The following is a 288,358-nucleotide window of genomic DNA, read 5'->3' on the forward strand; positions in this document are numbered from 1 at the left end:
CATTTTTGCCCAGTGTTCTCATTTCTTTTATGGAGGAGTGGATTTTTAGAAGACTTTTCTCTGATGTGCCAGAAATCAGAACTGCCCATTGTTTATACCACTGTCTTTCTTAGATCATCTGCCTGGTCTCTGAGGATATTTGAGCTATAGAAGCAAGTGACTGGCAAATAAAGAGGTATGATACAGAAATTCATGGGGCCACAGGGCATCTTGGTGGATGTTATATATCAACAGGTATACTGGACCAAAATTCTCATCACTGAGGTCCCAGGGAGAGTGGTAAAACTGAGGTATTAGAAGTTGTTCCTCAGTGACTTAGAAGTGAGAGAGCAATGAAGTGTCTGATAATAAGGCACATTTTTCATGTTTCTTGGTGGAAGCTCAAACCAGGAGGAATATTGTTAAATCTCAAATCTAGGAATGACAACTGTATTTCAAGTGTCAACTTGAATCAATTCATAATAATAATCTGGAGCTCAGTGTTAAGAAAATTCTGTGATCACATGTGGCCTTAGTGCCAATCACTGTATTGGTCAAGTCTAGCCAGGAAATAGTGGCCAGTCAAATCAGGTGAATGAGGAGAATTTAATAAAAGGATTATTTAGGAAGCTGTGGGCAGAGTTGAAGTCTATGAGGGAGCGGTGCTTGATATAGGACAGAAATTGTGATTCCCACTTCCAGGCCTAAAGGACCTTTAATAGGATTGATTGAAGAAATGAGAGTTTTAGTGATTGATTTAGAGTTCTTTTGGCCATCTTTTAGTACCATACGTGAGATTACTTGTAGTAAAATCAATATGTCCTTAAAAATTTCAGAAGTTCTTAACTAAAAATGTTTTGGAACATTTTTAGAGCAAAACAAATACAATTTATTAACTTTTATCAAACATTTCAACTTTAATATGGTGAGAGAATCCACATTACCAAGGGTTTTCACTGTAGATGTCATTATCTTACCTAATTTTCACAAATAAATCCATATTGCGAGGTTTGAGAATCCCCAAGCCCAGCCTGACTTCTGACATCAAATTTGGGGGTTGTCACGACCACCCTCACATTTGTTAATTTGCTAGAAGGACCAAACTCACTAAAAGCTCTTATACTCACAGTTATGGTTTATTACAATGAAAGGATACACACTGAAATCAGTAGAGAAAAGAGGCACATGGGCAGAGTCCAGGAGAATTCCAAGCATGAACTTCCATTTGTCTTCTCCCAGTGAAGTTGTGAGCAGTGCTAACTTCTCTCAGTAACGTGTGATAATACACATGGAATATTGCCAATTAGTTTGCCTTGCTGAGTTTTGGCGTCCAGAGTGTTTAATTGAGCTTGGTCTTATAGTCATGGTTGACTGCCAACCTGGCTGACCTTAGTCTCCAGCCCCTCCAGAGGTCAAACTAATACTGTGTGGCCCAAGACCTCTCCCCCCACCAAAAATTGCATTGTCAGCATAGACTTTCTGGCATGGCCCAGGGTCCCCAGATAAACAAAGACACTCTTATCAAGCAGGACATTCCAATGTCTTAGAAGTTACCTCACAGAAGTCAAGGGCAAAAGCGAGACCTCTCTTTGGGCAAGGTTAATCCTTCACTACACAAGCATGTACTAAGGTTATAAAAGCCTAATATAAAAACAGGATGGAGGAAACCCTACAGGTAGGCAGACATCTGATAGGGATTTTCCTTTTGTCCCATAGCTCAGTGATATTTTTTAGTGTATATAAGAATTGTATACAAAATTTTGTATACTGGATATCATGGACTATATAGGGGACTTTCAAGGGAATTCTGACTTTATAGGCTGGCGCTTAAAAATACCTTCTCAAGGGGCGCCTGGGTGGCTCAGTCATTAAGCATCTGCCTTGGGCTCGGGTCACGATCCCAGGATCCTGGGATTGAGCCCCGCATTGGGCTCCCTGGTTGGGAAGAAGCCTGCTTCTTCCTCTCCCACTCCCTCTGCTTGTGTTCCCTCTCTCACTGTGTCTCTGTCAAATAAAAAAAAAAGATTAAAAAAAAATACCTTCTCAATATTCCCAACTCCTTCCACAGTGAAACACACAGACTCATAAAACAACAAAAGCAAAGGGGCGCCTGAGTGGCTCAGTCGGTTAAGTCTTTGCCTTTGGCTCAGTTCATGATCCCCGGGTCCTGGGATTGAGTCCCGCATCGGGCACCCTGCCCACTGTGGAGCCTGCTTCCCTCTCCTCCCTGTTTGTGCTGTCTCTCTCAAATAAGTAAATAAAATCTTAACAACAAAAAAACAAAGCAACAAACAATAGCACCCTAAAAAAATTAAATTGTTTTTACAGAGAACTTAATCTGGAAATGCAGTTTCTTTTACTGCCACAATTAAGATTCTAGCATGGAAATTGTGCCAGGTCATACATTTTTTTCAAATCATTTGCTTATGACTGTGAAGCAAATTGCTGGGAACTCTGGGGACCATTTTTGGGGTATCTCTTTCTGATGCAAGGTAGATAGAGAATGGGAAAATTGTGTGAGACCTATAAAATTAAGAGTAAAACCTTTGGCTTTCTTAATCTACAGCATTAAGAAGTTTACAGAGTAATTTGAAGAAAATTTTATAATAGTTATTATTACAAGTAAAACGTAACATATATTCTCTATTTCTCACAAAATTCACTCCTTCAGAAGTGTTCTATGTGGTTACCCATCTTTGATTTTGGTGGGCATGTAACAGCACTGGGCTCTGCCTTCTGGGCTGAAATATTGTAGATCACCTTGATATAATTTATCAACAAAAAGCATTTTCTCCATAAACCTTAATAAGTTAGCAGTGAGTTTCTGTGGTGGAAAGGGCTTTTTTTCTCCTTTGTTACATTTTGATTTATAGCATGGCCTTCGAAGGAGCCATGTTTGAGGAAAATAGCAATTCTCACTAATGGTTACATGCAGGCTGTCCTTCTCACAGAATGAACACAAATAACAAAATATACTAATACCATTAAATATTTTTTTGTATGACACACCAGTAATTAACTTTGCAAATTTGCTTTAAAAACACACACACACACACACACACACACACACAAAACAAAAAGCCTTTGTTGCACAATAGTTCAATGGTTGCCAGACTATGATTTCACAGACTAGGAAAATTACCAAAATTTTGGGGGAATTGACATAGAGTAGCCAAATATTTTCTTTTGCCAAATAAAGACACTACAAGAGGAAAAAGTCCCCTAGAATCTAATATCAGAATTATTTCATGAAATAACATTTTTGTAGTCAGTGTGAGTTGATCCAGAGGATTCGCTGATTTAGTTTTCTTGGTGTTCTGCTTACATCCTACTTGTTCTGTCCAGGTTCCATCAGTCTTCTGCATGGGATCCTCACCCGGGGGCTGTGCTAGTCTTCTCTGTATTGTTCCAGTTCTAGCACATTTGCTGCCAAAGCGAGCACCATACCAATCTTTTAAATGATTTCAGTAGTGATCTCACTGAAGATCTGTGAGTAAAAAACTCTATTCTATGAGTGATTAAAACCATGGAATCTGAAACAGGATGCCTGTGCTTGAATCCCAATTTGGATACTTACCAGTTGTGTGACCTTGGTTGAGTGACTTAACCTCCCTGTATCTCAGTTTCATCATCCTTAATATAGTAATATTAATAGTATCTACCTCAGAGGCTGCTTGTGCAGATTACGAGTAAAAATATATAAAGCACTTAGACCAGTGCCTTATAAAGTTGCATTATATAGGTACTTGCTATTATTGCTAAAATGTGTATGTCTGGCAAAGTCCATATTTTGTCCTCATTCTTGACTTATAGTTTAGCTAAGCACGGAATTCTATGTTGAGCATTACTGCCTTTCAACATTTTCAAGGTATTATTCCATTTTCTTCTTGTATCTCTCATTCTGGCTGAGAAGTTTGTCTTTCCTTATGGGCAACAATCTCTTTTCTCTCTGATTTGCTTTTAAAGTTTTTCTCTGCACATTTGATGTTCTGTGGTTTTATTATTCTGTGTCCATGTGTGGATTTAATTTCATTTTTTCTAGCTCAAAATTAATTTCACTCCCTTAAATCGAAGACTCCCATCTTTCTTTAATTGTAGAAAATTCTCAATCAGAAGTTACAATTAGATTCTGCCGCAAGTGGTTTTAAAAAACAACTCTAAATCAAAGTGGTTCCTACAAGATAGAAGTTTATTTCTTTTTCACATAGATGAGGCTCTCCAGGTGGTGTTTGATAGTGTCAGGGGCTCAGGGACCCTTTTATTGTTCCACCATTCATTCTCAGCAAGTAGATTCTCTAATCAAACTTAAATCATACCATCTGCATTTGAGCTACTAGGAAAGAAAAAGTAGAGAGAAAAATCCTACTTCTTTAAGGACATTTCTGGAAGTTGAACATGCTGTTTTGGTTACATTCTAGAACACAGTCATATAGCCAATCCAGGTATAAGGTAAACTGGGAAATATTGTCTTTATTCTGGGCAGCCTAGTTCTTAGCTAAAAATGGGTGATTCTATGAAAAAGGCAGAGGGGGAGACTGGTTATTGGGAACAGGTAGCAGTCTCTATCGTAGCCGTTTTTATTGCAGATTTCTCTCATATTCCCTCTATTGTGTCCTTCTGGAACACTTAGTAATGTTCTATTTTCTCTGTGCCTCTTTCTTTTTAATATTTCTTTTTTATCTTTTTGTGTTTCATTCTGTGAGATTTCAACTTTGCCTTCCAACTTTCTTTTAAGCTATGTTTAGTCTACTAAGTTTTTAAATACTTTTTTTAATCTACTAAGTTTTAAAAAAATGATTTACTTTTTATCTTTGGAATTTATATAGCTTATTTCCCCCCCTGAAATATGCCTCTTATTTTTTATGCTGTTCTGGTTTTTCTGTATAGTTTTTATTCCTTTATGTCCAGAATCATTTAAGCTTACTTACTTTATAGTCTCTTTGCTCTGTTGTCTGTAATTCTCAGGGCATGAATTGTGCTAACTCCCTCCCCTGGAAGATAGGTGTTTTCCATCTCATCTTTAGGTATTTCTTTCTACCGTGTCTCATGTCCCCAGGGTTGTGGAGTGTGACTATGGGGCAGTAGTATATTTGTCTATACTAGGGTCCTTTGGGTTTCTCTGATTCTTCTGGATCTTTGATTCTCAGGTTTTTCTGTTGCCACCTTGGTTTGCGTCTTCTGTGCTACTACTCAGGAATTCACCTGTCGCTCCTACTTTGTGCACAACTTAGTTCGGAAAGTGTGTTGTCTGGGAGGTAATCAGTTTGCTTCATCCCCTAATTCTCAGGCTAATGGGAGAGAGATTCTAGAATCCTTTTCACAACAGCTGAGCTCCAGCTCCATTGCACGTGGGGCCTCAACTCCCATTGTAGCTCCTAAGCTCAACTTCTGATTGTACTTCTCCAGTTGCCTAGTTAACCTTACCTCTTGATCACTACTTTTTAGTGTTCTCTATTTTTCTGGCACCTGAGGATTTTGCTTTCTTGTTTAAGTGCTTGGTTGTGTATTTCAAATGTTTTTGTTTCTTGAGCCTTTGTCGGTGTAGGTATGATAGGTGCTTCCCACATCAACTTAGACCATCATAGTGATAAGAAGTCTAACAGAGAGTACTTTGAATCCCAAAAAGCTGTAAAGTGACAATCTCTTAATAAAAGTTTTGAAATTGCTTTTATACTCCTTAACCTTGTTTTTTTGTTTGCAATGGACAAGCATTGTCCTGTGCATTGACATTTGGGAATGAATGGACAGAGCACTGAGAAACTTAGGTTCTGGCCCTGGTTTTGTTGCTTGCTAACTGCCAACTTGAGGAAATTATTTAAGTTCTCTGAGTCTATTATTAGCTGGAAGATTGACATACACAGTATTATTTTCCCTGCTCCATAGGATTATTGTAAAGATCCAATGAGATAATAGATTGGAAACTGCTTTAAACCTTAAAACACACAAAGATTTATGGTATTAATAGCAATGTTAAGGACTGAAAACCATTAGCTCATTCATTAAGGTATTTTTTAAAATATTGAATTTTATGAAGGACTTTTTGTTTTGTTTTCTTTGGTAAACAGAAAATAATCCTCATCCTGGTAAAAGCTATACTTCTAAGAAAATACCTAATAAAGGGACTACTTGAAAATATTCAAATATTCTTGTGAAATTTAAGAGCACTATTTGTACCAATAGGCAGTTATAACTTTAAGAGACTATGGAATTCATTGTGGAGAGACACACCCTTAGCAGTTAAAAAAAACCAGAGAATTGAACCTGGAAATCATCACTGCATTTTGTTATTATGTGTTTTCTCAAACAATGGATACTAAAAGTTTAATTACACTTTGTAAGGAACGATAAACTTTTTTTAAATGCAGAAAACATGTCCTTATACTTGAAAACGTTGAGAACCACCAATCTAGCCTATGGTACTAGTCCACTAACTGGGCTGTTTGGCCCCAGACCCTCCATCTCTCACTAAAACACATTCCCTAAGACAGAAGGACTATGACAAGTCTTACCTAATGTCTGCCAGTCAATTGTGAGGTCTATTGCAGAAAATCTGTGATTTACTAATGGCCACAGTACTAAGTTTGCAAATGATTTACTTAAAAGAAAATTAGAGAATGATTCACAATGGCAGACTGGTCATACACATCTACCACTTACTGCCCACTGAATCTCACAAAAATACCTGTAAATAGATATTGATAATAAAATATAGTTTAATAGCATTGGAAACCAGGTAAACCTACTATCAGAAGAAATAGATTTTTATTAAGTTCTGAAAGATATTACCAGAGAACTCTACTCTACTTGTTCTCTACTACCAGAGAACAAATGTTTGGAGGAACAAAGCTAAATAAAAGAAAAACCGAGGGGCGCCCGGGTGGCTCAGTTGGTTGAGCTTCCAATTCTGGGTCTCTGGTTGTGGTCTCAGGGTGTTGTGGGACCAAGTCCTGCATGGGGTTCTGTGCTCAGTGTGGAGTCTGCTTGTGATTCTCTCATTTTCACTCTCCCTTCCCCTCTTCCTCCCACAACTCATACACATTCTCTCTCTAAAATAGATAAATAGATGAAATCTTAAAAAAAAAAGAAAAAAAAATCCAATGCATGTCTAGAGATGTCTGCTGTAGAGGGAGGTTGGATAGAACTACGAGCTTAGAGCTAATGGATATTAAGACGTGGAAGGGGGTCTGGGGCATTTATCAATTTGAAAAATTAGGGAACTGCATGTAGAGCCGCAAATTAGTAACCCCTCCCTGTTCTGCATGTGCTAAGCGCTGCGCAGCTGTGGATGAATTGACTCATTCACTAGGGCTAGAAAAACAGGGCAGTGCTCAAGTAGCTACTGAACTCCATGAAGGTCAAAATCCCATCACACAAATCATCTTCAGATCCTGTCTGACTCATATCCTAACCCTGTCCCAACAAAGTCAGGTGCAGCAGACAAAAACAGTTTACACTGATAGGGATCTGAAAATCACATAATCAAAGAAGAGTATACAACCAAGAATCACCACACATTTGAGGGAAAAAAGTATAATACCAAGAAATTAAGGCATCATGCTCAACAAACAAAAATTAACAGAATTAAGATTTTAAGCTTTATTATGTTCTAAGAATGATAAGAGAAACTATCATATCCATAATATAGGAAGGATCTAATGTATTAAGGAAGCATTTATAGATCTTAAAAATTAAAAAATAAAATTCTAATAAAAAATGTTTTCCATAGATGGCCTGGTATAACAATTGACATGGCTGAAAGGCAAATTAGTCAGTAGAAAATTAGTGTCAAGGGATTCTTGCATCACTTAGTGGTAAAGTACCATGAAAAAGATCATGAGAGAAAAGTTAGGACAGATAGAAGATAAATCTGAGGGTCCATCATTCAGCTGGGAGCTGTTCCAGAAGGAGAGAAGAGAGAGGATGGAGGGAATAGAAATAATAGAAAGGCTACAGAGTAAAATTTTCCAGAATGAAAGAAAGACAAGTACCTTCAAGTTGAAAGTATTTAAATTCTACTACCTCTAGTTTTGAGGTTTAACCATTCTCTTTGTTATACTGCAGACTCCTACTCAGTTTGGTTTTCTTTTTTGTGATCTGTAATTTTTGTTTGTGACCTTATGTTTAGCAGGGACTGTTTCTTCTGTGGATTGTGGAAATCTCTCTCCAGGGGGTTTTTGCATTTGCATTTTACCAGCAGGACTAATTTTTATGTTAATTTTGTGGCCTATAAGATGTTCTGCATGTAAATTCATATTCCAAACTGGAATGTGGCTCAAGCTTGAGGTTTTACTTTCTTACAAAGATTTTAACCACTATCTATAGCTATAGGAAGATGCAAACTTTTTTGCTGTCTGCCTGGTTATACAAGTGAAGTTCTTCTAGTCTGCCTTGTACCAAGATAGGCCAATTATTTGAGGGTTCTAGCTTTATGTAGGTTTCAATCTCAACTCTATTTTGGAGGCCATAAGGTTCCATCTCTGTTCCACTGAGGATTGAAATTCAAGAGGCGCCTGGGTGTCTCAGTCATTTGAACAGCTGCCTTCAGCTCAGGTCATGATCTTGGGGTCCTGAGATTGAGCCCCGCATCAGGCTCCCTGCTTAGCGGGGAGCCTGCTTCTCCTTATCCTGCTCCCCCTGCTTGTGCTCTCTCTCTCTCTCTCTCTATTAAATAAATAAATAATCTTTAAAAAACTTCAAGTCCTTAGCCTTTAAGACCTCTTTCCATATTTGCTATCAAACTTCCCCCACCCTTTCCCACACATACACTGAAGCTTGCATTCTTTGTGCTTCAATTCTGTAGTATATCTATACTAAGGAAGATTATGCAGCTCTTAAAATAATGAGGTACTCTACACAAAAGATCTTTAAGGTGTATATTGATACAAAAATAAGCAAGTTCTTATTTGAGGGTTTCTCTGTTTTGTGACCTTGGCTATCTATTTATTTGTTGTTTTATTTTATTCAGCATTTCAAGGTGTGTGTAATGAAAGGGGTTCACTATTACCCTTAATCTGCTGTATTGTAAGAACTGAAAGTCCCCAATACACAAATATATAATAATGGCATTCATTCATTTGCAGTCTATTAAAATTTCTTTAGTGGAAAAAAAGGGATGAAGACACACCTATTGTCTTATCAACACTACAGATAATGGTGTGCAACTGATATATTGCCATGGAAATTTGCTGAGCATATAAATACTCTTTTGGCAGCAGAGAGATATTCCACCTACTCCACTTGTGTGCAACAGAACACAGACTCTGATAGATACATTTTGGCACACCAAATGTGCCAAATAGAAGAGCTGGTAGAATTAACCACACCAAACTCTTGTAAAAAGCAAAGATTGAGTTAGTGCTAGAAATGATATAAGTAAAGTAGAAAACAACTTAGGAAATATTTTTATATTCTAGGTATCCATAAGTCTTTGAATTAAGAGTATGTGTGTGTGTGCGTGCATGTGTGCACATTTGTGTAACTAGTACCAGGAGAAATGTTTTCAGATTTTTCACACTCTTAATTGTATACAGAGGGACTAAAAGTTTTAGAATAAGGAGGAAAATTTAAGGTTATAGGAGAACATTATTTTTAAATTGAAACTTTAATTATAGTAATAGTGATAATGTAATCACATTGGTTACTTATTAATCAATGTACATAATCTCATGCTCACTAACCTTGGGAAATCGCTATTATCCTGATTTTACAGATGAGGAAACTGAAGTCTAAAAAGGTTAAGTAATTTACCCAAGGTCACACAGCTCATAGGTGTAGAGGCAAAATTCCAACCCTGCTTTGATTCCAGAGAATGACTATCCCATAGGGCCTCTCATAAAAGTTTTATATTGTTATTATGTTCATTTTTGTGCAAAACAAAATTGTTTGGTTTATAAATAATATGACTTAGAAATATGTCTCATTATTTACCACTCATTAGAGACCACTCTTAAATTTTTGGTGCACTTTAATTATCTTTTTTCATTTTCCCATTTATGTAAATTGAATTTTTTGAGGTTATTGATAACAGAAAAAGCAACTGTGATGGTTTGTGTGATTCTGCAATTTCTCTCCATTCCAAGGATTAGATTTTTATCTGAAGAAGGTAATTTATCCTGACTTATCCTGACTCTTTATTGGTGGATTGAAATGATCATGCCCGGAGAGAAGAACGTTTACTGCAGTTACTTGGAAGATGTCTGTGACCCTCTCCTTTCTCTCAGGACTTCGGGGGTATGCCTTGGCTGCCTCTCTGACATCTGTTTCTGCTAAGGGAGTTTCAGTGTCTGACAGCTCTGGGGAATTTTGTCGGCAGAGACCTGGTGAGATCATTTTGCCTTCCGCTGAGTTTCCTTTCTCTGTTTTTTTGGACACTTCTGATGAGCATGACCCTGGAGCATTCCGTAATACCTCTATTCCCGTAGGAACTATTGGCCTACTCCCTGGTTTTATCTCTGTCTGCACAAAAGCTCCATGTCGCTGGAAAAGAAAACAAAGTTGACATTAACCAGGGCACACAAGTTGCTGGAAGATGCAGCTGTGAACTCAGTTCATGTGTTAGCTCAAGTTCTGGCGAGGCAGGCCCTTATTTCTGCCTCTGCACTGGTTGTCACCTTAGTCTAAAACTGAAGACAGTGGCATAATAATTATTAGTGAAATTTTTAAATCAATGATAAAGACAGGGTGTGCCAGAAAAATAAAAGGGAAAGGCAGAAAGCCAAAGAGTCAGCATCTTGTTTCCCCTTCTCAACATTTCTATCAGTTGGATTGTATAAGACTACACATATCAAATTTCATTTCTTGCTCTATAGTTTGCTGTGGATACAATAGCAACTACAGTTCATAGACCTCAGGATTTGTGATTGCAGCCTAAATATCAGTTAGTTTCAATGAAAGACTTAAAGTAAAATATGAAAACAAACATCTGCAGTTGGAAAAAAAATCCAGCAGTTATTGTAATATGTAATAACATTTACATTTGGCTTTGTAAATCTTAGATGCATTCTCCTGCCTCACCCACATGAGCATATCCAACAGTTTATCAAACTGCTTTGATATTACCTTAAGTGAATGATTGTAATAATTGAAACCAAACTCCAAAGACTGTGATCCAAAATTATGACATCATTCCTTAATTTTAACTATGACATGTTGTTGAGATTTTACCCAACAACCACGTTAGTTTGTTGAAATAGACTTTTAGAAAGATGGTTATGACTTGGAAAGGCTTAATGTTCTAACATAAATCTGTCCCATCCTAAAGTATTAAATAATTGATTCTGAATACTCTCACCTTTCCCCGGATGGGCTCATTGGGATTTTTCCTAGCATCATATTGATGTAAAAAAGAGATGTGCTGTATAAAATTCTTTTGAAGTTCTGCTGATGCATCAGGAGAGGCAAGTGGAACTGAGAAAAAAGATTTTGTGAAGTCAGGACAAAAATAAGATTTCTATATGGAAATATAATCAATATTCATAATCATGCTTTTAAAAAATGTTAATAAAAGTTAATTTTTTAAAGTATGGATAAATATAATGGATGCATCATTCTTTCTCCATGCAAAGAACCAAATCAAAACAACTGAATTAGCCCCATATATGGAATTACTAGTACTTTCTAAAACTAATATTAATGCAATAATGGCTTTAAAAGTCTGTTAGATATGTCTTTTGCACATATACCAAATGAAGTTTTAGGAAAGGTGTAAGTACAATTCATTTGTCAACTCATTTTTTACTACTAGAAAGGCTATGTGAACTTTATGCATACATTGCTCCCAACTAGTACTAACAGAATAACCTGGAAGACTCCAGGGTTGCTGTAGTTATAGTTGAACGTGTGATTCTTTTCATTTCCCGTTGACAGACGTTCTGAAAACTTATAAGACTGTTAAACCCTTTAAAAATCACTTTTAAATAATTTTTCAAGCTAGGTGATGGGTATATAGGGATTCATTCTATTGGTCTCTCTCTGTTTCACATTTTTAATAACTTTTAAAACTCACTTTATTTTTATGTTTAGCATGCAAGTTTATATAAAGATCAGAGCAACTCCCAGTTTAGTGAGGTAAAATTATGGCAAGGAAAAAACTTAAAATTTCTCCCTTTTATAAAAAGTCATATATAAGAGGTTACGTCCACCTACCATATCTCTGGAACGATATTCAAGAAATTGATAAAGTGACTGCTGCAGGGGGAGAGAATTAGGTCACTGGAGGACAGAGGTGGGTTTACTTTCACTGTGTATTCTTTTGTGCCATTTGAATTTTGTACTATATGCATGTATTAACTATTAAAAAATGAAATTTAATTTTTAAAAAAACTTGCCTTTAAAGTTAGGGAGAATATATAAGAAGGAGAAATATGTTAGTAAATTCATACTTATTAAGCATTCATGAATTCAATTCAATATTCAGACATTGATATAAACTAATTTTGCTAGCAGGAATGATGAGTCTTTATTTATATATTATATGACTTGAAATGGCAATCTTTTCCCTGTTAGCAGGGAAAAAAACGTTAACTGATAACATTTTCTTGATTTCTAATTGAGATCAGTTACTCAAAACTCATTTTCTACATAATCATTACCCCGCCCTTTTTTTTTTAGGATTTGCTAGTGTACAAAAGAACAGCAGGTGCCAAAGATTTACTAAAAATGTATGGGCAACTATGACATTGAGAAAATTCTAACCATAACATACATATTTTTTCTACCATTTGGGAAAAGACTGTTGGGTTTTGGGTGAATGCCATGGTCTAGATCACAGGACATTAGTGTTTTCAGAAACATGGTTTGATAGATTCTTGAATAAAATAGCTCTAAATTCAGTCATTAATCAGTTGGGGTTAATGGAGTATCGAAAGCATGGGCTTTGGGATAAGATAGACATGTTTTCAAATTCTAGCCCTACCACATTTCCTAGTGGTGTGACTTTGGACAAATCAACTTCATTGAGATTCAATTTCCTCCTCTCTAAAATGGGGATAGTAATTTGCTTTGAGAATTGAAAGATGCTGAGATCAAATTAGAGAGGGTCTTTCAACCTAGGCAAGGGGAAAGTTCTTTTGTATCCTAATGAAAGGGAAAACTTTGGAAGGGAGAAGTATGAATCTGAGGAACTATTGACTGTTAGAAACCCAAAGACTTTAGTGGGCTGGGGTGAAGAGTTGGTGGCAGCTTGGGCTGGAGGGTAGGAAGGTCAGATATGGCTAAGAGAGAATATGTGGGGGAGAGGTTTTAAAATCTTCTCTTGACACCGCCTCCCCCCCCGAAACACACACACACACACATTGCCTGGGAAGATCATTGCTTGCCTCAGAGGGAAGAAACTGGCAGCAACTGGCTAGCCATCTGTTGTCAACTTAGTAACTTGTGAACAGCACAGAAGTCCCTCTAGAGCTGATGAAACGGATGCATGCTGCCCCTTTGGGTATTTGCTCTGCTACCAATCCCCCAGCAACCATCAGTGCTGGTGGACTGAAAACATCAAGAGATTGCATCTTCTTGTGATGTCTCTTTTTAAGAGTTTAAAGTGGAGGGGAGGGGTGGTGTTCTAACTAGAGGACTGGCCTAGTACAGTGACAGCATATGGAAATGGTCAAGTTTGGTTTTATGGGGTCTGACACTCTCTAGCCTGACCCTCATTTTCTTTCCTTTAAATTCACTGGGAGGCACACAAGTCAGACCCTAGTCTTTACATTTTGCCTCTACAGGGCTGTTGGATTCCCTTGGAGAACATGACCTAAGACAAACTAGAGAGACACGATAAAGAAAGACAACAAAATTTAAAACATATACTGTGTGAGGCTGAATAATTAGAACCGGTACTCCAGGAATTTAAAATAAGCACTACAAACATGCTCAAAGACACAGAAAGTATTATTAATATGAAGCAAGAAGAGGTCATTAAAAAAGAATCACGTATATATCAGAAATCAAACAAAATATAATAGCTGAATTTAAAAAGATGAGATAAACAAAAAGACTCATGAACTACACAGACTGAGAAACTCTCTCAAAGGGCAGCAGTAAAGGATAAAGAAATTAAAATATAAAAGAAAAGCTAAAAGACATGGATGGTAGAATTCAGGAGACCTAGATAAAGAAATAGAGGGAAGGAAGTAGTTGAAGAAATAATGATGATAGGGTGCCTAACTGCTCAGGTGGTGGAGCCCATGACTCTTGATCTCGTGGTCATGAGTTCAAGCCCCGCACTGGGTGTGGAGCCTACTTAAAAAGAAAAAAAAGGAAAGAATGATGATAAATATCCAATTAGAGAAAGATCAAAGACTTCAGATTGAAAGGGCTCATAGATTACCAAGGAGGGTGGCAGGTCCAGGAGTAAGATGAGGCAAGTGAGACCCATGTGCTGTAAAATTTAAGGGGGCATTTACATAGCCCTGGGAGTGAGTGCCTCCTTAAGTTTTTCACCTTGGGTCCCTCACTTGCCTCACTCTCCTCCCTATCCTGCAGGATACATAAGGAAAAACTAATATCCAAAGACAATTTATAGAGAAATTTAAGGTTATCTGGGGCAAAGAAAATTCTAAATGCTTTCAAAAAGAGAAGGTAGATTACTTACAAAGGTGGAAAAAGCAGATTTACATAAAAATTGACAGCAACAGCATTGGACACAAGATGATAATTGATTAATATTTTTTTAAATGTTAAAAAGAACTTTAAGCCTCGAATTTTTATACCCAACCAAACTGTCATTCAGCAGCGAAGCCAGAATAAAAAATATTGGGAGGCAAGGAAATCCTCAGAATATTTCCCCATAAAAAAGCCTACTCCAAAATTCCAAGAGGAAAAATCCAAATAAGGATAGAAATAAATCAAGGGAGGTGTGTGCCTAAGATATATAGAAGAAAATAACAAAATGTTTTATTTCTTTAAAAAGTCAAGGACTAAAGAACAAAAAAATAAGTATTACACACATAACTCAGAACTAAAATTCTACTGTTATTAACATATTAATAGAGATACTGGTAAACTATGTATGTAAAGTATATATATGAAAGAAATAGTAAAATGATTTCAAAGGAAAAAAAAAAACTCTCATTATTTGTAGGTAACATGATTACCTGAAAAGAAACACCACTGGAATCAACAAAGTATGAGAATAAGGGTGTAGCAAGGTAAACAGTTAAGTGTATAAAAATCAGAACTATAATCTAGAAAACAAAACAAAAAATAAGATACACTCTCTGTGGGAACAACAACTGTACAATATCAAGTTTTTAGAAACTAACAACTAACAAGACCTCTACTGAGAAAAATTTTAAACTGTCTTTTTTTAAAAAATATTTATTTATTTGACAGAGAGAGAGAGAGAACACAAGCAGGCAGAGCGGCAGGCAGAGGGAGAGGAAGAAGCAGGCTTCCCGCTGAGCAGGGAGCCCAACGTGGGGCTCGATCCCAGGACCCTGGGATCATGACCTGAGCCGAAGGCAGATGCCCAACGACTGAGCCACCCAGGCACCCTGTCTTGACATAAAAGTAGAACTGAATAGACTTTCCATACTATTAGATGAGATGAAATAGTCTGTTACTGTAAAGGTAACAATTTTTCCTAAATTAATCTATAATGCCAACACAACCCAATCAAAATTCTACCTGGATATTTTGAGGGATGTCATAAATTCCAGAGTTTAAATGGAAAAATAAAGGTCCATAAATAGGTCAACTCTGAAGAGGAAGAGCAAAGAATGGGGACTTTCCCTATCAGATATTAAGCTAAAAATCCAGAAAATTAAAACAGGTTAGTACTGATCCAAGAACTAAAAATTAAAAATAGAAAGCTCAGAAACAGACCAATTTATATAGGAAACTCTAACATACAAGTAAGGAGGTTCCACAAGTCAACAAGGAAAGTATGGTTTAGTAGATGGATCCAGGAAATTTCTTCACTTCATGGAGAAAAATGAAATAGGTTCCCTATTTAACATTGCACATAAAGGCAGATGCTAGGATTAAGGCTTAATTATGGGAGGTAAAATCATAAAAGCAAGGAAGAAAATGTAGGAGAATATTTTTGTGATGTTAAGGTAGAAAAACTCTTCATAAACACCCAATGCGCAATCCATAGGTGAAAAGTTCATAAACTTGATTACATCAAAGTTTAGGACTCCTGTTCAGTGAACACGCCACAGACAAAGATAACAGTGAGATTAGGAGGAAACATTTTTAACCTGAAAACTAAAAGGGATAGGACATCAGTGAGAATGGTAAAGAACCTCCAAAGAGCTGTTCCTCTGTAATAGTGATGAGAACACTGGCAAAAAAAAAACCAATCAAAATCAACTTTTTGAACTCTGGAAAGTAACCAAAAGCTTACAACAATCCAAGAAGCATTTATTCAAGAAAAATGGCTTAATTTCTGTAGTGAAAGCAAGCTTTATGGCATTTTAACTTGCCCAGTTTTCATGCCTCTCTCCTGTACAGAATCCTTGAAAACCAACAGCCCTGCAATTACAGTGAAACAATATTTAAAAATTAAAGGCTTAAGGAAAGAAAGATTTTTCATTTGTAATATTAAATCTGGGATATTAATATAAATCATAAGTAACTATAAATAACTCTTTCTATATATAAAGGCCCCCTTCGAACATTAAAAATCTTACATCAAAACATATTACTCTCAAAAGATTAACAATTGGACTTCCTGCAGATTTGATGTAACAATAGGCTCCAGAAGACAATGGAATAATATCTTCCAAGTGTAAAAGGTAAATAACCATGAACCCAGAATTCTATATCCAGCTCTACTCACACCCATTAGACAATCTGAAGACATTTCAGACAAAAGTAAAGTGAAGAGTTAGCTACTCCTAAACTCACATGGGAAGAACAATTTAACAATGTGTGGTAGTCCCTTACATTGACGGCTCTAGTTGATTGGTCTCCCACTATTCACATCCTTGCACAGTCCCCTCCTTGTGAATGTGGGCTGGCCTTGTGATTAGCTTTAACCGATAAGATGTAGCAAAAGTAACACTCTGCCAGTTCCAAGCATAAAAAATATGCTTGAGAAAGCCTTTCAGTTTCTGTTGCATTTTTGGGAGGCCTGAGGTGCTAGGTAAGAAGTTCAGCTACCCTACTGGAGAGCCCATATGGAGGGACCACATGTAGAAAGAGGGGCCTGGTCATTCCAGCCTCCCAGCTGAGTGTAGTCCTCAGGTGACCTGCCAAGTGAATGCAGCCACACAAGTGTCCACCACCAAGACCAGCCAAAGACCTGCCCAGCTGAGCCCAGCCCAGATTACAGGATCATGAGCACATAAAATGATGGTTGTTTGAAGCAACTAAATTTTGGGGTGACCTGTTATGCAATTACAAAACAAATACTTCAGAAGCAAGTCAATTAAATCAATTAAAATGAATTATCTTTTAATTAGTGATCTAGGGGCACGTGGGTGGCTCAGTGGTTAAGCGTCTGCCTCTGGCTCAGGTCATGATCTCGGGGTCCTGGGATCGAGTCCTGTGTCAGGCTCCCTGCTCATGGGGATCCTGCTTTTCCCTCTCGTCCCCACTAGTGCTCTCTCTCGCTCTCTCTCTCTCTCTCTAAAATAAATAAAATATAGTGATCTAGAACCTCCCAGAATCTCAAAAATAATAAAAAAACTTCTTTATGGGAACTAATAGAAAACGAATCTGCACTATTAGAGGAATTCCTTGCTCAGACATTATATCTATTAAAATTAGACATAACTACCATATTAATTTATGCAAATATATGAGACTTTTAAAGAAGCCCACAATAGTGAAGAACATCTAAGTAGGAAAACATCAAAGAAGATATTCAAGTTCTTAGTGGTTATTCTACTTCAGAATTCAAACTGAACCCAAAGTAATTAATTACTTAAAAGAAGCCTTGTTACATGAGGATTACAAAACATAAGGCAAAGTCCATGAAGAGTGTTTGAAATCCACTCTCTGTTTCTTGGAAACTTGATCTAATTAAAATAGAAATTTTCTAAACAAGGATATGCCAAACAAGTTGGTGTCAGGCCATCTATATTTTATCAACAAAGCCAGAATTTATTCAAACACACAACTTGATCCTTTTATTGGTGGGAACTCAGCAACTTTTACTTTGTGAAATTTTCTTAACTTTTTGTGTGTGTCTACTTAAAAAACATTCATCAGTAATATTTTCCTATCAGAAACTCCATTTTTCTAAGTAGTATTTATTTTGATCTTATATAAAAGTATTACTAATGTAAAAAATAACGGTATAGATTTTCAAAATACAGTGAAAAAACTTGAACATAACTGTAGCAAGAAATCATTATTAAGCTACACCTTGGTGCAAAAGAAGCAACACAAACTAAAGCCTACTTCAGAAAACTATTTTTAATGATAATAATCTGATTTTGCAATTCAGGAAAACACTAAAATATCAAGTCATTGATAAAGACTCAAAGTTTTATTTAAGTAGGACTTTCCTCACAAATTAGATCAGCCTTTCCAATTTATAAAGTTTTATGATATAAAACCCAAAGTGAACACTTATTCTTATAGTGACTCAGATATGATGGAGCCCAGCCATTTGTTGAAGTGTCCATGGATGGCAGCCAGAAATTGTGTGGTGGTACAAGAATAAAGGGCACTTTCATTATCAGCACAAGATGACATTGCCGAAATGCCAAAGACTAGGCGTAATTAAGTGGGCTGATGGAACAGAATGACCAGGAGTTGACTTTTAAGTGGTACGATGCATGTTTACATCCACAGTTTCTATGTCTGTATGCATATGCACATATATATACATATATGTAAAATCTGGAATATACAAACTATATATATATATATTTTAAAATGTCATGCTCAAATATTCCCTCTTAAAAACCCTTTTCACTAGTATCCAAACACCATCCAAAATATGAATAAATTGCAGGCCTATATTGTAGTGTGTATGTTTATTTAAATTACATTATGTCTTTAATCTGTTGAATAATATGTAATTATCATTAAATTAATCCATAAATATTTGTTGAATCTGGGGATCGTTATTAGGACCTGGGTTACAATAATGAATTTGGCAATGAGAAACACCAATAAAAGAACAGAGAGACAGAGACAGAGGAGGAGAGGCAGGAGGAGGGGTTGGTAAGGAGGAGGGAGGGCGAGGAAGGAAAAAATGAGACTTCCACACCTAGTTTCCAAAGCTAAATTCCAACTAAACACCTAACGTAGTACAATGCAATTAATAAAAGAAATAGCTTCCATTTGTTTTCTCCTATGTACCAAGCACTGTGGTAGGCATATTTTTTATTTCTCCTAACAATCCTGCAAAGTAGGGATTATTATTCCCACTTCTTGAATTGAGGAAATAAAATGATGAATTTAAGTAATGAGCCTAGGATCAAACCACTATAAGTGCTAAATCAGTATTAAATTCTACGGGGAGGGAGTATTGATGGTGATAAGATGACCATGATTTCCAGTTAAACATGACAAATTCAACATCTGCATTTCCCTCACTCCCTCCCAAAACACCAGTACAATGATAGTAAAGACCTTAAAAGGCTTAAATCCTTAGGAAAAAAGAGAACTAAATGAGAGCAAAAATACTAACAAATTTGGAAACTGGAAAGCAGATGGTTAAATGGCAATGAACTTGAGTAGACCACAAAAAAACTGGAAGCTAAGTGCTTATGGGAATGGGGTGGGGGTCCCAGTAAGGCTCCAAAAATGGAGGCATCTGACAGCTCTGGGGCAGGGAGCATGGGACAAGGTGAAGTTTCCAACAGAGGATTATTGGAGAAATTCCCAGATTTTTTGTTCCTCACTCCAGCAGAGGTTTGGAGGATTCCACTCTGGGAAAATAGACTGGCTCAACAGAACAGACCTATAGGCATTGATGTTGGGGGGTGGGGGGGCCTCTCATGAAATGGCTGGGCCTTGCCTGGTCATCCTAGAACAAAACCTAGCTCTCTGCTCTCATCTTCTACCATGTCCCATACTGAACTAGAGTAGAAGCAACCTCACTTTATGAGAAAAAACTGGGATCTGACTGGTTACTTAACCAAAAAAGTTAAAACAAAGAATCATGGAGTATTATATATACTAAACTTAGATACTTTATTCTAACCAGTTCAGTCTCCAAATTTTTACTGGAATGCCAATGCATTTCCTTTGCGGGAATATCCATTGATTGGAATTGTACTGTGTGTTTCTTGCATAAACCACACCCCTAATGTAATCTTTCTAGTTTGTTTCTTTAAAATAGAATGGAAACTTAAAGACACATCTGAAATAAAATGACTGCAGAATCCTTCAAGATTTAAAAAATTCATTCCAGCTCCTCTCTTATAGTGATTTTGTCCACACCTAATTAACACTTTTAAAAGTTAGTGACTTTGGGGGGCACCTGGGTTGCTCATTTAAGCATCCAACTCTTGATTTTGGCCCAGGTCATGATCTCAGGATCGTGAGATCAAGCCCCACATCTACTTGTCCCTCTCCCTCTGCTCCTCCCCCTGCTCACATTCTGTCTCCCACCCCCCCAAATAAATAAATAAAATCTTTTTTTAAAAAAGTTAGTCACCTTTTGGCAAGCCTTTCCAAAGTATTCAACTATGAATGTATTCTAGAAACTCTCTTAGTACTCAGATTTTAATTTATAAGAATAAGTTAATTATGGAAATACAGTAACAAAAGCACAGGCATAAATCATTTTGGAAATAACCATGACTTTCAGAGAACATTCTCTGCCTCCTTGGCCTGAGTTATTTGCCCCTTCTTGAAATGTCCCTCTCATGATATCATGAGCAATGGGGGATAGATTCCATAGATTAAACAGGACAGTGTAGGCCACGGTGAGGAATTTGAAATCAACTTTACAAACAATGAGAAGTAACTCATCTAATGGAGGAAAGCAATATCATTTGTGTTTTTAAAAGATCCTTCTAACAATGGTGTGGAAAACATATTTTAGAGGAGAAAGAGAGAAAGCAGGGTAACAGGAACTGTACAACATTAGAAGATTTGGAGTATATTTTGGAGATAGAGGTGTCAAGATTTGCTGATGGATTGGCTACAGAGAGTAGGGAGTTTTGGAATGACTTCTAGGTTATCCAAACTTGAGGGGGAATAGAAGTGGCATTTATTGAAAAGAGGAAAACTGGCAGGGACAGGTTTGAATGGGGGAAAGGAACCGGTCTATCTGAGCCATGTTAAGTTTCAGAGGAGATTAGCTGTCCAAGAAAAGATGTTAGGTAGGTGGCTGGATGGGAGTTCGAGGTTCAGCAAAGAGGCCAGGGCTAGAGAGAGAAATTGGTTCTTATATTAGTTCCTTTGACTTCAGCCTTAAACTTCTCTTCCTTGTTTCATCTGCTTTGGGTAGTATCTCTTGGGCACTCATGTTAAATAAAGATATTAGCAGCCTTCTTTCTACTTCCCATCTTCTGTCAACTATTGATGTGCTTTTCTTGTTAAGGCTAATAACATAATTCTGTTCTGTACACACATTAAAAATGTCCATACTGTATCTATATAATGCTAAAAGTTGAAAACTACAAAATAGCATTTATAATATAACTATATGAATTTTGTTCACTTCAGGGCCAAATATTGTGCTGGGACTACATTTTTTTCTCACTGCGTCCAAAGCCTGGTGCCACTTGAAAAAGAATGGTTCTAGTATTTGTGTTAAATAAACCCTCTTTTCTAAGTAAAAAAAAATTTTCCCCTGGAAACTTTGAAGACATAATAACTCCATTTTACTTTTGCATCAGCACTTCTTGATTCCATACTGATTCTTATTTCTTAGACAGTTACTAATTTTTCTTCCTCTTTATGGAAACTTACAGAATCTTCTTTTTGTAATTATTGCTTTGCAATTTCATAATGATATATAGGTTGTATCTTTTGTCCCTTCGTACTTAGAAGCACTCAGTAGACTCCTTTAATGCCTCACTCTCTTATACTGGGAAACTTTTTTATTATTCTAGAGGCTGTGTTATTCTATTATTCTAGAGTACTGGTTTTAACTGGAGGTAGACTGAGTTCAAATACCAGTTATTTGCTCTGTAGCCTTGAGCAAATTATTTAAACTCTGTGCTTGCTTTCTTATCTGAAAAATGAGAGTATTAATAATATTACCACACTAATATATTCCTTAGGGTTGGAATGAGAATTGAATGAGCAATATTTAGGAAGTTCCATAAAGTGCCTGGCAAATAGTATGTGCTCAATAAGTTTTATGTGTTGATAATTATCTCCACTTTCAATTTTATTCCTTGCTCTTCTGGAGCTCCAGAAAAGTTGGACCTCCCAGACTGATTCTCCACTTTGCTTTTATTCTCTCATATTTTCTAGTTTTTTGTTGTTGCTGCTATTGTTGTTTTATGTTCTGTGATGTTTCCTTGACTTTACCCTCCAAACATTAAAAAAAATAATAATTTGGCATAATTGTAATCTTTGGCTATCCATTCATAAACTAAGAATAGGATAAGAGATCACCTTGAATTACAAAAAAAAAAAGTAACTGGTGTAGTAATTGACTAGCTGGCTGAGACACTGGGCTCCATTAGTCTTAATGTTGGTGTCGAATAGAATGTTCATGACTGGAGTGATTATTTAAAAGACAGACTTTCAGGTCACCCTTGGATTCTCTCCTTGGATTCATTCTTGCCTTCTGCTTTGCCTGCTGACTGAGCCTCCTGCTACTTTGAGGTTCTTTCGGGTAGATTGGCTCTTTGCTGCCTTTCCTTCTATCTTTTCTGGGCTATTGCTTCTTTGCTTTCTTTAATCCATCAACAAGTTTTCGTTCCTTCCCACACTGCAGAAAGTTCTTCTTTCCATTCTCTTCATCTTTATGGGTTAATTCCTTTATTATCACTTAATAGAGGCTTGGGAGGTGGGGGATTTAGATGTCTATGTTCAGTCGACCATCCTGAATCAGAAGTGCAAACTTCATTACCTTTCTAAAGGAGAGATCACGTTACAGATTATCTAACAGTCCTCTCCATTAACTACCACCCTTGAAGTGGAAATCATGCTGAATATGACCATTTTGTAATGTTCTGATCTTCAATCTACCTGCCCTTTGTGTCCTTAACTAAACTGGCCAGATCACAGAGGCCTGAAGGCTAAAACTAAGTAAGGGACAGCTGACTGATAAAAGTAACCCTTTGCTATCTACTGTCATGTTCAGAAAATTATTTGAAGTTTAGCTTATGAACTTTTATATGGAGTGACAACCAGAGTGGGTACTCAATAAATACATTTTTGTTTTGACTTGATCCTGCACTTCTTTAAGACCTGCTAAATTCTACTCCAGCAGTAGAGATGACTAAGATATGTGGTAGGAAACAGATAGAAACTGACTAAATGTGAAAGACTTAGTTTATTATAATAACGTTGTCAGGTAAATAACTTTAAGATCTGACAATATTTTAACAGTCCATGTAACAGTATTTCCTACATTGTTTTATGGGATACCAGTCATGTGAAATAATCTCCTCGAAAAAGGGTGAGGTGGTCAATATTGGGGAAAACAAAACATTCTTTATTCCTCTTCTTGGAATACATTATGCTTGTGCTTACAGTAAGGGTTTTAAGAGTTCTGTGGCTTAAAAAATCTGTTTAGCTTTATAAATTCAGTTTTTACAAAACTTATTTGACCACTTCCCTCTTTTTTTGAGCATCATAAGGAACTAGTGTCCCTCAGAGTGCGCTTCAAGAAATACTGCCTACAATTTTACTAGTTATACTTTTTAAAATTTGGTGGCAACAATAACGAGCAGAATGCTACTAAGTATGTGACTTGGAGGCTGGTGTTATCAATGATCAAGCCAATTTTTTTATGTTATAGTAAATATGTTTGGAGATAAGCTGTCCACCAAGAAGGGATAAAGAACAAACTTGTTAAGGGTTGCATTTGCTGTATGTGTATTTTCAACTCCTATAGAGAAGTAATTTTCTCAGGAGATGCCAGTACATCTAATACACCTTAATTTGATAGCAGTAATGTGAGAGAATGGGAAAGAGGTTTTATCAGAGCTAAACTTACCTATTCCACAAGAAGGCTTTTGCAACTTGCTGTGTTTGACTGGCAAAACCAATGGACATGCTGGTTTTTGAAAGTCACTCCTCTGGGTGCTCTTAGTGTCATAAGATGGTTGGAAGGGATGCTCCAGTCTTTTACCATGTGACCACCAGTCACCCTTTATGGGAAAAAAATTGGAAACACAAAATTGAATACCTTAGAACATTTTCATGTGCTGCTTGATATCTGAATGTTCAGTGATTTGATTCAATAAGTTATTGGATATTCTAGGACTAAAATGGAATCCTGAAATCTAGGAATAAGTATATTTTTACAAAGACTGAATTTTTTAAAAGGTACTTAAAAGTGAATTATCACATATTTTTAGCTAAAAGATAGCTGCTAAATTCTTAAACTACTTCCTGTCAGCAGAAGTGGAGTGGTAAAAATCAACCAAGTAGTTATATTTCTATATTTTGTATTACCATTTTATTATATATATGTACATACATGTATATATATGGCTTGATTTAATCTAAAAATTATGTTCTATACTTTTCATTATGAAAATACAAATAATGTATTATCATCTAAGATGGTGCTTTTCATAGTTTTCAGTCCATGATCCACACCATGAAATAGATTCTGCCATGCAAGAACACACAATGCATACACAAACATAAAACTCAGTTTCACAATATTTATTCTTACTACATGCAGTACACTTGACTATTTTTCTATTTTATCATTTATCTCTTCCATTTCATTTCATAATGCTAGTTGCAAACCACAGTGCTTTATAACCCACCTAATGCCTCAGTTTGAAAAACTTTGTTCTAACGAAAAATATTCCAATGTTACTGAATTTTTGATGGTAAAACCTGACTTAAGTACCCAGGAAAGGGAGAATTGATAGATTCTCCATGAGCACATATTAGAATCTGATCTCTTAGAAGTTGTGAAAACAGTGAGGGGAAACTTACTAAACTTAATTCTAAGTAAACATTTTTTTTTTTTTTAATCTGGTTGATCAGGTAGACTTAAGACGACCTTGGGAGGGAGCCTGGGTGGCTCAGTTGGTTAAGCAACTGCTTTTGGCCCAGGTCATGATCCTGGAGTCCTGGGATCGAGTCCCACATCAGGCTCCCTGCTCGGCGGGGAGTCTGCTTCTCCCTCTGACCCTCTTCCCTCTCGTGCTCTCTATCTCTCATTCTCTCTCTCTCAAATAAATAAATAAAATCTTTAAAAAAAAAAAAGACAACCTTGGGAAAGGGCAACTGTGACACCTGGGAGTTCTTGGACAATGAAAGAAACTTTGGGTATAATCGAACACCTACTTTGGGCTTTGAGGAGAGAGATCAGGCTTTTAAAAAATCAACCATGATTTTGTAGTCAAAGACTTGAAAAATATGATTCAAGGGGGATGAATATGAGATTCACATAAGTAAAATTCTGACAGTGCAATTGAAGCTACAGTTCTATGAAAAGTAAGAGGCATTTGAAGACATCTATCTGACTCCACAGGGAGTCAGCTCCCAAAGTAGCTTAGTTTCTAAAAAGACAGGCATGTATAAAAGAGGTGTACAATATCAAATTAAAAAAAATAATTTCATGGAGTCACCTTGTCAGGAGATTGTCAAGAAGCTTAGAAGAAATTCATGAAATACACCAAAGGCAGCAAAAATAGGGTATTCTGGGAGAAAAAAAAAATCTTATATCAAAGAAATCACAGAAAGTCTAAGAATTTGAAGAAGAGTACACAATTCAGAGCTAAAAGTCAGAGCTCCTCAACTTAGGTTCTTCGTTAAGGGAAATCATCTTCAAGCTGAAAAAGATAGGATTAACATGGACCTAAGAGGGAACTGAACCCTCACTAATGCAAGAGAGAGTTAGACCTCACTTGGCAACTTTAAATCAGTGCTAGTTTTTAGGCCAATGACAAATTGTAGCCCCGGGGTAATGAATACGTTTGCAGAGATCAAAGGAATTTAGGAACCAGGGAATTTTGGAGAACAGGAGAGATGGGCTGAAAGGTGAATTACAAAACTTAAGACTACTTGATGTCAATCCTGGGAATTCTAGAACAGATTACTAAACAGATGGTGTCTTCTCACTATCTGGCTGAAAATAGTCACATCTAACTGTTGTCAGAATGCCTGCTTCTTGCAGGCCTCCTCCACTGCACGATTATGATAGTGCTTATTATGCCCCAACGTCTCAGATTTATAGGCCTTTTCTCATTTACCCTCACCATGATTCTGCGAGTAGATATACGCACTTCATAGATGAGAAAACTGCTGGGAGATTAACTTCCCCAAAGGGTATCCCTAGAAGGCAACAGAGCTGTCCAAGTCAGACCCCTGCCCCCATCCATGCATGCCTCTAATTTCTGTGCTACATTGCTTTATCAAATCTGCTGTAGAATGCAAAGCCACAGAAGCACAAACCTACTTAAATTATTTCAGAAGTAACAATTGAGAGATTTCAAGTATATTGAGAAAGATTTTCTATGATAAGGTTTTAAGGAATACACTGTATATTATCTTCTTTTGTTGATCAGAAACTTATTTTGCTAACACCCAAGTTACTGGGTAAGTGACTCTGGGATGAGCAAACTGCTAGCAAATGCCTGGCAGCATTCAATTATTTTTTGAACAAGAGTATATTGCAAAAGTTACCCCAAAAGCAGAGATATCAATTCACCTCTCAAAATTTCTTATGAATTTAGAATTTTACCAAAATGGTCTCTTTAGTTTCACAAAATATAAAGGAAATAATGAACAATGTTTCCTCAAGTGTGACTGATGACTTGAAGATCTCAAAGCTGGAGGAAGTACTCTGATGAGTGTTGTAAGTGGGATGAAGCTTCACTTCAGCAGAATGAAATCCTACAGTTCAAAAAATGCTGTTTTTCTGTTTTCTATTTCTGGATGGTCTGCCCTTTGCCTGAAAAGTCTGGTTTGTTCCTGGAAGAGTGAAAATGTATATGGGCCTGCGCACATGTGCATGCCATGTTGGTACAAGCATTTGCTCATAAAAGATTTAAGATTAAAGAGATACGTGGGAGCTTGTTTTCTTCCTTCACCCCATGTTGAAGGGAAAGACTAAGTATAAAAATTTACTGCACCATCACTTGAAGTGGATTGTGAGGGTTGATATGAATTATTTATGATGAAATAAGCCAAACTGGGAAAAGTTCTCTACTGTGATTGCTTTGTCTAGGCTTCAGGGGTCAGTCCAATTCCTGCACATTGTGGAAGGGGTTTTACCTAAAGAGGTAGTTGCTTTCGGTTCAAAACTTTGGACCCAGAGAAAGCAGGATGCCTCCCCTTCTAGCCCAAGACGGTCTTTCCTGTTTCAGGGTAACAGTCATTGCAGCTCCATGGTATGGAGACATCTAGAGATCCCTGAGGAAGAGACTCCCACTAACCCCCACCCCTGGAAGACCTGATGGCCATTATACTGTGAACTCCTTAGCCACCTTTGGAAACCACTGTGAGGCGGTCTTTGTTATACTTCTGCTATCTCTAAGCCTTCAGAAAGGCATTAGGAGACATTAATTCGTTTTCATTCTTTGGGAAATTAAGGGAGAGTCTTGGGCGGAGAAGTAATAAAGGCAATTGGGGCAACCTGGAGAAGCCAGTTAAGAGAATGCAAGAGGTAGTAGGTAGAACTCCACAGCAGCCTGACAAAAATGGCTGCCGGTAGTGGCGGTCCTCTGTGGAACACAAAATCCTCCTTGGGGGATTCCTAGGGAAATACGGACTTTTGACAACACTTTACAGAGAATCACGTTTTATTAGTGGAGCTCAAAGGCTTTAAAACATTGAAGTGTTATGGGAAACACTAGAGGTATGTTGTATCTATGTTCATCTCTATTTTGCTGTAGATACCGGGAGTGCTGAAAATACCTCTTTTTAAGCAACCCATAATGTCCCTGATAAGTTGTTCCTAAATTGTGTTCTGTGGAATACTAGTTCTGTGGCGTATTAAAAGGTGTTATATAAAAGAGGTTTCCAAAGTTAAATAAATTTGGGAAATATTGAGGTAAGTAAAGTGAAATAAGTTTATCACAGGATTTCTTAGAACCTTTCTATACAAATGGGATTTGTGAAGCTTTAAGATCTAAATATATAGCTTTTCCAAAATGTATTGACTTTGGAATGTTACTTTATTGAGCACATAGGCAGGGCTAATGCTCTGAAACATATACTTTGGAACATAATGACCTAGTATAATCTCTTTTAAAAACACAAGACCACCAAACTCTTGTGATTGGCAGTGACTGAGCTACAGCTCCTTTTTACTTTTTCTGGCACCCCCAATTTTATGTCCCTATATAGAACTGTGTGGTTGTTTTATTTAAATATCTTGTAAATAAGTAAAACCAACCAATCTGGTGTTAGGTTCTTAAGCTGTTACTTAGCAAAACACATGAGAGCAGATGTGTCACTTTAAATATTAGGCAACATTATTTTCTTTACTCTTGCATTAAAGCCAGTACTACTCTAAACCAGTTAATTTTTTAAAACCACCAAACTAACCTTTAAAAAGAAACCTGTCATCTTAAATAAAGGAACAAAGTGTGCAGATACGTGAAACGAGCATTCTTTTATTACTCCTCGAGTACATGGAAGTGAGTACACTTATATTGCTGTTTCTGTTTTTTAAATATGAACAGTGCCTTCACTCCATGCCCAGAACAAATACGCTCTTAACTCCGTGATGCATCTTCTTTCTTTCTTTCTACCTCCTCACTCATGTCCACAAGCAGCCTCTCCTCCCTGTCCTCTTTATCTCAAACTTCCTTTTACCATCTCTTAAAGATTTCTGACTCAGTTAGCCTTTAGTACCCATAAACAAGGATCCTGCCGCTACTATGTTGCCGCATCTGGACAGCAGCTCCTAATATTACCTTTCTCAAGACACCTATAAACTAAGAGTAAAAGTAGTTGATTGATTTTTTGAGAGTTTTACATTTTTTATCTCCATTCTCAAACCCATTTCTTTTCCTTAGTATCTCCAAGGTAAGGATGGGTTCAGTTAACAGGTTTTAATTCAGCCCTGACTTAGAGCTCAGGAAGTCACTCATTAACTTTTTTAAGAAACATGGGAACTTCACTAACCTGGATTTCTGGACCAGACTTATTTCCCCAGTGTAGGCCTGGACTAGCAATATCTCTTAAATCCCCCCAATAACTGATTATTTATAAAACAAAATAGCCTTAAAATTGCCCACATAAGGTTTTATTACATGACATTAATGCATATTTGACTACATTAATTCCTGCCCCAAGAAGATCTCCCATTCACACACAGTGACCTGGTATGTTATCTATTTTAAGATAAGAACATTGGTTGTTACTGATGTGAAGATAGGTCACTAAAAGCAATCTCCATTTAAATGTTATATCACAACTACACATAAACTCATGTGGCAAAAGGAGCTTTGCCGCTGAGATTAATTTAAACATCTTGGTAAGAGGACATCATCCAGGATTATCTAGGTTGGCCCAATGTAATCACACCCATCCTTGGAAGAGGGAGGCAGGAGAGTCAGAGAAAGATTTGAAGATGCCATGCTGCTGGCTTTCAAGAGGAAGGGGCCATGAGCCAAGGAGTGCAGGCAGCTTCTAGAAGCTGGAAAAGGCAAGGAACTGGATTTTCCCTTAGATCCCCCAGAAGGAAACCAGCCCTGCTAATAGCCAATGAGACTGATTTTGAGCTTCTGAGCTCAAGAAATGTTGAGAATAAATTTGTTGCTTTAAGCTAGTGTTTAAATTTGTGGTAATTTGTAACATCAGGAACAGGAAACTAACAGAATAAATTATACCTCAACAAACCTAAGTTTAAGGAAAGAAGATAATGAAATATATTTAGTACAATAGTGAATAAAAGTGTGATTTGACTAAACCAACAGTCCTGGGTCAGAAACATGACTGTGACATTTGCTCACCGTGTCATCTCAGATATGTTAATTTACTTCTTTGTGGTATGTTATCATCTGTAAAATACTTCTAATACTACCCCCTAGAAACTGTTCCACAGATTAAAGGATATAACTTATAGAACACACTTAGCTCATCCCTAGCACTTCACACAATTTAAATAAATGGTAGCTATTATTTTATAGAGAGTATCATGGGAATTTTTTATATTAGAGTATGTGACACAAATACAATATTATAGATTTTTTCAGTATCTGCCAAGCACTCCTAAGTGGCTATAATCTGACCCAATCTAGAAAAATGGTTATTTGGATTCCTTCCCTTTTTATATATTGTTTATATGCAATAGTTATTTGGGAGAATAGTCTCAGGTTACTGCTTTTAACTATTGGATTATAAAAAGTATTAGTCTGAAATATGTCACATCCTTTATGTAGTCTGTGACCAAATTATCCTGCAAAACAGCTTCTGAATCTAAATCTGTATTTGTATATAAGGAACATCCATCCAACCTGCTTTTCTGGCCCTTTTTTGGGATCTATGTAGGGAACTGGTTCATTGAATGTTCTTGCATTTGTATGAATGAATTTCGCGTAATATACACGTCCTCTCCCAACACATGGTTTTGAATGTTGTATACTTTTTCCAGGTTTTTTGTCATGTTTGATTTCTTCTTTTTTTTCAGTTATATACATTATACCAGCATCTTCTATTTTATGCTCTCTGAAAAACAGAATTAAATAGTAAATGTATCTCAATGAGCATTTTAGGACTGTGTCATAATTGTATAAAATAAAATTTAAATATATTTCAAGTATCAGTCAAGACAATTTAGGCTTTATTAATAGTTATAAGGGACTTGTGCAATTAAAATATGGAAGGGTATCTTCTCATTTTAAATCATATAAAAGAAAAAGGGATTTGTGTTAATAATGATTATTCATAACGATACACCAGTGCAGTGTACAGACTTTCATTTGCTTGGAATAAAGAAAGAGTAGTGATTTGATCATGGTTACAGATCCTGTTTGCAGCATTTATTCATGAAGGTGAGTTACATGCTAATCTTAACTCATCTTCTTTAAAAGTTAGTTACTTAGGGGGTGCCTAAGTAACTAACTTTTTGTAAAAAAGTTTGACTAAGAGTCAAATCGGACTCTTGATTTTGGCTCAGGTCATGATCTTGGGGTCCAGGGATGGAGCTTGACTCTTGATTCTGGCTTAGGTCATGGTCTTGGGATCCAGGGATCCAGTCCAGTGTCTGGCTCCATGCTCAGTGGGGCGTCTGCTTGAGATTCTCTACCTCCCTCTCTCCCTGTCCCTCCTTCCTTCAACCCACACACATACTCTCCCTCTCTAAAATAAATGAATGAATCTTAAAAAGAAAAGTTACTTAGTAAATTCAGTCACCTGGACAAGGATAGCTATTTAATTTTAAAAGTTCACTTGGCAAAACTTATAAAAGCTACCAAATGACCACTATTATTTATCTTTTCGGGAAAAGACCACTGTGTAGGCATGAGAAAAATCAATTCAATCTCATCACTTTTTGCTTTTAATAACTAGACTGGTACCCAAATGAACATTATTGAATTTTTTTAAATATTAAAAAATGTTTAGAAAGAATTTATAGAAAGTTTCTCTTTTAAATAAAGAGTGATAGACATTATTATAAAAGGCAGTATTTTAAAATTTCACATTCTTGGAAAATAAAGGAAAGAATGAAATAGATGAATGTGAATACTTTTTACATAGAAGCTTTTAAAATCAAAGCCCCGACCCATGGAAGGTGAGCAAACAAGATTCCAAATTTATAGAGAAAATGAGCAGTTCTGCTTAGTCTTGGCCCTTAAAATATAACCCCCATGTTACTTCAAACCAAAGCCAGGTTCATCTTTTCTATCATGTCATTTTTTTAGTGAAAACTCCCAAATGGCTTTGTGTTGCATTTACAGTGAATACTGCTTCTTTATCATAGCTCTGAGGCCCAGGGACCCAGCTCCAGCCAATCTCTTCGGACACACTGAGACCTCTCTCCCCTCACTTCTCCAGACAGCACGGCTGCTTTCAGTTCCTGGACACACCAGTTTTTTCCCTTCAAGGCATTTGCACACACTGTCCCCTCTGCCTGGACAGCTCTTCCCCAGCTCCCTGCACCACTGGTCCATTATCTTCAGGTCTCCGTTTAAAAGCCATCTCCTCAGAAGCTTTTCCTAGATTTCTCCCTTCCTGTCAAATGTAGTCTCTATTTTAGTACTTGCTTTCATAACACCATGATTTAGAATTTATGTACCTAGTTTTGTTTTTGTTTTGTTTTTTGGTAAGCACTACAAATACCCTTTACTAGTCAGTAACCTCCATAAGGGTGAAGATTGTGTTTCATTCATCATTATGTGGCTACCTGAGGAAGCATCCTGTTCACCACAGGTAAATGGACCACCATTACAGTATTTACATATTTCTGGTGAATCTGCTGGGATTGTTATTTTGTCTGGCTTAGTGTAGCTGTATACTCCCAACCCCCACTACAGTACACATACAAACAACATTCGGCACCCTTGGATTCTAGCTCCCTGCAGCCCAACAAAAATTGCTCTCTGTAAAGGTTTTGGAAAAACCGATTACTGGTCAAGTGTGAATAATTTCTAAGGCTTTTTCTATTACCTTAAAAAAAACACATATCTCTGGAAAGGTCATGATCAATTTATTATATACATCTGATATCAGTTTTTTCCATCTGCTTCTCATGGTTGTAACTCAGCAATACACTTGCACTAGCATCACATACTTGAAGGAAGGTCTGACTGTGGCTACATGCTTGCTTACATATGCATTTGTTCAATTAAGTATTTGTGGTGTGAGTAGTTATAGATTAACACATAAATGTGAACTATATGATTCTGTAGTAATTTCTTACTAGAAGGAAACACAAAAACACTAATGGGCAGTGAAGAAAGTCAGACCTGGGTTGGAATCCCAACTCTGCCATTTAATATCGGAGTCTTGGTTTCCTCCTTTGCATGGTAAGGGCAAGAATGCCTATTGAGAGAGATGTGACAATAACATTGAATAATTCATTCTTTCAACAGATATTTATTGAATTTTGTGCCTGGTGCTGCTCACGGCACTGAGGATAGAGGAGTGACAAAACAAAAATTCCTGCCCTCACAGAACTTACATTCTAGTGAGGGAAGGCAGATGGAGAAATCAAATAATAAGTAAAACATACAGTCTTTTGGATGGTGTTAAGTGCTGAGGACAACAATAGAGCAGGGAATGGGGAAAAGAAGTGCATGTGAGAGAGAGGCTACATTTTTAGACAGGGTGGAGGCTGCATTATGAAGGTGGCAACTGAAAAAAGGAAAGAGGGGAGTGAGCTAAGAGGATATTTGAGGAAGGGCATTCTAGCAGAGTGAACTGCAATTGCCAAAGCATTGCAAAAGAAGCACCTGTCCTTAGGCGCTTCTCAAAGTATGGTCCCGGAAGTAGCTGCACTGACATCAATTTACCTTGTTAGAAGCACAAATTCACTGGCCCCATCCCAACCTGAGGCAGGTTCCCAGGAAACTGTTTTAACCAGCTCTCCAGGTGATTCTTATGTTGAGAACCACTATTCAGTGACAAAAATATAGGCTTTGGAAGCAGATACCCCTGGCCATGTGGTATTAGCTGTAACACCTTGGTCAATAGTTCTTAAAATTTAGGGTACATCAGAATCACCTGGAGGCTTCTTAAAACCCAGATTATTGTTCTCAACTCCAAATTTCTGATTCAGTATATCTATGGTGGGGAGCCTGCAAGAATATGAATTTCTAATAAGCTCTCAGGTGATGCTGGTTGGGGGGTAGAGAAGCGCACTTTGAGAATCACTGCTAGCACGGAGGCCTGCGTGCTGGAGCCAAGTGGAGTCAGGGGGCAAGCAGCAGGTAAGACCCGATAAAGGAAAAGGGGCAGTTTGTGTAGGTCCCACAGGCCACTGTAAGGACCCTAGCTCTTACTCTGCAAGGGCCAATGGAGAATAGTGATCTAACCTACGTTGTTAAAGAAAAAACAGACTATGTTGAGGACGCTGCAGAGAGGCAAGCGGAGCAGCCGAGACTGTTAACATCCAGGTAAGAGACGCTGGTAGCTGGGCGAGGGTGGGGATGATACTGGAATTCTGGATATAGTTTTAAAAGTAAAACCTACAGACTTTGCTAATAATTTAGATGTAGGGTGTGAGAAGGAGTGGATGATTCCATGGGACTTGAAGAATGTTGGGCCAGGCAATGCATGTAAAGTGCCCGACACACAGTGGGTGCCCAGTAAGCACTGTGTTTTAAAAAAAAAAGCATCCCGGTAAGAAGAAGAGAAGCTCTAATGATGGCCCGAGGACCCACCCCTCGGGTCTCACTTCACCCTCCCCGAAGGAAGGAAGGAAATATTTTCAGAAAGGGAAAGAAAACCAAACCCCAGCACTTACTGCTGCTTATCCTCCTTTACCTCCATGGGCTCCCACCGCCTGACACGAGGCAGCGAGGAGCCTCACGGGAAGATCTGGGACTAAGCCCTGCCGGGAAAAGGGCGCGCGGAGGGCCGCGACTGTGACTCGCGAGTTGCTAAGCGACGGCGGGCTCCCGGCGCGCGGCCTCGGAAAGCGGCTTGGGGGCGGAGCCGGAGGGCGCAGGCGCAGTAACCCGGATCGGCCCCGTAAGTTAACGGGTGCGGCCGCAGGGCCAGGCGGGGGCTGGTGGTCGGATTTCTGGGCGTCCTTCCGGGACCCGCCCCAGGCTGAACGTTCTGTGTTTGAACTTGGCCTCTCTTATCGTGCCGGGCGGAGTGTTTATTAAGGCCCTCTCTGGCCTTGGGGATCAGCAAGGGGCGGTTCCCAGAGCCTCCCCCGCGGCGCTCGGCTCTGGTGCTGGAGGCTGTACTGCCTGCGTACCCGCAGAGCCTGGCAGGAGGCCTCCCCGGCGTTGCCCACGTCTGCCGGAGGTGGCTCCAAAAGTGCACGCAGGCAGGAGAGAAACTTGTTTACGTGAACCGTTAAATACTGTGCAAGTCATGATTCGCTGCTCCTGGGCTGACTAGTCTTTGCTTGAAAAAGCTTGGCTGTCGCTGTTCTCCACGATTTCTGGCAAATCTTCCTTCCCCGGCCCGGCAGCAAGCATTAAAATAGAGCAAGGGAACACTCATCTCCTGCAAATGAGACTCCCCGCGGTGTGTGCAGCTGCTCCAGCCTGAATGGGGTTCAGAATCGGGCGGAGGGGACGGTAGGCTATGGCAGCAGGTTGGGGTTGGTATTAGTAGCGCTTATCCAAAAAGAGCAAGTTCCTAGGAAAAGCAGTTGATGACTTGCGTCCACCTTCTGGCCCCGGATTTTCTTACCTCATTTCACCATTGCTTCCCAGTTTCCACTATCAGAGCCAAATGTCTTTGGCATCAGCCATGGTAACTCTTGCATTTGCCTGGATATTGGGAAAAGAAAAATCCTTATTGAGTTGAATTCTGCTGTATAACCAAGCTATGCATGTGCGCATGTTTTGTAACCCAGGGCCAGTATTAGTATGTATTTACATTTACCTGGAGTAATGTGGAGAGAGTCGAGTTTGGTCGCCGGTCTCATTGTACATATGTGAGCATAAGTCCTTCCTATGAGGAAGAAGAATATATGACTAGAAGTTTGATATCTAGTTACCTACACAACTGAGTTGGTAGAAAGAGTGGAGTGTGTGTAAATACATGTTTGGGGAATAAGGATTGGGTGGGTAAATATGTATGGGGAGAGTGGGTTGAAAACCCCAAAATGGGGGAACTAACAGTTGAGCTCCTGCTTAAGAGCCAGGCGTTTGTTCAGCACTGTATTAAACACCACATACTTTCCTGGTTTTATCCTAGTCATCAGCCTCTGGAAGTATAGGCCTTCGGCACAGTCAGTGTTTGAATCCTTAGTTCCACTCTTTAGTAGCTGCTTCAGTTGGGCAAATGATCTATTATCTCTGAGCTTCAATGTCTTCATCTACAAAATGAAAATACTCTTAAGGTTGTCCTCAGGTGTGGATGATTTAATACAGGCAGAGTACTGGTGTGGGGGGCAGCATACTCATGGTCAGTCCTTGGTCATTATTAGCTCGGGTTTTGATTGAGCAGTTTGATGTGATATGCTACCCTATGTCTTTTAAGACTTAGTCAACTCTCTCGTCAGTCCCTCTGATATTGATTCCATCCTTCACCAATCTCTTCAAGCTCCTAAAACCACTTACCTTCAGGGACATTCCCAACTGCTTGCTGTGAAGAAATGAGGAATTTCTCAACTTTGTCCCTTTCAAAATAAATTCACCTGCATCCATACAAAATGACAGTTGTTTGGTTCTATTTTGAGACATGTAGTATAAGACTAAAATCTAAATATATTTATGTCAATCTCTTTCCAATTGTTAAGCAGTTCATATATATGTAGATTTATTGAGGGATGTAAGAAGCATTTTAAAAAGATAATTATGGGGGCGCCTGGGTGGCTCAGTTGGTTAAGTGACTGCCTTCGGCTCAGGTCATGATCCTGGAGTGCTGGGATCGAGTCCCACGTCGGGCTCCCTGCTCAGCAGGGAGTCTGCTTCTCCCTCTGACCCTCCCCCCCCATGCTCTCTCTATCCCATTCTCTCTCTCAAATAAATAAATAAAATCTTTAAAAAAAAATAATTATGCCTACCACAGAAAAGTCACAATCTAGTTAGGAATACAAGACATACATACTAAAAAATATGAACAATGATACACAATAGTAGTATGTAACTAATTGTCACAAAGTGTCAAATTTCAGTACTGAGGATAATACAGTATTATAAAAATGTGCCAATTATTTGAAAATGCCCATTACTTATGATTGGTACATCCTCTGTAGGGCACTGCAAAATAATGTGGATTTTAATAGTGACTTTTTAATGTAGAAAAAGCACTGGAATGTTAGTTTTTTCTACTACTAACTAGCTACTTTGACCTAGGAGAAACACTTAAACCTGTCTGCTGTAGATTCTCATTTGTTTAAAAGAAAAAAAAAGTAGATTAGATCATCTTTATGATCCCTTTCAGTGGTAAAATACAGTGATTCTGGGGGAAATCTATGTCTGAAAATCAGTGAACACACTAGCCTCAATAATACATGTAATTTTCTCATGTTAGGTAGTTTGGATTCTTGTCAGCGAAGAATAATTCAAAGTGGCTTACTAATATTGTGCAAGTTAAAAATACCAGTGCTATTTGAGCTAGAACACCATATGTGAGGAAACACAATAGGATAGAAATTGCTCATCCGAAATGTTATAGATGCAGAAAATTGTCAACACTTTTTTCAAACCATAGGAAAATGCCAAAAATAATGAAGGCACAGTTGTATAACCTGATAGGAAAAGAGAGTCCAGCTTCCTCTCAGTTCTTTATTCAGTGATGTGATACCAGTGAGGAGCTCAAGAGTATGGCATGAAGTCAAATCTATCTCTACTTTTATTTTTTTAAAGATAGTTTGTTTTCCTCAATGATAGGTAAAGTTAAATGAGAAAATACAGAGAATTTATCCTGGCACATAGTAAGCACTCATTAAAACTTAGCTGTTAGTATTCTTCCTGTTTTTATAATTAGTAGGGCAGACTGTTCATCAAGTACATGTATTTTGTTGTCATTTTTTTCATTGTCTTTACTTCATTGCCTTAGACTAAGAAATTTTTTTAAGAATTGATTTATTAGAGAGAGAGAGAGGAGCAGAGGGAGAGGGAGCCCCAATGCGGGGCTCGATCCCACGACCCTGAGATCATGACCTGAGCCGAAATCAATAATCAGCCGCTTAACCCTGAGCCCCCCCCCCAGGCGCCCCTTAGACTAAGAATTTTATCAAACCAAAATATACATTAATTCGAGGGCAATGGGAATGAGAAATGTTAGGTTTGCTTATCTTTGAAAATTAATAGGTTCAAATGAATTACAGATAGGAAAGGAACCCCGAGTTTTCCTCTGGTCTAAGTTCAAAACTAATTGATTTATATTGTACTTTTAAGAGAGAGAGAGACTATAGAATATGAGGTGTGACATCTCTGAAAAGGTAAAATTCTCTAGTATAAATCATGTAGATCTCTCTGATATAAGTGATCCTGGATATATGCATGAACATGTTTATATTTGTATAATGTATACATAAAAATCTTAAAAATTTTATGAGATCTCTTGAAATAACTAAAGCAATCACAGGCAGCCTGGGTTACTCCAAAATCATTGTTAGAAATCATGAGTTTGGCAATTTACTCCATTGAAGGAAGAAAACTGTATTTTATGATTTGGGAGCATTCTAGTCACCTCTATAATTTCGTGACTCAAGGTTTATTTTAAAATAATCCACCTCTGGTATCTTACAGAGAAGCCACATAACCAAAGGATGAGCGAAGGTGGTCCTAGGCAGCTGTTAGTGAAGGACCATGTTGGTACTATAGTGGTGTCCTCCATAGAGTGGTCATGTAGTAAAGATTTATTGAATGAATAGCTATGGACATACTACTTCTTGAGAAAGGAATACAAGATGAAACATGGTTGAGGTGGGTACCATTCTCAAAAAGTTAGGAATCCATAGTCTAAGCTGTCTAGTTTTGAGGGTTTTCTGTCTTCTAGCATATTTGCTGGAAGGGGAGGCTGCTTTCCTTGTTTTCTATGAAGAATTCCAGAGATGTAGTAATGACTTGCAAGGAAGATGATCATCACATCTTATTATCTAATTATTGAGCAATCCAACATATATTCCACACCGTGTGTCCTGGCCTCTTCTTGCTGGACCATGAGATTCATAGTTGATTCATTTAGGGTTCTCAGCACCCAGGAAGGTGCCTTGCAAACAACAGGTCCTATCAATGAAATTATCAATGAAATTAACCCAGAAAAAATATCCAGAAAATATAAAATATATCGTACTACTTTGAGCTTTTCAGTGTTTTTAATGAACATAGGTAGTAATTGTTCAACAACTCCTTAGAGAATCTCTGCATTTTAAAAAGGGTAATTGAAACTACCTTCTAAACTAAGCAACTTAAGTTCTTAAATTTCTGCCCAATAAAATCTACCTTTGATCCCTTTGATGATACAAATTACTATTCTCTGTACTTGCCCTAGGAGAGAAGAACTAATGTTTATTGAAATTCAGGGTTAGAGCTGAGCTTAAGTCCTAGCTCTGTTTTTAAAGCTCTGTGACTCTGCATAAGTTAGTTAAATTCTTTGAGCTTTAGATTTGAACTATGTCTCTTATTAATCTTTAAAAAATAAATGAATAGTGCTTGCTTCAGCAGCACATATACTAAAAAATAAATGAATAAGATCCCAAAAGAGTAGGGATGAAAGAACTTACCTTGTAGGGTTATTGGATCAAATAAGGCAAGTGTAAAGCACCTTGCACAAAGTAGGCACCCAAAAAGTATCGTTTCCCACCACCCTGCCCTAGCCTTAACCATGGTGGAAGCTCACTCAGCTGGAAAGAAAAACAGCGAGGATTTGTTTTTAGATCAGTCTTTTTCATACCTCAGTGCCTTTGCCTAATGTTTCTCTACCTCTTGTTTAAATCATGCCAATAAAAATGGAACATAAAGTTCAAAATAGGGTCGTCCTAATGTCACTGTGGTGTGAGAATGTGTAAAAATAACTAGAAAGAGTAAACCCAGCAGATGTTTCAGGAGTGGATGTCTTCAAAACAGGAAGGCTCCGATAGGGGAGGAGAACATAATAACCATCAGAGATTGGGGGGGGTTAAAAAGGGAAAGTTTGCACCGTCTACTTGTAAACTGTCACCATACACAGTGCGTCATCACTAACGTGCAGCAGTTGGAACTGATGTTGAGGTGCCACAGTTGGTGAAACAGAAACAGCAATCCAAGAATAAGCACACAATCACTAGTCGCCACAGCTCCTGGTGCCACAATGTCAGCCTGGGGTGACGAGCTGCTGGGCGATGGTCATTGTTTTTATACGGATGGGTAGACCTTGAAAAATTAAAAAATGCTTTTCTGCTTTAGTACAAGTGAAGACTTAGAAGCTTCCACTTAAAAATGAGGGTTTTGAGCTAGAAGTTAGAATATCCCTTAAAAAAAATCACGTGAGATTTTATTTTATTTATTTTTTTTAAAGATTTTATTATTTGAGCGAGAGAGAATGAGAGATAGAGAGCACGAGAGGGAAGAGGGTCAGAGGGAGAAGCAGACTCCCCACTGAGCAGGAAGCCCGATGTGGGACTCGATCCTGGGACTCCAGGATCATGACCTGAGCCGAAGGCAGTTGCTTAACCAACTGAGCCACCCAGGCACCCAATCATGTGAGATTTTAAACAGAAAAGTGCAACACTTTTAGTTAATAAGGGGTAGTTTACCTCAAATACCTCCTAGGCCCATCTTTTCAATCTGACACGGCAAATCAACATTTCACAAGTCATTTCCTTTAAACTATTTTTTTAACCTATCCCCTTTCCCTTATGTAATTATAATGGTATTACATGCTCCAGGTTATAGTTAATTATTTTGGTGTTTATAAGCTTTTCAAGAGTTTGGAAACTTAGCCATTTTTTTTTTTTTTTTATCATCTTAGGGTAAGCTGGGCGCAAACTTCCTGATTTAAATTTCCTTTTTTTTTTTTGGCTTTCTCTGCCAACATTGCTCTAAGGCTTTAATAATGGGTTGTAAGATTCAGGAAGAGAAATCTTAAAGGACTTTCCTGTATTTTAAGAGAAGGGAAACAGCTTTAGGAAGAAAGCTGGTATTTCTGCAGTTTTCTGTCATGTAGAGGACAGAGTGGGAAATACCATAGTCCTAACTTTATCATCGCTAGTCAGCATCGTGGGGACCTCATGAAGCCTTGCAGGCCGTAAGGAGCTGCCACCATGAACAAAGACCTGAGCTCCCCTGACAGAAACCCAGAGGGCAAGTCTGACCTCTCAGGGTTTCTGTGCCTCTGTCCATACATTGGGGTACCAACATCTACCCTGTCTGCCCCGGCAAGGCTAAGGGAGCAGTTGCACCCCCAAGAGCTTTGTTAAACCACCTTTTATTAGATGCATTGGTTGGGCCAGGCTAGTGTCCTCACCTCACCTTCTTGGGGTGAGTTGCAAGGGAAAAAGCAACTGCCCACATGTTAAGGACAGTTTGCCTCAGTATGCACTTTGGTAACAGACTCTCCTGTAAAACTCGTATTTTCTTTTGCTTTTTGTTTCTATTTTAGCTTCTCCCTTGTTCAGCCTTCTGTTAATCCTCATTTTAAGCTATATTTCATCTGTGTTAAGACTGTTACCTTATCTATAAGATAATCTGCTCCAAACTCTCTGTAGATGGGCCTGAATAGAGTAGAAGATGGGACCAAGTAATTAATGTTAGACTTTTGCTTTGAGTGGAATATAGTTTGATTAGATTGGATGAGAACAGAAGGCTTCACTAATGGGAAAATACAATGATTTTAATTATGTTATTTCCCTAATGAATGTTTGAAGTTACATAAAATAAAATCTGTAGAAGTCATATAATTTCATCTTGGCCATACTTCATGGGGTTATATCCCAAAGTTACTATTTTCTTTTTATCATTTCCTATTCATATATGTAAGAGTCATGGGTTTTTTTCCTTAGAATTACTACTCTTTAAACTTTTTACTTTAAGAAAATTTTTTATACTTTTTAACAGATCCATTATGGTTTTTGTTGTTGTTGTTTAGAGAGGGAAAGGGGGGGGGGGCAGGGAGAAGGGCAGAGGAAGGGGAAAGAGAGAATCTGAAGCAGGCTCCAAGCCCAGCCCGAAGCAGGCTCAATCTCACAACCCTGAGATCATGACCTGAGCCGAAATCAAGAGTCAGAGAGTCACTTAACTGACTGAGCCACCCAGGCGCCCCATCCATTATTAACTTTTCTTCTGAACTGAATATAGATAGAACTGAAATTCTACTTGTTTTAATATTCTTTTTGCTTCTCATTCAGTATTTGCAGGAATATAGCATAATGGTCACAAACTGTGCCCTGAAGTTGGAACCACTTCTTAATGACATGACTTTGAGGAGGTTTTACCTTTCTGAACCTTAATTTCCTCATCAAAAAGTAGTAATAATTATTGTCCCTGCCTTCCTCATAGTGTTCTTGTGAGGCTGAAATAAGATGGTCCATATGTACTGCCTGGCACATGGTAGGTGCTAAGCCACTGATCAGTCAGGATTACCATTAAAAAACAAATGTCTTAAGAGTTGAGATTGTCTCATACTCCTCTTTTTGTGCCCAGACCCATACTTGGGATCCAGCAGATTCTTGGTAGATATTTCCTGAATAAATGGCAAAAATACCCAGTAAGTTTTGTATAGTCCTCATTCTTTGTTTACCAGCCCACAGGTTTATCCCTGCTTCTGGAATTTTTCACTGAGAGTTATGGGTACTAGAGATCGGACTCCTGGAGTGTCCTGAAACCTTGGTGTTTATGCAAGAAAGGTTGCATAAAGATTGCATATTTTGGGGACGTATTTTTCAGCCCTCTTTCGGCTTTGGACTTGGCACTCTTACAAGGCATGGATCTCTGTCTTCACATGGCCCTACTGATCTCATAGCTCCACAGTTTGGATCCTCTAGTCCAAATGGTGTATTTTACCATAAACCATCCTCATTTCTGCATTACTCTGTTTAGAGATACAGTTAACTTACCTGGACTCTGTTCCCTCCTATTTGGAAGAAGGAACTTTGACCTTTGTCAATGGTTTAAAAGGAAACTGTTGCTGCACTTCTAGCATCCCTCTCTCTACCCACTTTCATTCCACCAGGGAACAAACTTGCTCAGCAGACTGTCAGGACTGGACGTTGACTGGGACCATTTTACCAGCGGGTAGGATCACTGCATTAAAGGTCATTGCTCAGGGATGGTGTACTTCCTGTCCCCAGGAATTGGACAAGCCAGAAATAGTCTTTCTCAGCTGGCCTGGCCATTTTAACACTCCGTTCTACCTGCAGCTGCATGGAGCTGATGGAGCAGTCATCCAGAATCATGCAGCTATTTAGAGAGAGGCTAGAACTCAAGGGAAAGCATGGGGGAAGTAAGAGGGCTTGCTTTGGCCTCCTACTCCAAATCAGTTTCTGTAAGGTAGCTTTTAGTCATAGTCTAGTCTTACTCCATTGTTTAACTGGGTCCTTGTCCAGTTAATGAAATCATGACTGTTTGCTATTGGGCTGTCATTTCTTGTCTATATACTTCTTTGGCAGAGAATCCCAGAGGTAAGACCAAGGCCATGTGCAAAACCAAACCCTTAATGTCTTTCTCCATCCAGTCCAACCTAGTTCACTAAAACTTTTTAGACAACCACTGTAAGGATCTTCTTCTAAAGCTAGACCTTCTGCAGGATTAAGAGAGGTAGCCTATTCAGATCTTCTCCTATTTACCCTGTTGATGAGGGAGAGAGTCTTGCCCTACAGTTACGGGGATGGTTGAACACATGACACCTGACCCTGGACAGATGACACCATCCACAGTTTCCTAGTCACACAGCCACAGAGATGGACACCATGCCTTGCGGAGCCACATGGGGGTTTCATCAAGAATAGAATGAACACCCCGAGGCTGTGGGAGGCAGGCTTTGTAGTGTCAGGAAGATGAGGTCACCCCTGGTTTCCACTGGGGAATGTGAATGGCTTGTTTGACTAATTTTGCAGGCTGGCAGGGAATTAAACTTGCTACTCGGGGATAAGGAGGAAGTGCATCTGGTCCCTTGGAAGGGAGGTTGTTAGGCCAGCAAACCTTTTCCCTGGGAGCAGATGGGGAAAGAGAATTTGCAGTTGGGCCATTTGAGCTCCTCCTGATGTCATCCAGTGTCAAGGCAGTGCATAATATTGGGCCTTAATTTTTTAGGATTTACACCACACAGACTATACTAACATAACATCATTCATTCATTACCTTGGAATTTTATTCTAGATGTGTGTTTGTGAAGGTCCGTAATTCCCAGTAAGATTGTGAGCTATTCAGGGACAGCCAGCACTTAAAAAACTGTGCACATTATGGTTTGGAAAAACCTGCTTTGCATTAAAATGACCTGTCCTATCTCAAAGTGATATTGTCAGTTGTAGTCCTATGAATACCATTTAATAGACCAAGTTCTGTCCTTGGATGTGGTTAATTTTTTAAATGTAGCAAAGCTTGGAGCACTGAAGGATGTGCTAGGTAGAACTTAAATTTGTATCGGTGAAGAGCTTGAACTCCTGGCTGGCGACGTTGCCCACATACAGCCCTCATTCCGCTGACTTCAAGCCCTGTGACAGGCCCTGAATTGACAGCTCCACACATTTAGAGTTACCCCCATGTGCTGACATTCGAGAAGAGCTGATGTGGTTTTTTCCCACTCTGTTTTCAAAACAATGGGTAAAACAATAAAACGAATGGAACACTGGCATTCTTTTTAAAATCAGAGTTAAGCTAAGGCCTAAATACCAGAATGCTGATGTCTCAAATGTATTATTCGGGCTGCATATTTTAGGCACTAATGGGGCCAATTAAGAGGTCTTATTGTTGATAAATTGAAGCAAATTGGTGTGAAGTAGGAAATGTGAGGAGGTCGCAGACAGATTGAAAGAATTTACAGTATATTCCCTCAATTTTCTAAAAATCTAATATTAAGTCTTTTATTAATCTCAATTTAAGTCCATTAAACTAATTTTATTTTCTACTTTATTAAAATATTTGTTAATTCTACACAACCATAAACAAAGCTCTTTCCCTTTTAACTGTGATATACTTAGACAAATGACTGAAAGTTTCAAAATTTCACTGATTTTTATATTGTCTGGGTAATCCATTATGTCTCTGAGATAAGAATGCTTTTTTGTACTTCTTACAAATAATCCTATCTAGATCCATCACCGTACAGAGGAGCTATTGTTGTAAAGAAACTCTTCATTTCACTCACACATGAAAACTTGAAACTAGTTCCTTAAATTCAAATGAGATTTCCGTTTTGCTCAACTCCTCATTGGCGTAGAAATTCCTATCCAGAGACGAACCCTGCCTTTAAGGATTAAGTGCTAACTCAGTTTCTCTACTATTAGAGTTTAATCCTAAAAACTTTCCGGTGAAATCACCACTTAAAAGTCCAAATTAGGTATTAGGAATTTGATGTACATATGTTTTCAATAGTTTTTTTTCATATTATAAAAGAATATCTGCTTATTATAGAAAAATTTGGTAAACACAGATATAAATAAAGAGCAGTTTGACCCGCTAGAGACAACCAGTGTTCGATTTCAGCGGATTTGTCTCTGTGTTTCCCTCATCAGTCTAGAGCTGTGCTCATATGGTAGCCACTCACCACCTGTAGCAGTGTCCCCCTAAACCCCATTCTGTCTCTTCTCTTCAGCAGGGCTTCCACGCACTGTGTGGATTCCCTCTTCCTGCTCCTACAGTCTAGAAATTGCCTGAAGGCAGAAAATAATGGCAACTGAAGGGCTCACCTCATTTGTTGCCCTTTCCTCAGGGATCATGGTCCTGCACGGCCTGTGGTCTGATGTCTGGAAATAGTCGTTCTATGTATTTTGTGCAGTGTTCTAGTGTTTACCATGCGAGGTTAAGTCTAGTGCTTGTCACTGTATCACGAATGATAGTGGAAGTTGTTGTCACCTTATTTTATGTGTCTCATAATCAACATGTGATTGATTATGGGAGAAGTGTTTATAGGGGAATTGAAAATATCTTTCATATATTTTCATGAAGATAGAGTCTTCTGTCATCTTAGTTTAAGTCTTTGGGGAAATATTTCCTTTTCTATATTAGGTGCTACAGATATAGCAGCGTACAAACTTAGAAAAATTCCTGCCCTAAGGTGGCTTACATTGGGACAAAGACAATAAATAAGTATAGAATATTAGATAGTGATAGGCGCCATGGAGAAAGAGAGAAGTAGATAGAGAATTAGGAGAATGACTGACAATTTAAGTAGCTGAGCAGGGAAGGACTGGTTGATAAAGTGACATTTACCCAGAGACCCAGAGTGATATCTGTGGATGTCTGAGAGAAGAGCATTAAAATCAGAGAAATTAGTAAGTGGAAGGGATGCAGAGGATGCCTGGAACTGGCCAGGAACAGCAAGAAGTTCCATGAGGCTGGAGCAGGTGAGCAAGGGGAAGAGCAGTAGGAGATGAGGTCAAAGACATAAGGGGAGGCCAGAATGGTATATGATTGTAATACATTGTAACCACTGTGGCTTTTATTAAAGTAAAATGGATGGCAATCAGAAGATTGTAAGCCAAAGAGTAACACGATCTCATTTCTGTTTTAACAGTATCACTCAGTGCTTTGTTGAGCACAGGCTGAAGAAGGACAAAGGCAGACACAGGGAATTCAGATAGCAGCCTACGAGAGCGTGGATGGGCCCTGGGATCAGGGGTATTGCTCCGGAGTTAGTGAGAAGTGGTTGAATTTGAGCGTCTATATTTTAGCTTTTTATTATGGAAAATATAAACAAAGGAAAAGATAGGGAATGGCCTAATGATCTCCTATGTGCCCACTTTCATAGTTGTCAACTCATGTTTAATCTTGTTTTATCTATACCTCCAGCCACTTTCTGCCCCTCCCTTCCTCCTACTGGATTATTTTTAAGCAAATTAAGGACATTTGAAGAAAGAGACAACAGGGGAATGAATGAAAGAGAAAAGGCAAAGATGACTGTCTTTTCACCCCTGAGTTTTTGCCCTTGAGCATCTCAAACTGGTGTTGCCCTCATTGACAGAGATGGAGAAGTCTGTAGGAGGGACCATTGGTGGGGTGGAGAGTCTTTTGGGGGAGAAAATTTGGAACTGAGTTTGGGACATGAAAATTTGAGATGTTTAATAGAAGTCCAATTGGCAATGTTGAGTAGGCTGTTGGTTATATGAACCTGAAGTCAAGAAAATAAGCCTGAGTAGGAAATGTAAATTTTGGGGTTGTCAACAAGTGCATGATATATAAAGTTAGGAGACTGGAGGGGTGTCTGGGTGGCTCAGTTGGTTAAATATCTGCCTTTGCCTCAGGTCATGATCCCAGGGTCCTGGGATTAAACCCCGTGTTGGGCTCCCTGCTCACTGGGAAGCCTGCTTCTCCCTTTGCCACTCCTTCTGCTTGTGCTCACTCTCTCTCCCTGTCAAATAAAAAAATAAAATCTTTAAAGTTAAGAGTTTGGATAATATTGCCAAAGGGATGAGTACAGATTAAGGAGATGATGTCCAGGACCTAGGCTCTTGGATCCTCCAATGGGACAAGGTTAGAGGAGGAGAAATCACCCAAGGAAGACTGAAAACGTGTGAATAATGAGGTCAGAGGGAAATAAAAAAAGGATGATATCCAGGAAGCCAAAGGGGAAAAAAGTGCTGATGGCTTTAAGAGAAGACTAGAGAAAGGAGCAGTGGATTTAGCAACAATGAAACAAAATCATTCAGGTTAAGAGGAGTGTCCCGAGCAAAAGCCTAATAGAAACAGCTTCCAGAATGGAGAGACTGGATTACAGCCAGTATAGACCACTTTATTGGAGGAGTTGATCTGTAAAAGGAAGAGCTATGTGGGGGTAGAGGGAGGGGTCAAGAGAAGGAGAAATAATAGCATGTTTATAGACTGATGGCAAAGATTCATTCAGTAGAAGACACAAATTGGTGGTGAGGAGTGAGAACCGCAGGGGCGACATCCTTGAGGGTGTGGGATCCTGGCATTGCCTTTGCTGGGGTGAAACCCTAGATGGTTCGTCCGGCGACAGTCGTCAGCAGGAAGGTCGAGGAAGTACTTGGGTACCGGTGTGGGAGATGGGTAAATGGAACAGTAGGAGCTTGTGGAAGTTCTCTTTTCTGATGGAAACAGGAAGCAAAGCCACGGCTGAATGAGGAGTAAGTATGAAATCATTGTTTAGGAAGGTGGGGATGAGAGAAATAGAACAGTTGCTGGGCAGCAATTAGGTTCTTTTCGAGGTGAATGCCAGTGGGCCTTGCCTTGTTTATCTTATAATTATTTTTTAGAAAGATTTTTATTTATTTATTGAGAGAAAGAATGGTAGAGAGCACGAGAGGGAGGAGGGCCCGAGGGAGAAGCAGACTCCCCGCCGAGCAGGGAGCCCGATGCGGGACTCGATCCTGGGACTCCAGGATCATGACCTGAGCTGAAGGCAGTCGCTTAACCGACTGAACCACCAGGCGCCCAATAATTATTTTTAACCAGACTTTATGTATGGGTTTCTTTACAGTAATTTTTGCTTAAAACTTAAGTCCTTTCTAGGTTTATAACTTTATACTTTGTAGCTATATCATTTCACTCAAGAACGTTTTCTTCTGTCATAACTGAGTTTTTTCCTTCTGTTCCAATCATTCTGGCTTTTTTTTTTTTTTACCCTGCACTTTTATTGATTTATGTGCTCCCTTTCCTCTAAACCACTCATTTCCACTCTTACATTTTCTTTTCATTGTTCTTTCTTTCACTTTCCTGATGACGTTTTCAGATTTAATTCTCTATACCAGTGTTTCCAAAGCCTGCCTGATTGTCAAAATCACTTGTGGGTATTTTTAAACATGCAGATTCAGGGACAAAAGCCATGGAAGATTCTGATTCAGTAGGTCTGGGTTGGGGCCTAGTAATCTGTGTGTTGAAAAGGCTTCCTGGGTAATTCTGATAATCATCTGGGATTAGTGACCACAGCTCTCCAACACCAATGACACTGGCCAGTTCGTAATTCCAAAATGGATTGCAATTCCCCTGTTCCCTTCTGGGTTCCCTATAGTCTGTCCACAGCTTAAATGTGTGTCTGTATGTGTATGTTGCCTTCTCTTCAGAATGATTTTTAGATCTCAGCTAATTTCCCTTAATCCATATATTTTATTTTAATCTGCACATCTCCCCTTCCCCCACAAGAGCTCCCTGCTCTTCTTTCAAAGATCAACTTTTATTACACGCTGTCAAGGATAAAAGCAGATGTTCCCTGAAGTTTTTTTCCTACAATAAATAACTTTTTGAGGTATATGCTTTGCCTGACTCTAAAGGATGATGTTCCATTCACCTTAGCTGTAGTGCTTTTTTTTGGTAAATCTTAAGGTTAATTTTGTTTACTGTTTATCTTTTAATGTGGAGAGTTTAGTTATATACTGGTATTTGCCAACAGAGGGTGGGTATCCCTCTCAAGTATAAAGGCCCAGAATAGTTGATCTCGCCCAATCCAGTATTTTGTTCTTTTCCTATGAGATTTCTAGGAGACTTGATTTTTTTAATTATGAGATGCACATATGAAAGGATATATAAAATAATTTTTAAAGTTCAAATCATTATCAGGGGAACACGGAAGAAGCTACCTGGCCTCATTTCCATGCTGTAAGTAAAGGGACCACCCAGGATGCCACTGCCTGTGTCCTTCCCTTTCCTGCGTGCTATGATTGAGAAGCAAGATGATCCCAGTTAATGGAGAAAGAATAGTAGTTGGGATCAGAGAACAGAGAGAAGGTTGGATTCTTGTTTTGCCACCTCAAAAAATAGTACCCGAAAAGTAGAATTTCTATTCCATTTATTCTGGTTGTTGTAGATACTGCATCTCAAAACTAATGGTACATTGTGTCTACCTGTTTATGCCAATTTCTTGGTGAAGTATTGCAAGCATGTTGTTAATCCAGATTAATGTGCACTGAATTCAGTTAGAAATTCGGCTTTGATGCTTGCAAATGACCAAATGACTGACGATAATCCTTGCTCTTAATACTTGTTTTGAAACAGAAACTCTGTTTCCAATACAATTAATCTCTTGCATCTTCTCTTTCCCTACGCATTTATAGTATTTGTAAAAAATACGAAGGGGGTGCGGAAGCAGCACTGCCATATTGGAGGCTTGTATTCACTGATACATACAGAGTTTTCCATGCCACCATGGAAAATCAAGCTAATAAAAGAAAAACATAGTTTGAGGATAAAAGCAGCATCTTGGACATCCAACCAATAATATATACAGATCTTTTAGCAGCAGAGAGAGCATAAATCATGTCTCTAAGGGGGGGGGGAACCCACTTTCTGTAGAAAAACCTACTAATAAGTTCACATAGTAACTAGACTTTTTTTTAATTCTAAAGTTTAAAATTTTTATCAGACTTTGGTTTTATTCCAAACAATATGAATCCGTTAAGAAAAGGAAAATTACCTCTTACACATAATTGTAAATGTCAGGTTAAAATAAAGATCTCCAAGATATGCTTGTAAAATACATTTTAATTAAGCCTCTAATTATGTATTTATATTTCCTCTTGCATGTTTTTCATTTTGGTAACATAGAAACAAAAGATCACAGAAATCAATTTCAGAACTATTTTAGCTACCATGGACCTTTATGGAGGCCACTGTGAAAACGAAGAATTTATTTCCAATAGTACTTGTCATAAATCATGCACGCTTCAGTGGAAGGGGCTGAAGGGAGACCGTACGTGCCACACTGGCTTGACAAGAGAACAGGACATGAGTTCGAGTTTAACATGTTTAGATACTTAGAACAGAAGACCCCAGATCCTAAATTCAGTGTTGTCTTGTTGTTGTTTGTTTTTGTTTCTTTGAGGAAGAGTTCTTCTCAGATGCCTTAGGGAGAATCCTAATGCATGGAAGAGAGGAGAGCAGGGCTGCTCTGATTGGAGCAGATCTTGGGACCTTCAGCTGTCCATCTTCCAAATGGCCCTTCTGTAAGGGGCACCACCTCCTGGGAGGCCTCTGGCTTACTGGAATCCTGCAAAAAGTCTCAATTTAGTTGAAATTCATGATTTTGCAAATGCACCCAGGCATACAGCTAATTAATGGATGGGTTGGGCCCAGAATGCATGTCTTCTGATTCCTATTTTCTACTGCACAAAATTGCCTATTTGCAGTTCCTGAAATTAGTTCCAGATCTAGAAATCTCTTCCTTTGAACTAAATAATGAACATTCTTTGATATTTAAATTAACTGACGCCAGAGAGAGCTACCATACAAAATATATTTGTGAACTATAGACCTTCCGAATACAGGCTAATTTTTGGAAGTAGATTCTGGTTTTCTGTTGTCTGTAATTATGAACTTAGAGATAGGTGGTGCTTCTCAAAATTTCCTTCAGTAGGCAACGTTGAAAATATTTAGTCATAACAATAGTGACCAGCTTCCAGCACAAACTAGTGGGTGTGGCTGTCCCCACCCCCCACCCTCACCCCACACCTGTCAATTGTCTTCCTTCAGTGCTTCTCTGCCCTACCTTTGAAGCACTAGGATCCTTCAGGCTGCAGGATATGCCCCTGAACTGAGATTCCCAGTGTCAGATGGAACCTCCAGTGCTTCTTCTCAAGGTCAGAAGCCCATACCCTTCCTAATGGGAAAATCTCATGTTTCTCCCACACCCCCGTCGCTTCTATGTGCCCCATCTGGTAAAGAGTCTCTCTTTTGCATATTCCCTCCAGCCAAGAAGATTGTACTGAGCTTTACTTCCTGAGCTAGCTTTTTAAAAGATAGGCATTTTTATATGAATATAAAAAATTGTATTTGGTATGCTCTTACAAATCATACCCCTGATTCTGAGGGTGTAGGCATGTGGAGTGTCGTGACACCTGGTTGATCGTCACTGAACTAGATACCCATCTTTTGCTTAATTTTTTTTCTTGGCTTTTAAAATGTTTAATTCTGACAAAACTAAACCTGTCAAGGTTTTTTATTATTTAAAATATGAAATTCAAAATTCCCTGTGTGAGTTCACTGTGAAATCTGACATTATCAAGTTTACTGGTAAGATGTGTTATCTAGTCTCGATAACACATGTGTATAATTGTTTCACCGTTTTCTTTTCTTTCTACCCATTCATGAACACTGACTTTTAATCATTATTTACAACATTCTTCATCCAGTAATAGAATTTAGTTATGTGTTCATCACTAAGCAGCCTTGACTAATGTGATTCACTTTGTGAGGTTAGAAGATTGTGCCAGCAAAGTATGATTTTCTTATAAAGAGAGCTGGGAAGGGAACTAGGAGAGGGTATTGAGGTAATAAAAAGTGACATATTGGTGTCACTTCTGAGGTGGTATTTTTCTAAAATCACTTAGCCTTTCTATGTGTAAAGAGATACAGATTTTGTTTCAAACTTGAGTGTGCAAGAAATGTCTTGTTTTGTTTTCTGTAAATCAAATCAAGCCTGTTTCAAGTCCCATCCTGAGAGGTGGGAAATTCTCAGTCATCCCTGGGGTTTTCTACCCTCTTCCAGAAGGACCACATAAAGGGTCTCATGCAGAGAGAACAATCAGGAAAGACTTCCCTGGTTTCCAGTCCATTCCAATTACCAGGATGACTGTCCCATCCACCACGGTCCCTTGTGGCAGGATGCTTTGTAGCACTTTTGGGGACAGGAATCTTGCCTGGTGAGGGACTCCCTGGGCCTGGGATCCTGCTTCTCTGGATGCTCCAGCTGCTCCCTCCTCAGGTGCAGCCATCCTGCAGAGGGGCCACTGGGGAAAAAAGATGCAGGTCTCCATCTCTTGGGAAACCCACAGCCTTTGGTCCCTTTCCAAAGTCTTGGATAATCTCCTTCTTCCCGTGGCTCTTGCCACTTCTGCTTCTCTTTTACCTGATAAAGGTCTAGAGTTTATCTCTGTCCTCAACTCATAGCATCATGCCCTCTTTAAAATAAAACCTTGGAAGAGAAGTTGTCTTCAGGAGACTAGCAACAAAGCCTTCCCTGAGCTTAGGGAACACAAAGGCTTTTCTCTCTTCCTTCAATCAGGAGTAGGGAAATAAAAGGAGACCAAAATTCAAATGAGTATCACAATAGAGTCTCCTGTATGATATCTAACACTTATAATACTCAACATGATGATATTAGAATAACAGGAAAGTTCTTTATTCCTTTAAGTGTTTTTGGAAAGTTTAAAAAATACCTTTGTCATTCGCTGATTTTGTGTTGTCATACAAATATTTGATACCAATATTACCATTATCCATAGAGTTAACCCTTCAAAGGAACAATGTCAGCCCCACTTCATTTCCTTTTCTCAGTTCTAGTCTTGAAGCAGGTGAAGGAGAGAGGCCTGCAGTCTTTCTCCATGCTGTGGAGAGGAGCAGCAGAGATTGGTTCCATAGGTAGAACGGTGGTTTCTTCTGTGTATTCCTAGGGGATGTGAAATTGCACAAGGCAGACAAGATGCAGGAGAGCAAGTGAGACCAAGTGTGCAGGGATCCAGGGACCTCCATGCCCATTTCAATCATACTAGTTGTGCTTTTTCACTTCCTTTATGTATTTAATGTAAAATTTTGTTTTCATGATGGATTCCATTGTTGTAAAAATTGGAAATCCTTGAAGGATATATGCATCTATATACCTACAACATTTGAAACTCCCCAGTATATGGAGTTAAAGATCCTCCTTTTTTGATAGTATAATTCGATGGTATAGAAATGAAACTTCCCCTTAAAATACTCTCTTGCTTAATTAATTACCACTTACATGTGAAAATCCCCAAATGATAGGTCAAGGTTAGGGGATAGTATGATTTATTTAGACTCTCAGTTCCTTTTCTGGTTAATAGGACATCCATTGTAGATAGTTGTTGACATAAGTCTTGCTGCTCGTTATACTATAACTGTGGGTTCTTATCAATTCCATCACCCACCTGCTCACTATACAGAACAGTACAGTTCATAGAAAGCATTAAGGACTAGCCTAAATACTGAATCGTGTCTCAACCAGGATTTTAAAAATTAATTCTTTGATATGATTTTATGGTTATACTAATCATCATACATTTATATCTAACGATTGGGTCTTTATATTAAACAAATTACTCAACTTCATTAAATTATGATGCAGGAGATTTTAGAATTCATTTCAGACAACAATGATTTTTAATTTTTAAATGGTTAGCTTTATTTTATGCCTAGCCAAATAACATGTTTGCTAGAACATTCATTAGACTTAAAGATTCCATTAGACAAGTTTAAATATTCATATTAAATGTTTTGTAGTGACATTTATTTTATAATGCTAAGTGTTTACTTTTTAAAAACATAGTTGAGTAAAACTTTCAGTGTCAGACATTTTTAGGAACATATTCTGTTGTAGCTTTCAGAACAGGAAGTTCCTTTTAACTTACTCTGCTACTAATATTCTAATACATAGACTTAGGAATATCTAGTGTTTGTTGTGCAATATAAGCATTAAAATTTTTATTGCTCTTCTTTTAGTATCGAATACTAAAATTTGAATATTCAAGTTTAGAGATGGTTTTCTCATTAGAAAAGTTTGTGCGGTCAATGCGAGAGCTAGGACTTCCGACTTTGCTCAGCCAGGACATCCTACAAAAAAAAAATAAATAAAAATTAGCATATAACGTGTATATGGGCTGGCTAAAATGATCCTACCCCAGGTCCCAATGGGAGTTTACTGTAACTTTTGCATCTACTGTGAAATAAAATTTTGTTACATTGTATACATCATGTATATATCAGAGTATCAGAGAGTTTAATACATAATTAAATATGGACAAAGAAAAGCTAATAGCAAATTAAGCACAATAAACTGATGATTTCATATTGGGGTTATTTCCCCCCTCTTAAGACATCCAAAGCCATTATAAGCTAGCTCTCATATGTAAAAGGATTATATTTTTACAAAAAGATAATAATAACAACTCATCATTGTTTTTTCTCATTATCCAGCACATGATAGATCACACACACACACATATTTGTACAGACTGAAAGAAAAAAATGAAAAAAAAGTATAAAGAATGTGGTTTTCCACAAACATTAAAATGAAATTAGATGAACATTTTCTCATCTATTCAAAAAAACCGTTTCTTACTACATATATTATCAAAGTGACTACATTAAAGGGACAAGTTAAATGCTCTGAAACTATTTTTCTGCTTCTGTAGTGCATTGGTTTTTCTTTATTAGCAAAATATGTGGGTCTAATTTATGCCTTTGGGTACTTTATCTGAGATGTTTCCTATACAATTCAGGCTTATTTTAATATTGTTGACATTTGAGGGTGCCTGGGTGGCTCAGTTGGTTAAGCAACTGCCTTCGGCTCAGGTCATGATCCTGGAGTCCTGGGATCGAGTCCCGCATCGGGCTCCCTGCTCAGCAAGGAGTCTGCTTCTCCCTCTGACCTTCTTCCTTCTCATTCTCTCTCTCTACCATTCTCTCTCTCTCAATAAATAAATAAAAATCTTTAATAAAAAAAAATATTGTTGACATTTGAGATATTACTGTTGAAGACTTTTCCACACTTTTTCTACCTATTAACAATTAGTTGCAACGGATGACAGATTAAGTGGGACTACAGGTAAACAACGTGAGGCAGTTTTATACAAGTGATGACGGCTACCCAGCTGTTGCTGTAGAAATAGTCGGCGAGTTTGCTCAATCCCCAGAATTCTTTCAAGTTGCGAAGCTAGTTCCATACTCAGCTGTGTAATATAGTAAGTAACAATCTCATATAACCTTGAATTACAAATATTTTCTAGGCTAAAGTCGTCTAATTAGCTGAAGTTTACTCTTACTTAGGCTAGAAAATTCCAGTGACTCAAATTGCCATTGTACTATTTAACCCTTTCTTTGGCTCTTATGACAGTTTGGGGTAAGGTAAAATTTCATGTTTCTCCTCCTTAGAAGCTAAGCCCAGTAACACATCTTACTTTCTTCAATTCAGTTAACATCTTAAAAGTTGAAATTGCATGTGTTGAACAAGAGAATTCCGTTATTATAAAAAGGGGCCAATGGCGTCAATTTTACCAGTCCTATCTCCTTGAAATCTTCTCTGAAACGGAGACCAGAAATAATAAAAGTGAAACTGTATTGAGCCCTGTTTGCTCAGCATTGTGCTGAGCTCTTTACATAGACTCTTAACTCTGGTCCACACATTAACCCTGTACATTATAGTCCATAGAGAGCAGAAGAGTTACATAATTTGCTGAGGGCAGTACCAGTGGTGGGGGTGACAAATGGTCAGATTCTGTAGATGTGTTTTGAAGGTATAATCAATAGATTTGCTGACAGATTGGACATGGTGTGAGGAAAAGAGGACTGAAGGATGACACCAGGGTTATTGGTGAAAAACTACTTGGTTGTGGTCGTGATTCACTGAAGTGAAGAGACTGTAAGAAGAGCAGAGTGGTGGGGTGGGGAAGAGATCAGAAGTTCAGTTTTTGAATGTTGACTGACGTAACCAGTAGACATCTAAGTGAGATATTGTACAGGCAGTTGGATCTTTGGCTGGAGGAGATAAAGTCAGAATTTGTCTGCAGGCGGCCAGTACTGAAAGTCATAAGATTGGATGGCATCGCCAAGAAAATGAATATAGAAAAGGGAAGAGTTCTGAGGATTGTACTTTAGGTGAGACCACCACAAAGTTCAGAGCCCAGGAAGCAGAGGAAGAACCAGCAAGGAAAAGCAGCAGCATCCGGAAAAGTTGCAAGGGCATCCTGTCTTAGGAGTCAAGTGCAGCCCTCCAGGAGCAAGGAGGGATCAACAGGGTCCCTGCAGCTGGCAGGTCAAGTAAGGTGAGGACTGAGAATTAACCATTGCATTGGCAACATGCTAGTCACTGATGACCTTGCTAAGAACAGTTTTGGTGGCGTGAAAGCTGTATTTAAATGGGCTCAAGAGAGAATGCGAGGAGAGCAATTGGAACCAGTGAATCTTGGACCAGTACTAATGGCTCCATGAGGTGGCAATGACTAATCCACCTAGGATGGTAACTTAATGTATTTAGCTAGTTGAGAACCTGACTACCTACTTGTAGCTGGTCTTCAACACCATTAAGAACTTCATCAGCCAGAAGTATGGCCAAGGAGAAATCTATGCCCACTGGTAGGGGCAGAATGGTTGTGCTGTTTGGGGATTCAGCTGTCTTTACACTGTGTGTAAAGTGGAGGGCCACTTTGTTCCATGGCTCCAAGCATGGAACCCCTGTTGCTAGGAACCATCCTGCCTGACCTGCCTACTTACCTAGGAGTGTTCTGGTCACCTGTCACTTTGCAAGCCCTAAGACTTCACTCATGTGCTGCTCCTGCAGTCAGCACTTTATAGGTGTGGCTCAGGTCTGGAGATGGCAGATCTAGGAGTTCTAGCTAAAGTGCTTTAATTTCACCTCTTTGTTTCACGAAGAGTATTAAGAACCACCTAATCCAACAGTACCTGTTAATTCATTTCGATTCAATAAATATTTAAGTAGCACTGTATGCAAAGCAGATCCTTGATACTGGAATGTGTACACAGATATCTAAAAGGAGGTTTCTTCCCTCGGTAACTCACAATCTAATGGAAGAGTTTGGAGAATGATAAAAATAACTATAATTCAGAATGTGATGAGCAATGTGATTTTACTATAAAGGGAAAGGAATTGGATGGGGTTAATTTCTAGACAAGGTACTCAGGGACATCTTTGTGATAGCAGTGGCATTGAAGCTAAGTTTTAAATACTAGGGAAATTTCCAAATGTTGGAATAGGAATGCCAATTTAAGCATGGCAGGAAACCAAGAAGCATTAGGGAAAAAATTGATAATGTTAAAAATGTAAAACTTTTGAATGATTAAAAAATGTCTTAAGCAAAGCCAAAACAAACAGCAAACTGGAAAACTTATTTGCAGGTTTCTTACTATACAAAGAACACTTAAAAATCAATACATAAAAGATAGCCATCTAATAAAAAAAATGGTCAAAGAACATAAACAGATGAAAGGGAAAGAAATATAAATGGCCAGTAAATATGTGCAAATATTCTCACTCTTACTCATAATTTTAAAAATACAAATCAAGCAAGAATGAGACACCATCTGTTACTTAGGGAATGGCAAATATTTGAAAATTTGATAATATCTAATAGTGACAGTTAAGGTGTGGGAAAAGGCACTTTTCTGGATTGTTGATGGAAATGCAAAGTTGTACAGTCTTTCAAAAGGGCAATTTGGTACCACTTATCAAATTTTTAAATGTCCATGACTTACAGTCTTGCTGTCATAGAGAGGGGAGTCTGGAATACAGACTCTGCGATGGAGACTAGCTCCTAGGGATGCTCTCAGGCTTAAGAACTGTGGGAGGTAAGGAAAGTAGACAGGATTGGAATGGGGAAGAAGTTGGGTGAGATGCAGTTTCATTGAAACCGACACATGAGGAACTCTGAAGCTGGGAAGACCCTTCAGCATTGTCCCAATTTACAGTGAGAGGGCAGGGTCTTTATATCTCCCCCCACCACCCCATGAGCCAGTCATTAGAGAAGAGATGCCCAGAGAAGGAGATGTGACAGTGTGGTGACTTCCTTCTGCTGAGGCAACTCCTAAAGTGGGCTGATGCCTGGGGGCCACCTTCCACCAGCACTCCCAGCATCTGGAGAATAAGTCCTTCAGTCCTGAAAGGGAGTCTGAGTGGCACATCTCAGTACTATTGCACATATTCTCACAAGTGGGCTGAGGGAATGGATTGAAGATGCAAGACAAAGAAATAGTAATTGGTGGGACAAGGCTCCAGGGCAGGTTGGAAGAATCAGGATCATTAAGTAGACTCATTAGGTTTAGAAATGAAGACACATCTTCTCTGTACAGAAGAGAAGGAGTTAAAAAAATGAGAGCAACTTGGATGTGAAGAGGTATTGGCATAAGATAGCCTCCATTTTCTTAATAAAGTAAGAGGTACGGTAATTTACTAAGAATTAAGGGAGGTAAGGTAGGGTTAGAGGAATTAGAGTGAAAAGGTGTTAATAATTGCTATGGAAGTTCTTGATAATGAGCAGGGAGAGCAGTTGAGGGTGACCAGATGGCCAGAAGCAGCATACACGCCTGCCTGCCTGCCTGCACTGCACTGTGCTTTCTTAGACACCTGTCCTACAAGCATAGTGGGACCAGTGGGGCCAAGGATCAGTGCTTGGGCCAAAGACTTCTCCACAGGGACATCCATCCCATCTTAGGGGCAGAGTTAACAATTCAATCAGATGTTTCCTAGAGTGAACAATGGAAGGCAGGACTCCCCATCCCCCAATCTGGAATGGACTTCTCTTTAGCCAGAGGCAGAGCTACAGTCTTAGGTTTACTAGAGGGAGGTGAATAAACCATTTCATGGGGCAGCCTCCAATTTTGGTATCTTTGTATCTCTTCTCTTGGACTGGGCAGATCCTCTAGGGAAGGTGTGTCCAATGTCCCGCCTAGAGTCTATCAGGGAAGAAGGGTAAGGCCTCAATATTCACTGTGTAACTTTAACTGAACACCTGTTTTCAGCTGTGCCTAGGAGACCTTCTCTAGAGCATGAAACTCCTTCCACCTAGGTGGGCAGGGAAGCTACTCCGAAGTGTAGGGGTGAGAGAGATAGCTTATTAAACAAATCTTAAATCCTTGTATTTGACCCCACCTTTCTGCCCCCTTCCAGTGGCCTGAGCCTTGGGGGGGTTTCCACTGTGTTAAAAAGGCCATTTCTTTGCTTCCCCCACTGGACCCTTACCATTCAGGTCAGCGTGACCACTGGCTCTTCTGCTTTCTAATTTCCAAAGTTTTGTTGCCCTGTCTTTCAGAGTTTTGTAGCTTTCTCTCCCATTCTTTGTTCTTGTGGGTGTTTAAACCTTTTAAAAAATCAATTTTACTCATACTTAAGTGGGGTTTAGGTGGGAGCAGAAGTAAATGCATATGTTCCAAATGTAACATCTTTAACTGAAAATATGGCTTTATCCTTTATATTTAAATCTTCATCTGGAATTATGTGATTGCATGATATGAAAAAGAGGTCTTAAGTTTTAATGCATAGACATTTTCCCCAGAACAACTATAATCATAGATTGAATCTGTGTATATGCCTGAATATTTTTCTAGACATTCTGTTTAACTCCATTGATACCTTTGGTTAATCCCTAAACCAGCATCAAACTATATTAATTAGAATATATATTAATGCTCAGCAATCCCTACACTTTCCCACCCCGTAACCTAATAATTCTAATTGTCCTTGTTTATCCAGAGGTCTACTAGATTTTAGCATAATTTTGTCTAATACCTTCAAATCCTCTTTTAAATCTTAAAATAATTCAGAAAGAACTGGCATTCTAACATTTAATCTTGTCATCAAGAGTAACAATTTTCCCTGCTTTTGTTCAAGTCTTTATGTTCCTCATCAAAATTTTGATTCAGGTCCTATTTCCTGATAATACTTAAATATGTTCTATTTTTCTTGCTATTTTGAACAAGATGCTTTTTAATGGTCATGTTTCTAAATGGGTACCTAGGGAAACTAGTGATGTCTTCATTGTAATCAGATGCCTTACTGAAGTTCCTTAGTAGAATAGGTTTCTTTCCTTTGGGGTTCCTAGGTAAACCACCCTATGTAGTTCTCCAGGATTTGTTCTGTTAATCCATTTTTATCACCTTGGTTGGATAATTGCAAATTACTCTTTACTGTAGGCTATCAAGCCACATTTCAGCTATTTCCGTGCCTTCGAGAGAATTGCCTTAGTATGTAAAGAAAGAATCATGAACAGTGTTCACCCAACAAGGGGGCCAGCATACATGGCTCAGGCTCCAGGATATTTTGTCTGTTAGGTTAGTAGACTCAATAAATACTGAATGGATGGTTGGATGGATGAGTGAATTACATTTGCTTGAGCGACACTGAAGTCTAATATTTCTGCTGTAAATTTCAGTCGCTTTGTGTGTGTATATCTTTCAGGTATTTTAAATATGATCCACTGATAGGCTAAAAAAAAAAACAAAAAATAAGGTTCAACAAATAAAAATGGAAGGATAAGATGTAAAGTGGAAAATTCTATTAACAGGAGTCGTTCCTTGATCGTGTTCTCCCTTCGCTCTAATATATTTTAAATGCTCTTTGTAGAGTTTTTGAAAATGAAACTAATTTCTATAGTGTTTAATTATTTTACCAAAATCATGTTGTCCTTAACAATAAAGTAATGAGGAAATTTCATTATAGATGCATCTCTTACATGTTTGAATAGGATTATACATAGTTGTAAGAATAATTTTTGTGTAGAATGGCAAAAGACAATGATCTTCCTTGTATGTTAAGTATTCTTCACGCCATCTTTGCATAAAAGAAAATGAATAAAACACGGTGCTGATAAATGTTAGATGATGGAGGAAAAATTTATTCATTTAATAAATTAACTGCGTTGTGTTTTTCCATTCCTGCTCAGGCAGGCACCAACTATGGGTCCCCTCAGGGTTTCCACGGCACGCTGATCCTTCGGTGCAGATGGCACACATTTAGCTCTCAAGTATAGTAAACGCCACACATTTATGGCCTCAGCAGCCAGCAAAGAGGCCAGCTGTGGCCTTCTAAAATGCACGCAGGTTTCTACCCTCCTAGAGAGCCTTTGCTGACTGCCCCTATCTAAAAAGGACCCTGCCCCCCACTATGGTGTGCATCATGGGAATGATCACATTCCGTAATTGCTATGTTTATGTAATGCTTGATGTGTTCACTACGTGCCTCCTCCACATTAGAATGCAAATTCTAAGAAGGCAGAGTAGGAGTCTGACTCACTATTGCCTCCCCAAAATCTCGCATGATGCCTGATGACAGTGGACACTCAATAAATACGATACATGCTGAATGAATCCTGCCTGCCTTCTTCTGGTCTGTAGCTTCCGTGCATGAGGAAAGTGGGCATTTCTAGGGTGCTCCATAGTCCACACACACGAGGAAGCCCTGGGCACAACCTTTTAACTCTGATTTTATCTCACATGAAACAAAACACTCCCATTTTTTACACACTTTGAAAGGTAGACAAAGAGTTGCTCTTATTACAGAAAAATGAAAAAATTCATGGCAGTCCCTATGAAATAACATGAGTAATGACTATATTCATCCTCCTAGAGGAAGCTGGAGGTCTGTGGGTCTGACCTAATAACCTGGATGTAAGCATGTGAACCAAGTTTATTTGTGGAATCTGTTCACCTATTTTTGCCAGCCCCTAAATGTTACTACAATTCTTGTCATTTTAAGTTTACTCATTATATAAGAAAGCATGGTAACCGACTTCACCCAGAATGCAGAATGTCTATTAGGACAGCCCCGGAGGGCCAAGTCCATCCTGCAAACCCAGTCACATGACCTGCCGCCATTTAAGTTCAGAGCACAGTTGGTTGTATATCCTCAGATATACAAAAGTCTTTAGACATTGTTCTTAGTATTCCAAAGATGTACAAACACCTGCTGTCGTAGTTGTAGTCAAGATTTTTAAGCTTTTTAAAAAGAAGAGTCCTTTCTCCCAACATAATCTTGCATGAAAGCCTGATTCTTGGAGAAGTGAAGTGCTTCTCTGAAGCAAGGGAATGGTTGGGGGTGAGGTGCAGAACCTCCCCCTCAGGCCTCTCTGTTTCCCAGCTCTACCTGGAGCACCTCTGGGGAAACTCAAGGGCTCTGAAGAGCCCAGTGTAAAAATTGCCCTATTAACCTATCACTGACAGGGATATAGGGAGTGGAATGGATAGAGAATCCATCCTAAGTACAAGGAGAAATCAACATAGGACTGTCTCTTCTATTACTCAAGTCATTTAGTGTTTCCTACAAAATGTAGTAAGCTCCTGTCGTGATAAGAAAAATTGCATTTAACTAATATCGTTCTTGAAAAAAAGAGGTAGAATTAAAGCACTAGAAAGCCAACACTATTAATAATTCATACCAGGTCTATTTCCTGGGTCTGAAGTGGGGCAGAATAATCCTTTTGGATATCTCTGCAGCACTGGTGTAAAATGTAGACCCTAGCAAGAAAGCAGGCAGTAAGAAGAGACAGCAATGAATCAAACGCAAATGTGGTACATGCTGGAAAATATTGAGTTGTCTGCCCATTTCAAGCTTTTAAACTAGCATTAATAATGGAAGGAGAGTACGTAATATTGTTGCTATTCTCCTTTCTTAAGCATGTTTCTTATTCAGGTACATGTGAACAAAAAATACCATAGACTTCATTATTGATACAAGTTTTTAATGGTATTTTACTATACAGTTGACCCTTGAACATGAATTTGAACTGCACAGGTCCACTTATATGAGGATTTTGTATAGCACAGTATTGTAAATGTATTTTAATAAAACTTCTAGCTTATATTAAGAATATGGTATATAATCAAGGGCACCTGGGTGGCTCAGTCAGTTAAGCGGTTGCCTTCAGCTGAGGTCATGATTAGGGGAGTGGGGGTGTCCTGGAATTGAGCCTGCAAGGGGCTCCCTGCTGAGCAGGGGAGTCTGCTTCTCCCTCTGCCCCTCCCCCAGCTCATGCTCTCTCACACTCTCTCTCTCTCAAATAAAATCTTAAAAATATATAGTATATAATCTAACATACAAAATATGTGTTAATCAACTCTTCCTGTAATCAGTAAGTCTTCCTTCTGGTCAATAGGGGGGATTAGGGACGCCTGGGTGGCTCAGTTGGTTAAGCGACTGCCTTCGGCTCAGGTCATGATCCTGGAGTCCCGGGATCGAGTCCCGCATCAGGTTCCCTACTCAGCAGGGAGTCTGCTTCTCCCTCTGACCCTCTTCCCTCTCATGCTCTCTGTCTCTCATTCTCTCTCTCTCAAATAAATAAATAAAAATCTTTAAAAAAATAGTGGGGATTAGTTTTGGGGGAGTCCAAAGTCATACGTGGATTTCCAACTGTGTAGAGGGTTGGCACCCCTAACCCCCCCAGCATTGTTTAAGTATCAACTGTAATGTTGAAAATTTCTGTCATCTGTAGCCCATGAACAGAGAAGAGTTCGGCGATTTTCAAGGGAATCCCAGCACTTCCATAATTAACCTGAACCCAGATTACTTCTCTTTAAAAGGGGGTTAACCCTTACCTTACTGAGTTACTGAATGATTTAAAGAGAATGTATAGAAATTGCCCGGTGCAACATCCCATACACAGTAAGCCCTTAATAGCAGTTATTACTGTGTAATTGTTCTGTCTTTGCCAAGGATGGTGGAGAGACTCTTAAGCAAGCTCTGTGATGGTCAAAGTCACATACTTCTAGTGCAATTCCACTAGTAAAACCTGTTGGAGTTACTGCTCTGCTGCAGGGGGAAAGGGCATGTCATTCCAGAGTCTGGAATTGCTGCCCAGGATTCTGAAAACCAGACAACTGGATCAAAGGGCCTGGGAGCAGGAGAGGAAGAAGAAGTGAGGGCATGACTGAAGCCTTGGGCTTCGCTGTCAGACCACCATCGTCGGGTCAGCCAAGTGACAGATACCCTCTCCTTTCTGTTTTATGGAGAGGAAAGACAGAGTGGCACAGTGGTATGGAGGTGGACTTTGGGATCAATTCTGCTTGAGTGCAAATCAGCTACCACTTCCCCACTGGTCATGAGGGGCAAGTTTCTTCAACTCTCAGTGCCTCCATTTGTAAAAGGGAGAGTATCTTGCCTGCCTCCGAGTTGTTACTGAAGATGAAATGGGGTAAAATGCAGAAACTAGTATACACTCCATTTTTAGCTATTGTATCAGGGTGCTGTAGCAGGTCAGAAAACCACCTTAGCTCTTTTAGAAGGGAATTAGGTCCTTACAGAAATCACTAGGCAGGCTGGAAGAACATATTTAGATCGGGCCTGTTGAAGCAACCCTGTAGAATTGGTTGTTAAAGAGTAAAATGTTAAAACTGAGATTCTCCGCAAATGTAAAACAACTTGTGTCAAAGATTTCTATTCAATGCATTCATTAATGACAGAACATCTTCCAGGTTCTATCTGGTTCAAAAGAAAATTTAGAGACTCATACACATGTAGACCTAGGTGTATATATACATACATACAAGCAGGGATGCTGAAATCTGGCTAATAGAGGTGAACTTGGTTGAAATTCTATAGGGCAGGACTGTCCAACAGCTGTAATATGAGCATCTTCTAGGAGCCATATAAGAGTAAAAAAGGTGAAATTCATTTTGACAATAGTTTTTTAGTTCAATATATCCAAGATGTTATTTCAATATATGATCCATACAAATGATTAATGAATAAAGCGAGCTATTTTACATATTTTATATTGAGACTTTGAATTCTGGCATGTATTTTACACTTACAACATATCTCAATTCAAACTTGCCACTGCCACACTGTGAGTGCTCAATAATCACATATGACTAGGGGCCCCCATATTAATGTAGTTTTACAGCAATGAAAAGAAAATGTTTGGGATTACATTTTCTTTAGGGCAAAAGTCAATTCTCTATCTACCAGAAAAAAAGTAGTTTGCTTTGCTATGAACAAGAAGTATTTGCATTTCTTTAGTTTACTACAAGTAAATTTCTACCTCAGAGTTGTAAAATAGCCTAGTTAGTAGAAAATCAAAGGTACATATCTGTATAGAATCAGAAAATTCCTGAAAGCTACCCCATGACAATACCCAGAACTTCCCTGAAAGACACCCCCCAATCTCCACTGCTAAGTCTTGGACAATTTTTTGTGTGACAAGCCCATGGGGGGAACTGCTGCAAATCAGGAGGCTGTCACCAAAATCACTGCATTAATGAACACGCTGCCCTAACTGCACTCCAGGCATCAGGAAGTCCCACCAGGATGGCTGGCTCCAGAGCCATGTGATATCTGCTAGATCCTCACACCAGCTAAATGGATGACTCGGGCACCTCTGCCGCTTCTCGTTCCACCTAGATCAGTTTCAGGTTCAAATTTCACATGAGGACCTCTGATGGATGAAACCTCCATCACCTTTGAGGCTCTAGCTGCAAGGGAGTCAGAGAAAAATGGTTCCTAGCTCTCGTCTGCAGTCAAGGAAAGGCACCAGAAGGAGTGTGGAACCGTGATTGAGCAAGGCAACCATGTCCACCACTGCTATTATTCAGTTAACAAGAACTGGATGAACTTACTCTAAGGGATACAGAGATGAGAAGTTTTGTTTTGTTTTGTTTTGGTTTCTAATCTGTATGATAGCAACACTGTTGTGGGCTCTCTCGGATCTGGAGTTCTTCTCAGCACTAGAACAGAATTCCAAGGAACACCAACATTGAAGAATCAGGTGGAAAAGGAGAAGAAGGCAGAGGACAAGTCGAAGGAATGACCAGAGAACAGGGAGATATCCACAAAGTGTGGTGTTAAAGAAAACCCAGGCCACGGAATATTTTAAGAAGGAGAGAGAAGTCAACTTCCAGATGCTGCTGAGACCTAAATAAAATCTGAGCTGAAAAATGCTTCGGGGACCTTAGCAGGATCAGCCTCAGTGACGTGGTGGGGGTGGAAGCCAGATTAAAATGGCTTTAGGACTGAGGGGGAAGTGAAGCAATGCAGACAGCAAGAATAGATCAATCTTTTGAGCTGTCTGACTTTGAGGGAGAGGAGAGACACAGAGGAGCTTTATACATCTTTAAGGTTTTGTTCTTGGCAAGCAAGCCTGCCTCGATTCTGAATTCAATGCCTTCCAATATTTATGAGCGCTTTGTCTCAGAAGAACAATATTTGAGGAGGATTGTTTTAATAACACACAGTCTAGGGCGTTTTCTATTCCAGATATGTTAAAATCTACTCCTACGTGAAGCCAAATGAAAAGCGAGTTGGCCAGACGCCCCTGCATTTTCACCCCCTCACCCTGACCTCTCCACTTCCCCAGCCCAAAAAAATGCTCACAAGCAAACTGAGTGTTTGGGATGCTGCCATTAGCTGATAGTGGGCCTGCTAGATAGTTTAGAGCCAAACTGTGACCCACACAGAGCAGAGGTCAGTATTTTATACTTTGGTTTTTTTTTAAGCCTTGTTCCTGGCCCCATTTTATGTCCCCACCCTTGTTTTCTGTCCTTTTTCACTTTTCAGTGTATGCTCTCTAGTTAAAGTTTTACATTTTCTGACCAATCACTTTAAATCATGTGGGAACCAAGTGAGGTATAAACGCATAAAACTGAGGGTTTTTTTTTTCTTGCTGATACTGTTTAAAGGAGGGTAGAGATTTATTTATGGAGTTTTGCTTTACCATCTACTTTACTAGATACTTTTCCATTAAAGCAAGGCATGCAACATTCTGAGGTCCTAAAGATCTGTATCTTTATGGGCGCCTGGGTGGCTCAGTTGGTTAAGCGACTGCCTTCGGCTCAGGTCATGATCCTGGAGTCCCGGGATCGAGTCCCACATCGGGCTCCCTGCTCAGCAGGGAGTCTGCTTCTGCCTCTGACCCTCTTCCCTCTCATGCTTTCTATCTCTCATTCTCTCTCTCTCTCAAATAAATAAAATCTTAAAAAAAAAAATCTGTATCTTTAGGGCAATGGTCTCAGTAGCTGGCTGCCAATCTGTCAATGGCCCTGAACTTAGGGACTAAGAGCTCTCAGCCTTGGCCCTGGGGCAAGGGCAGCTTGGAGCTGGGGGGCTCCCCTGATCAAGAGGGGCTGGGTAGGGCAGAGACCTTGAGCGTGGTGCTGGGTGAGAGCCCCATGCAGCGCTTTCCTGGGGCTGCTGTGGAGGAGCATCGTCTCCCCCAGACCAGGCCAGTGCTGGTCTAGGGGAAGTCTCACGGGGAGGTGTATGCACAGGCTTTAAAGACAATTCATGAAGCATCTCCCTGACAGTCAGTGAAAATAATTTGTGCAGAATTCAGTCTAAAGAATAGTTCAAAGGAGAATGGAGAGCCAGGCAATAACACAAGAGCCACTGGAAAAACAAGAAATTTGATCAGGTGGAAAATGAGAAACAAAAACATTAAAGGGAAGAAGACTGTCCAGGTGTCTTTTAAGGGAATCACCTGTGACCCAGGGCCTATCACACTACGTTGTTAACCCTAAAGTTGGGCGCTTTCAGAATGCCTTTAAATATTCGCCAAGGAGTCAAAATACTGAAACTTTTCTTTATTGCGATGTTTCATAATTAGGGAAATGGCTTATCTTTTGAAACTCTCAGGGTTAAAAAAAAATCTTTTTAGATTCTCATTTTCCCCTAGAAAGGTATTTATTCTTTTTTTTTTAAAAGATTTTATTTATTTATTTGAGGAAGAGAGAATGAGAGATAGCACGAGAGGGAAGAGGGTCAGAGGGAGAAGCAGACTCCCTGCTGAGCAGGGAGCCCGATGCGGGACTCGATCCCGGGACTCCAGGATCATGACCTGAGCCGAAGGCAGTCGCTTAACCAACTGAGCCACCCAGGCGCCCGAAAGGTATTTATTCTTTAAATCCAAGTGACTCAGTTTATAGGGAGGCTAACAATAGGATGTAAGAACATCACTAAAGTGTCTCACTTCATAAGTGGCCACCCACGAGTGGTACTTGGGTATTATACTCTGAGTATTTTTCAGCACTAATGTATTCAATGCACATAAATTTCAATCTGTATTAAGAGATTCAGAAAGTAGCCATTTCCTCTCAAAAGGTTTTCCTTTTTGTATTCATAAAAATATATGCCAGTTGATTTCCTCCTTTTACAAAAATAAAGAACAAAACAGAAAGTGAAGGAAAAAAATACATATCCTCCTAACATAAATTTTTTTTGGAGATAGTAAAAAACAGTTATTGCTAAATCCCAATGAACACTTTGGCCTAAAATTTAAAAACTAAAATTGTGTGTATTGTTGTCACCTTAGTAACAAAAAATTTAAATAGTGTGTGCTTGCTAAATTACTTTAAATGGTTTTATTTTTCATAAAAAAATCTTATGAATAGCTTGATGAATCTTAGGCAACTTGAATATATTGATAATGTCCTTTTATTGGTCTATCTAGTGGGAAGTGAAAAGGGCAAAGAAGAACAGATTATAGGCGGAGAGGGGGAAGGGAGGAGAAGATTTAATGGAAGACGCTGAGAGGTAATGATCCCTCTCTAAAGTAAAATTCTTCATCATTTTACTATTGCATTCTAAGATGTGCTCAGTTTCTCTGACACCATAATAAAATGATCAAAGAATGTCTACTCACCAGGATCAAAATGCAATTTAATTAATTATATCTCCCTCTTCTGAAACGAAAGCTTCTTAGAGAGTAGATGGCTGTCATATTTAGCTGTCCAAATGACTTTTAGATAAAGCCACTCAAACTGGGCATATAAACCCAAACTCACCAGAGTGATATGCTTACATTTAAAGAGAATTAAAAATCTGAGGTTTCAGAAGTTACAATCACAAAGCTCAAGTGAGAAGATAGGTCCCGCTGTGGAAGAAAGTGGCCTCCCAGATATTGGGTCTAGAAAGTGCTCTTTGGGCCTGGCAATCATCCAGATGAGGAGTAATGTTTGGAAGCTTCTTCTAATTAGACACTCTTTCCTGCAACAGTGAAACTTGGATCAAAGAAAGAAAGAAATTAGCTAGCAACTTCCTCTAGAATCCTATGAGGCATCATTACCTTGGTGGAGACGCCAACAGTCTTCAGTGGTCTAGGAAATTGATCCTAAAAGCTTTCTCTGAAATGATCAGGTTTAGAGGCACAAATAAATGCTAACCAAATTCATAGATCAATTTATAAAACAGAATACCCTGTACTGATTTATACTGGGCGCTGTATTTGTCAAATATATCATCCATTTGTGCAAGAATTTTCCAACTGAGGAAGCATGCTAAAACGGAATTACATTAGATTGCTTTCTCCAGTCTAGGCATATTTTGGCTTAGAGAATCTATATGGATATTACCTTCTTCCCAAGGAAACACTGAAGAAGTGATAATATAGTTCCCCTTTTTACAAACTGTTCATCACCTGCTGCTTTTCACTTAGCATATCATTGCCTCAGACAGGTTAATGAGGCTATGGTTTTCTGTACACTTAACTTTGTTCCTGTCCTGAGCACATTCCCTGGTCACCTGGATTACACTAAAGCACATTCCAGGCTCTTTCTAGGGCAAAGACAAGGAAAAAACCATCCCTTTACTGCACCATATTTACAAACTACATCTTAAGGAAGTTTGCTTTGAAAGAGCTGATTTTGTTTCCATTTTGAAAGGCAACATTTCTCTAGGTTGGGAAAAGATGAAAGAAGTGAAACCCTTTCTAACCAGTGACCACAGAGGTTGCTGGTGACTGCAAGAATGCCCTTTGCCACAGAGAGAATTATTCAGAAAGGGAATGCACGGAAGGGTCCTAGTCCTCTCCATGATGATCAAGCAATAATACTGTCATGGCAACAAACAGACTCAGCGTTCTATGTCAGGGAATGGGTCCATTACCATGGTTGCTATTCAAACTACCCTTGAACATAGAGGCTTGAAACAATATTTATCCTGCTATAAGTCTGCGTTTTGGGCAGAGAGAGCTCAGCTCTGCCACACTCCATGGAGAACAAAGCTCAAAAGCGGAGGATAGGAAGAACTGGAAGGCTCAATCGCTCCCAGGTCTGGCAGGTGAGCCTGGGAAAACGCAATCAGCTACAGTCTGGAATGGCCGGGGCTCCTCAGGCTCTCCAGCATGGTGGCTTCAGAACAGCCAGACTTCCTATACTTAGATCAGCCCAGGAATCCAAAAGCAAAGTGTCAGGGAGAGAGAGAGTGCCAGGTGGAAGGTGCTTGTCTATTCTAACCTAGTCTTGGTAGACACCCAGTGTCCCCTCTGCTGCATTCTGATAGAAGCCAGTCACCAAGTCTCGTCCATATTCAGGGGCAGAGAGAGGATGGCAAAGAATTTGTGAGTTTGTTTTAAAATTACCACAATAGGGGCGCCTGGGTGGCTCAGTCATTAAGTGTCTGCCTTCGGCTCAGGTCATGATCCCAGGGTCCTGGGATGGAGCCCCACGTGGGGCTCCCTGCTCAGCGGGAAGCCTGCTTCTCCCTCTCCCTCTGCTGTTCCCCCTGCTTATGCTCTCTCACTCTCTCTGTCAAATAAATAAATAAAATCTTGAACAAAAATAAATAAAATTACCACAATAACTTTGTATAGCTAAAGATTTACAGGAGAATATACCATTTATTTACTTACTCATACAACAAATACTTACTGAGCTTTTACCATAAACTGACTTAACCTAGCCTTCTTAAAGGATTCTAGCCTGAGACAACTCATATTTGGACATGACTTATGCATCAGGAAGGATGTATTTTATTTCAGGCCTGTCATATGAAAGTTTTCAAACCAGCACAAAATAATGGATGATGATAATCATCCTTTTGGAGAGGAGTATAATCTCAGCAGCATAAATGGGTTTTTATTAGAACTCATTAAAAACCTGAGAAAATAGAAGTATAAATCTTCATTAGAAACAAATATATTCTAGAAAATGTATTTGGTGAACAAATTTGTGTAAAAGCAAATCATCTTTTCTACTAACTTTATACGTTTAGTGACGAATATATAAGAAAAGTTTTCCTTGACTTCCCAAATATTCCAAAGAGCCTAGTATGTAAAAGGAGGATTGTTCTCTCATAGACAAAAGATAAAATATGGACTACATAGGTATTGAATGTATTGGATAGGAATAGATTCAGCTGTGAGGCACAGTGACAGTGGCTTGAACAAGGGCGATCTTCACTTCTCCATCATGGAAGGAAGCCTGGAGGCAGATAGTCCAGGACTGCTGTGACTGCTCAAGGACCCTCAGACATCTTTTCAGCTTACCACTCAGCTAGCTCTGGGATGTTGTCCTCATCTGCCTCACCAAGATGGACACTAGAGCTCCAGCCATCATATTTGTATTCTAGGCACCAGAAGGGAGGAAAGGCAAACACGGGGGCCAAGAATGTGTGTCTTAAGGGAAACTGCCTTAAGGTATAGTTTGTAAACATGGTACAATAAGTGAATGTTTTCCAGAAGCAGCCACACAGTACTTCTGATTACATTTTATTGGCTAGAACACACTACAGAAGAGACTGAGAAATGTAAGCCATGTCCACTTTATCCTGAGTGGCCATAGGCCCAGTAGAAGTCACTAACATTACAGTAGAAGAAGGGGAGGACGGCTCCTAGAGGGCAGCAAGCAGTCCCAGCCACAGGTGGAAATCACGTGCTCTGTTTTGCACATGTGAAGCATAAGACGCCTCTTAGACACTCAAGTAAACAATAGTATATACAAGTCTGGAATTCAGGGGAAAGATGAACCCAGAGTTAAAAACTGGGACCTCGTTGGCCGACAGATGATGTTAATACCACGGGGCCAGATGGCAACCCATGGGGAAGGAATGGAGACAGGGAAGGGAAGTGGTGAGCCAGAGTGGCCATCAGCAGAAGACACTGAGATGACACGGTGAGAGACACGGGAGGAGAACCAGGAGACTCTGGTATCCTAGAAGCCAGGGGAAGAAAGGAACTAAGGAAGACAGGAGTCTCCACAGCCTCAAAGGCTGCAGGGAGTTTAAGTAACACAAGGCCTGAGAACTGATGACTGAATTTGGCAAGAAGGAAATCAAGGAAACCGGATGTGCCCGGTTACAGTGCAGAGGTGGAGGGCAAAGCCTGCTGGGAGGGGCTGTGGGGGACCTAGGAGGGGGAGGGGGTACAAACTGACACTATCTACAGCTTTCTTCGGGAGATGCGCTGTAAAGGGCAGTAGCTGGAGAGGAATATGGGATCCAAAGAAAACCTTTAAAAAACATGATTGTAGATAATGGAACATATTTGCTTATGGAAATGAACTAACAGAAAAGCAAAAGGTGATGATGTGGAAGAAAGGGATAATTGTAGTAGAAACCCAGGGTCCAGTGTACGAATGGAGAGATGAGAAGAGTGTATAAAAAGGACAGACACAGAACTTAGACAAGAGAATAAGAGATAATGAGAGAAATCAAGGAAAAACACGTGGTGAGTGGATTCTGGCAGTGGAATCAAAGAACAAATATTCAAAAGACAAAGAGGATTCATCTCAAGGGCCACCTGGGGTAGACTGGGGGTGGCTGCCCGGGCCTCTGTTGAGCAGACCGGGAGAAGCCTTATCCAGCTCAGTGGGGGACAGTGCAGTGATCAGTGATGTGCTCCCCAATGTTCTGACCTGAAATGCTTACTAGCCTACTTTTTTGAAAGTGTGTTTCTTTTATTTTTTTTAAGTAATCTCTACACCCTATGTGGGGCTCAAACTCACGACCCCAAGATCAAGAGTCACACGCTTCACTGACTAAGCCAGCCAGGCGCCCCCAGTAGTCTACTTTTCACATTGACACTTTTTCATAAAGTTTAATCATACTGTAAGTACTGTTGTAATATTTTCCACTTAATAATATGAAGAGAGTTTGCTTTTATGTCAATGGATCAACCTCTACATCATCTTTTTAAATGTCCCTCAAATCTTACATTATATGGGTGGACCCTATTGTACTTATAGCCTCTGGTTGGAAACTCAAGTTGTTCCAATTTCAAAAAAAAAAAATATTTACTTGTAAAACGCCTCCTCCTAGATTACACTGACCTTGTGATCTGGAAGGCACTGTGAAGTAGTTGTTTAAAAAGATGGGCTGTTGAGCCAGAGCCTGATTCAGTCCTCTGGGATTCAAATGACTGCTACCTTAGTTCCTAGCTGTACAGTCTTGAAGTTACTCATCTGTGCCTCAGTGTCTTCATCTGGAGAATGGGGTTAATGATATTTCTAATGTATAGAGGTGATATGAAGATGAAAGAAGATATATAACGCACTAAAGACCATGCTTCGGGCATGCAAAACATGCAATAAAAGTTAGCTTGGGGCATCTGGGTGGCTCAGTCAGTTGAGTGTCTGCCTTTGGCTCAGGTCATGATCTTAGGGTCCTGGGATCAAGCCCCGCATCAGGCTCCCTGCTCAGTGAGGAGTCTGCTTCCCCCTCTGCTCTCCCTCTCTCTCAAATAAATAAAATCTTAAAAAAAAAATAAAGGTTAGCTTGTGTAACTGAAGGAGATTCATGGGGAGAAGATGTTCAATAAGCCTGCTGAATAAATGATTTGTACACAAGATCTTAAGTAACAATATTAAAAGGTTATAATCCTAGTTGCAGAGGTAGGACTAAATTGTAGAATCCGGAGCCAAGATATACAAAGTTAACAGAGGGTTTATGTATAAGAATTACTTGGATAATTTTTTTCTTTTTAATTTTCATTCATTCATTATGACGAAACCTAAAATATACCATATATCATTAAATTGAAAACACCACTGTAAAAAATAAAAAAGATTTCGAGTCAGTGGTGACACTATTGTTTCACAATGCTGTTGTCTTAAATATGTGAATGCTTGTTAGAAATAATATTTTTATTCCTTAAGCTGTTAATTAAAACTAATACCTGCTCCTCAGAACAATCTCAGTCTTACAGGATACAAGTATAGGAAGCAGAAAATGAAAGCTCCCCTTCACACCTCCCAGCCCCACTCTTAGATGTTGCCCCCCTCTGAGGTACAGTCTTTGACCCCATTCCTGCACATATACAAATGCAAGTATACACAAAACTTGATGTGTGTATACCCAGTGAATCATCATTTGATCTGAAGTCTCAAAATGGTGCTCTACTTTCATATTAAAAACAAAACCAAACCAGCTTCTAAGTGATTGCTATCAGAAAAGATTGTCACCAGTCTGGTGTTGTTATCTGCCAAAGTTTGTTTCTAGTGGTATGTATGCCTGCGAGTGACCAGCTCTGTACTGTTGGTTAATCACTTAAAAACAAGTCAAATGTTTTTGTTCTGTTAATAAGGAAGTGCTTTTTCTTAAACATTCATAGGAGTTTGGGCTTGGGTGACGGAGTGGAGACACAAGACCAGAACTAAGACCAAATTAGGGAGAATCATGCTCCAGTTCAGAATTAATTTCCAGGATCTTGAAAATGAACCACCAACAGGGTGATCTCAAAGCAGCCAGACTTCTTACACTTGGATCAGCTCAGGAATCCAAAAGCAACGTGTCAGAGAAAGAGAGAGAGAGAGAGAGAGAGAGATAGCGAGCGCATGAGCGCGAGGTGGAAGGTACATGTCTATTCTAACGGAGCGAAGTAAAGCCTGGAAAAGGCAGAGGACACAAAGGAGGATTGCGAGCCAGTTTGGGAATTGCTAAAATTCCCAACACTGAAATTCCCAGCACGAACACTGATTTTCTGTTTCCCATCATCCTTGATAGGATTTGCTAGTCATTTATTGTTGAGGTTGTTTTTTCCAAGCCCTGATCCCCACCCCCAACAGACATGGGAGTGTAACTCATCTTGGGATACAGTTGTGTTCCAAAGGAATTTGTGAAAGATTTGGAGGACTTGGATATTCTTCTGAATTGTTCTTTCATAAGAGATTTTGATTTACCATGTACGGTCAAATTTTGGAAGCAAAAATACTCAAATTAACATAAATTTCATTTCCAAGGAAACTGGGGTCTCCTGAATAATGAATTATGAATAAAGCCACATAAAGTGAATAACAGTCACTTCAGCTCCTTTGTGGGAGGAGATAGGGTATAAATAAGAAAATGTATAAATGAAAATAAACAGTAATGAAGTTTGCTAATTATGTTGCTTGCTTCTGTTATAACTCCTTCATTCTGAAGAAGGAAATAATTAGTGGGTAGGGTACAATTACTATTTTTATAACTCTTGCTTGTTCAGACATATTTAACTGAATTTGTGTAATGGGAAAAAAAGTAGAACTCAGTCAAGCATTTTCTATAATCCTCTAGGTTTCTCTGTCACTTCGATCTGTATTTAACTCCTTAGGAAATGATCCCACAGTCAAAGTCTCCTTCCTGGTGCTCCCACTGGGAGTTAAGCCACTGTCCTTCAAGAGAATACGGTTCCGATTTTGTCTTCTTCATTTTACTTCATGATACCAGAGCCTACAACCAACTTTCTACATCACAAAAAATTGAGCACTCAGGTTTCACCAAACTCTAGCTCGGGTGACTTCTGTCATATGATCTCTTCACCATCTAGTTCCAAGAAAATGGAGACTCTTAACCAACTGAAGTTTGGTCTGGTCCCCAAACTCAGCCCATCCTTACCACTCCTGGGCATTATTAGGCTAATCATGTGTACCTCTCAGCCTACTGATTGAGACATTTGTATCCACAGAACATCCAGGGACAGTGCCCTGTACATGTGCACTATAGTAGCACCCCTGATTTACTTTGTACGTGGTGCTTACTTTGATGAACTGAATTAAATAAGCAACCTGGATATGATTTAGCAATCCCATTCCTGGGTATTTCTCCTAAAGAATTGAAATAGAGATCCCAAAGAGTTATTAGCAATCCCACCTTCACTGCAGTACAATTCACAGCAGTCAAGATATAGAAACAACCAAATGTCTGTTGACAGATAAATGGATGAATGGGTCAAGAAAATGTGGTATATACTTACAATGGAATATGAATCAGCCTTAAAAAAAAAGGATAAACCTGAGTACATTATACTAAGTGAAATACACCAGTCACAGACTATTACTGCACCATTCCACGTATATGAGGTATCTAAAATAGAGCTAAATTCATAGAATCAAAAAGTAGAATGATAATTGTCAGTATCTGAAGGGAGGAGGAAATGGGGAGCTGCTAATCAGTTGCCATAAAATTTCAGTTAAGCAAGATGAATGCGTTCTAGAGATCTGCTGTACAACCCTGTACCTATCATCAACAATACTGCATCATACACTTAATAAATTTAAGAGGGGAGCTCTCATGTTAAGTGTTCTTCTACACACACAAAAGTTATCTGGCATCCAAAGCACCAGAATATATCCAATTGTCAGGAGAAGGGACTTGAGCCCTGATTTCTGAGCTGCAGTGACAAGGTTAATCATAACTAGATTCTAATACTAAGTCTCCATGACAGAGACTAATCAGGCATTGAGTCAAGGTAATAAACTGGAGTCAGTAACACAGAGCGTAATGAACTTTAGTGCTCTGCTATTTTCAAAATGTTTTTGATTATGTTATTTCATTTCAACATCCAACATCTTTCTCAGGAAGATATTATTTCCATTTACATATGAAGAGACCTAGGCTCATAGAGATAAATTCCTCTCCCTCTTGGTGATGTCTCCTTTTCCACTTGACTTTTAAACACTCCCCCCATGGTCCTGACACCTGGTAGATTCCTTTCCAACAATTATTAAATCAATAATGCTAACCGTTTAATGGAACATAAACCCACTTTCCAGTTACCATCTCATTTCTCTGTTTTTCTCTCGATTTTTTCTTTTGTGTCTTAAGAGTAAAATCTGTTCAACGCCTCTTCCCTACTCCTCATTAACTCTTCAATCCGTAGAAACTGGCTTTTAAGTCTACTCCTCCACTAAAGCTGCTCTCAGCCAAGTTATCAGAGACCTCCGTATCACTCAGTCCAAAGCACCATACGTTTTTGCCGTTTTCCTACTTGACATTTCTCCTCCTCTCAGCCCTAGGCTTCTGGGACACCCCACTTTTGTCTTCCTCCCACATCTCCAGGTGATCCTTCTCAGGGAGAGTTCCTCTTACTTTGTTAAATCCTTACTTACTTCTGATCTTTAGACTTCTGCTCCTAATCCTCTACTCTCAATTTCTATCTACTCTCTGAATGATTTCATCTAAACCCAGATTTAATACAAAAGCTCCAGATTCATATACTCCTCTGCCTACCGAGTGTCTCCGCTTGATTGTACCATACCTACTTCCACCCACTCCTCCCTTACCAAAGTGCTCTTCCTCCCACATTCTGAAAGTTGACAGAACCTGGAGAGTCACAGACTCTCAACATCCCTACATAGTCAGCCAGCCATGTCCTGTTCATTCTAGCTTTCATCTCTCCAGTCCATTTTTATTGCCCTTGACTTATGTCAGGCTCTTCTCTACTTGCCAGGAATGCAGGTCAAGATTGGCTCTGAGGCTTGGGGCCATTACTTAGCAGGTGCATTGAAAATATGATGAGATTGGTTACCTTTCTATTACAGGGTTTGGCTCTGAACAACTATTGCTGGGAGATTAGGGGTGAGGAGGCGCTTGCTCAGGAATGGAAAATTATCAACCATAACGTTTGCGTTTCATCTTTACAATAGCTGAAATTTATCTTAAAATAGCCACTAAAGATGATGTGTCAAATGCAAACCAATGACCAAATAGTTGTTAGAGATTTACTCTGTCACCTGTGTTGGGTATCTGGGTTACAAAGACAAATATGGCATGGTTTCTCTACCCAACAAACTCACCATCTAGTGGGAAAAGCAAATGATTAGAATTCAGCTTGATAAATGGGATAACCAAGGAATGTGTGAAGCGTTGTAGGAGCATAGGACAGTTTTCATTCTGCCCTTATTGCAGTAAGCACATAAGATGGTGGAGGAGGGAGTGACATCCTGCCTGAAGAGGAAGAGTAGCACTTCCAGAAGATGTGAAAATGCTCTCTCTCACAGAAACTTTAAGGGACTGTGGCTCTGCATCCTAACATTGGGGATCTGGGGAATTCAGCCAGCTGTTTTCTCAAGTTACACAACTGAGGTGATTCCCAATCTCTACCTCTCCAAAATGAAAAGCCTGGTTTGAATCAGACGTTGGCAAACGTTTTCTATAAAGGGCCAGATAGTAAATGTTTCAAGCTTTGTGGTCCATATAGTCTGTCACAACTACTCAACTCTGCTCTTGTAAGGCAAAAGCAGCCATAGACAATACATAAACAGATGGGCCTGGCTGCATTCCAATACAACTTGATTTACAAAAACAGGCAGTGGGCTGGATTTGGCCTATGGGATGTAGTTTGCCTAGCCTTTGTCTCAATGGTCTCAAAGGTGCGTTCTAAATTTACCATTCTATTGGTTCGTGAAACGGTAGCTCTCAAAAACTTGATATACTTGATATTTTTTAAATATACTTTTGTTGAGGCTGGTGAGCTCTGTAAGCTTAAATCAAATTAAATAAGATTAAAAATAAGATTTGGGGTTTGATTTCTTGTGGGTCAATTAGCTTCTCTGTTCCATGACCACAAACCACACGGGCGACTTGAACAGATTCCTGGTCCTGCCTGGAGTCAGGTAGAGCCGTGTGACCGGGCCAATGCCAGCCTTTCTTGCTTCTAAGAACAGACACCCCCTCCGCACATGCCCCCCTAATGATGGTGCAGCAGCATCCTCTTTACACGTGTACCAGCACTACTGAGTCCATTTCAAAAGAGCAACTTATTTTTAAGAAAGGTTGTCAATGTAAAAGTAGGCTTTGGGCATCTAGAGGTCAACAGAAACGTCTCCTCACCTTTTTATTAAACCAAATTGGTCTTTATGGCTCCTAAACAAAAGAATGGTACAAAAGCAAGCTGTTACGTGCATTAGCTAAAGCAGAGTCAGCAAACTACATGGCGTGGGTACCAACAGTCCTCCCCACCTCCTCCCTTTCCTTTAGTAGACATTACTATTTAGTTCTAGCACTTCCCCCCACAGAACCTGGATGTGTTCCCATAATTCTTCCAAACACACGGAACCAGGAAGCTACACCAAGGAGACTGGCAGCATTGTGCTAGATTAAATCTATTGGCCTACTGCAACAGTCAGGCCTTATCTTTCCTATCATCTTCCCTTCCTACTACCAAGTTACTCTTGTTAAAAAAGATTATATAAAGAAAAAAAGATAGGCATACAACATTGAACACAGCAGCTCTAAAATTCAACAATACAAAATTGAAGCTAGTGTAAATCTCGTAGAGCAGGTAGGAGTATAAATCAGTAAAAACAGTTTACAGAGAAAACTAGGCATTGTTTATTAAAAGCCATAAAATGTGCATACCAGTTGGGTACTTGGGGCTTCATTATATTATTCTTTTTGCTATCGAGTGTTTCAAATTTATCTATATAAATACTTTAAGTGTTTTTAATGAAAAATATCACAGTAGTTGGTAAATGATATATTACATAAAAATAAAATTTAAATTAAATGGGGCACCTGGGTGGCTCAGTCGTTAACCATCTGCCATCGAGCCCCGCATCGGGCTCCCTGCTCAGCGGGAAGCCTGCTTCTCCCTCTCCCACTCCCCCTGCTTGTGTTCCCTCTCTCGCTGTCTCTCTCTCTGTCAAATAAATAAATAAGATCTTAAAAAAAAAAATCTAAGTTAAGTACAGAACTGAGATACTTCAGTGTTGCCTTATTGTAGAAAGTTTTGCCTGTGATTATTTAGCATATGAAATTACAAAACAAATTCTACTGAAGCCATTTTACTAGTCTCCTAACAGGCATACTAAAGGATTTATACAAGCTTATAAATGCATGAAATGTTTCCTGAAAAATAAATGGAAACCACCATAAGTAGTTACTTCCCAGGAGGAAGAACGGAGCCTTACTCTTCACTGAATATCCTATTTTTCCTTTTGAAATTTTGCACATCCTGCACCCATTGTCTAATTAAATAAAATGTGACTCCATGATTCCACTCCTAAAAATTTATAAGGTAATAACTGAGAACTAGGTAAAGATTTTACCTCAAGGATGTTCACTTATACCACAAGAAAATATTTCAAGCAATTTAAATATCTAATAACTAGGAACTGGTTAAATAAATTACTATATTTCATATAAAGGAATATAGATGAATTTTTACTTATAGAGATATTCGTAATATAGTGTTAAGTTTTTAAAAGCAAGTTACACAACAAAATGTATAGTATGACCTTAGTTTTATAAGAAAATGTATATGGACAGAAAAATATTTGAAAGATGTGGGGCACCTGGGTGGCTCAGTCAGTTAAGAGTCTTCATTCCGCTCAGGTCATGATCCCAAGGTCCTGGAATCAAGCCCCACATCAGGCTCCTTGCTCAGCAGGGAGCCTGCTCCTCCCATAGCCGGCTGCTCCCCCTGCTTGTGTGCTCACTCTCAAATAAATAAAATCTTAAAAAAAAACAAAAACAAAAAAAACATGTGGGGCACCTGGGTGGCTCAGCTGGTTCAGCAGCTGCCTTTGGCTCAGGTCATGATCCCGGGGTCCTGGGATGGAGCCCCATGTTCGGCTCTCTGCTCAGTGGATCCTGCTTGTCCCTCTCCCTCTGCCTGCAGCTCCCCCTGCGTGTGCTCTCTGTGTCAAATAAATAAATAAAATCCTAAAAAAAAAAAAAAAGGTGTACATCAAAGTAATAATAATCATCTCCCGAAATCTGGATAGTTTCTTTTCTTCCTTTCTTTTTTTGTTTACTTTCCAAGTTCTCCAATAAATATTAATTTTAAATAAAAGATTAATGCCTAAGGGAATAAAAATAATTTTTGTCTTGGAGCGCCTGGGTGGCTCAGTCATTGAGCGTCTGCCTTCAGCTCAGGTCATGATCCCGGGGTCCTGGGATCGAGCCCCACATTGGGCTTCCTGCTCAGTGGGAGGCCTGCTTCTCCCTCTCCCACTCCCCCTGCTTGTGTTCTCTCTCTCGCTGTGTCTCTCTCTGTCATACAAATAAAATCTTTTAAAAAATAAACACTAACTCCCCCTTCCCCAGCCCCTGGCAACCACCATTCTATTTAAAATAATAATAATATTTTTTGTCTTTTCTTCCTGTGTGAAAGAGCAATCTGAACACAGAAATATAAAATTTGGCTTTTGTGATCAAAGTCAAAATCATTACAAAAAGTGCTGAAATTTTATTGACAATGTCTCTTGCAGGGGGCTAGTGACATCCAGAGTTAGATACTACCTAATATTTTACCAATGATATCAAGCCTTTTCAAGATTTAGTAACTCCAACTGGTAATGTCAGGAATGATTTACCCCTTGTGTGAAAAACAACTTTTGTAATATTGAAAACTCTTAGACTAACATATATAGAATCTGTAATTAACAAATGAGGATGGTGGCTGAAATACCATTTTGAATGGGAGACTCATATGGATTAAATAGGTTATTGTGGCCACGGATGGTGAAGGGTCTTGTACCACGTGCTAGGGATTTGGACTTTTTATGTAATGACACAGACTGGGTTTGTTTCAGAATGAAAACTCAAGGTGCCCACAGAGGGAGTAAAAATTAAAAACAGAGTACCCTGGGGCATTTTCTAACTGCAATTTATTTAATCTCCCCTACAAGGATAGAAAGGGCACACTAAAAGCTATTTGTTTAAGAAAAAAAAATATATGATCGATAAACAAACCCGTAGCTATAGCTGTGTATACAATTAAAATATATATAGTTAGTGATATGCTTAATGTCACATCTTATTGTTTGACTAAATCTTAACTAGTAAATTATATTAAATTGGAACTTCTTTTGTCCTTATCAAATACTCCACACTAGGTACATCCAGAACAGCTTAGATGTTCATTATAAATCAATACATGCTGACATTCCAAGTTCACCTAAATGGACTTCACTTAATATGTTAGATTCTACATATCTGCTTTATCATTTCTAAGAGATTAATATTCCTTAGAAAGATAAATGGTAAATACGAAGCCGATCCCCACTCTGAGAGCCATCAGTTTCTCCCCATGAGACCCTCGGGAAGCACATCCCTGAGGTTGCCAAAACGAAGTACTAGAAAATTTCCCCATTTCATCTTATTCTAAGATTTTTAGGGAAAACGTTAAAAAACGGTTTTATTTCTACATCTAATACCAGAAGCTAGAAATACTCAAGCAGTACTAGTTTCCTTTCAAAATTGAAAACATGAGATTTTCACCTTTAGCCAATAGTCTCACAGAGCTAATGCTTAGGCTCCTGTGGGTGGGGAATGGCACAGTGAGGCACACGACAGAGGAGAAGCTCCAAGGAGTCAGATATGACCGGAAAGGGGTACTTGGATTTAGATTCACATTGTTTGGGTTCTCTTTTAGAGAATATAGTTGAACTCCTACAATTTAGGGGCTTCCATGAAATTTAACTTGAGGAGTTAACAATTTAACAGAGGAGCAGCCCCATTATAGTCAGCCAATGGAGCTGGAGCATTTTAACTCCAGGTCAAAAACCTTGTTGGAGCATTTATTTAGACCAGGGTTATTTAGGTGAGAAGGTCCTCACCTTCTTCTTTCATACCTCACCTTGCACGGAACTGTAAAATACCACTAGGAAGCCTGAAGCAGTCTAGAGCATTCAGGACCACCTCAGCTCAGGTTGCCATGGCATTCTCTACAGCTGAGCCTTGTGCCTTCCCTTTCAAACTAAAATAACACTGAGAATGTAAAAAATATCTACACTATAAATAAGTTATTACCGAAATTTAATTAACATGATGTTTACCGTTTCCTCTTCTGGGACAATAAAGCTAACACTAGTACAAAGTGGTAAACAAAACAAAACCACAACAAAATTCTGAAAGGAAAGACATTTGTGACTTTATTGCCTGTTTCTCAGGTTGCAACTGAATGAGGATATTTTGGATAATAAAGGATAAGGAAGGGACACCTGGGTGGCTCAGATGGTTAAGCGTGTGCCTTCAGCTCAGGTCATGATCTCCAGGTTCTGGGATCGAGCTCCACGTCCAGGCCCCATGCTGACCCCACGTCAGGCTCCTGGCTCGGCAAGGAGTCTTATTCTCCCTCTTCCTCTGCCTCTCCCCCTGTTCATGCTCCCTGTCTCTCTCAAAATAAATAAATAAATAGGATGGCAGAGGAGCAGGAGACCTAAATTTCCTGTGCTCCCAGGAATTCAGCTAGATAGGGATCAAACCATTCTGAACACCTACAAACTCAACAGGAGATCAAAGAAAAGAATAGCAGCAACTCTCTGAACAGAAAAGCGACCACTTTCTGGAAGGTAGGACGTGTGGAGAAGTGAATCCGAGGCGATATTCGGGAGGATAGACAGCAGGGAAGGGGCCCTCTGTCAGCCGCTTCTGGCAAGTGATAGAGCAGCGGAGCACAAAATTGGAACTTTTAGAAGTTGGCTCTGCTGAGGGACGTCTCTCCAGGGGCTAAGAGGGGGGTGGAACCCTCGCAGGACGGTGTGGTCTCAGGACCCTCGGGGTCACAGAAAGACCGGGGGTGCCTGAGTGCGGCAGAGCTCCCAGGTATCGGAGTGGGGAAGCTGGCTGCAGAGACGGAGCCGAGGTGCGGGCTCTCAGCTCGGGGCTGCCATAAACCGTGATCCGCGGCACAGTCGGGCCACTGCTCCTCCAGCAGGGACCCAACAAGCAGCAGAGCCGGGGAGACTCCCCTTCCTCCCCCGGGAGGAGCGGTGCGGGAGCGCACCGCAGGGATCTGCTGGGTTTGGAGACTCCACACTGAGTTGGGTGCCAGAGATAGAAACGCTCGGTCACAGGCCGGGTGAGCACGGAGTGCGGCCGGAGACCGGGAGGACATGGGAGTGATTGACTGCTTTTCTCTGGGGGCTCCCTGAGGAATGGGGCCCTGAGTTCTCGGCTCCTCCAGGGTGGAGATCGGGAGGCCGCCATTTTCACTCTTGTCCTCCAAAGCTGTACGGAAAGCTTGCAGGGAACAAAAGCTCCTGAGAGCAAACCTGAGCAGATTGCTTAACCCGGACTGGCAAGGGTGGGGCAATTCCACCTCCAGCAAAGACATTTGGGAACCACGGCAACAGGCCCCTCCCCCAGATCAGCATGAACAGCCAGCCAAGACCAAGTTTACTGATCAATGAGAATGGCAGAACTCTAGCGCTAGAGGAATAGTGTACATAGAATTCATGGCTTTTTCCCCCGATTCTTCAGACTTTCAAAGTTAATTTTTTTCTTTTGAATTTTTCTTTTTCCCTTTTTCAACCAACATCAATCCCTTTTTTAAAAAATCTTTATTTTTCATTTTTAGACTCATATTCTATCCCTTCATAGTAGTTAACCTTATTGTTGGTATATAAGTTATTCTCCCTTTAAAATTTTGGGTTACAGTTTCTTCTAACAGAGCAAAATATACCCTAAATCTCGAGTGTATAGCTTTGTTCTAGTCTCCTGCCTGATCACATTCTCTTTTTTTTTAAATCCTCCTCTTCTTTCAACCAACTTCTTACCAATTCCTTTTATAAAATCTTTTATAATTTTCATCTTTACAGTCATATTCCATCCCTTCATCATATTTGCCCTTATTTTTGTACATGTATAAGTTTTTCTTTCTTTAAAATTGTGGGAGGCACTTTCATCTAACAGACCAAAATATGCCCAAAATCTAGTGTGTGGCACTGATCTATGCACCAGCCTGATCATATTTGACCATATTCTGTTTTTGTTTATTTTTATCTTTTTCTTTTTCTTTCTTTCCCTTTTCCCCCGGTTTTGGGTCTCTTCTGATTTGTTTAGTGTATATTTTTCTGGGGTCATTGTTACCCTGTTAGCATTTTGTTCTCTCATTCATCTATTCTCCTCTGGACAAAATGACAAGATGGAAAAAATCACCTCAAAAAAAAAAAGAACAAGAGGCAGTACCGACTGCCAGGGACCTAATCAATACAGACATTAGTAAGATGTCAGAACTAGAGTTCAGAATGACGATTTTAAAGATTCTAGCTGGGCTTGAAAAAAGCATGGAAGATATTAGAGAAACCCTTACTGGAGAAATAAAAGAACCAAAATATAACCAAGTTGAAATCAAAAAGGCTATTAATGAGGTGCAATCAAAAATGGAGGCTCTAACTGCTAGGATAAATGAGGCAGAAGAGAGAATTAGTGATATACAAGACCAAATGATGGAAAATAAGCTGAAAAGAAGAGAAACAACTACTAGATCACGAGGGAAGAATTCGAGAGATAAGTGATACCATAAGATGAAACAATATTCGAATGATTGGGATCCCAGAAGAAGAAGAAAGAGAGAGAGGGGCAGAAGGTATAATGGAGCAAATTATAGCAGAGAAATTCCCTAATTTGGGGAAGGAAACAGGCATCAAAATCCAGGAGGCACAGAGAACCACCCTCAAAATCAATAAAAATAGGTCAACACCCCGACAGTCACCATACAGGCAATACAATGGCACTAAATTCTTATCTTTCAATAGTTACCCTGAATGTAAATAGGCTAAATGCCCCAATCAAAAGACAGAGGATATCACTGGATAAAAAAAAACAAGACCCATTGATATGCTGTCTGCAAGAGACTCATTTTAGACCCAAAGACACCCCCACATTGAAAGTGAGGGGGTGGAAAACCATTTACCATGCTAATGGACACCAAAAGAAAGCTGGGGTGGCAATCCTTTTATCAGACAAATTAGATTTTAAACCAAAGACTACAGTAAGAGATGAGGAGGGACACTATATCCTAAAGTGTCTACCCAACAAGAAGATCTAACAATTGTAAATATCTATGCCCCTAACATGGGAGCAGCCAATTTTATAAGCCAATTAATAACAAAAGCAATACAATAATAGTGGGGGACTTTAATACCCCCCCTCACTGAAATGGACAGATCATCTAAGCAAAAGATCAACAAGGAAATAAAGACTTTAAATGACGCACTGGACCAAACGGACTTCACAGATATATTCAGAACATTCCATCCCAAAGCAACAGAATACACATTCTTCTCTAGTGCCCATGGAACATTCTCCAGAATAGATCACATCCTAGGGCACAAATCAGGTCTCAACTGGTACCAAAAGATTGGGATCATTCCCTGCATATTTTCAGACCAGTCTTTGAAACTAGAACTCAGTCACAAGAGGAGTGTCAGAAAGAACACAAATACATGGAGGCTAAAGAGCATCCTACTAAAAGAATGAACAGGTCAACCAAGATATTAAAGAAGAATTAGAAAAATTCATGGAAACAAAGGAAAATGAAAACACAACTGTTCAAAATCTTTGGGATGCAGCGAAGGCCGTCCTAAGAGGAAAGTATATAGCAATACAAGCCTTTCTCAAGAAACAAGAAAGGTCTCAAATACACAACCTAACCCTACACCTAAAGGAGCTGGAGAAAGATCAGCAAATAAAGCCTAAACCCAGCAGAAGAGAAATAATAAAGATCAGAGCAGAAATCAATGAAAGAGAAACCAAAAGAACAGTAGAACAGATCAATGAAACTAGGAGCTGATTCTTTGAAAGAATTAACAAGATTGATAAACCCCTGGCCAGACTTATCAAAAAGAAAAGAGAAATGACCCAAATAAGTAAATTCATGAATAAAAGAGGAGAGATCACAACCAACACCAAAGAAATACAAACAATTATAAGAACATATTATGAGCAACTCTATGCCAGCAAATTAGGTAATCTGGAAGAAATGGATGCATTGCTAGAGATGTATCAACTACCAAAACTGAACCAGGAAGAAATAGAAAACCTGAACAGACCTATAACCACTAAGGAAATTGAAGCAGTCATCAAAAATCTCCCAACAAACAAAAACCCAGGGCCAGAGGGCTTCCCAGGGAAATTCTACCAAACATTTAAAGAAGAATTAGTACCCACTCTTCTGAAACTGTTCCAAAAAATAGAAATGGAAGGAAAAGTTCCAAACTCATTTTATGAGGCCACCATTACCTTGATCCCAAGACCAAAGACCTCATCAAAAAGGAGAATTACAGACCAATATCCTTGATGAACATGGACGCAAAAATTCTCACCAAATACTAGCCAATAGGATCCAACAGTACATTAAAAGGATTATTCACCATGACAATGTGGGATTTATCCCTGGGCTGCAAGTTTGGTTCAATGTCCGCAAATCAATCAATGTGATACAATACATTAATCAAAGAAAGAACAAGAACCATATGATCCTCTCAATAGATGCAGAGAAAGCATTTGACAAAGTACAGCATCCTATCTTGATCAAAACTCTTCAGTGTATAGGGATAGAGGGTACATACCTCAATATCATAAAAGCCATCTATGAAAAACCCATACTGAATGTCATTCTCAATGGGGAAAAACTGAGAGCTTTCCCCCTAAGGTCAGGAACACAGCAGGGATGTCCACTATCACCACTGCTATTCAACATAGTATTAGAAGTCCTAGCCACAGCAATCAGACAACAAAAAGAAATCAAAGGCATCCAAATCGGCAAAGAAGAAGTCAAACTCTCACTGTTTGCAGATGATATGATACTTTATGTGGAAAACCCAAAAGACTCCACCCCAAAACTGCTAGAACTCAGACAGGAATTCAGTAAAATGGCAGGATATAAAATCAATGCACAGACATCAGTGGCATTCCTGTACACTAACAACAAGACATTAGAAAGAGAAATTAAGGAGTCAATCCCATTTACAATGGCACCCAAAACCATAAGATACCTAGGAATAAATCTAACCAAAGAGGCAAAGGATCTGTACTTAGAAAACTATAAAATACTCATGAAAGAAATTGAAGAAGACAAAGAAATGGAAAAACGTTTCATGCTCATGGACTGGAAAAACAAATATTGTGAAGATGTCAATGCTACCTAGAGCAATCTACACATTCAATGCAATCCCTATCAAAATACCATCCACTTTTTTCAAAGAAATGGAACAAATAATCCTAAAATTTGTATGGAACCAGAAAAGACCCTGAATAGCCAGAGGAATGTTGAAAAAGGAAAGCAAAGCTGGCGGCATCACAATTCTGGACTTCCAGCTCTATTACAAAGCTGTCATCATCAAGACAGTATGGTACTGGCACAAAAACAGGCACATCGATCAATGGAACAGAATAGAGAGCCCAGAAATGGACCCTCAACTCTATGGTCAACTCATCTTCGACAAAGCAGGAAAGAATGTCCGATGGAGAAAAGACAGTCTCTTCAACAATTGGTGTTGGGCAAATTGGACAGCCACATGCAGAAGAATGAAACTGGACCATTTCCTTACATCACACACAAAAATAGACTCCAAATGGTTGAAAGACCTCAATGTGAGACAGGAGTCCATCAACACCCTAAAGGAGAACACAGGCAGCAACCTCTTCGACCTCAGCTGCAGCAACTTCTTCCTAGAAACATCGCCAAAGGCAAGGGAAGCAAGGGCAAAAATGAACTATTGGGACGTCATCAAGATAAGAAGCTTTTGCACAGCAAAAGAAAGTCAACAAAACCAAAAGACAACGACAGAATGGGAGAAGGTATTTGCAAATGACATATCAGATAAAGGGCTAGTATCCAAAATCTATAAAGAACTTCTTAAACTCAACACCAAAGAACAAATGATCCAATCAAGAAATGGGCATTAGACATGAACAGACATTTCTGCAAAGACGACATCCAACTGGCCAACAGACACATGAAAAAGTGCTCCACATCGCTCAGCACCAGAGAAATCCAAATCAAAACCTCAATGAGATATCACCTCACACCAGTCAGAATGGCTAAAATTAACAAGTCAGGAAATGACACATGTTGGCGGGGATGCGGAGAAAGGGGAACCCTCCTACACTGTTGGTGGGAATGCAAGCTGGTGCAGCCACTCTGGAAAACAGTATGGAGGTTCCTCAAAAAGTTAAAAATAGATCTACCCTACGACCCAGCAATTGCACTACTGGGTATTTACCACAAAGATACAAATGTAGGGATCTGAAGGGGTATGTGCACCCTGATGTTTATAGCAGCAATGTCCCCAATAGCCAAACTGTGGAAAGATCCAAGATGTCCATCGACCGATGAATGGATAAAGATGTGGTCTATATACAGAATGGAATATTATGCAGCCATCAAAAGGAATGAGATCTTCCCATTTTCAATGACGCGGATGGAACTGGAGGGTGTTATGCTGAGTGAAATAAGTCAATCAGAGAAAGACATGTATCATATGACCTCACTGATATGAGGAATTCTTAATCTCAGGAAACAAACTGAGGGTTGCTGGAGTGGTCGGGGGTGGGAGGGATGGGGTGGCTGGGTGATAGACATTGGGGAGGGTATGTGCTATGGTGAGCGCTGTGAATTTTGTAAAACTGTTGAATCACAGACCTGTACCTCTGAAACAAATAATACATTATATGTTAAAAAAAAAAAAAAAGAAGCTAGCAGGAAGGGAAGAACAATGGGGGGGAATCGGAGGTGGAGACGAATCATGAGAGACTATGGACTCTGAGAAAGAAACTGAGGGTTCTAGAGCGGAGGGGGTGGGGGGATGTGTTAGCCTGGTGATGGGTATTAAAGAGGGCATGTGTTGAATGGAGCGCTGGGTGTTATATGCAAACATTGAATCATGGAACACTACATCAAAAACTAATGATGTAATGTATGGTGATTAACATAACCTCACAATAAAAAATAAATTAATTAAAATAAATAAATAAAAGATAAGGAAATAAAGGATAAGGAAAGCACCATTGTTGGTCTTTACCGGGGCAGCACTAACCTGCTGCTGTGGTTCTCATCCTTCTCCTTTATAACCATGGTAGGCAAGCTCTTCTTGGTTTATGTAATATTTTCTTTTCCTGCAAATACTGTAGCTCATTAAAAAACAGTTTGACTCATCACGGCTTTTCCTCCCTAAGCTTCTTTTATAAAAACCCAGTTAAAAATTGTTTGATATGCTAAGTCATTTTCAACAAAAAATGTTTATTTTCCCCCAGATAGGTCTTTTAGTTTCAGAGAACAATAATTGTATTGTCTCACTATGATGCTGGTTTTTGTGAAGCTCAGGAGACAAAGCCAGCCACTTGTGCGTGCTGCAAATTGCTGTTTTTATTCCAAAAATAACCTTTGTTAACTAGTGGCCATGCAGGTGTTCCCTCCCTACCCTCCTTGTTTGGGGGTGGTCAAAGGAGCAGGAGGGTTGTTGGGATATCTGCTCAGAAGGTTTCGGACATGAAGGTATAGAAATGTTAACTATTGACTTCAGTGAGATTTTAAGTTTAAAACCAGTAATTACAAAATCCAGAGATGCTATGACTTCCGAGGGCTGTATATTTTCCTTTGGATTTTGGGGGCAAAAAAAGAGAATATTAAATAATGCAGAAGTGATTGAATTCTATCTTCTGAGGGTGCATTAAACACATTGTTTCAATTATAGACAGGAACTTAAGACATAGTAGTTCCTAGCACATGCCCACATGGAGATGTTAAGGCATGGTCCCCATAGTTTGTCATTTACTCAAGATTGGGTTTGGATAGGCTTTAGTTTTGTTAAACCTGAAGAGTCACAGTTTTTTTGTATTGTCGCTGTCATAGCAGCACAAAGCTAGAAAGAGCCCAAACAACTTTATTAGAGAAAAGTCTACCTACCACAGCTCCCACCTTGATCCTTCCTAGGCCTCCTGCTTCCCTAAGCTCCATTCCTTGTTCTTTTCAGATGAAAACAAGCTGACCCTTGCTAAGTAAGCATCTTCCTGTGAAAAGGCTCATGAGCAATAACGTCTTCATAAAAGACTCCACAGTTGAAACGTGAAATATATTAGGGGTTCCTTGTGTCATAGCATTGCAAATGTCTTGTGAGAAAAGCACTAAGACTATTTTCTTTGAGTAATCACTCATTCATTCTGCATCAATATTCACTGGACACTTGTTATATGCAAAGCAATAGGAGTGATTTGAGATTGTGGAAAGTACAGTCTCTGACTTTGAGAAATTTGCAGTCTCGAAGGAAAGAAGTATGTAATGTGTGTTTAATAGCAGAGTTGTTGTCCAGCCTGTCAAAACTGGACTGTTTATTGGATTCTTTTGTTGGACAGATGAGGAAATCACAGTACCTAGAGGTGAGATGAATGGTCTGAACCATATCACTGGTGTAGACATCACTGGGAGAATGGAGAAACCACTGGCTGCCGAGCAAGCCATCCATCTTACTCCATCACTATTTATATGATTTGAGACAAATCCTTTAACCCACTGAGTTATGCCAGACCTCAAAGGGCTGACTTGGGTTGGAAGACTGATGAGCATGGGAACACAGACTTCCTTCAGGACAGTTTCACACAAACTTACCATGACTCAGAGGCAGGAAGTGTAAAGTATATGTACAAGATAAGGATGAAAGTGAGCTGATGCAGCTTCTCCATGCCTCCCGCCTTCCTCACAGACCCTTGGCTGAAGTTCACTGGTCACTGCAGCCCCCAGGGAGTGATAAAGCTGCCAGGTCATGAACTCCAGGCTGCGGACCCACAGACTGCCACAGCTGGGCACTTGGGTGCTCCATTTCTTACTGCTTCTTTGTGCCTAGCATGGGCCAGCCTTGGCCTACTATACTTGCTCAACTTTACTTTCCTTGTTTATGGTATTTAAAGATGTATGTATACTCTGTAGGATTATTCTAAGCCTTACACAAGATGTCCTATGTCAAATGCCTAGCAGGGTGCCTCACCCAGACAAGGTGCTTCATAGATGCCTTTCTCAATTGAGGATATGAAAGTAGGATTCAAATTTCCTAACTCTCCAGCCCAATGCCCTTTTCAATATGCAAATAATGGCAACTCCATTTGGTGGGTACTCAGTGCCAATGAAAAGTGATGTTTTAAAGGGTGACTGCAGGTCTAGAAATCCTAAGAATCTGTTTCAATTTATTAGCCTATATGCGTTATCAAAGTGACTGGCTTTATAATGAAATTACCATAACTAGGAGCTATTTTTATGATGGTAAGTACCAGCTCAGTGATATAATAAAAAAGGAAGAAATTCCATTCAAAATAGCTAAGTGAAACAAAACAAGAGGGAGGACAAACTTAGAATTGTCTATAATATTTATAAAGAAAATTACAAAGAATTTTATGAGCCATATGTAAAGAAAACTACAAAGCTGTATTGGAATAAATAAAACAAGATGAACAAGTTGAGATATATACTATGTTATCATATAGGAAAACAAATTTCAGCAAGTACAGTTATTTACTATTTGTTAAATATTAAAGTTCCATGCTAACAAAGAAACCATGAGTATAATAGTGATCTACTTCCTAGGAAATCCTAAAACAGAACATATTAATTATTAAAATAAGGGGTGCCTGGATGACTCAGTTGGTTAAGCATCTGACTCTTGGTTTCAGCTCAGGTTATGATCTCAGTATCATGGGATTGAGCCCCATGTCAGGCTCCACACTCAGCAGGGAGTATGCTTGAGATTCTCTCCCTCTCCCTCTACCCTTCCCCACCTTGTGCTCTCTCTCTAAAGTAAGTAAATAAATCTTTAAAAATAAATACATGAATAAATAAGGCAGTATGGAACAGAGAAATTAATTTACAAAGATCATAAAATTAGGGGAAGTAATAGTGCCTAACTATACTTTAATAATTCCCAGGATAACTGGCTTACAAACACAAAACCAAACATGAGTTGGATAGGCTTTCATACCACATACCAGAGTAAGCCCCTAGTGGATTGAAGAGTTAAATATTTGCTTTAACTCTTAGCAAAGCAAGGAGAAATAACCAAATATTTATGAAATCTTCAGAGGGATAGATCTCTGAAAAGCTTATAGCAATAATGGAAATCATAAAGGAAAAAAATAAATGGCTCCAAAAACCAAGCAAGAAAATGACTAACATAAAAAACTAATAAAATTAAAAAAACAAAAAACTGGGGAACATTTGTATTATGACTAAAAAAAGTTGGTATATATAATATAGAATTTATTCAAACCTTCAAAAATATTAAAACCTCAAGAGATAAATGGTCAAAGGATATAAACATATAATTCAATTATGAGGAAATATATGTGAATTATATATATTAATAAGTATATAATAAAATATATACTCAAATATATATTTGTATATTTATATAATATATAACTAATATTAGAAGTCTATAACAGCAAAAACTGGAAACAAGCAAAATGCCCAATACAACTGTACTATATCAACTGAATAGACTATTACATCAGCATTAGAGTTATAATTATAAAAACTGGAAGAAATTGTTCTTATTGAATGGTGGAGGGGAGCCCAGTAATAATTCCACTTACTGTGCATACTGAAGACAAAAGTGAAAGTCACTATTGACATGGAATAGTGGAATCATGGATAATATTTTTTCTGTATATAAATCTGAGGAGGAAGGAGGAACCAGCTATACTCACAGTTGGACAATATTAGTTGTTGAACATTATAGACCCTAACACCTATGGTATTTTTAAGCACCTATGGTATTTTATAATTTTTTTAAAGATTTTATTTATTTGAGAGAGAGCAAGCATGAAAGAGAGGAAGGGGAGAGGGAGAAGCAGACTCCCCACTGAGCAGGAAGCCTGACATGGGGCTAAATCCCAGGACTCTGGGAACATGACCTGAGCAGAAGGCAGATGCTTAACTGACTGAGCAACCCAGGCACACCAACACCTACGATATTTTATTTGTTTTTGTTGTTTATTTTTTTAAAGATTTTATTTATTTGACAGAGAGAGATGTAGCGAGAGAGGGAACACAAGCAGGGGGAGTGGGAGAGGGTGAAGCAGGCTCCCCGCTGAGTAAGGAGCCCTACGTGGGGCTCGATCCCAGGACTCTGGGATCATGACCTGAGCCGAAGGCAGACGCTTGACGACTGAGCCACCCAGGCGCCACCTACAGTATTTTAGATGAAAGTAAAGAGTTAAAAGAAAATAGGAATATCAGTGTCAAATGGCAAGTTATTAGCTTTCCTAGAGGAAGGATCTTTCACTGTGCCAGAACCTTACATAGACCACTCACGTTTCCAAAAGGCGCTGGAAAATGCAAGGAACACACCTTGAGAAACAAGCATATGCGATTTTTGCCACACCTTTGTCTATGGAACCTTGTCCTGAGCTGTTGGTATCCTATTTGTCTTACCCCTTCCTGATGCTTTTTTACCATAATACTTGTTTAAAAAGTTTGCCTGAATTTAGACAAATGTCTTCATTTTTTACATGTGAATTTATCTCTTACAACTCCTAATACATTTTGATTTCTTTTTATGGTCCTTCATCTTCTCCTTTACCGCATTCCATACAACAGACATAATTTAGATTAGGAGTTAACAACCAGGAATAACAGACATGGGTTTGAATTCTGACTCAGTTGTGTGACTTTGAGCGAACTGCTTATTTTTAATCTTTGGATACCTTCATTTATAAGATGGAAATAATAATACTCCATAGGGTAGGTAATTATGATGTTTAAACTAGAGATAATTCATGTAATGTACTTGGTGTTGTATCTACTTCTAACATTAAACTTTCAGGTGATGACATATGAATATGCTACTTGAAATTCTAGTCAAAATTTCAACTACTAAGAAAAAAAGAAAAACTCACAACCTTAAAATGGTCCTTCTATTTCTTCCAATATATTTGGTAGATCACATTTCTTTACAGAGAGTCATGGCTTAATGAAAAAGAGAAGGTTCTGTATTTTTCTGTGCTGTCTTTGCCTTTTTAAAAAATATATTTATTTGAGTGTGTGTGTGTGTGTGTGTGTGTGTGTGTGTGCGTACGAGCACAAGTTGGGGTGCAGAGGGAGAGGGACAAATAGACTCCCTGATCGCTGATGGGGAGCCCAATGCAGGACTGATACCAGGACCCTGAGATCATGTCCTGAGCCAAAGTCAGATGCCTAACCAACTGAGCCACCTAGGTGCCCCCTGTCTTTGCTTTTTTAGAGATGCCCTGATTTCTAAAATGGAACTGTGTATAAATAAATAGATATACCAAGTTCCCTTAATTCTAACACTGAAATGAAAATTTTCATTTACTAAAACTGGAGAAAAGACAGGGGAAAATGCATCTGTTCAATCCTGGCTTTCTGACTTTAATAGTCCAACAACCTCATTTCACCTAGTGAAGGCTGCAGAATGATCAAAATCAAAGTACACAACTTTGTGATGCAGTTCATATTTAAACTTTTGAAAATAAAAATGAATCTCAGTTGAAAAGTTCAGGTAGGGAGAAAGGGGCATTTTAAAGAAATTAAATGTTGTGGCTTGGGCTCAGAATAACTATGGCTGGCAGAAAATCAAGGCTGTGTGTCTTTGGTACCGTCAGTGACTAGTGTAGGTTTTCTGGATGTGTGTTTTTTAAATGCTCCTTGAAATCGATAAGTGTAATATGAGCATTCCTTGGAGCTTATTTGAATTTATTTGAATTTTAACAGCTACCAACAGATGTGCTTAGAAGGAATAGGCTCCAATTCCCAAATAGCACAGTATTTCAAACCTATTTTAGACTCTGAAATGAGAGCCCATTCCAGGAAGACAGTTCTGAACTTTGCTCCCAGCTGCAGAAATACCTCCTCTTCTTGCCCACCCCCCGCCCCCGACCTAAACCAAGGGAAGACACTTGAAAAGATGTTCTTTTGCCGACAATCATTTTACCATTGTAACCCACAAATGGAAAAATAAACTGTTGGCTCCTCTTCAGAAAACCTATTCTCACATTGCCCAGAACCAGGCAGATAAATAAAACCATAGAGTTCTTTTCATCCCCTTCTCATTTTCCAAAATGATCTTGTTATTTTTATTACCTCAATGAGCTCAAAAAAATGGGCCTTATCTACTAACGGGTAAGTCATGTTAACCTTTTTCAAGGTAAGTTATTTTATCCAAGGTTCTAGGACTATCCCTCTTGCCCTGTTCCTTGGGACTTAACTCCATCGGTTTTCATACTCACTTAACCGATTTGCTCTCCCTCCCCCGTTTCCCACCCCTCACTTTAGCAAATACAAGCCCTTCTCATTGGAAAATAGAAACCTCTAACCCAAATTCTTCTCTGCCTATTGCCCTATCTTATTTCTTCCCTTCCCAACCGAGCTTCCAGCGCTCATAAATCCCTCCTAGGTCAAGTGGAAACTCTAGAACTTTGCTTTCAGACGTAATAACAACAACTTTATTAGGTGCCTCTCTATGCCAGGGAGTCTTATAGGCCTTAGAATTAATTAATTAACTAATTAATTAATTTAAGAGGGAGAGAGAGGCGGGGAGGGACAGGAGGAGAAGTAGAGAGAGAATCTCAAGCAGGCTCCACGCCCAGCACGGAGCCAATAGGGGGCTCAGTCTCACAACCCTGAGATCATGACCTGAGCCGAAATCAAGTCAGACGCTCAACCCACTGAGCCACCCAGGCGGCCCCAATTTTTTTTTCTTGATTACAAAAATACATGAATAATTCGTGTTTTTATAACAAATCAAACAATACAGAAACAGATAACGACAGAACAAATGCCTCCCCTGCCTGAGCTCCGTATCTTATTTAATCATCACAACCGCCAGGAGAAAAGTGAGGCAGAGAAAGGCTCAGAGTGTGCCGCAGTGTTTAAGAGGAAGAGCCGGGGGTTCTGACTGCCTGGATTCCTATCCTGACTTTGCCATTTCCTATGTGTCTGTGAGCAAATTACTTATTATTTCTGCACCTCAGTTTCATGTCTGTAAAATGGGGCTAATGATAGTACCTAGCTCAGAGGGTTCAGTGAGGATGTAATGCACCAAAACAAAAATATTGCTGTTTCTAGAGAAAAAAGATATTAAGAGATCATTTAAAAATGACTGCTGAGAAGAAAGCACCAGGCATTAGAACAACATTCTGTCCACCATTCTGTAACTAGCATAGGGTCTAAAAGAGTCTTTAAAGCAGTTGGCAGTATTGGCTCAAAAAATATGCTCTTGCAATGATGACACCATTGATGCACTTTGTTTTTTAAAGTCACGTTTTTTTTAAAGATCCCACAATATTTCAAATTTTCATAAATTATGATTTGCTATAGTATCTATTTTTAATCATTACTTTTATCTCAATCAGGCTAGAATGATTACATTTAACATTTACCTATTACAGACATGTTCTATGTCATGTTTTATACTGTATTTTTCCATCTTTCTAATGGCTCTATAGACCCCTGGGCTGACCTCTGTCACCCCTGCCATCTGGCTCTGTCCCCCTGGGGCCAGTCTGCCAGGCCAGCCCCCGACACAGACCTTCAGCCTTTCCCAGATCCATCAGGGCCCATCATGAGTATTTGCTCTCTCTGAGTGCTGCATTACTAGAAAATCGTTAAATCACGATTATTGACTTTCCCAGAGTAAATCATTACCCACACTCTGGTAACTAAAATATTTTCACTCCAATTCTCTCTATTTATATATTTTTTCTAAGAGGCCATAGAGAGATAACTGCTCCCTGTAAAGCTACTTGGTTAATCACGCAAAGCCTCTTTCTCACCATTCCCTCTGCAAACACAGTTTCATGCGCTTTCTATGGGAAACTGAGGAAATGAACAAAGTGTGCAGCTCCCCCCTCCTCTACCCAACATTCTTTCCAGTCTTAAGCAAGTAACACGGTACTGAGGCCCTCAGCCTTCTATGCTGGGTGGCCTAGCCCAAGGAACCACGGCTCTGCCAAATCAGTGGACAAACACACTTGTTTAAAGAATTGAGTCAAGAGTGAGAGATCCCTTTCAAAACAAGGACGAACTGCTCATTGAGATTTGAAGAGTCCAAGAGAAAGAAGACTATACAATTCACAGGCTCTCTTCATTCATCTTCTCTTAAGTTTATCCGTTAAAAGAGCATGCTTTCCCTGTTTCCCAGGGAACTCAAACACTCACAATTCTACGTTGTGCAGAACTGTGGTCACACTGTACTTCTCCCGAAAAGCCATCCTTCCTTCTTGCCTCATTTTTCTTCTTTTCTTCCTTCCCCTTTTCTCTTTCTATCCCTCCCTGTTCCCTCTTCCTCTCTTGTCACACCTCTGTCTCTGCCTCTGGTTGACTAGATGGTTCAGATATTTTGTATTCTCTCTCTATATTCCCCCTTTCTAAAAAAAATTATATATGTGTGTGTGTGGATGAGTAATATATATATATGTGTGCATATATATATGTATGTATGTATGTATATAGCCAGAATGTTTCAAGTCCCAACTTAAAATCCTATTTTGTTCTTTTCAGTAGTTTCTAGTCCATCTGCTCTAGGACACAAGCAGAATGAGAGACCCCAAGAGAAAATTACATTTCAAACTAAACTCAGTATTATCACTGCTCACTTTCCAATTAAAAAAAAAATAACGTAAACATTCCTTATTTTTGATCAGCTAATGTATGTGTAACCTTCCTCTAGGCACTTTGAGAAAAAGAAAAATAGTAAAATACAGGGTCTGTGACATTAATATGCAATTTTAAAGGTGTCTGCTCTCCCACTGATTTCAGCCAAAGGTGGCATTGCTATATAATTTACCTTGGCCCTGGAATACAGACCCAGCTTTAAATCCATCATCAGTTTAGATCACCTAATGTCCTGCATTCATGCCACTCCCACTTCATTCCCCTCATTTCTTAATGATTTGAGCTCCTGGCTCCTTCTCACTGCTCTCTGATCTTATTCTGTGATTGCAATAGACACATCAGCGATCCTTCCCTCGCTGGCCTCCTGCTTCATTGACCTCCTCCCCTGGCATGGCCTCACCCTCAGTCAGCCTTGTCCAAGCCCCACTTGGAGGGGTGAGGATTCTGACCAATCCCTTGCAGTCCCCTCCCAGAACACTACGGCATCCTTCTAGCTCACTCTGGTACTTGGCCCCAGTGATCTTCAGTTCCCTGGGGCTTCCAGTGTATTGATCAGGCCACTGTTTCACTGCCCCTCATCCCTGTAGGTTCTAAGATCAATTATTCTCATCATTCTCTTGCCCTTCTTGCTTCAGCTCTAAATCTAACTCTGCTTACTCATGCTGCGCCTGTACACTGAATGTAGCTGAAGAAAAATTCACAAGCAGGCTGATGGGCCTCACTTTACATTCATGACCTTGATGCTCTCTCCTCAGAGTCCCACTGCCTCTTGCCTCATCTGCACTCACTTGATAATCTTGCTTTCTACTTGACTGGCAACACTGAAACAACCAGAAGAGAATTTCATAGATCCCACCACTTCTACTTCTACCCACTGCCCAGCATACACACCCTCATCCTTTGCCTTCCTGCTGGTTCCCATGGGTGAACTTGTCATGCTCCCATAGACAGCCTCCTCCTCCACTTGGGTACCAGATTCCATCTGCTCTTATCTATTCAAGGACATCTATCCACTGATTCTCCTTCCTTTCCCCTACATCATTAATTTTTGCCCCCTACTAAATAACTGACATCAGCATGTACACATACTTCTTTTTGCCCCATTTTAAAAACATTTTCTTCGACCCACTTTCTCCACCAGCCATCATCCCACTTCTCTGAAGCAAAACTCCTCAAGAGTCGTGTATTCTTGCTGCTTTCACTCTCTCCCTTCCCATTTCCTCTTAAACCCATTATAGCTAAGCTGTCACCCTCCCACTCTTTCAAAACTGTTCTTGTCAAGTGATGACCCCATTTCTCTATTTCCTTTTGGAGCAAATTCCTCAAAAGGATTGTCAATATTCACTGTCTCCAATTTCTTTCCTCTCATTCCTTTTAAAACCCATTTCAACCACCACTACTCCACTGAAAGTGCTCTTACTGAGTCACCAGTGACTCTTTTTGTTGTAAAATCCAATGGTCAATTCTCAGACTTCATTTTACTTGACCTGTCAGCACCATGTCACACAGTTGAACACTTGCCTTTACACATCTGGCTGCCAGCACATTGCACACTCTCCTATTCCCTCCCACCTCACTGATCTCTCCTTAGTCTTCTTCTCCTTGACTGTGTAATTTTGGAGGCCCCAGGGCTTAGTCTATCAATACTCACATCCTTGGTGATTTCATCCAGCTCTATGGCTTTAAATATCATGTATGCTGATTATTCCCAAATATGCAGCCCTGTCCCAGACCTCTTGTGAGCTCCAAATTCCTAATGCCTATCTCAACTCTGTTGTTCAACAGTGATTTTAAATTTAACTCAACCAGAAGCAAACTTCTGATTCTCCTGTGGAGATTTGCTCCACCACGACCTTCCCCTCTCTGCTTCTGGCAATTCCATCTTACCAGCTACTGAGGTCAAAATCCATGGAGTCATCCTTGACTTCTTTTTCTTGTTTTCCCTATCCAATTCATTTCCCTATACCATTATACTGCATCTACCATCCACATCCCTTGCTACCACTTGATCTGGAAAATTTCTTTCACCTGATTACTTTGATAGCCTTCCAAAAGGTCTCCCTACATCTACTACTGCCCCCATCCAATCTATTCCTCATGCAAGAGCCACAGCGATCCATGCAAAACCTAAGTCAGATTCTGAGTTCTCTGTTCAAAATCCTGAAATGGCTTTCCATTTCACTAAGAGCAGAAGCCAAACATCTTATAGTATCATATTAGACCCTACTTGATCTGGCCTCTCTCATTCAGTGTGCTCCAATCACACTGATCTCCTTGTTATTTCTCAAACACCCTAGACATGCTCCCATCTTAGTGCCTCTGCTTAGCTCTTCTCTCTTCCTAGAATGCGCTTCTCTAGAATATCCACTAACTAATTCTCTCATATTTGAATCTTTGCCAGAATCTTAACCTTTTCAACGAGGCTTCCTCTGACCACCCTATTTAAAACTACTACCTCCACTCCCAACCCCAGAACCCTCACTCAACTTACTCAACTCTTACTGTTTCTTTTCCTTAGCATTCATCACTTTCTGGTATGATTTACTGTTTACTTGTTATTCATTGTCTTTCTCCTCTGTTACAAACTCCAAGAGGGAAGAAATCTTTGTTCTATTTACCAGTATATCCTAAGGGCCTAGAAGAGTGCCAGGTATACCACAGGTACACAATAAATAATGTTCAGTAGGTTATGTATTCCTTAAAAGTATGGTAGTATTTGTCTCAAGACCATTTCAGCCTCATGCTGTTTTTGTGGTAAGATTATTTTCAAACTCTTGATTCAATTTATTTATTGTTTCTATGTCTATTTAGGTTTTGTACTGTATTTCAGTGTTAATAAGTTATACATGCCATGAATATATTTCATCCTGGTTTGAAAATGCACTGGCATAAAAGCTGTCCAACATGCTCTCTCATATTTCTTTAGATCACTACTAAAGATCTAACTTATGATTATATTTTTCATTCCAAATACTGTTAACTTATTCTCTCTCCCTTTACTGTTAATCTTTGGTTAACATACTCTATTATCATTCATTTTTCTCTTCTTACATTCCTCATTACCTTTTCTTTACATTCTTTGGCCTAACTCTGCTGGTCTTTTACACATTACTCAAGTTATACACTTTGATGAGTGATTATAGTGCTCACCAGTACTTCTAGTTTCCTTCGTCCAGGCTCAGGGAATGGTAACACTTACCTGACCTTTTGAAGCTAGGCAAGGCCATCTGACTGGCTCTGGCCAATGACATATGCCACATGCCACTTTTGATGGAAACATTTAATGCATGGGGAAGTGATGGTCTTTTCAATAGACAGTGTCTGGTCAATTCAATAGTCATATGGAAAAAACAAACCTTGACTCCTCTCATACCATTCACAAAAGCCAATTTCAGATCGATTGTAGATATAAAAGTGAAAGATCTTGGAGAAGGAAGATTTCTTAAACAGCACAAAGAGCCCTAATCTCAAGGGGAAAATGATAAATTGGAACACATTACAATTTACAACTTTTGTTCATCCAAAGACATCATTAATACAGAGAAAAGCAACTCAGAAAGGGAGACGATATTTGCAAGACACCTTTCTGAAAACAGATTTGCATCTAGCACTTATAAAGGATTCCTACAAATCAATATGAAAAATATGGAATACTCAATAGAAAAATGGAGAGAAGACTCAGACACTTCAAAAAGGGGATATCAAAATGGCCCCAAAACACATGAAAAGGTTTTCACTTTGTTACACATTAGGTAAATGCAACTTAAAACCACCATGTGATACCACCACACACCGACAAGCAAATAAAAAGGATGACAGAGGTTATGGAAACAGACGGTCATGAGACTGACCCATGGAGAGCCTGGAAGCAGCCTCTGGGCAATTGCTAGCAGCCTGAAAAAATGGCTGTCAGTGTGAAGAGCTACATGGCCCTGTTGGGAACAAGGGCCTAGAAATCCAGGGCTCGGGGAGGCTGGGGTCTGAAGTGATGACTGGGGCAAAGGCCAAGGAAATAAAGACTGAGGGTGTGCCATCTTCCCAGGAGCAGTAGATGAGAAGGAGGGGGCGGAAGTGGTGGAGCAGAAGCCAGCAGGTAAAGAAATGGAAGTGGTGAAGGAAAATAAGGTGGTAAATGAGGTGAAGGTCAAGGAAGGTCCCTGGTCCCTGAACGTGGATGTCCACATGAGCTCCCTGGAGGCCATGCAGCTGGAAGTGGAGACTGAATGCTCAGGTTGACAGAGCCGTACTACAGTTACAGCACAAGTGTGGCCAGGTACGTCAACACTTCCTAGAGCGGAGGAGATGCATTGTTCAGAATATCCCCAGCTTCTGAGTCAGTGCCTTTTGGAACCACCGATAGCTGTCCACCCTGATTAGAGGCCAAGCAGCAGACATGTTAAGGTACATAGCCAATTTGGAGACACCCTAGGGTGGGCTTCAAGTTCTAGTTCTTTCAAAGAAACCCACAGTGCAGAAACAAGCTGATTGTCGAGGAATATGAGGTCAGATCATCCGACCAAGTGGAGTCTCTTGCCACTCCAATCATAGGGCACCCAGGCCATGAACTCTAGTCTTTCATTCATAGGAATCGAGACGTCACCTGCAGCTTCCTCAGTTGGTTTTCAGACCACAACCTTCCAGAGCCTGACACAATTGCTGAGATTATCAAAGAGGACCTCTGACCAAATCCACTTGAATACTGCCTATTGTGTGAAGGGGCCCATAGAGTTAGACTCTGCCAGATAAGGAAGCCAATGGGGATCCCTTTGGGTTCCAATCTGGTTAACCTCTGCCCTTGGAAGTACTCCCATACAAGATCCCCTACCACTTGCTGAGGGACCTGTGCCTTGGCAACAGAACTGGGTACGCCTATAACTCTTTGTGTGCTGATCTTTCTGCACCCTCCTTCCTTTGAACACTTACTCTCTCAACTGCAGGATTGAGATCTTCATGGCTGTTCTGCATTAACATTACATGCTCTGCAGCACGGTTCACACTCTTCTAAGTCAAACAAATGATGCTATAAATTGCACTGTCTTTATCTACAATGCTTGCACCCTGCTTGTTCCCAGGACCTCTACTCTGATTACTACCACCTGGATTTCTAGCTATATTCAGGAGCTGTGTTTTGTGTTTTTTTTTTTAATTTTAATGAATTTTTTATTTTAAATTCAATCAACATAAAATGTATTATTAGTTTCAGAGATAGAGGTCAGTAATTCAGTCTTAGTAACACCCAGTGCTCATGACATCACGTGTCCTCAGGAGCCTGTTTGACACACTCTGCTTATCACTGTGGACAACTGCTGGGCATTAATCAAGCCCAGGGTGAACGGCAGTGTGCCACTTGGGCCTATGTGATGTATCCAACTCCATTGATCTTCCTGCCCTTCCAGTCCCTGAGTGCTGCCTGCTCCTGGCTATACACCCCCCTTGGGCTGCTGCCTGATGGATGTACATTTTCCAGACCACTGTCAGCTCCACTTTCTGGTTTTTGATCAATCCTGATCTTCAGAAGTGTTGGTAGACCCAGGTTCCCCACCAGCCCAGAAAAGGCATTCCTATTCCTCCCCTCAAAGACCTTAATTCCATACCACCACGACCTCTGGCACTACTGGCTGTCCAGCTGTGGTTGAGTGAACAAGTTAGAGCCAATTCACACGGCAAGGATAACGGTAATGTCTTTGGTGAGAAAGTACTAGGCTTTCTTAGCCTTGCCCAGTGAATTCATACAAAATGTAGGGACTCTGATTCGCCTTTCTTCGTCCTCAACATGATCAAGTGTCAGAGGTGCCAGGGTGGTGTACACTTTCTCTTTCTCCTCCTCCTCTCCCCGTTTCTCATCCCTCTTTCATATCTCTTCTACCTCTTTTTAAAAGTAGTAGCCCCTCCTCAAAAAACAAAAACAAAAACAAAAACAAAGGTAGCCCAGACTCATCTGCAGAAGCAGGCTCTTTAGTTTAATCTAGCTCCCTTGTCATCTCCAGGGGCAGAGTGGGCATCCTTTCAAGGAAACTTCTGGAGCTCTTATTGCCCCTCTGTGCTCTTCCAATCCCTCCCTCCCTTAGCAATGACTACAGGGCTCAAAGGAAGACCAGTCCACAGGGAAAGAAAGGTGTTTCCAGTTCTGAATGGATGAAAGGAACCAAAGAGATTGTGGTTGGTGCCCTTAGCAGGGAAAACTGAACAAAAGGCCAGATGCAGGACTGAGCCTGAAATGCAGGGCCCAAAATTAAGACTGGGTCGACTGTGAGCCTGCAAGAACAATGTGCTCTGGGAGTGGTGATAGGAGGAGGAATACTGTTCTCAGGACTGGCCTGGGAGAACTGCAGGTTGCTGAAGCGTTAACTCTGTTGCCTCGCAAAGGGTTTTCTAAAGAAAAACAGTGCCATGTTGACTGTTTTCTCTCTTGTTTTCATGTGATCTTTTTTATGTGGAAGATTAATACAATACTACTGTGCCCTTAATTTCACTCGTATTTAGTAAAATCTATTACTTTCTCTGCTTCTGCTTACTGGGAAGATTTGGCAGTAGAGATTTTGTTTTATTTTCAATTGGGAACATTTGGAAGAATATCCATCTCTTTCCTGTATACCATAGAGAGTTCTGTGAATATTCTTAACAGTTTTCACCTTGTTTCTGTTAAAACTACCTTTAGAAATGCAGTTTGAATAACTTGGTCTTGTCAGAAGCTGAAGACTTCAGAAATTGTTGTCTTCATGGAAAAATTCCCTAACAAAAAATTTGTGGCTTTGATTGTCTTGACAATTTACCCTGGTAACAACTTAGTCATTGATGTATCTCTTTTTCTAAATAGCAAAATGACTTGTGAGATTTCTCTGTAAAATTGGAAGGGTACCATTGGCATATTTATCTTTATTTATACACATTATGGCAAAATCAAAGCATGTCAGCCTGAAAAAACAGTTAAACTAAAAAGATGGAAAATAACAAGGGTGGAAAGTACACAGAGAAACCAGAATGGTAGAAGAGTAGCCTGATACGAATACTTTAGACAACTGTTTGGCAGTCTCTATGCACACCCTCTGATCCAGCTCTGGGAATATTCCCAACAGAAATGCATATATGTATTCACAAAGACATGCATAGAAATGTTTTTAACAGCACAATTCTAGCTAACACTGGGAACTGCCCCAATATTCACCACTGGCTGAAAAAATAAACAAGTTTTAAATATTCACACCATGGAATACTGTGAGAAATAAAGAACTATGCCTACATGTAGTAATATGAAACAATCTCACAATATGATGTTGGATAGAAGAAGCCAGACTCAAGTACGTACTATATAATTCCATTTCTATATGAAGTTTAAGAACAGGTGAACTTGATCTGTAGTGGTAGAAGTTCAAACAGTCATCACTATCAAGAACAGTGAAGATTCTGGTATCTGACCCCCTACTTACAAACTTAGCACATTATCCTGCCTAGTTAGCAGATGCTGAGTCAGAGACAAAGGACCTTACAGCTCAACAGCCAGTGTCAGTATTTCCACCAGTCTCTTGAGCCCTAATTCTTAATCTGCAGCATGAAGAAAGCCACGTGACACCTGCACACACAGTGGGCTGCGTTAGAAGAGAGGAACCCTGGGCTGAAGGAAAGTGAATCCTTTATAATGGGAATTAAGCATGTCTGCCCTTTGCTTTGAAGGCAGACATTATCTTTATTATACTGAACAGCAAGGAAACCTATACTTTGCTCCATAGGAGACACAATCTCTACTTTTTCAAGGCTGTAAGCAAACCTGCCCTTTGCTCTGGAGGGAAACACCATTTCTGTCTTCCAAGGCTATTCATGGATATCCTTGAAAAGATACTCTGAACAAAGGCAGTTAGTGTTTCTGCTTCCAAAAGTGCAGAAACATCAGAGACCCATGATAATTATCTTCCAACAGTTTTGGAGGGTAGGCATCTATTGACTGGAAGGGACTATGATGGTGGATTCTCAAGGACTGGAGATGTCCTATGTCTTAATCTGGGTGCTGGATACCTGGGTATATTCAATTTGTGAAATTTCACTGAGTTGTATACCTGTGAAAGACATTTCTATATGTATATTATCCTTTAATGAAATACACCTGAGAAAAGCAAAAAAACAGAAATCCAAAGTAAACTAAGGAAAATAAAACAATAGAAAAAATTAAAAACAACAAAACAAAACCTCATCATTTTTCTGGAACCTGTACACTAGAAAATGACTGGCCAATTCAAAAGTATGTTTCAGATCTTTTTGGGTAGGCAATGATTCCATATATGAGAATCCTAATGGGTTCATTTACTGTGTCACATTCAAATGGCTAAAATCCATTTTCTAAGGATAAAAGTACTCAATTATCTAGGTACGGGCCATCAACTTTTAGTGCGTTTACTGAACCTGCTCATTTTGTCAACTTTTATCAGAGTTTTTCAGTTATAAACAGTTCATTAATCATGGCTTGTGATAGTTCATTTCTTTTTCCATCATGGTAAGTGTACTCTTTAATCCCCATCACATATTTCATCCACCTCCCCTCTGGTAACCATCAGTTTGTTCCCTATAGGGAAGAGTCTGTTTCTTGGTTTGTCTTTTTTTTCCTTTGCCTGTTTGTTTTGTTTCTTAAATTCCACATATGATGAAATCATATGGCATTTGTCTCTTATTTTGCTTAGCATTATACTCTGTAACTCCATCCATGTCACTGCAAATGGCAAGAGAATGAATCTTGATTCATTCTTATGGCTGAATAATATTCCACTGTATATACATACCACCATCTTCTTTATCCATTCATCAGTTGATGGACACTTGGGCTGTTTTCATAATTTGGCTATTGTAAATAATGCTACAATAAACATACAGGTGCATGTATCCCTTTGAATTAGTGTTTTTGGATTTTGGGGGTAAATACCCACCAGTCCAATTAGCGGATCATAGAGTAGTTCTGTTTTAATTTTTTAAGGACCCTCCATGCTCTTTTCCACAGTGGCCACACTAGTTTGCATTCCCACCAACTGTGCAAGAGGATTCTTTTTTCTCCACATCCTCATCAATCCTTGTTTTTTTTTTTTTTTAAGTCATTCTGACAGGTGTGAGGTGATATCACATTGTAGTTTTGATTTGTATTTCCCTGCCGATGGGTGATGTTCAGCATCTTTTCATGTGTATGTTGGCTATCTGGATGCCTTGTTTGGGGAAATGTCTGATCATGTCTTCTGCCCATTTTTAATTGGATTATTCATTTTTTGTGTGTTTTCTAATTTATATATTTTTAGATATTAACCCTTTATTGGATATGTCATTTGCCAATATCTTCTCCCATTCCATAAGTTGCCTTTTAATTTTATTGATTGTTTCCTTCACTCTGCAGCAGCTTTTTATTTTAATGTTGTCCCAATAGTTTTTTTTTTTCCTTTTATTTCCCTTGCCTTAGGGGATATACCTAGAAAGATGTTGCTATAGTCAATGTCAGAGACATTACTATGTTTTCTTCAAGGATTTTTATGGCTTCAAGTCTCACATTTAGTTCTTTAATCCATTTTGAGTTTATTTTTGTGTATGGTGTAAAAAAGTGGTCCAGTTTCATTATTTTGCATGTATATGTCCAATTTTCCCAACACCATTTGTTGAAGAGACTGTCTTTTTCTAATTGTTTTTCTTTCTCTTTTGTCAAAGATTAATTGACCATATAATTATGGGTTTATTTCTGGGCTTTTTATTCTGTTCCATTGATCTATGTGGCTACTTTTATGTCAGTACCATACTGTTTTATTTATTACCACTTTGTAATGTAAGTTGAAATCTGGAATTGTGATACCTCCAGTTTTGTTTTTCTTTTTCAAATTGCTTTGGCTATTCAGGGTCTTCTGTGATTCCATACAAATTTTAGGATTCTTTGTTCTAGTTCTATGAAAAATGTTGGTATTTTGGTAGGGATTGCATTAAATCTGTGTATTTCTTTGGATAGTATAGACATTGTAACACTATTCATTCTTCCAATCCGTAAGTATGGAATGTCTTTCCATTTCTTTGTGCCATCTTCAATTTCTTTCATCAACATTTTATAGTTTTCAGAGTACAGGTCTTTCATCTCTTTGGTTAAATTTATCCCTAGATATTTTATTGGTTTTGGTGTAATTTTAAGTGACATTGTTTTCATAATTTCACTTTCTGCTGCTTCATTATTAGTGTATAGGAATGCAACAGATTTCTGTACATTGATTTTGTATCCCACAGTTTTACTCCATTTGTCAGTTCTAGTAGTTTTTTGGTGGGGTCTTTAGCGTTTTCTATATATAGTATCATGTCATCTACAAACAGTGAAAATTTTACTTGTTCCTTACCAATTTGGATGTCTTTCTTTTTCTTGTCTGATTGCTATAGCTAGGACTTCTAGTACTATGTTGAATAAAAGCAGTAAAGAGTAGACATCCTTGTCTTATTCCTGACCTTAGGGGAAAAGCTCTCAGGTTTTTCCCATTGAGCATGATGTTCACTGTGGGTTTTGCATATAAGGCCTTTAATATGTTAAGGTATATTCTCTCTAGAGCTACTTTGTTGAGAGGTTTATATCATGAATGGATGTTGTACTTTGTCAAATGCTCTTCCTGCATCTATTGAAATGATCATATGATTTTTATCCTTTCTCATTTTTTTTTAAAAGACTATCTATTTATTTGACAGAGAGAGTTAGCGAGAGCAGGAACACAAGTGGGGGAGTGGGAGAGGGAGAAGCAGGCCTCCTGTGGAGGGAGCCTGATGTGGGGCTCGATCCCAAGACCCCGGGATCATGACCTGAGCTGAAAGCAGACACTTAATGACTGAGCCACCCAGGTGCCCCTATCCTTTCTCTTATTGATAAGATATATCACATTGATTGATTTGAGAATATTGAACCACACTTGCATCCTGGGAATAAGTCCCACTTGATCATGATGAATGATTTTTTGAATGTATTGTTGGATTTGGTTTGCTAGTATTTTGTTGAGGATTTTTGCATCCATATTTATCAGAGATATTGGCCTGTAGTTCTTTTTGTGGTGTCTTTATCTGGTTTTGATATCAGGGTGATACTGGTCTCACTGAATGAATTTGGAAGTTTTCCTTCCTCTTGTACTTTTTGGAATAGTTTGAGAAGAATAGACATTAACTCTTCTTTAAATGTTTGGTAGAATTTGCCTGTGAAGCGGTTGGATCCTGGACTTTCATTGGTTGGGAGCTTTTTGATGACTGATTCAATTTCATTGCTGGTAATCAGTTTGTTCGAATTTTCTATTTCTTCCTGATTTAGCATTTGGAAGATTATATGTTTCTAGGAATTTATCCATTTCCTCTAAGTTGTCCAATTTGTTGGCATATAATTTTTCATAACATTCTCTTACAGTTGTTTGTATTTCTGGTATTGTTATTTCTCCTCTTTTTTTGCTTTTGTTTTTGTTTATTTGGGTCCTCTTTATTATTTTTTTATGAGTTGATAGTTCATTTCAAAGTTTAGCTCTGCCAGCCAAATAAATAAAACCCGTGTATAATTTAGTTTTATTGTTCAGCAATAGATGATGCTATTCTCAGGATGGGCCCCATTATGTACTTGCTCATTAGGATGGTCTTTATCAAAGTTTCATAGCCTTTCTTTTCAGGGCTCCCTCTTTGAGGTATAAGTATTTCACTTGATAATTAAGAGTTAAAAACAGTTTTAAGCCATACCCTTTGGCACATTCCATAGAAGACTGTCATTAATAACAAAATCTTCTGTTAAAAATGTAAAGAAAAAATTTGGTTTGGCTTATTTCAGCAAAATTTTTCCATTTCTGTATATAACAAGGTATTGTGGATAATAATAATTTAGTGTTGAAAATGTAGCAGATTTTTACATAAGGGATACAAAAACTTTTAATAATAAGATTAACTTATTGCCTTTGAAGCATAAGGTAGAAATTAGACTTTTCACAATGCCTACTATCAATTCATATCACACATTATAATTTTAAATGGCATCAATTTGGATGGCTTGCCCTGTGTTTTCCAATGGCAAAATTTTCTCTTTGCTATTGGTAGCTAGAAGCATAAGGCATATAGGACACTTTGATTCATGTAAAGGTGTCCAAAATTCAAGTTTAGTCTGTCTTACCATGATGGATAGGGATGAGAAAGGTGATAGGTGGGATTTTTGAATCTCGCATTAAACAAGAGTCCAGAGCATTAAACTAATAGTGCACTGAGTTAGAGGTGGGGGCACCTTGGTTCTAGGGGGCTCTGCCCTAAATTGTAGGCAAATCCCTTAATTCCAAAGATAGTTCTATTAATCTTCTAAATCTGTAGATTTACCTACCCCTTAAAATAAAATTTTCCAGAAAGTTCTGTGCCTTTGCTTGGCTTGCATTCTCTGTACTTTTCCTGGGTAACCTTAGCCACTGTCATAGCTTCTGTCATCACCTTTGAAAAAAGGACTATGAAATTGCAATCTTCAACCCTTACTCTAGATCAGGGTCTGATATGTCCATTTGTACAATGTTTTCTAAATTGCTCTATTCCCTCTGACCTGGGTGTCACTACAACATCTCTTGCTACATTATTGGAAACCTCCAGACTGCTGCTCCTAAATCTTTCTTTTCCCAACACTCACCCTGTTGACAAAGTGATCAAGTCCTTTTGCCCAGATATCCTTGTCAGCACACCACTGCCTGCAGAACATAGTCCCAACACCTTGCTACTGCACTCAAGGTCAGTTACAATGAAGCCCCCACCCAATAATCTTGCTGGATCCCACCCATAAGGCTCATGCACTGTCTTGCTTCTGTGCCTTTCCCTCATCTTAGATTTTCTTCCCTCCCTCCTTACCTATGGAAATCCTATCAAAATTCAATTCAAATGCCATCTCTTCTAAAAAAAAAAAATCCCAAACCCGCTACCTCCTGCAGCATACACTTTGCAGGCATTTATTTCATACAAACTTATACTGTAGTTCTTTATATATGTTACTTGGTTATATAGGTCTTTGTTACTCAATTTTAAGTTATTTAAGGGCCAAGATCATGTTTTAGTTATCTTTTTCTTCTGTAATGGGTAAGACACACTGCTGTCCTCAAGTAGCCTAGAGTCTAGCACAGGAGACAATACACAGTGTGAGAAATGCTAAAATAAGAACAAGCACAGAATGCCATGGGACCACATGAGAACAGTGTTTCCGCAAGCTGAAGTTAAGGAGTGTCAGGGAAGGCTTATATTATTATAAGAAGTGGCTTTCAAGTTCCTTTGTGGACACCATACTAGACTATAAGCTTCTTCAGAGTAGAGATTTATCTTTTCATCTCTGTATCTGTAGGGATACATATTTTATGTCTAGCACAAAATAGACACTCCAAAATTAATGTATGTGTTAAAAAAAAGATGCCCAAGTCATTTATAGTTCTAAATGTGTAGAGTGAATCGTATTAGTCCTTTGTATTTTTTTATCCTACTTATCAGATGGTCAATAAATAATAATTGGCTAATGAAAACCTCATAAAAAAGTTAATGACTTATTTTTTAGGCTTGAGGTTTTAGGTAAGTTTTAACTGGCATACCTACCCAAATAATTCCTAAGAAAGAAGAGCCAGAGCAGAGACTTCAGTCAAATCGTTACATATACCTTAATTCCAAGTCTCAGAAAGGAGTGTATGTGGATAAATGAGCTGTTTTGAAATTATAGGTCCAAATGTATCAAAACTGTGATATTTGCTCCTTAATCTCTAAATTCATCCAAGTTAAAAAGAAAACAGACCTTATTACAGTCCTTAACAATAGATTATACTAATAATAGCTCTCATTTATTAAGTCCCTACATCATGGTACCACTGTGCTAAGCATTTCACATGCATTATTCTCCTAATTCTCATACAACCCTACAAGGTATTCCTGTTCCCATTTTGCAAATGAGGAAAATGGGGCTCAGTTGAGATACTTGTGTTTGGTCACTCACCAAGGCAGTAGTAAAGCCAGGATTCAAACCCAAGTCTGATTCCAGAGTCTCATAACTGTATACGGATAGAAATCTCAACTTTTGTTTTATAGTAGAAAATTATTAATCAGGATAATCTGCCAATGGTTTAGATTTTTCCCATTTGTGTACAAAATTTTTTAGCATATAAAACATTTACTAATTTTGATGATTAATGAAAATTCCAACAACAAAGGATAAGTGCAAAATCAGAAGAACAGTACTAATAATACATATTATTTGTTTTTCCTTTAATGATTATCAACCATAGTATGACCTAATGTCTTTTGAAATCTGAATACCACCCACAAATGACTTTAAGATATAATGGCATTTACAGCACATCTACTGTTGGTTCAAGTCACTTTGCTAAAGGCATTGTCACAGCTGTATCATATTTTTAGATATTCAGGTGGCTCCAACAAGCTTTCTGTCCCTAAGTAAACAGCAGGATTTGGAAGACAATGCACTTTGTCTAGGAAGACCAAATAACAGAGGTCTTTTCGGGTGCGGAAGGGATTATGTCACCGTCTAGAAATCTTTGATAAACTTGGCTCCTCAGCAATGGCAGGCTGGGGAAAGAATGCACAGCCAAGCAATACATGTGAGGTCCCAGAAATGTAATGCAAAGAGAAGGGTAAAATGGAAAAATCTCAAGGACAAAGCACAATGGAAGAGAAAAATAGTATAAGAGAAATTTTCAATGTTAGTTGTATATACCCAAAAGAACACTGGTGTGAGACCTAAGAGACTGTGATTTTTAGTTCTAGCTTGTTTTTCAATCTAATTTTGGGACTTCTGGCAAGGGGAGTGTAATCTCCCTATGGTTGGAATTTATTACTCATGATGAGGAGGAGGTGGACTAGAAAGTCTTTAAGTTTCCTTTTAGAGCTTTGATCCTATCATGCTAGGGAGGCTGCAGATACACAACCCTGAGGCTTTACTACTACTTAGAAATATGGTTGAATATTATACCACACACAAAAATAGACTCAAAATGGTTGAAAGATCTCAATGTGAGACAGGAGTCCATCAACATCCTAAAGGAGAACACAGGCAGCAACCTCTTCGACCTCAGCCGCAGCAACTTCTTCCTAGAAACATCGCCAAAGGCAAGGGAAGCAAGGGCAAAAATGAACTATTGGGACTTCATCAAGATAAAAAGCTTTTGCACAGCAAAAGAAACAGTCCACAAAACCAAAAGACAACCGACAGAATGGGAGAAAATATTTGCAAATGACATATCAGATAAAGGGCTAGTATCCAAAATCTATAAAGAACTTATCAAACTCAACACCCAAAGAATAAATGATCCAATCAAGAAATGGGCAGAAGACATGAACAGACATTTTTCCAAAGAAGACATCCAAATGGCCAACAGACTCATGAAAAAGTGCTCAACATCGCTCGGCATCAGGGAAATCCAAATCAAAACCTCAATGAGATCACCTCACACCAGTCAGAATGGCTAAAATTAACAAGTCAGGAAACAACAGATGTTGGCAGGGATGCGGAGAAAGGGAAACCCTCCTACACTGTTGGTGGGAATGCAAGCTGGTGCAGCCACTCTGGAAAACAGCATGGAGGTTCCTCAAAAAGTTGAAAATAGAGCTATCCTACAACCCAGCAATTGCACTACTGAGTATTTACCCCAAAGATACAAATGTAGGGATCCGAAGGGGTACGTGCAGCCTGATGTTTATAGCAGCAATGTCCCCAATAGCCAAACTGTGGAAAGAGCCAAGAGGTCCATTGACAGAGGAATAGATAAAGAAGATGTGGTATATATACACAATGGAATATTACGCAGCCATCAAAAGGAATGAAATCTTGCCATTTGCAACAATGTGGATAGAATTGGAGAGTGTTATGCTGAGTGAAATAAGTCAATCAGAGAAAGACATGTATCATATGACATCACTGATATGAGGAATTCTTAATCTCAGGAAATAAACTGAGGGTTGCTGGAGTGGTGGGGGGTGGGAGGGATGGGGTGGCTGGGTGATGGACATTGGGGAGGGTATGTGCTATGGTGAGCGCTGTGAACTGTGCAAGACTGTTGAATCACAGATCTGTACCTCTGAAACAAATAATACATTATATGTTAAAAAAAAAAAAGATAGCAGGAGGGGAAGAATGAAGGGGGGAAATTGGAGGAGGAGATGAACCATGAGAGACGATGGACTCTGAAAAACAAACTGAGGGTTCTAGAGGGGAGGACGGTGGGAGGATGGGTTAGCCTGGTGATGGGTATTAAAGAGGGCACATTCCGCATGGAGCACTGGGTGTTATACACAAACAATGAATCATGGAACACTACATCAAAAACTAATGATGTAATGTATGGTGATTAACAACAATAAAAAAATAAAAAATGAATTTAATAAAGCAGAAATAAATGGGTATCTTCTTAACTTGATAGAATATACCTTGGCCCCAAAGTGACCACTGTGCTTCCTGGGCAACAGTAGAGGTATTCCTACTCAAGTTAGGAACAAAGAAGGACATTCACATTCACTTGTCACCACTATTACTTAACAGTACTTGATGTTAGACAATACAATTAGGAAGAGAAAATATGTAGAGGTACAGAAATGAAGAGAAGGAAATAAAAATATCACCATTTGTTATTGTGGGAAATCTGAGATATTCAACTGGAAAAGTACTATAAACAAGAAAAATTAATAAAGTAACATGACAGAATTACTAGGGAGATATCAGTAAATCTCAGGTGAACAAACACAGCAAATTAGAAGAGGAAATGGAGGAAGAAAGGATTTAAGTAAAGGATGAAATATCTAAGAAAAATAACTTTAGAAATATTTAAGATTTATAAATACACAAAGATGTGTAGAAAAGAAATGGCATAACAAGTTCTTAGATAGGAAGTATCAAACTCAAAGTGATCAATTCTTCCTAAGAAAATTTTAAAAGTTATTATAATTAAAATAAATAAGTCCAAAAATTGAGGAAGGGTCGGAGAGAGACAAATTCTAAAGTACATTAAAAAACAATAACAACAATTTGAAGGAAATTCTCCAAAAAAAGAGTAGAAATGTGGGGGTGCCTGGCTGGCTCAGTCAGTAGAGCATGCAACTCTTGATCTTGGGGTCGTGAGTTCAAGCCCTACATTGGGGGTAGAAGTTACTTAAAAAAAAAAAAAGCAGAAATGAGGGGATGTATTCCTAATACTTACTATAAATTAACATAAAGCTGCAATAATTAAAAGTGTAATCTTGACACAATAATAGATGAATCAATGGAATGCAAACGGAAATCTAGAAATGGGCTCTACTGCATACAGAACTTGGTGTAGGATAAACATGGTATCTGAAATCATTGAGGAAAAGACAACTCAAAAAACTAAAAACTGGAGAGACGTTTTTAGTAAAATTAATTTGGATTTATGCCTCATGATGTACACCAGGTGAATTTCAAAGAATATTTAAAATTTTAAAAATGAAATAAAAACTAGAAGAACACAAAAGGGAATTTCTTTATTAACTTGGAGTGGGGAAGCCTTTCTCTTATTTAAAATCTGGAGACATTAAGGAAAAAATTGATACATACATAAAGGATAATAGTGATAAATAAATGTAGTTCATGAAAAAAATTTAAGATCTACATGGTCAACATCCATTCATGACAAAAACTGTTAACCAATTAGGTACAGAAGGAACATATTTCAACATAATAAAGGCCATATATGACAAGCCCTCAGCTAACATCATATTCAGTGGTGAAAAGGATGAAAGCTTTTACTCTAAGGTCGGAAACAAGACAAAGGTATGGACTCTCACTACTCCTATTCAACAGAGTACTAGAAGTCCCAGCTAGAGCATTGGGGGGCGGGGGGGGGGGGGAAGAGAAGAAGAGAAGAAAAAGAAATAAAAGGTATCAGAATTGGGAAAGAAGAAGTAAAAATGTCTCTGTTTGTAGATGGCACAATTTTATTTTAGTAAATCCTAAAGACTGAACCAAAAATCTGTTAGATCTAATAAATGAATTCAGTAAAGTTGCAGGATACAAAGTAAACAAACAAAAACCACTAGCATTTCTATATACTAACAACAAAATTTCTGAAAAAAAATAAAGAAATTAATCCATTTACAATAGCATCAAAAACAAATACTTAGGAATGAATTAACTAAGGAGGTGAAGGATTTCAATGCTGAAAACTCTAAGATACTGATAAAAAAAATCAAAGAAAACATGAATAAATGGAAAGGTATCCCCTGTTCATGGGTTGGAAGAATATCGTTAAAATATCAATGCTACCAAAAGCAATCTATAAACTTAGTGCAATCTCTATCATGAGTCCAATGGTAGTTTTTACAGAAGTTAAAAAAAAAAACCCTAAAATTTGTTTGGAACCACAAAAGACCATCCCCCAAAGAGCCAAAGAAATTCTGAGAAAGAAAAACAAAGCAGGAGGCATCACACTCCTGATTTCAAGCTATACTATAAAGTTAGAGTCATTAAAACAGTATAAAAACAGACAAATAGACCAAATGGAACAGAATCAAGAGCCCAGAGATAAACCCAAGCATATTCACTCAAATAATATTTGACAAAGGAGCCAAAAGTACTCAATGGAGAAAAGACAGTCTCTTCAATAAGTGGTGCTAGGATCATTGGATATTCACCTGTTAAAGAATGAAACTGGGCCCATATCTTACACCAAAAAATTAACTCAAAATGGATTAAAGACTTAAGTGTAAGATCTGAAACCATAAAACTCATAGAAGAAAAGAGAGACAAAGCTCCTTATCATAGGTCTTGATGATTTTTTAGATACAATACCTAAAGCACAAGCAACAAAATAAAAGTGGAACTACATCAAACTAAAAAGCTTCCACACAGCAAAAGAAACCATCAACAAAATGAAAAGACATCCTATGGAATGAGAAAAAATATTTGCAAACTCTGTACGTGAAAAGGGGTTAATACCCAAAACATATGAGGAAATCATACGACTCAACAGCAAAAAACACATAACCCAATTAAGAAATGAGTAAAGGACCTAAACAGACATTTCTCCAAATCCAAAGAAGATAAACAGGTACATGAAATGATGCTTAACATCACTAGTCATTAGGGAAATGCAAATTAAAACCATGATGAGGTATCACCTCATGCCTGTTAGAATGGTCATCATGAAAAAGACAAGAGATAACACAAATGCTGGTGTGGATCTGGAACAAAGACCATCCTTGTGCACTGTTGGTGGGATTGTAGATTGGTACAAACACGATGGAAAAGAGTATGGAAGATGCTCTAAAATACGATGATCCAGCAATTCCACTTTGATGAATGTATTCACAGGTAACAAAAACACTAACTTGAAAATCTATCTGCACCCCCGTGTTCCTATCAGTATTACTTACAACAGCTACGACATGGAAAGAACCCAAGTGACCACTGATGGATGAATGGATAAAGAATTTGTGCTATATACATACAATGGAACATTATTAAGCCATAAAAAAAAAACCCACAAAGTACATCCTGCCATTTGTCATAATATGGATGGACCTTGAAGGCCTTATGCTAAGTGAGGTTAAGAGAAAGCCAAACCCTGTATGCTCTCACTTTAATGTGAAATCTAAAAACAAAAACAAAAAACCAAACCCATATAAAAAGAGATGAGACTTGTGGTTACTACAGATGTGGCAGGAGAGGGAGGTTGATTGGAGGAAACTTGTCAGAAGGTACAACTTTCCAGTTTTAAGATAAATAAAGTACCAGGGATGTAATGTACAGCATGATGACTACGGCTAACACCGCTTTGTGATGTATAAGAAAGTTCAGAGAGTAAATCCTGAAAGTTCTCATCACAAGGAGAAAAATTTCCCCTTTATTCTTTTCCTCATTCTTTTCCTTTTATCATATCTATATGAAAAGATAGAGCTTAGCTGAACCTACTGTGGCAGTCATTCCACATTGTATAATGCAAGCCATCACACTATATGCCTTCAACTTACAGTGATGTAGGTCAGTTATTTCTCAGTAAAACTGGGGGGAAAGATTTTAAAAATCTACATGATAAAAAAAATCCATAAGCAAGTCAAAAGAAAAATGACCAACTGGGAATATACAATTTTGTATCACCAAATTTCTAGAATGGTGAGAAAGGATTACACTGAAAGGCTGCAAATCACTGATCCAGGAATTTGCCAAAGAAGGATGCTAACTTCAGTTTATGTATTTATTTCACCTAAGGTGCCAAGTAAATGTTTCTTCCATCAAATTTAATTCTACTTTCCATTTTAATGGAGGAAACCAATAACCACAAGGCTACCAGGGCAAAATGAATAAGACAAGCCTGCACCTGTCTCACAAGACATCAGTGATGGGCAAGGTCACCTTGGGATTACTAAATTCTGGAAGGATATTCTATTTAACAAGCCTGGTCATTTCCATCTTGTTTGATGCTGTGTTTTAACTGCTGCAGACTGCAGTGACCGCGCCGTCAAAGTCATTTCTGGAGTGCTGTGCATGAGTTTGCACAGATGAACACGAATGTTATAAACACGGCAACGCTGTTACTTTCACCAAGTATGCCATGTAGTCATGGCCTCTGCACTTTTATTAGGCCTATTAGAAATACACAACTATATATTATTTCATCTGAAATATTTTTGTACTCTTAACAGCAATGCATTTGAGGAGTAAATCTGATACTACTGAAATATGGTTTATCTCTTGGACAAGAACTTTATTTGATCATTCAAGAGAAGAATATAATTACCTCTGGGTCTCCTGACATATATAAATCTCGGTCTTTTTTTTTTTTAATTATGTTACATTAGTCACCATACAGTACATCATTAGTTTTTTTTTTTTAAAGATTTTATTTATTTATTCATGAGAGACAGAGAGAGAGAGGGAGAGAGAGAGAGAGAGAGAGAGAGAGAGAGAGAGAGAGAGAGAGAAGCAGAGGGAGAAGCAGGCTCCCAAGGAGCAGGGAGCCCGATGCGGGACTCGATCCTGGGATTGTGACCTGAGCCGAAGGCAGACGCTTAACCATCTGAGCCACCCAGGCACCCACATCATTAGTTTTTGATGTAGTGATCCATGATTCTCTGTTTGTGTATAACACCCAGTGCTCATTGCAATACATGATTTCCTTAGTCCCATCACTGGGTTAACCCATCACCCTATCCCTCTCCCCTCTGAAACTCTCAGTTTGTTTCCCCAGGGTCCATAGTCTCTCATGGTTCTTCCCCCACCCCGAACTCACCCCTCTTCATTTTTCCCTTCCTTCTCCTAATGTCCTCCATGCTGTTCCTTATGTTCCACAAATAAGTGAAACCATATGATAATTGTCTTTCTCTGCTTGACTTATTTCACTTAGCATAACCCCCTCCTGTTCCATCCATGTTGATGCAAATGGTGGGTATTAATCCTTTTGATGGCTGAGTAATATTCCATTGTATATATGGGCCACATCTTCTTTATCCATTTGTCTGTTGAAGGGCATCTTGGCTCCTTCCACAGTTTGGCTATTGCGGACATTGCTGCTTTGAACATTGGGGTGCATGTGCCCCTTCTTTTCACTACATCTGTATTTTGGGGGTAAACACTCAGTAGTGCAATTGCTGGGTCATAGGGTAGCTCTATTTTTAACTTTTTGAGGAACCTCCATACTGTTTTCCAAAGTGGCTATACCAGCTTGCATTCCCACCAACAGTGTAAAAGGGTTCCCCTTTCTCCACATTATGGAGGTTCCTCAAAAAGTTAAATCTTGGTCTCATGGAGGAAAAAAGTAAAACCACAAAACTTTTGTGCAGTCTCTTCCAGTTTGACTTTGGTTAGAAACAACCCAATAACATTAAGTTTCAATTGAAGAGGTTTGAGGGAAAGCCCAGGGTTACTGCACCTACAGTCATTTCAGTGAGTTTTTTCAAATTAAGTCTACCTCCTGAGCACCTGAGTACATGCTTGAAAAACACTGTGTTAGAAGGATTTCTTTTTTAGGTTCAATATCACACAAAGCAACTGGATATTTCAAAACAGTCCAAGAACATACTGTGTCGTAAGAATGCTATTTCCATGGAAATTTGGCTAATGGTCAACCGGCATATATTATCAATAGTTTCCCATGCTATGCCTAAATTAGAAATCAATTCAACTTATAATAACTGAATTAACTTAATTAACAAATATTTTTCATGGCTTCCCATTACCAGGCATTTGGGGAGGGGATAAGAGTGTTCCATTTTGGTACTCCTTGCTCTAAGGATGAAAAGAATGCATTCTTCAGACCATGTCAAAGGCACTTGCTCTCCAGCTAGCCAAAGGAAGAGAAAAGAACACAAATCAAGACTAACAGATTTAAAATCAAGATTTTTATCAAGAAAATGATAAAAAAAAAAACCTCTTACCTTCAACAAGAACACAGATTCATCCCCTCAGCCTAAACATTTTCTTTCTAGAATTACTAAAATAAAGTCAAGTGCTAGACCTAATTTATATGTCAAAGGTGAAAGGGACCTTATGTGGCAGCCTGAGCCACTGAAGCGAGAAAAACATACTCAAGATCAGCCTGTGAGGGAGCAGGAGACCTAGGTCCAGCCCCCAGATTTTCTGTCCCCAACATCATGGTGCTCCTCACTCCATCTGCAGGGGAGCTGCACATCTGAATTGCACCCTTTGTAATACAAGTCTGAGTCCTGGGAATTTTAACTTGCCATGGGTATGAGGAGGCAGGAGATGCTGCAATGGCAAAGTTCTGACCACCCATAAAGATAGGAAAACTCAAAGTTGGAGAAGGAGAAAGTTATAGATGCCTTTGGGTATGGTACAGGAGCTCTGATTACAGACATTTCCAAGTTATTAGAGAAAGAAACATCTCCAGAGTAAAGAAGAAGAGTGAGTTCTCCGGGCTACACAGTTTGATGTATTACGGAAAAGACAATTTTCTTTTTTCATTCTTTGCCTGACGAAAAGGTTTCAGTACACATGCAGAGGGATTCCTGAATGAGGTGTGCTTTCTACTCTAAATTAATACCCTGTTACCAAGTTTATTCATCAATCCCTTCTTAGTTACGAGATTATGACTTCATTCTTCACCTAAAATTTAGTTTCTCAAATTTATGTCACAGCGACACTCCCTAGCCCCACCCCAGCCACCTCTGTGGGCAGTCTCAGCCCCACCCACCTGCATTACAGTAGCCCTAGAGCCCTCTCAACCCTCCACTTGGTCACATAGGCAAGAGCACACCTTTAACTTCATTTTGAGAAGAAATTCCCACCTCTAGTGTCAGAACTCTTGGCCCCTAGACCACTGGAGTCACACTTCCTTCTAAGGAACACTGTTAATTTTAAATTGCTGAGTATATGTATAATTTTTGTTATGAACACTTTATATTAAGGGCTTGTTTTTATAGTACTTCTCACAAGAGAAGAAACCTAAAAATATGGAAATGAATAAATTCATATGTAAACATATGACATTTAGAAATATTTACCAGTTTCTTCTTCCCTATTCCACCATGAAAACAGCATATCTGGCCTTTCAGTGAGCTGTGACCAAGCGCCTCTATTTAGAGCTTCTCTGCCATACCACCTTCTTAGGTCACCATGGGTGGTAAAGTAAGAATTACATTAAATTTTAGTGCAGCTACAATAATGCTGTGCCCCTCATAGCCTTGGTGGCTTAGACAACCCCCTGGTGTTTCTTAGTCATTATGAGACCAATGTTTCTAACGCAGACATAGGACATAGTCGGCCTCCTCCTCTAGTTCCTATCAGATGCTAACAATCCTGTTTCAAGGACGAGGAATAGGAGGAGCTGTGGGGTGGTGGATGCTTTCCTTCTTAATCTTTCTAGGAAGCGCTTATTTACATCATTAGCTTCATTCTCGGCAGGGCCATACAAGGAGGCTCTGAGTTGATGGCTTTATCAATTCCATTTCTGTTTTTGAGCTGGCTGAGTTTGTTTTAAGCTGCCTAAAAGAACAAGACAGAGGCCACTCTTGCTGTCTTTATAGACAGTGAAATGCTATGGTATGGTATCTCTTCTTTAAGGCAGGATTCCCCTGAGACATTCCTGCAAAGGCGGCACAGTCCATGAACACCAGGAAGGCATGCTGACCTTGGGCTACCTGGCAAAATAGTGGGCAGCAGTCAGACAACAAAAACAAACAAAAAAAACCCCTTACTATTAGGAGAGTCCAGTCTCTCTAGAAAACTAGCTTTGACCTATACTATAGATTCTTTCTGAGTAGCTATAATGGCAGCACATCGTGTATAAGTCTAGGCATTATACGTGGATTTGTGGTTTATTTAGAGGAAGAAATTGATGAAGACATTTAGAAATCAGAGTTAGTTTTGCCCATAAAAAATGATCTATTCATGTGCGTCCCTAAACAGCTACACAATAAATGAATGAAATAGATGAAACAATACCCTGGTGCTGCCCAATTTAGCCTCTGTACTTATAAGCATTCAGAGTATCTTAAAAAAGTTAATAAATTTTTCTGTGCAGTCACAATAATTTCACACTATGAAAAATACTCTAGTCTTGAAAGTACAAATTTATTATTTCACTGGAAAATAATGGAGCTTATTTGGTATGTGCTGTAAACTGAATGGTATACCCCCCAAAATTTGTATGTTGAAGCCCTAACTCCAATGTGATAGTATTTGGAGATGGAGCCCTCAGGAGATAATTAGGTTTAGATGAGGTAATGTGGGGTTCAAGTGCTGAGATTAATGCCCTTATAAGAAAAGAAGACGACACCAGCACATGCGCTCTCTGCCATGTGAGGACACAGCAAGGATGCAGCCATCGGCAAACCAGGAAGATGGTCCTCACCAGAACCTGACCATGTTGGTACCCAGATCTCAAATTTCTAGCCTCCAGACCTAAAACAATATAAATCTCTGTTGTTTAAGCCACCCATTCCATGGTATTTCATTATGGCAGTCCAAGCTAATACAGGTTTAATTTTTTTTAATTAAAGTATCTTTAAAAAGTTAAAGCACATGGGGCACATGTCTAAACTAAGTGATGAGATGCCAATTAATGTACTACTGGTTGTTTACCCCAAAGATAGAAATGTAGTGATCCAAAGGGGTACGTGCACCCCAATGTTTACAGCAGCAATGTCCACAATAGCCAAATTATGGAAACAGCCAAGATGTCCATCAACAGATGAATGGATGAAGAAGATGTGGTATATATACACAATGGAATATTATGCAGCCATCAAAAGGAATGAGATCTTGCCATTTGCAACAACGTGGATGGAACTAGAGGATATTATGCTAAATGAAATAAGTCAATCAGAGAAAGACATGTATCATACGACCTCACTGATATGAGGAATTCTTAATCTCAAGAAACAAACTGAGGGTTGCTGGAGTGGGGGTGGGGTGGGAGGGATGGGGTGGCTGGGTGATAGACATTGGGGAGGGTATGTGCTATGGTGAGCGTTGTGAATTGTGTAAGACTGATGAATCACAGACCTGTACCTCTGAAACAAATATATTATATGTTAAAAAAAAAAAAAGAAGATAGTAGGAAAGGAAAAATGAAGGGGGTGGAAATTGGAAGGGGAGATGAACCATGAGAGACTATGGACTCTGAGAAACAAACTGAGGGTGTTATAGAGGGGAGGGTGGTGGGGGGATGGGTTAGCCTGGTGATGGGTATTAAAGAGGGCACGTTCTGCATGGAGCACTGGGTGTTATATGCAAACAATGAATCATGGAACACTACATCAAAAACTAATGATGTAATGTATGGTGATTAACATAATTAAAAAATTAAAAAAAAACTTTTCCACAAAGAAAACTCTAGGTCCAGTTAGTTTACCTGGTTGGTTCAAACCAAGTATTTAAGGAAAAAATAACATGCCTTTTATACAAGTTCTTCCAGTGAATAGAGGAGAATAGAAAACACTCTCTGGCTCATTTTAGAAGGTCAGCATAACCTTAATACCAAAGTACAACAAGGGCATTAGTAGAAAGAAAAATTATACTCCAACTGCAGTTACAGACATAGGATTTTTGCATCTAAGCAGAACATTAGATTAAATGAATATGGAAATACTTAAGAAAGACAGCTAATATACAATGATTCAGTTGGGTTAATTTCAGAAATGGAAGGTTAGTTTAATATTCAAAAATTCAGTCAGCAATGCAGCTCATCTATAGTGATAGCAGATGGTCATCTATGGTGATAGCAATAGATCGGTGGCTGTCCAGGAGTCTGTGTGGAGGGGCATCTCCAGGGAAGGGACTAGAGACAGATTATGAAAGGCATGAGGATACTTTCAGAGGGAAGTGATAAATATGATCATTATATGATTTCAGTGATAGTTTCATAGGTATATACATATGTGAAAAATGATCCCACTACATAATACAAATATGTGAAATTTATTTTATGCTATTATACTTCATTAAAGTTGTTTTAAAAAACAATAAAGTGGGTGCCTGGGTGGCTCAGTCAGTTAAACATCTGCCTTTGGTTCAGGTCATGATCCCAGGGTCCTGGGATTGAGTCCCATATCAGGCTCCCTGCTCAGTGGGGAGCCTGCTTCTCCCTCTCTTTCTGCTGCTCCCCCTGCTTGTTCATTCCCTCCCCCTCCCTCTCTGCCTCTCTTTCTCTGTCAAATAAATAATAAAAAAAAGAATAAAGAAGTTGTGGTATATTTATACAAGGGAATATTACTCAGCCATAAAAAAGAATGAAATCTTGCCATTTGCAGTGATATGGATGGAGCTAGAGTGTATTATATTAAGTGAAGTCAGTCAGAGAAAGACAAATACCATATGATTTCACTCATATGTGGAATTTAAGAAATGAAACAGATGAACATAGGGGGGAGAAAAGAGAGATGCAAACCATAAAACAGACTCCTAGCTAGAAAGAACAAACAGAGGGCCGCTGGAGGGGAGGTGGGCAGGGGGGTGGGTTAAATGAGTGATCAGTATTAAAGAGGGCACTTGTTGTGGTGAGTACTGGATGTTAAAATTTTTTTTAAATAAAATCAAATCAGTTGGCCAATTTAAAAAAATCTATCAGTAATGTATCACATTAAGAGAATAAAGAATCCACATGATCATCTCAACAGAAATGAAGAAACATTTGATAAAGGTCAACTTCCATTCATGATTTTAAAAAACAACTCCTAGCTAACAGTGAAAGTAATTTCCTTAGATGGATAAAGACTATCATAAAAAAAAAAAAAACTCCTATAGCAAAACATCATAGTTCAAATTAAAGTGTTGAAAGCTTTCCATGTGAGACTGGAAACAAGACAAAGATGTCTTCCCAGTACCACTTCACCTCTTGCTCCATTATATGCCCCTCCCTGATTTGAGTGACACTGACCACAGCCTCAGGTATAGGTCTGAGCTAAGCAGTTGAACAGATTCCTCTTGTCCAGTGATTAATCCAAGGAAGGACAGGGATAAGCTAGTCAATGCACTCCAACCCCCTACTCCCAGTGACTGTGTCAAAGGCAGCACAAGATCTAAATTGGTCCAATCAAAGGAAGACAAGAGTTTCTGTCTGGGAGAAGAGAAGCTCTCATTCCAATGGAGAATACAGTATCAAGATGCAATGATTTCTAATACAATAAGGGGAACCAGGGAGGAAGACAGAGTGAAAAGAATCAGAAAGAAATATAGCCCAGTCAAGAATTATACTGTGTGTGAGTGTGTGTGTGAGTGAGTGTGTGTGTGTGTGTGTGTGTGAAAAATTCCCTTTATTTTTTGAGCCAGATTGGTTCTGCTTTTCTGTTATTTGCATCCCAAAGCCTCCTGATACAGTCTGGTTACATAAAGTACCATAATTAGTTCAAGTCAACAGAAAAACTAAGGCAGACAAAAGTCAAAAGAATATATGCCCTAAAAGAAAATACACACAGTTCAAAGTTGTGGTACACAGTTAGAAACCAAAACTTTCCTTCAAAGAATGTCTGTTCTGATTAAATGACATAATATACGGAAATCATTTAGCACAGGGCTGGATGCATACCAGGCCATCTCCATTAACTTCGGACAGCTAATGATGCAGCAGGCTGTGCAGAGTGCCCAGGGAGGCAGGAAACAGTTTTTTATATCAAAAGTATTTTCTTACAGTGTGAAATAATTTGACTCGATAATCGTAAAATTCAGCAATGAGTGTTAACAGTTTTTACTGGAAACCTACATTTGCAACTTTACATACATTTGTTTTTTCATAAGGACCCTGAAAGAGGTACTATTCCCAATGGACCCATCAAGAAAAAAATTCAGAGAAGTGAACTGACTTAGCAGCTGGGTAAATGGTGATACCTGCTTTCACCATAGGTCCCAACTCTGACTCACAACAGACGTCACAAAAAGTCACTCTAATTCCTGGATGCATCCTATATTTTAACATTTCTTCTTTTGGACATCTCAGACTTGGTTCAGAGTAACAAAGCTATCTACTGAACAGATCATGACAAATGCACAGATCAAGAGAAAGATTTTTGAAGAGAAACCACCCCATTCATCTAGAAAACAGCTTCCTGACACAAATGAAGCTAACTTGGGTTCTTCAAAACATTTTTGGGAGATTTTTAACAGCCCTTATAATGAGATCTAGGAAATCATGAGCTTTAGAAAGAATAGATAATTGTACAGTCTTTGGAGCTGTTCTAAGATAAAATATGGAAGCAGTAGGTAAACTCCACATGAAAGAAAAAATAAAATTGCTTTTTTCTTCCACAGAATAGGGGATGGGAATAGAAAGTGTAAACCATTTAAATGACTCTCCTAAGTACTGCTATCTTGAATGTTTATCTTTTAAGGATACAAATCCTATCTATTCTCCAAAAGTTATTATAAGTCAGAATAAACAAATGACATGAATTATTAAAGAACAGTTTCATATCTATTTGTTCTTTCTAATAATCTCCCAAATGTCTTAGCAAACCCCACATTCAAAGAATTACATAACATACTATGTTTGTTTTTAAAAAAATAGTAAGAGAATAGAACTTAGATTGGGCCCTAAAATATATATGAAAGGATGCTATTTAAGTTTATGATTATGCTATGAAAGTTCATCGCCGTATTCCACAGTCTTGGCTTATCTCCTGGCACTGCCACATGATCTCCCACCATCTCCCCCAGGTAGCGGTTGCCGTGGGGAAGAAATGATGTTAGTGAAATGAGTAGATTCTAGCCCCTTCCCTGGAACTCTAACCCACTCTGGTTAGGTTGTCATGACTTACCCAGCTGGTGTCCTTGCTTCTCTTTCCCTCTGAGCTGAATCTATGAAATTAACCTGACCTCCAGTTATGCACCCAACTCTGGGGCCAGCTCTCAACAGGTGAGATAGTGTAAGAAATCCTTTGTCAAGATCTTCCTATCCCTGCCCTGAATTATGGTTTCTTTGACTTTGCTCTGATTTTACTCCCGTCCCCTGTGACTGGGTTCCTTGCCTTGTATTCCAGTTTCCCATGGTTGGATTTCTTATTGTGACGTGTCAATCTCCTTGTAATGGGTCCTTAATACTTTACGGGAGACTCCTACAATACACAGGGCCTGCTGGACTGGACCTTTCGTTTTGTTTTGTTTTTGTTTTTAAGAATTACCTTGGTATTTGGGCCACTTCCCAAGTAATTTAGAACTTGGCTTCTGTTAGGGCCATATTCCACCAGACCCACACCATCCCCTTACCTGTTAACAAATTTGATGGATTAGGAATCTACTTTTCACATTCATGGGAAGCAGTATGGCATACTGGTTAAGAGTGTGGTTTTGGCAATCAGATTCCCCAGGTGTGAAAGCTAGCCCAGCTATGTATGACCTTGAGTAATAAGATTCTTAATCTCTGTATACCTTGATTTCTTCATTTCCTAAACAGAGATAAAGACAGCATCTGCCTCACACATGAATTATCTGTCGATATGGCTAATAAATAATGACCATTCCATAAAAATTAGCTGTTGTTGGGCACCTGGGTGGCTCAGTTGGTTAAGCGACTGCCTTCGGCTCAGGTCAGGATCCTGGAGTCCCGGGATCGAGTCCCGCATCTGGCTCCTTGTTCGGCAGGGAGTCTGCTTCTCCCTCTGACCCTCCCCCCTCTCATGCTCACTCTCTCTCTCTTTCTCTAATATATAAATAAAATCTTTTTTAAAAATTAGCTGTTATTATTATGGTTCCTATCTACCCATCTATGGAATTGTAGGCTGCATTACTATCTTTGGGTCTTGCCTAATGCTGGAGATCTGCCTGATCCCGTGTCTATTGACTTGTGATCTGCCTCCCTACTCCTATGTAAATTTTTCCTTCTTAATTTACAGTAAATGTAATCACTTTCCCAAAAGAAAGTAGTAAGGGATGGAAATCCATTACTTGCTTCTATCTTCCTTTCCTTTCAAAGAGAAAGGAGCTATTGTTTACCTGGCCTGAACCTGTTCACACTTCTCTGTATCTAGGAGATGCTACTTTTATAGCCACTCTGTCATCATGGCTTATCTTAAAGAGCAACTGGAGTTTAGTTTGTGAGCTGCTGATGTGTAAGTTTTGCAAAAATCAAGCCAAAATGGTACTAGCTTTGGGTACTGACCTGTTCCATTCCTATAAGGCCTTAACCCTAGAATTTTTAAGCTGTGAACTGAAAGATGGAATCTGAAAATAGACATGTATGAAACTTTGCATCTGATTTCATTGTTCCAAATACTTGTGGAATTTTTATAAAATATGAACATAAATATTTATTAACTATGAAAAATAAAGGTTAAATATTTTAGCATTCATTTACATGACTCTGCTATTATTCTATGCACTAGTGATACCACTATCTATACACATAAGACTACTTCTGATACTTTAAGGCTTTATCATGAAGAGTGGTAATGCATGACACCTTCAGACAAAGGGAAGCCAGAATTAGTGTACCTAGTTTATAAATTGAGTAAAAGAAATAAAATAAAAAGTGATTTACTCCAAACTCTTATAAGGAAGAGTTACATAAGAAACACAATCCCTAAACATCTAATATCTAGCTAAACTGCCTTTGGAAAAAGAAAAACTTGTTACTCATTCTTTGTAAAAAGATACTCTAAATATATATAGCTATTAAGGCTGGATTTAAAACTGAAGACATCCTAACACTGTCCAATTTGGAACCCTGAAGCAGTCAACTACCAAACTGAACTCACCTTCAATATTTATACCTAATGACTTGCAGACAGATCTTCAGATTATATGTACCTTCACCAAAATAAATTCTTACCTAATTTCATAGACTTGGGCAGCTTTCCATCACTACAGCCAAATGTATCGATAAAAATCCTAAATCTGTTTAGAAAAATGTTATCTTCTATCTTTGAGCATCAAAATGAGTGCTACGAAGCATCAGCCTGTTCTGAAACTCTAATCTAGAATTGTGTTTTACACTGTGCTGGCTGCTAAGTGTGGATCATGGTAAGGGAGTGGTGAGGGAAGAAGCCACTGCCAAATCTCAAGCTGGGGCAAGAACATCAAGCAGAGAAGATGCTGTGTTCCCTTCCTAGGGCTGAACTCTGTCACCTCTTCTAGCATTTACTTCTCCTCTCTGTGGTTTCACTTAGGAATTGATTACTCCAATGCATCTTGTGACCCATGGCCTGTGAATTCCCCTGTTACTTTTCAGGAGTAGATCACTTAAGTACATTCACCGGTGTTTAAAATGAACACCTCTTTCTTACCAGAAACGGCTCAACTCTTCCTGACCTTGACACATTATTATTAAAAGCTCTATACTGTAAATTCTTTGTCCTTCCTGACCCTGTCCTTTCTTATTGCCTACAGCCAATAACAACAGACTGTCTATCAGAGCAAACAGGGGCCTCACAAACGCACATAAAAATTCCAGATGCTCAACATCTTTAAAAGACGGGTCCAGACTTAGCCAAGAGAATCCATTTTTACTCACTTGAGTATTTCAACATTTTTTGTTTTGAATTTTGAACATGGGCTTGGCTACCTTCTCCCAAAGCATTCAGTACATCGTGTGACTTTATGTAACAGTGAGTATTTGAACCACTCTGGTGCCACTGTGGGATTTATACCATAAATACAAACAACTAAGACCAGCATGTTTACACAAGACTTCATCTTCTCACAAACTTTCCCATATTTTCTCTAAATATTTAGGTTAAAGTAGGCACCAATGTAGCAATTCTACTGGCGTAGAACAGCAGTTAGATACAGTACAGAATTTGCTTTAATACCAGATCACTCCCCATGTGACCCCCTGGATTTTCTGTACTTTTTTATCCTAGGTTAACTTCCTTACTTTACTTGGCATCTTCTGGAATGTCTCCCCTCCCTGTTGTTGTATACCCTGAAAGTGAACCGTTTATTTTATTAGTTGTCTAAGAAAGAAGTAAGTTGGGAAGAAATCCTTCAGGCATTTTAGAGTCAAAAATGATTACCATTAATTGGGAGTAATCTTTGTCATTGGGTCCTCATTGATAATATGTTATCCATTTATCCCCTTTAAAAACTATCAAAGATAAAGCTCACTAACAATTTAACTTTTGAATACAAAAGATTAGGTTAAAAATGACACCTGAAGATTTAGTGTCCAACAAAAACACTAGCAACAGAGTAGAACCTCAACCTGACAATGTTCTTGAAACCTGAAAAGAGCATATAAGAAACATGAAACATGACAAAACTGTAAAGAAGACATTAGTCCTGTCACTCCTCATCTATTAAAAGGAAAAATGGTATACTCAAGGGACCATGCAAATCTCTGTATCATTCCAAGTTTTAGTGTATGTGCTGCCAAAGCAAGCACAAATCAAAACCCCAATGAGAATATACCACCTGACACCTGTCAGAATGGCTAAACTCAAAAAGACAGTAAATGACACGTGTTAGTGAGGATGTGGAGAGAAGAGAACCCTTGTGCACCGTTGATGGGAATGCAAACTGGTGCAGCCGCCGGGGAAAACAGTATGGAGATTCCTCAAAAAATTAAAAATTACCATATGGTCCACTAATTCCACTAGTGGGTATCTATCTACCCAAAGAAAAGGAAAACACTAATTTGAAAAGATATACGTACCTCTACATTTACTGCAGTATTATTTACAATAACCAAGACATAGAAGCAACCTAAAGGTCCATAAACAGACGAATGGATAAGGAAGACATTAAGATACTGGATAAAGAAAATATTTGAGATAATGGATACTCAAATTTAAAAAAAATGTGTAAAGAAAAAAATGATTATAGAATTTTGTTTGTAACCACCCTTTTTAAACACCCTAATTTTTTTCTTTTCTATGTTAAACAGTAAAAAACATGGTGGATTATTATTTTTTTGTTTAGGTAAAATTTATACACAACGTTACATTAGTTTCAGATGTACAACATAATGTTTTCAGAAGTCTATACCATGTGCTATGCTTGACCAGAAGTGTAGCTTAAGTTACACCATTTAATGATGGAAAAAAACCTGCAAGACCCAGTCACAATAACTAATTCTTTTCTGTTCCAGTCACACTCTGCCCAGCCTTCTTCCAGCTCACCCCTGCTAAGGATGAACAGCTGTGCTGTCATAGCTGGATTGGACACTGCTGGAGGACAAGATCTGTATCTTGTCATTGTGTGTATCCCTAGCAACCATCATGGTGCCCAGCCCTTTGTAAACACAGAGTATTACTGAAATGATTAGAATTGGCATTCACTGGGGCCAGTGAAAGAACCCTGACATTGCTGTGCCCCAGACTGGTGGTACCCTTCCTGCCATCTTTCAACCATTTAGGATTTGAAGACTGTCCATTTTCAAACACACTGAGGGAATGAATTTAAGAGCAAAAAAATATGGTGGATTATTCTTCTCCATCTTGCCTATTTTTTTGCTCTACAAGTATAATCACTAATGTCTGTAGTTATTGTACAATACAAAGTACTTTCACATTTATTTTTATCTGATCCTTACAACCTTTTGAGGTAGGCAAGGCAAATACAATCCCATTAAACATGTAAGGAATAAGAGGTTTAAGGAAGGTTAAAGAATTTGGTCAAAGTCACACAAAGGTAAAATGTTATCTTTCAATCTTAGTATTAAGACCTCACTAACAGTATGAGCACCTTAACACCAATGTTCCAATGTGGAATCTTGAGACATCCCACTTTCAAAAGCATCTCACTTCTGAGATCTACCCCATCTTTCACTCACTGCCTTTTATTACTGCTTACATGTTTGAAACATACCCTAGTGCAATGCTTTAATAAAGAAAATAATGTTTGTTAAGTAAAAAATAGTACCACTATAATCATGAAATTAAAAAAAAGACAAAAAAACCATGAGTTCCTCAAAAAATCCCTAAGGTATCTTTGGTAAGGTTTTTATTTAAAGGAACTAATTGAGCCAAATTACTAGGAAAATTGCTTCCTAAATTAAAAATGAACCAATGAATATTATATTTGAAATGAGTGAGAATTAAAGTGTTTTTAGTCAACTGGTTTTTAGATTTCTCCCATTAAGAATAATTCTGACAGAAATTAAAATTTTAGTGGCCAATCATACAAGACAAGACAGTAGTCTGGGCTTATACGGAAGCAGAAAGCAGCTCTTCAACCATATCTAATACAGTGTTGTAGAAGCAAATGCTTCAGACTCTTCAAATTTATACCAGTAGCTAAATTCTAGACTCATAAACAAACTAAGCTCTCAAACTCCTAAAACTCACTCTGAATAGCTAATAGGAAAAGCGGTTTGAAAAAAAGGACAGAAAAGCCTATATTCAGATTTTTTCTGTAATTTTTGTAAATCACATTTTTGGGAAGAGGTAGGAAGTAAAATTCTAAATATAGGCTTTTTCTTAGTTACGTAAAGTATTTTATTTCTAACCTAAGAAGAGTAGCTCTTTCTTAGATGTTTTCAGTTCTCACCATTTAAGGTTGAACAAAACTGTTGATGTTGAAAATTCAATGAAATTCAAATCAAAATCCAGCTAAATGGGGGCTGTCACAGTGATGGGACTAATTCCAACTTTTGCTGTTTTCTCAGGAGAATCTATTTTTGCCTTTAATGAGATAGAGACAGGGATGGCACACAGTGGTTCTCCAGTTTGGGGAAAGAGATGATTCCCAGAGTTGTGAGATGCCTGGAATATCAAGGCTTCAAAAGGAATGGAAAGATATTCTGCAGAACAGAAGGAGAATTTGGAGAGGGCACTGCAATTAGGGGCAAGGCTGAGAGGGAGAGAATGGTGGAAGACCTTGGGTGCTGCGTGGGGATCCTTACTAACGTCCATAAATTGCTTGGTGAAGGCATGTGCTGCGGGAACTGGGAAGGACAGAGCTCTACACCCAGACTGACATGGCAGATCAAAGTGGCCTCCAGACACACAGGAGGGGGACCGTAAGAGCATGAGACCTGGGAATTAGAAATTGTGGGGGGGACGCCTGGATGGCTCAGTCATTAAGTGTCTTCCTTCGGCTCAGGTCGTGATCCCAGGGTCCTGGGATCAAGCCCCAACATCGGGCTCCCTGCTCGGCGGGAAGCCTGCTTCTCCCTCTCCCCCCCTGCTTGTGTTCCCTCTCTCGCTGTGTCTCTCTCTGTCAAATAAATAAAATCTTAAAAAAAAAAAAAGAAATTGTGGGGACAACTTCAGACTCTGAAAGGCTGTAACACAAATGGAGTCTAAGCTAATTACTGATTTCTGAATGCTGAGGTAATTCCAGGTGATACCTGGTTTAAATAGCAAATGATGGTTAGGGAGAGACAGCACACCAACAAATGTTAGGTAAATCCGTTTGTAAATTCTATCTTCTCTCCTACCTCTCTCCAAACATGAACAATGCAATGACGGCAATAGTTTGATCTTTGAAGTCAGACCTCAAGTCAAATCCTAGCTCTGCCCTTCCCTAGCCATGAAACTTGAACTGGTCACTTAACTTCTCTGAGCCTTGGTGTCTTCATTCAACACAAATGAATGCAAGACATACCGTGCAATATGGCATATAATTAGCGGCTTAATGTTTACTGAATGACAGGTTTGCTATGAGAATAAGATGTGGTATTAATGCCAAGCACATGTGTGGCCAGGCCCCGAACAAATGTTAGCCATGGCTCCTATGTCATTCCGTTTTGTGATTACTTAAAGTACCAGCCGTGTTTAAAGAAAAAAAAGAAAAGAAAAGAGAAAAGAAAAGAAAAGGAGAGCTTCAACAACTAATTCATCAAGTTCCATTTCAGGCATTTTACTCAAAATTTGCAATGGCCACTAGCCAAGAGATACTCTCAATTAGTGTTATGTGCTATTACTTTTCAACGAATAAAGCCGAGAGCTGGGACACCTGGGTGGCTCCGTCAGTTAAGCGTCTACCTTCAGCTCAGGTCATGATCCCAGGGTCCTGTGATCGAGCCCCGCATCGGGCTCCCTGCTCTGCGGGGAGCCTGCTTCTCCCTCTGCCTGAAGCTCCCCCTGCTTGTGCTCTCTCTAATAAAAAAAAAAAAAATCTTAAAAAATATAAAGCAGAGAGCTGATAGTTTAGCCATGTATAATTATGCTTTTTCTTAATGAAAATATAAAGACTGATTTTTTTAGACCCTACAAGTCAGCTATTGCTACAATAATCCTACGGAATAAAACATTCCAAATTCAATGGCTTATAACAAGGACTTACTCTCATTGCTCATGCATCTGTATGTTGACTAAGGTTTGGCTGGTCTAGGCAAGGCTTGGTTGAGTAGCTCTGCTTCAGACTGTGGTTCGACTCAGGCTCATTCCACCTGTGTTCACTCTGGCACCAAGCTGAAGAAGGGGCAGCAGCTGCCCAAGGAATGTTTTTCCCAAGGGATATTACCAGTGTGCAAAACCAAAGCCAAACCATGCAAATATACGTAAGGCATTATGTCACATCCACCAACATTCCATTGACCAAAGCAAGTCTCACAGCCAAACCCATTATCATTGGGATGGGGGCTGAACAATCAGAGAATAGCCAACAATGAATACCAAAATTTTAACTAGTTAGGTATAATTACATCATATGTCTATTTCTACATGGAGTTAAATTTATACTAAGGAAACTCTGAAAGGAAAGATCCTGTGGTAATTAAGAGGAAATTCTGGAGAGATAAGCCACTAATGAAGCTGAAAATTTATGATACTCCAATTACTAAATAAATGATGTAACTCAGGCTTCAGATGTTCATTTATAATTATGTAGAAAATAATTTCAAGCATGTTTTATGTGTTTCAATCAAATCAAATTGTCTTCTTATTCAAACTGGTATGTCAAACCATCAAAACTAATCGATGTCTCTATTAAAATAGAAGATAAATCTTTACTCTTTAGATATTTACAGTTGAATAAATGTCATTTTGTAAAATTATTAAGTGCACTGGTGAAAGTTCTAACACACCTCACTTATTTAAAACAAACTGCAAATTGTATGAAGATTGACTTAAAAATGAAAATGAAACATTAGGTCAACATAAGTGCTTTGAAGTTTAAGCATTATCAACAAACTTAAAATTCTAGGTTGAGAAAATAGACATCAAAAGTACATTTAGTCAAAAGAGCACCAATCTGTTTTCAATCATCTTTTTATAAATTATTCAGTGCAAGCTTAGAGAAATGATTTTAATTAAGAAAGATTACACTTGGGTATTAATATGATAAAATATGCTGACATAATATTTAAAATCTATGTGGTATTAATGGAAACAAAGAATTCCTCAGTGATATAAAAAATAAGTTTAACAGAAAATTTGGTTTCTAGAGTTCCATTTTTCTGTAACTGGAGACCTCAAATATAACAATATTAGATATCTATTTTAAGTATTGGAGACTCCTTAGAACCAACTGCTTTGGTCAAAATTATTATGAACCATCTTAACTACTGGATAGGAGGTACCAGATTAGATGTTAATTCTAATGAACAAATCTGTGAATTATTCTTTTAAGCTTTCTCTAATACTAACATTTCTATTATCATATCTATTCAGTTATCATTTCTTTTCTACTTCCCCCTATTATTCCTCTTTTCAGAAACCTCCAATAGATCTAATCTGAACAAGTCTCAAATCCAAACTCCTCATGGTAGGCATACAAAATCCTCCATTGTGCTGTCCCCAACTTATTTTCTCTTACCCTGTCACATGAGTTCATTACTCTTGCTAAGCTGGTCCTGTGATTCAAAAACATAGTTTAAGCATGTTATTTCTCATTTCCAAAACAGGCATCCAGTGTCTCTGTATCATATTTGACCAGTCTTTTAAGACTCTGCTCAAGTTCTACCTCTTACACTGAAGATTTCCTGGTCAACTCCATCTTTCAGAGAGTTCTTATACCTCAAATCTTTAGTAGCACTTACCAAAGTCTGGTTGTGCATATGAAATTTTTCATGTAATTGTCTTGATTTGAACTTTTCACATATCTTATCCCCTTGTAGATCCTAATGGCTTTAAGTGTACATTCCATATCCAAGATACATACTCCAGGTTGCCCATCCAAGATTCATTCTCCTTTTCTTCCTTATAAATAGAATCCAAGTTTTGCTGGGTAACAACGTACCCAGTTAAAAGCACACGCCTTCCAAAATTCCTAGCAGATGGAAGTGCCCATGCGACCCTAGTTTTGACTAAAGAGCAGAAGTCAATTTTTAAGAGACCTCTAGAAAAGCTACTGTTCTCCTGATAGAAAGCGACAAAACATGAATATGATGCTTGGAGGTGGAAGAGCCTCACATGATTATAAGGACAAAATGTGACACGTTTTCTATATCCTTAAATGTTAAGGACAAAACAAACCTGGGACATTCATGACATCATGGCATCACTGTACCGGCCCTAGACGGTATACCTCCAGACTTCTTATTTTTGAGAAAAATAACTCATCTTACATTAAGCTAGTCTAGTTGGATATCCATTACATAGAGCAAAATGTCAGTCCTAAGTGATAGGTCTTAAAACTTTTTATGAATATTTTAAATAATTGCCAAACAATTATTCAATGCTTAGCATTGTGCTAGTACACAGAAAATACAAAAATACGTATGATCTCTGCTCTCCCAAAGTTATCATTTGAGGAAAAGATATACAAAACATAGATGAGTAATACAAGTTACATATGAGTCATTTAACACTTACTGAGCACATGTACACACACATGTATGCAGAGCACTCCAGGACAGAAAAGTAAATCAGTCAAGGATTATTTCCTTAAAGAGACTACAAGAGATATGCTTATCTATTGTAATATTTACAATATCTTTTGTAAAACCTATCAATAGATACAGATATGTATCTATATGTGGTCATAAAAAGCTTTAAAAATGTGTAGGACTAAGTACTACAAAAATGAAGTACAAATTAAATCCTAGTTTCAAGGAAGACAAAACTACTTTTAATTGATGACATCAAAAAACGGTTCTTTCATACAGAATGTACATTTGTGAAGGACCTTGAAGAATGGGTAAGATGTAGGTCTGTGGAAATGAGGGTGGGGTGGAGGAGGGTCTGGGTATTAGGGACTAGAAAGAGGGGAGAAAAAGTGATAAGGTTTTAGGCTAGGAAAATGGTGGAAATGCAGAAATAAAGAACACAGAAGAAGGTACATGTTTGGGTAAATAAATAAAGGGTTTAGTTTACAACCACACTTAGTAATAAAATAGATGGAAAATAAGCTTTCCTTCAACCTTCATCCAGTTATTCTACTCTACTCCCACATTCTGCTAAAGGCATCTCACTTTTACCCCATCTCCTTTACTCTAAGCTGGCTTTATCTTCAAGATGCACCTAAAATACTCAACATAATTAACAGTGAAAACCTAGAGCTGTTCAATATGGTAGCCTCTAACCTGTTGGCTGTTCAAATTTAAATTATTTAAAGTCAAATAAAATTAAAATTAAATTTTCTCATTAGCCACACTTCAAGTTCTCATATGGCCACATGTATGGGACATTGGGAAATTAATCCCATAGCTACAGAAATTTTACTGAACAGTAACAACCTAGAGTCTTTGTCTTTCAAGTCAGGAATTAAGCAAGGAAGCCCAGTTATTGAGATTTTGAATACCTTTCCTATAATAGGTTTGAACCTAACACAATGGATCAAGAAAGGGAAATGAGATCTACTGGAAAGAAACGATTATCTCTACAAAAACCCCAGAAAAATAAAATAAAAATCTATTAGAACAAATAAAAGTTTAAGAAATTGAATATAAAACAAATGTAATCAAATTCACATATATCCATACTAACAATAAGAGAAAAAGGTCCTATTCACAATATCAACAAAGAATAAAGTATTTTGCAATAAACTTAAGAACATGCAATAACTATATGAATAAAACTTAAAAAGTTCATTTGGAAGTAAAATAAATAAAATGAATAAATATGGATATGTTTTATACTATGTTTTTTCCAGATTTATTGAGAAATAACTGACATATAATATTGTGTATGTTTAAGGCATACAATGTAATGATATGACATATATTGTGATATTACCACAATAAGGTTAAATACATCCGCTACCTCACATAGTTACTTTTTGTGTGTGTGTGATGAAAACATTTACGATCTACTCTCTTAGCAATTTCCAATTATAGACTATAGTACTGTTAACTATAGTCACCATAGTTCATATTTGATGGGAAAAATATCATAAAAATGTTAATCTCCCAAAATTAATCTTTACATTTAACATAATTCCAATAAAAAAACTCAAGTTGCAGAAAATTTTCTAACTTGACAGGTTATTCTCAACTTTATCTGGGAGATGACCAGCTATTAGACTAGCCAAGAAACTTTAAGAGGTTTTGCTCAAACAGACATGAAATGAATATTATAAACAAAAATTAAAACAATACACCCGGATCTTATACAGGAAGAGAATACATCAATGAAATAAAATGTAAATGTCTAAGAACAAATCTAATTATTTATATGGATCATTGTTAATGACCAGACTGGCATCTTAAATTAGTAGAGGGATAAATTATTTAACAAAGGGTTTTAGAAAAAAAATAAAGTTAGTTTTCTGGGGGTGTCTGGGTGGCTCAGTCATTAATCATCTGCCTTAGGCTCAGGTCATGATCCCAGGGTCCTGGGATTGAGCCCCGCATCAGGCTCCCTGCTCAGTGGGAAGTCTGCTTCTCCCTCTCCCACTCCCCCTGCTTGTGTTCCCTGTCTCGCTGTGTCTCTCTGTCAAATAAATAAAATCTTTAAAAAAATAAATAAAAATAAAGTTAGCTTTCTGTCTCGTAATATGAAACAAATTCTATATTGGTTAAAGTTTTTACTGTTAAATTAGAAACCAACAAAGTACTAGAAAAAAAAAACAGAGCTGAATAATTTTTTAAAATTTATATTGAGAAGGAAATCCTAAGCATGATCCCAAAAACAGACACCATAACAAGACAGGACTCCTAAAAATGTAAAACTTAATGTATGGTACAAACCCCACCATAAACAATTATAAGATTATTTTAAAAGCTCATGATTAAAAAAAATATGTATTTCAAATATCCATACAATGGAATATCACACAGCTTTTATTAATAATGGGGATATGTATTTACTACCATGGAAAGATAGAAACAAAAAGGATTATACCTAAGTACGTATGGTGTGTTTCCACCTAGTGGAATTTATATAATTTATTGTGCACTTCAAAGTCTGGAAGAATATATACCAAAATCTTAATATCTCTTATCTCTAGATGGTATTACAATGGGTATTTTTAAATTTTAATCTATATCTTCTATTTTTTTCTATAAGTAAATATATGTTATCTGGGTAATAAGTATTTTTAAGTTCTTGTGGTGAAAACAGCCAAGATATTAAAAAAAAAAAGCAAAAGATAACTTCTATTAAAATGTGGTTATTTCTAGGAAGTAGGATTACAGTTGATTAATATTTTCTTCACATAGACTTTTTGAATATTTTTGTACAAGAATATATTTACTCTTTTGGTCACAATAAAGTAAACTTGATTTATCAAGTACATCTGGCTACTGTGCATCTAGTGATTACGCAACCACTTTATAAAAAGAAACTTGCTGACCCAATGGGCAAACTGATCAATGAGGAATGCACATGACCTCCTCTGCTTCACATTTATTGCCTGAGTCACATATAATAAGCTATATGTGCAAAGTCAGAAATTAAGCCATTTTCTTTGTATTCTTTTAGTGTTCTCACTAACCACTGATGCTGGGAACAGGAAAGCAGATGGTAAAGGCCGACAAGACAGACTACGACTAGTATGATCGTAACTGGGTTATTCCAGCCCCAGTAAGGCAAAGAGAAATGCATTCTCGGTCAATAGTGCAGGGAAAAGGAGATTACATCTGAAGATCCAGGATGACAGGTGAATTCAAACTAAAACTGAAAAGCAAAACAAAGAAGAAATTCTATGTGCAATTTGATATATGATCTATGACAACTGTTTCCTGTAATGTGAAAGGCAATCCATCCACTTGGTTATCCAAAGATCATGCTCCCCCCTAAATACATTAGCTAGAAGAACTAGCAAATTTTCCACATGATTTCTGAATCTCCAAAAATAAAGGTTCACGCAATACAAAAATCAGTAAGACAAAGTCTCAGCTTCAAATGATAAACCATCTAAAACATGCCTCTCCTGAGAAACATGGCCCCACCATCACCACTACTACTATACCAAATTCATTCAGCCATCCATCCATTCTTCATTATTCCTTCATTCACCTACAATGAATACCTATGTGCCAAATATTATGGCAGGCAGTGGGTGGAGCTTACAATCAGCCCCTTATCAAATGTAAACACATTATGCCCCTCATTGAAATTGTGCCAGATCTAAGTTAGCTAAAAATAAATTCAAAAAAGCAAGCAAGCAAGCAAGCAGAGATACTGACATCATGAAGAATACAGAGATGGAAATAATGAGTCTTGAAGTTGTACAAGAAAGAAGCCACTATAATGCAAACCATAGAGAAATGGCGGGTGTCAGACATCTGAAACACAGAAAGGGTAGGGGAAAAACTGGTGAGGCTAGAGTTAAATTTATTCTTTGGTAAATGAATCACTTTTTTATTTAGAAATTAAATGTAACCAGTAACACATGAAAATGTGAATATCACAGTTCTCAAAGTAAAATAAAATTACCTTTGTAAACATAAAACCAACAACAGTGCCCAGAGCCAGGACTGCATATAGAAAAAACAAAAGCTGAGTTGGGGCACCTGGGTGGCTCAGTCAGTTAAGCCACGGACTCTTGGTTTCCACTCAGGTCAGATCTCAGGGTTGTGAGATTAAGCCCTGCATTGGGCTCCATGCTTAGCTCCAAGTTGGCTTGATATTCTCTCTCTCTCCTTCCCCCACTGCCCCTCCCCCCACTTGCACACATACACGCTCTCTCTCTCACAAATAAGTAACATCTTTAACAAAAAAAAAAAAAGAAGAAGAAGAAGAAGACATCAAAGCTGAGGTTCATGGTCAGTCTTTCAGCCCAGCTAAGTAGATCAGGATGTTCATAGCCTCAGAGGAACAAAAGGCTAACAGCAGTTGGCATAATCTCTTAAAACCTAGGACATATCCAAGTTCTTTATAATACATATTTCATAAATGAATATAATACATATTTCATTGTCAGGGCCCTAGACATCAGATTTAAATATCGTAGTGCTATGCTTTAATAGTGGATCTAGAATCGAGAACCTATTCACGAATCTATTTAAAGAGACAGAATTTTGTATTTGGAGCCCAAAGTCTGTTTTTAGTATCAGTAAACTGTTGCGTACTCTGTGGCAGTATTTCTCAAACTAAAATCTATGGATATGGTATTAAAGGTCTTCATATTCTGGATGATGGTTTAAAAAAATATGTTTTAATTTTTATAATTTTTAAAAAAGAATATAAAAGTAATCTGCATCTTTTAGATGGTCCCCATGCAACTGCATATTGCCACAAGATTTTTATGCAGTTTGTATGCACAAGTGGGTTTATGTCAATTGTCATCAGGGAAAGCTGTGTGCCTGAAAGGTCTTGGGGTCCAAATAAGCAGGGTGGTGGGAGGGCCCAGTATCATCTTTGTGCCAACCTGTATCCATTTATTGGGAATATGATCATAAGAAATTTTCTATTACTAACCCTTGCAACAATTACATCAGATACCTATTTAATGAAGACAGTTAGGTTAACTTTATCAAGTGATGAGGCTTTACAGAGTCGCCCAGGATTGTAGCTTTTATATGCTATCCCAAGACTACTCACTGGCAGAGTTTTACTCAAGATGAGGCTTGATTAGCCTAACTTCCAATTACAGACTTCAAGGTACTAACAGTCTTTTAATAACATACTTATGTAAACAGGCATTTGTTGAGTCTTATCAGAATCCAAATACAGAAACAGATGAACCACACAAGTAGACCTGGGGTAACATCTTTCTGCTGTGAGCCCCCAAATCAACAGCTATTTTAGCAAAGTGGCGTCACCCATCCCATTAAATCCATGTGGATGTGCCTTTAATTGTAATGTTCAACTCTACTGCTTTCATAGTCCTATTTATAAGTAATTTGTAAATTTGTTTTGGTTTTATATAGTCTAAGAGTTAAAAGCATAAAATACTATAATGTAGTTTCAAGTCTGCGCATATTAAGTAACATAATGAACAATTTAAGTGAAATAAGTAATTTGAGTAATATAATAATTGCAGTCAACACTGGAGTTCGCAGGGATTTTACTTTCTTCAACAAGGTGGGACAAATCCCTCAGCTTGAGGAACTCTGCTTTATGGCACATTAGTCTCATCTAGGATTTAAGAGAAAAGGAAGCATATTACCATGGTTCTCTGTTGGCAGCTTAAATTTTATTTCTTCATTTCAAAGTAAGTTGCTCTGTGTCCTTGCTTCGGCTTTATTCCCCAACTTCAAAGCTCAAAGTAGCAGGCCGTCTAGAGATGGCCAGAAATGATAGGACACAATCAGGAAAAGGAACCCCTTTTGTAACAGTCACTATACTGAATTTTAATTGCTTTCATTTTTATCTCAACTGTCCATTTCTACAGGGACAGAGCAGCATCAAAGCCTGTCACAACTAGGAGGTTTTTTTAATTGTTTGCCAATGAAGGAACGAACCATTCCAGGTGATTCTCAACTCCTCTTACTCCAGTTTAGTTCCAAAAAATGTGCCAGAACAAAATGTCTTAATACAATTATTTTAACTCTATAAGAAATACTCTACAAGAAGTGCATTTGATGTTGACTGACCACACAGTCACAATCGATAAGTATCAATATCCTTGGAGACTAGCCTCTGTAGGAGGCTCTCCAAATGATCAACAATCCTAAGAGGACATGAACAATATATTCAAATTTTCCAAAGAAAATAAACATGAGCAACTTTATCTCCTTTCCATAACAATCATTAACTAGGAAGTAATGAACACATCAACCCAGAACAAGGATCCAAAAGCCAATAGTGAATTAAAATAAGCTATATATTAAGAGGCAGTATTCAAAATGTTGTAAAAATATTTTTTTAATTTAGTGGTTCACAAAAATGAAAAAAATCCTTACCTCCCCCCAAATATATTTTAAGAAAACAGATTAAAAAAAAAAAAAAACTTTCTGGGTGGTATTAACCTAGAAGCCAGCAAACATTCCTAGCTTCATTCTTAAGAACTGATGAAATACATCTGCAAAAATAAACAGCTTGAAAAAGCTAAGCTTGCCAAAAAAAAAAAAAAAGTGTTTTTGTCATTTCCTCAATACTTTTCTTTCATAAAGGAGAAATCACAGGAAAAGCTAATAAACTTTATATTAGGAATTGCCTCGATGAACATATATGCCCTCCACATACACACAATAAAGTGTGAGAACACAATCTGTTAAATGACTAATCCTGTAAAATTTGATTTATGACACAGAATATTGCTCAGTACTATAGGCAAGTAACAGTTTTTCTCCTTATTTTTTCTATAACCAGGACCTATGCTAAGCCCTGAAAAAAAAAAAAAATCCCTTTCCTTCCAAAGTCTAAACCTACATTCTTAGCAGGCTGTCTAATGAGTTAAGTCAATCCCTAAGCCACAATTTTAGTTTGTGCTTCTGCAGCAAAGAGGTTTTGGAGCTAAGAAAATCATTTCGGTTGTATCCTGCTATTCTGTACAAAAATTAATTTCCTGCCCAACCCTAGGGGTCACATGATACCAAGTTAATGGAAAGTCATGTAGAGATCAAGCTCCAACAATTAAAAAGACACACACACACAAAGCTTCCATTCACCATTCTAAGAATTAAAGAGTAAATTGCAATCATCTAGGGAGAAAATATAGTTGAAGATTGTCACATAAGTTGAAAATAAGTAGCTTAAGATTAAGGACAGTATATTATTAACAGCAGGATCAGAACTGAAGGGGCCAAAGGAGGGACGGAGGAGGAGGGAAGAGGAGAGAGTGAGAACCACTTTAGGACTGTAGAGAAAAAGATAAATACAATTTTTTTTTAACTTGGAGACAAAAATTAAATTAGAGGGTGGAGTGCAACCTCCAACTGGATCATGTGAGGTCAAAGGAAAAGCAAGCTCCACATCTCCTTGAGCTGGAAGCATACACAAACCACATGAGGGATGTAACCCAGAAGATATATTTTATGGATCTGTGTGAGGTCCTGAACATTCTGTGTTGTAACAATTTTGGGATTTCAGAAATTCCACAGGATAGCCAGTTGATTAGCCTTCTCTCTTTAATCTACCTTTTGGCCAGTATTCTAATTATGTGCTCAAGATTGCCCAATATTGAATTCACACAAAGAGCTTGAAAGCTAAGTTTCAAAGAACAAACTGGAACAATAGTATTATAGGAGACTAACTCCTCCCCCCCCCAAAAAGGGAAAAATTCCAAAATAAGAAGAAGTATGGTTTATGATTTATATGTTTTATGGTCCCCACTCAACTTTGGAGTACTAAGGTACAAATTGATATCTTTATTACTGCAGAGTTGTGCCAAATATTGAATCCAAACTACCAAAAAACCTAGCTACCATTATCTTTAATTTAGGTTCATCCCTACATTGATAAAAATGTATGTAAGATGCCAGTGATGATTAATTTTATGTGTGAACTCGGTTAGACTCTATAGTGTGTGGTTGTTTGGTTAAATACCAGTCTAGATGTTGCTGTAAAGGTATTTTAAAGATGTAATTACCACTTATAATCAGTAGACTTTAAGTAAAGCAGATTATTTTCCATAATGTGGGGTGGGCATCATCCAATCAGTTAAAGACCTTTAGGGCAAAAACTGAGGTTTCCAAGAGAAGAAGGAATTCTGTCTCCAGACTGCAAGTTGGAAATTCTGCCTGAGTTTCCAGTCTTCAGACTAAGGACTGCAATGTCAATTCTTACCTGAATTTCTAGCCTGGCAGCATATTCTACAGATTTTGGACTTGTTAGTTCCCATGACAGTAAATCAATTTCTATATTTATATTTAGTGTGTGTGTGTGTGTATAATAGTATTCTAGTAATATATATATATATATATATATATATAAATGTATATTTATACATACACACATACTATTGATTCTGCTTCCCTGGAACTCTGATTAATACAATGCCCAAAACCCTAACCAAAAAATGAGTATTTCATTTATCCTAATTCCAATTTTATAACTAGTGGCAAATATTGGTTATCATCAAATTCTCATGGTTTTCAAATCACTCAAAGAACCTGCGTTAATAGGAAGAGAGCCTACGAATGTTCCCTCTATGGTTTATAGCTTTTATTACACTTATTAAGAGTTTAAAAACAGATTGCACCCCCTACAGGGGAACATTTAGTTTGCATTTCTAAATTATATTTTGGAACAATTAACAGCAGGAAAAGATAACAAAGAAGATTTGAATAAACCAAAGTGAAATGCGTTGATACACCTGTTTAAGGGAAATAAGGAAGAGACATCAGCACCGGGAAGAATTTATATAATGCTACTAGGCACCTAGCACAAATAAAGGATGTCATCTCTGAAAACTCTAAGAGTCTTGGGTCTGTCAAAACACAAAGGATAAATTATCTTGTTGTCAAAGGACCTTTTAGTATATTAGTTTTGAATCAAACACAATAGAGGTATCACTAATTATACCTTTAGCAAACTGGCAGGCAACCTAATTAAGTGAAAACAAACCACAGGTTTTGGGTAGAAACATTTTTTTTTTAAGATTTTATTTATTTATTTGACAGAGAGAGACAGCGAGAGAGCGAGAGAGAGAGAGAGAGAGAGAGAGAGCGAGCACAAGCAGGGGAGTGGGAGAGAGAGAAGCAAACTCCCCACTGAGCAGGGAGCCCGATGTGGGGCTCGATCCCAGGACCCTGGGATCATGACCTGAGCCAAAGGCAGACACTTAACAACTGAGCCACCCAGGCGCCCCTGGGTAGAAACATTTTATAAACACCAGAGGACTTGGGGTGGGGGGACTTTTTAATTGAATAGAAAACAATGCCAGATCATTCTCTGGGAGCAGCCAGCAATGACAGTCAATAACAGATCTAAACTGTGCCTCTAATTCACAGTATCATCCATTACAATTATTTAAGAAAACTATTGGCAAACAAATAAATCACAATGACATCTTGAGCCCAAGTTCCCAAACTTAAAACGCAAATGCGTTCAAGAATAAGGGAGTAAACAGAAATGTGGGAAGCGTGGGGTGTAACGGAGGAGTGAGGATGCAGGGCATGCATGTTCCATCAAAAAGATAAGTTTATATTAAAATGAAATGGTAACAACTTTATTTCTTCCCAACAAAATGCATCAGCCTCAGGTGGAATTCAACCACAGCTGCCAGTCTGTGATCCTTGAATAAGACAACAGAAGTAAATTAGAACAGTAAGTACATGAATTAGTGATAGAAAATACAGCCATAAGTATTCAGAAAATATACTCTAAAAGGGGGTGTCTATTTGCTCATTACTCAGGATTATTGAAATCTATTTAACCCTAAAGCAAAGCCTGTATCATAGGAAAAGTGCAAAATTAGCTGCATGTGAGTATCCCTGACCCAATATGTGAATTACTTTAGTAACTGTGTACCAATTAAAGACACAAGGAAGAGAATTAAACTCTGGGGAGTAGAAGAGAATTTCAAGAGAAGGGATTTAGACACGGAATGAATTATTGGAAGAGATTACTAAAAAGGAGATACCTGGTGAGGTAAATCTAAGCCACTAAATAAAGAATATTGAGGAGATGGCTCCCCACCATCTCCTGAGGCCTGTGTGGAGACAAAAGCATCCCAGGCAATAGTGATGTGACTGCTGCCTCATCTGGGAAGAGAAATCAACTCAAACCATCTTAAGAAAGGGGTGAAGGGTAAGTGTGTTGTAGGAGTGGATGGGAAGAGGAGATAAGTAACCAGTATCCTAAGAAGATATGCAAAGGTTTTGTGAGAAACCAAGGATTTAAAAAAAAAAAAAAAAAAAAAGTAGGTCTCCCCTTCAAGAACTGAGCCTTCCCTTTCTTACCAATGACCTAGCTGCTTCTCTCTGGGCATTATCTCATTGAAGCAAACTGGTTTCCTTTGGTTCAACTTGCCTTTGACCAAAATGGCCTCTCCAGGCCCAGATGCATTCTCAAGTTCCTGAAATCAGCTCCCACAGGTCATTGGCAACATCCACCAAGGCCAAAAAACTTCACCCACCACACCCTGTGAGGTGCTTGGGAGAGAACACTCCCCAGACCTAAGAAAGCAAAAAAACTGCATAGACATCTCAGGGAATTAGCAGTTCAAACTAGGAATACCAGAATGGACAGAATAGGCAGCTTCTACCAACACCAAGTGAATGTTAGAAACAATAAAAACGTATTAAGAATGTTCAAGGGGATAGATACACACAGAAAAAACTACAAAAATTTCAGGGGGTGGTGCTAAAGGAAACATGAAATCTAAGGTCAAATTCCAACAAAGAAAGTAAAATGGCTAGTATTGAAAATCAAACTAATAAACAAGAAGATGAAATAAAGGAACTATCACATGATAAAGCAAAGATTACAAAGAAATGTAAATTACTGGTGAAAATATAAGAGGCACAGAGAACCAACCCAGGATTTCCAGAAAGAGAGAAAAGAACAGAAGCAATGTTCAAATAGGACAACTTTTGTGAGCTGAAGGAAAAACTGAGTTTTCAGATCAAAAAAGTTCACCAAATGCCAAGCAGTTATAATGGGGGCAGGGAGGGTGAGGAGGCACACAATTAACATATTATGGTGAAGTTTTTGAATTCCAAGAGTAAAGATCAAGCTTTAGAGACTTTGAAAGCGAATACTCACAAAGAGTATTCTTTGTGATTCTTTGTGAGATACTCATAAAGATAAAATAATCAGACTGCAATGGATCTTTCATATACCATACTGGCCCCTGAAAGATGTATATAAACTTTAAAGAAAAAGGGACTGCATTCCAAGAATCCTGCCTCCAGACAATATATAGTATGTAACTTGAATGAGAGAAATTTCAGACTTACAAGGATTCAGAAAATGGATCACTCATTTACCCTTTTTTGAAGGAAAAAGAGAATTAAATTACTCCAGGTTCAATATATTAAAAAAATCAATTAGCATAATATCCCATAGTATTAGAAAAATAAACAAACCATGTGATCAATTTAACAGATGCAGGAAAAAAGTTTTGACAAATTCTAGCACCCTGAGATGACTAAAAACCACTCAACAAACTAGGACTAGAAGGCAGCTTCCTCGAGCTAACAAAGGACATCTACGAGAAACCCACAGCTAACATCACACTTAGTGGTGAAAGCTTGAAAGCTGTCCCTTAACAATAAGGTAAGGGTGTCCAACCTCAACACTTTTTTTTTTAAGATTTTATTGATTTATTTGAGAGAGAGAGAGAAACAGCATGAGAGGGCAGAGGGTCAGAGGGAGAAGCAGGCTCCCCGCTGAGCCGGGAGCCTGATGTGGGACTCAATCCCAGGACTCCGGGATCATGACCTGAGCCGAAGGCAGTCGCTTAGCCAACTGAGCCACCCAGGCGCCCCAACCTCAACACTTCTGTTCAACATTGTACTAGAGTAGTCTAGCGAGGGCAATCAGTCAAGAAACAGAAATAAAATTCATCTAGACAGGACAGGAAGAAGTCAAACTATCTCTATAACTGCAGATGACATGATTATATAGAGAGAAAATCATAAGAAATCCACTAAAAAACTATTAGAATAAATGGATTCAGTAAGGCCATAGAAGGCAAGATCAAATTAAAATCAGTTGTTTCTATAGACTAGCAGTGAAAAATGTGAAAATGAAATTAAGAAAACAGTTATGTTCACAGTAGAATCAAAAGGAACACGTTAGGAATAAATTTAACAAATGAAGTGCAAGACTATGCACCAGAAACTACACAGTACTGTTGAAAGAAATTAAAGACCTAAATAAATGGGAAAAATCTCATGTTCACGGATTGAAAGACTTAATATTGTTAATATGTCAATACTCTTGAAGTTGATCTATAGTTTCAATAAAATTCCAACTTCTTTTTGCATAAATGGACAAACTGATCCTAAAATTCACACTGAATTTCAAGAGCCCATAATAGCCAAAAACAAAACAAAACAAAAACAAAAACCTTGAAAATGAAGACTTAGTTGGAGGACTCATACTTCCCAACTTCAAAATATAATATAACTCTACAGTAACCAAGAATGTGGTACTGACATATGGAGACATATAGGCAAATGGAATAGAGTTAGTAATATGCCTCTCTCTATGATCAGTTGATTTTCTACAAGGGTACCAAGATTATTCAATTGGGAAAGAGTCATCTAACAAATGATGTTGAGACAACTGAATACTTATCTGTAAGAGAAAGCAGTTGGATTCCTAACCTTATTCCATATGTAAAAATTAACTAAAAATATAAGAGCTTATAAAACTCAGGGTGCCTGGCTGGCTCAGTCAGTGAAGCATGCAACTCTTGATCTTGGGGTCATGTGAGCCCCATATTGGGGGTGGAGTTTATAAAAAATAATAAAAAATAAGAAGTATTTTTTAAAGATTTTTTATTTTTAGAGACAGAAAGCAAGCTGTGAGAGAGCAATTGGGGGGAAAGGGAGAGAACGTCAAGCAGACTCCCCACTGAGCCCAACTCAGGGCTCCATCTCAGAATCGTGACACCTGAGCCAAAATCAAGAGTCCTATGCTTTACTGACTGAGCCACCCAGATACCCTAAAATATACACCCAAAACTCTTAGAAGAAAAAAACTGGTGTAAATCTTCCTGACTTTGGAATAAGCAAGGTTTCCTACATGTAACACCAAAAGCACAAGCAACAAAAGAACCACAGATATCATCAAATTAAAAATGTTTGTGGGTGCCTGGGTGGCTCAGTCAGTTAAGCGTCTGCCTTCACCTCGGGTCATGGTCTCAGGGTCCTGGGATTGAGGATCGAGTCCTGCATTGGGCTCACTGCTTGGCGGGGAGGTGCCCTCTGCCCTCTGCCCTCCCCTCCCCTCCTGCTCTGTCTCAAATAAATAATAAAATCTTAAAAAAAATTAAAAATTTTTGTGTTTCAAAGGACATTATCAAGAAAATGAAAGGAGGGGTGCCTGGCTGACTCAGTCAGAAGAGTGTGTGACTCTTCATCTCAGCATCATGAGTTTAAGCCACATGTTGGGTATAGAGATTACTTAAAAAAATACAAAAAGAAAAAATACAAAAAAAAAAAAGAAAATGAAAAGAGTCTACAGAAAATGGGAATACATTTGCAAATTCTATATCTGATAGGGGTCTAATATCCACAATATGGTATAAGAAAACTCATACAACTGAATAAAAGGCAACCGAATTTTTTTAAATGGCAAAGGATGTAGATAGACATTTCTTCAAAGTGTATATACAAGGGGCTAATAAACACATGAGAAAATGTTAACATCTTTAGCCATCAGGGAAATGAAAATCAAAACCACAATGAGATACCAGTTCACACCCACTAGGATGTCTGTTATAAAAAAAAAATAAAAGACAAGAATGAGTGCTGGTGAGGATGTGAAGAATTCAGAACTCTCATGCACTGCTTTGTAAAATGGTGCAGCCACTTTAGGAAACAGTTTGGCTGCTCCTCAAAATGTTAAATATACATTTACCAAATGACTTAGCAATTCCAATCCTAGGAATATACTCAAAAGAACTAAAAAGTTATGTCCACACAATACCATGCACATGAATGTTTATAGCATTGTTATTCATACCAGCCCAAAGAGGAAACAACCCAAATGTCTACCAACTGATGAATGAATAAATCAAATGTGGTAAAGTCACACAATGGAATATTATTCAGCCATAAAAAGGAATGAAGTACTGATCCATGCTACAACACGAATGAACCTAGAAAGAAGCCAGACACCAAAGGGCACATATTGTATGATACCATTTATAGTAAATGTTCAGAACAGGCAAATCATAGGGGCAGAGCATAGGTTAGCAGTTGCCAGGATTTGAGGCTACAAGGGAAGGGGGAGTGACCACTAATGGGTTTCTTTTTGAAGTGAGGAAAACATTCTGCAATTAGGTGGTCATGATGCTTGCACAATCTTGTGAATATACTAAAAACCAACAAATTGTTTTCTTTAAGTGGCAGAAGAGGAAGTCAGAGACTTGAAGCATGAAAAGGATTTTATGCATGGTTGCTGGCTGAAAGATGGAGTGGATCATATGATTCCACTCATATGTGGAATTTAAAAAACAAACCAGGGGCACCTGGGTGGCTCAGTTGGTTAAGCATCCAACTCTTGATTTTAACTCAGGTCTTGATCTCAGGGTCATGAGTTCAAGCCCCGCAATGGGCTCCACACTGGGCATGGAGCCTACTTAAATTAAAAAGTAAGTAAATAATAAAACAAACAAGCAAAGGGGGGAAAAAAAGAGACACACACAAACCAAGAAACAGACTCTCAACTATAGAGAACAAACTCATGATTGGGGCGGCGGGGATGGGAATGGGTGAACAGAAATGATGGGGATTATGGGGTGCGCTTGTAGTGATGAGCACTGGGTGATATATGGAATTGTTGAAACTGTACTGTACACCTGAAATTAACATAACACTCTACCTTAACTATGGTGGAATTAAGATTTTTTTTAAAAGATGGAGTGGATCATATTGCTCCTAAGAGCTAAAAGTGACTCCCAGAAAATAGCCAGCAAAAATGTGAGGATCCCAGTCCTACAACCACAAGGAACTGGATTCTACCAAAAACCTGAAAGCACTGGAAGTGGATTTTTCCACAGTGCCTGAAGAGTGACAGGAAGCTGGTTTCCAGCTTTGTGATACCTTGAGCAGAGAACCCAGCAATGCCATGTCAGACATCTGACCTACAAAACTGGGAGCTACTAAATGGGTGTTGTTTTAAACCACTAAATTTGGGGCGCCTGGGTAGCTCAGTCATTACTCTTCTGCCTTTGGCTCAGGTCATGATCCCAGGGAACTGAGATCGAGTCCCACATCAGGCTCCCTGCTCAGCAGGGAGCCTGCTTCTCCCTCTCCCTGCAGCTCCCCCTGCTTGTCTGCTCTCTCTCTGACACATAAATAAAATCTTATAAATAAATAAATAAATAAATAAATAAATAAATAAATAAATAAATAAAAAACCACTAAACTTGTAGTAAGCTGTTACATAGTGATAGAAAACAAACTCCTTAAGGGAACAGTAGCTGGGTCTTTGTGAGTATTAGTGAAAGGCAGGCAGGTGCCTGCCCCTGGGGGTAACCAATGGGAGTCAGGGGAGACATTCCTCAGCCTCTTCCCAACCTAGCAAACAGGGAAGGGAAATAATTCTGAGATGCATTCTTCATGGCTCCTCCGAAAGGTCTCTAGAGGTAGAGTGCCCTGGTGGTAGCCAGATCCCAGCTCAACATCAATTGCTTACTGGCTGTTTTTCCTTCCCTGTTTCACTCTCCCTTCTCCATCACTGCTTCCTGGGACTGCCTCCCAATTCAATCAGTCACACCTAAGCCAGGGTCTCAGGGGAATCAAAGCTAAAATAACCTCCAAAACTCCTTTTTCTCATCTGTCACATGGGGGTGAGAATACTATCTAACATCATTAATACTTTTAATACAGTGTCATTAAGAGGATTACATCAGGTAATATATGTAGAGTTCTCATCCTGGTGCCTGGCACACAGTAAAAATTAAATCAACTAATACTACTCTGTTCATAACAAACAGTGACCAAGTAAAATCTACAGTGACATGCTTTTACAGGAAACCAAACAGGCAATGTAAATAAATGTGGGGCTATCTTCTGGCACAGTGGTTCTTAGTGGGGATGATCTTGTCCCCCAGGGAACATGTGGCAGTGTGTGGAGACAATTTTGATTGTCACAACTGGGAGCCATTACTGGCATCTAGTGGAAAGAGGCCAGGGATGTCACACAGGACAGCCCCCTCACAATCAAGAATTATCTGGCCAAAATGTCAAGAGTGTCAAAGTTGAGAAACACTGTCTAGCACAATATCCTGATTACTATAGGAGCCTCATAAATATTTAATGTAATTCATCAAACCTCTAAAAAATTTTTTTGGAATAATCCCATCAGAAGAAAATTAAGTGTTGACAGAATGTCTGTTTATGTTGACCACACAGAAACAAAACCATACGAGACATACCTCCATGGCTCACTTGGTAATAAAGGACAAATCTTAAAAATAAAATGGGTTAAATATCAAAAAGAGGCAGAAGCTTCTAGACACCCATATAATACACCCTTAGCCCTTCTTCCTTAGTAACAGAACCCCAATTTTAATTGATATGCCAATATGCCCAGCTCAAAGAATTTATTTACCATCCCTTCTTGTGACTAATACAGCACAAATCACTGAATGGGGCTCCTGAGAAAATGCTTTTAAGCCAGGAAGCATGCCCTTTCACCTTTGCCCCTTCTTCCTTCTCGCTGCCTGGGCCGTGGATGTTATAGCCAAGCTGTGGGGGCCATCTTGCAACTCTGAGGAGCCCTCAAGGATGGAGTCTGTGATCCTTATGACAAAGAAACTGCCAAGTGAGTCTTGAATTGTATGTGTCTGGATTTTTCTTACCCAAGAAAAGAAAACCAAAGCTCTATTTTGTTTCAGCCAGTACTAATTACTTGGGTTTTCTGTGACATGCAGCTAAACCTATTCCTAACACTAACGCAAGAGATTAAACCTACAAACCATAGTCATGATAGATAGCTGAATGTCAAAGGACCTATATGTAAAATGGCATCTCTCAGTTGATTATCATGCCAAAGAAGAACCTGAGAAGGTACACAAAAGGCTGACTGAATCGGTCTGTGGAGAGTGTAGCCCTCCATGTTGGAAGCACACAGGGACCAACACTCCACCCCTGACAACAAGGACATTCCCAAAGGAACTAACAAGGCTTAGAGGGTCATCAATCTGTAGACAACTGCGTGCCAGGTGCAGTGAAGATCAAAATTTAACTAAAAAAAAAGCATGGTGCAGTTTAGCCAGAGTTTGGAGGTCTCTTTTCTGACCTAGTTTGGGGAGATCCCCCAAACAAGCAAATGCATATGGCTCTTTCTTTCTCTACTTCCATTTGAATATTCATTATCAGAAAATACAACTTCCTAAAATAGCTCCTAGAGTTTTTACTAGTGAACTCTGAATATTTACACTTTAAGTGATATCACAGTTGAGTGAGCACCCAGTGTGTGGACAGCATTTTAATAAGGTATAAAGGTTTACAAAGAAGATAATTCATTTCTAACCTAAATATTTTTCATATCTAGGTAGAAATATCAAACATTACACTTACAAATAAATCAATTGTAAATTACAAAGCAACAGGAAAAGAAAAAATGTTAACAGAACATGTAAATAGATTAAATATAGGAAATAACAAAATTAAATGTTGAGGAAAATAAGAATCATTGACGTTGAAAGTACAACTCTATATGTATTTTATCTTTATATATAATTAGAGCACGGACTTCCTGATGAGAAAAAAGTGCATTTAAGATTTGAATCAAATGCTTCAAGGATGAAGAGGCTGGTTGTACAAAAGATTTAACTCAATAAAAATGTACAGTTATTATTGATGTCTTCCTGGAGCATTGACCAAAAGCCATTATATAGTGTTCCCAAAGAAAATGCCAGTGGGGTGAAAAATGATCACCCTTGAGGTTTATATATCATGCCTATTTAAAGCTCTGGGTTTTAACCTATTTTTTTTTTTTTTTTAGAGAGAGAGAGTGAATGCAAACCAGGGGCAGGAGGGAGGGAAGAGGAAGAGGGAGAATCTTTAGCAGGTTCATGCCCAACAGCACTGAGCCGAGGCAGGGCTCGATCTCATGATCCTGAGATCAAGACCTGAGCTGAAATCAAGAGTCCCACATCTAACTGACTGAGCCACCCAAACGCCCCTCTTTTTGAACATAGTACAAATAAAAGCAAAACAAAGAAGTATTTTATTCTGTTTTTTATTTTATTTGGGGGGGGGTGCGGAAGAAGAGGGAGAGAGAAAATCTTAAGCAGGCTCCATGCCCAGCATGGAGCCCCATGTGGGGCCTGATCTCACAACCCTGAGATCCAGACCTGGGCAGAAATCAAAAGTCGGTTGCTTAACCAACTGAGCCACTGAGGCACCTCTTACTCTGTAATTTTAAAGCAAACTTTAACTGAATTGCAAATGGGAGTGTTTATATTTTCTGCAAATTCATAATACCAACTATTTTCTAATCTACAACTATTTATCACTTGCAGATAGACAACAATAACAACACAATTACAAAACACATAAATTGCTGCCATTGTTCCAACAGAATGTGCTATTTGTGTAATAATAGTTGTCGATCATTCCAGGCTACATTCCAGCCTATATTATAGGCTAAAAAATATGAGGTTAATTTTTATGGTAGTGTAAGTTCACATAATTATTATTAAATGAAAAATTGGCCTCTTGAGCAAAACCAGAACACACCTTCCAGGAAACACAGAAAACAAAGTTTCATTTATTAGATATATTTTATCTTTGGGCACTTTCCCAAGCAAGAGTAGCTGGCCACCCTGTATTGATATATATGGATACATGCTCATTCAGATATTGTGCTAGTATTCTTTTTAATCTTTGCCAACTTGGTGGTGGGAAAAAGCTCTCTAAATTGAAATTCCGTAACTACTAGGGATATTAAACCTTTTGCATGTATTTGCTGATCAATAATTTCCTTTTTGTGAACTACCTGGCCATTTTTTCCCCCTTTGGACTTTTTCAGGCAATGTTTTGTTCAAATATTTGTATTTGTGAGTTTTTTTGTACTCACAACATACATCATTTAGCTATATTTTAACAATTTACCTTTTGCCCATAAATTTTGTTTATGGTGTCCCTTGGCATATAAATTTCTAAACACTTCAAGTCTACCCTATATATCCTTTACATTTTGTCTTTCAGTTTATAAGGCCCTCACTAACTCCAATGTAGATATTTCATATCTATATATTCTTCTACTTCTTCAATGGTTTAATCTTTTATGTTCAACTCTTAATCCAGATAGGAGGAAGGAAGGAAGCTAATATTCTTCTAATAGTTACCCATGGTCTCAGCATTGTCTATTAAATAATCCATCTTCATCATATAGGAAGTGCATGCATTAGGGTCTGTTTCTGACCTTCCTATTCTCTTTCATTGACCTGACTAATGTATTTGGATTAGTATTGCACGCTAACATTACTGTACGATTTTAAATTTTTCATTCCTTCCCATAAGTTTGAAAAGTATTTTCTCATTTCATTAAAAAAACATCCGTGGTAGATAATGAAGACTACATTAGTTAAGATGCTCTGGGATGCAAAACCCTGAAAGCCCAATTCAAAGACATTACAACAATAAAGGAATTGATTGGTGTTCACAACTATGAATCCAAAAGCAGATCAAATTTCAGTGTTGCTTGAAACAATGGCCCCTCCATGTCATTAATAACCCATGTGTTTCCATCTCTCAGCCTCCAGCTCTGCTACCCAAATGGGGTCAAGTTCATCTTACAGCTATGTTTCCTCGTGAACGTAGGATGGCTGCCAGAAGCAACCTGAACCAATGCATCCTCACTGACAGCCAGGTGAAGACCAGGAGCCACCAGCAATTGCTTGCTGTGCTCCATTAGCCCGAGTTGTGTCACCAACCTGTTCTCTCTTTTTTTATCCATCACAACTAAGAAAAACAGGATTAAAATTATTTCCCTGGATTAATGAGGGGCATCCATAAACCTGTCATAGAATGGGTATTGAGAAGACAGTCACAACTTTCACTACGATGAGAATTGTTTAAATGCCTTAATTTTAAATACATTGGTATCTGTATAATTTTGAGACTTTTTATCCAAAGACATAGCACCTCTCCCCATTAATTCAAATTTTCTGCTTTTCTAACATATATTTTAGTAAGGGCTTGTGGTTTTCTTCATATATATAGTATACATGTGTGTATTTCCTAAGTCTACCTAATTCCAGATAATTTTTATTTAAGGTCCTATTATGAATGGGATCTTATTTCATTATATTTCCTACATAGTTGTATGAAAGTTTGCTGGTTTACGTGACTGCCAACTCCTAGAGAGTACTACCCTTTGACATAAGAGGGCTCCTGCCCTGGCCTCCCACTCTACAGGCCCCCACCCCCACAAAAAAGGACACTAATAAATACATTTATTAAACAATGCACGAGTTCCTGTTACTCAGGAAGTGACACTTAGAGGTTACAAATGCAACCTGTAATGCTGAACAGCCACTCTTGTGACTAACACTATTCAGCCCCCTGGAAAATATTTCTCCACACTTCTTGCCCTGTGTTCTCAAAATTAAAAAGCAACTTTTTCTGAATATTTTCCAACTGTGACTTTTGAGACAGACCCTGCTCCTAATTAAGAATAGTTCTATTTTCATGAAAATATAAAATTAAATTTTCAAAAGAAAGTTAAATCATTATTTAAATGACTTTTTAGATAATCCTAAATATTTTAGGGAATAAATAACATTTTTAGAAAATATATTAGAGGGGGTGCCTGGGTGCCTCATTTGGTTAAGCATCTGACTTCAGCTCAGGTCATGATCTCAGTGTCCTGGGACAGAGCCCCATGTGGGGCTCCGAGCAGGGAGCCTGATTCTCCCTCCCCGCAACTTGTGCTCTTTGTCTCTCTCTCTCTCAAATAACTTAAAAAGTATATATTAGAACATTTATTCTTCCAAATTCTTGCAACTGTCTTAATTTACATTTTTGATTCAATTAGGTACATTTTTAATACAATTACATTTTTAAATATTTTAGATTACTGTAGAGAGAACAAAAATTATTGATCATAATAGTGATTTTGCTAAAATGTAAGGAAAATATATTTTGTAGAATTATGACTCATGTGTTATTTTATATTAGTACTCATCCTAAAATTCTGACTGGTGATCAGCATACCCAGGTTTGCATGATAATTATTTAATGCAATCACTTTCATTTTTTGCCAACTCACTGTCATACAGACAGCACCGTTCCACAATTTTGATTTGCATTTTTAATTCTGTTGTACTAGAAGGTTTATCAAGGTAGGGAGGTAAAACATTTTATTTCATAGCTTAATTTAAAATTCAACATAGAAACACATGGTTTGTGGGCCTCCATTTGTCCTCTCACCCAAATCCTGCAACGACTGGGGAGGACCTGTTCTGAAGTTGTAATGTGGCCTAGTCATGGCTGGATCCAGGGATCAAATGATCGTGTTAGGGTAGGATGGCTTTTGACAATCCCGTCATCTCCTGACCATGCAGTCCTAGTAGAAGGTGGGCTCTTTCAGCATTTCTTTTTTTTTTTTTTTAAAGATTTTATTTATTTGAGAGAGAGAGAAAGAGATAGCATAAGAGGGAAGAGGGTCAGAGGGAGAAGCAGACTCCCTGCTGAGCAGGGAGCCCGATGCAGGACTTGATCCCGGGACTCCAGGATCATGACCTGAGCCGAAGGCAGTCACTTAACCAACTGAGCCACCCAGGCGCTCCTCTTTCAGCATTTCTGATTAGTCCTGCTTGGGGCATATGGTCCCCCCCCGCCCCGCCCAGACATGTCATGGTACCCAGGGAATATGATGTCATGACAAGCCCAGCAACATCTCATACCCTTCCCTGTATCTGGGACTGGGCAGGGTCACATGGAGGGGATCAAGGGTGATTCTCTTAAGAAAAAATGCTGGCAGTCAATAAAATTTACACTGAAATCTAAGGTAGGTACTTAATTTTGCAAATTCATTTTTTATCTTCTCTATTATATATATATATATATATATATTTTTTTTTTTTTTTGAGAGAGAAACAGAGCATGAGCACAAGCTGGGGTAGGGGCAGAGACAAAGAAGCAGACTCCCCTGCTGAGTGGGGAACCCTATATGGGGCTCGGTCCCAGGACCCCTAGATCATGACCTGGGCCAAAAGCAGATGCTTAACGAACTGAACCACCCAGGTGCCCCTGTATCTTCCCTCTTAATGAACTCTTACTAATTCCAGTAATTTTTCTATTGCTTCTTGTGAATTTTCTAGGTAAGCAGTGATATAAAAGGCAAATAGCAGAAGATGGCAGAGGAGTAGGAGACCTAAATTTTGTCTGGTCCCAGGAATTCAGCTGGATAGGGATCAAATCATTCTGAACACCTACGAACTCAACAGAAGATCGAAGAAAAGAATAGCAGCAACTCTCTGAACAGAAAAGCAACCACTTTCTGGAAGGTAGGACATGCGGAGAAGCGAATCCGAGGCGATATTTGGGAAGATAGATGGTGGGGGAGGGAGCATCCGTCGGTGGCTTCTGGCAAGTGATAGAGCAGCGGAGCACAAAATCGGAAGGTTTAGAAGTCTGCTCCACTGAGGGACGTCACTCCAGTGGCTAAGTCAGGGGTGGAACCCTCTCGGGACAGTGGGTCTCAGGACCCTCGGGGTCACAGAAAGACCAGGAGTGCCTGAGTGCAGCAGAGCTCCCAGGCATTGGAGCGGGGAAGCTGGCTGCAGAGATGGAACCAAGGGGCGGGCTCCCAGCTCAGGGTTGCCATAAACTGTGATCCGTGGCACAGTCGGGCCACTGCTCCTCCAGCAGGGACCCAGCAAGCAGCAGAGCCGGGGAGACTCCCCTTCCTCCCCGAGAAGGAGTGGCATGGGAGCATACCGCGGGGATCTGCTGGGTTTGGAGACTCCACAAAGGGTCAGGTGCCAGAGACAGAAACGCTCGGTCACAGGCTGGGTGAGCACGGAGTGTGGCCGGAGACCAGGGAGACAGGAGTGACTGACTGCTTTTCTCTGGGGGCACACTGAGGAGCGGGGCCCAAGTTCTCGGCTCCTCCGGGTGGAGATTGGGAGGCCACCATTTTCACTCTTGTCCTCCAAAGCCCTACGGAAATCTTGCAGGGAACAAAAGATCCCGAGAGAAAACCCAAGCAGATTACTTAGCCTGGACCGGCAAGGGCGGGGCAATTCTGCCTCCGGCAAAGACATTTGGGAACTACGGCAACAGGCCCCTCCCCCAGAAGATCAGCAAGAACAGCCAGCCAAGACCAAGTTTACTGATCAATGAGAATGGCAGAACTCCAGCGCTAGGGGAATACTGCACATAGAATTCATGGCTTTTTTCCCCCTGATTCGTTAGTCTTTCAAAATTATTTTTTTTTACTTTAATTTTTCTTTTTCCCTTTTCAACCATCTTATCTTTTTAAAAAATTTTTTATTTTTCATTTTTAGAGTCATATTCTATCCCTTCATAGTAGTTAACCTTACTGTTGGTATATAAGTTGTTCTCTCTTTAAAATTTTGGGATACAGTTCCTTCTAACAGAGCAAAATATACCTGAAATCTCGAGTGTATGGCTTTGTTCTAGTCTCCTGCCTGATCACATTCTCTCCCTTTTTTTTTTAAATACTCCTCTTTCTTTTTTCAACCAACTTCTTATCAATTCCTTTTATAAAATCTTTTATAATTTTCATCTCTAGTCATATTCCATCCCTTCATATTTACCCTTATTTTTGTACATATATGTTTTTCTATCTTTTAAAATTTTGGGAGGCACTTTCTTCTAACAGACCAAAATACACCCAAAATCTAGTGTGTGGCACTGATCTATGCACCAGCCTGATCATATTTGATATTTTTTTTTAACTTTTTCTTTTTTTTCCCCTTTTTTCTTTCTTGCCCTTTCTTTTCCCCTGGTTTCAGGTCTCTTCTGATTTGTTTAGTGTATATTTTTGGGGGGTTGTTGTTACCCTGTTAGCATTTTGTTCTCTCATTCATCTATTCTCCTCTGGACGAAATGACGAGATGGAAAAAATCACCTCAAAACAACAACAACAACAACAACAACAACAGAGGCAGTACCGACTGCCAGGGACCTAATCAATATGGACATTAGTAAGATGTCAGAACTAGACTTCAGAATGACGATTATAAAGATACTAGCTGGGCTTGAAAAAAGCATGGAAGATATCAGAGAAACCCTTTCGGGAGAAATAAAAACTAAAATCTAACCAAGTCTAAATCAAAAAGGCTATTAATGAGGTGCAATCAAAAATGGAGGCTCTAACTGCTAGGATAAATGAGGCAGAAGAGAGAATTAGTGATATAGAAGACCAAATGATGAAAAATAAAGAAGCTGAGAAAAAGAGATAAACAACTACTGGATCACGAGGGCAGAATTCGAGAGATAAGTGATACCATAAGATGAAACAATATTAGAATAATTGGTATCCTAGAAGAACAAAGAGAGAGGGGGGGCAGAAAGTATATTAGAGCAAATTATAGCAGAAAACTTCCCTATATGGGGAAGGAAAAAGGCATCAAAATCCAGGAGGCACAGAGAATCCCTCTCAAAAAAAAAAAAATAGGTCCACACCCCGACATCTAGTAGTAAAACTTATGAGTCTCAGAGGCAAAGAGAAAATCCTGAAAGCAGCTCGTGACAAGAGATCTGTAACCTACAATGGTAGAAACATTAGATTGGCAACAGACTTATTCACAGAGACCTGGCCCACCAGAAAGGACTGGCATGATATATTCAGAGTGCTAAATGAGAAAAATATGCAGCCAAGAATACTATATCCAGCTAGGCTGTCATTGAAAATAGAAGGAGAGATAAAAAGCTTCCAGGACAAACAAAAACTAAAGGTATTTGCAAACACGAAACCAACCCTACAAGAAATATTGAAAGGGGTCCTCTAAGCAAAGAGAGAGCCTAAAAGTAACACAGACCAAAAAGGAACACAGACAATAGACAGTAACAGTCACCTTACAGGCAATACAATGGCACTAAATTCATATCTTTCAATAGTTACCCTGAATGTAAATGGGCTAAATACCCCAGTCAAAAGACACAGGCTATCAGATTGGATAAAAAACAAGACCCATTGATATGCTGTCTGTAAGAGACTCATTTTAGGCCCAAAGACACCCCTAGATTGAAAGTGAGAGGGTGGAAAATGATTTAGCATACTAATGGACACCAAAAGAAAGCTGGGGTGGCAATCCTTCTATCAGACAAATTAGATTTTAAATCAAAGACTATAATAAGAGATGAGGAGGGACACTATATCCTACTTAAAGGGTCTACCCAACAAGAAGATCTAACAATTGTAAATATCTATGCCCCTAACATGGGAGCAGCCAATTATATGAGGCAATAACAAAAGGAAAGAAACACATCGACAACAATACAATAATAGAGGGGTACTTTAACACCCCCCCTCACTGAAATGGACAGATCATCTAAGCAAAAGATCAACAAGGAAATAAAGACTTTAAATGACACACTGGACCAAATGGACTTCACATATATTCAGAACACTCCATCCCAAAGCAACAGAATACACATTCTTCTCTAGTGCCCATGGAACATTCTCCAGAATAAATCCCATCCTAGGTCACATATCAGGTCTCAATTGGTACCAAAACATTGGGATCATTCCCTGCATATTTTCAGACCACAGTGCTTTGAAACTAGAACTCAATCACAAGAGGAAAGTTGGAAAGAACTCAACATGGAGGCTAAAAAGCAGCCTACTAAGGAATGAATGGGTCAATCAGGAAATTAAAGAAGAATTTAAAAAATTCATGGAAACAAACGAAAATGAAAACACAACTGTTCAAAATCTTTGGGATGCAGCAAAGGTGGTCCTAAGAGGAAAGTATATAGCAATACAAGCCTTTCTCAAGAAACAAGAAAGGTCTCAAATACACAACCTAACCCTACACCTGAAGGAGCTGGAGAGAGAACAGCAAATTAAAGCCTAAACCCAGCAGGAGAAGAGAAATAATAAAGATCAGAGAAGAAATCAATGAAATAGAAACCAAAAGAACAGTAGAACAGATTAACGAAACTAGGAGCTGGTTCTTTGAAAGAATTAACAAGATTGATAAACCCCTGGCTGGACTTATCAAAAAGAAAAGAGAAATGACCTAAATAAATAAATTCATGAATGAAAGAGGAGAGATCACAACCAACACCAAAGAAATACAAACAATTATAAGAACATATTATGAGCAACTCTATGCCAGCAAATTAGATAACCTGGAAGAAATGGATGCATTGCTAGAGATGTATCAACTACCAAAACTGAACCAGGAAGAAATAGAAAACCTGAACAGACCTATAACCACTAAGGAAATTGAAGCAGTCATCAAAAATCTCCCAAAAAACAAAAGCCCAGGGCCAGAGGGCTTCCAGGGAATTCTACCAAACATTTAAAGAAGAATTAATACCTATTCTTCTGAAACTGCTCCAAAAAATAGAAATGGAAGGAAAACTTCCAAACTCGTTTTATGAGGCCACCATTACTTTGATCCCAAAACCAGACGAAGACCCCATCAAAAAGGAGAATTACAGACCAATATCCTTGATGAACATGGATGCAAAAATTCTCACCAAAATAATAGGCAATAGGATCCAACAGTCCATTAAAAGGATTATTCACCATGACCATGTGGAATTTATCCCTGGGCTGCAAGGTTGGTTCAACATCTGCAAGTCAATCAGTGTGATACAATACATTAATCAAAGAAAGAACAAGAACCATACGATCCTCTCAATAGATGCAGAGAAAGCATTTGACAAAGTACAGCATCCTTTCTTGATCAAAACTCTTCAGAACACAGGGACAAAGCGTACATACCTCAATATCATAAAAGCCATCTATGAAAAACCCACAGCGAATATCATTCTCAATGGGGAAAAACTGAGAGCTTTCCCCCTAAGGTCGGGAACACGGCAGGGATGTCCACTATCACCACTGCTATTCAAAATAGGACTAGAAGTCCTAGCCACAGCAATCAGACAACAAAAATAAAAGGCATCCAAATCGGCAAAGAAGCCAAACTCTCACTGTTTGCAGATGATATGATACTTTATGTGGAAAACCCAAAAGACTCCACCCCAAAACTGCTAGAACTCATACAGGAATTCGGTAAAGTGGCAGGATATAAAATCAATGCACAGAAATCAGTGGCATTCCTATACACTAACAACAAGACAGAGGAAAGAGAAATTAAGGAGTCGATTCCATTTACAATGGTACCCAAAACCATAAGATACCTAGGAATAAACCTAACCAAAGAGGCAAAGGATCTGTACTCAAAAAACTAAAGAACACTCATGAAAGAAATTGAGGAAGACACAAAGAAAGGGAAAAACGTTTCATGCTCATGGATTGGAAAAACAAATATTGTAAAGATGTCAATGCTACCTAGAGCAATCTACACATTCAATGCAATCCCTATCAAAATACCATCCACTTTTTTCAAAGAAATGGAACAAATAATCCTAAAAATTGTATGGAACCAGAAAAGACCCCGAATAGCCAGAGGAATGTTGAAAAAGAAAAGCAAAGCTGGTGCATCACAATTCTGGACCTCAAGCTCTATTACAAAGCTGTCATCATCAAGACAGTATGGTACTGGCACAAAAACAGACACATCGATCAATGGAACAGAATAGAGAGCCCAGAAATGGACCCTCAACTCTATGGTCAAGTCATCTTCGACAAAGCAGGAAAGAATGTCCAATGGAGAGAAGACAGTCTCTTCAACAATTGGTGTTGGGAAAATTGGACAGCCACATGCAGAAGAATGAAACTGGACCATTTCCTTATATCACACACAAAAATAGACTCCAAATGGTTGAAAGACCTCAATGTGAGACAGGAGTCCATCAACATCCTAAAGGAGAACACAGGCAGCAACCTCTTCGACCTCAGCCGCAGCAACTTCTTCCTAGAAACATCGCCAAAGGCAAGGGAAGCAAAGGCAAAAATGAACTATTGGGACTTCATCAAGATAAAAGCTTTTGCACAGCAAAGGAAACAGTCAACAAAACCAAAAGACAACCGACAGAATGGGAGAAGGTATTTGCAAATGACATATCAGATAAAGGGCTAGTATCCAAAATCTTTAAAGAATTTCTTAAACTCAACACCAAAGAACAAATGATCCAATCAAGAAATGGGCATTAGACATGGACAGACATTTCTGCAAAGACGACATCCAACTGGCCAACAGACACAAGAAAAAGTGCTCAACATTGCTCGGCACCAGGGAAATCCAAATCAAAACCTCAATGAGATACCACCTCACACCAGTCAGAATGGCTAAAATTAACAAGTCAGGAAATGACAGATGTTGGTGGGGATGCGGAGAAAGGGGAACCCTCGTACACTGTTGGTGGGAATGAAAGCTGGTGCAGCCACTCTGGAAAACAGTATGGAGTTTCTTCAAAAAGTTGAAGATAGATCTACCCTATGACCCAGCAATTGCACTACTGGGTATTTATCACAAAGATACAAATGTAGGGATCCAAAGGGATATGTGCAGCCTGATGTTTATAGTAGCAATGTCCACGATAGCCAAACTGTGGAAAGAGACAAGAGGTCCATTGACAGATGAATGGATAAAGAAGATGTGGTGTACGTACACACACACACACACACACACACACACACACACACAATGGAATATTATGCAGCCATAAAAAGGAATGAAATCTTGCCATTTGCAACGATGTGGATGGAACTGGAGGTTATTATGCTGAGTGAAATAAGTCAATCAGAGAAAGACATGTATCATATGACCTCACCGATATGAGGACTTCTTAATCTCAGGAAACAAACTGAGGGTTGCTGGAGTGGTGGGGGGTGGAAGGGATGGGGTGGCTGGGTGATGGACATTGTGGAGGGTATGTGCTATGGTGAGCACTGTGAATTGTGGAAGACTGTTGAATCACAGATCTGTACTTCTGAAACAATACATTTTATGTTAAAAAAAAGATAGTAGGAAGGGAAAAATGAAGGGGGGTGGAAATCGGAAGGACAGATGAACCATGAGAGACTATGGACTCTGAGAAACAAACTGAGGGTTCTAGAGGGGAGGGGGGTTGGGGGGATGGGTTAGCCTGGTGATGGGTATTAAAGAGGGCACGTACTGAATGGAGCACTGGGTGTTATACAGAAACAATGATTCATGAAACACTACATCAAAAACTAATGATGTAATGTATGTGATTAACATAACGTAATAAAAAAAGGCAAATAGTGATAATCCTATCTCCTGCTTCACAAGTTTGGTATATCTTTTGTTTTTATTATATTACCTTAAACTCTCAAATCAGGATTCAGTGGTGGTGAGAGCAGATATCCCTATCTTGTTCATACCTTGAACTGGATTTGCCTTTGGTATTTTGCCAATATCATTTTGATGTTAGCTTAATATATTCTTTGTCCTTTCCATATGAAGTCCTTCCAGAACTAGGTGGCCAGTACTCCCTGGCAAGTTCCAGGGAACTTGGGTCTGTACCAGTGTGGACACCACTATATATAAATGATAATCCAAAACCAACAAAAATACACACAACTCCCCACCAACTCCCAATTGGATAAATTGCTCAAGATTCAGAGTCATTGCCAGTTGTAGGACTTCACATGACTACACCCCAGTTCTTTTCCTCCAAGCCCGACGCAATTCAGAAGTAAGGCTGTCTGGGCAGCAAATGGTGGTCATAGATGTTATCTTCTGTTTTTCTGTTTCCTTTGTTCTTTTTGGTGGAGGAACAGAGGTTTATTATTGGCACATAAATAAGCATTTTGTAAGACAGGACTCATCAGATTTTAAGATTTATAGCCCATGTTTTATACAGTTTTTGTACATGTTTATTTCATTTCACAACCACAACAAAATTTGAACATGAAATTTGCCTACCGGTGGGGTGAAGCACTGTCACTACTAGTCAGGAGAACCAGTGATCAGAAACAGCTTTGTCAGTCACAGATAAGGTCATCAAATGACCTCTGACAAGGCAGAGGTGGTGTCTATTTCATTTGTGATAATGTGTCACCATGGACAGGTGCACAGTAAGTGCCCAGTAAATATTTGATGTATTAAATTGATTCAAAGATGTACAGAAGAGTTTTCTGAAGTCAGATCATTGGAAAATGGATATTATAGAATTCAGATTATATATAATTTTAAGAGTTTTTTTTCTTTAAGATTTTTTTCTATTTATTTGACAGAGACACAGTCAGAGAGGGAACACAAGCACAGGGAGTGGGAGAGGGAGAAGCAGGCTTCCCGACAAGCAGGGAGCTCAATGCGGGGCTTGATCCCAGGACCCTGGGATCATGACCTGAGCCAAAGGCAGACGCTTAACGACTGAGCCACCCAGGTCCCCCAATTTTAAGAGTTTTAACAAGGAAATTAATATTCATTTGTGGCCTCCCTGACAGAAAATAATGCTCACAGTGTCAGGAATTTTCTCTAACTCTTTAACTACTGTAGACATCATTATCTTCAGGCTGTCAAGGTGTTCTGAGAGGTTGAAGAATTTGCCAAAGGTCCTGAAGGCAGGTCCCCATTTGACTCCCTCATTCCATTCTAGGGTGCTAACTTCTGTGACAAAATGAGTTTGGCCTTCCACCTGACCATCCAACCTAAAGTGCCCTACCTCATTTACTCTCCATCATCCTATATATATCTCCTTTTTGTCATTCACGATTATCTTATTTGTGTACTTATTAATTATCCAACTCCCCTGAGAGATGTCAGGGTATGCAAATAGATAATTTATCCAGCTTGTTCACAGCCATAGCCTTGTGCCTACAACATGGTAGGTGCTCAATGAATATTTTTTGAATGCACTGAATGAAGGAAGGAAAAGACAAGTGATTTTTTTTAAAACTAGGGGGAAATTAACCTAAGTAAAGAGAATGTATACAGGGTAAGCTAATAAGGTGGAGAAATAGCAGCCCAGAGTTTAAGAGCACATGGTTCCTTTGTCTCCTACTCCTTGATTAAAATTCTACTCTCACTGTTTTCAAATGTGGCACTATTCCTACACAAGCTACATGATCATCAAACTATATTCTCTTTCAAATCTTTTCCACTATATGTTTATTTTTTTCTAGAATTATGAGCACACAAGGAACATAAAAAGTTCACCTAATCCATTATCCAAACAAAGGCTGGCCCAGAACACAGAAAAAAAAAAATCTCAGATTCAAGTAAAAATGTTATTTCCACCAATCAGTTCAACCTTTCTAAGGGCCCAGAATTAAAGAACTTGCAGTTGTGGGTCTGGGCCTCAGCCTTGCTTTATTCTATAGAGGACAGAGTACAGCCAGCCAACTATCTTGAAAATACACTTCTTTGTCATTACAAACACTACATAAAACAAACCAGAAGGATTAGAGCAAATCTCTTGTCACTATTCAATGAACAACTCAAGCTTTATGCTTTGTTCATAACAGAGTAAACATTTAAAAATGTGTTTATTGGGAGTTTTTCATGGTACCATAAATGCTTTGATGTATCATGATAAACATCAGTATAACACTGTATATACACTTCAACAATAGAGAACTAGCTCGAAAAACACTTGAAGTCTATGTGACAGAATTTCACACGGCCAATAAAAATCCCGTTTTAGAAGAATATTTAAGACGTGGGTAATGCTTTCCGCTCATCTTTGCATCAGTGATGGTCCTTCCAAGGAAGAGATGGCACACTCAAATGGGGTGACCACGCTAAGTGACTGCTTACAGACTGAGCAGGGATAGAAGAAACCCCCGAGAGAGGGTGAAGCACACCAGGTCTGGCAATGCTGGAGAGCTGCTGTTGTGTAGTCACTACATACATCTACAAAACTTACAACAAATATTTCTCTTCCCCTTCCCTTGTAATTCTATTAATCCTCACTGTGATGCACATGTACAGGAAAGAAGGTTGGTGCCCCTGGCTACACATTCCATTGGATGGTGTAAGGACTGAGGGCACGGGTTGTTGTTACAAAGTCTGTTCCCACTTCAGTATGATCAGGGTGACAGTAAGTCGATGCCAGTTACTTTAACTTTAAGGGCTGGGACTGGTCAGGTAACTTGCTATCAAGAATCACAGTCCAGAGCGGTCAGTTGACATTATAAAAAAGACAACATTCCTGAGGCAGCTTCTACACATCCTTCTGCTATTCACACCAATGAATGCCACTTTGCTACCTAGTCGCTATTTTATCACAAACCAGTTTTTACTGATGAATTGGTGACTTGTTCACTGGCATGACAAACGTTCAAAATGAGTTATCACTGGTGAAATTAAAGTATTCAAAGTATGTGGATTAGCTCAAATGGCTTAGAAAACTTCCTCTATCTCTGCACAAATATAGTATAAAACAGTGATCTATAACATGTACTATTAGGGATGACATGAGGGGTTTGACTCTGTAACTGGTCCATATGAACTACTGGTTTTAGAGGAGTTGTCACTACAAGATTTTTTTTTGCCCTGAGAACGTAATGTCTGTCTTTAATACACTTTGCATACGAGATAAAGTCAACGCACTTCCAAGAACAGGGCACTGGAATTCCAGTGGGTTTATAGAAAGTTTGAATGAACTGCTTTGGGCTACTTGCTAATGAATACTTAATAAAAACCTGCATGTGTGCCTGAGTTTTGCCTGAAACCTGCTGTTATTACTGGTAGCAAGTGTGTGAGAGTAACTAACCATACCACCCCCCTGATAGCTATCATTATTCACCAGAAAGAACACAAGAGTCGTGCATGTCTAAAATGACTGAGACTCAGTTCGCAACATGTATTCTGTTAGCCAGGCCAAATCTAGGACACTGAAAGAGTGGATATTATTCTTATCCTTCTAGAACAATATATTTATTCAGAATTGATTTATAAGAATATTTTCACATTCTATATTTTAGAGTAAATATATTGATTTCTTCCTGTAAAAATTTTTCCCTTTCATTCTACTTTAGTAATTCATTCATTATAAAAAATTGTAGTAAGTGTTGGCTAATCGATGTTCTTCATCCGGGGTCAGGAAACTATAGCTTGAGGGCAAAATCTGACCTGCCATCTGTTTGTATCTAGCCCACAAGCAAGAATGGTTTTTACAAATTAAAAAGGTTAAGGCTACAGCATTATTTACAATAGCCAAATTACAAAAGCAGCCCAGGTGCCCATTGATAGATGAATGAATAAAGATGTGATGTGATATATATATGTATATATATATAATGGATTATATATATATAACAGATTATATATATAACAGATTATATATATAACAGATTATATATGTAACAGATTATATATAACAGAATATTACTCAGCCATATAAAAGAACGAAATCTTGCCATTTCCAACAACATGGACGGATCTAATGCTAAGTGAAATAAGTCAGAAAGACAAATACCATGTGATTTCACTTCCATATAGAATTTAAGAAATCAAGCAAATGAACAAAGAAAAAAGAGATAGGCCAATAAACAGACTCTTGACTACAAAGAACAAAATGATTGTTCCTGAGGGGAAATGGGTGGGGGATTGGATGAAATAGGTGATGGGGATTAAGAGTACACGTATCATGATGAGCACAGAGTAATGTACAGAATTGTTTAATAGCTACATTGTACATCAAAAACAAATATAACACCATATGTTAACTATACTGGAATTTAAAAATATGTATTATATTGGGAAGCCAAGTGCTTATTTTGACTATTTTATTAAAACATTAAAAAATAAGTACATAAAGCTATCCAATAAAAAAAAGGTTAAGAAAAAAGACTAATAATCATGACATATAAAAATTATGTGAAATTCAGATTTCAGTGTCCATATAGCTTTATTGGAACACAACTTCATTCATTTGTTTACCTGTTGTCTATGGCTGTTTTTGAGCTATGAGAAAAAAGTTGAGTAATTGTGACAGACACTAGTTGGCCCATGAAGCCTAAAATACCTGTTGTCTGGTCCTTTACAGGAAAAAAATCGCTGAAACCCTTCCCTTGATAATGGGGATATACCATTGAACCAGCCAGAATATAAGCTCAATTCTCATGGAGCTTAGATTCTGGAAGGAGACAGAGGAAAACAAACACAAAAATACCCAATGACACTACGTGCTGTGGTGAAAATAAGGCTAGGGTGACAGAAAGCGACACCAGGCCTACTTAGATGGAGTGCCCCACAAACGTCCCTGAGGAAGGGATACTTGAATGGAGCACTAAATGACAAGGGAATAACCTTGTGAAGATGGGGACCCTCCAAACTTTCAGTATTTGGGGAGCAAGAAGATGGCCAATGGAGTAGGTGCATGGCCAATGGGGAGAAGGGGATAGAAAAGCGTATGTACTCCCCATGCCTCTAGAGATTGTCAGGGACACTAACAATCTCCCTGGAACTTGGTGAGAGCAGCTGAAGAGTCATTAGTAACCACCACTTGGCCAATGTCAAAGCCACAGTGTCACCATGGCAGACAGGCTGAGAGTTTGCACCATTTCCCTCCTTTCACACTCCCAAAAGAGGCAGCGACTCATCTGCAAAATTACCCTCTGCCTTTGGCTTTTTCATCTCTAAAGTGTCTGGAAATGATGTGAGCAACTCAGTGGACATCAGTCAAGGTAATATGTAAGCCTTGCTACATGCGAGGTCCACGAACTACCAACTACAGACGGAGGAGCCGAGGGCTGACTGCAGGGCAGTTCCCCACGCACCCCCCCCACCCCACCAACTCCAGCTCACTGTTCCTAGTCCACAAGGGGAAGCTGACTTTGTCTCCACACCCATTCACTACCATGGGTTATAGACACTCTTGGGTGTTGCAGATTTGGGGAGATAAAAGAAATTTAACCCAGGCCATCACTGCAATTGCTACAAATGTGTTCATAAATAAAAACACATGATCATACTCAACTTCAATGTAAAAAGCTTTACTTAAAATATAGGACTTTTGTGTTATCCCTTTGCAAACATTTACATATATTTTTAATGAGTATGGTTGGAGGGAATATGAATTTTTAAAACCAATACTCCTCTTAGTACAAAGAGCTCAGGACCTTTTTTAAGAAAAACAAGCTTCTCAAAAGAGAAGAAATGTAATTAGAAATGTATTAAGGCCTAAAAAGCTGTTTTTAACTTGTTTCCTAAGAAACCAAAAATAGAATTGACAAGTCTAACTTCCAAAGAGGCTTAGATCTACTTAGTCTATTATTAAATTTTCCAGTTCAGATTTTTAGAATCACTAACTTAAGGGGTGAAGAAATCTCTTACATGAAATAAAATTAAGTTCCCTGGTTAATTTTGTTTATAATTCCTCTACTCATGAAAACTGACCTTCACAAACAAAGAAACTGCACTGTTGCTCTCCAGCAGGGTAATAACATATTTAGCAACCACTAACACATTGCAATTCTTACATAACCACAAGTGACACCAAGAGTTTGCTCAATTTATGCAAAGAAAAATTCCTGGCAGCTAAAGTTACTTATTTTTTATAAATTCGGTCATCGGAAATGAAAACTCTCAATAGATAGGAAACAATCAACTCGTCCTTCTACAATATTTCCTATTCTAATTGCTATCTTCAGTGTGAGAAGGACACTTGTGACTGAAAACTGAGCTCCTGTATCTTTATAGTTCTTTTAAGTAGTAGGGGCTGGTACAGAGCAGACATGAAGGAAAGCCAGCAGGAAACCTTGGGAATACAAGACCCATCCATAAGCTTCAAAAGCCAGCATGCTCAGCCTCATGTAACTGCTCCACTCCCCTCACTAACAACCTATAGGAAGAGGAGCAGTAAAAGGTTAACCCTGACTGCGTAACTGTTTTCCATTCCAGGAGTTCAGAAGCTTCAGATAAAGTCAAGAGACCAAGAATATAAAAGACATAACCTCCTTCCTGCGGCTTGTCCAAATCCTAACCTTTCCTTCTCCAATCCCCCATTCAGAATCACCGTTCTCAAGACTTTTCCAAAAATCTAGCCAGAGATGTGAATATGCTTCCACCCATCAGAGAGATTATGTCTGGTCTATGGCAAAAAGTGTTTTGGGGGCATCTGGGTGGCTCAGTGAAGCATCGGACTCCTGATTTCAGCTCATGATCTTGAGGTCCTCAGATCAAGCCCCATGTTGGTCTCTGAACTCTGCATGTAATCTGCTTGAGATTCTCTCTCTCCCACTCCCCCCACTGTGTGCTCTCTCTCACGCTCTCTAGAATAAAATGTTTTTAAAAAGTGTTTTTGAGGGGCACCTGAGTGGCTCAGTCGTTAAACGTCTACCTTCAGCTCAGGTCATGATCCCAGAGTCCTGGGGTCAAGCCCCACATCGGGCTCCCTGCTCTGCGGGAAGCCTGCATCTCCCTCTCCCACTCCCCCTGCTTGTGTTCCATTCCTAGCTGTGTCTCTGTGTCAAATAAATAAATAAAAATCTTTTTTTAAAGGTTTTATTTATGAGAGAGAGAGAATGAGAGACAGAGAGCACGAGAGGGGGGAGGGTCAGAGGGAGAAGCAGACACCCTGCTGAGCAGGGAGCCCGATGCGGGACTCGATCCCGGGACTCCAGGATCATGACCTGAGCTGAAGGCAGTTGCTTAACCACTGAGCCACCCAGGCCCCCTAAATAAAAATCTTCTAATAAAGTGTTTTTGATAAAATATAACTGGATTTGGGGGTAAAAGTTTGCCAACTGTATATAACTGACAATCAAATATCATTAAGTATCACCAAATTATAAAAAGGAGACAAAAACTGGAGCCAGATTCCTCCCTGGGGGCTTCTCAGAAGGATGAAGAACAGCTGTACCCCCTCCCAAGCTTAAAAGAAAAAGGGGTGCCTGGGGGTCTCAGTCGGTTGAGCGACTCTTTATTCCGGCTTGGATCATGATACCAGTGTCCGGAGATGGAGGTCACAATGGACTCTGTACTCAGTGTGGAGTCGGCTTGAGATTCTCTCCCTCTCCCTCTGCCTCTGCCTCTGCCCCTTCCCCTGGCACACTTCTCGGGTGTGCACTCTCTCTAAAATAAATCTTTAAAAAAAAAAAGAAAAAAGAAAAAAGAAAAGGAGACGGGAGGCAAGTTACAGGGACCTGCAAGGATAGCCTTCCCAAAGGCTCACAAGTATATTCTTGGGGAACAGACCACTCACCTAACAGTGAACGCGGAGATCTCAGAATGTAAAAACTGACTTCTGATTCATTTAACCCAAAGTCAGACACAGACACACTGGGGAATGAGGAAAGCTAAGTGTGGTAGAAGCAGTGTAACAGAGTTACCTATTCATCTATCATAATAGAACGTCAATAGAGATATATATATACTTTATACTTGAAGTATACTTTAAGGACATTTTTTAGAAATTCAAAGGAACACCCAAAGAAATCATTAAAACAACTGTTGAAGAGTAGGATGGGACGGTTTGAAGAGGGGAGGCTGCTGTTTGTTATTTTTCGCACTATTTCACTCTTAAAACAAGGGCAGTTTTTTTATTTGAAAACAAAATTAACTTATAAAAACACAAAAGGTGGTAGTTTTCTTTAGGGGAAAAATAAAACACAATTTTTGTGGGCCTTTCCTGTGAGCTGTTTGTCAAAAATGTCTCGAGTAACACCGATAGAGCTGGTAGATTACAGCTAGTTTGAAGTCACATTCCTAAAGGTTGAACTCTGTCTAGTAATTTTTCTGATATAAGGGCCAGATTAAAGTATGTGTTTATGTCAGTGATGCCCATATTTTAGAAAGGTTAAATGTCTGCCTTCCGCTCAGGTGGTGATCACGGGGTCCTGGGATCAAGTCCCGCATCAGGCTCCTTGCTCAGTGGGGAGTCTGCTTCTCCCTCTGCCTGCCACTCCCCCTGTGTGCGCATGCTCACTCGCACTCTGTCAAATTAATAGGAAAGAAAGGGAGAGAAAGAGAAAAAGAAAGAAATGGAAGGTTGAGGGGAGAAGGGAAAGGCTCTCATGGGCATGACCACAAATTTACAGAAACCAGTAAGAGCCAGGCAGACCTAACAAGTCGAGAAGAATACCACAGAAGGACTGAAGAACTCAAGAACACAGTGATCATTTGGCCTTAGCACAAATGATGCCACACAAATTGGCCCTGGAACAGTCATTGCTGAAATTATAGACTGGAGTTGTCCAGAAAAGGCTAACAACTGCAAAACAGCTTCCAACTGGGGCGGGGGTGGGGTGAGGGGGTGAAAGGATGAATGTAATACACTTTAGTAGTTTACAAAGAAAAGCATCTAAAATTGTTTAGGTAAAACACACACACACACACACACACACACACACACACACACACACACCACCCACCCCACCTCTAACATTCCTAATTGGCCCCTTCAGCAGCAAAATCAAGTTTTACAAATCCCAACACGTTTAAAGGGATGGAAACTGGTGCCAAAAATAAAGTTTTGGACCACCATACCCGTGTTTCACCTTGGTTGCCCATTTTATACGCTGTTTAATTGAATGTGTGTGATACAAATTTTGCCTTTGTCATCCTTAGATCTCCAGAGAACTGCAATACTTAAAATTTTATTTCTAATGGTTACAAATAGAGCCAGACTACAACTAATGTATTATCTATAATAATCATCCTCTCCAGTACTGGTGTCTTACCGTCCATGTTACCTTTTCCCAAGAGATGTTTTATATTCATTTTCACAGTTCTTCTTTATTAAATGGAATTTAACACTTTAATTCAATGATTACCATATATATTTTTTAAATAACTCTGCCAATATATAATAATTGATTCTATTACAACTGTCTAAATATTATCCTAGTTATGTGTGTAAAGTTATATTATTAACACTTCCCTTGGTAATATCCCATTACTTTTTATGGTCCCTAATTGACCATTCATGTTGTTTTCCTCTATTGAATATTTTGATGTAGCAGATTCGACACAGAGGTTTTGTCTGGGGCATGTTTGGATAGAGCCAACAGCAAAGTGGACAGTTTTGAGAGGTCCACAGCAAAATATACAAACACTTTATTATAAATTACAATAATACTAGGGGTGGGGAAATGGGATTGCATGAGGCTCTGGGATGGCACAGAGACGAGGAGGAGAGTTTCTGGTTTGCATATAATATGGTAAATTTTTTTTAATTGGCTTGGGGGCGCCTAGGTGGCACAGTTGGTTAAGTGTCCAACTCTTAGTTTCAGCTCAGGATGTGGTCTCAGGGCCGTAAGATTGAGCCATGTGTTGAACTCCATGCTCAGTGCAGAGTCTGCTTAAGACTCTCTCTCCTTCTGCCTGCCCCCCCGCCCACACACACACTCTCTCTCTCTGAAATAAATAAATCTTTAAAAAAAAAAAAACTGGCTTGTTATTTAGAACTTACCAAAATATTCCAGACTCAAAACAACTACATATGTACAGAATGACAGCAGACCATTAGCTATTACTCTCTTTAGGTATCTCCCATGCAACTCCCTCCCTCACAGGCTTCCTCATGACAGTCTGAAGTACTGTACATAAAATTACAGACATCACAACATTTATACTTCAAATACTTCACTACAGCTCAATACAGCTCTGAAAAACAAAGTCCTTTCCTACATAACCATGATGTTACTATCATACCTAACAAATTTAACCTGAATTCCTTAAGGTTCTTTAGTTCCCAGGCCATATTCAAATGCCCCCCAACAGTCCCTCAAGTATCTTTCACAGCTGGTCTAACCAAACCCAGAAAAAAAAAATTAGTATCTATATTTTTGACAGAAATCTAGAAAAGTATTAGACAGAAATCTAAAAAAATGAAATCTAGAGGTAGGTGTTCATTACGCTATTCCCCCAGTTTCTATTCATTTGAAAATATTTATAATACAATGTCTAAAATAATTACATCATTATGTTTTTGCACATTTGTCTATATACGTCTCAATCACGTTACTGAGCCCTGTCCTGTTCAATACGGTCATCAATTACTTGGGCAATGATACAGAAATAGGTTTGTCAAATTTCTCAGTTGGTGAGCCGGGAGAAATAATGGATGTGTTGGATAACTGAATTATCCAGAAAAATGTTCCGACTAAATGTAACAAGGTTTGGTGAAACAAGTGGTGATACATTGGGTATATTTTAATGTGCAGCCAAAGCTGGAAGCAGAAAGACAACAGATGTAGTAATGAGGAAGGGACCTAAGCATTGCCATCTAGCTTTTGTGATGGCTACAACAAATGGAACTGGTGGGAGCATTTGAAAAAAAAAGGGGGGGGATTCCTTTATCAAGAGGGGCCACTGCCCTTCCCTGCCTGTGAGCTCTGTCAGCTTCACATGACCAGGGCTACTGGGATGGTCAATGTCCAACTAAGAAATGGAACACAGGGGTGGTATGAAAGGTGGGAGTACAAAAGCCAAACTGCTGTAAAAATCTTCATGGGTCTGTGGTTCTGGGAGCACTTCAAGATGAGAAACAAGGCAGCCTACCTACCTTGCTAGTTAAGAAGGTGAGTACTGGTCAGGCATCTCATTCAGGCCCTTGGTCTGGCCCACAATCAGATTCCCTAGTTCTGTGTTTGGCAGATTTCACAAGGATAGAAGTGTCAGCCAAACTGGAGATGCGGACATGTTTGAGCAATAATAAAATATCGCAGTATCAGAATGAATGTCACCTCAGCATATAGGAAGTAACAAGGGAAGCAGGAGGGTCTCAGTTTCTGAGAAGGGTGAAGTCCTTCACACAGCTGCCAAGACACTTTGCGGTCAAATCCTCATCTTGCTTCATCCTGTATACATATTCTGTGTTCATTTGTCCATCACTCCTCAAGTCTTTGAGGGCAGAGACTACATTACTCATCTTTGTATGCATAGCTCCATCACTCTACCTGATTGATATACAGTAGATACTTCATGGAATGAATGAATGTTTACCTACAGGAAACAGGCAATCAGCAATGCACCAGATCACGTATCCAAGATTTTACATAATGCTCTGTACGCTCTCAAGGCAGTATCACAGCCATATGGAAAAGACACTCTTCCTTCTCCTTGGCTAGCTGACGGCGTGCCGATCATTGAGGCTGCACCCTCATAAACACAACTGTGAGGCACCACTGGTTAAGGCTTCAATTTTGCTATGTAACTGTCTGAACTAAAATGCACAGGAGCAAACCTAGAATAGAGTTCACACTAGTGCATTTTGGTGTAGTAAGGCACTGTATTTTCTTCAGTAAGTTAGGCTGGGTGGTTCTGACTCAAAACTCTTATAATGGTTCCAGGGATTTGGGGAGAGCTAATCTGCAAATGGCCATTAGCTGTCAATAAATATCCCTCTCCCTAAGGTCAAAGGTGCATTGGCTTTCCCCTGGGGTAGAATAGGGAGGGAGACTCTTTGGAAGAGTGGTTCAGAATGCTCTATTCATACCAGGACGACCACCTCCCCCCTCCCCACCCTGAGGCACCTGTGATCAGATCAGACACAGCTTTGTAAACCCTCTTATGGACAAGGCATGGTGATACTAGTCGTTATTTTCAAGTGCAGTTTCCTTCTGCCTCAAGTTCTAGAGGACTTCTGTTATCTCCAAAGAGAGAAAGAAGACAGGGAAAGACAGAGAATGTGTGTGTGTTATGCTAGATTACTTCTCAGATTCCTTCTAGATTTAACATTTTAAGATGATTGCCTTTAAAGTACTACCTAACAGCTTGGGAATTTGTGACTGGCAGTATGCAAAACATACTCATGATTGCACGAAGACAGAGCACCATAAAGGGAGATACAAAACCTACAAGATAAATGCGAGTGTAGTAAGACATAAAACTCAAACCATTAGAAAAGTAGTATTTCTTAAGCTACCTAATCTACACAGTGTCTTCAAGATGGTTATGGGGGGAAAAAAAGGCTGTCTGCCGAAAGGAGGATCTCAAAAGGATAGACATATAGTCCCCAATGCCCCTAGTTGCCATTTATATGAATTTATCTTAACTTTTTAATCCACTTGTATTTTCAGTTTAGATTGCTCCTTTCCCAAATCTCTTCCTCATATTTCCTGCAGTGTTCTCTCAGGCCTACTGCCAAGGCCACCCAATGCAATCCAACAAGTGTTTCTGCCTCCAGTCTTTGCCATTTCAATTCATCCTGCACATTTCCTTAATGACTTTTTCTAAATCCTCATGATGGGGTCATTCACACACACCCCGCCCCCCACCAAAGCCTTCTTCAGTAGCTCCTTGGTACACAAGGAATTCAAGTCAAAACTCAGAAGCCTGGCAATTAAATCCTTACCAACCAGCCTCCAGCTCACCTTCATAATGTCCCCAAAACAAGAAGTCTAAACTCTGTGTGGTCTGAACTATTCCTCTGTTCCCAAGTGCATCGAAGGTTCACTCCTGGAAGCTATGACTTGGCCCATGTCACCTCATCTTTTGTGGAGTCCCCTTCTTTCATTCTCCTCTAAATAGCCAAATTATTATACTCACCCCCAGAGCCCAGACTCCATAGTTTTAACCTCCTCAGCCAATAGCTATCCTTTGGTCTTCTTTACCATTTGACAGAATGTTCCCTATATTGGTAATTAACTTTCACAGGCATAGGTTTTATTTCCTCAGGCAGATTGTAATCTCCAAGGTTAAGGACTTCAGTTTTGTTTTGTTTTGTTTTTTAATTTAAGTGCCCAGAGCAAAACTTCACATGGCAGGTGCTCAATAAATATGGAGCAATGACTGATTCCCAACACTTGTGAACCACTTCTCTTTGGCTGAAATTATTTTGCCTACAAACACCAAACTTCAGAATTGTGTCTCTAGCTTTAACATGCCATGAATAAACGAGTTTCCTCAATTAAAAAAAGTAATGCAATCCACAAGTGTGTCTGTCGTTTAGCATAGAGGGTCTCAGAGACAGATTCTGGCAAACAATACCCTTTTGTAGCATTTAACAAGGGTGAGTCACAGACAGCATTATATTCTAGAAATAGCCTCTTCACACTGTGACTGATAAGGGAAAACTCAATGATTTTAGGCATACCAAATCAAAAGTATATCTTGATAAATTATAGATGACTCCTGTATGTGGGCATGAGTATAATCAATATCCTAGTCAACATCCTCCCTACTCAAAATTTAATCCATGGACAAGAAAAATGCACATCAGCTGGGAGCTTGTTAGAAATACAGTAATAGGCTCCATCTCAAACTTATTCAGTAAGAATTCTGCCTTTTAACAAAATCCCAAGGTGATTTTAAAAGCACTTGAGAACCCTTAAATGAGCACAGCATCAATGAGTATGGAATTTTCTCATCTTTTCAAAATGGCTTAGACCAGGGGCTCTCACACATTGCTGGACCCTACCCCCAGGGTTTCTGGTTAGGTAGGTCTTAGGTGGGATCCAAGAATAGGTATTTCTAACAAACTTCCAGGTGATGCCAATGTTGATGCTGCTGGTCCAGGGACCACAACCACTGAGTTGTGCCATCCAAAAATAACGTGCCGCCTATTCTGGAAATTTTGCTTCAAGCATACTCCCAGCAGAAGGAGAATACCGAGCTAGTTAACAGGGAACAGAAAAAGAAGTGGCAGCAAAATATTTCATTTTTGTTTACAGGAAGGTAGTTGTTAACACGCCTTTGTACACAATGGGATAAAAACAGCTGAAGAAGTTACTATAGCAACAGCTTTGTTCTCCACAAAGTCTTTCTCCATCAACAAAAGGAATCCTACCTTACCTCAATTCTATTTCAACATTGAGACTTATGGGAAACAAAAACCAAGGAAACATCCCATTCATTAAACACTAGGAGATAACAATACAGATTTAAGATGGATTTGGAAAATGACTGAGGCCTGGATTCTTTGGGCAAGGGATAAAACAAAAATTTAAGTTTTTATCAATATGGCTCTAAAGCAAGAAAAGGAGACTTGAGAAGTGTTTAAAAATACTTACAAATTTTTAATGTCTTTTTTTAAAAAAGATTTTATTTATTTATTTGAGAGAGAGAGAATGAGAGATAGAGAGCACAAGAGGGAAGAGGGTCAGAGGGAGAAGCAGACTCCCTGCCTAGCAGGGAGCCCGATGCGGTACTCGATCCCGGGACTCCAGGATCACGACCTGAGCCGAAGGCAGTCGCTTAACCAACTGAGCCACCCAGGCGCCCTTTTAATGTCTTTTTAAAAAGAATCCCAAATACCTTTTAAACAAAGACTCTCAAAAATTATAAATAAAACACATATAAACCAAAGAGCTCCACCTAGAGTTTGAAAACAGGTTCTCATTACTTAAACACACAAATGACAAAGCACTATTTATCCATATCTTATCTACACACTACTTTTCATTGATGTGGAAAAAATATTTTTAAAACACCTTTATAAAAAGGGTAACTTTCTCAAGTGTGAAGTAATGTTAACTAAGAGGAGAAAGTAATTTTTTATAATCCTGTCTGTAACTTATTTTTCCCCTCTAATAACTTGGCAGTTTTGTCACTGTGAATGATTTAAAAACCAATCTCTTAGAGCAATTTATTAAAAAGCGGGGATAGTGTTCATCACAGCACAGAGAAGACAGCTTAAAAAACTGACTCTGAGGGCACCTGGGTGGCTCCGTCTGTTAAGTGTCTCACTCTTGATTTTGGCTCAGGTCATGATCTCACGGTCCTAAGATCCAGCCACGTGTTGGGCTGTCCAATGTGTGTGGAGCTTAAGATTCTCTCTCTCCCTCTCCTTCTGCCCCTCCCCACCCTTGGGCACACATGCTAAGAAGGAAAAGAAAGAGAGAAGGGGGGGAGAGGGAGAAACGAAAGAGAAAGGAAGCAAGAGAAAGGAAGGAAGCAAGAGAAAGGAAGGAAGCAAGAGAAAGGAAGGAAGCAAGAGAAAGGAAGCAAGAGAAAGGAAGGAAGCAAGAGAAAGGAAGGAAGCAAGAGAAAGGAAGGAAGCAAGAGAAAGGAAGGAAGCAAGAGAAAGGAAGGAAGCAAGAGAAAGGAAGGAAGCAAGAGAAAGGAAGGAAGCAAGAGAAAGGAAGGAAGCAAGAGAAAGGAAGGAAATGACTCTCACCTGAACTTGCTGTAGGACCTTGAGCAAGAGGACTTCCAGCCCTGAGTTTTCTCATCAATAGGGGTTCCACAAGATTAGTTCTCAGCTCTAGCTGCACATTGGAATGCCCGGGGAGCAAGAGAGATGAACTGGTGTCTGGTTCCCACCCCCAAAGATTTTTATTTAATTGCTCTGATGTGGGGCCCAACCTCACAGACATTAAAAAAAGCTGCGCAGGTGATTCTGCCATGCAGACTGGTTGCCTCAGACCAGATGATCTCGCTCATCCCTTCAGGTATCTGCTGCTCTAGGTAGTGGTTCTCAAGCGTTAGGTGCTTCAGAGTCACCTGAGGGCTTGTTCCAACAAACTGCTGGACCCGCCCCAGGGATTCTGATTCAGTAGCGGCCCGGGAATTACCATTTCTAACCAGCAGCCATGTAATGCTGATGCTAGGGGCCAGGGTCATACTTTGAGGATGACTGTTCTAGATGAGGACCTCAAAATGACATTCTCCAAATTCCCCAAATTATTCTTACTCTACCCTAACAAACCACAGTTGGACGTTGTTAATTAGCCTCCCGGATGCCAGATGCTCTCGTACCAGTTCCTACATCACACTACCATCACACTGAGTATCTAACCCACAAAACCTATTGTCACTCCCTTGCCTGACACTCTCCAGTGACTCCCCAGTGCTAATACAGGGAGAGGACAAATTAACGTGACACTCAGAGCTTTACAGTTTGACCCCAAACTACTTCTCTAGCCTCAATTTCTGCTAGTCCCTGTCCTCTGCCTTGCTCCCGTCACTTGTCCCCAAACACACAAAGGAGGCTCTTTTGGATCAGTGCCTTTGTACTGAAGATTCCTTTCTCCTGGGATGTCCTTCTCTGTTCTTCTCCTGATCTATATGTCACCATGCAGTGTGCCAGGTACTGTGCAAGGCACTGGGAATTCAAGGAAGAACAGGACAATCCCTTCCTGTAATGAATCTCCAGGGCTGTAATGGACATTGTTTAACAGCAAACCCAACATGTCTTAATTACCCCTTCTCTCTCACTGCATTGTTTGTGTATATATATATTTTTTTACTTTCTGATATTATGTTTTGACATCTTAAAAAAACCTTCTGGCTGAGGGTGTGGAAAGTGGAGAATGCCCCTCCTAGGGACTAACCAGTTCTTAGAGATAGCCGAGTTCAGCCTTGAGTACTCCTCTAATATGCAAACAAACCAATCCAGAGCCCTACAACCTCCTCTATCATACCTGTGGATCCCAGGAAGCAATATTCCTCTCCCTAAACATCCCAGGGCCAGGTACCAGGCAACTAAAACCCAAAGCCCTCTGGAATTCTTCAAACTACCCAATTCTCCACTGTTCACCATGCCCTATCTTGCCCTTCCCTTGGAAGCCCTAATACAGGCTCTGGCCTATCCTTCCCTTTGTTCCCTCCTGACCATGCTGGTGTTTTCCCCTGTGACCCTCTGTCTCTAGGAGCTGAAGTATAATAAAATCTTTTCTGAAGCTGCTCTGTCTCTTCTTGTGGCTGCACCGGACTGACCATCTCATAGAAAAACCCAAAACCCTTACCTTCTGTATCATGTGCTGGAAAAGCTGATCACAGCTACAGTAGGTCAGTGGCACCAATAAGAAAGTGTGCTGCAGGCTTCTGGGAAAGTTTGCTTCCAAGACAAAAAAAGAATAGACCCAGAGCCATCCCTTCCTTCAGCCTTGAACGTGGGTGAGGCTAGAAGATGGGGCGGTCATTTTATAACCACGAGGTAAAAAGCAAGAGAATCCTTCACTCCAAACACCTGACACGGATAATAAGACAACCACCTCCCACGTCCCCTGACCTCCAGCCTCCTTTATCTCTGCGAAGAACCAACCCGTCTGTTTGAGCCACTTGTTTATCAGGTTTTCTGTTAACTTACAGCTGAAAACTTTCTCTTGGGGAGGAGGTGGGGACAGGAAGCAAGCAATTCTTCCTAACAGCTGTAGAAGCAGAGCATGTGCAGAGACGGTGTAACAGGGTGGGTGGGGAATCATCAGAGAGGTTTGGAGATAAAAATTTCAGGCAGAGAGAGTAGGTTCTGCAAAAGTCCTAAGGGTGCAAGAGCATGGTGTGGCAAAAGGATTAAAAGTCAGTGAAAACAGTGGCAGAGCCCAGAAGGGAGGCACGGCCTGGACAGCTCCCCAGGGCAGGAGGGGCACCCTAGCACCATGCACTCCCCCTCCCCCGAGCTCCATTCCCAGGCCCCACCCTGTGCTGAATCCACCTGTTTGCCTCTTTTTCCCCAGTTAGACTGGACTTGTCACAATACCTTCAATCATCTTTGTACCCCCACACCTAGCAGAGGGACATGGAAAGACACATACTAAATATCTGCTGGAGAAAACATTATCATGATAGAATATTTTAACTATTTAAAATTATCCCCCAAAGTCATAATCCAATAAGAGACCTGATGGATTACTATATTTGAGGCCCCGTTCTGCAAGTCCCACCACACACACAGGTGTGCCTTCTTCACATGATTGACTGAGATGCCTGTTTCAATAGGACCTTAATAGGGTTAAAATATTAGGTGAACTCTGATAAGCCTAACAGCTCTGTAATTTCCTAATTTTGAGTATTTTCTAAAACCACTAGGATCTTGACTTTAATACCTCAGTAAAAGAGAAACAGAAGCAGAAATAGTTCCATTATGAATCAAAATAGTATCTGTTTGTTTGTATTTATCTTTTAAAAGATTTTATGCAGACTCCTCGCTGAGCAGCGACCCTCCCCCCCCCCATGCAGGGTTCAATCCCAGGACCCCAAGATCATGACCTCAGCAGAAGGCAGACACCCAATGCCCAACCTACTGAGCCACACAAGCACCCCTGTATTTATTTTTAAACAGTGAGTTTATGGATGACTATTTCATTTCCATCTCTTAATTTTTATAATTGTCTTGATTCACTTAAATTACCTAAATCTATACATTTACTTACAAAAGTACATAGAACAAAACTTCCTCATTCATGAGTCCTTAGTTTATTCAGTATTTATCTGAAAAATACTTAATAATTTTTATAATTAAAAGTGAACCACCAATTTACATTTAAAATGCACATAACCTTTGTTTGACTCATGTCTGGGAATCAATACTTCAAAACTATAGGGATATAGTGACAAGCACACAATGTCAATGTTGTGGTGGGGGAAGGTAGCAGAGAACAGGATGTTACCGGTTAGAATTGCTGGCATAGAATGATAATAAAAAGTGAACCGATTTCAGTTGGTTTTCTCATTTTCAGGTTCCCTACACACATGCACCCTCATTGCCTGTACTAGGCAGATACTCCCACTGCCCTGCCTGGTGCACAGTTGCTTGTCCCTGCCCCCGCCATGCCCCCAGGCTCAACGCACGGCAGCCTCCTCTACACCATGCAGCTCTCAGCTCAGATGTCAGCTGCACAGGAAACCTCTTCCTTGGCCATCCATCTGAAGTAGGAAAACCACCACTACTCCCTTCACAGCATTTACTACTATCTGAAAATATCTAGTTTATTTATTATTTGTTTATTGTGCGTCTCCCCACACAAGAAATTGTCCGTCATCTCTGGCTCACTGCTGAATCCCAGCACCTGGAATTACCTGGCACACATAACAAGCCAAATAATTATAGAATAAATGAAAAAGAAATACATATATAAATATGGATGCTCACCGCAACAAGATTCATAGTAGCAAAAAATTACAACAATATGAATGTCCAGTAATAGATGAATGATTAAATTATGAGTGATCCATACAGTGGAATACTCTGCAGGGATTTAAAAGAATATTTACTGCCATGAAAAGATACCCATGGTACTATAACAGTGTTGTATGCTGACAGATGGTAGCTACACTTGTGCTGAGCATAGTATAAGGTATAGACTTGTCAAATCACTATGATGTGCACCTGAAACTAATGTAACATTGTATGTCAACTATACTTCAGTTTTTAAAAGAAGATATCCACAATACACAGTACTGTGAAATGTTTAAAAGTGGTAGAACAATATGTATAGCATGATGCCATCTTTGTAAATGATAAAGAAATAAATGTAACCATATGGGCATATACAGTTGTGGGCTTTTTATAATAACAGGATTATACCACATGTATTTTTAACATATACACATGTTGTTATACCCATAACTAAAAATGTGTAAGACTATGATCTTAGAAAGACAGGCAAGTCCTACATCTTTTAGCCCATATAATTCTATAGCATTTGAATTTTTGGAAAAACCATGTAAACCTTCTGCAAATTAAAAAAAAATTAACACATTTATTTTGTAGTGGGTGGAATGAAATAGGATTCAAGCTGCTGAAAAATTGAGCTATCTTTAAAAAATATTTTATGCTTACATTTTCATATGTAAGTTAACTTTAAAATATATAACAATAAATACTTTAAAAGTGTATTTATTTTATTTATATTTTTAAAAGTAATTAGTTTCTTAATTGCCAAAACTTGGAAACAACCAAGATGTCTTTCAACAACTAAATGGATAAATTTACTGTGGTACATCCATACAGTGGAGTACCATTGAGCTATAAAATGAAATGAGCCAAACCCATGAAAAGAGTGGACCCTAAGGTAAACTGTGGGCCTTGTGTGGTTACGATGTGTCAATGCAGGTTCATCCTTGGTTAAAAAAAAAAAAAAAGGTGCCATTTTGGTGAGTGATACTGATCATTGGAGAAGTTCTGCATGTGTGGGGGAAGGCATATAAAGGATATCATTAGGCCTCTTCTCAGTTTCATTATAAACCTAAAACTTCTCTAAAAAAGCAGTCTTAAAAAAAAGCTTTAAAAAATCACTGTTTCTGTAACTTTTAAAATTCAATGTATACAATTACCATCTAACCAAAATCTGTTTTTTGAAATAAATTCCAAAACCACACACACACACAAACACACACACACACACACACACACACAGAAGGAAGGAACTCTCAATCCATGAAGAGACATGGAGGAATCTTAAAAGCATATTTCTAAGTGAAAGAAGCCCATTTGAAAAGGCTGAATACTATAGGATTCCAACTATATGACATTATGGAAAAAGTGAAACTATGGAAACAGTAAAAACATGACTGGTTGGCAGGAGCTAGGGAGAGGGAGGAAAGAATAAATAGGCAGAACACGGGATTTTTAGGGCAGTAGAACTATTCTGTATGATACTATAATGGTGGATATGTGTTATTATAATTTGTCAAAACCCACAAAATATACAACACAAAGAAGGAACTCCAATGTAATCTATGGGCTTTAGTTAATAGCAATGTATCAATATTGGCTCATCGACTGTAACAAATGTGCTGCACTAATGTATGATGTTCATAATATAAAGGAAACGGGCAGTGGGGTTAGGGTGGGGGCAGATGTGAGGGGATGGATGGGAACTCTACTTTTTGTACTTAATTTTTCTGTAATCCTAAAATTTCTCTTAAAAATAAAATCTATTAATTTTTTAAAAAGTAATTAGTGCTGCATTATGCATTTCTTAAATATGATTATCTTACTAAATTCACATATCTAAAATGTAAACTTTAAAGCAAAAACCATGAATTTAAGTAGTTTTAATAAAGATGTTATATTTCAAAGGAAAATAAATGACTTAGTATTTGAGGTCTAAAACCTGATGTGAGAACTCCAACTCCACTGTAAATATTTTTTATGATTCTAATTTCCCATTGGAATGATTTAATACCATCAGGTCACACTAAAATTTTTTCCAAAATTAGACCTCCTCAATGAATTTTTGTCTTAAAAAATGTCCAAGTCTTCTGTATTTCAATAGAACATCCAATGGAAAACATACACACACACACCCCCACACTCATACAGAACATTCAAAGGAATTTTCTTAATAATCCCATGTACTTGTATAAGAAACACTGATGAATAAGGCATAAAAATATTAGCTAAATGCTTTCAGATTCTCAGATGAAAAAGTTAGGAAAAACTAGCAATTTTGATTACATAAAAATTCATGCCACTAATGGTCTGCCAGAGAAAAGTTATTTTTAAAAATTTTAAATAACTTTGATCTGACACTACCTAATTGTTTACAAAATCCAGTGCTTCATTCCAATCCATTACTGTAACAACTAGAATTTCAAAACAATGGCATTTTCATAGTTAAAGCACAAGGCTGTTAAAATTCACATCTCACACAAATGCTAAGTATCTGTGGAAGAGATAAACACAAGGAGTGTGAGATGGCAGGGCTGGGAGCCCGATGCGGGGCTCTATCCCAGGACCCTGGGATCATGACCCGAGCCGAAGGCAGACGCTTAACCGACTGAGCCACCCAGGCGCCCCCTCTTGGGCTCTCTTCTAACTATGAACCCATTTTAAGTCCCTGTATATTATCAGTTCTATAGAGAACCACAGAATCTTAGTTGGACAGGACCTAGGGCGTCACCTACACTAACTTACCAACCAATGAGTTAGATCTTCTACAACTCCCTTGACTTGTCTGATATCTACAGAACGCGTTGGCAAACTCTTCCTGTAAATGGACAGATAGTAAATATTTGAGGCTTTGTGGTCATCTGGATTCCGTTTCAATTGTTAACTGTGCCAAAGTAACACAAAAGCACAGTGGACAAAACATGAATGAATGGGCGTGGCTGTGCTCCCAAAAACCTTTATTTACAAAACAGGCAGTGGGCCAAATCTGGCCGGAAGGCTATAGTATGCCGATCCCTCCTGTAGACCATTTCTAGTCACGGCTAAAATTCCACTCGATATATTAGATGCCTTTATGGGAAAATTCTTTGTCAAGGTGAACTGAAGTAAACAAATTTACCCATTGCTATACCCAAAATTATCACCTTCTGGAACAACAGAGAACATTTATCTTTACCCATGTATCAGCCCTTCAAACACTTGAAGTAAATGATCATGATTCCCTCAAGTATTCTTTTCTCCAGTCTAAATATCCTCAATGCCTTCAAGCATATTCTGTATTGTGAAATAGTTCTCCAGACCACATATCTGTTTGATCACTCTCTACAGTACATACTCCAGCCCATCAATGATGCTTTCAAGTGCAGGGTACAGATACAGGACATATGGTTTTAAAACTATGTACCAATCAAGATGTAATTTTAATTTTAGAATTTGGCTCGATGTCTCCAAATGCAAATGTTTTTAGTTTTTGTATTTTGAGGGTTTGTTTTTTTTCTACAGAATTACCATCTAAGAAAAATATATTTTGTATAGATTTGTATAGATGTCAAAAGTTTATGCCAGAATCCTAACTCTATACATTGATTTTAAATGATTACCAAGAAATAGAAAATATTTTGTTGAATTTTGGGGGAGGGGGAAGGAGGTTTACTGAAACAATAGACTCAAATGGTTTCTACCCATCAAAAAATGTTGGCAGACCTTACCGCCGCAATTGGAATCATATAGTGCAATTTGCAGAAGAAAGCTATCAGTCATTCCTTCCAAGAAAATGAAACACAGAAGGGGAAGGAAGCACACACATCTGCAGCGTGTCCTGGGATGCTGCTGGCTCCTTTGCAAGAACAGAGCAGAGCTGCTACAGTCCCAGCCAGGCCACCTCCAAATGATGGTCCCTGTTGAATTCCACATTTCAATAACTTAGGAAGAAATCACACCCATGTGTTTAAAGACAATTTAATTCTGATTTTTTATGTCATAGCATTCTTAAGTAAAGTGTTTTTTTTTTAATAACTGGAAGAAAATAAGGCCATATTTATTTAACTATAAATATACCACATTTAGTCTGACCTTACCACCTACCTCTGTAACTTCTCTCAACTGTGGTTTAATTTTTTGATAATTCAGTACTTTAAACAATATATTGCACAAAGTAGAGGCTAGAAGAATAAATTCAGGCTCCACAATCTAAATATGTTTATTTGTAATGACATCCCAATTTATCATGTTGGTTAAGCTTGATTTACATTCTCTGATGTGTGCTTCCTGCTTACTTGTCATCACAAAAGCTCTCCCTGGAAAATCCCATCCATGTACATAACTTCAAACACTATCCACATAGTGATGACAACCAAATTTATTTCTCCAGCCCAGTTTCTCTGCAGGGATGACCCATACATCCAAGAGCCTAGTGGCATTTCCACCTGGCCGGTCCAACTGCCACTAAAACATGTGCAAAGATGAAACACCATGGGTCACATAACGAGAGCAAATGTTTATTTATTACTTATTCTGTACCAGGCTCTGTGCTAAGTGCTTTTGTGGATTTTCTCACTTAATCTTCACAGTGCAATTAAACATGGCATGTATATCTCCTTTTATCTGAAACCCCATTAAAATGATAGCATCAAGATACAAAAAAAAGTAGCAGACATCGTTCACGGCTTACGTACTACCCACTGCGCTCCCCTTCTTGCTGGCCAAGAGAACACCAATTTTGTTCAGGCAATCGATATGCCAAACCAATTTCCCAGTCTTTTTTGTAGCAAGGAGTATTTATATGACCATATGTGAGGCAATGAAACACTCACAGATGTCTGTTTGGGCAAGTTCAGGGAAAGCAACACAACCATTATCCCTTCCTGCCTTCTTTAGGCCTTAATTATGGATATTCTGTGTAGCTGCACTTTCCCCTTTTTTGACCACGAAGGAAAGGCTGAGAGAATCACAGAAACATTGACCCTGATACCACTGAGCTACTGAGCCAAGGCCAGTAATCATCTGCCCCCAGACTCCTTGTTACTGAGAAAAATGAACTCCTGTTTGTTTTATCTACTCTAAGTCTGGTTTTCTATTAACCTGTAGCTGAAAATAGTTCCAGCTGATACGGAAGTATAACCTGAGCAAGATATTTCAATAAATTCAAAGGAAAGCAGTTGTAGGATAAGTAACTACACAGAAAAACAAAAGACGCTTCAGCCTAAGTGCCTGCAGAACCAAAAACAATGAGCAGCAAGTCAGCTTACCTCCTGACTCCACCAGAGAAGACTCTGGATCTGGAGGCACTAGGAAACACAGAAGACAAGACCTACAGATTTAACATTTTGGAGGTTTGCCAACAAAAAGGCCATCTCTCCCTGAGTCTCCACCATTCCTCCAGCCAACAGTTTATAATTACATGTTAGAAAATTTGCCTTTTAAAAGTCTGTTTATTCTTGGCTGTCTGTTCATATTGATGAGGAAGTTACTGGAAATATGATTGTAAGTAAAGTATTACAAGCAGAGAAAACAAGGAAACAAAAAACAAGGAAAGGCAAAGAAGGGTGAAAGAAAAAAGGAGGAACTTAGAGGAAATAGAAACAATGCAAAAAGCAGAAGATAACAAAACAGACAGACAGACACACACACAATACCCTCAGGGAGATCTGAAGAAAACAAGAACAGGGTGCTATGAAGCAGAAACAAAACATCACAACAGAAACAAAATTAATCGGAAAGTTGAAAGACAAAAGTGAGACAATTTCCAGATAACAAAGTTTGGAAACGAGGTGAGAAAAAAATGAAAATTAGAGGATCAGGTCAGCACACAAGTTTCAGAAGAGGAGAACCAAGGGGACAACGGGCAAGAAATCATTAGAGACAATTCTCCTCCTCTGAGAAGCCAGCATTGAAAGTGAAATGAAAACAAGCAGGGAGGCAGATGATTGTGAAACACAGAAAAAGAGGGATACAATGAATATCTAAAAAGCTTCCTGAGAGGAATAAACATATAATTTCCACTCCTTTGTAGGAGAGTGCCATCAAATCTCTCGACAGCAGCACAAGAAGTCATAGAGCTATGCCTTCAAAATTCTGAGTGGGTGATGATTTGTGGGTATAGAATTTCTTTTTAAAGATTTATTTATTTATTTATTTATTTATTTATTTATTTATTTATTTATTTATTTGGAAGAGAGAGAGAGCACTTGCACAAGGAGGGGGAGGCGCAGAGGGAGAAGGAGAGAGAGAGTCTCCAGCCGACTCCCCACTGAGTGTGGAGCCCAGCACGGGGCTCCACCTCACGACACTGAGATCATGACCTGAGTGGAAATCAAGACTTGGCACTTAAACGACAGAGCCCCCCAAGCATCCCGGGGGCATAGAATTTTATAACTTGAACAATCAATCAAGTATGAGGGCAAATGAAGGCAGACAAAGGTACAGACTTTATGTCTCTCTGGTACATTTCCTGGGGAAGCTTAGGGAGAATTATACTTCAGCAAAACAAAGGAATAAATCAAAGACGATGAAAATATGATTAAGAAAACAGGAACCCATTCCACAGGAAAGGGACAGAAGGAAGCATCGGAATGACAGCGGTCCAGCAGGCAGAGACCTACCCTGGGAAGAAGACAAGGCTCAGGGAAGGTGCAACAGACCGGTGACGGGATGCACTTCAACATTTGGAGATAAATCTGCTGTGGGTTTAGAAAAATATATTGACAGATACATAGAGTTTCTGTTAGAGAAAAATAGTAAAAGTTTTAGACTGAACAATGTGAAATTGCCACTTTGTACCTCAACATTTTGTCAAACATTGGCAGTTTCACATTGTTCAACCTAACTTACAGGTGCATAATATGATGCAGGAAATTGGCTTTAAATACTCTAACAATGAGAAAAGCAAAAGAAAAGTTGGAGGACTATGTAGAATAAGAATGCCAGAAACTGGGACGCCTGGGTGGCTCAGTTGGTTAAGTGTCTGCCTTCCGCTCAGGTCATGATCTTAGGGTCCTGGGATCGAGTCCCGTATCAGGCTCCTTCCTCGGCAGGGAGTCTGCTTCTCCCTCTGCCTGCTCTGCCTGCCGCTTCCCCTGCTTGTGCTCTCTCTCTCTCTCTCTCTTAACAAATAAATAAAATATTAAAAAGAAAAGAATGCCAGAAATTGTTACTGAAGCTGGGTAATAGACATGTGGGGTTCGTTGTCCCATTCTATCAATGGATAAGTTTGAAAATCCCATAATAAAAAGCACTAAAAAAAGAAAATCATGACACCAAAACGTGCAAAATTTCACTAATATTTCAGACAGCTGGAGGAAGTCCACTTCGCAATAAGATGAAGTCCAGTTAAAGAACCGCCGGACACAGAAAAAAGTCAGTGAAAGAGCCCATCCACAGGAGCACCTGACTCACAGCGGGGCAGGAAACATCAGAGATGCCTTACATCCCCACTCCATCCCTTCCCTTCTGCGCTGACTCTGAGGATTTCCTGGCTACACTGTGCAACACAACAGTGCTCCTGAAAGCCGTCACAAGTCCGTGGACCCACAAGTGAATAAGACAACCATTTCTCACTGCCCATCAATTTCCTCCCAGCCCATTTCTCATTTTGTCCAAACTAGATTCCAGGCTTCATCCTTCTAGGCACACTCTTGTAAGTGCCCTCCAGCCCTGCTCTCTCACTTCTGCTCCCTGTAGATGGCAACAACCAGCCCCCAATGAACCTCACTTCATGCCTCCTCCACATATGTACCCAGAGAACTAAGTATCAGTGGGGAAAATCACCTAAACCAACTGACAGTCTTAATGTTATATTTATTGTCGCAAACGGTAAACTGGCAATTTTACTACTTGTTGCCATTTTAAATGCGGCGAAATTGCTTTAAAGAGGCAAAGTGTAAAACTGACAGCCGATTTCACAACAAAACAATGGGTGCTAGACACTGTAATAGTATCCACAGGGTACTGAAAAGAATAACTGTCATATTCAACAAAGACATTTTTCAGGAATGAAAGTAAAATAGAAACATGTAGAGAGAAACAAAAACTGAAGTAACACATCACCAACAGCCCAAATGAAGGAAAATACTAAAGAACAATCTTTTGGCAGAATGGAAATAGTCCCACACAGAAGCCTAGAGAATTAGGAAGGGGAAAAAAAGCAACAAAAATGGCAAATACACAGAAGATACCCCCCAAAAAATATTGGCTTTTGGAAATAATTTATGAGCTTTAAAATAGATTATTTAAATTAACATCTAAATAAAGAGTGAGGTAAATGGACTTAAAGGGTACTGTAGATATCACATTGTTAGGGAAGAGAGTAAAGACATCAATTAATATCAAATTTTGACCAGTTATGGTTGTATGTTGTACCTCTAGGAAAATACTAGTAAAAGAAACAAAAGAATATACAACTTCTAACCTAACAGAGAAAAAAATGGAATAATAAAAAACAGTGAATTTAAATGAAGGCTAGGAAGAAGAAAAGGAAAGCAGAACTAATAAAACAAGGGGGAAAGAACATATTAAGATATAAATTTAATTCTAAATAAGAGTAATTCCATTAAGCTTAAATGGATAAATGTGTTAATTTAAAAACAAAGGTTATGTGACTGCATAAAGAAACAAAACCTAACTATATGCTGCTTGCAAGGGACACATAAAACATAATGAGATACACTTGGGACTAATATAACATTGTCCATCAACTACTTCAATAAAAACAAACAAAACCACACAATGAGAAAGAAACATTGAAAATGATACAATGAAAAAAAGATATTCTATAGGAACACAGAGAGAAAGTGTGTATAACTGTTAATATCAGATAAAGTAACTTTAAGGCAAAAAACATTATTAAAGACAGAGAGGGACACTGGACATTTCAAAAAACACATACCCAGAAGACCACTGGTTATTATTCAAAGAGGAACTAAAAATGAAATTACAAACTATCCCGAAAGCAATGAAAAGAACACATTTTACCAAAATCTATGGAACAAACCAAAAGCTGTATTCAGGGTGAAATGCTTAACCACCTTCATTATTAACTTACATAGACTAAAACTAAAGGAAACGACAATGTGTGTTGAAGACTTAGAGAAGGATCAACAAAGAAATAAAGAGGGAGTTAGTAAAGATGAAGGTTGAAATTAATGAACAGAAAACCAAAAAAAAAGAAAAAAAGGAGAAATGATCAATGAATCCAAAAGCTGTCTTTTAAAATATACCAATGGATACATTCCTTCTGAACCTGATTAAGGAAAAAGGAGGAGCGAATAAAATTATCTAAGATTAGGAATTTTCAATGGATATATAACCACAGATACAAAAGAGACTTTTAAAATATAAAATCCAGAAGCACCTCGTTGGCTCAGTTAAGCATCTGACTCTTGATTTCAGTTCAAGTCATGATTTCAGGGTCATTAGATTGAGCCCCACATCGGACTCCATGCTGGGTTCAGAGCCTGCTTAGGATTCTCTGCCCCCCTCTGCCCCTCCTCCTGCTTTTGTATGTGCTTGCTCTCTCGCTCCCTTTCTCAAATAAATAAATAAATAAAATATAAAATCCATAGCAAGAAATTTGAAAACCTAGAAAAACTGGATAATTTCCTAAGAAAACATAAATGGGGACACCTGGGTGGCTCAGTCGGTTAAGTGTCTGCCTTCAGCTCAGGTAGTGATCCCAGAGTCCCAGGATTGAGTCCTGCATCAGGCTCCCTGCTTCTCAGGGAGCCTGCTTCTCCCTCTTCCTCTGCCTCTTTCTCTCTCTGTCTCTCATGAATAAAATAAAAATAAAATCTTTAAAAAAAACATAAATGAATCTGGGAACAAGTAGAAAACTCAAACACACCAATTACAATAGACTAGATTGGAAAGGTGGTTAATAGCCCAGCACTGAGAAGGCACCAGGACCAAGTGATTTCATAACTTGTTTCAGCTAACTTAATAACAGTAACTCCAATATTATTTAAGTTATTCCAGAATGAAGCAAAGAATGGAAAATCTCCTAATACATTTTATGAAGTCAGCAAAACTGATAGAGTAAAAATTAAAAAAGGAAACCATAATCCCACTTATAGAGATGCAAAAACTCTAAATAAAATATTAGCAAGTAATATTCAGTAATTATTCAAAAGAATAACACTCTGTGACTAATTAGAGCTTAATTTGAGGAATTCAAGAGTGAAATTCAATGTGATAAAGTATATTTAACAAAAATCAACAGCAAACTCTTCTACTTGATGAAATAAAACCATTTCAAATACAATCAGACCAGGATGCCCACTATTGCTATTATTCAACATTGCCTTGATGGGTCTGGCAAATGAAATAAACACTGAAAAAAGGATACATTATTTTTGCTAATTACATATTTGTGTACTTACAAAATCCAATAACTATAGTTTACCAAAAAAAAAATTAGTAGAATTGATGAGAACATTCTATAAGATAACTCTGATATAAGATAAAAGTCACTAGGCTTTCCCTATTCTAGCATAAGCACACAGAAATAGAAATAGGAGAAATGTTCCATACACAATCGTGAAAAAGTCAATAAAATATTGTTATGGAATGAATGTGCCCCCCATTCATATGTTGATGCCTCATCCCCAATATGATGGTATTTGGAGGTGGGGCTTTTAGGAGGTAAGTAGATCGTGAGGGCGGAGCCCTCATGAATGAGATTGGTGCCCTTGTAACAAGAGGCCAGAGAGCTGGCTAGCTAGCTCTCTTTCTGCCATGTAAGGATAGAATGAGAAGTTGGTTATCTGGAACCGAGCAGAAGACTCTCACCAGAACCTGACCATGCTGGCATTCTAATCTCTTATTTCCAGCCTCCAGAACTGTGAGAAATAAATTTCTGTCGTTTATAAACCACCCAGTCTATGGGACTTTGTTACAGCGGCCCAAACTGACTAAGACAAAGATTTAGGAATAAAGTCAGCAAGGAAAGCACAAAATCAATATGATAATCATAAAAACATATTGAAGAATAAATTTAAAAATCTGAGCAAATGAAAAGAAATCCATATTTTTGGATGAGATTTTTTAAAGATTTTATTTATTCATTTGAGACACAGAGATACAGAGAGAGAGAGAGAGAGAGAGAGAGAGAAAGCATGAGCAGGGAGAGAGGCAGAGGCAGAGGGAGAAGAAGCCTCCCTGAGCCAGGAGCCCGATGCGGGGGCTCGATCCCAGGACCCTGGGATCATGACCTGAGCCGAAGGCAGACGCTTAACCATCTGAGCCACCCAGGTGCCCCTAGATGAGAAGATTTAATATCAATTCTCTTAATATCATAAAAGTATAGAATTAAATAGCAAGTAAAATATGGGTTCCTAAAAGAGAAAAGGAACATTAGGTAAAAGCTGAAGAAATCTGAAAAAACTATGGACTTCAATTAATACTAATGCATCAATACTGGTTCATTAATCGTAACATATGTATCATACCAATGTAAAATGTTGATAGGGCAAAGTGGGTGAGAAGTATACGGAAACTCTTGGTAATATCTTTATAATTTTCCCTGTAAATCTAAAACTGTTCTAAAAAATAAAGTTGTTGGGTGTTTTTAAGATTTTATTTTATTTTTTAAATATTTATTTATATTAGAGAGATGCAGAAAGAGAGAGACAGCATGAGTGGAAGGGGCAAAGGGAGAGGGAGAGAGATCTCAAGCAGATTCCCTCCTGAATGGGAAGCCCAATGCAGGACTGGATCCCAGGACCCTGAGATCATGACCCAAGCTGAAACCAAGACGTGGACACTTAACCAATTGCAACACCCAAGTGCTCTTAAGATTTATTTTTTAAGTTATCTCTACATCCAGTGTGGGGCTTGAATCATAACCCCCAGATTAAGAGTCTCATGCTCTACCCACTGAGCCAGCCAGGCACCCCTAAAGTTTATTTTAAAAAGCATATTTGTAAGACAATTGGGGAAGTTTTTTTTAAAAAAACAGATATAATTCCTTGGGGCGCCTAGGTGGCTCAGTAGGTCAATCATCCAACTCTTGATTTCGGCTCAGGTCATGAGATTGAGCCCCGCATCAAGCTCCACACTCAGCCTGGAGTCTGCTTAAGATTCTCTCTCTCTCCCTCTGCCCCTACACCCAAAAGTGCACTCTCCCTCTCTCTCTAAAATAAATAAATAAATCTTTAAATAAATAATAAAAAAAAAACAGATATATTTTCAATTAAATGAGTAAGAGTATCTTAAAGTTTAAAGAGAAAATAAATGCCCAAGGAAGCAAATAAATGAAGGAAAAAAATAGTGAAGGGAAATAGCCTACAAAGACACTGTAATTAAATCAATATGAAGTATTAGTCTAGGAATAAATAGATCTACTAGGGGACCAGAACAGAGAACCCAGGAATAAAATCTAGTTTATATGCTATTTCAATATATGATAAAATGATTTCAGTTCTATGGGGAAAGACTGATTATTTAATAGTAGTGCTGGTACAACTGCTATCCATCTGGGAAAAAATAGTCCCCAATCCCATATTATAAATAAAAGACAAATTCCAAATGGAATAAATGTTTAATATAATAAATAAAGCATCAAAAAGTTAGAACAACACTTACAATCTGTTTCTTAACCAGAAACAAAAGATAACCATATTTGAGTTTATAAAAATTAAAACAATCTATGTTGCAAAAGCTATCAAATAAACAAAACTAATGAAGAGGCAAAGGATAGATTTGGGGAAATACTTGCAAAAGTGGTAACAGATAATGAGTTAGTAATCATTACCAATATAAAAAGAGCTCTTAAAAATTGGCAAGAGACAAACAGTCCCATAGAAAAATGGAGAAAGGATGTGAAAGGCAGTTAGTTCATGAGAACAAATCCACATAGCCACAAGCATGAAGATGCTCAAAATAACCAGTAATTAGAGAAAAGCAAATTACAGTGAAAAAACAATACATCACTCTACACCCAATCAGATGATGGGTAAGAATTGGAGAGCAATAATACCAATTGCCCACAGGATGAAGAGGAAAAAAATGTAAATTGTTTACAGCTGTTTTGCAAAGCAGTCTGACAAATATTTTTTAAATTAATAGTACACAGACATGTCAACCACACTTCTGGGAATCTATCTCCCAAATATAAAATCACCAGTAAAATATTTATTATGGCATTGCTCTTACTGGAAAAAAAAAAGAGAGAAACAAAATGAATTCTCAGCAATAAGATAATAAATAATGGTACATTAATACCGTGGAATATTAAGCAGCTATTGAAAAGAATGAGTTAGGGTGCCCGGGTGGCTCAGTTGGTTAAGCAACTGCCTTCGGCTCAGGTCATGATCCTGGAGTCCCTGGATCGAGTCCCGCATCAGGCTCCCTGCTCAGCAGAGAGTCTGCTTCTCCCTCTGACCCTCCCCCCCTCATGTGTGTTCTCTCTCATTCTCTCTCTCTCAAATAAATAAGTAAAATCTTTAAAAAAAAAAAAAAAAGAATGAGTTAAAGCTCTACCATTTGACTTGGATGGGTTTCCCTGGATGTATTTTTGTTTTGTTTTGTTTTTTAATTCCAGTATAACTAATACACAGTGTTCTATTCAGGTCTACACTATAGTGATCCAGCAATTCCATACATTACTTAGTGCCCATCATGGTAAGTGTACCCTTAATCCCCTTCACCTATTCCACCCATCCCCCACATACACCCCCACTCTGGTAACCATCTTTTTGTTCTCTATAATTAAGAGTCTGCTTTTTGGTTTGTTTCTTTTTTTCTTTGTTCATTTGTTTTGTTTCTTAAATTCTACACGAGTGAAATCATATGGTATTTGTCTTTCTCTGACTAATTTCGCTTAGCATTGTACTCTCTTGGTCCATCCATGTTGTTGCAAATGGCAAGATTTCATTCTTTTTTATGGCTGAATAATATTCTGTTATACACACACACACACACACACACACACACACATATATCATCTTCTTTAACCATTCATCTATGGATGGACACTTGGGCTGCTTCCATAACGTGGCTATAGTAAATAATGCTGCAATAAACATAGGTGTGCATAAATCTTTTTGAACTAGTGTTTTCATTTTCTTTGGGTAAATACCTCATAGTGGAATTACTGGATCATATGGTAGTTCTATTTTTAGTTTTTTGAGGAACCTCCATACTGTTTTCCAGAGTGGCTACACCAGTTTGCATTCCCACCAACAGTGCATGAGAATTCCTTTTTCTCCACATACTTGCCAACGGTTGTTGTTTCTTGTGTTTTTTATTTTAGCCATTCTGATAGCTGTGAGGTGATATCTCAGTGTGGTTTTGATTTGCATCTCCCTGATGATGAGCAGTGTGGAGCATCTTTTCATGTGTCTGTTGTCTATCTGAACATCTTCTTTGGAGAAATGTCTATTCATGTCTTCTGCTCATTTTCTAATTGGATTATTTGTTTCCTGGAGATATTTTTGAATCTTAAAGTGAGATGCAGAGAAGTGTGTACACCGTGATCCCGTTTTTAAAAAGCAAATACTGATCATAACCCAAAACTGTTTGTGCACCCAAGTGTGTGTGTGTGTGTGTGTGTGTGTGTGTGTGAAGGTGAATACGGAAACAAACACGGAAGGAAGCCCTCATTTGCTAACATAGATTACTGGTAGTACTGGGAAGGAAGAAGGGGTGTGCAGGGGTTGAAAAGAAAAACTGGGCAGAATGTATATGATATGATTACATTTATGTGAAGGATATTAATAAAAAACGTGCTACAACATGGATTAGGATATAACATGATAAGCATGAGCATCTATCCTCCCGTGCAGCCCCTATTCCCAGTACTTCATAGTCATTTGGCACTTTATCATTTTTTGAACTACTTTGTTCTATACAACATAAGTCTCACAATCTTTTCTGCATTTTGGACAATCCTACTGAAAATTAGTTTTTCATTAACCGTTACCATACATTTTATGAAATTGAATTTTTAGACCCCACTTTCCAAGTTGGGTTACAAGTTTTATACACAAAGTATGTACTTATACATAAAGAAATTAGAAAAAATAAGGAGTTAGTGGTTATATGTTTACTGATTGATGAATGTCTATAAAATGAAAAAACTAGTTACAGAAAAATATGCATAAAGTAGTCTATTTTGGTAAAAACAAGCAAAATCCTAACTATAAATGCTTAAATACTTTTAAGTGAAAGAGAAAGCTTCAGAAAGTCTTCACAAGGCCACAGGCTCGGGGTTCCATCAAGAGGAGGGAAGCAGAGGGGAAGGGGCAGATTACTAGCTTTGCTTTTTTACCTCTCAGCATCTTACGACTTCACTTATTACAATAAGCAAAAAAGTATTACTTTTGAAATCTGAAAACATTAAGTAATGAAAACAAAGATAAACTGCAAGCAATAAAATAAATTGGGTATGACTTAGCACTTTCGTCACAAGATCCGTTATGATTAAATGAGATAAAACATGTGAAATGTGTAGCATATTGCCTAGTGCTGCAAATACTCAGCAAATGTTAGCTATTTTTTATTTTAAAAAAATACTACAGAGAACAGTGGAATTTGAGAAACTGAAAAGATAAGGCCTTTGAATATGACAGGGCACTTTTTTCCTTACTACTGAACCTGGTCTCCTTTGGAATGCAAGGACTCATTATGGTAACCATACAACTCATAAAACACACTTTTACCAACAGTAAAAATAAAATTACAATTAGATAAATAAGATACTTAATAAAAAGTAGAGAGCAGCCTTTTGCCTTGAAGTCTACTTTAAAAACTTCAAGAACCAGGAATGCCTGGGTGTTAAGCATCCAACTCTTGATTCCGGCTCAGGTCATGATCTCAGAGTTGTGAGACTGAACCCCAAGTCAGGCTCTGTGCTGGGCGTGGAGCTTGCTTGAGATTCTCTCTCTCCCTCTCCCTCCGCCCCTCGCACATGCTTGCATGCTCTATCTCAAAAAACTAATTAATCAATTAATTAAAAGAACTTCAAGAACCATCCAAAGCCTTTTGCTTCTTCACAACCACTTTGGATGAGAGATACATGGGCCCAAGATGTTTCCCCATGTTAGAAGAGACAGAACACAATTCAAATAGATTAAAGAGTGACGCCATTTCTCTTTTGGAGGGCTTGCCCAAGTGGGAAATCCATTCCTAAATGTACAAATTCCATTACCAACTCTGAAGATTTCCTTGCTGATATGCTTAAAAACATGTTAGTTTAGTTATAATCTACAATACTATTCTTAGTGTCCAGTGAAACATTAAAATAAGTTCATTAATCGCATGAGTGCATTATTAGTCTTGCTACTTACATAGAATTGACTTTCTCTTCCGGGCCTTGCAGTTGGCCTGTCACAGTGCCTTTGCTGGTATTCTTCACCCAGCCAACCACTCCTATTTTCTTAGCCTCACCTTCTGTGTACTGGTTTTAGGAGAAAATAAATAAAACAAAATCCAGCATCGAAAACTGTAACTGATAGTTTTTTTTCTTACAATCCATGCCAAAAATTTTGTAGCTGACCTACAATCATACCTGTTTACAAGACCTTCACCTAAATGGTATTTTATTAAATTCCGCTTTCAGTAAAGACAAGCACATTATGAGAAAATAAACTGATAGTGGGAATTACTTCAGAAAACAGTTTCCATGATGTGTTTTGGGATCCATAAAATTCAGTTGCATGGCCCCCATACCTTCTAACACTGAATTATATTATCTGGGTTCCAAATGATGATCACTCCAAGATTTTCAATCACTGAGGGAACATACTGAATTATGATCAATACACAGTATTCAATTAAAAGATTCTGATGTCTTCCATTGGCTATGAACTTGCCACACAAATGTTACAACTATCTATAGGTAAGTTTATTTCTCCTATTATTCTTTACAGTTTTTTAAAAATTCCTCTTCTCAGTTCTAAATTCAGTTATGCTGACAAATGAAAACCTAGCAACATTTTGATTTTGAACTGTTTTAACTACATCATACAAAATTCTTGTGGATGCTATCTATGGAAACTTTTTAAAAACACGGTCTTCTGTTTGGAGGTCAGAGTGACCAGGAATCTATACACTCTACATCCCCAACCAAACAGAGATTGTTACAGCTAGGATTTATGGTGAAGCTGGTTCTGAAAATAATAATGAAAGAGGAGACAATCTGAACTGTGGGGTAGGGAACTATCTCAAAACGAGGAGACTTCACTGGTTGGGAACATGCTAGAACACTCAGAGGTTAGGAACAGAGAGCTAAACTAGTGACTGCTAGCTGAAGCAGTAGGTGAAAACACATGCACATTTTAATTTTAGGAAAAAAGTATATTAACAAAATAAAAATTTTAAAAGTAATAAGGAGTCTTAACTTGTCTTAACCCCTGAGAACCACTTCCTTATGCAACATGAGCATTTTCTATCATGCAATTCAAGATAGAGACATTTGCCTGGAGGGCTTCTTCCATCCAGAACAAGGAGCAGATCCCATACTTTATATTCAGTAAACCTAACCAAAATGTCTGATTTGATTATCCCAGTAGAGGTACTTTTGAAATTCATACAAAACATTAACTACAAAAACTAATGTTTTTGATAGACTACTTTCAAAAGACAACTTTAATAAAAAATCTCAAGCAGTAATTTGGAAGAAATACAAGTACCTCATTTACCATCAAGGACAGAAAATAAGCACTAGACCAGCACTAAGTAGAAAACTGCTCTATCTCTGTAAATAGAAATAACAAGTAGGGGGGAAAAAATAAAAAATTGACTTACCATTCTGAAGCAAACACCTGTATAAAAAAAAAGATAAAAAGAGATGTCAGTTTGTCTAACTTTTAAAAAATTATGTATCTCCTGACTTCACTTTCATCTATTTTATTAAATAGTAAGTAAATGAAACAAACAAAAACTTTCATATCTGAACATATTCAGAGAATGTTTTTTAAAATTATTTTCTTTTAAAATAAAAACAGAAAAGGAAGACTTTTTGTAGAAAAACAGTAATATTCTGAAACCAAAGAATCATAAAAAGCCACACTGCATATTCATTCTATTTCAAAAGGGTAAATAAAACAAAATACTTATTACCAAGGACAGTTAAGTATATTTGGCATACAACTTACCCATCCTCAGCTTTTAGAATTTCTTCTTTAAGTGCAAGGAATAAATTCAAATTTGAATGCAATAAAACATTTGTTTTTATTTTAATTCCATATTCTGGAAAAAGCAAAACTATGGGGACAGGAAATTGATCAGGTTTGCCAAGGGCTGGGGAAGGAGAGCTGCAAAGGGGCAAGAGGGAAATTTCTAGGGTGAAAGCACTACCCTGCATCTCACCTGTGGTGGTCATTAAGTGATTGTATGCATTTTTCAACACTCATTAAACTATGCACTAAAAAAGGTGAATGTTACTGAATTTAAATTATACCTCAACTGAAAAAATGTTTTAAATACATTGGGAAATCATAAGTGATAGATCAAACCAATATCCAAAGAGGTCAAAAGATAATGCCTATATATACAGTAATTGAGCCTACTTAAAAAGATACAGAAGAGATCAATGGTTTAGATAATGTTATGTATTTTGTAAGCAGATTTATAATAACAGGAGGTATCATTTCTTTCCTGATGATAGCGTATTGTAGTATCAAATGAATATGAAGAAAAAGAGTAGCAATGCAATAAAGACAGGATATATCACAAATGGAATTTTTATAGGGCTATAAAAATATTTTAAAAGATACATATAAAATGGGGAGAAATGAGGAGTGGCAAGTATTGATCAGAAGGGGAATCAGAAAGGCAATTTGTTATATAGATGGAAGGAAAGACAGTAGCTTGTAGATACACAAGGAATTGGCAGAAAATTCACAGAGAAACTTCAGCTAAAGCAGACCATGTAGAAGAGAGGGACGGAACAGAATACAGGCAGAACTGTGAAAAGTGTGCAGTCGTTTTATCCTAAGCCTGAGGGGATCCCAAAAAGATGCTGCCCAAGAAGCATTAAAGGTTTAGGGCAGGGCTGTGTTGTGCCCATTCCCCCGAGGTCCTCCACAGCCAGCAGCTCCCCTGTGATGTCAGTATTAGGAAAAGAAAGCCAGGCAACGGAAGTAAACAGAAATTGGAAACATCTGGTCCGGCACTTTCCTATTCAAAGAACAGCCCAATGCCCAACAGCACCAGCAGAACCGGAGTTTTTCAGATAATCATATTCTCAGGCCCCTTCCCCAGACCTCCAGAAACAAAAACTCTGCAGGTGGAGTCCAGGAATCAGGTTTTAGCATCCTCCCCGGGTGATTCACACGCCCACGAAAGTGTAGAACCAGTGGGTGGTGCTACCTTAATGGAAGGCCTGGCAAAGGTTTGAAAAGGATTTTTTTTTAAGATTTTATTTATTTATTTACTTGAGAAAAAGGGAGCATTAACCGGGATTAGGGGCAGAGGGATAGGGAGCCTGATGGCGGAACTTGATTCCAGGACCCTGAGATCATGACCTGAGTCGAAGGCAGACGCTTAACCAACTGAGCCACCCAGGTGTCCCAGGACTTTTCCAATCAAGAACTGCATCGTAAAGGAAAAAGTCTCGTAGGGTATTGCGGATCTGATGCCTTTCTGGATGACGCTATTCAAGTTCATGTTGGTAACTAAATCATGTGCTTGCAGATCAATGTTCCTTCACCTATTTTACAAGCCCACAGCACTACAGGAATGGAGCTTCAGACAATGAAAAGGCAAAAATCACCGCCCCTGCGCCCTCCTTGGACCTGGTGGTGGAGCAGCCCAGGCAGCCCTTCACTTAGATTGTCACTTAGTTAAATATTCAAAACCATGTCACTGCACTCCACAAATTATTCGAGCCCCAAACTTCATTTAAGACTTACAAAAAAAAAAAAAAAGCTGATTCTGTTTCAATGTTTTTAGAAAAATGGGTAATATTGTTTTTATGCCCTAGTCCAAATTATCATCATCTCTCAACAGCCTCCTTAACTAGTCTCCCTGCTTCTAGTTCCGCCCTCCTACAGTCTATTCTCTATAAAACACCCAAGGTGATTTTCTCTTAAGTAATGTCGTATCACTTTCTTCCCCAGCTTAAAACCCTCTACTGGCTTATCATTACACTCAAAATAAGAGGTGTCCTACTTACCACAGCCTCCAGACTCCCTCCCCCATGAATCTACCTCATATTTTAGGACTCCCTCTTTGCTCTCTCCATTTCAGACAAATTTGCTTCTCTCGTGCTCCTCAATATGCCAAGCATATTCCTGCCTCACAGCCTTTGTATGTACTATTCCCTCTGCCTAAAATGCTCTTCCCCTGACCTTCTCATGACTAACTCTGTCTCCTTCATGTCTCTGCATGAATGTCATCTCCTTAGAAGTATTAATGAAGGATGGTTGGAAGAAAGGCAGGCAGGGACAAGGGTCCCCCACCCCACCCCCGCCCTAAGAGGAAACCACCCTTAAAAGGATTTTACACCACCCTGGATGGAGCCATCCACCCTTTCCCAGATGATAGGTAGATGACAAAAACCTGACTGGGTGATGGGCACATGGAGGGTTAACAAGATTAAAACAGCCTGCCCTCAAACCCATAAAATCCCCTAGACTTAGAAACTCTGGTGGCAACCCTCTCAGGTCCCCTCCCTCTTCAGGAGTTTTGCACTATCGCTCAATAAACTTTGCTTTACTATCACTCAAAAAACTTCACTTTGCTGCCCACCACTCTTCCTCTGGTCTGCCTCTTCATTCTTCAAAGCAGTGTGACCAAGAACCACAGGCACTAAAGGAAAAGAAATCCTGTAACAATATGTTCCCTGACCAATTCATCTAAAACAGCAATGCACCCCATATGTTTCCTGCATATGCATAGTACTGATTACCATATGACATTACATTTATTTGTTTACCTTTTTAAAAATTTCCTGTCTCACTGAAAGTTCTATTAGGGCACGACTTTTTTCTGTCTTGTTCACCACTGTGTTCCCGGCACCTAGATCAGAGCTGGGCACATAGCAGTTGAATAAATGAATGAAAGATAAACCAGCTGATAAGTATTTAAGTGAAATACTTAACTCTCCCGTAATAATTCCTTATTAATATTGCAAATATACATACAGGCAGATTGATTAGACTTTAAGTCTAATTCAAAATAATAAATTTACTGCATTCCAGAGCTGGAAAGAATCTCAAGAATTCTGTGTTGATTCTAGCAGAACTTTACCTAAAAGATAATACATAGTGTTATGAAAATTAGTAATGGGAAATCTCACTCAAATGGAGTTGGGAGGTTTCAGCAGGGGGAGCTCTCACACCCTGCAACTCATACTCCATTGTAGACCCAACAGGAAGTGAGGGACTTGACCTTACCCAGGCTTGACCTTGCACATAGATAGTACTCTGCTACTGAAGCCTAAGGAAGAAACACTTTCCTCATCCCCTGTCCCCTCATCTGGGGAACAGCTCAGCCAAAGAGAAGCCACCACACTTGGGATTCCCAGTTTACCCCACTGGACTTTTAGTTCGTACTTCCCGAAGTACACCTTTTCTCCTTAAAAAAGCACACCTCTCCTTTGTTGCCCAGACTCACCTAAGGTTGTGCCCCAACTTGTTTGTCCTGATTCACAATCCTCTTTTAGTCCCAAATAAATCTTTTTTTGCTGGTAAAATAACTGGCAGTTTTACTTTTAAAGTTAACATTACATATATACATACATATTTAGTATATAAAATAAAGGGTAGCAACAAGCCACTAGATAATGCCTAAGTTGGCAAAAAAAGAAATATTAATATCAGCATGTTGTTTATAAATAAAAACATAACAACCACAAGAACGGGAAAAAGTAAAGGTTAAATCGGTCCTCTTAGAGAACTTACAGGATTTGAGATGAGAGACTGAAGCAGAATGTGGTGGCTGTATTTATAACTATAAGCAATAAGGGCACACTCATTTATTGAAGAAATCTTAAAACAGTAGAGTTAAAGGACTGCCATTTAAGAGACATAATTTTGGGCTAAGTTCATACTGCTTGACAAACCAGGTAGAAAATGGAAATGTTGCCCATTACTCTAGGCAGTGACAGATGGACAACGAAACATAAGACTGAAATAAATCCTGTATGAAAGATTCAGTATGGACTTAACAGAAATTTAATTTGTCTTGGTTATCAATCTAACGTTTTGAGGTTGAGACCATGGAGATCAAAGATTTCCTGGAATAAGTCCTTCTGTGTCACTAGCTGGGAAAGAATACAGAATGTAATCATTACTGTTAAATTTACTTAATTTATGAATATCTGTGGCAGACACTGCTAACTGCCTACACAGAATCCATACTGCCCTTCTAACTTTCTAACAGATTCTGATTTTACTTGGGGCAGCAACATGCCTTTCTATAGTTCCCGTCTTCCTTGTAAGAGGAGTGGCCCATGAGATGTGAGCCACGTCCCTGGTGGAAGGCTTCAGGAAAGCGCATTGACAGGACTGACGTGGCTGGAGGTTTCGCCCTCATAGCCGCCCTCTTCCTGACTGTAGGGTGACTATCATGATGGAGCTATAGCAGCCTTATTGAAACCATGAGGAAAAGGCCAAGGACATCGCAATGGCCTCAGCCCTGACCCTCCTGAGGGGAATGGGGAATGACTGCTAAAGGGAAATGTGAGGGAGGGATTCTTTTTGGGGTGATGGAAATGTTCTGGAATTAGTGGTGATGGGTGCAAAAACATTGTGACTACTGGAAAAAATCACTGTATATTTAGTATGCTTTGAACACTTTAAAAGGGTGAGTTTAATATTATGTGAATTATATCTCAATTTTTTAAAATGTCACCCAAAAAAAAGAAAAAGGAGAGCAGAAAACAGGACCATGGTGTAGTCCTTCCTGCCTCTTTCTGTCAAACAAAGGCAGTCATTCTCCCATTGTGGTCACCAGACAACCTCCCTGATTTTCCTTTCACCCCACACACAAACACTGTGGGGAACAGAACATCTTGAAGTACCGCGGCCAGAACTAAATGGTGGAGCTCTCTCTGGACTTTGCAACCTATTTCTAGAGGAGAAAGCTTCTGCGCCTCCATGGTAGTTCCTTCTTTGAGGAGGAATATCCATTAGTGTGACACTCTTGGACACTCTACCCTGTCCCTACTCCTCCTCAGGAACATGCAGGGGCTTATCTAACTGGTAAGTTCAGAAGGAGAAACAAGCATAGCCCAGTGCTTCCTCTTCTACCTCCTCCTGGGAGTGAGTTTCCCTTGGGGATCGGAGATCGTATGTATCTCCCGGTTCCGCCTGTTAGGGGAGCCCTGCCTGTGCCAGGATGAGTGTGTTTCCTTCTGCACTGAGATTGTCGTGAAGTCCACTTACCTGAAGATTCACACCACGTTCCCAAACTTCTGCTTCACTCTTTGTCTTCCTTGTCAAGAACTCACATAATGAAGAGGGCCCCTTAGGCCCCTTAACCACAACCCCACAGGAATGTGCATTGAGAGGTGTCAGCCCATTCACTTTGTGAAGCAGTGAACCATGCAAGAATTAATCATCCAAAGCTCCATAACCCACTTGCAATTTTCTCAGAATCTTTCTGAGAGTCCTGATCCCTGGTTTGAAGCCCTTGGTACAACAGAGGGAGATCCGTATAGAAAGCAAAAGCAACATGGAGATAGGTTCTCTGCAGTTTATCATCAGCCCTGGCTGGAATGGAGCACTCCTGGGACTGGGCCTGTGTTGGAAGAGATGCTTCTATGGGCTTCCATGGCCTCTCTGGCCCTGCTTCCACCTCACTTGTTAAAGAGAAGGGAAGATGATACGACACATGCAGGTTTTTTACAGACACACCGCTCTGGAAACTGGGACAGAGACATCAGCCCCTTCAGTTATGAAAGACTCCAAACACAATATACTGCTGAGTCGAGACTCAATCGGCTGCAAATGTGCAAAGATGTGTCAGTGAGAGCCTCTGAGGTGAATATTTGCAAAGCAAATCTTACTTTAAATTCACAAAGAAGCACCGATATTTAAAGAAACCATGATGAATTTTAAACATCCGCATCCTTTCATGTAAAATCAAATTTTTATATTGCAATGTGCCCCTTAATCCTGGGATCTGACTGCATGGTGTCAATTTTGGATGCAGGAAGTCATCCAGTCACTACTTTACACAGCAGCTCTTAATGATGTTAATCATCTTTTTTAGAAAGGCCTTCCTTTAACCTTTCACCTTCCATCCAGGGTCTGTCCCCTGGAGCCACACACCATGGCATCTTTCAGATTGTTGAAACCGCTGTCATACTACTGTTTCTTCTCCAAGCCAACTATCCCCTTGCACTTCAATTTAATTGAAGACACTTCTGAAGTCCCCACCAGAAGCACAGCTGTAGGGGCTATAAAAACAAGCCATCAGCTTGACCTTGAAAATACTATCCTTTTTGTCTAGTTGAGGCACAGATATGTGTACACAAATAATTGTATTCGAAAGCAGAATGGATTAACAAGAAGTAAAAACAAGAAGTAGAACAGGACTATAAATGAAATGCTGTAGAAACAAAGATAAGCAAGGTAATTAGACTTAATGATATTTATGTTTCTTGACTTTAGGTACTAAGATTTTCAACCTCTCAAACACAGCTTTTCCAGTCTACATAAGGAAAAATGTGTACACCCAAATCATGTGGTGTCGGACAAAGCTATTTAATAACTCATCCCTTTTTTTTTTTAATCAGAGAGAGAGCACAAGCAGGGGGAGCGACAGGCAGAGGGAGAAGCAGACTCCCACTGAGCAAGGAGCCCAATGCAGGGCTCGAACCCAGCACCCTGGGATCATGACCTGAGCCGAAGGCAGACGCTTAACTGGCTGCTGCACCACCCAGGCGTCTCTCATCCCGATTTTTTAAAGCAATCTTTAAAAAAAATATTTATGTTTGTAGTCCAATAAGTTACTCCTATTCTGAATCTGAGTTAATATTTTCAAAAATCAACTGCCAAATTTCTAAAGCACAGGTAAACCAACAGAGGGCCACAATCCATTTCTATGACTGTCATTAGTATTCAGCCAAGAGCTGGTAAATCATCAAAGCATCTATACACAGCTTAATCAATTTCCCTTTCCAATTTTCAGATATTATTCTAGATGTAACCGTAATTAAAGATTCAGAGGAACATTTTAAGCCATGCCATGGTTACGAATACTCCAAAAATACAGAAGCTCAGTCCTCTGCTCCCCTATCCCTTATCCCAATGTCCCCATTGCAACAGAAATTGGTGGGGGAATACGTGCAGCTTCTTGAGAACAGGGAGATTAAAACATAAAGAATGGAAAGGGCAGGGGGAGAGTAACTTAACAGTGGAGAAACCTGGTGAACACTCTCAGCCAGGTGATCAAGGTTAACATCAACAGCGACAGTCACAGTGATAGTACGTACCCTTGATACTGTGTAATGAGAATGGCACTTTGCCTGGTCTCCCTCACAATAACCCCAAACCCCAGTCTTACTATGACAAAAATACCAGACAAATCCCAACTGGGAGCTTTCTACAAAGCACCTAACCTCAAAGTATTCCTCAAGACTGCCGAAATCACCGAGAACAAGGCAAGTCGACAAAACTGTCACAGCTTAAAGAAGCCTAAGCAGACAAGACGACCAAATGTAAAGTGATATCCTAGATGAATCCTGGAACAGAAAGAGGACTTTAGGTTAAAAACTAAAAAAATCTGAATAAAGTATAGACTTTAGTTAATCATAATGTATCAATATTGGCTCACCATTTGGGACAAATGTACCATACTAATGTAAGATTTTAATTAAAGAAACTGAATGTGGGGTATACAGGAACTCCCTACAGTATCTTCCAACTTTCCTATAAATTTGAAACTATTCTAAAACACAACATTTATTTTTTAAAAAGGCAGAGGAAGAGAAGCAGCAATGGAAAGGTGACGGCAACCAAAGGTTCTATATGTCAGCTTTGCAGATGCTCCTCAGAAGTGAATCCAATATTGGTAATATTGTTTCTATAAGTGTATTTTCCTGAATTTCAAACAACCAAGTTAAAAACTAATTCTTGGAATATAATCTGTTTGTAAATTAGGCCGTGTGTATTTGAGAACAAGGCAGGTAATACTTGACCCCTAGAATGGTTTGACTGCCTTTTATCATCAAGGATGTCTTCAAACATTCTAAACACAAATATAACAAACCTTTTTTGGGTTGGAAAATATTTCCTATCATAAACTCCATCAAGCCGGTTTAATTCATTGACCAATTTTCCAACAGGACAGGACAATTAAATCATTTTCCATATCTTCCATGTTCATTTTGCTATCATTGAAACCATCTTCATTGGGAATATTTCCCATTTAAATATTTTACTGACAATTTTTTTTATCAATCTGTTTTGTCCATATTAAATGTTCCCAATTACACCTCCTTCCATTGTAAATTTATTTTCAAAGCCATTATTTCTAGCAAGCCAGCTTTCACTAAGATTTTATTATTCCATACTTTTAGAAGTTAAATTTACAATGTTCCCTCTAATTATTATCCATTTATATTATTTTTGATTATTGTCGATTACTTCTACATAATCATTATGACTCAGACAAAAGGCTAATGGTTTGTATTATTTCTTAAGTAATCCATGAGAAAATAGTGAGTTTTATGAGACAGAGATACAGACAAATATACAGAAATAGTGGCAGTGTCAACAAGCAATGGAGAGGCAGAGGCCTGACTGCTTATGGACCAGGTCAAACTTCCTTGGAACCAAAAGTACCATAAAAATGTCCTCTGGGTCATCCAGAATGGTCCAAATAGCTGAGTCCAAATGTCCTACATCAGTTTATGTATGTGTTTGGTGCATAAGTTAGGAAGAAGGCAAAATAAAGGTGGAAAAGTATTGAGAGGAGAATCAAGAGATTATAATGATTAAGAGCATGGGCTCTGGTATCGGACTGTCAAGGTTCAAATCCCAGCACCACCACTTAACTCACTGTTACTGGGAAAGTTACTTCTCTATGCCTCAATTTCTCTACCTGTTAAATGAGGGAAATGTTGAGGTCACAGCGTTGAGGATTCAATGAGACAACACAGGTAAACCTTGGGTACAGAGCTTGGCACATCCTAAGTTCTCAGCAAATGTCAGTGTATATGTGAGCAAACATGTGATTGTGAATTTGTCTTACATACTATGCCTTGATAAATAAATAGTTTGCATGTACTCTTCCATTTAATATACTGCAAACGATGGAAGTTAGCCCTAAAGCTGATTTTTTATTTTATTTTTTTTTAAGATTTTATTTATTTATTTGACAGAGAGAGAGACAGCGAGAGAGGGAACACAAGCAGGGAGAGTGGGAGAGGGAGAAGCAGACTCCCAGCTAAGCGGGGAGCCCAATGCGGGGCTCAATCCCAGGACCCCAGGATTATGACCTGAGCCGAAGGCAGACGCTTAACAACTGAGCCACCCAGGCGCCCCTAAAGTGGATTTTTTAAATCCCACTATTTGTGTAGTACATTTCTTTTTATATTTGTAATGCTGCCCAAAACTGATCTTCACATACCATATAACCACCATATGCACAAAAGTACAGTTATATTGTTAAAATCGAGAGAAACACATTATGTATTAACAGAAAAACACCACATAATGAAAAAGCGCAGGTTTTAGAATTTGAGAGATGCAGGACCAAATCCCATTTGTCAACTAAGGACTGGTCCAAGTTAGTGAACTTCTCCGTATTTGTTTTCTCATTGTGAAAACAGGAATAAGACATATCTCACAAAATTGTGATGAGGATCAAGTAAACAATAGTAAGATGCTCAGCACATGGAACATACCCCATAAATGTCACGTGCACAGACACATACACACACTCCTTAACTACTGCCATTTCTGTCCAAATGACCAAATATTTTGTCAGATAGTCTCTGCCACCATTTTCATATTTTATGTCCTGTGCTTCCAATGACTTATTGTGGTAGTTTTCAATCCACAATACCAGACAGTTGGGTGTACCCAAAGACCTTCTATAGGGTACAAGGCCATCGATAATTTTAAGAAAATCAATTTCCAGATCTTCAACATTCACATGTATTCTTTCCTGACACGGGCCTATCTGAGAAAGAACCTGTGCTCTGAGGTGGTTCTCCTTTCCTACCTCCCTTTCACAACCATCTTTGAAAGGAAGGCCCATCTATTTACAAAAAGCATACTCTTGCCCATCTTTAATCTGACCCTGTACATTACTTCAAAGTGTAAAAACCTCTAGCGTACCAAAATAAAGTACACTTCCTTTAATCAAGGTTCCATAAATACCCCCAGCTTTCTCCTTAAGAAATAAATTTCCAATACAAATTTTCCTTTTAAATTGAATGTTTATCATGTCTTTAAATGTATTTTTATTATCTTCATGATTGTGTTCCAATAATAATCACAAAAGCAACTCAAGCCAGAAGAAAAAAAATTAATAGAGCTTTCTGGTCAAATTAAGAAAATATATCTAAATGTATATGTGTATATATACACACACATACTATACATATATATTGCAAAAAAAAGGTTGATAGTGTGATCAATAACTCTCAAACATAACAATGGGATAAAACGCTGTGGGGAAACTAGAATGGAAATCAAACTCAGAGGAAAGGTATGATGTAAAATTTCCCAACGTTAAAAAGCTTTAATTTAAATGAATAACGGTAAATAGTAAATCACTACATTTATATTCCATTGGATAAATTTCAGAGTGATTTAACATTTTAATTGAGAAGTAACAACGGCAAAAATAAGCCAGACATTACATCCTTTGCAACTATTTGAATTCAGGATGAAACAAAAATTAGATAACTTAACTCTTTTAAAAGCTACAAGGCCGGGGGGAGCGGGGGGAGTGTAATCTCTGGCAGAGTGAACCATCAAACATCATCCAGGTGTCCTTTCTGAAACTCAAGTCAGCCCGGTAATTTAAGTGGCATGAACCGGAGACCACTAGTTCAAAGGCCCTCTCTGCCTTTCCCACCCAGCCTTGTTCTTTCCCTGTCTACCGGCCGTCCCCCGACCCCGCACCCCCCCACTCCGCGGGCTCGGAATGCCTTTCTCCCTCCCCTCGCCCCCGCTGCCCCCGCGTTCTCGGCTCTCCCTCCCCCGCCCACCCCAGCTCTCCGGCGCAGGCGCGCTTCGCTTTCTTTCCCACCCGCGGCTGCTGTGTCATGGCAGAGCGGAAGTTCCTGCCTCCCCGAGTGTGGCGGGGGGTGTGGGGGTCGTTAAGATGGGTGGCACTTCTGGTAGCTTTCTCCCCTTCCTCCCCTAACGCCTCTTTGATCTCCCACTGTAGGTGGGCGGTCCCCTACCCTGCACTCTCCCGAACACTTCGTAGTCCACGGATTTGAGTCGCCCGGCGGCAGACATGGCGGCGGCAAGTCCTCTGCAGAGGAGCCGGAGCGGGGTTCGGGACGCGGCGACTGCGGCGGCCAGGAGAGGGAGGGGGCTCATGGGACCTGTCGGCGTACCCCGCGCCTGTCATCGGCCCGGGACGCGAGTGCGCCGGGGTCACGCGTCGGAAGGCGGCAAATGAACGGCGGTGCTGGGAACGGGCAGCTAAGGACACTAGACGGAGAGAGCGCTCGGCCCCTGGCGCCGAGGCCTCCCTCCTTGCCCTCCCCTCCCTTACGGAGCCAGACTGGCTTCCCCGGGAGGGATGCGCCGGTTCTGCGCTGCCTGCGATTCAGTTAACCTTGGGGCTCGTTTCTCAGTGTTGTTAAATACAAGCTGGATTCGGTGCCCAGATGTCGATAGTTTGGTAACCAAACGTGATTGCTTTTGAACTGAAAGATCTGCTAGCTTGGTGCTTGAGGGTACTTGGTTAGTGAGTTAATTTTTGTGAAATGTTTAGGCGACTGCCAAGTCTATTTGGCTATTTTGAGCCAATTCTTATTGTCAGCATCCTCTTCACCTCTTCTATTGCGTCAGAAAGGTTTGCGGCCTGAATCCACATTCTACGTGGATTGTGATATTTTCTAGGACGAAACTTTAAAAATCTAACCTGTTCTGTGCCGTGGAAACGGGGAGGAAAGTAATCGTCTTTTCTGCTATTCACTCACATAGTTTTTTTATGGCCTTGATTATTGTTCAACATCCCAGTTGCCTACAAGGTTAAGGCACTTTGTACTTAAGAGAATTTAACTTCATGGTGAGCTGTTATGAAGTCTTAATTTAAAGCAACCCACCACTCCAAAGAATCTGGATACAGCTATTGATAATCTGCTGCCTTCCAGAATTCCAAATCTTTTTACTGGTGAGAATTTGCATTTCTCAACATATTGTTGGCTTCAATACCTTACATATTTCTCTGCATCTGGCCACAGAGTTAAAATAATCCTCTGCAACCTGATTCAATATTATGTGCCAATTTTATTAGGGAACACCAAAAATCATCTAAAACTTGTTTAGAATTTGGTTGAAACGTTTTAAAGTAAAATATGTTCTGGAAGTGCTAATTTCCAGATAATTTTATGTAATGAAGATCCTGGTTTATTGCAGAGATCACAATTTATGTCTTCCTCTCATCTCCCTTCCAGTTTATTCCATGCAGATTCTAGAATCAACATAGATCCTATACCATTCTTTTCAATGACATCTCCTCAGAGTCTCTCCATTGTATTCTGAGGTCTTCAGCCTAAAAACTAACCTCTTATGACCTGCTTATTCCCATCCATAGATTATTCTATAGTATATAAGTAACCCATAGTCAAGGCACTTTGGATTATTCAGCTCTCTGAACATACCCTGACCTTTAAAAAAAAAACAACAGGCGGTGCTTGTCGGGCATCGCGGGAGCGGGCGGTGATGAGACGGTTGGCCACGGAAGGAGCATGGCGCTCTTGGCCGTGCGCTTGGTGCTGTTGCTTCTGGCCGGGGACTTGGCGGTCTCTTTGGACTCTTTGAGCTCTGACTTTGACCAGCCTTCAGAATACAGAACACCAAACTGCAGTCAGTATAAATTACCAGGATGTCCCAGAGACTTTAACCCCGTGTGTGGAAGCGACATGTCCACTTATCCCAACGAGTGTACTCTGTGTATGAAAATCAGGGAAGATGGTCATGATATTAAAATAATCCGGAGTGGACTGTGTTGATGGAGCGGTTTATAGAAGAGAACTCGGAGAAACCACCTTCAGCAGTATGCTGGATGAATTCCATTTCCCCTTTTCTCTTTCTTATGTTCCTTTGCGTGGGATTTGTTAGCCCACATTTTCTGAGAGGAGGTGTGGAAGAGAGCTATGTGCAGTGACTGATAATTAAAACAAACACAAAAAAATCCTTGTTTCTTGGCTTTTGCCCCTTGAGTTAAGCTTATTACCCAGGTGCCTTGTGCATTGCTTTATTTAGCTGGAATAAAATCAGCATTGTCTTCAAAAAAAAATAAAAAAAAAAAATAAAAAAAAAAACAAAACTTTGCTCTTGGATCTACTTTGTCTAGAATACTTCTTCCTACTCCCAAATCTTCCTCTCTCCTGTTTAGTTGTCTGTGCAAGTACTTACCAGATTTCATCCTAATTATTTAGCATCTTCCCTGCTAGTACTGTGCCTTCCAAGAAGTAAAACTCAAATTGGGTTGAGATCCTGTCACTATCATTAATCCTGTCACTGATAAGGTTGACAGTTCCTTTTTCTTAGTCTTTGACTTTTCTCCACATTTACCCAAGAGTAACCCTGCCAATTATTATGTAGCTAATTTTAGAAATGCTATAGCAACAATTGACATTTGCTTAGCTAAAAAATTTTCTGTCTGCCAACTACAGAACATTAGTAAACAGGCATTTTTATGTACTGTTTCAGCATGGATTGCCAATAATACGTGATTCTAAGACTTTAAAGTTTTTAAGCAAATGTGGCTAATATTCAAGCTAATTTTAAATAATAGAAACATCTATGCATAGAGAAATTTTTTTAAGTAGGACAAAATCATCTATAACCCTAACACAACCTTTATCATTTGTGTATTCTCTTACACATATATTTTATGTAGTTAAAATCATAGTATAAATTAAACCTTTATTCTTTCTTTTTCTGTATTATAGCCTTTCCAATAAATATTTTATTAATTTCATGATATTCTGTTACGTGGGTATAACCATGAATTCACCTACTAAGTCCCTGTTGTTACACACCCAGGTTGCTTCTAATTTTTCATTACTGTAAAAAATATTGTGAAGAAAATATTCATGCACATAGCTTCCTTCCCATATTTTTTAATTATTTAGGATAGAAGTTAGAATACCCAAACTGTATAAATGTGTACTGTTCTTGATACATATTTTCAAGTGGTTTTTCAAAGGGCTGCACCAATTTCAATATACCACTACCAACAGTGTATGGGTGTATGACTGTTTGGCTTCTGATGCAAACAGACGTAAGCAGGTGCTTCACATACAATACATGATTCAATTAGAAGAAAAGTTTTTGTTTTATAACCTGAGCAGTAGCCTTGAAATAATTAGGCTTTGTGTTACTGCTGGTTGAAATTAAAACCTAGCGAAATCATTCCATTTCTTGAACCCTTTAAGACAATTTGTGTGTGATATAGGATCATGTTTAAGGTAATATATCGAAAAGGAAAATCCTGCTTGTATAATATGAGTGTAAAAAATGACCAGGCCCCAGAACCTGTGAAGTAGGGACAATGTAGTCTCTGCACCCAAAAGACATTTGAACTGAAGAGGTTCCACCTATAAAGCTCTAATTCATCACCATGAAGTATTGATTGAGAGTGATTTCTCAGAAATTTGACATTAAGGTATAGTTAATTTCAGGGACAACCAAAATTACTTTATCCATCAACATATTTCTACCCCTGAAATAGTTTTATAATAATTATGTTAAAAGAGCAGTAGTCAAGAGAATACAAATTGTTAACTTCCACAATTGAAGAGGCCTAAACAAACCAACTCTGTGATTCCTTCATGGACGGAATACTTAATAGATAAAGAAATGGTTAATAGTACTAAACTGGATTCAAGATCATTAGAGGCCAGTTTATTAGATGAAAAAAGCAGCTAGTTTCCCAGAAGAGCCTTTAATCTCATTACAAATTATCAGAAAATTGCTTAAGCATTTTATCAGGAAAGCATATTTCTTCTCAGAAGGAAATTTCTGTCCCAGGTTTGAACCAATTTTTCTTTATCACAATCCAATTTGATATTCAAAACTCAGAAGTACATTTATCATTAAAGTCACTTCCCTCGGGGTACCTGAGTGGCTCAGTCGGTTGGGCGTCTGCCTTCGGTTCAGGTCATGATCCCAGGGTCCTGGGATCAAGCCCCGCATCAGGCTCCCTGCTCAGCTGGGAGTCTGCTTCTCCCTCTCTCTCTGCCTGCCTCTCCTCCTGCTTGTGCTCTCTCCCTCTGTCAAATAAGTAAATAAAATCTTAAAAAAAAAGAAAAGAAAGGAAAAAAGACTCTCCTAGCCTGGTACTGCTGAGGCTCAAGAGGGGAGAGGGCATGGTTGATACCTCCTACCTCAGTTTCTGTCTGCCTGCACGAGAATTGGAAGAAACTCGTACTTTTGGAATCCAGTTTGGGCTCTCCAGGATTGGTAGATATTCAGAGCTCATTAGTTCTTTTGAAGGAACATTTCTGGGGAGGCTCAGAGCTTTCCCCCACCAGAAGTGCCCAACTTTTGCTCTCCTGATGGACAAGACCTATACTTCGGCTGTGCATACACACCCCTATCCCAACTTCTATATCAAATGCTACACCTCCAACCCCTTTCTGCTGAGAGATTGGCCCTCAGCAAGAAGGACACGTGGGTGGGATCCCTCCTAAAATGAACATGGGACCAGATCTCTCCTTCCCATCACATCTAATTGTGGGGGTCCTATCTCTGTCCTACCACTGAGAGAAGTTGCAGTTTGCTCTGAATTGAGCCCCTCTTTCTGCTGTCTTGGCAGGCATCATACAGATTATCTCCAGCCACAGTCTTTCCTCTTTACTTTCTTCAGGTATGGATCAAATACCAGTTCCTTCTTAGCTCCAAGGAGTAAATGCCAAGCTCTCAAAAAAAGGCGGGGAGGGGGGTTAAGGGGCCTCTTCGGAGGCACATGGTAAAGGGAAAGCACCTGATTTCTCTCTCCTGTAGTGGGAGGGGGGCAGAGAGGGAAAGCCATAGCCCTCTAATCACTTTGCTGGAAGAAATCCTCTCCAGCCTGACGTGGGTGTCGGGCTAAGGATCTTTTTTTTTTATTGACATATAATGTATTATTTGTTTCAGAGGTACAGGTCTATGATTCATCAGTCTTACACAATTCACAGCGCTCACCATAGCACATACCGTCCCCAATGTCCATCACCCAGCCACCCCATCCCTCCCACCCATCTCCATTCCAGCAACCCTCAGTTCATTTTCTGAGATTAAGAGTCTCTTATGGTTTGTCTCCCTCTTTCATCTTGTTTCATTTTCCCTCCCTTCCCCTATGATCCTCTTCTTGTTTCTCAAATTCCTCATATCAGTGAGATCATATGATACTTGTCTTTCTCTGATTGACTTATTTCACTTAGTGTAATACTCTCTAGTTCCATCCACATCATTGCAAATGGCAAGATTTCTTTTTTTGATGGCTGCATAATATTCCGTGTGTGTGTGTGTGTGTATACCACATCTTCTTTATCCATTCATCTGTTGATGGACATCTAGGCTCTTTCCATAGTTTGGCTATTGTGGACATTGCTGCTATAAATATTGGGGTGCACATGCCCCTTTGGATCACTACATATGTATCTTTGGGGTAAATACCCGGTAGTGCAATTGCTGGGTCATAGGGTAGCTCTATTTTCAACTTTTTGAGGAACCTCCATACTATTTTCCAGAGTGGCTGCACCAGCTTGCATTCCCACAAACAGTGTAGGACGGTTCCCCTTTCTCCACATCCTCACCAACATCTCTCATTTCCTGACTTGTTAATTTTATGGGCTGAGGATCTTAAAGTCAGTTTGAAACACCCCTTTTGCATGACATGGTGGTGCAGTACCTCATCTTGAAATGAGGTGTAACTATTGTTTTCAGTCTCAGGTCTCAACTAAAACTGAGACCAAAAAGTCCCACTTTTCAAATCAACAGAATTCAATATATAAACCCTGTTTGGATCCTGATTTAAAATTATAAATTCAACAAGACATTTTTGAGACCATTGGGGAAATCTGAACACAGGTTGACTTAAATATTACAGCATTAATCTTTGTTAATGAAATCATGGCATTGTGGGTGTATTTTTTTTAAAGGCCTTACCAATCAGAGGTGTATACTGAAATATAGAAGGATGCTGTGAAATGTTATTTGGGACTTGCTTTAAAATTCTCTTGAGTTGGGGGCAGGACGATATAGGTAGAATAAAGTTAGTAAGTTGGTGATAGTTATTCCAAGTGAGTCATAGGTACATGGGGATTGGATCCATTATACTATTCTCTAATTTTGTTATGTGTTTGAAATTTTTATGTAAAGTTTTAAGATAAAATTTAGGGGCACCTGGGTGGCTCAGTGGGTTGAGCATCTGACTCTTGATTTCAGCTCAGGTCGTGATCTCAGGGTCCTGAGATGGAGCCTGCCTTGGGCTCCGCACTCAGTGGGGAGTCTGCTTTTCTGTCTCCCTCTGCCCCACCCCACCTCCCATGTGCGCGCGCGCTCTCTCTCTCTCAAATAAATATATTTTTTATTTTAAAGATTTTTGTTTTTGTATTTGAGAGAGAGATCGAGCATACACAAGATGGGGGAGGGACAAAGGGAGAGGGAGAAGAAAACTCCTCTCTGAGCAGGGAAACTAAAGTGGGGCTCAATCCCAGGACCCTGGGATCATGACTTAAGCCAAAAGCAGACGCTTAACTGACTGAGCCACCCAGGCTTCCCTTTAAAATTTAAAGAGTCCATTTTCATTCTACAAAATATGTGATCAATAATCCTCAAAACTGTCAAGGCTGGGGCACCTGGGTGACTCAATCGGTTGGGCATCTGCCTTCCACTCGGGTCACGATTCCAGGGTCCTGGGATCGAGCCCCACATCGGGCTCGCTGCTCAGTGGTGAGTCTGTTTCTCCCTCTTCCTCTGCCCCTCTGCCTGCTTGTGCGCTCTCTCTCTCTCAAATAAGTAAAAATCTTTAAAAAACAAACAAAACAAAACGAAACAAAAAACTGTTAAGGCCATGAAAAACAATGAAAGCCTGAGAAACGACCAAGAGGAGCCTAAGGAGACATGCTGGTTAAAGGTAATGTGTATTCTGGATGGGATTCTGGAACAGAAAAAGGAGTTTAGGAAGAAACTGAGGACATCTGAATAAAGTGTGGGCTTTAGTGAAACAGTAAGGTATCAATAATTGGCTCCTTAACTGTGACAAATGTACCATACTAATGGAAGATATTAATAACAGGAGAAATTAGGTGTAGGGTATAGGAGAACTCTCTGCACTATCTTCATAATAATTTTATAAATCTAAAACTGTTCTAAAATTAAAAGTTTACTTTTCAAAATTCCATTTTAATATCCTGTTCTATGTTTTCATAATAACATTTCAAAATAATATCTCACCATAGTACATGAACAAAATTATTAGTTTAAAATTTTTTTAACTATTTCACTAAGTGGGCACATGATTTAAATTTTTTGTAATCTAAGTCAAGCTAAGATGGGACTAAACAGTTGACTTTCAAAGCACTAGATCAGGTCTTAACTGGTGTGAAGAAGCACAAATAGATAATTAAATATAGTAATGCCTCAATTAATGAAAAGAAACATAGTTCACTTCCAGAAGAAAATACATAAAATGCATAAGAACATGTCTAGATATGAAGAAACAGTATGGAAAAATGCCAGTATACTTAGCACTGAGTGCTTTAGAAAACAGGAAATATGCGTCTGTACGTCTTAACTAAGGAAAAGATACAGTTAAGACTAGATAAGGAGAGAACTAGTCATAGATACTGCTCCTTTTTTTTTTTTAGAGGCAACAAATGGCAAAGGCAGGTTTTGAACAGTATGCCCAGGCTCTGAGCTATAGCACCAAGATCAGGAAAGGGAAGAAAGGGGACAGACACCAACTCAGAAGAAAGTAGGCAGTACAGGCAACTTCTCTTCCTAATACTTCTCAAGCATAGAATTCAGCCAGTCTCAGATTTGCTTTTCCTGTGGAAGCAAGAAGCCTATCTGGGAAAGACATTCCTTCTGATCCCTCCTTAGTTTATACACACACACACACACACACACAAGCATGCACGCTTATTCCCTGAGAGGTATAAATCACATTTACCCTCAGATTTGGGCTAGTGACATCAAGGGTTCTCCTGTCCTGAAAACAAAATCTATTTCATGGTGCCCTTGGTAGATGATTGGTATACCACATCCATTCCAATCTCTTTCCAGCTTGCTTTCCTGTTCTGTAGAGCTGGAAAGTTTAAAGCTGCATCCCATAGACATTCCTGCAATTGGGATTCCTTATGTGATAGAGGATCAACACCAGTAGTATCATGCTGGATGCGGAGGGAGGGTATGAGTGAGGTAGAGGTCATCTGCTGCTTGTTCTGTGATAAGCACAATCAGAGAGGAGTTTAGTTTTTCTGTGGTTTTGTTAACTGAGGTCACAGTGACTACAACTTTTTGGGCACCAGGAGGCAGGGTCTCAGGACATCCATTCTTACTAGTTAATATCATAGCAAGTGTGGCAGGTTCTGGAGTCGCAATTTCCTGGATGTGGCAGTTTCCAGACCATGGCAGCTTCCTGATGGTGGCAGGGGAGACATAGTTTTAAAGCCAGCAGCCTCTCAATTCAGACATTTCCTGATGGCAAAAGAATCAGTAGCTCCCTTGGTGGCCCAGTGCTACAGTGAGGGTCAATCCTGAAACCTCAGCCTCAAAGTGACTCTCAACCCTATCTGCACATTAGAATCACCAGGAGAGCTTACTAATTATACACATACACATGCCCCCCCCCCCGGGGTTTTGATTCAACATGTCTGCAGTAGATTCCAGAATTTATATTCTTAAAATCAACCCAGATGCTTGAGGTGTGAAGCTAAGGTTGAGAACCACTGACCCAGAGACTCTTTCATTAGCCCCCCAGCAACTCCATAAGCCATTTAATACCCAGTGTTAAATCCATTTCTGTTTAAACTGTCTAGAATGGATTATTTTTTCTGTAACTGAACCATGAACAACGCAATGCCTGGGGACAAAATCTTCACGATAGGATAGATAAAAGTTTAAGCAGAATGAAAGTTCAAATATGACACCCACCCTCCTGTCAATAAAGAATCATTAACATTTTCAGAAAAAACAAGCCAAGAATGGTAATAAAGCTAAGCCTAGAGTTTTGAAATATAACTTGCTGTTGAGAGATTATAGCATAAAGATTTAGGCAGCCTATACCCTGTAAGTTAGTTATGTCATGCTCATTTATTTTTTGTCTGCTTGCTTTGCAGCTGTACTTTCTATTTTGAAAGAAAATTAATGAAATAAATTAAAAACCCTTCCAAAGCCTGGGTTGGTTCAATGAACTATGATTTCTGGTCTGTTGCTGCCACCTACCATCTGTCCAAGGCAAGGCAGGCCATGTGCACCTGACTGCTATTCTAATCCTTCAGGAATGTTGGTACCGGCTAAGTTCTCGCCTGTTTCAGAGTCACACTTCTAAAACACTTTTAGGTGCATGCTGAACCCTAAATGATAAGCAGTTTAAGTATTGTTAGGGCTGTTTACTCAACATATCACTTATATATGAAAGGATCTTGACCATGAATTTCTATTAGATATGGATGTTATAGGAAAAGCAAAACTTACAAGAAAATCCATTCAGTAAATGCTGATTGAACTCCTATTATGTACGAGGCATCATGGCTTACAGTGTACTCATCTACTGCATCCTTTAAATTAACCTCCTTTAAAGACCATGTGTCTCGGGGATATCTTGTTATACTAATAAGATGGTGATTACCTGGGTATAGAAAACTTTTTTGCAACATGGAAATTGTTCATCTAGGATGATTTACTTTTCACTACCATTTATAAAATCTTGTCTTAAAAAGGTTGATAATGGGGAAAAAAAAGGTTGGTAAGGGTGATGAATATAATAAAATGTCAATAATTCAGCACTTAAAACATATTTTGCTGATTGAATATATATGGTTTCCTGTGGAGTGAGTGAATAGTACACTAAATTACATTTGCAGTAGCATTTTACAGTTACTAAGACACTTTTATGTACGAGCTCCCATTCAACACTTATAGTAACCCTGAGAACTAAGTACAGCAGGCCTATTTTAGAGACAGGGAAATAGCCGCATGACATCTAACGGACTGCCAGAGATTACCCAGAACAGAACCCAACCTAGAACCTACCCTTCTGACATCAGCTGAGTTCCTGAGACCATCGTCCAGATGAAAGAGGCAATAAATCCCATATTTTGCTTAAGCTAGCTTGTATGAAGTCTCTGTCATTGTAACCAAGAGACCTAAGACACCCATATCTTATTTGTATTTGTCCTAATATAACCGAGATCTTGATTTCCCTAAAATCAAAAATAATAATAATAATACCAAGTATTATTGATGATGTGCCAAAATAGAAACTCTCACACACTGCTGGTGTTTGGATACAAACATTTTGTAATTTTTTTTTAATTTTTTTATTGTTATGTTAATCACCATATATTACATCATTAGTTTTTGATGCAGTGTTCCATGATTCATTGTTTGTTCATAACACCCAGTGCTCCATGCAGAACGTGCCCTCCTCAATACCCATCACCAGGCTAACCCATCCCCATACCCCCCTCCCCTCTAGAACCCTCAGTTTGTTTTTCAGAGTCCATCATCTCTCATGGTTCGTCTCCCCCTCTGACATACTCCCCTTTTCTTCCTCTCCTGTTATCTTCTTCTTTTTCTTTTTTCTTAAAATATGTTGCGTTATTTGTTTCAGAAGTACAGATCTGTGATTCAACAGTCTTGCACAATTAACAGCGCTCACCGTAGCACATACCCTCCCCAAACATTTTGTAATTTGACTATCAACCTCAAAAGCCTTAAAAATTACACATATTTGGAGAGGGAGAAAGAGACGATTAGGCAGAATGCAAGGGATCTTTAGAGTAGTGTATCTCATCTGTATGATACCGTAATGATGAATGCATGGCATCACACATTTGTCAAAACCTGAGATCTGCACAATACAAAAAGTGAAACCTGATGTACAATAGGGACTTCAGTTAGTAATAAAGCATTAATATTCATTCATCTATTGTAACCACAAATATATCACACTGATGTAAGATGTTAATAATAGGGGGAACTCTGTGGGGGCAAGGGGGTATATGGAAGCTCTCTGTATTTTCTGCTTAATTCTCCTGTTGTCCTAAAACTGCTATAAGAAGTTAAGTGTATAATTTTAAAAGAAAGAAAGAATTACATAAGCACTACCCAGTAGTTCTGCAATTATAAATTTCTCCCAAGGAAAATACTGGACAGGGATGCAAAGATAGGAATAAAAAATTGTCATTGCAAAGTTGTTTGTTACTGTAAAAAATTGGAATTGGAATCTACTCGAATACCCATCAGTTTTTAAAGGTTACGTAAATTCCTAGGCAGTCTTAAAGAATGCTGATGTTGATCAGGGCTTCTTACCTAGAGTCCGGGATGGGCTGCGGAGGTTCAAATGCTGACCCTCTCATGGAGCCACTTGCAGGTTCTTTGGATGCCCTGTGAGGCCCTGTCACCATAAAGCTCCCTGATGTGGGGAGTGCTGTTAAAGTGAACAGTGGGGCTTGGAAATTCCCTTGCTGCTGGATCGCCTTCTTTGGACAATTGCTTCCAAGAGAGCTTAAGCCCAAGTACCTCGCATTCCTTAAAAACCCTCAAGAGCCTCCTAGGACCTACAAAGTCTTAACTTCCTGGCATGGTATTCTTGACCTTCCATTGTGGTTTGAGTTGACTGTTCCAGCCTAATTTCCCATTCACAAGGGGCTATTTTTTTTTTAATACTAGGTACTTTCTTCTATTGTGGTTCAAAAAAATAGTCCCTTATGAATAGGCTGATGATGGAATGGTCAATCCAAACCAGTTTCAAACATCATTCCTGGCATGTACCAATACAAAGCAAGTTAAAATGTGGCACGATTTTGTGCAATTGGTGGAGTGTAAAACAAGGAGAATCTATTTTAATGTGACACTAGAGGACATTCTTTGGTACAGGGGTACTAACATTGACCGCATAAAAAAGAAATCAAAGGGTATTTTTTGGATCTGCAGTGATCTAAGCCTGAAAAGCCACAATAATATAAATGGGCCCTTAATTTTTACTATTTTAGAATAAACTAATAGACAAATCACAGAAGACAAAATTGTGATTACAGAAAAGAATGTTATCCAGCCAGAAAATTTAAAACTAGATTTACTGCCAATAGAATTTTGAAGTAAAAGGGAAGAAGAACAGGTGAAGGGGACCAGCCAAGCACAAACACCTTCAGTGAGAGATGCTCTCCTGGTTGATGGAATGGCAGTTAGAGGTTCAAGAATATTGTCTGAAATCAAAGAGGTGAAAGAAATGAAGATTCATGACAAAATTATGTTGGGAGAAGCCAGGCAGCGGAGGAGAGAGGCAGGGCAAGCAAGCTAAATTTGCACACATGATGTCTAAATCAAGAAACACTCATTTAGAGATATCAAGGTAATCACAAAAAGAACTAAAAACAGAAACTTCTAAAAGTAGTTACCTCCAGAGAGCAAGTTAAAGGACACCACAAGGAAGCAATCAGTCAAATCCAGAATATGGGACATTGCGCAAGATGACTGACCTAGTTTCTCTAACAAATCGATGGTACAGGGGTAGAAATGAGTTATAGAATAAATGAAATTTAGGAGATGAAATAAATTCAATGTGGAGATTTCACTTGGGATCCTTATTAGAACGAGTTTGAAACAATTAGAAAAATTTGATTATGATTTGGATATAAGATGATTATAGAAGAAATCATTAATTTTGTTAGATATAATAATGGCACGGGGGTTAGATTTTCAAATACCTTTGTAGTTAGAGGCATCGTGAAGCATTTCTACATAAAATAACATGATGCCTGAGCTTTGCTTTAAAATACTCCAGTGCCAATCTCCCATGCCCCCCAAATACAGCAAGATGGAGAAACAAGATTGGCCAAATGTTGGTAATTGTAGAAGTAGGGTTCACTGCACCATTCTCTCTGCTTTTATGTATGTATGTTTGAAATCTTCCAAAGGAACAGACTATTTTGTTTTTATATACATTTATTTATTTGTTTGTTTGTTTATTTTTTATTTATTTTTAAAGCAGGTGTCTCTGAGGAATGTGATGGGGTTTGGAGAGCAGTAGAACAAGCAAGATTGTTTTATATTTAGGGGCGCCTGGCTGGCTCAGTCAGTTAAGCATCTGACTCTTGATTTCACCTCAGGTCATGATCTCAGGGTCGTGAGATCAAGCCCCGCGTCCAGCTCCATGCTCATCGTGGAGTCTGCTTGTCCTCTCCCTGTCCTCCTGCTCCTCTCCCCAACTCGTTCTCTGTCTCTCAAATAAATAAATATTTTTAAAAATATTGTTTTATGTTTTTAATTTATTCAATAAATATTCATTGAGTCCCTACAATGTATGAGGCACTATTTAGGCACTTTTGGGAGAGGAAAAGAACAAATCAAAATTCCTGTCCTACTAAAGCTCACATTCCACTGAGGAGAAAGAAACAACAACAACTAAATTACATACAAGAGGTGCCTGACTGGCTCAGTCAGAAGAGCATGCAACTCCTGATCTCAGTGTCATGAGTTCAAGCCCACGTTGAATGTAGAGATTATTTAAAAAGGAAAAAAAAAACCACAGAATAAATAAGCTTTAATATGTTAGAAGTGGATACGTGCTATGAGGAAAGAATAAAGTAGGGTAAGAGAGATCAAGAGTGGGGCCAAGTCTACAGATACAAATAACATGTTCAGGAAAGAGTTCCTTGAAAAACATGACATTTGAACAAAGACTTGAAGGAGGTGAAGGAGATTATAAATCCTTCTGAATTGTTGCCTTTTAATTATGTCCATGGTTTAGCTTGATAAAAGGAATTGAAGATTATTTTAAAAATAAAATAAAGGGGCGGCTGGGTGGCTCAGTCAGTTAAATGTCTGCCTTCAGCTCAGGTCATGATCCCAGGGTCCTGGGATCGAGCCCCAAATCAGGCTCCCTGCTTTGTAGGAAGCCTGCTTCTCCCTCTCCCACTCCCCCTGCCTGTGTTCCCTCTCTCTCTGTGTCTCTCTCTGTCAAATAAATAAATAAAATCTTTAAAAATAAATAAAATAAAATCCCCCTCCTCCTCACTCCTCCTTCTCTGCCTATCAAAATTCTCTTTTATTCTTCAGGACAACTTCAAGAGATCAGTCTTCCTGAGGTCTTTCATCCACTGCCAGAATTAACTGCTCTTTTGTGTTCTCTAGTACCTGGCTAGTAACATGTATTCTGTTCTCCCATATAATGTGGCCTTTTATGGCTCTACTAAGCATTTTCACTTTCATTATTTTATTTATACCTCACCATACTCTTGCATAGTTTTTATTTCAATATCATTATTATTCCCACTTACCAGATGAGAAAACAAAGGCTCTGAAAGAATAAGTGACCTAAACCAGATTAGCCAGACACAAAGCATCCGAATTCCAGACCTCTGAATGCAAACATTACTTCTTGACCTCACTCCACTACTTTTCCACAATTAGTTGCTTCTAAGAGTCTTTTTTTATGTTAAAACTAGATTTGAATCAAAGTACTATTCGCACGTGATATGAAATGAGGTAGTTCAGAAAATCTGAGGAGGAAAAGCAAGCCTCCCACCTGATCATCCCCAGTGACTTTACAAGGACAGAACTGTCTTCATCATCTCTATTTGTAGTTCTTCTGGTGGTTGTCTGTGTTAACTCTAGGGGTTATGCTTACACCTTTATATATTGATCTTATCACCTTCAGGTATTATTTGCTGACTTTCTCCTATGAAAAGGGAATATTTTGCTCATTTGCATTGCCCTCACATCTCAGGTTAGGTTCCTCAGGAACAGACTCTGAAGCAGAGACTTGTGTGCAGGAGGCTTTGGTGACAACCCTGCTGGAGTGAACTGCAGGAGGAGGTGACCTATTGTGCAGCTGCAATGGAAGCCTCCACCCGCCCGCCCATCTCAGGAACTCTGGGGCAGGAAGAGCCCTTCAGAGTTGTCCTGAATTGAAACAAGTGCGCTGGGACTTTGCACCCCACCATTGAGCAGTCTTTGCATGTGAGCTGGGGGATGTAAAATTAGACAGCTAAGAATCTTTCCAGAAAAGAACTTGCAGGGAAGTTGTCAGCAGTCAATACTTCCAGCAACTGGAGAATGGACAGCTTGGTTCCAAAGCGGGTTGGGAGGTGAGCAGAGCACCATGGAGTCCATCACAGCCCACCTTTACCACGCTTGGATTCACTTACTTCTTATAGTAAATCCATTCTATTTGCAATTAGCTCCCTCGGCTTTCTGGTTGGTTCCTTTGTTTGGAGAAACTTAGGAAAATGTTGGTGAGTCAGATTACATCCCTTGCCCCTGCAGGTGCTTTCAAAACCACATCTGAGATACTCCATTTCCCTTCTCTACTGACAATTCCAGATTACCCTTCCCTCAGCTAGCACTTCTGCCGGTCTAAATGGCTTACCTGGAGTGGTGGGGGGTGGGAGAATCCTTGACCTTCACCTCTGAGAGGTCTGAGTCTAAGGAGCCAGCTCTACTCAGGTTAGGTTGGCTACATTGCCTACTTACCATCAGAACTGGGCAGGCAAGAAAGAAGAGATGCCCTGGATCAGCTGGGTGCCAAATGTATTCTTCTCTGCCCTCCAGGAAGCTGACATCTCTTCCTCTCCTGACGATCAGCGCCCATTATCCCTTCATTGTTTCTTCCCTATCCTATATGGTTTCCTTCCCTATTCTTCTCTCACATACTTACAGGTGCCTCTAAGGAGCTCTAATCCATTGTCCCCTAGGACCACAAATTCAACTTTTTTCTCACTCATAAACTTGTTCTTCCTTTTTCATCCATCCAGCTCCTGTGCTAGAAACCTGATTCATAACCTCCACCTTCCTTCCCTATATGTCTACCAAGTTCTGTAAGTTCTACCTCCTACACAGCTTTTAAAGTCATTCTCATTCTCCTTCCCCACGGTCACTATCTTTATTCAGGGGTTCATCATTTCTCACCTGGACTATTACAAAAACCTGGCAACTGTTCTTCCTTTCTCCAGTCTCCCCTATACCCCTCCCACCCACATCATACCACATCTTTCTAAAAGGCATGCCATTTCACTGCTTAAGATTCTTTTCATGTTTAGGCTTTTCACAACATGGCCCCTCCTACTTCTCTGTTCACTCCCCCTCCACCCCCTCTTGCACCTACTTGTCACTTGCAGTTGCCCAAAGATGACAGACCCCCTTCGTGCCCTTATGCCTCCACACACTCTTTCTCTTATCAGACTCTACTTTTCTTTTGAGATGTACTTCATTCCATCCATGACTCTTCTTGACAGGCAGGATTGGATGCTTCTCTCCCTGTGGTCAAATTGCAATTCTTCCATATCTTTATTAGGACGCTCATTACATTATGTTCAATTATTTACCTTAGACACAAAATACATGTGGCTGAAATATATAAAAAAATTGCAATGGTCTTATATTATATTCTGTTGTGATCCTAGTGTATTACATTACTTTCACAGTTCCTAGAAACAGTAGATAATCAAGAAATATTGAATGGATAAATGAAATATATAAATGTTGTTTACAGCACAATGCACCTGACCCACCATCAGCAATGGAGCACATACTTCAGAGTTTCCCAACAGTGTTAACCAATGTTGGCTGACTGGCCCATATTCTCTAGCCTGACCTCAAGATGACACCCAAGATTTTACATTCATAGCCTAAGAATGAATAATTCTGTTTTCCCTGGGCGATGAACCAATGGTTGTCATCTGTTTTAGGGAAGGGACGGCAAAAACTAAAACAAAACAAAGCAGGCAGACCAAAGGAACACTGGAGAAGAATCATCTCGACTGTGAGGGCTTACTTATCAATTACTTACTTATCCAGGATCTAGTTCAATGGCTCAGATAGAGTAGGCATTCAATAAATACTTGTTGAATGACTAGAGAAAGAAGAGGAAGGAATAACAAAATGATGCCCCTGGGAGTGATGCAAAGTTGTAGAAATCTCTCAGTATGGTAGGAGGGAGAGAGATGATGTCAGATTTTAAGCAAATAAGTTGTAAGCTGTTTACCCAGCAGGACACATCTGAAAGATATAAAAAGAAGAGAAACTAAAAAATCCAGAATTGGAAATGTATTTATTTAAAATCAAGAGAGTGAGATGTGCTCCCAAGAGATAAAAGGTCTAAAGAGGTAACCATTTTTTTTTGGTACTTTTTTAGCTCTTTTGTTATTTACCTCTGTGATCCTAAATAACATATTGACACTGTTATTTTATTGAATTTTTTTCCATTTTAGAAATTATATATTGATTTCCTAACGACTATGGAAGATGAAGATTTAGCTTTCTTCCTATGCGCCCCATGCCAATATACACATTCTTCCCCCATCCTCCAATATAGTTATATTACATATGTACCAAATCAATATTCAGTGTTTATTTTATTCATTTATTCACCCAATAAATACTCTTTTGAATTGCTTTGAGAATTTTAATCAGACTATATAATAACACTCACACTTTCATTCATCCCAGTCTGCCTCTTCTGGGTGTTGCCTTTTGAGAAACATTAGCACAGTTCCTCTGCCTATTTTAAAGTACAAAAATCAATTTTAAATAAGTCAAATTATGTCAGTTCTTATTATGTCCAAGGCATGTGAGGGAAATCAAAATGTCTAAAACAGAACTGGGCCAGCTGGCTGGCTCAGTTGGTAGAACACCCGACTCTTGATCTCAGGGTTGTGAGTTCGAGCTCCTTGTTGGGGGTAGATATTACTTAACTAATGAAAAATCTTTAAACAAATAAAAATAAAATAAAACAGAATCCTTACCCTCAAAACATCAAAATCCAGATGGTCAAATCATGCAAACACACACAAAAAGTTAACAAGTTAATGCTTCCTGAGTGATGTAGCCTGGTAGATCTTCCAGAGTCACAGGAAGATGTCCCTGGGCTGGCCCAGGGCAACGCTGTAGAGAAGGTGGGACAGGGTTATGAGGGATCCATTAAGATGCAAGAGAAGGTAGGGCAAAGGAGAATAGGAGGAGCGCTCCAGGCAAGAGGAAATCGTTAAGCAGGAAGGGAGGAAACACTGTGCACTTTGGGATGCCAAGTAGCCCAATTTGACTGCAAAAGAGGTTCATGGACAAGAATGGCAGGATAGAGGGGGCAAGGACAGGGGAGAGCAGAGTGTAAACAGGCTTGAATGTCAACAAGAAAATTCCCAGCATTTCCCCATCTTGTGGTTCCATTTAAAGTTACCAAGCAATGATGCAGGGATGTACAAAGTTTTTATAGTTACAGTTCAATGAAAAAAAAGTGCTGAATTATGATGAGGAACATATTAAAATGATACACTGGAGGATTAAATTCTCACATTGAAAAATAGTAATAACTCAATAGCATTAATACTACCTAAATACATAGTTAAAAAATCAACAATCCTGATTTAACTAGTAATGTTACTTAAGGCACACTAACCGTTTAGAGTAGTTTATCGGTTCTTTCTGTGTTCTGGCAACTGAAGTAAACCCTGGGAAGTAAAGATGAAAAAGAACCAGTCCTTTGTTGCAAGGAGTTCATGGTCTAGCAGTAAGACAAACATTCTCAACCCCTTTTCGCATCATTCCAGGCATCTCCAGTGTTCTCTAGAAACATCTGAGAATTGTTAGGGTAAAAGTTCTGTTAACTAACTTTATCAATCAATCTTACTATCTTATCTTTCTTACTGTCTCATCTTTCCATCATCTAACACTCAGCATCTGGGTGAATGCACGACTTGTGAGGTGCACAGCATCAGAATAATGTCACTGCAGGCAGAACAGAAAGTTAGGTCGTGACACTGGAGGTGAGCAACAGGGATGTGTGTGATCAAACACAACTTTTCTTCTATCTTCCATATACTCTTTAAGGTGAATTAAGCAGGGACAACCTTTCCCCTTATCTGAAATGAAAACGGTGGCAGTCTCCGTAACTTTTCAGCTCAATCTTAATTAACAGATTGTTCACTCTCACTTTAAGTGCCTGTCACTTTAAGTCACAGTCTTAATTCATACTCAGACTTTCCAGTCCAAGATGTTGAACAGAATTCTGAACTTGATTTAAAGGTGATTCTTCCTGTGCGCCCGGCTCACTCATTTTGGTAGAGCTTGCCACTCTTGATGATGGGGTGTGGGTTCAAGTTCAATGTTGGGTGATTCAATGAACAAATGAATGAATGAATAGGTAAATAAATAAATAGATTCTTTTCTACCCAGCTCAGTCCTGTTGCAGACTGGAAACCTGCAGTGAGACAGGGGGCTCTGTGGTTGGCTTCTCTCTCTCCACCTCCAACCCCAACTTCAGTTTTCAGGCCAATCTCAGACCCCTGCAAGGGAATAGGAAGGGTGGAGTAGGAGGAGAGACTGTGTGCTCCCAGGCCTGGCAGACATCAAATAAGTTAGCACTGGGGCGCCTGGGTGGCTCAGTCAGTTAAGCACCTGCCTTTCACTCAGGTCATGATCCCAGGGTCCTGGGATGGAGCCTTGAATCAGGCTCCCTGCTCAGTGGGGAGTCTGCTTCTCCCTCTTCCTCTACCCCCCACCCCCACCCCTGCTTGTGCTCTTTCTCTCTCTCAAATAAATAATACATAAAATATTTTTTAAGATTTTATTTATTTATTTGACAGAGAGACGCAGTGAGAGAGGGAACACAAGTGGGGGGCGGGGAGGGGGAGAGGGAGAAACAGACTCCCCAGTGCCCATAAATAAAGTATTTTTTAAAAATAATATGTTGGCTCTCTGATGGGTCTTTTGCATGGGCTCCTCAAAGACCACCCCACTTTTTTTCGCCCCACCACTTTATATCCTTGATCTAAGAGTCTTGAGAAAATCTCCCTTGTAAATTCTACATATGGGAATCTGTCTCTGGCAGTTCACATCTATGTTATTTTAGTGTTCTGGTTAAAACTTCAGTTTTAATATCCTGCTACCTGGGGTACCTGGGTGGCTCAGCTGTTAAGCATCTGCCTTCGGCCCAGGTCATAATCCCAGGTCCTGGGATCGAGCCCCGCATCAGGCTCCCTGCTCGGCAGGAAGCCTGCTTCTCCCTCTCCCACTCCTCCTACCTGTGTTCCCTCTCTCGCTGTGTCTCTCTCTGTCAAATAAATAAATAGGATCTTTAAAAAAATTATCCTGCCACCTATCTATCCATCTGTCCATCCATTTATACACTATTTACCCACCCATTTGTCTTAGGCAACACTTTTAAGGAAGAGTTGGTGGCAATAATGAAGTGCAAGAGAATAGCAAAAAGTATGGAAGAATGAAATTAGCATGGCAACGCCAATGAGATTAGGAATATTTAACATTAGTGATACACTTTGGTTTCTAAAATATATGTGTGTCTTGAAACAACTACAAGTGTGTTTTCCTAACTTGGACTTTCTCGTTAAGATTCTACCTTTCAAATGCCTCATTTTCATTGAAGATTTGTATCTAAGTCACTTTGGCTCACAGAACTTTCCTACCATAACTTACATACGATGGTATATACAAAACCTGTCTCTGGGAAAACCATTGTTTCTAGATTGTCATTTAATAGCAACAGAATTTAGTAGAAAACATTAATGTCTAATAGTTTTAAAAAACTCTCCTACTTGCATTTAGACTTTAGCTCTCCTAGTTGCATTTAGACTTCAGCATGATGTTGAATAGGTATCCTGATAAATTTGGAAAACGCTGCGCTAAACCGTTAGTACATAACATAGTCCTTTTTGTGGGACTTCTCAAAATTTTAAATAAACTAATGTGCTTTGAATCTGGGGCGCCTGAGTGGCTCAGTCGTTAGGTGTCTGCCTTCAGCTCAGGTCATGATCCCAGGGTCCTGGGATCGAGCCCCGCATCGGGCTCCCTGCTCTGTGGGGAAGCCTGCTTCTCCCTCTCCTACTCCCCCTGTTTGTATTCCCTCTCTCGCTGTGTCTCTCTCTGTTAAGTGAATAGATAGAATCTTGGGGAAAAAATGAATCTGAAGAAGATAATGTAATATGCAGTGTTTCCAAATTTATTTGACTACAAAGTACTTTATTTTTTTAATGGGAAAACAGTTTAGGAAACACTGAATCCATTCCTTCCACTGTAGCAATCTGCAATTATTTCAAATGCCTAGCAAATGGACCTGCATGCATGCACACAGGTGCATGCACATAGGTATAGACTCGTGCTCAGCTTTTCTCTCGAATCAGAAACTATTGGGATGGCACTTACTGCATTTTGGTGTAAAAAGTTGCTCCTTGAGACCAGGGAAACAGATCTAATTCTCAGACCAAAACAATAATAAATAATGCAGGAAAATAGAGAAAAGAGAAATATATTAATGTCCTCAACCTTGAGTTCTTTTTTTTTTTAATTTTAATTCCGGTGTAATTAACATACAGTGTTACATTACTTTCGGTGTACAATACAGTGATTCAACAACTCCACATATTACTTCGTGCTCATCAAGAGCCCTCCTATTCTCCTTCACCTGTTTCATCCTCCCCTTGCCTACCTCCCCTCTGGTAACCCTCTGTTCTCCGTAGTTAAGAGTCTGTTTTTTTGGTTTGTCTCTTTTTTTCTTTTTTGTGCATTTGTTTTGTTGCTTAAACTCCACGTAGGAGTGAAACTATATATGGTATTTGTCTTTCTCTGACTGCCTTATTTTGCTTAGCATTATACCCTCTAGTCCATCCATGTTGTTGCAAACAGCGAGACTTCATTCTTTTTTATGACTGAATAATATTCCATTGTGTATATACATTCCACTTCTTCTTTATCCATTCATCTACCGATGGACACTTGGGTTGCTTCCACAGTTTGGCTATTGTAAATAATGCTGCAATAAACATAGGATGCATATATCCCTTCAAAATATCATTTTTGTATTCTTTGTGTAAATACCAGTAGTGCTTGATTACTGGATCATATGGTATTTCTATTTTAAATTTTTGAGGAACCTCCATACTATCTTCCACAGTGGCTGCACCAGTTTGCATTCCCACCAACAGTGCACAAGGGTTCCTTTTTCTCCACATCCTCACCAATACTTGATGTTTCTTGAGTTTTTGATTTTAGCCATACTGATAATTTTGATTTGCATTTCCCTGGTGATGAGGGCTGTTGAGCATCTTCTCATGTATCTGTTGGCCATCTGAATGTCTTCTTTGGAGAAATGTCTGTTCATGTCTTCTGCACATTTTTTAATTGGATTATTTTGGTTTTGTGTGTTTTTTATGTATTGAGTTATATAAATTCTTTATATATTCTGGATACTAACCTTTTATTGGATATGTCATGTGCAAATTTGTTCTCCCATTCAGTAGGTGGTCTTAGTTTTGCTGGTTGTTTCCCTTGCTGTGCAGAAACTTTTATTTTGATATAGCCCCAATAGTTTATTTTTGCTTTTGTTTCCCTTGCCTCAGGAAATATCATCTAGAAAGATGTTGTTATGACTGATGTCAAAGAGATTACTGCCTTTGATCTCTTCTAGGATTTTTACGGTTTCAGGTCTCACATTTTGGTCCTTTTTTGAGTTTATTTTTGTATATGGTGTAAGAAAGTGGTCCCATCTCATTCTTTTGCATGTAGATGTCCAATTTCCCAACACCATTTGTTGAAGAGACTTTTTCCCATTGCATATTCTTGACTCCTTTGTCAAAAATTAATTGACCATATAATTGTGGGTTCATTTCTGGGCTCTCTATTCTGTTCCATTGATCTATGTGTCTGTTTTTGTGCCAGTACCATACTGTTTTGATTACTACAGCTCTGTAGTATAACTTGAAGTCTGAAATTATGATACCTCCAGTTTTATTTTTATTTTTCAAGATTGCTTTGGCCATCTCGGGTCTTTTGTGGTTCCATACAAATTTTAGGATTGGTCTAGTCTGTTCTTTGGATAATATGTTGTGCTTAACCCTCCACCTCCCACGTCCTCTTGTAAGATCAGTGAGCCAACGAAACAGCATCCTAGGCTCTCCCTCTGCTACCTGAAGTCCTGCCCACAGCAACCCTCCTGCCCACGTGCTTTCTAGTTTTTTGGAGGAACAATGCCTGAACTAACTAATGCATGGACCACCAGATGCCTGGTATGGAGTGTCAGCTTCTCAGTTATGATTCAAAGAAGCTCGGACAGACAGTCCTTAAATAGGTATAGTCTCTAGGCTTTTAAGGATGTCAGCATAGAAATCATTCTTATATTTTTGCGGTAGGGGAAGTTTATTCATTAGGATCACCTTTCACTTAGAATGTAGAATTTGGTTTTGGGGTTTCTTTAAAAATAATTCAAAGAAACTTCTAGCATCACTAGAGGTCAGGGACTATGATTTCTTTTTACATATATCTTTTTCCCAACATTTTATTTTGAAAATTTTCAAACCTTCCAAATAGTGAAAATAAAAATGGTGCAATTAACACCATACATTTTTTACTGAGATCAAATAATTTTAGCATTTGGTGCATTTGCTTGTATCTGCCCTCCCCCTGCCTCCCTCCTTTTTTTCCTTTTTTTCTCTTTTTCCACATATGTTTTTTTGAAAGTAAGATGAGGACATCAGAAAATTCCACCCCTAAATAGTTCACATGCTTCATCTAAAAATAAGAACATTCACCTACATAATCACAATACCATTACCACATCTAAGAAAACAGACATAAATTTAATAGTGTCTTTTGATATACAGTCTATATTTAAGTTTTCCCAGTGAGGGATTCTCTGAGCACCAGCCTCCAAGGTCCTTACTCGCTCTGGATGGAAATGGATGGCAGGAAGGGGGCAGCGCAAGGCAAGCAACTGATCGTGTGGGGAGCCCATTTTTGTTGATTCTTATGGTATTCCTTTCCTAGTAAGTAATACTATTAAATGGTTAGGAATAATCAAACTTCTCACTTAAATGATTGTGATTTTCACTTGTACTTTCAGCAAATCCATTAGAGGAAAATCAAATCTGCATTATTTATAAGTTAAGAAACAAACCAAATACTAGGATTTGAATCTAATCCTTGGATGGTCCTTAAATAGGTATGGTCTCTAGGCTCCTAAGGATGTTAGCATAGAAATCATTCTTCTATTTTTGCTGTAGGAGAAGCTTATTCATCAGGATCATCTTTCACCTAGAATGTAGAATTTGGTTTGGGGTTTTTTTAAAAGGTGTTGTTTTTTTTTTTTTTTTCCCAGGATCTAGGAGAGTGTGAGAGTATATTCTGTCCAGATTGTGCTCTTTTTTTGTCTGTGAAGGTGGAGGTCCTATGATTATCAGCAGGACCTTGGAGCCTGATGTCAGCTGCTTCACAGCAGGCCAGACACTCCTAATTTGCTAGTGTAGAAAGTCTTTCTCTGTAACATATGCTTGTTTCTTTTTATCCTTCTATTCACCATTCTTTCCTACCACCCTGTTTACCACTGACCTCTCCACCAACGGCTTTTCTCTATAAACTTAGGACTTTGATTTCTCTTGAAAGTAACAATCCATTAGGACTTGTCCCAGTCGAACATTCTGTGTCAGCTATGGAGTTTTAAACCTTTAGAGCTCACAAAAACAAAACAAAACAAAACAAAAAACCCATAACTGAACAAAGAAAGATGGGTGTGCTGTCATCGGAGCTTCAGATATAATGGAAAAGGAAGATAATGTGTCAGTTTCACATGGTTGCCATTGCTGTGGTCTCTGTCTGGGAAGGTAATGCTCTTATTGATTAGTCCTCAAGAGAGATGTCATTCGCAAACTGACCCCTGGCTTGTGGCAGCAGACTCACACTTGTGTTAGCTTCAATAACCGTATGAACAGATCCTGTTGGGAAGACATGGGCAGCTGTTACCTTGACAACACAGCATGCAAATCTCTGGTTCCCTGAGGAGATAGTGATTACTTATCAGCCCTACATATGAACTTGGGTTTTGCTTGCAAGACAAAGAATGTTAACCTACAACTCAATTACTGAAAGTTTGTCAGTACCAGAAAATTTCATCTAGATTCAGGCTGCAAATACATAAAACAAGCTTAAAGACATGAAATGCCATGATAATGTGGAATGGTAGGTTTAAAACAAACTTGATTACTGGGGACAAAGCATCCTATTTTAATAACAAGACACTTTTACTACGAAAGAATTATACAAATTATGCATCCTGGCATAAGACAGGAATAAGGAAAATTGATTCAGCTCCATCACTAGAGATCCTTTAAGGCCATATCCGTGTACCTAATTACTGTTGGATCAGGGTTAGGACTCAGGGAGAAGAGCGTCAGGCCAGGCCAAGGCAGGGCTTGAGTGTTGGGAAGGGTTTGTGAGACTCCTGTGATCCCCTCCATGAAGCAAGCGGAGACTTGAAAAGGATTTGCGCATTAGCGCTTGGAACAGTGACCACCCTTGGATCTTGGACCACCCTGTGAAGGAGCCCAAGCGAGCTTCCTGAAAGATGGAACACACAAAGCCTAATCTTCCCTGTTGCCTCAGCTGAGGGCCAGCCAACCACTGGCCACCAGAGATTCCATCCCCGATCATCCAGTGACCAGTCAACCTGCCAGCTGAGTACCACTTCACACACAACAGTGAGTAAAATCCGCTGAGCTGAGTCACAGCCCAAGGAACCGATCAGATCATCAGATAGGTGCAAGTGTAAGCAGAAACGGAAATTCTCTCATGTCAGGTATACACTGGATGATGCAGTATGTAAAATTTAAAATGTAGCAGGCTCTTTTTCTTTTATGATGGGAATCATTTGAGATAGAACTTATCAGAATTCCTGTGCTTCTAGGGCACAAACTACAGCAGTGCAATGAACAGATCTGAGGGGGGCCACATGTATGTAGCTGCTCCAAGATATGGATATCAAGGAGGAGAACAGGAAATTCATAATCTGCCACTGCAAAGAAGACACTGAGGACGGTTGCTAAACTACAGGTGATCCACTCAAAGTACACTGTTTTACATTTTGAGATGTAAGATTTAAGACTATCATTGCTCAAGAAAATTTGAAATACCCTGAAATCCTGTAAGTCACATATGAAATGTGATAGAGGGTGTTCCCACATTTGACAAACCTGTACACTTTGCATGCCATTACAAAAATGCTGTAAAACTGAAATAAACTTATTTAGGGTTTAAACAAAACAAATTTGGATCATGGAAGAGGAAACACTGAATTCTCTTCAAGATTACAAAATCTCTCTAATGCTATTGTCTTATGAAAAGGACATTAAAGAAAATGCATCCCAAAAAGTAGGAGCAAAAAGTACCATAAAGATATGTCAGGCAGAAAAGAAAACAAAAAGATTACTGATTTGGGGATATTTGTCAGCTTTTCAAAATTCATGGTTTGGTATGATTTTTTTTCTCATTCTAATTAAATAGTCACATTTGAACTTACTTTTGCATTTGTAATCTCGCATTATTTTTCTTAAAGAGAACTCTCAAATTGTATAAGCTTTGAAGTCACTCCAACACTCCAGATCTAAACCTGGATCTGCCCATAGTCAGATTTCAAGGTCAGTCTGATGGGAATCATTTGACATAGTCTCAACACTATCATCAAGGATTTCCTGTCTTTCCATCTCTCTGTTCTGACATCTATGGTGTCAGCATTATCTTAATTCTGGCTTCCTTCATTGTGACAAAATGCAGCAGTTCCAACTTCCCATCTGTATTCCACTTCAGCCAGAAGGAGAGTAACTGATTTCATCATTCTCTCAAAAAAATGAGAAAACTTTTTAAAACATAAGTCCCTAGTTATTAGCCTGAACTGGTCACCTGTCCTCTCCTGAATCACTGATTGACTTAGGTTTGGATTACCTGAACAAACTCCCTATATCAAGGTGATGGGATTACTAGACGGGGTCAGTCCCCTCCCCAAGCCTCCTGACTGGTGCATGGTCAAGGTGAAAAGAATAAGAAGTGTGAGGTGGTGACTCATTTGCTTCACAGTCATCTCCTTAGAACACACCATGAACTCAATTCTATGTCAAGTGTCAGAGGAGGGAAACAAAGGTAAATAAGAACTAGATACTAGCCAGCTTGTCCTCCTCATTGGAAAGGTTCTTTATTTTAAAAGACCATTTGGGGCCCAAAAATAAAAAAATAAAATAAATATATAAAAGACCATTTTGGAGCTTGGGATATTTGATTTTGATACTACTATAAAGTGAATTTAAAAACTACAATGAGGGACTCCTGGGTAGCTTAGTTGGTTAAGCAATCTGCCTTCAGTTCAGGTAATGATCCCAGGGCCTTGGGATTGAGTCCTGCATCCCCACATGGGGCTCCCTGCTCAGCGGGGAGCCTGCTTCTCCCTCTGCCTGCTGCTCTCCTTGCCTGTGCTCTCTCTCTGACAAATAAATAAAGTCTTAAAAAAAAAAAACTACAATGAATTTTAGGGGTGCCTGGCTGGCTCAGTCAGAAGAGCATGGGACTCTTGATTTCAGAGCCATGAGTTCAGATCCCATGTTTACTGTAGAGATTATAAAAAAATAAACTTTTTAAAAAAATGAAACTACAATAAATTTCACTTTTAAGTCTCCGCTTATTCAATAAACAAACAGTACATACACTGCATACTCATCATGAAGCGAGATGCAAAATGCAGTTTCTGACTTCAGCAATTAAAAAGCTTGTTGAGGTGTCTTAAACAAGTGAAAAATTAAAATGATAAAATGTTTAAATAGCTAAAATAAATAAATATCTGTTCAAGATGGCAAAAGAATGTGTGTCAGGGTGCCTGGGTGGCTCAATCGGTTGAGTGCCCGATTCTTGATTTCCGTTCAGGTTGTGATCTCAGGGTTGTGAGATCAGGTTTTGCGCTCCCATGTGTCAGGTTCTGCACTGGCCATGGAGCCTGCTTAGGATTCTCTCTTTCTCTCTGCTTCCCTCAACTCTCTCTCTAAATAAAACTGGTTAATTAATTCATTAAAAAAAAAGAATGTGTGTCAACTATACTTAAAAAAAATAGAGGCACATGGGTGGCTCAGTCGGTTAAGCTTCTAACTGGATCTTGGCTTAGGTCATGATCTCAGGGTTGTGAGATGGACCCTGGCGTCAGGCTCCATGCTGGAGCTACTTAGCTACTTAGTATTCTCTCCCTTTCTCCCTCCCTCTGCCCCTTCCCCCCTCATGCTCGTGTACTCTCTCTCAAAAAAATAAATGGCAATAGAAGAGATGATCCAAGATAGTGCAAGAATAGCTTCTGATGGGTTGTACAAAGCTACAGTTTTTAAAAATTACTATTACTTCTTACTTAGTAAATGGCTGGCTTTGTCCTAAAGTGTATACTTGAATTTTCACTTTTTTTAAAGATTTTATTTATTTATTTATTTATTTATTTATTTATTTATTTGAGAGAGAGAGTGTGCTCGCACAGGCACCCATGCTTGAGCAGCAAGGTGAAGGGCAGAGGGACAAGTAGACTCTGTACTGAGCCCATAGTGGTTGTGGGGCTTGAAATCATGAACCTGAGATCATGACCTGAGCCAAAATCAAGAGTTGGAAGCTTAACCGACTGAGCCACTCAGGCACCCCTTGAATTTTCACTACCAACCAGGGTTTGTTATCAGTGATTACTTCCAATCTGGGTGAGAAGCAATAGATACCAGTATGTATGCACTTTGATCTGCGCGACTTCTCTCAGACATCATTTCTCTTACAGGACAGCATACTTCCCTGTGTCAGAGACAAGACAGAAAGCTCAGTAGTTGCTGCTTCGGTAGGCTGAGGGGGTTTTACACAGAACACAGTCCTAGTCTAGCATTGCACATCTTTGTCTCTTAGTCTCTAAAGAAGGTGAAATGGTACAAAGGCAAGAACGTTAGTCCAAGGAGCCAGAAGACTTGGTTTCTTTTCCCAACCCTGCTACTGATTTACCAGACACTTTGGGAAAGTCACAGCTTCTCTGAGCCTTAGTTTACTGGGAACATGGACCAATCATTTAGATCATTCCCCTGTTCTATACTTCTCTAGGCTCCTTGAAGCATTGCTTACTTTGCAGGACCAGTTTGCTGGGCACTCTGACAGTCACTGTATCCTCATGAGCCATTTCCCTGTGTCACTACCACTTCCTCTGCTCAGAAGCCTCTCTTCCTTGGCTGCTTTGCCCTTGTCAATAATTATTTGCCCACCTCCAGCAGCCAAGCTGCAATATTCCATGCACTGAGAATTGTTGAACCTTTGCTACTGGCTCTACAATTAGCTTTGAAGTCATTCATTTCACAAATATTTATTGAGCACCTATCATATGCCAGGCACAGAGTTAGGGATAAAATGTTGAGCAAAAAACAAGTTTGCCCTCATGGAGCAAACAGTGGATAGATTCACCAAGGAGTTTATAAGAGTAAAGGGAAGTCATAAACTTAGGTCTTTTGTCCTTTAAATTCACAGCTGACCTAAGTTAGCTTAAGTGAATCTACATCTTCCTCCAACTCTTAAAATCTCTAATTCTACTTTAACTTTGCTGTATTTAGTGAAATTTCACCTTAAATTTTTACAAGAAAGAAAACCAAGACACAGAATATAAATGTATTAAAAAGTAACTCAAAATGAGGATAGAATGTATTAGCTTTGTCTACAAAGAGAAGCACATTATTGAAAGCCAGATTTATATATGTATGTGTATGTGCTTAATAAAATTAAATATTGTTGTTTTGCTTTGTTTTTTTAAGTAGGCTCAGCACCCAGCGTGGAGCCCAGCATGGGGCTTGAACTCACAACCCTGAGATCAAGACTTGAGCTGATATCAAACCTTAACCAACTGAACCACCCAGGCACCCCAAAATTAAATGCTTTTTTATTCCCAAATAACATACATCTAGAAGACCCTAAGAACCCAGGTTCAGGTTTAGAAGTAAATCAAAATAGTTTCTAGAAATAGTTAAATCTTCATGCTCACCAACGTAAAATCAGTAAGGCAACTTTCAGGACTCAATATAGGGCAACTGCTAAGCTCTATCTTTTTCAGAGGCCATGGGAGCCATATTTGACTGCTGGTAAGGGACCCTGGTCTGTGCACCAGCCCCACTCCAGCGTAGCCCTATGCCTCTCTACTCTCTTTTTCTCCTTCATTGACTCATCTCAAGGCCCACCAGTTCTTCAGAGTCCCTTCTCCAAAGCACTCTGGTCTTTTTTCCTACTGGTACTGGAAAACACAAACTTGAGTCTTGTAATTGAATTTCTATAAAAGAACCTACTAACCTTCTAGACTAGTTAATATTTTTCTATATTCATATATTTAAAAAAAGCTGGTTTTGATCTTTGTAGTACATTACTAGCTGGGTAGATGATTTAGAGCATGGGACTAAGCGACAGGAGACCTGGCTTCTGGTCTTGTTGCTACCAGTAGAATGATCTCCAAGTCACCATTCTGCAAAATAAGGGAATCAGATAAGATGTGTTATTTTTTCATTGCTAATTGCACAAGTGATCAGTGCATTTATTCTTCATATCAATTTTTAATATAATACAGATAAGTTTGAAGACCACTTTGAATTTCCCCCATTTTCTCAGCTCCAGTTCCCTTTCCATCTCCCTATTACTATCTCTTTGGTATATCTCCTTCCAGAACTCTTTCCTCACATTTATATAAGCTCCCTACCAGATTTAATATTTTACATAAAAAACTAAGCAGACTTTGTGCAAAGAAATAAGAGCTTAACTTGTGCTTAAATGTATGAGTTTCCAGAAGGGAGCATTTTCATTTCTAGGCCCTGGTGAATGTTTAGGGAAGATTGTTGCATCTAAAATCAAAACAGGGGCCCCTGGGTGGCTCAGTCCATTAGGCTCAGCTTGGGTGGTGATTCCAGAGTCCTGGGATCCAGTCCTCCATCAGGCTCCTTGCTAGCAGGGAGCCTGCTTCTCCCTCTGCTTGTGCTCTCTCTCTCTCTGACAAATAAAATCTTTAAAAATAAAATAAAATGTTTGGGTTTTCTTTAAAAAAAATAAATTTAAAAAATAATAATAAAATCAAAACACTTTTGGGGAACTTGGGTCAGTTAAGCAGCCAATTCTTGATTTTGGCTCAGTTAATGATCTCAGGGTCCTGGGATCAAGCCCTAAGTCAGGCTCCATGCTCAGCATGGGGTATGCTTGAGATTCTTTCTCCCTCTTCCTCTGCCCCCACCCTGCTCTTGTGCTCTTTCTCTCTCTCAAATAAATAATCTTTTTTTCTATTTATTTGAGAGAGACAGAGATAGTGAGAGAGAGCACAAGTGGGAAGGAGGGGGAGAAGCCGACTCCCCATTGAGCAGGGACCCAACGTAGGGCTCTATCTCAGGACCCTGGGATCATGACCTGAACCAAAGGCAGATGCTTAAACAACTGAGCCACCCAGGCACCCCAAAAATCTTTAAAATAAAATAAAAACATTTTTTAAATGTAAAACTCACAATATATACTACAAGGAATTCACAAAATATATGTGTTAATAAAAAGGAGAAATGTCAACATGAATGACATTTTAAACCTTTAGTTGTGTAAAAGTTTAGGAAAAAGGAAACTTCTAGAAGTAGATACTAAGTCATTTTATCATTAAGAATTATTTTTATCACTCCCATTATTAACTCTATTAATAGCCTAATTAGTCTGTCAGGCACATACTGTCCACTGAACTTTTACTGTACAGAGCAAGCTATATCTAGAACTCCTTTTTAGACAAATTAACAATGCCTTTCCTAAAGTTTTCCAGTCTCTGGGACCAATGAGAAAATGGAAAGAATAGGCCTTTGTGTTAATTTTTTGTCAACTTAGCCAAACCAGGGTCCAGATATGTGGTCAAACATTATTCTAGATGTTTCTGTGAGAGATCGCTTCTCGGCCTTTTGGCTAAGATCAAGGGTAGATATTTCTGTGAGAGGGTTTTTGGATGAAATTAAGATTTAAGGGGCACCTGGGTGGCTACCACCCTGCAGATTTTGGACTTGCCAGACTCCATAATCATGTGAGTTAGTTCCTTATATTCAATCAATCAATCAATCAATCTACCAATCTCATTGGTTCTGTTTCTTTGGAGAACCCTAATACAGCTCCCTCCCCCCATATAAAATTTATATATAATTATTATATCATACAATTCACCCGTTTAAATGTACAATTCAGTAATTTTTAGTATATTTGCAGAATTGTGCAGCCATCACCATAATCAGTTTTAGAACACATTCATCGCCTTAAAGAAACTCCATACACATTAGCACTCACTTGCCATTTATCCCCTCCTTCCCCACTCCTAAACAACTACTAATCTAGCTTTTGTCTCAATAGCTTTGCCCATTCTTGACATTTCATATAAATAGAATCATACAACATGTGGTTTTTTTGTTACTGGCTTCTTTCACCCTTCATTACATTTTCAAGGTTTATCTATGTTGATGCACATATCAATACTGCATTCCTTTCATTGCTGAATAATATTCCATGGATGTCTATCCCACATTTCATTTATCCATTCATCAGTTGATAGACATTTGGATTATTTCCAGTTTGGGGTTATTATGGTGTTATAATGCTGCTATGAACATTTATATACAAGTGTTATATGGTCACATGTTTTTATTTCTTTTGGGTATATACCTAGGAGTGGAATTGCTGAGTCATATGGTAACTCTTTGTTTAACCTTTCGAGAAACTGTCAAACTGTTTCCAAAGGAGTTGTAGCATTTTACATTCCCACTAGCAACATATGAAGATTCCCATTTCTCCACATTGACACAATTGCTATTGTCTGCCATTTTGATTGTAGTCAACCTACTGGGTGTGATGTGGTAACTCATTGTAGTTTTGATTTTTACTTTTCTGAAGACTAATGACATTGAGCATCTTTCCATGTATTTATTGGCCATCTGTGTTTCTTCTTTGGAGAAATGGCTATTCAGATATTTTGCCCACTTTTCCATCAGGTTATTTGCCTTTTTATTATTATTATTTTTAAAAGATTTGGTGTATTCATGAGAGAGAGAGTGAGAGAGAGAGCACAAGTATAGGGAGGGTCAGAGGAAGAGGGAGAAGTGGGCTTTTCTTGAAGCCCAATGTATATAGTTTATTCTTTCTGACTCTATTATAAACTGAATTATTTTCTTAATATCATTTTTGGATATCATTTCTTCATTACTAGTGTACAGAAAAAAAAAAGAAATGAGATTGATTTTTGTATATTGATCTTGTATCCTGCAAACTTGCAGAACTTCTTTATAAGTTCTTAGAGTTTTTTATAGATGCCTTTAGATTTTCTCCATACAAGATTTTGTCATCTGTAAATAGGATTTTTTTACTTCTTCGTTTACAATCAGAATGCCTCTCATTTCTTTTTCTTGCCTAATCACTCGGGCTTGAGCCTCCAGTACAATGTCAAATAAAAGTAGTGAGAGCAGACATCTTTGTTTTGTTTCTAATCTTAAGGTAAAGTTTTCGGTTTTTCACCCATTTAGTATTATATTAGCTGTGGATTTTTTTTATTTTTATTTTTTTTAAGATTTTATTTATTTATTTATTCATGAGTGACAGAGGGGGAGAAGAGAGAGAGAGAAGCAGGCTCCCAAGGAGCAGGGAGCCCGATGCGGGACTCGATCCCAGGACCCCGGGATCCTGACCCAAGCTGAAGGCAGATGCCCAACCATCTGAGCCACCCAGGCGCCTGCTGTGGATTTTTTTTAAATTTTATTTTATTATGCTATGTTAATAACCATACATTACATCATTAGTTTTTGATGTAGTGTTCCATGACTCATTGTTTGAGTATAACTTACGAGTCTCAGAGACAAAGAGAAAATCCTGAAAGTAGCTCAGAAGAAGAGATATGTAACCTATAATGGTAGAAACATTGGATTGGCAACAGACCTATCCATAGAGCCCTGGCAGGCCAGAAAGGACTGGCATGGTACATTCAGAGCACTAAACGAGAAAAATATGCAGCCAAGAATACTATATCCAGCTAGGCTGTCATTGAAAATAGAAGGAGAGATAAAAAGTTTCCAGGACAAACAAAAACTAAAGGAATTTGCAAACACGAAACCAACCCTACAAGAAATATTGAAAGGAGTCCTCTAAGCAAAGAGAGCTTCTAAAAGTAACATAGACCAGAAAGGAACACAGACAACATACAGTAACAGTCACCTTACAGGCAATACATAGGCTGTGGATTTTTGTAGATGTCTTTTATTAGGTTGAGAAAATTCCCTCTCTGTCCTAGTTTATGAGTGTTTTTATCATGAAGACATGTTGGATTTGCAAGGTAAAGAATAGTTTTTTGTTGGGGGAGACGGGACAGAGGGAGAGGGAAAGAGAATTTTAAGCAGGCTCCATGTGCAGCTTAAAGCCTGATGCAGGACTCAATCCCACAACCCTGAAATCATGAAATCAAGGGTCAGTTATTTAACCAGCTAAGTCACCCAGGTGCCCCTGAATAGGTTTCAAAATAACTTGAATTATATTTTATTTTCACTTAGATATCACTTAAAATTAGAGTATGGTTTGTAAAGTAACTAGAGTTATAAAAAGGGTTTCTCTGAAATTCAGAGGGATTAATTGGTACAGTCTTCACGAATTCTGGAAGAGTATATGTTAAATCACATTGGCACTGAGGATACATAAAAGAACTAAGTAAGTGGAGAAACATTGTGGCTTGTAGAAGCACAATATATAATGGAGAGGAGCAGAAGGTAGTGTACTCTGATTTAATTTAAGTTTCATTCTCATGAAACCACTTAACTCATGTTTGACTTCAATTTATTTAATTTCCTTTTTAAATATTTTATTTTTAAGTAATCTCTAACCCCAACATGGGGCTTGAACTCACAACCCCAAGATCAAGAGTCTCATGCTCCAATGACTGAGCCAGCCAGACACCCCTGACTTTATTTTAAATCACTGCAATGATTTAACTCATATCAGGATTTTAGAATCCTCATTACAAAACATTTTGTCAATTATCACTGGACACCTGCAGATTCCAAGTGTGTTTTTTCCCAAGAAGTAAAACATCTTGAGCTTTAACTTATCCCCATATAAGTATTTAAATTAATTATTCCTAGCACGATCCGCTCTATCTTTTGTTAAAATCTGCATATTTTAGTGATCACTGTTTTTAAACACATATAACTTGCTAACTACAATTATGCCAGTCACATACCTAGATTTAAAACCTTAGTGGCCTACATGCATGTTCATCAATTGGTCACCTTAAGTATGGTGGCAACACATGAAACTTTCCATTTATCCCAAATTTTGCTTCATTTGGGCAGTGGGAGATGTTTATACAAGTTCTTGGGAAAGTTGGGGAGTGACTGGGGAACATCAGGCTAATTATACTCATATGTGACAAAACTGAATCATACTAGGTCCTACTTTGGTTCTAGACATACCTCATCCCTCTGATTACCAGCAATGGGGGTATTTTGATGCTGACCAGTTACTATCAGGGAATCTATAGTTGACAAGGGCAAATACAGCAAAATGGAATCCTAAATCAGAATTTAGCTGATTTCCAATTTCTGAAACTCCAAGTAAAAGTAACTCTGGAGCAGGGACTACATCTTGGCAATCCCTACACTCCCTGCACTAATACAACTCATGTTAATTAACAGAGACAAAAAGTCACCTATTTGTTTATAACATAAAATAAGTTATACTATGACTCGATAAGAATTGCCATTTTCCATAATTCCTTAGCTAATAAGAAAAGCCACCATTAAATACCACATTTATTTCATTTTCCTTATTTTAAGTATTTCACAGATATTCCTGTCAAGGTTGAACAGACTACTCCTGATCCCCAGTATGTGCCATTGAACAATATTTGGTTAATTGTTCTCACTAATTCAATTGTTTTCTCCCACAGAACAAAACAATAACAAGCACTCCTTCATTAGAAATATATTACAAATAAAAATAATTAAAAAATTAAAAAATAATAAAAGTTTTTCAAAAAAACAGAAAAGAAATATATGCCTACTTCTAAAAGTGGCCAGGCTTGGTTAAATATGCCCCATCTACATAGCTATATCTTATGCTCTTTACATATTATAAATAATGTTTTTTATTATATTATGTTAATCACCATACATTACATCATTAGTTTTTGATGTAGTGTTCCATGATTCATTGTTTGTGTATAACACCCGGTGCTCCGTTCAATACGTGCCCTCTTTAATGCCCATCACCAGGCTAACCCATCCCCCCACCGCTCTCCCCTCTAGAATGCTCAGTTTGTTTCTCAGAGTCCATCGTCTCTCATGGTTCTGTCTCCCCCTCCGATTTCTGCCCCTTCATTTTCACTTCCTACTGTCTTCTTTTTTCTAACATATAATGTATTTGTTTCAGAGGTACAGGTCTGTGTTTCATCAGTCTTATACAATTCACAGCGCTCACTATAGCACACACCCTCCCCAATGTCTATCACCCAGCCACCCCATCCCTCCCACCCCCCACCACTCCAGCAACCCTCAGTTTGTTTCCTGAGATTAAGAATTCCTCATTTCAGTGAGATCATATGATACATGTCTTTCTCTGATTGACTTATTTCGCTCAGCATAATACCCACCAGTTCCACCACGTCATTGCAAATGGCAAGATCTCATCCCTTTTGATGGCTGCATAATATTCCATTGTATATATTTTTATTGTTATGTTAATCACAATACATTATATCATTAGTTTTTGATGTAGTGTTCCATGATTCATTGTTTGTGCATAACACACAGTGCTCCACGCAGAATGTGCCCTCTTTAATATCCATCACTAGGCTAACCCATCCCCCCACCCCCCTCCCCTCTAGAACCCTCAGTTTGTTTTTCAGAGACCATCGTCTCTAATGGTTCGTCTCCCCCTCCGACTTTCTCCCCTTCATTCCTCCCCTCCTGCTATCTTCTTCTTTTTTTTCTTAACATATATTGCATTATTTGTTTCAGAAGTACAGATCTGTGATTCAACAGTCTTCTACAATTCACAGCGCTCACCATAGCACATACCCTCCCCAATGTCTATCACCCAGCCACCCCATCCCTCCCACCCCCCACCACTCCAGCAACCCTCAGTTTGTTTCCTGAGATTAAGAATTCCTCATATCAGTGAGGTCATATGATACATGTCTTTCTCTGATTGACTTATTCCACTCAGCATAACACCCTCCACTTTCATCCGCGTCGCTGCAAATGGCAAGATCTCATTCCTTTTGATAGCTGCATAATATTCCATTGTGTATATATACCACATCTTCTTTAGCCATTCATCTGTCGATGGACATCTTGGCTCTTTCCACAGTTTGGCTATTGTGGACATTGCTGCTATAAACATTGGGGTGCACGTACCCTTTCGGATCCCTACATTTGTATCTTTGTGGTAAATACCCAGTAGTGCAATTGCTGGATCGTATGGTAGCTATATTTTCAACTGTTTGAGGAACCTCCATACTGTTTTCCAGAGTGGTTGCACCAGCTTGCATTCCCACCAACAGTGTAGGAAGGTTTCCTTTTCTCCGCATCCCCACCAACATCTGTCGTTTCCTGACTTGTTAATTCTAGCCATTCTGACTGGTGTGAGGTGATCTCATTGAGGTTTTGATTTGGATTTCCCTGATGCCGAGCGAGGTTGAGCACTTTTTCATGTGTCTGTTGGCCATTTGGATGTCTTCTTTGGAAAAATGTCTGTTCAGGTCTTCTGCCCATTTCTTGATTGGATCATTTGTTCTTTGGGTATTGAGTTTGATAAGTTCTTTATAGATATTGGATACTATCCCTTTATCTGATATGTCATTTGCAAATATTTTCTCCCATTCTGTCGGTTGTCTTTTGGATTTGTGGACTGTTTCTTTTGCTGTGCAAAAGCTTTTTATCTTGATGAACTCCCAATAGTTCATTTTTGCCTTTGGCGATGTTTCTAGGAAGAAGTTGCTGCGGCTGAGGTCGAAGAGGTTGCTACCTGTGTTCTCCTTTAGGATTTTGATGGACTCCTGTCTCACGTTTAGGTCTTTCAACCATTTGGAGTCTATTTTTGTCTGTGGTGTAAGGAAATGGTCCAGTTTCAATCTTCTGCATGTGGCTGTCCAATTTTCCCAACACCATTTGTTGAAGAGACTGTCTTTTTTCCACTGGACATTCTTTCCTGCTTTGTCAAAGATTAGTTGACCCTAGAGTTGAGGGTCCATTTCTGGGCTCTCTATTCTGTTCCATTGATCGATGTGTCTGTTTTTGTGCCAGTACCATACTGTCTTGATGATGACAGCTTTGTAATAGAGCTGGAAGTCCGGAATTGTGATGCCGCCAGCTTTGCTTTTCTTTTTCAATATTCCTCTGGCTATTCGGGGTCTCTTCTGGTTCCATACAAATTTTAGGATTATTTGTTCCATTTCTTTGAAAAAAGTGGATGGTATTTTGATGGGGATTGCATTGAATGTGTAGATTGCTCCAGGTAGCATTGACATCTTCACAATGTTTGTTCTTCCAATCCATGAGCATGGAAAGTTTTTCCATTTCTTTGTGTCTTCTTCAATTTCTTTCATGAGTATTTTATAGTTTTCTGAGTATAGATCCTTTGGCTCTTTGGTTAAATTTATTCCTAGGTATCTTATGGTTTTGGGTGCAATTGTAAATGGGATCGACTCCTTGATTCGTCTCTCTCCTGTCTTGTTGTTGGTGTATAGGAATGCCACTGAATTCTGTGCATTGATTTTATATCCTGCTACTTTACTGAATTCCTGTATGAGCTCTAGCAGTTTTGGGGTGGAGTCTTTTGGGTTTTCCACATACCGTATCATATCATCTGCAAAGAGTGAGAGTTTGATTTCCTCTTTGCTGATTTGGATGCCTTTGATTTCTTTTTGTTGTCTGATTGCTGTGGCTAGGACTTCTAATACTATGTTGAATAGCAGTGGTGAGAGTGGACATCCCTGCCACGTTCCTGACCTTAGGGGAAAAGCTCTCAGCTTTTCCCCATTGAGAATGATATTCGCTGTAGGTTTTTCATAGATGGCTTTTATGATATTGAGGGATGTACCCTCTATCTCTATACTCTGAAGAGTTTTGATCAAGAAAGGATGCTGTACTTTGTCAAATGCTTTTTCTGCATCTATTGAGAGGATCATATGATTCTTGTTCTTTCTTTTGTTAACATATTGTATCATGTTTATTGATTTGCGGATGTTGAACCAGCCTTGCAGCCCAGGGATAAATCCTACTCGGTCGTGGTGAATAATCCTTTTAATGTACTGTTGGATCCTATTGGCTAGTATTTTGGTGAGAATTTTTGCATCCATGTTCATCAAGGATATTGGTCTGTAATTCTCCTTTTTGATGGGGTCTTCGTCTAGTTTTGGGATCAAAGTAATGGTGGCCTCATAAAATGAGTTTGGAACTTTTCCTTCCATTTCTATTTTTTGGAACAGTTTCAAGAGACTAGGTATTAATTCTTCTTTAAATGTTTGGTAGAATTCCCCTGGGAAGCCATCTGGCCCTGGGGTTTTGTTTGTTGGGAGATTTTTGATGACTGCTTCAATTTCCTTAGTGGTTATAGGTCTGTTCAGGTTTTCTATTTCTTCCTGGTTCAATTTTGGTAGTTGATACATCTCTAGGAATGCACCCATTTCTTCCAGGTTATCTAATTTGCTGGCATAGAGTTGCTCATAGTATGTTCTTATAATTGTATTTCTTTGGTGTTGGTTGTGATCTCTCCTCTTTCATTCATGATTTTGTTGATTTGGGTCATTTCTCTTTTCTTTTTGATAAGTCTGGCCAGGGGTTTATCAATCTTGTTAATTCTTTCAAAGAATCAGCTCCTAGTTTCGTTGATCTGTTCTACTGTTCTTTTGGTTTCTCTTTCATTGATTTCTGCTCTGATCTTTATTATTTCTCTTCTCCTGCTGGGTTTAGGCTTTATTTGCTGATCTTTCTCCAGCTCCTTTAGGTGTAGGGTTAGGTTGTGTATTTGAGACCTTTCTTGTTTCTTGAGAAAGGCTTGTATTGCTATATACTTTCCTCTCAGGACTGCCTTTGCTGTATCCCAAAGAGTTTGAACAGTTGTGTTTTCATTTTCATTGGTGTCCATGAATTTTTTAATTCTTCTTTAATTTCCTGGTTGACCCATTCATTCTTTAGTAGGATGCTCTTTAGCCTCCATGTATTTGAGTTCTTTCCAACTTTCCTTTTATGATTGAGTTCTAGTTTCAAAGCATTGTGGTCTGAAAATGTGCAGGGAATAATCCCAATCTTTTGGTACCAGATGAGACCTGATTTGTGACCTAGGATGTGATCTATTCTGGAGAATGGTCCATGGTCACTAGAGAAGAATGTGTATTCTGTTGCTTTGGGATGGAATGTTCTGAATATGTCTTTAAAGTCCATTTGGTCCAGTGTTTCATTTAAAGTCTTTATTTTCTTATTGATCTTTTGCTTAGATGATATGTCCATTTCAGGCACGGGGGTGTTAAAGTCCCCCACTAGTATTGTATTGTTGGCAATGTGTTTCTTTGCTTTTGTTATTAATTGCCTTATATAATTGGCTGCTCACATGTTAGGGGCATAGATATTTACAATTGTTAGAACTTCTTGTTGGATAGACCCTTTAAGTAGGATATAGTGTCCTTCTTCATCTCTTATTACAGTCTTTGGTTTAAAATCTATTTTGTCTGATATAAGGATTGCCACCCCAGCTTTCTTTTGGTATCCATTAGCATGGTAAATGGTTTTCCACCCCTTCACTTTCAATCTGGGGCTGTCTTTGGGTCTAAAATGAGTCTCTTGCAGACAGCATATCGATGGGTCTTGTTTTTTAATCCAATCTGATAGCCTGTGTCTTTTGATTGGGGCATTTAGCCCATTTACATTCAGGGTAACTATTGAAAGGTATGAATTTAGTGCCATTGTATTGCCTGTAAGGTGACTGTTACTGTATATTGTCTGTGTTCCTTTCTGATCTATGCTGCTTTTAGGCTCTCCCTTTGCTTAGAAGACCCCTTTCAATATTTCTTGTAGGGCTGGTTGTGTGTTTGCAAATTCCTTTAGTTTTTGTTTGTCCTGGAAGCTTTTTATCTCTCCTTCTATTTTCAATGACAGCCTAGCTGGATATAGTATTCTTGGCTGCATATTTTTCTCGTTTAGTGCTCTGAAGATATCATGCCAGTCCTTTCTGGCCTGCCAGGTCTCTGTGGGTAGGTCTGTTGCCAATCTAATGTTTCTACCATTGTAGGTAACAGATCTCTTGTCGTGAGCTGCTTTCAGGATTTTCTCTTTGTCTCTGAGATTCGTAAGTTTTACTATTAGATGTCAGGGTGTTGACCTATTTTTATTGATTTTGAGAGGGGTTCTCTGTGTCTCCTGGATTTTGATGCCTGTTTCCTTCCCCACATTAGGGAAGTTCTCTGCTATTATTTCCTCCAATATACCTTCTGCCCCTCTCTCTCTTTCTTCTTCTTCTGGGATCCCAATTATTGTAATGTTGTTTCATCTTATTGTATCGCTTATCTCTCGAAATCTGCCCTCGTGATCCTGTAGTTTACTCTCTTCTTCTCAGCCTCTTTATTTTCCATCATTTGGTCGTCTATATCACTGATTCTCTCTTCTGCCTCATTTATCCTAGCAGTTAGTGCCCCCATTTTTGATTGCACCTCATGAATAGCCTTTTTGATTTCGACTTGGTTAGATTTTAGTTCTTTTATTTCTCCAGAAAGGGTTTCTCTAATAACTTCCATGCTTTTTTCAAGCCCAGCTCATATCTTTAAAGTCATGATTCTGAACTCTAGGTCCGACATCATACTAATGTCTGTATTGAGTAGGTCCCTGGCAGACGGTACTACCTCTTGTTCTTTTTGCTGAGGTGATTTTTTTCGTGTTGTCATTTTGTCCAGAGGAGAATAGATGAATGAGAGAACAGAATGCTAACAGGTTAACAACGTCCCCAGCAAATATACTCTATACAAATCAGAAAAGACCTGAAACCAGGGGACAAGAAAGGGAAAGAAAGAAAAAAGAAAGAGAAAAAAAAAGGAAAAAGAAAAAGATAAAAACAAATAAAAACAGAACAAAACAAAAAAAAACAGAATATGATCAAATATGATCAGGCTAGTGCATAGATCAGTGGCACACACTAGCTTTTGGGCATATTTTGGTCTGTTAGAAGAAAGTGCCTGCTAAAATTTTAAAGGAAGAAAGACTTATATATGTACAAAATAAGGGTTGATACACTGAAGGGATGGAAGATGACTGTAAAGATGAAAATTATAAAAAATTTTATAAAAGGAATTGATAAGATAAGAAGTTGTTTGAAAAAAGAAAGATTTAAACAAAGAAAAAGAAAAAAGAAAAGAAAAAAAAGGGAGAGAATGTGATCAGGCAGGAGACTAGAACAAAGCCATACACTAGTGATTTAGGGTATATTTTGATCTGTTAGAAGAAACTGTATCTCAAAATTTTAAAGAGAGAACAGCTTATATATATATATATGCCAAAAATAAGGGTAACTACTATGAAGGGATAAAATATGACTCTAAAAATGAAAAATAAAAAATGTTTTTTTAAGAAAGGGATTGATAAGATGTTGGTTGAAAAAGGGAAAAAGAAAAATTCAAAAAAAATAGTTAAAAAAATTAACTTTGAAAAACTAATGAATCATGGTAAAAAAGCCATGAATTCTATGTGCAGTATTCCCCTAGCGCTGGGGTTCTCCCATTCTCCTTGATCGGTAAACTTGATCTTGGCTTGCTGGCTGTTCGTGCTGAACTTCTGGGGAGGGGCCTGTTGCCGTGGTTCCCAAATGTCTTTGCCGGAGGCTGAATTGCCCCGCCCTTGTCGGTCCGGGCTAAGCAAGCTGCTCGGGTTTGCTCTCAGGAGCTTTTGTTCCCTGCAAGCTCTCGGTACAGCTTTGGAGGACCAGGGTGAAAATGGTGGCCTCCCAATCTCCGCCCGGAGGAGCTGAGAACTCGGGGCCCCGCTCCTCAGTGTGCCCCCAGAGAAAAGCAGTCACTCCCGTCTCCCCGGTCTCCAGCTGCTCTCCATGCTCACCCGGCCTGTGACCGAGCGTTTCTATCTCTGGCACCCAACCCCGTGTGGAGTCTCCAAACCCAGCAGATCCCTGCGGTGCGCTGCCGCGCCGCTCCTCCCGGGGGAGGAAGGGGAGTCTCCCCGGCTCTGCCGCTTGTTGGGTCCCTGCTGGAGGAGCAGTGGCCCGACTGGGCCGCGGATCACAGTTTATGGCAACCCCGAGCTGAGAGCCCGCGCCTCGGCTCCATCTCTGCAGCCGGCTTCCCGGCTCCCATACCTGGGAGCTCTGCCACACTCAGGCACGCCCGGTCTTTCTGTGACCCCGAGGGTCCTGAGACCACAGTGTCCTGCGAGGGTTCCACCCCCCGCTTAGCCACTGGAGCAACGTCCCTCCACGGAGCTGACTGCGTTCCGATTTTGTGCTCCGCGGCTCTATCACTTGCCAGTAGTGGCCGATGGAGGTGCCCTCCCCCACTGTCTATCTTCCCGAATATCACCTTGGATTCACTTCTCCACATGTCCTACCTTCCAGAAAGTGGGCGCTTTTCTGTTCAGAGAGTTGCTGCTATTCTTTTCTTCGATCTTCTGTTGAGTTCATAGGTGTTCAGAATGGTTTGATCCCTATCTAGCTGAATTCCTGGGACCAGGCGAGATTTAGGTCTCCTACTCCTCTGCCATCTTTTTCCTTCCCCTATAAATAATGTTTTAGTTAAACCAAACAAAGATATTTAAAATAAAATGTCATTATACCACCTAAAATGGCTTTATCAATAAATACATGTACCAGCAGCCTCCTTCTCAAATAGTCTGTGTAAGACTATTTACTTTATTAATGACCACTAAATAATGTGTCATTTAGGATACTTAGAGCACATGTAACAGAAAAGAATTAGTGCTACCTTTAGCAAAAATAAGAAGAGAAGATTTATTATAAGGAAATAGCTGTGTCATAGAATCTAATGTCAGGAATTCATCCAGGCCCCAAAAAAGAACCGGAAATAAGAACCAGAAAACCATCAGAATGCAGGCAGTTCTCTTCTCTAGACCTACTTTATCCTCCTCTTCTGGCAGAATAGCCTTCTCTTCTTGATCCACATAAGAGGAAAGCAATGGCCAGTACATAGGTATCATGGCCAGACTGACTCTATTTCTTTACTCAAATTTCTAGAGAGAAAAATCTCATTGGCCCAAAGTACTCTTACCTCCACCTGTGGCCTGTGGCCTCTGGCCAGAGGCAGGCATCCTGCTGCCTGGCAACCCATCCCTGGGAGCAAGGAAGTATTCAAGGGGTTCTTTGTAAGCTAGCAAGACATACCAAATAGTGTCTCTACAAATAGATAGGACTCTGCAAGCCCAGTTCCTCTCTCAAATTTAACAGAACAATGTCATCCTTCCTCTCTTGGAATGAAAAGACTAAAGAAGCATAGAAAAGCCCAAGAGTGTTAAAGAAATCAATATCCCTCCACATAGAAATATCAGTAACAGTGTAAAAATAATCTAATCCATTTTATCAGTAACACATTCAACTGGACAACTTCCAAGCCAAAATACACCTGTAAAATGAAATGTCCCACTAAACAATGTGCATTGGCTCCCCTTCCCTCAATGTTTTGCTTAAATCCTATGGGTTATACAAATAGAGATAAAAATACTTCATGCTTAAGGTAACCAAAGCACTTAGGCTAATAATGAAACAATTTGTGCTTACAGCCTATATTTGGAAAGGGCAATTTACTTTTTTTTTTTAAGATTTATATATTCATTTTAGAGAAGGGGGAGGGGCAAAGGGAGAGGGAGGAAGAATCTCAAGCCGACTCCACACTGAGCATGGAGCACGACACAGGGCTCAATCCCTGAGATCATGACCTGAGCTGAAATGAGAATTCTGACGCTTAACCAACTGAGTCACTGAGATGCCCTGGAAAAGGCAAAAAATGTATATGTTAACTTTAAAGAATCATTGGATAGTCAATTATGTATTGTTTTGTTGACTTGCTAATGCACTGTGTAGACATATCAATAAGTGTGGGACACTTTGCATAAAAAAAAGAAATCACTTTTAAAAAATCACTTTCAGATATAAATTCAAAGTTGAGATGCTTTAAAAAAAATTTAGGTACTGTTATCACAGACTTTCTCCCTTAGTAATGAATAATTTGCTAGACTGAGTTCTAGGAATACCTGAAACCCATTTTTTTTTTTTGCTAGCAGATAACAATTCATATTAAGTAGACTCTCTCTCTAAATATATTCTCCTAGTCTCGTCTTTCAACATTATCTGCTAAATTTAACCACAGATGCTTTTTTCCCATAAATGGTTTTAAGCAAAGCTATTCTAAGGAGGGGAAATGTACAATGCAAGATAGAATTTAATCCTGATTTTATTTCCGATTTTCTCTCTGACACTGGAGAACTTATTTCAGCTTCTTGTTCTATAAATTTTATACACTGGCAATGCCTCACAGTGTTGTTGTAAGAAGAAAATAAAACGTGAAGATGGAGCAAAAGCTAAAATTGCCGTGATGGTTGGTATTGCTGTTAGTAACATTGCTCTGTTTATAGGAACACAGACATCTTTTGCCCTAGACTTGACTTCCAAAAATTCAAACTTTAGGGCCTCAAATAAGTTAATAATATCTGTATTTGTACAATGTTTTATAGTTGATAAATAACTTCTGTAAAAGTTGTTCATTTAATACAAATGTTCCATAACAAAGGTGCTACCGTCTGACAAGACAGAGACTGAGATGTCAAGTGATTTGCCCAAGTTCACACAACTGGTAATAAACCTAGGATTCAAAACTGGGATTCAAACCCCATATTTTGACTCCAGGGCCAGTATATCCCCTTTATTATAGTGGAGATTGTCTGATGTTTTATTTTTTTTCCTTAAAGATTTATTTATTTATTTTAGAGAGAGAGAGCTTGCAGGGGAGGGGCAGAGAGTCTGAAGCAGACTCTGTGCTGAGCGCAGAGCCCGATGTGGGGCTCGATGTGGGGCTCGATCCCACAGCCCATGAGATCACAACCTGAGCCAAAACCAAGAGTCAGATGCTTAACCAACTGTGCCACCCAGGCGCCCCTTGTGTAATGTTTTAAACAGTTTCTGATAGGGGAAACTGGGTGGTTCAGTCAGTTAAGCATCTGCCTTCAGGTCAGGTCATGATCCCAGGGTCCTGGGATCAAGCCCCATGTCAAGCCCCATGTCTGGCTCCCTGCTCACTGGGGAGTCTGCTTCTCTCTCTCTTCCCCTACCACTCCCCCTGCTTGTGCTCTCACTCTCTCAAATAAACAAACAAAGTCTTAAAAAAACTTCTGATCCTAGGTGTACCTGGCTGGCTCTATCAACTCTTGATCTTGGGGTTGTGAGTTTGAGCCCCACATTGGGGGTAGAATTAACTTAATTTTAAAAAAGGCTTCTGATCCTATTTCTCACCCTAATTTATAGGATTCATATGGAAGAATCCACTGAAAAGTGTTAGACCAACTTTCCTGGATTGATCAGAGATCCTGATGACTTCTCTTAACTGGTTAAATTTTCAATTCCTTAACTTTAAATCTTCACTCTACTTATTCATTAACTTATTTGTCTATGCTTTTATCTCTAAGAATACATAAGATGATGTCTTCAATTTCAAAACAATATAATACATTCTGGATTGATAGCAGTTGAGGGAATGCAGAATAAAGGAGAGGGACAAATGATAAATCACATGATTTTATGGCACAGTGATTTGGCATGGGCCCAGTAACATACTAGTGGGTTCAGATTAGGATTTCCAAATGTGGACCTCAATTCCCTCATGTGTAAAGTGGGGTCAGCAATACCTATTTCACATGGTTAGAGTGAGAATTAAATAAATATATGGTGTGGGAGGGGTGTATAAAAATATATTTATTAGTGGTTGACAGAGTAATTGGTACAAAATAAGTACACAATAAATTGAAATTTTATTATTTTGGTTGAGGGAAGCTGTAAATAAGTTTGGAAGAGGTATTAAATATGGCTGGACTCCCATTGAGGAGGTTGTGAACACCAGTAAGAAAAACCAGTTTCTCAATTTCCAGATGTCAGGTCTTGGTGTAAGTGCTGATGCTAGTGGACTTTATAATTCATTCAACAGAGGATGTACAAACAAACCCAGAAGGGCACTTAAGCAATGTCCTTAAACAGAAAACAAAATTTAGAGTTTTCTCATGAATGGAGATGCTGCATATCACTTTCCAGCTACCACCTGTTAAATGTTTTATTCACCAGTTATGTGTAAGAAGCAAAGCCCATGCACAACAGATGGCAGCCTAATTCTGGCTTCTCTAAAAAGGTTTTCCTCCTACTCATAAGAGCCCAAGGATATGTTGATGTGAGTGTTGCAGATGAATCCTCAGTACTGAATACTACTTAACAGTGTGACTCAGAGACCAACTGTGTTTCTCCTCATGGGTGATAGCCAAGCACTGAAACATGGTCTGAGTTCAGAGTGTGGGTCTGAAGACACTTTATGTGCAGTTTGTTATGTAATTCCAACAGGTTTATACATGTATATAAAGCATAGAAGGATGAAAAAATAATTTTGACCAACCATTATGTCCTCAGTAGGGATCAAGGCTTTAAACAAAGTAGTTGAACCTATAGAGTCAACACTGGTTCAGGAAACAGAAAACTGAGGATTATCCTTGATGCCTCTCTTTTCCTTAACCTCCCCCACATCTAATCATAGAAGCTCACTTGCTGAACAATCCTCAGGTCCACGCACTTCTCTTTGTCTCCACTGCAAGACCTCTTTGGTCTAAACCAACATCACCTATTTTGTGGTTTCCCTACATTTAATCTGGACCCTCTTCAATGCAGTCTGAAAGATTTTTCCAAAATACAACTTGATCTGTCATTGGCACTGCTCTATTCCTGCAGCTTAAAAGCTTTAAATAGCCTCCCTTTGTTTCTATGGTAAAGGTCAAAACATTGAGCCAGGTCATTAAGGCACAAAGTTCTTAGTTACCACAGTGTACTTAGTTACCAGGTTTCTTAGTTATCAACAATGGAAATTGATTCTGGCCGATTTAAAGAGCAAAGACATTTATTAAAAGGAGGTTGCCTCTTGGAAGAAATTGACTCTGGCCCATTCAAGCAACAAAGAAATTAGTAAAAAGGATGTGAGCCACCCAGAAGGCTGAGGGCCAAGCTGAGGAAATGGATGCCACAGTTTGCACCGCCAACACCCTGGAAAGCACTGCCCAAGTCATAGCCAGAACTGCCAAGAGAAGAAAATTCTTCACTGTTCTGCTTCTGGCTCCAGATCCAAAAATGGGGTGGGTGTTCTTGATTGATTGTGAATACACCTAGCCACCTGGAGGTGAGCTTCTATAATGGGAAGCTGGCCAGCCTCCCACCAATACTCCTAAAGTGGGGAATTCCCCAAATACAAGAAGGAGTTTCAAATGCTGAGCAGCCAAAATAAAGAAAAAAAAAAAAAAAGGAAATCCATTACGTCCTATGACCTAGGATTTGTCCCTTGCCTCTCCCTCCACCATCATCTTACCCCCTCCCTCTCTATGCTCTGGCTATATGGTCCTTTCTTCAAACACTTCCACTCCAGGGCTCCTCTTTTACCTACAGTGCTGTCTTCTCCATCAACAGCCCCACTGCACTTTGGTCTAGGCTAATGTATCAGTCCAGGTGCTGTCAGGATGAGTTCAATGAGGGGACCATTTACAGAGATATGGGTCCCATTAAAGGAAGCCAGCCAGCTATGGTAAAGCATCATGGACTAGCAAGAACAGGAAGCCCTCATCACCCCTCACCTAAAGGAGGAAAGGATGGTGGGTTTTTGGAACCCAGAGGGAATAGCTGTACCCGGCAGCAAAGAAAGAAGTTCGTCTATACTGACAGGGAGAGAGAGTAAATAGCCTAACCTTCTGCTCCCACCCTCTGAACTCCTGCTCATGCTTCTGATTGGACAAACCCAACCTGAGACCAGAGTTGCCTGTTGAAGGCTGTAGAAAAACAGGGTCAGAAAGATGGAAGGTGTATCTGGAAAAAATCCAGAGTAGTCAATGTTCTTTGTTTTAGATTCCTTTCCTTAACAGTATCTATCTCTATTTGTAAATATATAACCATAAGTGGTTTTTAAATTTATTTTTTAACATTTAAAAATTATGGTTAAACTCCCCAAGGTCAGGAATTGTGTTTGTCTTTGCTCACCATTGTTTCTCCCTGGGAACTAGCAAAGTGCCTGAGACATAAAGAGACCTCAATAACTATTTCTTGAGTTAATGAAAGTATCTTCAATATGCAATATTGTGCTTTCAACAGTCTAATTTTCAAGCCTTTAATAACTAGAATAGGGAAATCATGCCTTCCTACTTCCTTGTTAGCCAGGCTCTTTCCCAGTTTCTTCTTCGCCCACCTATAAAATGGCCTATAATCACAAAACTTCTGAGGCCCTGCCAAGATTAAATTAAAATTCTAATAACTTATTTTTATTTTGCCCAAACTTTTTCCTGCTCAGTTATTTTTTCTAGGTAATTTATTGAGAGCTCATTCTATGGCATATATGTAGAAAGCTAACTTTCTCAGGCTTCGTGATAACCAGAAAGTTTAAACCACAATGCACAGCACACATTTCAGCTTAAGCTTTTTGCCTTTGTGCTATATTAAAATATCCCTGAAACAGGCATAATGCCATATGATGAATAACATATGGTACACGACAGTCCCTATTCATATATGGAAAATATGCTAATGATATCACGTACAGGAAGTAAAAGTGGAACCAGATTTATTTTTTCTATGTGGGTTTATCTGGATTCAGCATCTAAAAATACTGATTTCTAATGTCACGGAGAGAATGATATGGAAGCTGAACAGAGATGAGTGGTGTGCAAGGTCAGTTACAAAATAATCCACTGGAGGGATATAGGAGTAATCTATGATCTGCCTGATCAGAGTTAAAGTAATGTTGAGGGCTAAGAAGAGATGTTTAGAGAAGCCCCTGAGCCTTATCAAGGGAGTCTCCCCAGGTGCAAAGAACTCATACCTACCAGCTGTGGGAAACAGACTTGAAATCACCCACTCCCCCCAACCCCCCGCAATGTTACTTGCACTAGTATATCATCTTGTTTTTACTGGCCAGAGCTCTCTCAGGTCCAATGTCCCCTTTTTATAACAAGCATTTTGTAATGCCTCCTCTGCTTTCCTAAAATGGAATTCATAGGTAATGTAATTTACAGGAAATATTTTTTAAACTGGTATAATGATCTAACTATAAAATAAAGGGTAAATAAAATACACTTACAATAAAGTGATATATATCCCAGAATGTAAACTCCTAGGCACTCAGAGCTTACCTCTATGGGTAGAATCACTGTGAATGTAACAACCACAAATGCCTATCATATTGCACTGGAGATTCAAACACCATGAGCAGCGTTGTTTTCAAAATAGTGAATGCCTCTTGCATTCCCCAGCAAACAGTATGCAATCTCCTCTCGGCTTACATAGTAGGTACGTTCCTGGAAAATTCGGTGATGTTAAAAAATATGTCAAAACTACATAAAGGTTCATATAAAATAGAGTTGGGTTCTAGGCACAGATAATTGTAAGTTTTATACATATGTGAAAGTTCTGTGGGACATTCGAAAGTCTCATTCAATTCAAAGAACAATTTTTTGATGTGTGGGTTCGTCTTATACACTGCAGAACATCTCTGGCCCCAGCCCACAGAATGCCAGCACATCCTCCAATCATTTTAACAAGGCAAAATGGGTCAACAAATTTTCAAAATGTCCCAAGGGTATATAGTGTCTCCTCTGTTGAGAACTGCTAGGTTGGTGGTTTCAGTAATCAGTTTTCTGACTATGATAGAATCACTGTGATGCTATCAGTATGTGACATTCTAAACCTTTCTTTGGCTGGTAAAATTCTTTCCAGCAGGCCCAGAAACAGTATCCCTCTAACTCAAGAAGAAAAAAAAAAAGCTAAAGCTTATGAGAAGGATACTGGAGCAGCTCACGCAATTGAAGAAAGAGTTGAACAAGAAAGCCCCAGTGTATCACTTAAGATTAAGTTCCATTAAACATGATAGAAAGCAGTGGCTTCATCAAAATAGAATTTTAATTCTCTCTCACATAAACTGAGCCTGAAGGGGAGATGTCCAGAGTTGGCATAGCAGCCCTACTTCATGAGGTTCCCTGGAAGCCAGGCTCATTCTACTCACTCTCTACCATCCTTAAGGTGTGGCCCTGGTCCTCATGGTCCAAGATGGCAGCAGAACACATAAAGGGATAAAGAACCAGGCAAATCCCACCTACCTCCTCACAAAGTGTCTCAGAAACTTCCACAAGACAATTCCACTTACACCTCATTGCCAAAACTTAGTCATATGGCTATGTCTGGCTGCAGGAAGGCTGGGAAGGTGTTTATTCTGGGCAGTCCTATGACTATCTGAAAATTCTATTATTAAGAAGAGAAGAGAACAGATATTGGATAACAAAGTAATAATCAGTACCCTGATTGAGGGGAGGAGGAATCAAGACAGCTCTGGGGTCTCAGCTGATGGCACTGTTTGTGCATATTCAGTGTGGGCAGCAGCAGGGGTTTATGACCATGCTGCACTGTAATCCAGCTGTGTTCATGGATGTTTAGCTCTCTTTGATGTGGTGGGCTGAATAATGGCTCCTGAAAGATCTATGTAGTAATCCCTGGCACCTGTGAATACATTGCTTTACATGGTAGAAGGAACTTGGAAGATGTAATCAAATTAAGGTTCTTGATATGGGGAGATTATCCAGGACTATCTGGATGGGCCCACTGTAATCACAAGGGTCTTTATAAAAAGGAGACTGGAGATCAGAGAGAGAAAATGTATCAACAAAAGCAAGAGACCAGAGGGATGAGAGAAGGGGGCAATCTCTAGAAGCTGAAAAGAGGTAAGGAAACAGATTCTTACCTGAAGCCTCCAAAAGGATCAGATCTTGGTTTTACACATCTGACATCCAGGACTATAATAAAATAAATGTGTGATGTCTTAAACCACTACATTTGTAGTAATTTGTTACAGCAACAGTGGGAAACTAATACACTTGGTAACTGATTATTCTTCGAACCTGATTCTAAAATCTTCTCAAAAATTTCATGAACCATCAATATGCTCCCATTAAATCCCTTTCCGGCTGTAGCAAAGTTGTTTTCATTGTGTCCAGCAAAGGACCCAGGCTAATACAATCATGGGACATCCCTCTAGAGGTCACCAATAAGAAAACTCAGCACCATCTGTACTCTCGGTCTCTATTTGTCTCTCCTCAGGAGTCATATTCCCATGAGAGTAAAACCAATTTCCTGATTAGATCACATGCCCATACCTGTGGTCAGGGGCTGAGTTCCCGTGACTGGCATCTCCACAGAATCACATGGATTGGAGAAGGAACAGTTCACTCAAAGTAATGATGCAAGTGCTTTTACCAGAGGAAGGAAGAAAATAATGCTGGCCAATCAAAACCATCATTTTTTTTTATTAATTTAGTATTTCAGAGACATAAAAGACATCTTCATATCCATGAGCCAGACTGCCAAAATCAAAAACCAGTGAGGGACTTCCAGTTAAATATGGCAGATAAACTAGATGTATTTGTCTCCTTTTGGGGAGGAGGGGAATCCCACCAAAATATTGTACAAACCTCAAGAGCAAATAGGAAATGAATATCAGCAGAGGAAAAACAACACATTTTTGAAGGCTAGGAAACAGATGGAAAAATGTTAACAGACATTGTTGAGCAAAAGAAGCTAAACCCTAAATATCCAAAGAGGTGGATACCAAAAAGCAGGCAGACAATTTACCCTGTAGACATTCAGAAAGGTTAAGGACTTAGAAACATGAGTATTTCCTGTGCATAAAAAGGAGCATTTCATGTCTCATCATTAAATGTGAGCAAAGAGAGAATTTAATAAAATTCTGTCTAGTAAGTATAAAATATATTTGAATAAATAAATTAGTATACCCTACTTACCTTTGGAGAAAAGTGTTAGATTATTATTAAAATAGAAGTAGATAACAATGACAACAAGATATTTGAGGAAAACTTCCAGCATCAACAACAAATCCCAGAGAAAACAAAGATAACACAAGAAACAAAACAAATCTTTATTAAAAATTGTAACTGATATCATTTGAGAAATAAAAGAAGATATTATATTCATGAAACAGGAGAAGGATGGTTGTTTTAAAAACAAAATAATCAGAACAAGAAAAATAAATTAAAATTAAATGGAAATTAAAAATATGAAGTAAACAATAACATCCAATGAATGTTGGATGAAATAAACAAAAACATCCAATAAAAGTGTTAGAATATAAAAGCAAGGAAATCTCCTAGAAAGTAAAATCAAAAGAAATAAAAGATGGACAATAGGAGGGGGAAAATAAGATGTTTAAAGGATCATTTCAGAATGTCCAACATCTGATTGATAGGATTTCTGGAAAGAGAAAATGGGAGTAAAAACTGCTGGGAAGAAATCATCAAATAAATCAAACAAGAAAATAACCCAGGGCTAAAAAGCATGAAATTTAGCCATGCAATTTCAGATCAAAAAATTCCACTAAATGCCCAGTCCAATGAATAAAAAAGACTTACACCAAGTCACATAATAAAATTTCAAGATACTAAGAAAAAACTTAAAATTTCTACAGGGTTGTGGGAGGGGGTAATCACATAAAAAGGATCAGGAATCAGAACAGGCATAAGCTTCTTGATAGCAGTGGAGTTCAGAAAGCAATGAGGCAACGCCTTTCTGTGCTGAAGGGAAGCTATTTTCATCCTAGAATTCTATTCCTATCTTTAAGAAACAATCACCTTTGAGGGTAAATGTGCAAAGATGCCCATGCACTCCTTCTCAGGAAGCTACTGAAGGATGGGTCCCAGCAAAATGAGGGACCTGACCAAAAGAAGAAAATATGGAAGCTGGGAAACAGGGACCGTCACAAACTAGTAAAGATCATCAGTCCTGAGATGACAACCTAGGCATCAACCAGTCCAGATAGGCGCAGGAGGACAGAGATAATCAATAGATTATCTGAAATGTAAATGTAGTATTGATAGGCATCTGAAAACCTAATGAAACGGTTAGATTGACAGAAAACTAATAGGATGAAAAACTAGGCAACTCTTAACCCTAAAGAAAACAAAAGTTTGTACAATGAAAGAAAAGTAGTGAAATACACTCACTTGGCTTACCAATGACCAACATGTACATAATAATGTAAAAACTAAATATTGAATTAGCTAGAAATTAGGTTAGATTATATTAAGAGGATGGGCAGGGGGAGGGGATAGGGGAAGGGAAGTATATGTGTGTATGGAGTTAATAAGTAAGGCCTAAAATTTATAAACGAAGAAATAGCAGTACAGCAGTACTGGAAAACTGCCAAAGAGTTAAAAGCCTCAGCTGTGGGGAGGGAGAGGCACAGCTTTTTTTTTTTTTTTTTTAATATAAGCTTCATAGTATTATTTAATACTTTTTCTTAACCTTGATTTTTAAAAAATTTATACTGCAGGCACTTAACTGGCTCAGTCAGTGGAGTGTGAAACTCTTGATCTCAGGGTTGTGAGTTTGAAAACCATGTTGGATATAGAGATTACTTCAAAATAAAATCTAGGGCACCTGGGTGGCTCAGATGGTTAAGCGTCTGCCTTCAGCTCAGGTCATGATCCCAGAATCCTGGGATCGAGTCCCCTGTCGGGCTCCCTGCTCCTTGGGAGCCTGCTTCTCCCTCTGCCTCTCTCTCTCTCTCTCTCTTTCATGAATAAATAAATAAAATCTTTAAAAATAAATAAATAAATAAAATCTAAAAAAATAAAAAATCAAATCCTTATTTTTGTATTTATTTTTTCTTCTCTTTTTCCTGCTTTTAAGTTTTTAATTTATATTTATATTATTACTTTTTATTTTTTCTCTTTAAATTTTTTATTATGTTAATCATCATACATTACATCATTAGTTTTTGATGTAGTGTTCCATGATTCATTGTTTGTGCATAACACCCAGTGCTTTATTTTTTTCTTTTAGAGAGTGAGTGAGAGTTGGGGAGGGGCATAGAGAATCCCAAGCAGGGTCCAAACCCAGCACAGAGCCCAACACGGGGACAGTCTCAAGACCCCAAGACCACAACCTGCACTGAAATCAAGAGTTGGATGCTTAACTGACTGAGCCACCCAGGCACTTCTAAAATAAAATCTTTTCAAAAAAATTCATATTGTACTTTCTCTAAAGAAAGGAACCAATGAGAATAAATCCACAGATTATTCATGTTTTAGCTAGTGCATTAATGCCAACACTCCGTTTAATTTAAATTCTCTTCAGAGATTCAACATTTGCTGAGTTTAGAAAAAGCTCCTTGCTCCATATGCCCTGTCTCCCTCAAAGACCAGTATTTGAATTTCCAAAGAATTACTCACAATGGGAAAAATGTTCTCTGCTATTTCCCATGTGTGATTAGAGAATATCCCAAAGCATGAAATATTTTAAAATATTTGTTTTCTGAATGTTCATTTATTCTCCACACTTACAACTACACCTCTGTTTGCCATTTGATAACCAAATGAAAAGCCTCCCTTGCTCTGCTCTGCCTTGGTTTGGTTCTCCCTCAGTCCCCTGTAAGACCTTGACTCCATTACATCATTCAGGGCCTTCTCTGCTCTCACTCCTAATTTATGGGAGTAATCCCTACATTTCACCTTATAAATTGCCAAAGTATTCTATAAACAAGAGTATTGTATATATTTTTGCCAACAGCAAATACATGTACATCAAATATATTAAAGAAGTTTATGAATTCAAAACCTATCTAGAGTAAATACACTTTTAGCATAATAAAATGTACCTTCCTGATAGAACAAAGTCTGTCAGTGAATATGTAACAGTAAACAACTATCTCAGAACTGAATTAATCAAACATAGGCTCAATATTCACTTATTTTTTAAAAAAAGTATTCATTTCTGGGGGTGCCTGGGTGGCTCAGTTGGGCATCTGCCTTTGGCTCAGGTCGTGATCTCAGGATCCTGGGATTGAGCCCCAAGTCAAGCTCCCCACTCAGCAGGGAGTCTACTTGTCCCTCTATCCCTCCCTTGGCTCATGTGTTTTCTCTCTCTCAAATAAATAAATAAAATCTTAAAAAAATATATTCATTTCTATACATGGGCATTTTCTCCTCAAACTGTTTCTAAGTGATAGGTTCTGGCATACTGAGGATAACTTCACAGACCAAGCCTCTGAGGAACTGTAAAGAAGACATATTCATTAAAATTCGGTATTTATGTTTAAGACTCACTTTAGCTAATTACTGATTTTAAGAAAGCATTCAAGGAGCAAACAAAACGTTCTCCAGTCATGATTTTTTTAAAGATTTATTTATTTATTTTAGTGGGGGAGGGGCAGAGGGAGAGGGAGAGAGAAACTCAGGCAGACTCTGCAGTGATCATGAAGCCTGTCACAGGGCTGGATCCCATGACCTGAGATCAGATCTGAGCCAAAAATCAAGAGTCAGACCAACCAACCATGCCACCCAGGTGTCCCTCTCTGTCCATGATTCTTCACTCACAATTATGATTAGTTAAAAGTAAACTCTGGTACTCATATGGATTTTTAGCTAGGAAAAAAAAGAGAGAGAAAGAGATGCATAGCTGCAAAACAAAATGTGAAAACAGTAAGAAAAATTTCATCACCAGAAAAACCCCAGGGGCAGGTTGCATAGTTATCTCATGAAATTAATAAAACTAGACAGTGTACTTTATGGTTCAAGTCAAAATTCATCTATCCTCCCCAGGTACCCATATACTTGGGTGAAAGGGAGGACTCACTAGAAAGCTATTTTGCCTGATTTACTTGGATAATAGCTGTAATTTCCATTTAATTTTAATTAATTCTAATTTAATTTTAAGGAAGGTTTTGGTAAATTACAGTGCTCCCTTGTATTCTTATTTATTTATTTATTTATTTTTAGAGAGAGAGAGAGAGCAAGCAGGGGGAGAGAGAATCCTCAAGCAGACTCCCATGCTGAGCATGGAGCCTGACTCACGGGGGCCGATCACACCACCCTGAGATCATGACCTGAGCTGGAATCGAGTTACCACTGAACGAACCAACTGAGCCACTCAGGTGCCTCTGTTACCTTGTATTTTTAATGCAGGAATCAACAGATGATACAGCAGAAAACTGTGAAAGTAAGGTGAAAGATGGCAACTGAAATGCCTTCAGGAACAACATGCAATATATTTACTACTTTCTGAATCAAAAATCTAGACCCAGATAAGCAGAAATGCTTTTTTGGGGAAAATAATAAGTACCTTGAAATCAGAAACTGTCCCAGAAAATCCAGAATGTGCCACTGAAATATGCATCATTATAAACACAGGGAAAGACACTGTTCAAAGAATACAAGGTCTCATTTTATGCTAACTTAACCACCTAGAATTCAACTTCATGCTTTCATTTTTTAAAAAAGATTTTATTTACTTATTTGAGAGAGAGAGAACACAAGTGGGGTGAGGGGCAGAGGGAGAAGCAGACTCCCAGTGAGCAGGGAGCCCGGTGTGGGGCTCAATCCCAGGACTCCGGGATCAAGACCTGAGCCTTCGGCAGGCGTGTAACTGACTGAGCCACCCAGGTGCCCCTAATTTCATACTTTCAGCAATTTTTTAAAGAGAAATATAAATGTAAGTATTATAGCCAATTATGCTTCTGCTACACTTAATGACCATGGGCTCTTGCTAATGCATAAGATCTAACCTAAATTTGTCTATTGATGTAGACAAACTTTGGAAAGAATGTATGTATTGTTTTGTTTCTATCCTTGACCAGAGACAAAGAAGTCAGAAGCATTGCCCATGTTTTAAGGCTATGAATGGTGATGTCCTCTCTGTTGCCTATCAGATCAACAAAGATTAGTGGCTTCCCTGGTTCCACTCTCTAATAATAAACTAATCCTTTTCAAAGACGGGCCTCATTCTGCAGTCAAGCTGGTGGAAGAGGGCCAGCTCTTTTTCCTTGCTCTCTGAAGAAACTTCCCAGATGGATATCTCTCTTGAAGTCAGTTACATTAAGCCAAAAAAAAGCACACATTTTGGAATCAGAGGGTTCTGAATTTAGATTATTTACTTAACTTCTCTGAGCTTGTTCCTATGTATATCAAATGAGAGAAATAATAATATCTACATTATACATATGGGGGTACTATATCTGAGGGCACTTTATCTACATAATAAGGCTGTGTGTTTATCACAAGACATGTTATAGAATTGTATTTAATTTTAGTTTATGCCCACTCTTTTTCTACTTGACTTCCGAATTAGACTCATGCCTGGAACGCTTAGAAGCTTTGTTCTCTCCACCAGCCTAGACCTCTGGGTGCATATAATTTGTTGAACAACAGGTGTGCTGAACATATCTTTGGCTATTACGTAATATATGGAGGAAAGAATGGCTAGGAAAATAGGAGTCAGATCCAAGTTCAAATTCAGCCTCTACCAGAACACTAACTGTATGTCCTCGGGGAAGTCAGCTGAGCCTTTATTTTTTTTGCCTTTATAAAATAGAAAAGTACTTTTTCTGCCTACCTAGCAAATATTTTTGAGGTGTTGAAATTGCATAATATAGATCAAAATTCTTTATAAGCAATAGAATGCTATGCAAGTGTTACTGCTTTATTATCATTATTATTATAAATAATACTTAATTTTTACAATTCCTGACAAATGATTTAGAAACAAAGAAATTCTCTCATTCAAGAAAAACTAGTTATTGCATAGTCAGCTCTTTCCTATACTGAGGAAAAGCTAAAATTAGTAAGTATTTAAGTAAAGAATACTAGCCAGAGAATTAGAATACAGCTTCCAGTCTAAGTGTGAACACTAACAATTTCTTGGACAAATCTTCCCAATTCATTTAGCTTGGTTTTCTTATCTCCAAAGTAATTCCTCCCTCACTTGAGTACTATGAGGACAAATATAGAAAAACATTGGGAAAGATGCCAAGTCCTTTAAACAAATCTCCCGTATTCAGATGAGTTTTTTGTTCCTTCTTTAGCTATGTTGTTGTGAGCAGTCATCTCACATTGTTTATACACCTTGTTTTATGAGCAAGACTGCTATCTGATACAGTCATCAGAGATTTATAGATGTGGTTGTTAATCAAGAAGATCTTTAAGGAACATTGGAGGTTTGACAAAGCAGGAAAGAATATCCAATGGGGGAAAAAAAAGAGTCTCTTCAACAAATGGTGTTGGGAAAACTGGACAGCCACATGTAGAAGAATGAAACTGGACCACTTTCTTACACCATAAATAAAACTAAATTCAAAATGGATGAAAGATCTAACTGTGAGACAGGAAACCATCAAAATCCTAGAGGAGAACACAGGCAGCAACCTCTCTGACCTTGGCCGCAGCAGCTTCTGACTAGACACATGACTGGAGGCAAGGGAAACAAAAGCAAAAATGAACTATTGGGACTTCATCAAGATAAAAAGTTTCTGCACAGCTAAGGAAACAATCAACAAAACTAATAGGCAGCCTATGGAGTGGGAGAAGATATTTGCAAATGGCATATCTGATAAAGGGTTATTATCCAAAATCTATAAAGAACTTATCAAACTCAACACCCAAAAACAAAAAATCCTGTCAAGAAATGGACAAAAGGCATGAAAGGACATTTTTCAAAAAAAGACATCCAGATGACTAACAGACACAGGAAAGTCATCCAGTTGACTAACAGACACATGCTCAACATCACTCTTCATCAGGGAAATACAAATCAAAACCATGAAGAGATACCACCTCACACCTGTCAAAATGGCTAAAATCAACAGCACAAGAAACAACAGGTGTTGGCAAGGATCCAGAGAAAGGGGAATACTTTTGTGCTATTGGTGGGAATGCAAACTGGTGCAGCCACTCTGGAAAACAGTATGGAGGTTCCTCAAACAGTTAAAAATAGAACTAACCTACAATCCAGCAATTGTACCACTAGGAATTTACTCAATGGATAGAAAAATACTGATTCGAAGAGGTCCATGCACCCTGATGTTTATAGCAGCATTATCAACAAGAGCCAAACTATGGAAGGAGCCCAAATGTCCATCAGCCGATGAACGGATTAAGAAGATATGATATATATATACCAGGGAATATTACTCAGCCATCAAAAAGAATGAAATCTTGCCATTTGCAGTAACATGGATGGAACTAGAGTATATTATGCTAAGCAAAATAAGTCAGTAAGAGAAAGACAAATACCATATGATTTCCCCAATATGTCGAATTTAAGAAGCAAAACAGATGAACATATGGGGGGGAAGAGAGAGAGAAACAACCTATAAGAGACTCTTAATGAGAGAACAAACTGAGGGTTGACGGAGGGAGGTAGGTAGGGGATGGGCTAGATGGGTGATGGGCATTAAGGAGGGCACTTGTTGTGATGAGCAGTGGGTGTTGTATGTAAGTGATAAATCACTGAATTCTACTCCTGAAACCAATATTGCACTGTATGTTAACTAACTAGAATTTAAATAAAAATTTGAAAAAAAATAAGGAACATTGGAGGATCTCAGCTTCACTGTTTAATTAGAGCATGGCTAACAAATAATACTGCTATGTTAACAAAACTGTTCAAACCACAACCAGGTAAAAACCAGAAACTATGCAGAATAAGAGAAACAGACACTCAAGAAATCTAATGTAAGATCAGTCTGTCAGCAGAACCTTACAAGAGCTTCAAACTTCCTTTTCAGACCCAGGAAATTTTCTTTAAAAGAAAAAGTTAGATAGGGTACCTGGCTGGCTTGGTCAGTAGAGTATGTGACTCTTAATCTCAGGTTTGTGAGTCTGAGCCCCACGTGGCGCCTACTTAAAATTAAAAAAAAAAAATCTTTTTAAAGAAAACATTAGAAATGCATTATTGGCAGGAATCAAAAAGAAGCAAAGGAAGAATCTCCCCCTTTTTTCATGTTAAAACATGCCTCTAACTTAGAAACTATATGGCTACTATGCCATTTTTAAGTGTCAAGCTCAATGAAAAAAAGCCATATTTTCCTCAGTATAAGTAATACCGTTGCCACAATAACTCCTCTTCTTCCACCATAGACAGAAGTCTGACAAAAGTTTAGAACATTTACCAGCTCAGGTTATGACATGTACTCAGCAGCTGTCCCTTCATCATACAGGAAACTCCCTCTCTCAGAACTCTACCTTGAGCTACAAGCCAGGACCTAGGGCCTGGGGCCGGAGTACCTTTAGCGTTTCTCTACCAACGTGATCCTCTACCCAGAGAGCCTGGGTCAGTATTACCATCGAGTTTCCTCACAGGAAATCACTTTCTTCTCTTTCTTGAAATGAGATTTAACAAAAGACCAAGAACACCTGTGCCCTCTCCCAGTGAGAACAGATTTTAATTAGTCATAATCAAATCAAGAGCAGGAACCACAGGATAATTTAAACAGGTGAAGCTTAATATAAAGTATTGAGCAATGATAGGAGAGTAATTATAAAGATGGAAGAAGAGCTCTAATAAGGGATAATGAAGAACCAAGGGAAAGAACCAAAAAAAGAAAAACCTGGAGGAGGTCAAACTTCAAAGCTCATTGAAGAGGGTGTAATCACAGCCCACTTGATGGCAGAGAATCTGCCTAGGCCAGAGATGGTGCAGAGTTGCCAGGAAAGCAGAAACAACCCTCTGGGCACGGGCCAGCTAGAGCTAGTGGGCAGGCTGGGTGCACAGAGGGAAATAGGTACGGACAGAGACAGAGAGCAGAGGGCCACTGCAGGTATGAGGCCTGGAAGGCAAAGTGTCCATGTCAGGACAGTCATGGGACAAAGGTGAGGCAAAGCTAATGAGGGGTGAGGGAGGTGTGCACAGAGGGGGTTGGGCTGCCTCTGTGGGTGCTGTGGGGGCTGGGTGCGACCTGCAGAAGCTTCCCTCTGCAAGAACCTAGCACACCTCTGCATAGGGCTTGGATCAGAGCAGCTTGGAGCCACTGAATAGGACAAAGGCTGAACATCCAGCTCACTAGACAGCCAGCCTGATAGGGCCCCCAGTATGCCATGCAGAGCAACAACTGGGGCTGGGGTAAAAGCTGTGCTGTTTGGGGCTCCCAGCCACACCACTGCTGTTTAAGACAGGAGCTGAAGATAAACCCAGTTCTCCTTCAATCTCTTTCTCTCTCTCTCTAGCGCCCTCTACCGACAAAATATTGAGACAGCTGCCAAAGTAAAAATATTTAAAGGGCCCAGACCCATTTTAACAGATCAGTCCATGAAGGGAATGGAGAAGCAATAAATTGATAACCAGCACATTCTCTGGCTGAAGACCTCCATACAGTCAGACCTCCACAGTTAATTGCTCTCTCTGATGTCCTCTAAAATTTATCTTGTCCCCATGTGGCACCTGCTTCCATCAACTTCCCAGTAACTCTCATCTAACCCATCCTTCCAGCCATTTTTAATGGATATTCAGAAATAGCTCTACTGCCTCATAATTGTGAGCCAGTGGAGCCCCTGGTGGAGGATACCGTATTGCACAACTCTTTAAAGGAATTTGATAGCGCAATCAAAAGTTAAATTAGAGATTAGGCAATTTTTAGAGTGATGGGATTGTTCTATATAGCACTGGAGTGGTATATACATAACTTTGCATTTTCTCAGAACACATAGAACTGTATATTAGAAAGAATGAACTTTAATGTATGCAAATTTAAAAAAATCAACCAGGATATTAAAGGATTCTAGGATGGAATGCAGACTGTGAGAAATGAATCTAACTGTATTACAAATGCATGACATAACCTTTCTGAAAGGGGAAGGAGCTGATCTAACATAACTTTGGAAAATGGTATCTTGATTGGAAACTATAAAGCTAGAGATAAAAAGAATTGTATGTAAACACTGTGCTCTGGTCTGAAAATTGGTTTCTTACAGGAATACAAGTTAAGAATTCTGAAGGTACTTCATGTCTACTCTAGGGCTGGAAAAATTGTTTTTGAAAATAGATAACAGGAACCAGGTTCCTCACAGCTAAAGGAAAAAGTTACAAATAAACAAGGGGAGAGGCTAGAATAAATCCTGTGATACAAAGTCAGAGTTGAGGACATCAGTATGAGCTCATGTTTAAGATAATATGCAATGGATAGATAGGTGGGTAAATAGGTAGATAATTATAGATATGTGTATATACATAGGAAAGCATGCATACATTTCCTAGCTCTGTCCACTGAGAAAGTCTAAAAGAAGTGTCTCCCCTCCCCGCCAGTAAACACACCTGTGTCCAGATCTTGGTTTCGAAAAACTATTCTCCAATAGGAAAAAACCAGAGCTCTTTGGAGAGATGGCTGATTCTAGAGCTTAGGCAGGGTAAATATAACATGAGCTTGGAGAAAAGTTAAGTATAGTGCCAGAAAGCAAGGAAGTGCTCAGACAACAAAAGGGACACATAAGCCAATCTGAAAGAGCTCCTAAATGCCAAAGCTGAAAAAATTTGAACAAGAGTGTGATTCTGAGATGTGGAGATGAATGCATGTATCATTACAAGAGTGGAAAGTGGCTGTTTTTAAGGAGTAAGAAGTAGCAGAGGAGCAGGGACTGTTGTTTGTTGTCAAACATCTTCGAAGATAATTTGACACTTTTTAACCATGTCCATATTGGCCAAAATAGCTTGGAAAGAGGGGGAAAGCACATAAAAAAAAATAAGAAGAATGTGGGGCTAACAAGGGAGGATTTTGACAAGAGAGGGTTTGTTGGTTGGTTGGTTTGGTTTCTCTGTTTTATTAAAATGAAAGACACTTAGTGAGTTTATATGTGGATAGAAAGCCAACAGAAGGAAAGGATACAACTGCGTGGAACAGAGAAACCACTTATAAAGGCAAATATCTGAGGAGGTGAGGCAATCTCACAGTTTGCTGGGAAGATTTACAAAGGACCAGGGACAGCTTCACTATTTCTAACCTATCCTTGGACAGAGACTGACAGAGCTACAATCTCAGGAAACCTCTGTCCTGGTCCCTCTTGCTTCTTGCTGAGCCCTGAGTTGCACCCACCCTTGCCTGGTGTGGGGTGCATCTCATAAGCAGCAAAGGTGCACTCCCTGGCAATTTCGGAGGCAAGTCTGTCACTTCCTTTTGTTAAGTGTCTAAACTAATTATAAAGATATGGCCATGATTCTCCATATTGAGGCACTGAGGTCCTCTAAGAAAATGCAATATATGTGAATGTACTTACTGCCGCTGAATTTGTACACTTAAAAATGGTTGTGATGGGTGGCTTAGTCGGTTAAGCATCCAATTCTTGGTTTCAGCTCAGGTCCTGGTCTCAGGGTAATGAGATTGAGCCCCACCTCAGCCTCTGCGCTCAGCGTGGAGTCTGTTTAAGACTCTCTCCCTCTGCCCCCATCCCCGCAATAAATAAATAAGTATTTTTTTTAAATGGTTATGATGGGGAGCCCTTGGCTAACTCACTCAGTAGAGCATGTGACTCTTTATCTCGGGGTCATGAGTTTGAGCTCCACGTTGGGTGTAGAGATTACTTAAACAAACAAATCTTTTTTAAAAAATGGTTGTGATGGCAAATTTTATGTTATAGGTTCTACTACAATAAAAAAAGGTTTTTTTTTTAAGTAAGATACAAAATTAGGGAGAGTCATCCCTAAATCCCTAATGCTACATGTGTCAGATTATATTTAGTGATGGTGTAAAGCCCAAGTTAAAATGTATAGAAAGAGGTGGGAGACAATTTTACCTTCACATGCAACCGTGGAACTAGCCTTGGTTGGGAGAAAAAAGTCACTTCCCACATTACATGAGCAATTTTGTCTTCCTAGCAATTGAAGAGTTTTCTTCCAGAACTATGACTCACCTCTTTGGAGGAAAGTTCCTTATCACAGTATGGTAGCCGAGGTATTTTCACTAAGTGGCATAGTCATGACATATTTAATACATTAAAACCTTTTTAAAAAAATCCATTTCACACTTAAAAAATTTGTTCTCAACTTCAGAAATAATTTTAAAAGGACATGCACTGCCAAAGACTACTTTTAATTATAGTAATAAGCAAGGAATTAATAGGGGGCATTTAGTCAAATGGAAGAAAATCCTTCCATTCAGCCTTACTTCCACATTTCATTCCTCACTTAGCCCAAAACCTATTCTAATATAATACAATCAATTTGTTCATGACAAGGTGATAATTAATATGTAGTCCTAGCAAAATGGGTCCGGTGATTTTTTTGATTTGCACCTTCTTTGGTTGAGAACATTGCATTAAATAACTGTATGGCAAATAAAATGACTTGGCAGGCCCACGCAGCAAAGGAAGTATTTTCAACAGCAAGTTGCCTTTATATGGGCATATTTCTACATTCTAAAATAATGTCTCCATTATCTTGGTTAGAGTTCAACTCTTTAAATCTATAAGAAATATGTGATGCATGAGTGTGTGTGATGATTCACAGATCTGAAATAACACCTACTCTTCTTCGGTTCTGGCACAAAATGTGTCAGTGAAGCCTGCAATTAAGAAAATTATCTTAGCCTGTCTTGCCACAGGGATGGTAACATCAATACACACACCCAGAGAAGAAATGTGTTAGTAAAAGTGAATTTAGAAAACAATTCTACGCCAGCACTACTTGGTGCCTTGATGCCTTTGCAATGTCATCCAGATCTTTGTCATTGATAACATTAATACTATTTACTGAATACTGCTATATTGGTTTTTTGTCTTCACAACCTATTGCTTCTTTTAGCCTTCCTTTAGTCTTCTGGGAGATAGGTACCATTATGGCTCCTATTTTACAGATTGAGAGAGGTTGAAAAAGTTGCCCAGTATCATAAATCTAGCTAGTGGTAGAGCTTGGATTTGAACCCAGGTCTCTCAGACTCAGATGTTCTCTCTCTTCACAAGGATTGGCTACAGAATTTGAAGGACCAGTGTAAAATGAAAATGTGGGGGCCCTTGTTCAAAAATGGTTAATAATCTCAGGATGGTGACAGCAGAATATTAAACCAAGTGTGGGGCCCTCGTAAACACAGGTTACATACCCATGAAGCTGACCCTCCTCTTAATCTCATCACTTCGCTCCATCCAGCCCTTCCTCTCCATACCTTGACCTCATTTAGCAAATATTTGCTCCAAGCCACAACTCCACTGTAAGGGGCTTGGCATAGATTCATGAGAGACCATGTTTAGTCTGGAACCAAACATTTATTTCTCAGTCAATCCTTTTACTCCTGAGATTTCACATCATGCTCAATAGCAGAAAGTAGCCCATAATTTCATAATTTTGACTATCAAGCCTTCTCTTCGGTGGTCCCTAAGACCTTCCTTTTAGTCTGTTTCTCTCTTTAAAAAATCAGTTTGCCATTTTAAGCCTGTAACTTTGTGGTGTCATGCACTGCTCCTTCCTACTGTGATTATTTGCAGCTGCTTCAAACTAATGATGGGAAAAGGCCTCAGATCCTTATAATTGTAGGGTCCTGATTAATGAACACTTTGCCTCTCTGGATCTTTTGAAGATCTTTCTAAACCTTTCACTTGGCACCTTCATTCAAGTGGAATGTCTGGAGCTTGGTGGATGACATGTTTTAGTGTAAACCTTCACACACATCCTGAGCACACATCCTGAGAACAAAGGAAGTCTGTTTGCAGTGTGTATGGAGTAACTGGGACATGTACTTTATATTTCCAGGAACAGGAGTGGGTGGTGTGTGTTTATCTGGGGTGGGGAGAGTTTGGGACTGGAAGGCTAGAAGACAGAGAAGGCATGATGTCCACCCCTGGCAAGGATATCCACTTAATTTGATGCCTAGCCCCAGACTGTCTCATCCTCACATACCTGCCTGTACTGTGATTTCTTTTTCCACAAGAAGCTTTGGCTGTTCCTATCTTTAATTTCTTCCTAATATGGGGTAAGGCAGGTGGAACCACAGACAGCCCCCAATTGAAACTCTTCATACTTTAGGATTTAAATGTGGACTCCTGAGATGGATGCCTCCCTACCTCTTAGGCCTAAGGGTAGATGAAATTATAGATAATTTCCGAATTTGCCTGGAAAGGATAAGGCACAACCAAATATCTAGAACAGTAGTTCTCAGTCATAAAAGAATACTTTTACAATGAAACATCTCCTTCGGGGCTGCCCGGGTGGCTCAGTCAGTTAAGCGTCTGCCTTCGGCTCAGGTCACAATCCCAGTGTCCTGGGACGGAGCCCCGAGTGGGGTTCCCTGCTCAGCTCAGCAAGGAGCCTGCTTCTCCTTCTCCCTCTACCTGCTGCTCCCCCTGCTTGTGCTCTATCAAATGAATAAATAAAATCTGAAAAAAAGAAAGAGAGAAAGAAAGAAAGAAAGAAAGAAAGAAAGAAAGAAAGAAAGATCTCCTTCACTGTCCTGAAATGAAATTCATATATAACTTACTAACACACAGAAAACCTTTTTTAAATTAACATAATGCTCTATGTGCAACAAAAAGAAGAAATAAAATTAGAGTTAGGGTCTATGTTCAAATAACTGTAAGTAGGTTTTTCATCCACATCAATGCCCTGAAGGATGAGTGAAAGATAGGCAGGATAATTTCTTTGTTCTATGGAACTGTTCCACACATCTGTCAAGCCTGGCTCCCAGCCACCAAATACCAGTTAGCATGGCTTCAATCATCATGATAACCAAAAATGCAGCCATAATTCCCAGAACACCTCCTAAATGGTGGTACTGCCCCTGTTGGGAACCACTGGTCTGAGTAGGAGTGCCTGTGTATTGAATTCCTTTGGATTCTGCCTTGGTTAGGATTTCCAGGTAACAGGACAAGATATACTTGCTACACTCCTGGACTAAGTGTTCCAGGGCTTGGCAAGCCTGAACTCAGCAAACACACATCTTCTATTTGCACACAACTATTTTTAGGCCACTAGTTTTAATATAGCGCACACACACTCTGTATTCACCAAGGTCCCTGACCACAAAGAGTAACAAGGCTTTGGCCAGGGAGGGGCCATGCTATTTATGTAGAATGAAGGAGAAAAACATTTCATTTTGTGCCATATTTAAGATTTAGGGAGATGAAAAATGACGGGTGTGGCAATGGTGGTTGGCTAAGAAAGGCTGCTTGGCCCTCTCTAACCCTGAGTTTAGATTAAAGGAGACTGCACTGTAAACATTTTTTCTATGACGAAAGACAGCTACTAATATTTCCCTCTCTTTCTGCCTGCTGAAGTCAAAATTGAAGCCAAACAGGGACCCAAAGGGAATAAGAGCCCCCTCATCATCATGCCCCTGATACACAGTCCTAATTAGGACCAATCCAAATATTTATCAGGCACTTATAAAGATGCTGAGTTCTGGCAAAAAAAAAAAAAAAGTTGTGTGTTCATGGAAATTTCTGTGAATCACTCTCCAGCATTTGCCAGAGGTCAGTGTTTTGCTGCCAGAATAAGCTAATATTTGAATTGAAGATGAGTTCTAAACAATCTAAGGGAAAACTTAAATAGCAAACTCCCTCTCCACCACGACCTATGACATAACATTTGCCCCTCTTCAATTATTCTTACCCAAGATCGTGTTTACTAGCTTAACCCCAAGCCTGGTTTCTGGATTGTACAGTTCTTATGTGGGTCATTAAGAATCAAGTGTGTTAAATCAATGGATGAAGAGAAAAAACTTACTCCAAATGGGGAAACAGTTCATTCGTTCGTGTATGCATTCATTCGATTCCTTACTCAGCTTAAAATCACTTCTATTACATTGCATGTGCCCTCAGCTCCCTTGACCTCTGCCACACTTTGAGATACTCATTTGGTTGAACAAGGACCCTCGTTAAAGGCATTGTTCCCCATAGTGCCTACTGCGCATGCTAAATGTGGCTGGGAAAGAACCAAACCATGCTGAGATCCCACATTAAATTATGATCATAAACCGCAAGTAGGCCCTAATGCTACCAGCAATCATACTGTTTTCCTGGTCCTTTGATTCCTCCAATCTCCCAGGGGATATTTTATACCTTCTCTGTTCTGCAAACCTCAAATACCCACACACCACCCATTTTCATTCTGTCGATGGCCTTGCTCCTGGTTTCACTAAGGAAGCAGAATGAATCAGAAGAGAGCCCCCACAAACACCCGCCACCTGCATCAGGGCCATGTCCTAGGCTTCCTTCCCATGGCTGTAGATGAACACTGTGTGCCCCTAGAAAAGTCCACTTTCTCCACTTGTACCACTCACTCTCACCTACTCAAGGACATCACTCCAGTAATTATCTTCTCAATTCTGCCTTTTTTACTGGATCATTTCCATCAATCTATGGACATTATTTTTCCCACCTTTGAAAAACCCTCTCTTAACCCCACTTCCTCCTCCAGCTACTACCTCCATTTCTTTCTTTCCACAGGATGTCTATATTCTCCATCTCCAATATCTTCCTTTCCATTCTCTCTTTTTTCTAAAAACTTTGTTTGTTTATTTTACTTATTTAAGAGAGAGAGAGAAAGAGAACATGAGTGGGGAAGAGGCAGAGGGAGAGGAAGAGGAAGAGAATCCCAACCAGACTCCATGCTGAGCATGGAGCCTGATGCAGGGCTCAGTCCCATGACCCTGATATGCTGACTGGAGCCAAAACCAAGGATCAGACCCTTAATCGACTGAGCCACCCAGGTGCCCCCTCAGTTCTCTCTTAAACCTAATCCAAAAAGATATTTATCCAATCTACTTCAACTAAGTTGCTCTTATCAAGGTCACCTTGACCTCCCTGTGGCTATATCCAATGGCCAAGTCTTAGTCTTCACGTTACTTGATAGCAGAATATGATCTCTCCTCCTTGAACCACTTTCCACTTGGCCTTTGAATGCAGACTTACCTGGTCTCCCTCTTACCTATCTGGCTGCTCCCCCTCATTCTTCTTTGTTAGATTCTCTTCATCTTTCTGATTTCCAAAACTTGCAGTATTCCAAGATTCAGTCCTTGCACCTCTTCTCTTTTCTATCTTCACTCACTTACTTGATCTCATCCAGTCTCATGGCTTTAAATACCATTTATTATATGCTGTGTTCAGCCTGCATTCCTCCCCTGAACAGCAGACTCACATATCCAGCTGCCTCAGTATCTCCACTGGGATGACTAATAGACATCTCAAATTTAACAAGTCCAAAACTGAACTCCTGATCTTCTCTTACTGCTGCCCCACCACCAAACTCTATTTCTCTTCTACCCTTCCCCAGTTCTCAGGCCAAAACCTTGAGGTCATCCTTGATGCCTCGCTTTCTCTCACACTCCAGATCTGATCTGTCAGCTTAACCTTCAACCTGTGTCCAGAATGTGACTTCTTACTATTTTCACTACTACCACTGCTACCACTCACCTAAATTAGTGCCAGATTTTCCCAACTAATCTCCCAGCTTCTATTTTTGACACTTTTCAGACTCCTCTCAAAGCAAAAGCCAGTGATATTGATAAAACACAAATCAAAGAGGGTCACTCCTCTGCTCAAAAACTCTCCAATGATGTTTTTAGCAAAAGCTCAATTCCTAAAATTCCTTTAAAGCCCTACATGCTCTGTTCCCTGCCCATTCCTTTTCGAAATTCATCCCTTGCTTTTTTGTCCTTGCCGATCCCATTCTTGCAGCACTCTCCCCACCTTTTGCTGTTCCTTAACCTTCCCAGACACCCCCTGACCTTTGTATTCACTGTTTCTGGGATGTTCTTCCTTCAGACATGACTCACTCACCTCCCTCCCTCAGATGTTACCTTCTCAGTGAGCCCTTCCCTGTTTACCCATTCATAATTGTTCATTTATATATCAGCTTGACTAGACCATGGGTACCCAGGTGTTTGGTCAAATGTTATTCTGACATTTGATGTATGGATGTATCTGTGAGGATGTTTCTGGATGAGATGAACCTCTGAATCAGTAGACTGAGTAAAGCAGATTGCCCTCCCAAAATATGGAGGGGTGTCATCCTATTAATTCAAGATCTGAATAGAACAAAAAGGCTGGTGTAAGAGGGAACTTTGCCTGCCTGATTGTGAAATTAATTTTCTGTCCTTGGACTGGAACTTACATCATTAGCACTCCTGCTTCTCAAGTCTTCAGACTCAGACTGGAACCACACTACTGGCTCTGCTGGTTCTCTAGCTTGCTGACTACATATCTTGGAACTTCTCTGCCTCCATAATCATGTGAGCCAATTCCTTATAATAATCTACTTTATATATAGAAGAAGAATAAAGTCTATTGTTTCTGTCTCTCTGGAGAACCATGAGTAATGTATCATCTAAAATCACACCTCCCGGGGTACCTGGCTGGCTCAGTTGGAAGAGCATGGGACTCTTGATCTTAGGGTTGTGAGTTCAAGCCCCATGTTGAGTGTAGAGATTACTTAAAAAAAAATCTTAAAAAAAGAAATAAAATCACAACTCCCAACCCTTCCACCATCTAAGGACACAGAAGGGCCCAGGTATGAACCAGGAAATGGGTCTTCATCAGCCACCCCACTGAATCTGCTGGTTTCTGATCTTAGACTTCCAGCCTTCAGAACTGTGAGAAATAAATTTCCATTGTTTACAAGCTAAAAATAAAATAAAATAAAATTACAACTCCTAAGTACCTCCCTTTTACCTTCCCTGCTTTATTTCTGTAAAATTTATTGCCATCTACCAGAACATAGATTTAATTTCCCTCCCCCCCCCTTTTTTTTGCCTATATCTACCACCGGAATATGAATTCCACGAGGGGAGGGTTTATGTCAACTTCATTGATTGCTGTATCCTAGCACCTAAAAGAATACCTGAGATATATGGGGTATTGGATAAATATTTACTGAATGAATGAATGCCTACCCTATGCAAAACATCAGCTTTGGGAGCTAGTGAAAGAGAGATGAGTAAAGCTAAATTATATAACACTGTACTTTGGGTTCCTCATTTATAAAATGGGGTAATATTTCATGAAGTCCTCATATCTCATAGGACTGTTATGGGAATTAAATGACAATATTTATGCAATGTTTAGAATAGTGCCTGGTATAGTACTACAGTAAGTGCTATATTAAGTAAACTAAGTTTACATATACATATATCCCTGCCCTCAAAAAGCTTGCATATAATAGAGTGGACATAGGTAAAAAGTCCAGGGTATGCAGGGCACCTGGTTGGTTCACTCAGTTAAGCATCCAACTCTTGATTTTGTCTCAGGTCATGATCTCAGGGTCGTAAGATTGAGCCCCGCGTGGAGCCCCGCATTGGCTCCATCCTCAGCCGGGAGTCGGCTTGAGGATTCTCTCCCTCTCCCTCTGCCCTCCCTCCTGCTCTCTCTCTCTCTCTAAAATAAATAAATAAATCTTAAAAAAAAAAGAAGTACAGAGTGTGCAGTGGGTGCACAGAAGATGGAAAGGGTCAATTTCCCCTTAGGGCCCAGGAAGCCTTCACAGAGAAAGTGATATTTAATGTAAATCTTGGAGGATGAACAGGTGTTTAGTAGGCCAATAAGAAGGGCATTTTAGGCTGAGAACACAGAGTAAATGGTTGAAGAAGGAGGCTCAGAAGTTAAGAATAAATCTGACCTCCCACCTTCCAGGAAGTGATGATCCAGAGTTGTCTCAATAAATCCAGCTTGTTTTTCCTACTTTATGCTTTAATTTCTTTATTATGTAAGGGAAGGCATTGGTAACACTGAATATTAAGTTGTAGAGAAAATTTTGGAGATTGTTACGCCCTGGGGAAATGTTTACCCCAATCTGTTTAATGCACTTGATGAAAAGAATCTGCTAACTCTATTTTTTTTTAAGATTTTATTTACTTATTTGAGAGA

At 39.0% G+C, this 288,358-nt stretch overlaps 4 protein-coding genes and 1 non-coding gene across 7 annotated transcripts; 2 read left to right on the forward strand and 3 right to left on the reverse strand.

Moving 5' to 3' along the window:
* Nucleotides 1-3,314: 3,314 nt before the first annotated feature.
* On the reverse strand, nucleotides 3,315-3,421 carry LOC148163553 (U6 spliceosomal RNA). Its single transcript, XR_015769057.1, has one exon. It is a non-coding gene; the product is annotated as a U6 spliceosomal RNA (small nuclear RNA).
* A 6,665-nt stretch (nucleotides 3,422-10,086) lies between these two features.
* Nucleotides 10,087-39,339, reverse strand: CIMIP6 (ciliary microtubule inner protein 6). Its single transcript, XM_028103841.1, has 7 exons — nucleotides 39,284-39,339; nucleotides 35,488-35,556; nucleotides 34,388-35,372; nucleotides 30,438-30,648; nucleotides 24,002-24,155; nucleotides 11,270-11,385; nucleotides 10,087-10,455 (listed from the first exon to the last, which is right to left on the reverse strand). The coding sequence occupies exons 3-7, from the start codon at nucleotides 34,411-34,413 to the stop codon at nucleotides 10,087-10,089; spliced, it is 876 nt and encodes a 291-aa protein (XP_027959642.1). The 5' UTR covers nucleotides 34,414-35,372; nucleotides 35,488-35,556; nucleotides 39,284-39,339.
* Nucleotides 39,340-53,880: 14,541 nt separating this feature from the next.
* On the reverse strand, nucleotides 53,881-215,976 carry ACYP2 (acylphosphatase 2). Of its 3 annotated transcripts, XM_088026536.1 has the most exons (7): nucleotides 215,681-215,976; nucleotides 204,115-204,131; nucleotides 202,656-202,765; nucleotides 191,638-191,654; nucleotides 163,572-163,583; nucleotides 110,739-110,856; nucleotides 53,881-54,215 (listed from the first exon to the last, which is right to left on the reverse strand). In XM_088026536.1, the coding sequence occupies exons 1-7, from the start codon at nucleotides 215,820-215,822 to the stop codon at nucleotides 54,101-54,103; spliced, it is 531 nt and encodes a 176-aa protein (XP_087882662.1). In that variant the 5' UTR covers nucleotides 215,823-215,976; the 3' UTR covers nucleotides 53,881-54,100. The 3 variants fall into 3 exon arrangements, with proteins under 3 accessions (XP_087882662.1, XP_087882663.1, XP_027959878.2); XM_088026537.1 differs by lacking the exons at nucleotides 163,572-163,583; nucleotides 191,638-191,654 and adding an exon at nucleotides 198,261-198,262; XM_028104077.2 differs by lacking the exons at nucleotides 110,739-110,856; nucleotides 163,572-163,583; nucleotides 191,638-191,654.
* TSPYL6 (TSPY like 6) lies at nucleotides 101,120-103,199 on the forward strand. Its single transcript, XM_088026235.1, is given in 6 exon segments — nucleotides 101,120-101,167; nucleotides 102,327-102,453; nucleotides 102,456-102,633; nucleotides 102,635-102,829; nucleotides 102,831-103,168; nucleotides 103,171-103,199. Coding segments are annotated over 6 exon segments (915 nt in total).
* LOC114209855 (serine protease inhibitor Kazal-type 2-like) lies at nucleotides 215,535-217,746 on the forward strand. Its single transcript, XM_028104078.2, has one exon. It carries the CDS (start codon nucleotides 217,202-217,204, stop codon nucleotides 217,463-217,465), a length of 264 nt encoding a protein of 87 aa, XP_027959879.1. The 5' UTR covers nucleotides 215,535-217,201; the 3' UTR covers nucleotides 217,466-217,746.
* Nucleotides 217,747-288,358: the final 70,612 nt, after the last annotated feature.

Source organism: Eumetopias jubatus, unplaced genomic scaffold (genome assembly GCF_037043125.1).
Source record: "Eumetopias jubatus isolate StellerSeaLion01/CBP00866 unplaced genomic scaffold, mEumJub1_p1.0 scaffold_9, whole genome shotgun sequence".
NCBI classification, from domain to species: Eukaryota; Metazoa; Chordata; class Mammalia; order Carnivora; family Otariidae; genus Eumetopias; species Eumetopias jubatus.

Excerpts from the sequence above, each read along its gene's own strand:
- ACYP2 (XM_088026536.1), bottom strand. The coding sequence starts at position 215,822 with ATGAGCCCCCTCCCTCTCCTGGCCGCCGCAGTCGCCGCGTCCCGAACC. Across the intron at positions 54,216-110,738 it reads GGAAAATTTTATTTTAAGGG|GATGTCCTGGCTGAGCAAAG; the intron begins GTAGGTAAATCT and ends TTTTTTTTGTAG.
- CIMIP6 (XM_028103841.1), bottom strand. The coding sequence starts at position 34,413 with ATGGAGGTAAAGGAGGATAAGCAGCA. Across the intron at positions 24,156-30,437 it reads AAAAAGGGCCAGAAAAGCAG|GGTGACTGGTGGTCACATGG; the intron begins GTTGGATGGATG and ends TTTCCCATAAAG. Across the intron at positions 11,386-24,001 it reads AAAGCCTTCTTGTGGAATAG|TTCCACTTGCCTCTCCTGAT; the intron begins GTAAGTTTAGCT and ends CTTTTTTCTCAG.
- LOC114209855 (XM_028104078.2), top strand. The coding sequence starts at position 217,202 with ATGGCGCTCTTGGCCGTGCGCTTGGTGCTGTTGCTTCTGGCCGGGGAC.